The sequence below is a fragment of the Saccopteryx bilineata genome, chromosome 2, assembly GCF_036850765.1.
Source record: "Saccopteryx bilineata isolate mSacBil1 chromosome 2, mSacBil1_pri_phased_curated, whole genome shotgun sequence".
Lineage (NCBI taxonomy): Eukaryota > Metazoa > Chordata > Mammalia > Chiroptera > Emballonuridae > Saccopteryx > Saccopteryx bilineata.
In genome coordinates this window covers 896,506-1,154,477 of record NC_089491.1, presented here as the reverse complement: position 1 = coordinate 1,154,477, position 257,972 = coordinate 896,506, and the positions used below count along the sequence as shown (strand labels likewise).

The window sequence follows — 257,972 nt, the reverse complement described above, 5'->3', positions numbered from 1 at the left end:
TGCGAGGCCCCCCGGCGTATCTGAACACAGGTGCCCTCTGTGCCAGCCGTTTGCTGTGTCACGGTGAATGTCACACAAACATGATCATGCCTGCAGGCCACCCACACCCCGTGCTCCTGTCTTGGCTATCAGGCTGAGGCCAGTGGATGTGGCCTCTGGGGGGGGGGGGCTCTGACAACAGCTGCTGCTCCCCCAGGAGGGGAGCTCCCCACCCCTCCATGGCAGATCCCAGAAGACAAGGCGGCCACAGCCAGACCCCTCCCAGGCATCAGCGTCCCCCACACCTGGCTCCCCGATGCACTCAGCACAGGGGTCCTGCAGCCCAGCTTTGGCCAGGACACGCCCCCTCCAGTGAACATGCCCCCCCCAGTGCACACAGCCCCCCACCAGTGCCTAAAAGAAAATGATCCCTCTATCCCGAGAGCTGTGATGGGCACCGATTACGCAGAGAGTAAATGAGAAACCATGGCAACAACTTGAATGATCCCTAAATTCATCATGCACTTAATGGAGACATGGCAAATAGGGTGGGCGGTGGTGGTGTGCGATTACAGGCAATTTACATTGTTTCTTAAAAGTATAAAATTACAATACAAATACATTGCCATCTATTTCATGCAAATAACCTTTTCTGATTTTGACGACACAGAAGTCAGAAAAATGCTAAAAATTCAAAGGTAAGAGTTAAAAAGATTCCGAGGTAGGAGTCCTGTTCAGCCCTCCCACCAAGACAGCAGCCTTCTATTAGCCTTTGGTCTACGGTGGGGTCACCCCAGGGCAGGAACAACCCAGGGCTTGAAAACCCAGAGAGGAGAGAAACGAGAGGTTTCTGAGGGGATGTCATTCAGAGCGGCCACCCTGGGCGCGGACTGCAGTGACCCGGGACGGGAGGGGCCCTCCGCTGCCTCCAAGCACGGCTTTCTAAGATTTTCCATGGGCATCTCGGAGACCAGTGGGTGAGGCTGCTGGGCAGTCGGGCCAGTGGCAGTGCCGGGAGTCGGGGGCCTGGCCCGACCAGGGGTGGCAGTGTTGGTGGCTGACCCGACATCCATCTGCACAGGGCGCTGACTGTCCGCTCAGCTCCAGGGGCCTCTGACTGACCTGCCGGACACTCTGCTGGCTGACTGTTGCAGACTGGGCCATGGAGACATGTGGAGGGAGGGCAGAGGGCATCTGAGACCCACAAGAGCCCCCCGTCAGGACAAGCCAACCCTGTGGGCTCTCGAGCAGAGCTGGGGCAAGGGCCCAGGCCCCGGTGTCATCGCGGAAGCCTGCCCAAAGCTCAGCTGTCGCGGTCCAGCCACGACGAGTCTATTACAGGGTCTCGAACGGGAAAAGGTATGAAATGGAATAAATGATAGACAGAGACTTAAAGATATATACATACAGATGGGTTCGGGAGGACAGCACGGTGAACAGTCTCGACTGTTCCTCAGCCGTAACACGGTGGCTCCCAGAAGTGCATCCGTTTTTATTCAGGGAAAAAAAACGTGATCCATTAGCAATGCAATTGTTTCCAAGATAACTCAAAGACAACCCCACCATACCATTCAAATCTAACTTTACACCAATAAGAAACTAGCTTCCAGCCTCTTCCGGAGAACATGGGTGAGACAAGCGAGAATCAGGTGTAGCTCTTTGTTAACTAGGCAGGTGAGGTGGGGGGTTGGGCTCAGCATCTCTGTCCCCAAGATATTCAGATTGTAAAAATACACTGTTTATATTTCGGTCCCCAACAGATCCCCCTTCTGTATTTTTTAAAACTTGAATTCATGTGCTGTGATTCATACTCATCTGAATTCCCATGTTCCGATTTGGAGGCGGACTGGAAAAATATAAAATAAATAACAAAATTAAAATAGCCAATGCTAACAGATACTATAACAAGTGTCCTAATACAATGAAGTGATTAAAGCTTATTAGATTATCAAGCAAAGTCTTAACTAATACAACAGGATCTAAAATAAAAATTTTACAGTCTTAAATGTCCTTAACATGTTAATGTACTTTCACCAAGTCCATGTTGACACCATCATCACTTCATATTACTTGTAAATGTAACCCAACCCCACTTCAGTCTGAGAACTGTCTCAGGGAGCAGGAGTCACACACATTCAGAAAAAGTCCACAAGGCACTGGAGTTGTGGTCACATCTCCACACTTTGCAGCTAGAGTCCAAGTCCCAGTGACCACTGCTTCTAGCTGGTAACAATTCAGGTAGACTGGAAAAGCCATCTGCAGCACGTAGGAGCTTCTGTTTTCTTTAAACTGGAGAGATGAACCCAGGGTGCCTTTCCCTGCAGCTCTGCAGCCGTAGGGTGGTGAAGAGAACCTTGGGATACACTATGCTGGGTGGCAGAGGTAAATTCATCTAAATTAGGAGCAGGTCCTAGCCTAAAATAGGCATGGGGCATTGAGGCAGGAGGAATAAAGGAGACACTATATATTAAACAAAGCAGCAGAAAATAAGACTATTAATACCCACAACAGAGATCTTTGAGGGATGAATAAATACCTGAATATTCAGGCAAGGCATAGTAAGTGGCCCTCATGTCCATAAAAAATGAGATCAGTTTACCTGCTACATGGAAGAAATACCCTGGGCTCGTCTGTTGTAAAGTAACGTATCTTAATTCCACAGATTACATAGAGACACCAAGGCAGGACACAATAGAAGTTTTAGGAAAAGATTTAGTAATAAGCCAGCTGCATAGACTTACACGGAGTATAGCTGACCCAAATCGTGTGTGTGCAAAATAGCCCTGAAGTCAGTTATATAGACTTGACCACATACAGGTTGGGGAGAAAAAGGAAGGGGAACATGACAAAATAATCAATCATTAACAAGCTTATAGCCTGACCAGGCAGTGGTGCAGTGGATAGAGTGTCGGACTGGGATGCAGAGGACCCAGGTTCGAGACCCCTAGGTCACCAGCTTGAGCGTAGATTCACCTGGTTTAAGCAAGGCTCACCAGCTTGGACCCAGGATCGCTGGCTTGATTGAGCAAGGGGTTATTTGGTCTGCTGTATCCCCTAGTCAAGGCACATACGAGAAAGCAATCAATAAATAACAAAGGTGTCGCAACGAAAAATTGATGCTTCTCATCTCTCTACCTTCCTGTCTGTCCCTATCTGTCCCTCTCTCTGTCAACAACAACAACAACAAAAAACACAAGCTTATAACATTTGTCTCTATAAAAAACATTAAAACTTACAAGGTAACACAATAGTGACGTTGCTCTACATATCAAAGTTATTCACAAATCTTTTAGTGTCTACCTCCCATTCCTTTGTCTAGAGGTGTATCTTACTCTCAGGATTCCAGGAAGGGAGGAAGAGTTAAAATCAGTGTAGGATATGCAAATATTGTCTCTTATTGAAAGGGAAAGGAAGTTCTTCAGATAACCTTCATTCTTTCAGAGAACTATAGTTAAACTAAAGTTTTACAGTTTTTTGGCACCTTTACCACACTCCCCACTGGTTTTATATTCTGAGTCAAATCCTTGACTCATTATAAGAAGGTGCATGAGGCTGTTGAGTAGAAATGTCAGCCTATAACAGGCAACAGATATTTAATAGGTAGACTTGATGTTTTCATTAATAGTAATAAAGTCTACTGTAGAAACAAATGCTACTTTTTTTTTTGTATTTTTCTGAAGTTGGAAACAGGGAGGCAGTCAGACAGATTCCCACATGCGCCCGACTGGGATCCACCCGGCATGCCCACCAGGGGGCAATGCTCTGCCCATCTGGGGGGTCACTCTGTTGCGACCAGAGCCATTCTAGCACCTGAGGCAGAGTCCATGGAGCCATCCTCAGCGCCCGGGCAAACTTGGCTCCAATGGAGCCTTGGCTGCAGGAGGGGAAGAGAGAGACAGAGAGGAAGGAGAGGGGGAGGTGTGGAGAAGCAGATGGGCGCTTCTCCTGTGTGCCCCCGCCAGGAATCGAACCCAGGACTTCCGCACGCCAGGCCAACGCTTACCACTGAGCCAATCGGCCAGGGCCTACTCTGTAAGCTTTCTGTAGTCTAAGGAAGCTGCGGGGTCTTCCGAGGATCCTGAATAACTTCTGACACCTTAGACCAGGGGTCTCAAACTCGCAGCCCGCGGGCCACATGTGGGCCACTGAACAATTTTGTGCGGCCCGCAGACTAATCCACAAAGTTCAAAATATTTTGGATAAAATTAAGTAAGCCTGTGGATTAGTCTGCAGGCTGCACAAAATTGTTCAGCGGGCCGCATGCGGCCCGCGGGCTGCAAGTTTAAGACCCCTGCCTTAGACAAACTTATGGTTCCTTTTCTTTCTCGAGGTGGTCTCAGTTGTCCTAAGTGGGGCAGCGTATGTACAGTACAGATTCTAACAGTACTGTGAGGGCTTGAGGCTTCCCTGAGAAAGGGGATTCTGAGCTTTCTAATTCTATAGGTCATGTGGAAAAAAGGATTTAAACTATTTCCTATTACTTCTATGCCTCAATTCTAAAGATCTAGTTAAAAGCACTAACTGAAATGACCAATATTTCATAAAATAAAGCTTATACTCTACTTAATTATAAATCAATTTTACATTCTAAGACAACATACCTTATTTATGCTATAACTTTAAGCACCCTAATAGATAATGTCTGAAAGCTCAAGAGAAACAGATTTCTGTTCACATCCTTTAACCCTTCAATCTGGGCACAAAACTTAAATGTTTTCTACTACCACAATTAGTCATCTAGTTTCTATTTTCTTTTTTCTACCTATTATGTTGAGAATTCTACTATTAAGCCAATTAATAGTAATATTTGGGTTTTGGTGACCAAACCCACTCTGGGTTTGGTGACCGAACATTGAACAATACTGAATCATTACATTAATAATCACTACATATATTACATATTCCCTAATATTTAAACCAAGATTTCAACATTACAGGGCTATGAAATAGCAAATAAAAAGGAGAATTAATAGCCTGACCTGTGGTGGCGCAGTGGATAAAGCGTCAACCTGGAACACTGAGGTTGCTGGTTCAAAACCCTGGGCTTGCCTGGTCAAGGCACATATGGGAGTTGATGCTTCCTGCTCCCCCCCCCTTCTCTCTCTCTCTCTCTCTCTTTCTAAAATAAATTAAAAAAATTTAAAAAAGGAGAATTAACAAAAGACTTGAAATAACATATACATTTCTAATATAGGAAATACTTTTTTTCTACAACAGATTCTTGGTACAAAAAGGAAGTCTTTGTATTTGGCAGATTATACAATTCTATATGCCTTATTATTAATACAAATTTAGTACAATTCACAATAAAAGGATTATAAACTATTAGCTCATGATGCATTTGATGAAAATCACATTTTTTCAGGTTTTTTTTTTTTTTTTTTTGTACTTTCTGAAGTTGGAAACAGGGAGGCAGTCAGACAGACTCCCGCATGCGCCTGACTGGGATCCACCCGGCATGCTCACCAGGGGGCGATGCTCTGCCCGGGCCAACTTTGCTCCAATGGAGCCTTGGCTGCGGGAGGGGAAGAGAGAGACAGAGAGGAAGGAAAAGGGGAGGGGTGGAGAAGCAGATGGGTGCTTCTCCTGTGTGCCCTGGCCGGGAATCGAACCCGGTACTTTTGCATGCCAGGCCGACACTCTACCACTGAGCCAACTGGCCAGGGCCTAATTTACAGTTTTCAATGTACCTTTAGACAATTTTTACATGATTGGAAAATCTGATTTTGAAATTCTTAAGCATACATTTTAGTGGGGTTTGCCTCTTCTTTCACAGTTTGGAGGGTGAGAGGCAGTCTTTGAGCCACCTAGGCTGCTCAGTGAGAACATCAATCCCAATCTGTATATATGGAATTTGGTCGGGTGTCCAGGACGCCTGAAGATGACTGATTAAACCTGATGAGCAAGAGAGATATCAGTAGGTCCCTTGGAAGGCCAGTTCCCTGGGGTGGGGGTGGGGGGCGCTGGCCACTCCAACTCGCACAGAGTGTGTAGTCTCCCGGAGCTAACAGTTGCTCCGTAGTCCACAGCTCATTTCTTGAAGTCCTGGAAATTATTCAAAATCCTTCAAGCGGCGTCCACTTAGCACACGAAGCAGCCTGACCCATATTGATGGACTTGACGAGAAAGCTCTAGACTGAGAAAGACAACTGGACAAACACTCCCCCGAGAACAACAGACAGACAGACACTAAACCTGGGATCACGGTCCATCGCCGTGTGCGGGATCGGGGCGCAGAGGTCACGCTGCGTCCAGCCCTGCCGCCGACCCCTAGGGGCGCCCACCTGTCTGGACCGAGTTTCTTACCAGAAAGACCCTGAGTGGCTCAGCTTCTAATCAAGCAGAGATGCTCCTTGGTTCCTCGGCAGCCTTGTGCCTGGGCTGAGGAACGTCTCTCAGAGGTCTCCCCCAGGCAGGGCCCCCGAAGGCCCACATCGAGGTCCGGCGGTATCTCACGGGGGCCTCCCGATGTTACAGTGTAACTTGCAAGAAACTAAGGCAGAGCCCAATTTTTTATTTTATTTTTTTACAGAGACAGAAAGAGAGTCAGAGAGAGGGATAGACAGGGACAGACAGGAACGGAGAGAGATGAGAAGCATCAATCATCAGTTTTTCGTTGCAACACCTTAGTTGTTCATTGATTGCTTTCTCATACGTGCCTTGACTGTGGGCCCTCAGCAGACTGAGTAACCCCTTGCTCAAGCCAGCGACCTTGGGTCCAAGCTAGTGAGCTCAAACCAGATGAGCCCTCGCTCAAGCTGGCGACCTCGGAGTCCTGAACCTGGGTCCTCCGCGTCCCAGTCCGACACTCTATCCACTACACCACTGCCTGGTCAGGCTAGAGCCCAATTTTGATTAAAATTTAGAGAGCCTTTAATAGCTGGCCAGCTGACTGTCCACTTGCACTCCATGAAGGGAAGCAAGGAAAAGCCCAGAGGCTAGGGGAGAACAGTATTTAAAGACAAAACCACAAAGTTACAGTTGCTTCAGCACCTTTGCATAATATCTTACAAAAGCATATATTGTTCTAAAGATAATAAACAGCCTTCCTGTTAATTCTACAAAAGCTGAAGTGTGGAAACTACAAAACTACATCCTGCTTGTGTCACCAAGATTAGATCTTAGATCCTGCACAAGCTTGTCAAAAATTTCCACCTAGGCCCTGGCCGGTTGGCTCAGTGGTAGAGTGTCGGCCTGGCGTGCAGAAGTCCCGGGTTCGATTCCCGGCCAGGGCACACAGGAGAAGCGCCCATCTGCTTCTCCACCCCTCCCCCTCTCCTTCCTCTCTGTCTCTCTCTTCCTCTCCTGCAGCCGAGGCTCCATTGGAGCAAAGATGGCCCAGGTGCTGGGGATGGCTCCTTGACCTCTGCCCCAGGCGCTAGAGTGGCTCTGGTCGCAACAGAGGGACGCCCCGGAGGGGCAGAGCATCGCCCCCTGGTGGGCGTGCCAGGTGGATCCCGGTCGGGCGCATATGGAAGTCTGTCTACTGTCTCTCCCCGTTTCCAGCTTCGGAAAAATACAAAAAAAAAAAAAATTCCACTTGCAGCTGCAACTATAAACCAGTTCCTTTTAAACTATAAGCTGAATTGGGTCAGGGGTCCTCAGCATGGGCTGGCATGCCAGCACACTTCTGCCTAATAAGAGTCCTACTGTGTTACTGGGAAGTGGCCCCAAAATTCTAGTGGGTTTAGCTTGAGGTCCCATCTCTGGAGTTAATACGAAGTGGGAGGTGGGACTGAGGTCCAGTCCTGCACTGCCGGCTGTTGCCGGGCCAGTTGGGCAATGTCTGGCCTGCTGGGATCAGTTTGCTGAGACACTGACAGGGCCCCTATTGTTTGATGGGGTTGGGGAGGGCCCCACCTGCCCTTCAGCAGTATATTTAGTCCTACGCTCCTTCGCCCAATGTTTCCCTCTCCTACCCTCTCCTACCGCGTGGGCAGAGGTCTGGAGTTTGAGGAGCTGGCTTCCCTGGAAGGGAGGCTGAGACTGATATCCGGGGTGGGGGGAGGACAACTTTTAGCAAAATGTCCCACCCCCCCGCACTGGAAACAGGTCCAGGAACAGCAGTACTTTCCTGACCTTCCTTTTTTAGTTTGTTCTGCCTTTATTCAAAGTATCATTCTGGAATTCTTGCCTTAACACCTGTGGCAAAAGCAAGACCCTGCATGTGTGAAGGCCCAGCATCTGCGCAGATTCTGATACAGTCCTCTCTATCTCCCTTCTTGCGGTGAGGCCTGACAAGCCGAATTACCATTATCATATGCTGACTGCTTTACTAAAATCTTTCCTACATTTTTATCCTCTACTATTCTTTCAAGTGCTTGAATTAGCTGTGAAACAAGTTCTTGAAATCGCTCGTCTGCGCCTTGTCTAATTTTACCAAATTCTTCCATCTTTGCCCCTGGAGTAGGCAGGCATTTCCATGCCTTGTGGCTATCTGATTAATTATATCATAAGTAATCAGTTGATACTCTAAATGAGTTGCAATAGGGGCATATTGTGCTTCTCCAGTTAACATATCTACAGTAACAGCAACCTCCTCTTGCTGATTTTTCTCATCCTGCTCCATGGCCTTTTCATGGAAGTCTGACTTCCACAGCAAATAATCACCCCGGAGAGACAAGCACGAGCAACCGCCTTCCAGTCATTTGGGGGAAAAGCCTTTGCACTAACAGTATCTGATAAACCAAGTGAAAAGGGGGCAGCAGGCCCATACTGAGCACAAGCAAGTTTAAGTTCTTTCAGAGTTTTGTTTTTAATTTTTTTTTCAATTTTTTATTTATTCATTTTTTTTTTTTAGAGAGGAGAGGGGGAGAGAGAGAGAGAGAAAGAGAGAGAGGAGCTGGAAGCATCAACTCCCATATGTGCCTTGACCAGGCAAGCCCAGGGTTTTGAACCAGCGACCTGAGCATTTCCAGGTCGATCTTTCAGAGTTTTAAAAGGTACAGGTTCATGCTCTCTCACTAGTCTCCCTGTATCGTCCTGTCTTTCTACAACAGGAAAACAGGTAAAGCCGGTTATTGTTTCCCTATATTTCGAGCTTGTTCTATAGATTGTTTGAGCAGGGATTTCCCAGATATTGAGCCATAGACTCTGGAATCAGCCCGACAAGAGGAGCAGAGGGTTGAATGTAAGAAGGAGCTGAGGGTGGCGGAGGTCCTGCGGTTAAGGCAGCCATAGCCGTGAAATTTACATCCCCCGAGTCATCCTCAGACTCCAAGTTGTTCTCATATTCACATCCCTCCATTTCCAGCTCACCCTGATACTGGTGACAATGATTCGTCCTCATATGGAAACATTTCTACAAAAAGATCCTTTACTTTTGATCCTAGCACTCCCACAGTTATTTATCCCAAATTACTTTATTACTATACTCTCCCCCAAACTCTACTTAAAAGCACTTTCTAAAGGCTTTACACTTACTTCGTGTGCACACTTCGGGGGGGTTCCATCACCTCTCCTCTTTCCCTTATTCGATGGCCACACGTATGGGCACCAATTATCGCAGTCCAGCCACGATGAGTCTATTATGGGGTCTTCGAACGGGGAAAGGTATGAAATTGAATAAATGGTAGAGACTTAAAGATATATACATACAGATGGGTTTGGGAGGACAGCACGGTGAACAGTCTCTACTGCTCCTAAGCCGATGCAATGGCGGCTCCCACAAGCACATCCGTCTTTATTCAGGGGAAAAAACATGGCCGTTAGCAATTCAATTGTTTCCAAGACAACTCAAAGACAACCCCCACCATACCATTCAAATCTAACTTTACACCAATAAGAAACTAGCTTTCAGCCTCTTCCAGAAAACACGGGTGGGAAAAGCGAGAATCAGGTGTAGCTCTTTGTTAACTAGGCAGGTGAGGTGGGGGGTTGGGCCCAGCACCTCTGTCCCCAAGATATCCAGATTGCAAAAATACACTGTTTATATTTCAGTCCCCAACACTCAGCCTCCGGTCACAGGAGCCCACATATGGCCTGACTGACCGGCAGTGGGAGGCAGAGCACAGTGCCTGGCTGGATGCCATGAGTGCTTGGCACAGCTGTGCCGTGGACAGTGGACAGGACAGGAGGCTTGGGCAGTGAGAGGTCAGGAGTGGGGAGTTGAGGGCCACCATCCTAAGCAGCACTGCTGATGTCCAGATACAAGAACAGAGCTACACAGTGTCTCTCAAATAGCAGCAACTGACCTTGCTACTGAGACGAGGCATCCCTGGACCTCTCTCAGATTGGGGCCATCCTCACTTTCAAGCAATTCCACAACTGCCCATCCCGTGGAAAGCCAACATCAACACCTGTGGGCACACTGGCTTCAGCTGGCCTGAAGCCCCAGCCCCGACCCCTAGCTGGCTGAGCCAGGCAGACCCAGCCCCTTCCAAGGCTCAGTTCAACCACCGCCACCTTCCCACGGGCTAAAGAAGGCAGGAGTGTCCATCTGATCGCAAGGATAGCGGTCCCATCTGCCCTCTCTGATTTTGTGCTGGGGGAAGGTGGAGAGGTTACAGGTTATGACAGAAGCCCATCAGAACCTGCCCCTTCAATGTTAACCTTCTGAGGACCCTGCTGAACTCCACTTCCTTATGTTCCCCGGACTGAGGTGCGTGGCGACCACAGTTCAAGAACCCCCCGAAGCATCTGGGGAGGGGACCCCCGGGGCTTGCACCTGGGGAGGGGACCCCCGGGGCTTGCTGAAGAACCTATCGTATTCACACTCACAGCCCTGATCTCTCGGACTCGTGGCAGGGCAGCGGGGTCCGCGTGCTTGTTGGGGAGGGTCAAGCCCAACACCGGGTGAAGCGTGCCAGATGGGGACATCCTGAAAGGCCGCTGGGTTTTAGAAAAACCAACCGGGGCCCTGGCCAGTTAGTTCAGTGGTAGAGGGTCGGCCTGGCGTGTGGGAGTCCTGGGTTCGATTCCCGGCCAGGGCACACAGGAGAAGCACCCATCTGCTTCTCCACCCTCCCCCTCTCCTTCCTCTCTGTCTCTCTCTTCCTCTCCCGCAGCCAAGGCTCCACTGGAGCAAGGTTGGCCTGGGCGCTGAGGATGGCTCCGTGGCCTCTGCCTCAGGTGCTAGAATGGCTCTGGTTGCAACAGAGCAACGTCCCAGATGGGCAGAGCATCGCCCCCTGGTGGGCATGCCGGGTGGATCCCTGTGGGGCCTCCCTATTTCCAACTTCAGAAAAATACAAAAAAAAAAAAAGAAGAAAAACCAACCGGGTTTCTGGCAAAATCCTAAAACACTCACCAGAGACCTCCACGAACAGTTGCAGTCAAGTAGCTTTTCCCAAAGCCTGCTGATCGGCCCACAACGCTGACTTGCCACCGGAGCTGGAGGGACCTGTTCTGACTGTTATAGCCGACCTCGGTGGGTTTTTTCCCGAAGAAAATTCTGGCTTTCCTTCAGCTGTTGACTATGCCTGAGTAGCTCTGTTAACTCTGAGCGCGCTAACTAGCCGGATGGAGCTCTGTCTGTCTCCAGGAGTGCGGCCCGGTGGCCCATGAGCTTCGCACACAGGCTCCCAGGTCGACAGGTTCCAACAGCGATAGGCCGTTGTCAGCAAACCGGTCGAGGTCCTTAGACATCTTCGGAAACACAACTGACGACGGTTCCGAGTTCAGCTTCGTGCGGGAAATAGAAGAAATGCGGGGTTTGCCTCTCGGTCCTCAGTGGGCTTAACTCGAAAGGCACAGGGCGGGTGGCGCCGCCGGCCGGCGGAGCCTGCGAGGTGCGGGAGCCCGGGACCGGTGCGTGAGGCTGCTCAGAACCACTTCGTCTCTCTTTGTTCATTTGCCTCAGTTCATCTTCCATTTTTATTTTGCAAAGAGGCCATTTTAAGACTGCTGGTAACATTCGGAAACCCTCATCATACCCATGCAAAGAGGAGTTCTGCTCCGTTTTGACGATTTCAGAGCTACAGCTGTGCACTCCGGTTTTAAGAAAACTGGGTCAGGAGATTTCAAAAGTTCTCCCTTAATGGCCAATATGGAGCTAAATTACGTTTGGTCGATTGGCGTATTTAAGCAGGACATGCAGATGAGGAGGGGCCGCAGCTTCTAAACATGAAATTCCCCAGGGTCTGGGGCAGGGGGTGCTCCAGTATTTCGAAGGCTGGGATCCCATTCTTCAGAACCTCAGGCCGCAGGCAAACACCAGCTCAGTCCCGAGAGGAACAGTCCAGTACCGAGAGGAATCGGACCAAAGGCTGACCAGCATAGCTCCCCTGGAGCAGTCCGATTTTGATAGGGTCAGGCCAACATGCCACCAGCCTCACCCAGGAAAGGAGGAGCGTCAGCTGATCCGATTACAGCCAGGGGAGCTTCAAAACACAAGGGGAGCTCAAGCCGGGATGGAGGAGAAAAACCCACCCCATGCTCTGAGGTCAGCAAGAAAGCGGGGCTTTGCGGGGGCCACCTTCTTGCTCGCCAGCCCTGGGGTGTCAGGGTCATCATCTCTGGATCCCATATGGGCCACCAAAGAATGTTGACTTGTAACAAACAGCCAGCGTCTCTCCAGCAAAATGGGTTTATTCCCGAACGACAAAGAACTGCTACTGGCACGTGGGGACTGCGAACTACCTGCAAGTCCAGAAGAAGAGAGATGCTCTTTTATAGGGTTGCGTAGGCGGGGCCGTTTGGAGCGGCTGTTGTTAACAGAGCGTCCATTGGAGGAGAGGGCGAGTTGGAAGTGTCGTGGCTTCTCATTGGCTGATTTCTGGCCTCTCCCATTGGCTGAGCTTTAACTGGGTGAGGAGGAATTTTCTCTTCCTTCTAACCAGCTGGTGATGCAAGGTCTGTCCCTACCTGCAAGCAGGTGCGAGGGGCAGCTGTTCCGGTCGGGGTCGGCGTGTGCCTTGAGTGACACATTCATGAGAGTTCTCTCTCCCGGCCTCCAAACTTCATTTTAAAATGTGGTTTCTGCTTGTGGGTTTTCACACTCTCACTCACAGACTCATTTACACATATATGCATGTCGCCTGTTCAAATCACGTGTGTGTGGTCTAACAGGTGGGATCCTAGATGCGGAAGGTCGGTCCACATGTGTCTCACCTGAGAGGACCCCTGAGGTCTGTCTGGGAGCGCACAGAGACCCCCGCACCCACTTCAGCAGCAGCTCATCTCCCCTCGTCCATGTGGACCTGGATGGATGGATCCAACCCCTTTCCATGGACATTAGAGTTTTTTCTAATTCCCAGAAATTTCATCGCTGCTCTGATGGGTAGTCCTGAAAATACACCTTTAGAAATTGTGCAAGAATGCCTGCGGGGTGACGTCCCAGGAGGGACACTGCCTGGGGAAGGCACGCCCCTGTGGGACTCTGATGATCTCCTGTGCAGTTTCCCAGAGGAGGGGCCTTTCCCACTCTCTCCAGGGGACCTGCTGGGGCCTCTGCTCCCTCCCCTTGTCCCCAGGGCTGCTGGCCACCAGGCCAGAAGCCTGCCAGTCCCATGCTGACCGTGCTCTCTCTGCCATGTTTTCAGGACAGGTGTCCCCATCCGGGCGGTGGGGCATCTCTGGCACGCACCGGCGTGTGCACTGCCTCTCCTTGGAAGGGCACGTTTGCCTTCGTCCCTTAGAAAACACCGACCTTTGACCTTTGGGAGTTTCCGGCACCACAGGGACGTCACACCTCCCTCCGGCCTTGGGTCGGTGAGAAAAGCTTCCCCGTTTGTGGTCCCTCTGCCCAGCTTCCTGCATTTCCCCTGTTTTGTTTTGAGGGCAGGTTCCTGAGCGGCTCTGGCTCTGGGGTCACACTTAGCACAGCGACCCCAAGATTATGCACAGACTTTAATAAAAGAGCCTTTTTTTTTTTTACATCTGTTAACCCATCTGGGATTTCCCTTTCATACATAACAAAAATGCTACTTCCGATAAATACAGACAACAAAAGTGTGAGCAGACACAGAGACCTGTTGTGAGTTTGCGTTGACAGGAGCCGTCAGAAGAGGCCCGGGAGCAAGGACCGGAAGCGGGCGGGCAGCCGGGAGGGCCGTGGGGGTGGGGGTGTGAGCTTCTGGTGCAGGTGTCCTTCGGGGAGGTGGGCTCTTCCGCCCCAGGGCAGTGCGGTGGCCGCCCAGCGCTGTGAATGTACTTCACGCTTGGCCATCACACCATTTAAAATGGAAACAATTTGATTATCGTTTAAAACAAACAGTGCCATAGAAAATGTAAAAGGAAAATAAAATTTCAAAATAATCAAAAGGAAAAGCTTAAAAATGGAGGATTTTTGAATCCTGGTGGGTGAGCAGGCTGAAGAGGCTTCACAGCTGGGAACTGAGGAAGATTCCAGAGCCATCTCTGCATTTAGCACCAACTCCTGGTCCTCTACAGGTACAGTGGGTGATGGTTCTCCCTGCAGGGATGGTGGGTCCTGTGTCAGCTCACAGTCCTCCCTGTGTGTCCAGGCCCTGACCCCGCTACATGCGCTCACATGCACCCCCACCCCACCCCACCACACACCCGCCTTCTCATCTTTGGGCTCTGACTCCATGAGCTCCAAGTCCTCAGCTCAGTTGGCTCCCAGGTGGGAGCCAGGAAGGCGGAGCACCATGAAGACCGTGGGAAGGACCCTCAGGGTGCCGCTCAGGGTGTGTCTGGGCAGGGGGCCTTCCCCGGCCATAGCTGGGACCTGGTTCTAAAGACCCCTCAGGAGCCAGGCTCATCCTGAGCCTGTGCTTGCCCTTGTTAGTGATCTGGTGGGCCTGCCCCTCTCATGGAGATGAGGTGACTGCTCCTCGAACAGTCTCCTGGGTGGAGCCCTGCAATGACACACAACCTTCCAGGGCTCCCATGATGGACAGACTCAGGGCCAAGTGCCTCATCTTGGCCTGCGTGCTGGGCAGCCCTGTAATGGCTCCCAGCATTTCCATCCCCTGCTCCCACAGGCCCCTGTAATCCCCTCCCCTTGAGACTGGGTGGACTTTATCACTAGGGTCTGATGAGTAGAACAAAATGATGGGGTGTCATTCTGAAATGGAATTATGCAAAGTTTGTGGCTGCTACTGTCTGTCTCTCTTTGTCCTCCGTCTCTCTCTCTGTCTCTGGTTCAATGACATGGAGAAACAAGATCAGGTATATGAGCTGCCATATTGCGCCCCAGTGCAATTACCAAGAGGGTCCAGCCCAGAGACATAAAAGAACAGAGATGCCCCCCCCAAGCCAAAGTGAATCCTGTCAATAACCCAGAATTGATCTCAGAGACAGACCCTGTCCGCCCCAGCAGAGCCTCGGTGGAGACCGCAGCCCCGGCCTCACAGGGACCTTGAGGGACTAATGGATCCTGGTCCAGAGATTGAGAGACAGTCAACATCCGGTCTTGTAAGTGCTAAGTTAGAGCAATGCTGTCACACAGCAAGGACAACTGGCATGTCCCTCCAGGCTGGGCCTGTCCCTCCCACACCCCAGCCCATCTCCAGCTCCCTCCAGCCACTGACTGGACTCTCTCCTGCCTCCAAGTACCCCAGCCCCACGCACTGCTCCCAGACATGTGTGCAGGGCTGGCCCCTCTTGTCCTTCTGGTCACAGCATAAATGTCACCCTGAAGGCCTTCAGACCCCACCTAGATCGCCCTAGATCGCGCGTCCCTCAGCACCTGCGTCCTTTCTCCACAGCGCGGCTCTCCCCTCCCACCTGGACCTGCTTCTGAGCTCTGCCTTCCTGCCCCTCCAGGCTGTGAGATCTCCAAGGACAGGATCAACACCGCCCCCAGGCCTAGCGCGGTCCCTGCTCCTGCCTCCCAGCAGCTCACAGTCTGGACATGGAAACTAGTAAGAAATATGCATGTTGGGCCCGAGGCAGCGGGATGCCCAGAATGACCCCTGCGTGTCCCTTCCCTGCTCCAGCAGCTCCGCTGAGCAGTGGGCACGGCCCGCCCCCTGGTGGTCATCCCAAGCATTGCAGCCCCAGTCAAGAAAAACAGGAAACAAAACACACACCTTTGTTTGGATGCGGTCAAGGCAGCCGCTGTCCCTGGCGCCAGAGGGGCAAAGGAACAGGACTGGCAGGCTCCAGGGGGGATGTCTGGTAGCCCAGAAGCCTCTCTCGCTCCCCTCTTTCTGCCACTGTCCTAGTGTCCAGTTCATTCCCAAGGCCTCCTCACCCCAGCCAGGGCAATAACTCCAGACGCTCTTCCAAATGAGGACCTCGAGTCTCCATCAAGGATGGTCTTGTCCCTGGCCCTTGGGCGAGTGGTCCAGCGCTCTGCCCTTTTCTGCACTACCCAGGTCCCAGGACCCCCAAATCCCCAGGCTGCTCAGCAGGACCTGGAGGGAGCAGAAAGCATTTCCCAAGGACTTGGAGCACAGGGGGTCATGGATGGAGAGCCAGGGTCAGCAGACTCTCCTAGGAGCCTGTGGGAACCTCCGTGCCACTCGGTCGATGCACCCCAACTTACAGCTTCTCTCCTGTAGTTCCTCAACTCTGAGGGGGTCTCGTCCTAGCCCAGGGGCCCACGGTGGAGGACACAGGAGCCCAGACCCTGTCCTCTCCATGTGACCTAAGGATGGCTCCTACCCAAGCAGCCGGGGGGCACCTTGCAGACCCCCTGCCCATCAGCCTGGCATCTCTCCCCTCCCTGTGGCAGAGCTGCCTCCAGCCTCTTTGTTCTGTCCCTCTTGTCACCTCCCCAGTGTGCAGTCCCTTTCTGACTGCCAGCTGGGCAGTCAGCGTGTGTGTGTGTGTGCGCGCGCGCGCGCGCGCACGCCCCACACACCTGTGTCTGCCTGGGAGCGTCCAGAGCAATGGACCTCAGGTGAGAGGGAGTGGGCACAGGTCCCCCAGGATGTTAGGGGCTCTCATTCCCAAAGCAAGCCCCTCGGGAGAGTTGAGGCTGGCCTATGAGGTCGAACCCTCCCTGCTCCTCTGGGCTCTGCCTACCTCATGGGTCTTGGGCCAATCCTTGCCTTTCCAGGCCTCAGTTTCCCAACTGTTCCATGAGTCATTGGGGGCGGGCCAGGCCCAGACTCTCTCCAACAGGCTGTGGGTGTGGTGGGGACGCAATGGGGGTCACACGAGCCTCCCTCCCGCAGCGTGGCCGGGCTTCATGTCCGCTGGGGGAGCGCATACCCGCCCCCGCAGACCACGTGCACGTGACTCCGCGCCTGCTGCACGCATGCGCAGCACCAACGCCTCCCAACGGGTGCCCCGCGTTCCCCGCTGCCGTTAACTGCTGTGTGACCCCTGAGCACCTGGACTAAGGTGCCACGTGGACTCTCGAGCTGCACAGATGGCTTCCGGGACTCCCGCTCGAGGAACCGTCCCTCGGTGGACAGAAAGCCCGAGGACTCATAACCAGAGAGGCAGAGGCCCGTTTCCTAAGGAACTGTGGGGGTGACTTCTGGCACCTGGGTGAAGTTAGAATCAACTCCAGAGAAACCCACAGCCTGTTTGGAAGAGCACCGACTTCGGCCACTGTGCAGTGTGGAAGGGCCCCCCCAAACCCGATTTCTCCACGGAGGGAACTAGGAGGACATCACAGTGTCCCAGCGTCTTCTCCAGCAGTGGCCAATGTGATGACCACGTGGCGGTCTCGGGGGCCTGGAAGCCACTCCAAGGCACCAGCTTCAGGGGACACCCCCAGGGCCGCGAGCCCTGGCCACGTGGTCCCCATTGCCCTGGGTCCCTGGTGCATCTCTCTGAGGGGACCACTTATTTAAGTCACACACTCGCTGTCCCACCCAGGAAGCTTGAGCACGTGGGCGTCTGCGGGACCCGAAACAGAAGATGGGCTGGAGAGGGGACACAAACGGTGCGGCTGCAGAGAGACCTGGTGCAGACTGCGTTCAGGGGCCTAGGGTTTCTCCCCCTCGTGCTCCCCGACACAAGCAAAGCCCCCAGGTGGGAAGGAGACATCAGTCTGTGCTGGTTTCTGGCACAGAGACGTCATGGCTGCTTGGGAATATTTATCCAAAGCATCTCCCCCCCCCCATTTCTTCTCTGAACTCTGACTCCCTCTGGATGTCCTGGACGTGCCCTAACCCTGCCCTGCCCCTGTTCTGCCGGCACCCTCTCCTGTGACCAGGAGTGTTGCGCATGTGTGCTGCAGGCGCGGAGTCACGTGCACGCGGTCTGCGGGGGGCGGGTAAGTGCTCCCCCGCGGGCCGCCCCACCCTCTCCTCCCAGTCCAGCTCATCACCCTCCCAAACGGCTCCTGAGTCCTGGCCCGGCTCTCCCTGGCCACCTTCCCCGAGGGGCTTTCAAAAGCTGCGCCCTCTTCCCGGGTGTCCTGCTCCCCAGCCCCAACATAACTTACTTAACTCGCACCGCCCTTCAGTGCTCAGCTCACGTGGCACTTCCCCGGAAAAGCTCTCCCTGACTGCTCCCTCTCACCTGTCTGAGTCACACGCCTGCTGTTTGTCCCTTTAGGTCTCTTTCTTGGCTTCTGTAGTCGACACCTGTGTCAGCCCTTCCTAACAAGGTGTCAGTTCTGTAAGAAATGCGGTCGCCTGTCTTGCTCACCTCTCGCTCCACCCCACCCCACTCCCTACCCCCGACCCCTGTCCCAGCAGCTAGCATGACACCAGCATGGAATAGGTGCTTATGAATGTTTGGTGGATAAGCCATCAGCCTCCTGAGAGTGTCAGATGTCAAAAGGAGCCAGAGTACGGGCGGCGGACTCGCTGCACAGAAGGCACACACACACACAGCCAGGGTCAGAGTGGACCAGCCTGTGCTCTGTTTCACAGCAGATAAGGGACAGCAGCATCTTTCTGTCACGTAACCCAGAGGTGACAACGGCAGAAGGGGCCTGGGATCCCAGAGGACGCCTTCAAGGTTAGAGCCGTTGCCCTGGGTTTCACACCATCTGTGGCCTGGATGGCCGGGCACCTCTCAGCAGCAGCTGGGCATGGAGACCTGCAGTCTGGCACAACGCTGCCCGGGTCCGGGGGGACCCCAGGTCGAGCCCGAAGGAAGGAGCTGGACAGCTCGCTCTCAGGGCAGGATGGTGTGCGCACAGGAGGCTGTGTGAGAGCAGCACCCGGATGAGGGGCTGGGGCCACACCCGCCGTGAGCACGCGGGCTGTTCTCCCTGCTTTCACACGTGTGAGTGCAGGGCACGCAGAGGACAGAGCCACGCAGCCCTGGTCCCCCTGCCACAGTGCAGGGACCCGATCAGGGGGAGCACGTGCGGCCGGGTGCCGCGGAAGGACAGCTGGGCACGCCTGCACGGCGGCTTCAAATGACGTCAGCCTCCCATCTTTCCTTCCCCACATGGGTCAGTTCTCCAGTGGGACGGACAGGGCGGGGTGAGGGGGCAGAAGCCGTGGGGCCCAAAAGCCTTGCAGCTGCTGTATTTACCATCTTTCGGGAGAACGGCCGCACCCCTCGTGAGGTCCAGAATCTCACATATGTCCGCAAACTTCTTCATGCTCAGGAAGCTGGACACGTTCTGCCTGCCTGTGGGTGGGGGGTGGGAAGCAGAACCGTCACACTAGGACACGTTCTGCCTGCCTATGGACGGGGGGGTGGGGGGTGGGGGGGGGTGGGAAGCAGAACCGTCACACTAGCGCTGCCAGTCCCTGCCGTCCGGGGCAGCCCCCGCGTCCCACCCATCCTCAGCCCCCAGATGCCCCCTGAGTCTGTGGGACAGAGAAGCAAGGGGGTGCCGCTCAGGGCAAGACAGCAACCGGTGGGTGATGGGGAAGGGTGGGTGTCCCCCCTCGAGGCTCCGGAGGCGGCGTGGCCACACAGGGTCACTGGGTAGGCCTCTGCTTTCCCAATCCCCTCTGGCCAGGCGTGGCTGGCGCCCCTTGGGCTGCATTGCTGGACCTACCGCCGCCCACACTCCCCAGGAGGCCTCCTGCCCTCTCCAGGGTCTGCAGCAGAGCTGCTCACCCCCCAGCACCCCCGGCCAAGGGTCACTTTGTGCCTGGAAGTGGATTGTGCCCCTCCCCAATCCCGGGCAGACCCTCCTCCTGGCTCCACACCCAGCCTTCTGAATCACCACTCCCTGCCCCCTGATCCCACCTCAGCCCCAGGGAGTGGATGGTTCACCCAGGCCTGGTTCCTGATCCCTGATGTCCCCTCCACAGTGGCCGCTCCCCCCTCCTCTGCTTTGGCTACCTCAGAGACCTGTCCCCCGGTCTCAGTGTCCAGAGCCCCACACTCTACCCACCTGCCCCCTTCCCCCTTTGCCAGCCTGCACCCCTCAGGACAGGCCTGCCACCGTATCCCCCTTCATCAGGGAAGCCGGGGTGACCGCATTAGGAGGTGGGCCTTGGAAAGTGATGGGGGGTCCTCGGGCTGGGATTGGTGCTCGTGTAAGGAAAGGAAGTGGCCAGAGCCCCCCACACACTCACCGTGTGAGGACCCAGCGGGAAGAGGGCCTCCCTGGACCCCCACCCTGCTGGACTGCCAGACAAGTGGCCTCGCATAAGCCACCGGCCCGTGGTGTCATGTGGCGTCCCTTGCCAACACTCCTCCCAGCCCTGCGCCCTCCACACTCAGTTCCCTGGACCACTGGCCACCAGGAGGGGCCCTGGACTCACTGAAGAGCAGCAGGGTCTTGGAGGTCTGGCTGGCCCGCCCCAGGCGCAAGTCGACCACGCCATAGCTGTAGTCGGTGGACAGCACACGGAAGCCTTTCACCCCCTTCACTGGGTGGGAGAGGCACAGAGCCGCCTGACTCCTCTGGCCAGCGCACGGCAGAGCGGGGGCGGCGGTGGAAGCCTGGGAGGCTGTGGGGGTCTCCCCCCACCCCACCCCTGGCCCAGGCCACCACCACACTAGTCATGGGCTCTGGGAGGGACAGGCTCCAGGGTCCAGAGGCTGGCCTGTGTCCATCCCGCCCACCGCATTCTCGGGAGCAAAGGGGTCACTTGGCTGGAGGAGAGTGTGGTCAGGAGCGTCGTGTCCGGCGTCTCAGTGGCCGTGTGCCCATGGACCCTCTGCCCCTGGGTCTCCCCTCAGCCCGGCCCTCATACGCACAGGTGTTCCTGAACACGGACTTCTTCCCGTCCTTCCTCAGAATTAACGTGTATGCCTGGCAGCCCTGCCACCTGGGGGGGAGCAAGGGGTCCTATGAACTCATGGCCGGGGAGCCCTCTCCTACCCGCAGCCACCAGCCCCCCCCCGAAGACCCTCTCTCTCCTCCAGACCTCCGCTCTGTGGGATCTGGGGTGGCTGGGAGTAGGGAGACCGGGAAGCTTCACACTCCCCAATTTCTGTACACTCAAAGCTCTGTTGTTCCAGAACTTTCCAAGTTGGACAAGGGCCTGTCCGACAGGTTAGGAGAACACCTCCAGTGTCCACTGCCTGCCCAGGGCCCCATGGACTAGGGTGGCCTCTCCCAAAATCAGCCCTTTGAGTTTTAGAGACAGGAAGTAGAGGGGGGTCGTGGCTGTGGGGTCAGTCCCTGAGGGGTTTCCAGGCTGACCCCCTTTTCCCACGGAGAGGGAGCCGCAGCCTCGGGCTGTCCCTGGCCAGGGGTCGCGAGGGTGTGCTGGGGCCGCCGCCACGCGTCCCTCACCGGTTCAAGGCGAGGACCACCTTCAGCTGTCCCGCCTTGTGGACCTGCATCACGGACGCCCCCAGCTTCCGCTTATCTCGGCCCGGCAAGAACCCCCGGGTGTCGGAGGCGACGGCCAGAATGTACCAGAACCCTGAGAACTGCAGAAAGCGTGCTGGGGAGCGCGGCCCCCGAGCCCCAGGGCTCCCGCCAGAGCCCTAAAAACCCACCAGACAAGTGACCCTTTGACTAACGGCCAGCCCACACCCAGGGCTGTCTGTCGGTCGGGCTTGGGCCGGAGACGGTCAGGGCCGGGCCCCAGACGCTGAGGGCCGAGCCTCCTTTCCGCGTGGGCCTCCCAGGGGCCCCTACCCTTCCAGCTCCCTCTGTGCCCCGTCCCACCACCTTCTTGTTGCAAGTCCGTCAGCCTGTGCCCAAGGCTGCCCCACCGGAATCTTCCACCTTCCAGGAGTCTCATTATTCCAGAACACGTCCTGCTCATTCTGCCCCCGCCTCCCCCACCTCTGCACACCTGTCTGGGGCCCTCTGCTCTGTCCCACCTCGGGGCTCCTGCCCACAGTTGTCAGCTGTGTTTGGTAGTCCCAGACTGTCCCCAAAAGAGCCCACCAACCCGTCAGGGAGAGGCAGGTGGGCAGCCCGCCGGGCCGTGTGGAAGGGAGGTTCCTGCCCACGTTTTCAGGACGGCCTCTTGAAGGGTGCCCCAGGGAACACTGTCCCAGCTGTGCCCTTCCTGCCTCCCTGACCCTCTTTCTGCTCAGGGCACCTGGCGCAGGGACTGTGGCACATGGCTCACCTTGTTCCAGTTGAGGTGGTGGGACTCCCTGAGGCCCTGCTCCTGTGGCTGGGACCCCACGGCCAGCACCAGCACCAGGGCCAGCATGGGCAGCAGCCGCCCCAGCTCCATCCTCACCCTCCTCCCTCGGCCGCCTGACATCCGAGTTTAAATCTCCCTGCCCACCTGCCCTTCCGTGGGTGCCCGGCCAACCCGGAGCCTCCAGAGGGCCAGGGATGGGCCAACAGGGAGGGACAGGGGTTTGGGGTCCTCCCCAGGCACAGAGGGCCAGCCCTGGGGTGCTCAGCCTTCCGAGCTGAACAGCCACCTGGGGGGAGCTGCTGGCCTTGGTTGGAGGCCTGGGAGATGGAAGCCATCGTGTTCCGAAGGTCACACCCCTGGAGCTGTCACCCCGGACAGTGAGCTCCCCCCACCCCCGTCCCAGGAGAGAAGTGTCACTGTGGGTCACAGCACAGGGAGATAGGCACATGGGACTGTGTCTTGGACGAGCTACACTGATGTCAGGGCTGCCTTCTCGATGCCGGAGCTGAGGCTGGTGGACGGGCCTGGGCTGGACAGGTGTGCACCTGTGCGTGTGGGTGCATGATCTTTTTAAAAAGGGAGGGCCCCCATGTGCATGTGAGGGCGAGTGATGGGCAGCCCCCTCCCTGTCCCACCCAGCGCCCCCACGACCTTGCTTCTGCTGGGACATCTGGCAGTGCCCTCAGGACACAGGACAACTGGCAGGCTCAGGCCCTCTGCTGCCCCCGCCCCAGAGCCCAGGCTGGAAAAAGAAAAGGCAACCTCCAGCCTTGAACCCCGTGTGCCCCGGCCGATCGACCTGGTAGAGGCTGCTGCCAGCTTCCTCCTCAGCCCAGCACGTCAGCCAGACCGCGTCCAGACCCCAGGGTCTTGCTCTCGCCCGGGCAGATCCGCCCCCAGACCGCGTCCAGACCCCAGGGTCTTGCTCTCGCCCGGGCAGATCCGCCCCCAGACCGCGTCCAGACCCCAGGGTCTTGCTCTCGCCCGGGCAGATCCGCCCCACCCGGCCCAGGGGTCTTGGTGACTCCTGCAGGAGGAGGGCAGCTGCTTCCAGCCCAGCCCCTGCCTCTGAGCCAGGGCCTGAGTCCTGGTGTCCCTGACCCCGAGGGACCCTGGTGAGGGACACAGGTACAGGCCAGGCCTCTTGTCCCAGAGCTGGCCGTTGGCTCCATGGGTTTGCCCACCCGATGCCATCCCAACGGGACCCTGAGAACACACCACCCGGGCAGCAAGCTGTCCATCCGCCCAGTGCGCACGAGAAGACCAGGGGCCAGTTTGTGGAACCGTTTTATTCGGATGTGCAGCCTGAGGCCCCGGGAGCAGCCAGCCCGACCCCCACCAGGACACGGCATGCACGGTGGCCCCGGGGTCACAGCATTCACTGAAAACCAAGATGAACGTTGGGGACCCAGTTCACCCCAAGCGGTGACCCCCACCTCAGCCCAGGCCCCGGCCGCTGGCCCTTGCCGCCCACTGGCCTGTGGAGACTCCCTTGGGCCCCAGGGTCCCCCCCACACACGGGGAGCCTCGGGTGACGTCCGGAAGGAGGCTTACCTGGAAGGCCTCGTGCGCACAGGTGACTGGAGTGGAAGGGAGATGGGCTGTGAGGCGGGCAGGTCAGACTGCAGCTGCCCCAGCGCCGCCCAGAGCGGTCCAGTCCCTGCCCACAGTCTCACCAGGACCCCCCCTCCTTCGCCCCAGTCCTGCCCGACTCCTGACGATGCCCAAGATGGACAGAGGTGCCAGGGGACACTCACAGTCGGTCTGCAGCCTGGCCTGCTGCTGAGACAGGAAGCCCAGGCTCTGGCTCCACTTGCTGAAGAGCCCCAGGGCCTCCCGGCTGGCTGCGTGCGTCCGACCTGCGGGGGGGAGCGTGCCCACTGAGAGCTGGGCCTGGGGCTGGGGGCGGTCAGTGGCAGGACTGGGGGCGGGGGCGGGGGCGGTCAGCGGCAGGACTGGGCGGCCCGCGGGGAGAACCGTGCCCTCCCCTGGCCCCAGGCCCACGCACTGTACAGCTCCACGGTGGTGAAGGCCTCGTCCTGCTGCTCCAGCTGTGTGAACACGATGGCGTAGTCTCTGAAGTTGGTGCCCAGCACCCGGTAGTCCAGCACGCCCACTGCTGGGAAACAGAGCCCCCGCGGGGAGGGGGGTGGCTGTCAGACCCCCCAGGGGCACCCCCAGCAGGCTGAGAGCCCCAGGCTCTGTCCCCTTCCCTGCCTGCACCGTGCCGCACCCCGAGCTCTCAGTGACTGATGGACGGGGCATCCCGGGAGTCACTGGGGTGCAATGGTCATGCTCCCCCAATCTGGTCTCCACTGAGGCCAAATGCCACCCCCCTGCACACGACAGAGGGAGGCCTGAGGTCCCAGCTCAGCTTGGCAGGTGCAGTCAAGCCTCTGTCCTCAGGACTGGTGCCCAGCCTCTGACAAAACGAGGCCCAGGTCGAGAGCTCGCTGGAGCCCCGGGATGGAGTCACCCCCCCCCGCTGGCACTGGCCCTGCCTGCAGGGGGTCTGGGGGGACGCTGAAGGGGACCAAGGGCCCAGGGAAATGGGAAATGGGGGCCCGCCCCCACCCTGCCCTGGACAAGACCATGGTGGCATCCTCCTTACAGGGATTCTCGAACACCCAGGCGGAGTTCTGTCTCAGTAGCTCCACCACACTCAGGTCACACCTCTCCATCCTGGAAACGACAAGGTCCATTGTCCACTCAGGGTCCGCTGTCCACTCAGGGTCCAGACACAGGGCCACCAAGGAGAGTCCTGCCTCCCAGACCCGCTGCCAACTAGCCAGCGTGGCGATGGGTGTCACCATCTTCCTCCTAATGGCCCCAGTTACCAGAACCCCTGCTCCCAACCGAAGGGGACCCGTCCGGGGCTGGGCTGGCTCGCGAGCCCCTGCGGAGGGCAGTCCAGGCCCTTCCACCTCCCGGGACCACCCTCGCCAGGTCTGCACAGAGAAAACAGGAGCGCGCCTGAGGGCGCCGGGGGCGCTCGGGCAAACTGAAGGCAGTCTGTGCGTCTGGACACTGTCCTCCAAAGGGGCCCATGTTCCTTAGGCCACCAGTGAGCCAAGTGACGACAAGAATAACCAGGAAACCTCTGGGAAGAAGAGGAACCAACAAGAGCCAGCCAAGAGACTAACAAGGCGTCTTGCCGCGCTGCGGGAGTCGGGACAACCCAGTCTGGGCGAGAAAGCAGACAGATGAACGGAAAAGAACAGACAGAAAGCCGGAAGATGAATGGGAACGCGCCGGCCTTCGGCGCGGGACAGTTCGCACCCCAGGCCGTGCAGGGAAGAAGACAGCTCCACAAATGACGTTGGGCCGTCGGGTAGTCCAATGGGAGAAAACCCAAGCTGAGCCCCCTTTTCTCTCCCCGAGGGTGAAACCCCCAGTGCCCCGAAGATGCTACAAGCCTTTCGGGACCTGGAAGGCGCGTTTGCCTCTGCAACAAAAAGAGGCGGGAAGTCCCAGCGCGGATGGTGATGACGGGCGGGCGCACGGCAGCGTGAATGTACCTGATGCCGCGGAGGGTGCCGTGCGCCCAGACTGGTGGAGGAGACGGTCAAGGCTCTGTGTATTTTAGCACAAGGTCAATTTGTTGTTGTTGTTTTTATTTTAATTAAAATTAAGAGAGGAGCCTGACCAGGCGGTGGCGCAGTGGATAGAGTGTTGGACTGAGATGCCGAGGACTCAGGTTCGAGACCCTGAGGTCGCCAGCTTGACCACAGATTCATCCGGTTTGAGCAAAAAGCTCACCGGCTTGGACCCAAGGTCGCTGTCTCTCCAGCAAGGGGTTACTCGGTCTGCTGAAGGCTCGCAGTCAAGGCACATATGAGAAAGCGTCAATGAACAACTAAAGTGTCTAAGGAAAATCTGATGATTGATGCTTCTCATCTCTCTCTCCCTTCCTGTCTGTCCCTATCTATCCCTCTCTCTGACTCTCTCTCTGTCCCTGTAAAAAAAAAAAGAGAGAGAGAGAAAGGGAGAGAGGATAAAATAAAAAACTGTTTTAAAAAAGACGGCACTCTGGCCCTGGCCGGTTGGCTCAGTGGTAGAGCGTCGGCCTGGCGTGCAGAAATCCCGGGTTCGATTCCCGGCCAGGGCACACAGGAGAAGCGCCCATTTGCTTCTCTGCCCCTCCCCCTCTCCTTCCTCTCTGTCTCTCTCCTCCCCTCCCGCAGCCAAGGCTCCATTGGAGCAAAGATGGCCCGGGCGCTGGGGATGGCTCCTTGGCCTCTGCCTCAGGCGCTAGAGTGGCTCTGGTTGCAACAGAGTGATGCCCCGGAGGGGCAGAGCATCGCCCCCTGGTGGGCAGAGCGTCGCCCCTGGTGGGCGTGCCGGGTGGATCCCGGTCGGGCACATGCGGGAGTCTGTCTGTCTCTCCCCGTTTCCAGCTTCAGAAAAAAAAGAAGGAAAAAAAAAGACGGCACTCTGTAGACTGACAGGGAACCGTCTCCAGCACGCGGGGGGCTATGTGCCTGAGGCTCCCCAAAGAGCCACCAGAAGTCAAAAGCCCGGCCACCTTCAAGGGGACAGGTGACTGGCTGGTCAGCTGAGGTCCCCGAGGCCGAAGGACCCACAGTATGTGTCTGTGGGGACATGAAGATTTTGAACCATGCAAATGTATTTCCTATTCAAAAGCTGACAAAATCTAAGTCAAATAATGAAATGACAGAGGCCCACTCCCTCTCCTGGAAGCCCTGCCCGAGTGTGAGCCCTGCAAATGGGGCCTTGGGCGTGTGTGCCTTCCCATCGTGCAGGGTGTGGCCCAGGTCCTCGGACAAAGTCCAGGGATGTGTCTGAGGCCCCTGACGATCAGACAGCCCTCCGCTGTTCAATGCGTGACATCCCAAGTCCACTTTGGCAAGCTGCCATGCAGGATTCATTTTCCGAAAGACCCAGTGGTTCTTAGGCACCGATGCATGGACCTACATTAACGAGTAGCTCGAAGGGGCTTGCACAGAGAAGAGGCCTCTCCCCCTCTGACCGGAGCTCCCACCCCGCTGACCAAGGGCCCGGAAGCAGCATGCGGGAAGGGTCAGAGGCTGTGCCTGGCCCTGGTGGCGAAGGCCTGAGTCCTGCCCGGAGGCCCGCCAGGCCCAGAGTCCAGGGATGCAGTTCCCGGAGCCCAGCTGGAGGCGAAGCTCAGAGCAGAGCCCAGCCAGGAGGGAGAAGGCACAGGGCCGGGCACTCACACGTCCAAGCCTCCGTGCCTGGGCAGCTGGACTCAACCCACGGAATCTGCAGCCCCGGCACACTGCACTCACCTGTGCCGGGAGGACAGCACCTTCAGGTTGTTCTGGGGAGTAAGCGTCACCACAACCCCTTCAACGTTCTTCGTGGCCTTCTCCATGGCGAAGCCTTTTTCCCCGGAGGCCACAGCGAGAACATACCAGGACCCAAGGAGCTGGATGGAGGAGGAGCAGATGAGGGGCCCTCCCTCCATCCTCTTCAGCTGGGAGCCCAGACGCCCCTTGCACAGGCCGGCCGACCCCACCCCCCACCCCCGCAGCCCGTTCGTTCCCAGCCGGGCTGGGCCTGGGGGAGACCAGAGGCCGTGTGGCCCCACAGGAGGACCGTTACCTGCTCAGGGTCCAGCCTCCCCAGCCATGCAGCCTGGGCCCTGGGCACCGAGGCCAGAGCCAGAAGGGCCACCAGCACAGCCCTCAAGCTCCCGGAGGGCCTCATGCTAGCACGCACTCCTCGGGCCAAGGGTTGCGGTCCCTCCAGCCCTGGAAACCGGTTTATATGGCTCTACACATGTCCCTGTGGGCGGCCAGTCCCCACCACATGCCATTCTGACTCAAAGGGAGGGGGCTTGTTATTCAGCGGTGCCTCCGAGCCCAGTGCAGACAGGCTGGAGAGCGGGGAGTGTGTGCCCTGCACCTTAGGTCTCGACACTTCCGTCCACTCAGAAAATTCCAGAATGAGTACCCTAACCCCAAGCTGAACCCCCCTGTCTGCCCCCCCCCCCGAGGTCCTCTCTCGCTCCTTCTGGAAAAGCCAGAGACGCTGCTCTGAAGCCTGGTCAGCAGCAGGTCAAGGTCAAGTCCAAGGACAAGAACACCTGGTTCTTTCAGAAGGTGTGGCTTTGGATACTTTGTGTTTCAATGATTAAAAATATAAAAAGTCCCCCTGAATTTAAAAAGAAGCTCCCACTCCCTCCTGGGCCTTGGCCTCCGGCTCCCACACCCAGCCAGACCCTGGAACGCTCTGTTCTTCCGTCCTCTGAGCCACGGGTCTGAAGCTGCCCACTCTGGCTGGCCTCCACCCTGTGACCTACCTCTGCTCTTCACGACATTGGCCAGGCCCTTATGGGTCCGCTGGGAGCAGAGCACAGAGGGCCCACCAGCATCTGAGTCCCTGAAACCACGTTTCCCGGCCCCCCTGGCTGGTTCGCTCTCAGGGGCCCTGTTACCACAAGAACAGGCAAGATTTGGAAGATGGAGAAAGAGAAGCCATTTGTCCTGCCAGGGCTTTGGGGGGGAGGTGGGAGAAAGGTCTCAGGGAGCCCCTTTTGCAGCCCACATGGGCGATGAACCGCAGGGGGAAGTGACCAGAAGACGTAAACCCGCCCGGGCCCAAGCTCGAAGTTCACCTTGGCACTCCCGGGGGCGGGGGGGGGGGGCAGAGAGTCTCAGGCCTTGAACCTGGGTCAGCCTGTCCCTGACTGCCAGCTGCCCAAACGCCAACGGAAGAGAACGAAAACAGGGAGACAACACATCACCTTCAGTGTCAAGTTCATCCTGTCCCTTGATTTGTCAAATACCGTTTCCTGAGGGGACACTGAAAATGAAGACCAGGGACCCGAGAGACAGGTGCAGAAGCCCTCGGGCGTGCTCCCGCCCTGGGGTCCAGGCCGCTGTCTTGGTCCCCCGTCCTCGGGCACCTCAGCACCGCCTGCAGACGGGTAAGCAACACAGTCTGCAGCGTGGGCATGACCCTCGTTCAGGTGTTCTCCGGGGTGGAGGTGTCCGGGAGGGGGGGAGAGCTCTGCGGGGTCCCTTTCATAAGAGCCACTGATCCCGTATTGGGGTCCCTACACTCACCTCTAAATCACCTCCCAACACCTTTCTATTGGGGGTGAGGGTCTAACCTATGGACTCAGAGGGACACACATTCAGACCACAGGGTGGACCTGCAGGAGCGGCCACTTCCTCTGCGGAAGGAGCTGAGAGCCACGTTTGAAACAATACTTCCGTGATTTTCATCTCACCGTTTGCAACGTGCAGCTGGGAACTATAAAACGCGGTGTAAGGGCTGTCTGTGGGGCCAAAGATAACTCGTTAAACGCAATCCCTGCGCCACGCGCCAAACGCTAGGCGGCTCGGAAGAAGAAGAAGAAAAAATATCAGAAACCTCCGTTATCTGTAAAACAAAAACCCAGCCTACCCACCAGGGGTCTCTCTCGAGCCCGTGGGCCGAGACTCCGGGCAGCGTTAGGGACAAGGTACGACTTGAGGACCAAAAGTGGACTTAAAATGAGGCCCCGGAGAAGCCAGTTCTGACCGCAAAGCACCTGAATGCGTATGAACAGGACAGCGCCAGGGAACAGGCGCGGTTTTCAGAAAGGCACCCTTTGCTTTGGGGGAGGAGCCAGAACCAAACTTCCCACACGCACCCCCTACCCCCAAATGCCACCCAGTCGAGAGAATTTACTGCACTTGTGGGATTGGGTGCCTGTGAATTAGGAATCATAACGCCATCTCTGTGCGGGAGATGAAGAGAGACTTGGGTCGTCTAAATTAGTCACTGTGAGAAGAAACTAAAGCCGGGAGGAGAACATTTTTCTGAAGGGACACCCCCCCCCCCCCCACGCAGCGCCGGAAGCAGGAGAAACTGACACACTTGGGACTGGATCAAACACACTGTTGGTGGGAAAAGAATTTAAAAATCTGAGAGCAGGCCCTGGCCCTTAGCTCAGTGGATGGAGCATCAGCTGGGGTATGGATGTCCTGGGTTCCCAGGGCACACAGGAGAAGTGACCGTCAGCTTTTTCTTCCCACCACATCTCTTCCCTTTTTCTCTCCCTCTTCCCCTCCCGCAGTCAGTGGCTCGAGTGGTTTAAGTGTGACTCCAGGTGCTCAGGATAGCTCCGTGGGAACTTGACAGCCTCAGGCGCAAAAAATGGCTCAGTACTCGAGCATTGGCCCCAGATGGGTTTACTGGGTAGATCCCCATCAGGGCACATACAGGAGTCTGTCTCACGATCTCCCTTCTTCTCAATAAATAAATAAATATAAAAATCTAAGAGCAGAAATAAGCAAAAATATATAGGAATTGCTTGTGCTTAGGAAACAAATGGATGATGGGACTTACTGATAAAAACGCTTCATCTCTGGGTGAACGACGAAGCCTGTCTAGGTGAGAGACAAGCTAGTCTGAAGCCCCCAGAGCACACGGGAGGCAGCAGAGCCTTAGAAGCCCTGAACTGCTGACGGCTGGTCACTGCCCACCCTGGGGCAGGACACAGGGGCCTGGAACCCACTCCAGACCGGAAGGGTTTACCATCATTCCACAGCACGATAACGTTAGCCGTGGCAACCAGCACCAGGTGTTAGACCTTGGGTCAGTGATCTCGGTACTTGAGTTCCGGCTAAGAGAGAACTCAGAGGCAGGATTCAAACTATAAGAGAAAGTTTATTTAGAAAGTCACAGAGGGCCTGACCAGGCGGTGGCGCAGTGGGTAGAGCGTCGGACTGGGATGCCGAGGACCCAGGTTTGAGACCCCAAGGTCGCCAGCTTAAGCTCAGGCTCATCTGGTTTGAGCACAAGCTCACCAGCTTGGATTCAAGGTCGCTGGCTCCAGCAAGGAGTTACTGGGTCTGCTGAAGGCCCACGGTCAAGGCACATATGAGAAAGCAATCAATGAACAACCAAGATGTTACAATGCGCAACGAAAAACTAATGATTGATGCTTCTCATCACTCCGTTCCTGTCTGTCTGTCCCTGTCGATTCCTCTCTCTGACTCTCTCTCTGTCTCTTTAAAAAATAAATAAATAAATAAATAAAAATAAAAAAAATAAAGAAAGTAACAGAGGGCCCTGGCCAGTTGACTCAGTGGATAGAGTGTAGGCCCAGTGTATGGATATCCCAGGTTCGGTCCCAGGTTCGATCCCTGGTCAGGGCACATATGAGAAGCGACCATCTGCTTCTTCACCCCTCCCCCTCCCCTTCTCTCTCTTCCCCTCTCACAGCCAGTGACTCGGTTGGTCCAGGCATCGGCCTCAGCCACTGAGGATAGCTTGGTTGATTCGAGCATCGGCCCCAGATGGAGGTTGCCGATTGGATCCCGGTCGGGGTGCATGTGGGAGTCTGTCTCTCCATCTCCCCTCCTCTCACTTGAAAAAAAAGAAAAGAAAAGAAAAAGTCACAAAGGCAGGAGAAGTGAGCCGTGGAAGAAACGGGCTCAGGAAACAGGTTAGAGAGACGAAAGGGGAAGGAGAGGTTTGGGTGGGCTCTGGAAGAGGGGTGGCGGGGAGCCCCCCGGGGAAGGAAGGGGGTGGGGAAGCCCGGGGTGCTCCATACAGAGAGAGCCGCACAAGGTCCCCCTTACTCGGGGCTCCATCCGCAGGTCTCGGGAGGATCTCCGTAGACTACTGACCAGCTTGCCGGGGGTGGTGGCCCTTCAGGGTCGTGGCCTCCACTGACTGGTCAGCACCGTGGTCGTTAGTCATTGCAGTGGGCTCTGATGTCAGCCCTGGGCTTGGCTCCCCTGGCCTCGTGGCCTCGCGGGGTCTGGAGCCGGAACCCGGCTGTCATCTCCAGGGGTTAATGGCTGCGGAAGGACTTGGAGTCCTGCCGGTTGCTAGGCAACCAGGGCCCTCCGCCCCAGGCGGCCCCGTGCACCCGGTCCACCATTCCACCTCCACTCACGCCTAACGGCCGACTACAGTAACACAGAGTAGAACACGCACAAAAACTGACTATTTTTAAAGCCATCAGGCTCGTGAAATAGAAATATCACAACCTTCTCTGATGAAAATACAATAAAACTAGGGCATTTCTTAACTTTCTATTTTGAAAAAGAAAAAATACTCTTGGATGAAAGAAAAATACATGAACTAAAGTTACAGAATTTATTTAAAATAAATGTCATAAAACAGTGATCGGAGGGAAACCATTATAGCCTGAAGCATTTATACCACTAAAAATGAAAGGATGAAAATAAGACACCTCCCCCAGTGCTAGACACATATCACATTATCGTATTTACATGGAATTTATCTCATGTTAATAACCAATGTTACCTCAATAAATTTAATTTTTAAAAATGAGACAAAGAACAACAAAGTAAACTAAACCATAGGAAAGTAATAATAACAAAAGCCAAGAATTATAGGTAAAGAATAGAAAGTAGGCCCTGGTTGGTTGGCTCAGCAGTAGAGTGTTGGACAGACATGGGGAAGTTCAGAGTTTGATTCCCGGTCAGGGCACACAGGAGAAGCGCCCATCTGCTTCTCCATCCCTCCCCCTCCCCCTTCTCTCTCTCTCTCTCTCTCTCTCTCTCTCTCTCTCTTTCTCTCCCTCTTTTCCTCTACTGCAGCCATGGCTCAAATGGTTCAAGCAAGTTGGCCCCAGGTACTGAGGATGGCTACATGGCCTCCACCTCAGGCACTAAAAATAGCTCAGTTGCCAAGCAATGAAGCAGTGGCCTCAGATGGGCAGGGCATTGCCTGGTAGGGGGCTTGCCAAGGGGATCCCAGTCAGTGAGCAGACAGGAGTCTGTCTCTGCCTCCCTGCCAATCACTGGAAAGAAAAAAAAGAAAGAAAGTAGCAGATGCAATCAATGAATCAAAATCCTTTGAAAAACTAACAGAACAGGCAAATCACCAGCTCAGACAAATAAGGAAAAGATGGACAGACCATAAGCACACGAGGTAAGAACTGACAAGACGTAGGGTGAAGTGACACTTGGGACAGAAGGGAAAAAATTTTGTCAACAGAAAGTACTTTGCTGACATTCAGGCATATAACATTGAAATCTTAAATGAAAGAGATAAATGTACAGAAAAATACGATTTACCAAAATTTGCCCTTTTAGACAGAGGAATAGATACATAGATAGATGGTAGACACATACATACATACATACATACATGATAGATTGATAATGATAGACTACAGAGAGATGAGTGACACATAGATAGACAGATAGATAGATAGATAGATAGATGATAGATAGATAGATAGATATGAGACATCTGAACCAAGAGCTGTGCTCAGGGGACCTGGCCTGGGCAGCCTCAGGCTCCAGGGAGCAGGATGAGCCGTAGCAGGCAGGGTGACCGTGGGCAGCCTGACCTGCAGGCTCCGAGCAGGGCGGGGCTGGGCAGGACCCTCGGACGCAAGGAAGGGAGAGAGCAGGGAGCCACCATCCTGCCTGAGCCACGTGGGCCCCGACTCAGCCCCCTGCTGGCAGAGGTCCAACCAGGGGTGGCGTCCAACACGGTTCACGTTCGGCAGCCATGTGTTATTATTTTTTTATTAATTTTTTTTAGATTTTTTAAAATTGATTTTTAGAGAGAGGGGAAGGAGAGAGAGAGAGAGAGAGAGAGAGAGAGAGAGAGAAAGGGAAGAGAAGCAGTAATTGCTTCCTGTATATCAGGGGTCGGGAACCTATGGCTCGTGAGCCAGGTGTGGCTCTTTTGATGGCTGCATCTGGCTCACAGACAAATCTTTTTTTTTTTTTTGACAAACCTTTAATAAAAATAATAATAATGTTCAAATTATAAAACATTCTCATGTATTACAATCCATTCATTTCCTACTGCTCATGTTCATGGTGATGGGTGGCTGGAGCCAATCACAGCTGTCCTCCGGAACAACACCAAATTTTTATTGGATAATGCCTAACGTACACGGGTCGTTGTGAGGTCAGGAAGTAAACTTCCCTCCTTTTAATCAAGTAGTCAGCTAGCTAATTGCAGAAACCCTTTCTATGAAGAACATGGCTAAAAGAAAAAAGATGAGTATTGTACTTTTCAGCAGGAATGGACAGCGGAATTTGCCTTTGTGGAGAGAGCAGGTTCTGCAGTGTGTCATATGCAATGATAAAATTGCATCAGTGAAACAGTCAAATAGAAAGCGGCACGTCGACACACGCCATACTACATTTGCATCGAAATATCCAGCGGGAGACAGCAGGAAGAAAGCATGTCAAGAGCTACTGTGCAGGCCCTGGCCGGTTGACTCAGCGGTAGAGCGTTGGCCTGGTGTGCAGGAGTCCTGGGTTCGATTCCCGGCCAGGGCTCACAGGAGAAGCGCCCATCTGCTTCTCCACCCCTCCCCCTCTCCTTCCTCTCTGTCTCTCTCTTCCCCTCCCACAGCCGAGGCTCCGGGCGCCGGGGATGGCTCTGTGGCCTCTGCCTCAGGTGCTAGAATGGCTCTGGATGCAACATAGCAACGCCCCAGAGGGGCAGAGCATCGCCCCCTGGAGGGCGTGCCGGGTGGATCCCGGTCGAGCACATGCGGGAGTCTATCTGACTGCCTCCCCATTTCCAGCTTCGGAAAAATGAAAAAAAAAAAAGAGCTACTGTGCAGAGTGCAAGCTAGTCAGCAGCAACTCCGTGTTTGGAACCAACAAGGTGACTGGAATTCAGCTAGCTTTGCTGGTGTTTAGCAATTGTGAGAAACGGAAAGTCATTCACAGATGGGGAGTATGCCAAAATGTTCATGCTTGATGTTGCCAATGAACTTTTTGACGACTTTTCGGATAAAGACAAGATAATCAAACGAGGCCCTGGCCGGTTGGCTCAGCGGTAGAGCGTCAGCCTAGCGTGCGGAGGACCCGGGTTCGATTCCCGGCCAGGGCTCACAGGAGAAGCGCCCATCTGCTTCTCCACCCCTCCCCCTCTCCTTCCTCTCTGTCTCTCTCTTCCCCTCCCGCAGCCAAGGCTCCATTGGAGCAAAGATGGCCCGGGCGCTGGGGATGGCTCTGTGGCCTCTGCCCCAGGCGCTAGAGTGGCTCTGGTCGCAACATGGCGACGCCCAGGATGGGCAGAGCATCGCCCCCTGGTGGGCAGAGCGTCGCCCCTGGTGGGCGTGCCGGGTGGATCCCGGTCGGGCGCATGCAGGAGTCTGTCTGACTGTCTCTCCCTGTTTCCAGCTTCAGAAAAAAATGAAAGAAAAAAAAAACCAAAAAAAAAAAAAAAGATAATCAAACGAATAAAAGATATGCCTCACCTGACCAGGTGGTGGCGCAGTGGATAGAGCATCAGATTGGGATGCAGAGGACCCAGGTTTGAGACCCCGAGGTCACCAGCTTGAGCACAGGCTCATCTGGTTTGAGCAAAGCTCACCAGCTTAGACCCAAGGTTGCTGGCTCAAGCAAGGGGTTATTCGGTCTGCTATAGCCCCACAGTCAAGGCACATGTGAGAAAGCAATCAATGAACAACTAAGGTGTTACAATGAAAAACTAATGATTGATGCTTCTCATCTCTCTCCGTTCCTATCTGTCCTTATCTATCCCTCTCTCTGACTCTCTCTCTGTCTCTGTAAAAATAAAAATAAAAAGACATGCCTCTGTCGGCAAGAACTGTTCACGATTGTACCATCATGATGGCAAATCAAATTGAGGCAACACAAGTGAAGGACATAAATGCAGCACCATTCTTTTCTCTCGCTTTGAATGAGTCAACAGACGTAAGCCATTTATCCCAGGTCAGCATGATTGCAAGGTATGCTGTCGGTGATGCAGCATGTGAAGAAAGTCTTGCTGTTTTGCCTATGAAAGAGACAACAAGAGGGGAGGATTTATTCAAGTCTTTCACTGAGTTTGCTAAAGAAAAAAATCTAGCGATGGATAAACATTTCAGTGTGTACTGATGGTGCTCCATACATGGTAGGGAAAAACAGAGAATTCGTAGCACTTCTTCATGAACATGAAAAGAGACCCATCCTAAGTTTTCACTGCATCCTACTTCAGGAGGTGCTTTGTGCTCAGATGTGTGGCGAGCAGCTTGGTGAGGTGATGTGGCTGGTCATTCAGGTGGTCAACTTTATTTTTGCCCGAGCTTGAAATGATCGCCAGTTTAAAACACTGCTGGATGAAGTTGGGAATAATTATCCTGCTCTGCTTCTGCACAGCAAAGTGCGTTGGTTGTCAAGAGGGAAGGAGCTCAGCCGTTTCACAGCTTGTCTGAGCGAAATCTGGATTTTTCTTGAAATGAAAAACGTCAATGGCCCTGGCTGGTTGGCTCAGCGGTAGAGCGTCGGCCTGGCGTGGGGGGGACCCGGGTTTGATTCCCGGCCAGGGCACATAGGAGAAGCGCCCATTTGCTTCTCCACCCCCCCCCCTCCTTCCTCTCTGTCTCTCTCTTCCCCTCCCGCAGCCAAGGCTCCATTGGAGCGAAGATGGCCCGGGCACTGGGGATGGCTCCTTGGCCTCTGCCCCAGGTGCTAGAGTGGCTCTGGTTGCAACAGAGCGATGCCCCGGAGGGGCAGAGCATCGCCCCTGGTGGGCAGAGCGTCGCCCCTGGTGGGCGTGCCGGGTGGATCCCGGTCGGGCGCATGCGGGAGTCTGTCTGACTGTCTCTCCCCGTTTCCAGCTTCAGAAAAATACAAAAAACAAAACAAACAAAAAAAAACGTCGAGCATCCTGAGTTAGCTAACACTGAGTGGCTCTTGAAGTTCTACTATCTCGTGGACATGACTAAACATCTGAACCAGCTCAATGTGAAAATGCAAGGCGTTGGAAATAGTCTTATCCCTTTCACAGTAGTGTTTGCATTTGAAAACAAGCTGGAACTCTTCATTGAGGACATTGAAACAGGTCATTTACTACACTTTGAAAAACTGGGAGAGTTTAAAGATGCATGCACAGCAAGTGACCCTGCTCAACATCTTGATCTCCAGCAGCTAGTGGGCTTCACATATAATCTCCTGCAATCATTCAAAGCACATTTTGGAGAATTTCATGAGCACACTTGTCTTTTTAAGTTCATCACCCATCCACACGAGTGTGCAGTGGACAGCACTGACCTGAGTTACATCCCTGGTGTCTCCGTCAGAGATTCTGAGCTACAAGCTGCTGACCTGAAGGCCTCAGACAAGTGGGTGAATAAGTTCAAGTCACTGAATGAAGATTTGGAAAGACTTGCACGACAGCAAGCAGAGTTGGCGAGCAAACACAAGTGGGGAGAAATGTAAAAACTTCAACCTGTGGACCAGCTGATTGTCAAAACTTGGAACACACTTCCCGTCACATACCACACACTGCAGCGTGTGAGTATTGCTGTACTGACAGTGTTTGGCTCTACGTATGCATGTGAGCAGTCTTTCTCACATCTAATGAACGTTAAGACCAACTTACAATCACATTTAACAAATGGAAGTCTCAACACCTGCATGAAGCTTAACCTCACCACGTATCAACCAGACTACAAAGCCATCAGCAAAACCATGCAGCACCAGAAGTCGCATTAATGGTAAGAAGTACTTTATTCATCATTGGTTAGCAACAGCATAACAACATTATTAAAAAGAATTCAGAGACTTATTGTACTTTAAAAGTGTTGGTCTTACATAAAATGCACACATTTACTTGTATTTAGTGTTAAACATATTGTATGGCTCTCACGGAATTACATTTTAAAATATGTGACGTTCATGGCTCTCTCAGCCAAAAAAGTTCCTGACTCTGCTGTATATGCTTTGACAGGGAAAACCCAGGGATTTGAACTGGCAACCTCAGCATTCCAGGTTGACACCATAGTGTCATTTTTAGGGCAGTCATGGAAAGCACACATGCCCCTAGCCCCACCTGTCACCCCTCGGCCCCCCAGGAAAGACTCAAGGCAGCAGATGTGGTGATGGATTTTATTTGGAGCCAGTGCTGTTGACCATCGGGCAGGGCGGGATAGGCAGGTGAAGGCTCCCAGCATCCCGGCCTGGGGACAGGCTCCTAGATCAGCTCCTGCGACACAGAAGGGGGCTCAGAGGCTGCCCACTCCAAAGGCCCTGGGGGCAGCAATCAGGGCCACGGTCAGACGGGGTGTTCTGGCCGCTGTGGGGCTCTGAGCAAAGCATGGCCCGTTTCTCTACCTGCAGAGCGGGTGACAGTCCCTACCTCCCAGGCTGTGTTGAGACAGAGGGGTCGACAGGTGACGGGTTGGCATGTGTGGGCCGTGGGGGCCTGAGACGGTGCCCACAGGGCCCCACCCAGCTGGGACGTGAGCAGCCAGAGCCCCCAGCAGCCCCTCACGCCCTGCTAGCTGGAAAGGCGGGGGCAGGGCCAGCCTCCCCTCCCCTCCACCGCCCCAGCCAGCCCTGCCCCTGCACCCCAGCCTCCCGGGCCCCCGCCTGGCAGCCTGTTGTCACCGCCCTGGAGGCCCAGGCTCTGGAGGAGCTGGAGCTCCCACGTGCCGGGGTCTCAGCGGGGACTCAGAGCAGACGGGGTGAAGGCTCACCTCCTTCAGGAGCCTGGCGCACCTCCCTGTGGGACACCGGCAGCGTGAGGGGCTGCAGGGCCGGGTCCCCGGACCCCACCCGCTGGCGGAGCAACCGGTCAAAGGGCTTGTCCCTCAGGTGGCCCGCATGGCTTGGCCGCCTTGGCTCTGACTGCCACCGAGGGAGCCCTGCACCCTCAGACCCCGGCCCCTCTTCCCACGGGTGACGGAAGAAGTAGAGGCAGCCCCAGCGGCGGCTGCGTGCGGGGACGAGCTCTCACCGCCTGCAGCAAGTTGGCGCAGTTCACTGTGGACAACGGGAAGGATGAGCGGGGGCGGCGGGGGCGGGGCGGGGCGGGGCTCCCCGGGGGTGGGGCAGGCCTTGTCCCCGCCCCCCCACCCCCCTACCCCCCCACCCCCGACCCGGCACTCACGGTCCCAGCTGTTCCCCCACCCCCACCCCTGTCCCGGCACTCACGGTCCCAGCTGTTCCCCCACCCCCCGCCCCGGTCCCCGCACTCACGGTCCCAGCTGAGCACGTGAACGTGCTTTTCCGAGAACCCGTGCTGCTCGGCCAGCTCGTGGAACCTCTTCAAGGCGTCCCCTTTGTTTTCCAGGCTCCGGCCTGTGAGGGAGGGGTGCCGGCTGGCTGGGGGGGGGCGCCGGATGCACACCAGAGCCCCCTCCCGTCCTCCCTACCTGCCCCAGCCAGCTCCCAGCTCTCTCTGGACTCTGTCGGAGCTGGGACCCCACGGTGGGGCTGGGCCCAGGCACAGGTAGGACAGCGGACATGCACCCCCGTCTGGTCCCAGCGGGCTTACTGTAGAGTTTCAGGACCCTGTGGCCCTTCAGTCCTTGGTGGAAGGTGATGTCCATGATGGCATAGGTCTTGTAGTCCGTGGCCACCACTTGAATGTCTTTGGTTCCTGGCAAACAAGCCAAACACAGAGCTCCCAGGCTCGGAGGGTCCTCAAGGCCTCCTGCAGGCCAGCCCGCGTGCACACACACACACACGCGCACACGCACACCCATACGTACACACCCACACACATGCAGAGGGTTGGAGTGGGCCTTCTGGGTTTCCTGAGGGGACCTTCCTGCAGATGGGGGACAGGGGACCCTGCCGACCAGGACAAAAAGATGCCTAATGAGCCCTGGCCGCTGGCACAGTGGATAGAGTATTGCCCCAGAGGACAGAAGTCACCAGATCTATCCCGGGGTGTGCAGCCCGACCCTGGGGTCCCCGATCCTGAGGTAGCACCTGCTCGATCTCAAGGTTAGCTGGCTCGAGCCCAGTGTCACGGATCCCAGCATCACCAGCTTGATCCTTGAGGGTGTTGGCTTGACCCCAAGGTCACTAGTTTGAGCCCCAGTCAGGGCACACATGAGAAGCAATCAATGGTACACAACTAAGTGGAACAATGAGTTGATGCTTCTCTCTTTCTCTCTCTCTCTCTTCTTTTCCTCTCTCTCTCTCTTTCTCAAAAAAAAAGACATCTAATTAGACATTTTCTAGGCATTTCAGACAGGAGGGTGCACAGCGATCGTGGAGCTGAGGACAGAGATGGAGGCGGGGAAGGCAGGCCTGGCATGGAGCCACACACTGAGGGTTCCAGCCCAGGGTGACCAGGAGCACCCCACTGAGACCAGGCCCCCTCGGGAGGGCACGGGGCTGCCCTTGTTCTCCAGCAGGGGCTGAGCAGGAGCCACGAGGGACAGGACAAATCATCCCCACTGCACAGTGGGGCACAGTGGGGCACAGCTGGAGGAACCCCCCCGCCCCCGCCAGTGGCACTCTCCACACCTGGAGGGAGCCCAGCAGGTGTCAGGACTGGGGCCTCAGGCAGCTCCTTACCTGACGCCTTGAAGAGTTTGAACTTCCCTGGAATGTCCTCCTGTAAGCCCAGGCTCTTCTCCTTCACACACTGGTTATCACTGGGGAGCACAGACCCCTGCAGCCAGCTGTCCCCGACACCGGGCCCACCACCCTGGACAAAGGGCAGCCCTGAGACCCCTGGGAATCTTCCAGACAGCTGGACCCCTGCCTGGCCCTCTGTGTCCAGCTGGGCAGAAGGAAACCGCCCTCTGGGAGTAGACCGATCCTGCCTCTCCCAACCCTTAAAATGCCCGAGCCAGGGCCCTGGCCGGTTGGCTCAGTGGTAGAGCATCGGCTTGGCGTGTGGAAGTCCCAGGTTCAATTCCCGGCCAGGGCACACAGGAGAGGTGCCCATTTGCTTCTCCACCCTCCCCCCCTCTTTCCTCTCTGTCTCTCTCTTCCCCTCCCGCGGCCAAGGCTCCATTGGAGCAAAGATGGCCCAGGCACTGGGGATGGCTCCTGGGCCTCTGCCCCAGGCACTGGAGTGGCTCTGGTCGCGACTGAGCGATGCCCCAGAGGGGCAGAGCATCGCCCCCTGGTGGGCGTGCTGGGTGGATCCCGGTGGGGCGCATGCGGGAGTCTGTCTGACTGCCTCCCCGTTTCCAGCTTCAGAAAAAAATAATAAAAAAAATAAATAAATAAATGCCCGAGCCAAGTGCACAGGGAGCCCTCAGGGCCTCACAGCAGGGATTGCCAGGGTCCAGGGTGCCAGGAAGAGCAGCCTACCAATGGCGGCCAGGCCACGCTTGATCCAGGGGCCCTGACACCTTGGAGAGAAGGGGTCCCCCAAGGGCAGCGCTGGAGGATGAGCCCCTGGGTCAGAGGTCACCTCATGCCCCGTCTTAGGAGGGCATCTTAGGAGGGTCCCCCTGGGACGGCTGCTCTGCTCTGCGGGGCCCTGGTCTGGAAAGGTTTACCCTCAGCATCCCTGTGCTGAAACCATCGTCCTGGAAGGGTGACCACAGCGCACGGGCGGGGAGGAGCCTTGCCCTTCTGCACCTCACTCACTGGTCATAGGAGGCGGTCAGGGCCAGGTGGCCCTGCTTCAGCTCCACCAGCACGGCCCCTGACTTCCTGGCCTTCAGGGCCGAGTCCTGGAGCTTGGCGGCAAAGGCGATCTCATACCAGAGGCCTGAAAACTGACGGAACAGGGAGCTGCTGCAGGACACACGCGAGTCTGGGACTGAGGCCGCCCCCTCTCCACGGAGTGGGACAGTGGTCCGGAAAGTTCCAGGGGCACCCACACTGGGGAGCTGGCAGGGGCTCCAGAGCAGGCGATCCTGGAGGGCTCCCCGGCATGCCCAGGGCGACAGGCCCCCGCGGCGGGTGCCCCGAGCTGGCTACCTTGGCAAGGTCAAAGTCCTTCGACGCTAAGTCCTGTGTGCTGGCCGCCAGTGTCATGCACAGTCCCAGCAGGACTGTGAGCAGTGCGCCCTTCATGTCCATGGAGATGGGCAGCTCGGGCCAGCTCCCTAAGACACCGGGTCCATGGGCTTGGGCGCCAGGCCCTGGGGTTTAAATCGTTCCCCGTGGACACTTGGGACAGGCTGGCTTCATTAAGCAGGTGGGGGCAGCATGTGCCAGGCCCACTGGTAACCGTACACCCACCACCAGGCCCAAGGGGGCGCTGCCCCATTGAACAAGGGGGCAGTTGCTGTCGGCGATCACATGGTAACCATCCCGCTGGGCCCTGGCCCTCCTCCCTCAGTAATGGTCACCCCAGGGCTCTCAGACTGTGCGTCCTGTGGCTGCAAAGCAGTGCCAACCTCCAGGGTGTTCAGGGTAAGAGGACAGGACAGGACAGGATGTGACCTGCCGGGACATCGTGACTGCAGGGAAAGGTTTTCCCCAGGACAGCAGGTTGGCAACGTGTGCGAGGTGGTGGTCACTGTGCCGGGACCCCACGGCTGCCCAGACACTCACTCCACACGGGGGCCCTCCGCTTTCTCGAGTAGTGTCCCGTCTGCATGGTCGGCACAGGCCTCTGTTGTGTGGCTCTCTGTGTCCCCACCGTGGACCCAAGACATGTGCAGGACACGGGCACATGCACTCGAAGCCCGCCCGTCGGGCAGAAAGAGGGCCTCCAGTCAGTGGGGTGAGACCAAGGACACAGGTGCCCCCGCCATGCTGACGCTGCCCAGCCCAGCCCAGGGCTGCGGGCAGTACGGAGTGGACCAGGATGTCCTGGCCCCTTCCAGTCCCGCTGGCTGCTGAACTGAGTCCTTTGAAGACCTCACAGTGGTCACCAAATCGCCAATTAGGCACAGGCCAGTGACCCAGCCAGGAGCCGAAGGCGCCCACCCCCCTGGGCCTCTGGCCCTTAAGCCACAACATTGTCCCCCAGGCCAGAAGGGAGGCTCCTCTTTCAAGTGAGGAGATGTGCAAAAGATAGGACCCACCTGCCCAAGTTCACCACCAGCAGGTGGGCGGCCACATAATTCCAATGGTTGTCACTGCCCTTGACCCCCCCCCCACTCCCACCCCCCCCCGAGTGCTCTCCTGATCCTCACCCACAGGCATGGGACAGACAGAGAGGTGGGGGCTCCAGAGCTCACGGCCGCTGGGTTCGACGTGTGAGGGGAGAGACAGAGGGGGGCGGGGGGGAAAGAGCTGAACGAAAAATGCAGAAGGGACTCTTGGGGGTCACAGCTCTAAGGAGCGGCCAGTGGTTGGACCCCACAGAGGCAGTGGCCGGGCCCCTGACCCTAGGACACGGGGAGTGGTCAGCCCAGGCTGGACGGAGTGGGGCCGGCGGTCCCCTTCATCTTCGTGAATTGATCCTAAAACGTGTGCTTTTCGATCCAGGAACAACTCAAGTGGAGCAACGGCGAGTGGATGCTTCTCGTCTCTCTCCCTTCCCGTGTCTCTCTCTCTCTCTCTCTCTCTCTCAAAATAAACAAACAAATAAGAAAAAAAAACAACTTGGGCTTTGAAGTGAAGTCTGCTGGGACAAGGGAGCCCCCTCAGCCCCGCCCTCCATCTGCCCGGATTCGGGGCGGTCTGCTCTGGTTGCTAAGCAGCAGCTGGGGTTCTGCGGCCCGGGACCCCCTGGCTCCCAGCAGCCCCTTCCTGGCAGTTTCACCAGCATGGAGGTGGCCAGGGAAGCCACTGACCCCGCGCAGGGACCCAATCCCTCCGCAGCCACGGGGGAGCCTGAGCAAGGTGGTCCCCCAGAACCACCTCTTACTCACGCCCCCGGGGAGTACCCCGAACTCTCGGGGCCTGACAACAAGACTGACCGTGGTCAGGGGACATTCCAGAAACCCCTGCCAGGCCCTGGAGGAAGCCCCGAGCGTGCCAGGGCTCAAGCCAGATCCAAACACTATTTTACATTCTGCAACCAGCCAAGTTGGGAATGTTCCCTTCCCTCCCGGCGCCGGGCTTGTCCCTGCTGTCACCTGTCCATGATCTTCTGCCCACGGCACTCAGCCACCGGCCTGCTCTGGGCTCGGGGTAAGGGACCTGGCCTGGGGCAGCCTCAGGCTCCAGGGAGCAGGATGAGCCGTAGCAGGCAGGGTGACCGTGGGCAGCCTGACCTGCAGGCTCTGAGCAGGGCTGGGCAGGACCCTCGGACGCGAGAAAGGGAGAGAGCAGGGAGCCACCATCCTGCCTGAGCCACGTGGCCCCCGACTCAGCCCCCTGCTGGCAGAGGTCCAACCAGGGCTGGCGCCCAACACGGTTCACGTTTGGTGGCCATGGTGTCATTTTTAGGGCAGTCATGGAAAGCACACACGCCCCCACCCCCACCTGTCACCCCTCGGCCCCCCAGGAAAGACTCAAGGCAGCAGATGTGGTGATGGATTTTATTTGGAGCCAGTGCTGTTGACCATCGGGCAGGGCGGGATAGGCAGGTGAGGGCTCCCAGCATCCAGGCCTGGGGACAGGCTCCTAGATCAGCTCCTGCGACACAGAAGGGGGCTCAGAGGCTGCCCACTCCGAAGGCCCTGGGGGCAGCAATCAGGGCCACGGTCGGACGGGGTGTTCTGGCCGCTGTGGGGCTCTGAGCAAAGCATGGCCCGTTTCTCTACCTGCAGAGCGGGTGACAGTCCCTACCTCCCAGGCTGTGTTGAGACAGAGGGGTCGACAGGTGACGGGTTGGCATGTGTGGGCCGTGGGGGCCTGAGACGGTGCCCACAGGGCCCCACCCAGCTGGGACGTGAGCGGCCAGAGCCCCCAGCAGCCCCTCACGCCCTGCTAGCTGGAAAGGCGGGGGCAGGGCCAGCCTCCCCTCCCCTCCACCGCCCCAGCCAGCCCTGCCCCTGCACCCCAGCCTCCCGGGCCCCCGCCTGGCAGCCTGTTGTCACCGCCCTGGAGGCCCAGGCCCTGGAGGAGCTGGAGCTCCCACGTGCCGGGGTCTCAGCGGGGACTCAGAGCAGACGGGGTGAAGGCTCACCTCCTTCAGGAGCCTGGCGCACCTCCCTGTGGGACACGGGCAGCGTGAGGGGCTGCAGGAAATGCCTGAACCTCACCCACGGGGCTCCCAGCCCACTGCCCGTCCCACACGCCCGGAGCTCACCCACGGGGTTCCCAGCCCACTGCCCGTCCCACATGCCTGAACCTCACCCACGGGGCTCCCAGCCCACTGACCGTCCCACACGCCTGGAGCTCACCCACGGGGCTCCCAGCCCGCATGCCCGGAGCTCACCCACGGGGCTCCCAGCCCACTGCCCGTCCCATACGCCTGGAGCTCACCCACGGGGCTCCCAGCCCACATGCGCGGAGCTCACCCACGGGGCTCCCAGCCCACTGCCCGTCCCACACACCCGGAGCTCACCCACGGGGCTCCCAGCCCACTGCCCGTCCCACATGCCCGGAGCTCACCCACGGGGCTCCCAGCCCACTGCCCGTCCCACACGCCCGGAGCTCACCCACGGGGCTCCCAGCCCCCTGCCCGTCCCACATGCCCGGAGCTCACCCACGGGGCTCCCAGCCCCCTGCCCGTCCCACACGCCTGGAGCTCACCCACGGGGCTCCCAGCCCACTGCCCATCCCACATGCCCGGAGCTCACCCACGGGGCTCCCAGCCCCCTGCCCGTCCCACACGCCTGGAGCTCACCCACGGGGCTCCCAGCCCACTGCCTGTCCCACACGCCTGGAGCTCACCATGCCGGGGCTCCCAGCCCACTGCCCGTCCCACACGCCCGGAGCTCACCCAGGGGGCTCCCAGCCCACTGCCTGTCCCACACACCCGGAGCTCACCCACGGGGCTCTCAGCCCCCTGCCCGTCCCACACGCCTGGAGCTCACCCATGGGGCTCCCAGCCCCCTGCCCGTCCCACACGCCTGGAGCTCACCATGCCGGGCCACCAGGTAAAGCCCGGTGTCTGCTGTCAGCTCCCGGAACCTCCAGAACCCTGGTTCGTACTCGTCCTCCAGGCTGCGAGCTGGGGAGAGGGGGGTCTCAATGGGGCAGCCCGGGCAGGACAGCGGCGGGGAACGCCCCCCACCCCAGGTGCGCTTACTGAAGTACTTGAGCACATGGAATTCCTTGTCCTGCCAGTGGAGGGACAGCCTCAGGATGGCGTAGCGATCGTAATCCGTGTCGATCACGTGGATTTCCCTGCGGCCTGCAGAACAAGCCCAAGGGGCAAGACTGTGCAGACCAGGTGCAGACCAGCGCACCTTGGGGTCAGACTCTCATCCTCTCCCCACCCACTGCCCGACCCACTCCTAGTGCCTGGGGTGAGGGTGGAGGGGTGGAGGACTAGAGTAGGTCTTGAAGTATGACAGGTTTATTGGTGAGAAAATGGAAGAGTCTGGGGCAAGCGGAAGCATTCAGGGAACAGAGAACAAGCATAGGAAACAGTGTGGAAAACAGCACAGGGAACATTGAGGGAAATAGCACAGGGAACAGTGTGGGAAACAGTATAGGGAACAATGTGGAGAACAGCACAGGGAACAGTGTGGGGAACAGCATAGGGAACAATGTGGAGAACAGCATAGGAAACATTGAGGGAAATAGCACAGGGAACAGTGTGGGAAACAGTATAGGAAACAGTGTGGAGAACAGCACAGGGAACAGTGTTGGGAACAACATATGAAACAATGTGGGGAACAGTACAGGGAACAGTGTGGGGAACAGTACAGGGAACAGTGTGGGGAACAGCATAGGGAACAGTGTGGAGAACAGTATAGGAAACAATGTGGAGAATAGCATAGGGAACAGTGTGGAGGACAGTATAGGAAACAATGTGGAGAATAGCATAGGGAACAGTGTGGAGGACAGCATAGGAAACAATGTGGGGAACAGTACAGGGAACAGTGTGGGGAACAACATAGGGAACACTGAAGAGAACAGCACAGGGAACAGTGTGGGAAACAGTATAGGAAACAATGTGGAGAATAGCATAGGGAACAGTGTGGAGGACAGCATAGGAAACAATGTGGGGAACAGTACAGGGAACAGTGTGGGGAACAACATAGGGAACACTGAAGAGAACAGCACAGGGAACAGTGTGGGGAACAGCATGGAGGACAGTATAGGGAACATTGAGGGAAATAGCACAGGGAACAGTATGGGGAACAGTGTATGGAACAGTGTGGAGGACAGCATAAGGAACAGTGTGTGGAACAGTACAGTTAACAGTAAGAGGACAAGTAAGGGGACAGCATAGGGACAAGCAAGGCCAAGTATCATTGGTGGGCAGAGCCAGGGGGTTGTAACTGCAGCAACAGGGCAAGGGTTCTTACCAGAAAAAACAAATCTCCCCGAAACATCTATTTCTGAGCCCACTATATTTTCTGTCTCACAACTTCCTGAGCTGAAAGGCAGCAAAGTGCTCATTAGGAAAAAGCCAGGCTGCAGTCCTCCTGCTGGGCACAGTCAGGGTTGGGGGGGGGGGGGGCGTGTGTCTTCAGGAAGGACTGCAACAGGGCGAGGAGAACAGAGATGCAGAACAGGGCCCTGCCAGCCTCACCCCCACAGCTGTGTGACCTCCATGGAGCCACCTGCCCTGAAGCTCATTTTCCTTGTTTACACATTGATGGGACTTTTTATCAAAACTCTATGCTTATATTCGGGAGCTGTAGCTCTCGGAGCCTAGGGGTCTGGTCTCAGGGTGGGGCAGGGATGTAGAGTCAAGGTCTCGGGCAGTGGACACAGAGAGGGCTGGTCCACCAAAGTGACAACACCATCCAAATCTGACAGCCACAGCGGATCCAGCAAGCGGACCCCAGGCACCTGGGCGCACGCCTGCTCCTCCCCGAGCTTGGGGGGCTGGCCCCTTACTGGCTGTACGCAGCCTTCACATTCAGTGCATCCCCACTCAAGCTCAGGAACAAGGCCTCCAGCCTCTTCGGGGTCTTCAGTGTCAGGGTTTGGTTGGAGGCCACACCGACTTCCCGCCAGAATCCTGCAATCTAGAGAGGAGGCAGAGCCAAGCCCGTCTGGGGCAGCCAGAGGGAGGTCTCCGTCTCTGGGCTCCAGGGGTCTGATCCCCCGGCCTCCCCGGGCAAAGAGCTGGCCAGTTTTGACAGGTCAGCGGGCAGCCACAGGACTCAGTGGCAAAGCATCAGATGGTCATCCTTCCAAGGGGTCCCTTCCGGCAACAGACAGCCTCTCTCCACCCGGGCCTGTCTGCAGTTCCCAGGACAATGGCCTCTGCTGTTGCCTGTCCTGAGGAAGGGACGCCAGAGGGCAGAGGTGGTTAGAGAGCCCTTAGGGGTGGGCTGGAGAGGGCCGCAGACTGTGATAACCACCAGGAAGCAGCAAATGGCCCTGCGGGACCATGGGCAGCCGGCAGCCCTCTCCTTGTGGAAGAGGCACAGCTCTGCCCCACCTTACTGTGGGAGGGAGCTCCTGCCTTCGGAAATCCACACAGAGTCCACAACTTCCATCTGAAACTTTTTGAAACTGATCTTTTTTTTTTTTTTTTGTATTTTTCTGAAGCTGGAAACGGGGAGAGACAGTCAGACAGACTCCCGCATGTGCCTGACCGGGATCCACCCGGCACGCCCACCAGGGGGCGACACTCTGCCGCCTGGGGCAGAGGCCAAGGAGCCATCCCCAGCGCCCGGGCCATCTTTGCTCCAATGGAGCCTTGGCTGCAGGAGGGGAAGAGAGAGACAGAGAGGAAGGAGAGGGGGAGGGGTGGAGAAGCAGATGGGCACTTCTCCTATGTGCCCTGGCCGGGAATCGAACCCGGGTCCCCCGCATGCCAGGCCGACACTCTACCGCTGAGCCAACCGGCCAGGGCGAAACTGATCATTTTTGCAACAGAAAATAATTTGTGTCCCCAGTGTCTGTCACCTCTGAGCCGCTGATGTTCTCCTGGTCAGACAGCCAGCACAGACCCAGCAAGGAAGGGACCCAGGCACAGACGCCTCTGGGTGGGAACCAGCGCCCCCAGCCACCGGCCCGCGGGGACAGGCCTCCTCCGGTTCCCACCCATGTGCAGGGGCAGGAGGGGGAAGGGCTCCGCCGACCCAGGAGCATGAGGTGGCCACACTGAGCCCCAGGCCCTGAGTCCCTGGAGGACCAGAGGCTTGGCTGAGAACACAAGCCTGCCCTCAGAGGACCCTCAGAGGGGACTCTGCCCCTGCCCATCCCTGGGCCCTGCCCCCCAAGGAGAGAGCAGGCCGACTGAACTCAGACAGACCCTCAGCTACCGGCCCTTGTGAGGGCCAACCTGGACAGGTCCTGGACCCCCAGGGAGCTGCTCCAGCATCAGCTGAGGATTGGAGGACAGGGAACAGGAGTAGCTGGACCCTCGGACCCCCCGGGAGCTGCTCCAGCATCAGCTGGGGACTGGAGGACGGGGAACGGGAGTAGCTGGACCCTCGGACCCCCAGGGAGCTGCTCCAGCATCAGCTGGGGACTGGAGGACGGGGAACGGGAGTAGCTGGACCCTCGGACCCCCAGGGAGCTGCTCCAGCATCAGCTGGGGACTGGAGGACGGGGAACGGGAGTAGCTGGACCCTCGGACCCCCAGGGAGCTGCTCCAGCATCAGCTGGGGACTGGAGGACGGAGAACGGGAGTAGCTGGACCCTCGGACCCCCAGGGAGCTGCTCCAGCATCAGCTGGGGACTGGAGGACGGGGAACGGGAGTAGCTGGACCCTCGGACCCCCAGGGAGCTGCTCCAGCATCAGCTGGGGACTGGAGGACGGGGAACGGGAGTAGCTGGACCCTCGGACCCCCAGGGAGCTGCTCCAGCATCAGCTGGGGATTGGAGGACGGGGAACGGGAGTAGCTGGACCCTCGGACCCCCAGGGAGCTGCTCCAGCATCAGCTGGGGATTGGAGGACGGGGGACGGGGGTAGCTGGACCCTCGGACCCCCAGGGAGCTGCTCCAGCATCAGCTGGGGATTGGAGGGACGGGGAACAGTGGTAGCTGGACCCTCGGGCCCCCAGGGAGCTGTGAGGGCCAACCTTCCGGGGTCAGCTTAGAGCCCAGGCTCTGCAGTCTGACCCCTGGGCCTGACTGGCATCAGCTGGGGACTGGAGGACGGGGAACGGGAGTAGCTGGACCCTCGGACCCCCAGGGAGCTGCTCCAGCATCAGCTGGGGATTGGAGGGACGGGGAACGGGAGTAGCTGGACCCTCGGACCCCCAGGGAGCTGCTCCAGCATCAGCTGGGGATTGGAGGACGGGGAACGGGAGTAGCTGGACCCTCGGGCCCAAGCTGACCCAAGCTGCCCAAGGCAAGGAAGAGAAGCCACCTTCTGCAGGTCCAGGTTCAGCACGGCCATCTCCACCTGCACCACGACAACGCCCAGGACGGCACCCAGCAACCTGGCCTCCATCGCGGGTTAGCACTCACCAAGCCTCCGCCCTCCGGGGCCTGGGTTTATAGCCGAGGGACAGCCAGTGTGATGCAATCCCCCGAGAACGTCACCAGGCAAACTTGGCCACAGACAGCTCGGAGAAACTCGTCATTTCTGCAAAAATGCCACCCAGGTCCTGGGACGCCCACAGCCATGCTGGTGGGAACGATGGCGGACTTGGCACGGGAGCCCGCCTGGGGTTCTGAGAGCGCGAGGGCGTCGCCACGCCCACTGGGGCAGCACAAGACCCCGCCTGCAGCCCACGCCGGCTGACGGCACGCTCCCAGGCACCTCCCCACCCACACAGAGGTTCCAGGCTCTTTCTGATGAGTCGTGGGACAAAGGCTCCAAGGGCTGGCTCAGTGCCGCCCAGGAGTGGAGCCGGGTCCCGCCCTCAGGGTTGGGGGAATGAGTGAGGGGTTTCTTCTGCCTGGGAGGTCTGGGGGGGGGGGGCGTTTCCTGCAGAGGGAGCACCTCTGAGGCCCAGTCGGGGGCGGGGGCGGAGGCCACAGGAGACGGAGGTGGGGTCAAGCCAGTCTGATGCACCTGCCAATTATTTTTCTCCTTCCTGTTCCTTGCATCCTCTCCCGCCGTGATAACACCCGTAATACTCAGCCCCACCCTGTGCCAGACCCACGCCAAGCGCCCTACACCCCTCGTTCCGGCCCCCACAGTGCACAGCAAGGTGGGACCCCAGCTTCTCTGCCTTGGGGCCAGGAAAGCCCACCCTGAAATGGCTCCAGGCTAAGTGGAGGTCCCGCTCACCAGGGGGGACGGGCCACCTTGGATTCTGAGTGTGGCACTGCCCTCCAACAAAGGCTGTCAGGTTGGGTTCAGGGGCTCAAGATAGGACAGGGTGGCCCAGCGCAGGCTGACACACTGGAGAACAAGGGGGACCATCCAAAGGGCAGGGTTAGTGGGGAGGGGGAGGCTGAGGACAGGCTGAGGACAGGCTGACCCCAGCCCCAGGATTATAATAAGCCATGGGTATGGCCAGAAGGAAAACAGGAAGTGTGGGGGACACCTGCAGGTGTCTGGGTGACCAGGGGCTGGAGGAGGACAGGTCCCGCCCTGTGAGGGCTGCAGGGCACCTTGAGCAATGAAGCAGGACCTCCAGCACCTTCCTGCCCCACCCCACGCCTGGCCCTTTGAAGTGCGTGTGCCGGACACAGCCTGGACGCTCAGAGCACCTACGGGGAGGACCTACGGGGAGGACCACTGGGCCCTGCGTCAGGGAGGAGGATGTCAGAGGCATGGGCCTGGGCGAGGGCTTTTCAGCCCCCACATCTCTCTCCTCCGGGGTCAGCTTAGAGCCCAGGCTCTGCAGTCTGACCCCTGGGCCTGAACTGCAGCCTGACCCCTTGCTGGGCAAGTCCCTGACATCTGTATACCTCAACTTCCACATCTGCCAGACAAGGAACATCACGGGCTCACCGCGCGTGTCCAGCAGCCCATCGTGAGCCAGGCCGGCAGGCAGGCGAGGGTTAGAAGTGTGCTGCCCACCACCATGACCCCGTTTCGGGGCCTCACAGAGGGTTACGTATGTGCCCAAGTTCCAGGTCACCCCGGTGAGGGGAGGGAGACCCCAAAGCGGCTGTACTGCCCCGCCTCCAGCTCCTGCACCCAGAGCAGAGCCCCCACCGCAGGGCTGACCACACAGGGTGCATTCGTTTCCCACAGGTGCTGTACACCCATGGGGGTCAAGTGTGAGGGTGCCGGATGCTCCTGAAGATGCATCTCCCCGCGGGCGCCAAGCTTGGCTGGAGCCTCCTGCCCCTCAGCCAGGAGGAGCCCTGCAGCCAGAGTCCCCTTCACACCCACCTCCCTGACTCAGTTTCCCCAGAAGCCCAGGATCAAGAGGGGGCCTGCGGTGCTCTCCCTGGGGGCCTCTCCAAAGAGGTGAGGAGGCTGGAGCTTGCAGAATCTGTTTATTGAGTGGAAGGCGCCCCACTGGGGAGGGGGAGGGAGAGGAGGGGGCGGAGCAAGGCCTGGAGCAAAGGGAGGACCGAGGGTCTGGCCGGCATGAGGACAGCGAGGCCTGCTGTCCTGTTCGCCCTGCAGGGACAGACAAGAAAAGCATGGTCTCTCCACCCACCCACTCACTCAGCAAATCCTCCTCCCATGCCCCCGGCTGCGCTGCTCCTGGTCACGCATCTCCTGCAAGGTCCAGGTGAGAGATCCTGCCACCCACACTTCTGCAAATGTTGAAACACACCCACTGCTGCTCCCCCCGGAGGCCCCAGGGCTGCCCCCTACCCCAGGGTCCTAGGGATCCAGCCATAGTGCCCCGTGCCTTGCTGGCTGGCTGGCTGGCTGGTAGAGAGGGGGGCTGACATGGAAGAAAGCCGTGAAACCACAACAAAGCCCACAGATCAGCCCCCGAGAGAGGGTCCAAGCCCACAGATCAGCCCCCGAAAGAGGGTCCATGTGAGGCACTTTACCCCCAAAGCTGTCTTTTTCTTTTTAAGATCATGAGGGGGTGGGGCACAGAGCAGGAAGACAGGGCTCACATTCTCCACAGGGAGAACCTTCTGGAACACTGTGATTTGGCTCCATTCCCTACCCCCTCTCCTCTCACGGGGGAAGTGACATGAAACCCACCACAGGTGTGACCGGAGACGGCGCCAGGAGGGTGCTGAGCAGCGTCATTTAAACCCGTGGAAAGTTACAACGATCCAAATGTGCCCAGCGCCCCTGGGTTAGTAGCCAGGACAGCCAGGGAGCCCAGATGACATGAAGGACACAGAAAACACAGACTGCAGGATAAGGAGGAAGCCCCCACCGTGTAAACACCATAACTGTCAGGAGAGGTCCAAGGGTCCCCTCCTAAGGCAGGTGGCTGTCGTGTCGTACCCATTAGTTATTATTTTATTAAGGTTCCCAAATTCTTTTCAGTGAAGTTAGGTAAGGGGCCTGGCGGTTCCCTGGTGTCTACTTTGGGGGAAGGTGTCCCCAAGAGTTCACCTTCTTCCGTGCTGCCAAGGGCTCCTGGGGACCCACCCTCGTGCTGGCACGGAACTAGAAAGTGGTGGTTCCCATGTAGTGGGACCCTCAGGGTAAGGGTGAGCATTCAGGCCATCACAAGGCAGGGTCCAGTGCCCAGGAGGTGTGGTAGGGCAAATGGGGACACAGACTGCACTGGCTTGGATAGAGTCCCCCCAACATTCAAGTCCACCTGGAACTCTGAATGTGAACTTTTTTGAAAATAGGGTCTTTCAGAAGTTATCAGCTAGAGATCCCAAAATGAGATCACCCTGGATTTAGGGTGGGCCCCACATCCAGTGACAGGTGTCCTTATCAGAAGGAAATTTGGGCACAGAGGCACAGAGGGAAGACAGTCACGTGACAAGGAATGCAGAGAAGGGAATGACGTGTCGACAAGCCAAGGGACATCAGGATGGCCTGCACCCCCAGGAGCTGGAAGAGACAGGGATTCTCCTCTACAGCCCCAGAAAAAAACAGCCCTGCCCACCCTTGATTCTAAACCTGTGGCCTACAGAACTGTGAGAGGGTAAGCATCTCGTTTTAAGTGACCCCATTTGTGGCAATTTGTTATGGCAGACCTAGGAAATCAGTGGAGGCTTCCTGGAGGAGGTGATGTGTATGTAAGCTGAGACCTGAAGCGCACAGACCAGGCAGAACAATGCAGAGTGGATTTGGTGGGGAGGGGACTCTTGGGTGAGAGAGCAGAGGCCTGGTGAGGAAGGGGTGCAGCCCACACAGGCCCTGCAGACGGAAGGGAGGAGTTACCCTGTCCTCCCCCTGGGAAGGATCCGCAAGGATCAGGGTGCCTTCTCGCCCTCTGAGGAGCACGCATCTGTGGGAAGGAAGACAGTCCGTGAGAGGCTGAGCTGGCAGGAACTGCCCACGGCTTTCTGCAGCCCTCCACCCCTGGGTGTTGTGGGGCTCGGTACAGCCACCCCCCAGAGGGTAGAGCCGAAAGACCCTCCCTCCTGGGCTCCCCAAAACCTCTCCCTTGACATGTGTTGGGGGAAGAAAGGGGCTGTGTGTAGCAGTGGTTGGCGTTGCAGCCAGCCCAGCCTCCGCCCCGCAAACTCAGGGATCTAGAAAGAGGGTGGGGGCGGGTCTTGGAGGGGGCGGGAGCCCGGGAGGCGTTGCTTTGTGGGCGTGGTCTTGAGAGGCGCCGCTTTGTGGGCGTGGCCTGGTCGGAGGCGGGGCTTGCCGGGGGCGGGCCCGGAGAGACGCCACTTTGCGGGCGTGGCCTGTGCGGAGGCGGGGCTTGGCGAGGGTACCTGACTTGGGCAGCATGACCATCATATCATCCGGGAGCCCCAAAGTCGGGTAGACGTCCTGGAAAGCCTTCAGGGCCTGGGGGCTCGCTTCCTGGGTGCGACCTGGGGCAGAACAAAGCCTCTGTGACGCCGGAGGGGAGACAGGTGTCTCCTGGCCTCGCTTCCTTGAGGGCTGACAGCAGGTCGGTCACCCGAGCTCAGGCAAGTTGTGCGTGAAAGTGTCTGCCTGGCTAAGGGGCCGGTGGGGACTGGAATCGGCCCAGAGGGGCGCCCTTTCCTAAGTCACACAGGATGTCCCGGAGATTGGGGACCCACTAGCTGTTCTCCCTGGCCATGTTCCCTCGGGCCCCCCGCCCATAGGCATCTTTTCCTGCAGCTCCCAAGGCCACCCTTCCGCCCTCACCTCAACCTCCCCCCCACCTTGGGGACCTCCATTCTGCCAATCCCCCGGAAATTAAAGCCACATAGGATCTCAGCCCCGGTGTAGGGTCTCAGGCAGCTGGGGAAAATGGGTCCCCCAACCGCAGGAGGCCAGAGAGGCGCCTGAGTGTTCAGCCCTCAGAGGCGCCTCCGGTCAATCCCTACCCATCCAAAGCGCTGTGGAGTCCTGCGGCTCCCACCGCACCCCCCCCCCCAGCCTGGCCCAGAATCAGGATTGGGTGACAAGGAGGACAAAGGAGGATTTGGGGCGGGTCCTGAAGGGGCGGGACCCTGGGTAGAGAGCCGCGCGGGGCCTGGGAGGGGCGGGAGGGGGCGCCTCACTGTAGAGCTGCACCGTGGTGCTGAGCGCCCCCTCCAGCTCCTTGGAGATGTAGACCACGGCGAAGGAGCTGTAGTCTGTGTTCACGATGCGAACGTCCAGGTAGCCCAAAGCTGCAGAGGAGGAAAAGCTGCAGGGGCCCGGGCACGGACTCCCAGCCACCCCAGCCTCTGCTTCGAATGTCAGAAGGGGAGGGACAGGGGATGGTGATGGAGCGAGGATCCTGGGTAAAAGGACAGTCCCATCTCATCCCATGGAGAACTGGCACCAGGTGCCTCTGAAGATGGTGGGGCGGGACCTACCTGGAACTCTGAAGTGCCCCTCAGAGCCCACCTTCAGGTACTCAGCGTCCACCTGGTTACAGCCGTCAACCCTGGGGGTGCACAGCCCACTCACTCTCCAAAGCTGCCCATCGCCCCTGACCCCGCCAGCTACACCCCGCCCAACCGGGCTCACCAAGGGAACTCCATGTGGACACTGAGGTTGCCCCCCGTTGTGGCTGTGACGGTGCTGGTGGACATTAGCAGGTGGTCCTTCTTGCCCAGGAAGACCTTGCAGTCGGAGACCATGGAGACCACGTACCAGAGGCCTGAGAACTGCGAGGTAGCCGGGTGACTGGCAGGCTCAGGGACCCCAGGAGCTCAAGGCCAACAACCCGGAACTGGGGCTCGTTAGCCGGGTCTCCGGAGTGTTCGCCTCTCGGGTCTGAGCCTGGGTTCGACAAGAACTGTGTTCTGCAAACGCTTACCTGGGGCAGGCCACATCACCACTGTGAGCCTCAGTGCCCCACTGTGAAATGGGTCCATAATCACCTCACCCAGACAGAGTGTTTTCAGGGTTACATGGAGAGCCCGTCTAGAGGAGTCACAGGCCCTGGCCAGATACCTGAGTTGGTTAGAGCGTCATCCCCACACGTCAAGATTGTGGGTTCAATCCCCAGTCAGGGCACATAAAAGAATCAACCAATGAATGCATGAATAAGTGGAACAACAAATCAATGTTTCTTTCTCTCTCTCTCTCCTCCTTCCTCTCTCTCTCTAAAACTCAATACATAAAATTTTTTAATCAAAAAAATAAAATCAATCAATTTTTTAAATAAAAAATAAATAAAGGGGTCGCAGAACTGAGACTGAGGCCCAGCAGGTGGAGAGAGCTGTTACTATGACCCCATCACTGAGGTTTCCGGCAGAAGCCCAGCCCCCAGCCCCCACCACAGCACAGCATGGAAGCCTCCAGTACCTTCTTGGCATCAAAATCTGGCTGCACCAGGACCTCAGCCCAAGCTGCAGACACCCAGAGCAGCACCAGGACCTGGCCCAGCAGGACAGACTTCATCCCCATGACTGTCCTTGAACACTGGCTTCGTGTCCGAGCTGCAGCAGTCCTGGCTTTATACGCCAGCCTGGCAGCTGGGCTCGCCAGACCAGCAGGTCGGGGACTGGAAGGTGTGTGGGCTCTGGAAACTCCAGCCCCCTTTGTCCATTGTTCGGCACAATCGCCCGAGTGTCCCCACCAGCTCCAGGGGCCATTTCCTGGAGGGTGTCAGAAAGCTGGGCTCTCACCTGACTCCCTCAAGCTGTGGATTCCACCCTCCCCCCTGTCTGTCAGGCAGTCCTGGGGGCCCAGGCAGAGACTGGTATGGCTTGCAGGGACACAGACCTTCAGCATCTCTGTTCAGCTTTGGTCTGGCTGGGGCTGGGGGCCCAGGGCCCTTAGGGGTGCTGCTGGGAAGAAGACAGGCTTAGGTTTGCTCTGGCCTGCAGGCCCCCACTCAGGGCCTGGGTGCCCCCCAGTCTTCATTCCCTGTTCTCCTCACACAGGAGTAGAATCCTGGCCACACCCGTGGACCTCATCTGGGGGCAGAGCCTATGCCAGGGCAGCTGTGGCAGAGGTGGCATCAGAGACCTGGGTGCCCCTCACTCCGACCCCTCACTACCCCCCACACGGCCACCAGCTGGGCCTCCAGCAAGCATGTCTGGAGAGTGGGGCTGAGCCATCCTTTAGGATGGATTATGGTCTCTAAATCACCTTATCACAGGTTGCATAAGCATTCCGGCAGAGTGTCGCCAGGGAGGCACCACCGGCTGGTGGGGGCTTGAGTTGCCAAGGCCTCTGCGGTGACCTCTCGGGTCTGCGCAGACAGAGCGCCCAGGGACACCATGCCAGGAGCAGCCGTGGCATCGGGGCACACCACCCAGATGCTTCTGTGAGGGATGGGGGTCCCCAAGGAGGGCCAGAACTACCAGTTCCCCAGACTGCAGCATGGGGAGAAAGCCCTCCTCCCAGCGTGAGGGAGGGGCAGAGCCCAGGCTTCTGCTTGCCGCCTACGCAGGGTTTCAGGAGGAGCCAGATCTCAACCAGGACCCGGAGTCACCGGATCAAAGGCAAAGTGTTCCCAAGAAAATATTTACAAAACACATACATCTGATAAAGGACTTGGACCCAGAATTTACAAAGAACTCTCTCAAGACTCGAGAATAAAAACAAACCACCCAATTTTTTAAAAACGGGGAAAGTGATTTAAAAAGACATCTCACCAAATAAAGACATTCGGAAGGAAAAGAAACACATGAAAAAATGCTCAACATCATTCGTCCTGGGGAGAGGAAATGGAGACCACCCGAGACACACCTACACACCTGTTCAAATGGCAGCGTGTTTTTGAATAGACACCGTTGCCGCTGGGTGTGGAGAAGACGGGGCCAGCACTCTGGAAGCTGCATGGCAGGTTCTTATAAATCCCAACTCTCATTTACCATCTGATTCGACCATCGCACACCTAGGCATTTACCCCAGAAAAACAAAGCATACACAGACCTGGCTCTGGCCAGGTGGTTCAGTGGATAGGGCATCATCCCAGTGGACAGAGGTCGCAGGTTCAATCCCCAGTCAGGGCACATACGAGAAGCAACCAATGAGTGCACAACTAAGTGGAAGAAGGAATTGATGCTTTTCTCTCTCTCTCTCTCTCTCTCTCTCTCTCTCCCTCCCTCCCTTCTGCCCCCCCCTCTTCCTCCCTCTCTCTCAAAATCAATAGAAAATAAGTGGTAGAGCATCGGCCTGGCATGTGGAAGTCCAGGTTCAATTCCCAGCCAGGGCACACAGGAGAAGCGCCCATCTGCTTCTCCACCCCTCCCCCTCTATTTTCTTTCTGTCTCTCTCTTCCCCTCCCGCAGCCGAGGCTCCATTGGAGCAGAGTTGGCCCGGGTGCTGAGGATGGCTCCATGGCCTCCGCCTCAGGCGCTAGAATGGCTCCAGCCACAATGAAACAACGCCCAGATGGGCAGAGCATCGCCCCCTGGTGGGCATGCCAGGTGGATCCCAGTCGGATGCATGGGGGAGTCTGTCTCTCTGCCTCCCCTCACTTCAGAAAAATACAAAAAAATATTTATTTATTTTTTATTTTTTATTTTGTTTTATTTTTTCATTTTTCTGAAGCTGGAAACAGGGAGAGACAGTCAGACAGACTCCCGCATGCGCCCGACCGGGATCCACCCGGCACGCCCACCATGGGGCGACGCTTTGCCCACCAGGGGGCGATGCTCTGCCCATCCTGGGCGTCGCCATGTTGGCGACCAGAGCCACTCTAGCGCCTGAGGCAGAGGCCACAGAGCCATCCCCAGCGCCCGGGCCATCTTTGCTCCAATGGAGCCTTGGCTGCGGGAGGGGAAGAGAGAGACAGAGAGGAAGGCGCGGTGGAGGGGTGGAGAAGCAAATGGGCGCTTCTCCTGTGTGCCCAGGCCGGGAATCGAACCCGGGTCCTCCGCAAGCTAGGCCGACGCTCTACCGCTGAGCCAACCGGCCAGGGCCAAAAAAATATTTTTTAATAAAATATATACAAAGCCCAATTGTGGGTGTCAGTGGGGCTTCATTCACAACCACTGAGAAGTGGAAACAGCCACACGTCCCCAGGAATGGGTGACTGAGCTGCAGCCGCTGTGCCAGGGGCACGTTTCAGAAACAAAAGGAACAAATCGTGGGTTCACGCAGCAACTCGGATGAATCCCACACCCATTACACTGGGTGAGAGAAGCCAGTGTGGAAGGCCACAGACCTGGACCTTTTTTCTAGAACGTTCTAGAAAAGGCAAACCCATAGGAACAGAAAGCTGCTTCTGTGGTTGCTGGGGAAGAGGGAGGGGAGTGCCTGACAACAATGGATATGTGGAGATTTGGGGGGCGATGGGCTGTGGGGGTCACATGACTGTCTGCATGTGTCTAAACTTACAGAAATATACACCAAAAAGGGAGAATTCCACTGTATGTCAATTATACCTTAATTTATTTAAAGCGTATAGACAAACCACATGTGTATATAAAATCTCCCTCAAAGCCTCCTCTTGGGTTGAGGGCAGGGTGGCCTGAAGGAGTGGAAGGCCATACAAGTCCAGAGACCCAGAAAAAGGATGGGGGCAGGGATGGGGCCGGACCTCCCAGCACAAGACGATTGGGTCAGCAAGAACCAGGGACAGACGACTCAGTTTTCTTGCTAATCTGGGAACCCGATACCCTTCCTGTAATCTCACACTGGCAAGGTACAGATGGGTCCCTCGCACCACCCCTGTGCACCCACATACTTGTGCCACTCACTGTGCCTGCACACAGGCACACCCATACATCCTGCAGGGTGGAGGGGCCCCTCCCAAAGCCAGGCACACAGGCCCCACAGGGCCTGCTCACAAAGAAATGTCCAGGAGAGCAAGGAGCCCCCACCCCAAGTCAGAGAAGGGCAGCGGCCTCTGGAACTCATGTGGTCCATGTAGTGGGCTCCAACAGCTTCCTAAGGAACCCAGAGGTGAGATCCTGGGAGAGGCCTGCAGCCGCCCAACCTCACCCACGCTCACTCTGCGAATCAATATTGGGGGCACACAGCCCAGACAGGAGGCCATGTGCTGGGAGGCAGGCCGGGCATAGGGCTCAGATGGAGTCCAGTTCCAGGGACGAAGCTGGCACCCTGTCTCTCTCCAGGAGAAAAAGGCACCACGGGGCTGCAGCCTTGCCCGGTGAGGACATTTCCGGACCATGAAGTGCGTTCCTCACTCTGCAGTTCCAGGGCTTGGGACTGCTATGAGGTGGTGGGCTCCGAACAGAACAGAAGGACCCGGAGGGCCCAAGAAAGCCCTGTAAGGAGGGAAAGCTCACCTCCACCCGCCCACCAGCCCAGCCTCCGAGCCAAACTGATGGGAGGTCCCAGGGACCTACCCAGTACCCAGGGCCAGCAGGATGACCTATTCCTTCCTCATTTTGTTCTTCTGATCTCTCTTCCGGCTCTGTTCACCTGTCTGCTCTATGAGGGCAGGGACTCTGACTTCTCCGTGGGACCCCCAGCTTCCAGCACAGAACTGCCACCAAGTATGAATTTAGAGTATTTGGGGAATTAATTCACTAAGCATTCTTTCTGTAAGGCCGGCTGAAGGACACCCGAGTTCAGGTTAAAAAGTTTACTAGGGGGTCATCTGCCAGGCTGACTCCTAAGGTGAACGGAGGTCAGCAACTGGTTCTCTAACAGGTAGGATTAAAGAGGGGATTCTAGGGTGGGGGCTGGTAGTGGTTATGGGAGGGAGGGGGAAAGGATTAACTAACTGTAGGTAAACTAGGGGACCTTCCACAAAGTGAGTCAATCCCGATGCCTGGGGGCAGGTGATCTGGAATGTCCAGGGTTTTTTTTGGTTTGTTTGTTTTTTTGGTATTTTTCCGAAGTTGGAAACAGGGAGGCAGTCAGACTCCCGCATGCGCCCGACTGGGATCCACCCGGCACGCCCACCAGGGGACAATGCTCTGCCCATCTGGGGCATCGTTCTGCTGTAATCAGAGCCATTCTAGTGCCTGAGGCAGAGGCCACAGAGCCATCCTCAGCACCTTGCTCCAATGGAGCTTTGGCTGCGGGAGGGGAAGAGAGAGACAGAGAGGAAGGAGAGGGGGAGGGGTGGAGAAGCAGATGGGCGCTTCTCCTGTGTGCCCTGGCCAGGAATCGAACCCGGGACTCCTGCACGCCAGGCCGACGCTCTACCACTGAGCCAACCGGCCAGGTCCATGGAATGTCCAGTTTTTTAATGACCCTTCCTCTACTTAAGGGAGGAGGGAGTCATGGCCCCCGCCTGCAACCCTATGATTTTCGATACATCGCTACTCTGCAGTCGTTTTCAAGAGATTTAATCCCTATAGCAAAGCCGCATTTCAACAAATAATACCATCAAGCCCTGGCTGGATGGCTCGCTTGGCTAGAGCATTGTCCTGCAATGCAGAGGTGGCTGGTTCGGTCCTTGGCTGGGGCACATACAGAAACAGATTGATGCTTCTGTCTCCTCCTTACCCCCCTTCCTCTCTCTGGATTCAGTAAAAATAAAAGATTAAAAAAGTAGAAAAAAAATAAAGACAAAAAAAAAGGCAACAGAGAATATTTTTAAATAAACAAAAACAAAAACAAAAACAAAAAATACCATCAATAACGACTACGCCTCTGCGAGCGCCGAGATGAGGTAGGATGACCAAGGCTGGACCCTCGGGGAACCTACGCCCACGGTCTTCCGCCGAACATCACAGAGCCTGGACTGCCCGGCGCGTCAGGCTCCGCCCCCTCCCCTGGCCCGCCCCCTCTTCTCCGCCCCGCCCCGCCCACCTGGTTCCGAGCAGGCTCCACCCCCTCCGCCGGACTCCGCGGGACCTTGCGCAGGCCCTCCCGCCACGCTACGCCCCGCCCCTGCCTTCCTCCCGCGCCTGCGCAGATCTACACAAGGCCTCGCCCCTCTCCGCCACGCCACGCCCTCCTCCACCCGCGCGTGCGTGGAGGGGACCGCCAGGCCCCACCAGCTATGGTGAACCTGGGGCTGTCCCGGGTGGACGACTCTATAGCTGCCAAGCACCCGGTGAGAAGGCCGGACTAGGATGCGGGCTCAGACCTCAGAAGCTGACCTGAGCGTGGCGGGGGGGGGGGGGGCTTGGTGGGTGTGTCCGCGTCTGGGTAAATAGGGCAGAGAATCGGGAGCCTGTTACTATGGGGATCAGAGGACATCCTGGGAAGGCTGGGGATGTGTCCAAGCCCCTAGCGCTTCACGATGAGAGCCGAAAGGAGGGACAGGAGGGACGCTGAAGGGAGAGGCAAGGGAACTGAGCCTTCAACGCCCTTCCCCCTGCCAGGGACTGGGGGAGTATGCCGCATGCCAGTCGAACGCCTTCGTGAAGGGCCTTGTCACCTTTGTCACAGGTAGGCTGGGTCCAGGTGTGTGTCTCCTCGGGTGTAGAGACGTCACCCTCCTGTCGTATCCTGACTGCACAGCAGGTGGCGCCACGTCGGCGGCCTGCAGGTGCTGGGTGCCTGGCAGGTGCTATGGGCACGCAGGCTGCACCCGGGTGGTCCCCTGGCCAGCCTGTGGATAGGCTGGCTGATGGGAACCGTGTCTCTTGGCAGGCACCGGTGCGGCCTGCGGCCTGCAGATGTTTCTTCAGAGGAAGTTTAAGTATCCCTTTCAATGGAATGTCCTGGTGGCCGTGGGTGGGTACTCCAGGATCTGTGCCTGTGGGGGTGGGGGGCTGAAATGCACCTGAGTTGCCAGAGGTGACGCTGGCTCTTCAGCAGGGGTGGGTTCCCACTAGGATTGGGGGAGGGGCGCTGTGTCCCAGGCATCCTGGCCTGCTGGGATGGGGCCCCAGTACCCTGAGGAGGGAGCCCTGCGCCAGCCCACTGCCCCCAGCTGCGCAGAAGAATGCTGTGTCCAAAGTTCTCTTTCCCTGAGATGGGCAGAGGCCCACACTCCCCAGCCCACCAGTCCCTGCTCTGCTCCCCAGTCACAGGCTCAGTGGCCAGCTACTGGGTGACCCGAGTGGAGACACAAAAATGCAGCAACCTCTGGCTTTTCCTGGAGACGGGGAAGCTCCCCACAGACATGGGCACAGGTGAGAGGCCCAGGGGCAGTGGAAATGGAAGCTTTGCCTCTGGTGCCCAGAGTTTCAGGCAGAGAAACCTGGGGCCAGAGGTGTAGGCTGAACAGGGCCTCTCCCCTCTGGCCTGTGCTCTCAGCGTGCACTTCCTGGAGTGCTAATGGATGCAGTGGATGAATCTTCCAGGGCCCCGTGTACAGAAGGAAGACCCAGGAGGGGTTGGGTGGCTCTGGGGTGAGGGGAGTGCGGAGTGTGGGCATCCCAAGAAGAACGGCCGGATTGAGAGGCCGGGCATCAGACAGCAAGCGGACTGACTTCAGTCCTGGCCTCCACTGCCTGCACCCTTGTTATAGGCTTTGCCTTAGTTTTTGCCACAGTGAAATGGGTGCAGGGACCGTGAGCAGCTTTAGGGCATAGATCTGTCTCTGCTTTGCCTCTTACAGATCAGCGCACCTAGGAGAGCTCCAGTCAGGGGGCACAAGACCAGGACCCAGAAAGTTCTAGAACACAACCCTCCACACCTGCACATCCCAGGCCAGCCCTCCCGCCTCCATAGATCCTCCCCGCGTCCTAAGGTGCCCCAGCCACGTTCCCTGCACACATGCATAGCCAGCTTTGCCATGCCTGTGCAGTCTGCTCCCAGCCCAACCTGGGGTCATTCCTCAGATGGCCTCCTGTAGGGCAGTGAGAAACATGGGGGACATGGAGCCAGAAAGGATCGTGGCCTGTCCCCCACACAGCTCTGGGGCGCGTGGTGAGAGGACATCTGCACTTCCTGGTGCACTGACACTCTTCGGCGCCCCCAGTCAGCGGTGACAGACACTGCTGGGGTTATGGGACTAATAAACACCTTGCGCTTTTTCCTACCTGACTTCTACTGTGATTGGGAAGCAAATCAAAGCAGGAAGAAGCTGAGAAACAATGTCACCTTAGTGCCACATGGCTGATGCTGGAGGCTGTGCCAGGCAGTTCCTAACACTGAACCCCAGGATTAGACACTCCTGCCAGCCCTGTAAGAGCACAGTCCTCTCCACGTTGGGGGGTCTGTTTCTATACAACTTGGCATGGAGGAGCAGATCACAAGGTGTACAGCAGCCAATAGCACCTGGCTCCTGAGAGAGGAGGGACAGGAAGTGGCTATGCCCATCTGCCTGTCATCCCAAACACACCTGTCAGATAAACACACCTGTCTTCCCTCCAGGGGCAGAGGGAAGCTTATTGGAGTTGTGTCCTCACAGAAAGAAAGTCCATGAGTGGGCAAGAACTACCCACCTCACCACCCCAACAGGAAGAGGCAGAGATTATATAAACTCTGGGAAAGTTCATCATCCTTTGCAGTTGACTTCCCAGTCACATGGAAAGCACACAGTACAGAGCCATGTTGCTTGGGCCCCACTCAGCCCCTATGCCTCTTGACCTAGTCAGTCATTCATTCAAAAGAATATCTACTGAGCCTGACCGGTGGTGGCACAGTGGATAGAGCATTGACCTGGGATGCTGAGGTCATGTGTTCAATACCCCAATGTTGCCGGCTTGAGCATGGGATCATCTGGCTTGAGCACAGGCTCACCAGCTTGAGCATGGGGTTGCCGGTGTGAGCATGGGATCATCGACATGATCCCATGGTAGCTGGCTTGAGCCCAAAGGTTGCTGGCTTGAGCAAGGGGTCCATGGCTCGTCTGAAGCCCCCACCTTCATCCAGGCACATGTGAGAAGCAATCAATGAACAACTAAAGTACCACATATTGATGCTTCTCATCTCTCTCTTCCTGTTTCTCTCTCTCTCAAAAAAAAAATCTGAGCAACTATACTATGCACCAGGAATCTTGGTATGAAGTCAATGACAAGACGCCCAAGATAACTGGCATAAACAACCTAGAGTCTTCACATAAAAGTGCAAGTGGATGGCCTAGGACTGACCATCAGGGGCCCAGGCTCATTTTGGTCCATTCCCTGTTGTAATGGCCTCTATTCCAAATCCACCTCATGGCTCCAGACAGCTGTGCCAGCTCCAGCCATCACATCTTATTCCCAGTCAACAGGGAGGAGAAGCAGGAGAAGGAAGGCAGTTCACTCACCATTCTGCTTTCACTGCATTGGCCAGAACAAAGTCATGTGGTACACTTGTGCAAAGGCACCTGGGAAGATAGTGGGCAGTTATGTGCCTCACTAAAATTTAGGGGGTCTGTATCTGAGCAAGAAAGGAGAACCAATATTGGGGGATGGCAGACAGGCACTGCCTCAGGCCCTGGGCATGGGGGGGTTGTGGGGGGCAGACCATACATATGACAAGTTCTTCCATCTCTCTGAAGTAGGGCTCAGCTCAGAGGATGAACTGGGAGTTTTAGACCTGACTGGACTCACTTTTTAAAAAACAGAGTGATCAGAAAAGTAAAAGGATCTGTATAAGAGGACACAGAGGAAGGTAGGTGCTCTTAACAACAGGTGAAGACCATTGTTATGGCTGAACCATAGCCCCCAAAATTCGCATATGGCAGCCCTAACCCCAGGACCTCGCAATACAACTGCATTTGTAGATAGGGCCTCTCAAGAGGTGATGGAATTAAAATGAGGGTGGCCCTGGTCCAGCTGGACCGGTGACCTTCTAAGAAGAGGAGGTGTGGGCACAGATGCGTACAGAGAAGAGAACATATGAGGACACAGGGAGAAGACAGCAAACCAGAAGAAAGGCCTTGGGGGGAACCAGCCCTGCCCACACCTGGATCTCAGATGTCCAGCTGCTGGGACGTGAGACAATAAATCTGTTGTTTTAACTGCCAACCGTGGTGCTTTGTTACAGCAGCTCCAGTGAAGTCATGCAACAGTACTTAGGAAAACTAACTCACCCAGTGTGCACCCCCACCCCACCCCAGAATCCTAAGCTATCCAATGCTTGGGGCACACAGCTCTAAGGGAAGCAGAGGTCAGCCCCGGCCAGGTAGCTCAGTTGGTTAGACTGTCATCCCCATACACCAAGGTTATGAGTTCAATTCCCAGTCAGGGCATATCTAAGAAGCAACCAATGAATGCACAACTAAATGAAACAAATCATGTTTCTCTCTCTCAAATCAAGAAGGGAAGCAGAGGTCAAGGAGAGAGAGTGTCGTGAGGGCCAAGGTTTGGGGTCTCCTGACCAGGTCCCCTGGGCGTGGAGTTTGAAGTCGGGTAAGAGATTCTGTAAGGCAGTGAATGGTCAGGAGTTTAGGAGACAGTGGAGGGGGTGGGTGGAAGAACTGCCAAACCACCACAAGTCACATCCCTGCGGGAGGAAGGTGCCTGGCCCTGGCCACGCTCTAGAGCAGAGGACAGCCACAAGACTCAAGTGCCCAAGGCACATTCCTCGGGCTGGCTGAGGGCAGAGAGTGGTGGTAGGGTGAGCCAGGAATTCCAGGGTCCCTGGGCTTTGAGAACCTAGGCCCCCATCACAATGGACTGAGATTCCGGGGACAACTGGAACTGGAGTTCTGCTGAGCAGGCTCAGCACAGGGAGGGTGAAAGGCAGGGACCCTGTGGACCACCATGAAGACGTGGAACGAATCAGATGTGGATGAGGAGATCCAGGAGCTGAAGACCATCACTCGGCTCCAGGGTGAGCTACCACTGTGGTGACCACCTCTCAACACACCCTACAGAGTTCAGGGCCTCTGGGGGGCAGGAGTTTCCATTTTAACAAAGAGACAGCCCCAGGGTAATTAGGGGCTAGCGGTCACCATACCACCCAACCCCCAAACAGAGCTAGGAGAAGGCATCAAAGGGCCTGCCATGGAGGAGGCAGATGTGGGGGAGAGAGGTTGGGGGGCTTCGTGGAGATTTGTGAGTATTGTGGACTCCAAAGCCAGAAGGGACAGAAAGAGACCCAGCTGCTTCCGTGGCCAGCAGCTCTGGATGGGAACACAGGACATCCCTACTGCTTAGGACAGCGGTCCAGATGACCACCGCTGAGCAGTGAGGCCTGTGACCCCGGAGTTAGGAGTGCAACGGAGGAGGCCAGGCCCCTGCGGCAAGCCTCCCCACACAGAGAGTCCCAGCCAGGCCTCTGGTCCACACCCCGGCCCCTATCCTCCGCCCGCCCACAGAGCAATGCCGGGCACTGCAGATCCAGGCCATGAAGGAGAAGACGGTCAAAAACAAGGAGAAGATGGCTCTCTTGCGCAGCAACATCCGCCGCGGGGCCCATGATTGGGCTTTGGCCAAGAAGGTGAACAACCCTGGCCCCTCCCTGCTGCCTGGGTTGTGGGGTGGGGCGGACACCGGCTGAAACAGACACACAGGTAGACAGCCAGCAGCTCTGCTCCTTTCCCCAGCTCTGACTTCTGGAGCTTGGTCATCTAGGGAGAGGCTCCAGTCACTGCAGGGAGCCCAGCGGGCAGGTTCCCTGCCAAAGTTGCCTTTCCTGGGCTAGCCCCTGCAGCCGGTGCCCCTCTGACTCTCTGGCCCCGTAGGGGGGACCCGGGCCCTCCTCTCTGAACCCCCATCACATCTGAGCTGGCCTGAATGGGGTCCTGCAGCGCTCTGCCTTTTGGGGTCTTGCTGCTGGGCTGGAACGGGCAGAAGAGGCCTTACTAAGAGAATACCGGAGTGGCCGACGGCAGGGGCACGCAGAGGTGACCCTCCTAGCTCAGCCGCCGCCGCCCCACAGTACGACCAGCGGTCCATCGCCAAGGCCTGCGGGAAGGACGTGTCCACGAGGCTGGCGCATTGCCGCTGCACCATGGAGGTGAGACGGCAGGGAGGGATTCCCCTCCACCCCCCACTAAACGACGCTGCGGAGCGGGTGGGGACTGAGCGGGTTTCCCAGCACAGAGGCGCTCCCCGCCTGGCCTGCGCCCCCCACCCACGCGCGGGCCGTGCCTTCCCTGACCCAGGTGGCGCTGGAGAAGCTGCGCAAGTACGTCTTCGACCGCGTGAACGCGCACAACGTGTTGCTCCACCTGGTGCGGCGGCGCGGGGAGCAGCTGGAGAGCCTGCAGCTGCAGCTGGAAGGCCTGCGTAACCAGCCGGCGGCCACCAAGGAGGAGCTGCGCCTGCTGCAGGTGGCGGCGGGCGGGGGCGGGGCTTCGGGGAAGGGCGGGGCCTTGCGCAGGGAGGGGAGGGGCTCCGGGAGAGGAGGCGGGGCTCCGCGGGGGCGACGGGAGCGGGGCGGGGCTTCGGGGAATGGCGGGGCCTCGCGCGGGGAGGGGCGGGGCTCCGGCAGAGGAGGCGGGGCCCCGCGGGGGCGACGGGGGGCTTCGGGGAAGGGCGTGGCCTCGCGCGGAGAGGGGAGGGGCTCCGGCAGAGGAGGCGGGGCTCCGCGGGGGGCGGCGGGGGCGGGGCGGGGCTTCGGGGAAGGGCGGGGCCTCGCGCGGGGAGGGGCGGGGCTCCGCGGGGGCGGCGGGGCTCGACCAAGGAGACCCCTCCGGGGCTGGCCTCTGTGCCTCCAGGGGTCCTGGCTCTCTCAATGTGCCCTCGGGCGGCCCCCCAGGTCATCCGCCAGCTAGAGAACAGCATCGAAAAGATGACGAGCAAGATCACCACGAGCCAGAACATCCACCTGCTGTACGTGGACCTGCTGGATTATCTGAAGAAAGTGAGCCCCGCTCACCTGAATCCCAGCCCCAGGCGGGTGGGAGGGGCCGGGGTCTCAGGCCCCAGCCTGTGCCCAGCAGGGTTGAGATCTTAGTGGGGACAGGGAGGAACCTCCCGGGCAGGGCCGACCCGCAGGCCTGCTGCTGTCCTGGACGATCACCCCGCGGGAGGGGTAGGACTGAACCTGCTTTGGGCACCCGCACCTAAAAAGCATTCTTTCAAGGACTTGTCATTGCTACTTCAAGAAGGCATCTCATGGGATAGGTCAGAATTGTTTGCATTTTCTGGCATGTACTTAATAGTAAGTGTGGTTTTTGTTTTTCCCGTCATTTTTCATCCCCTGGGAGATAATCCCTGAGCCCTTAGAAAGTCCCCAATGTACAGGGCAAGTCGTCTCAGAGCAGGCCGGTGACCTGGGTTTGCTGCTCACCTCTTCTTAGCCAGGGGCCCTAGCCCTGCTCCCCATGCAAGAGGCCAGGAAGAAGTCTCCAGGAGTCGCGAGCCTGCTGTGAGGCAAGATCCCTTCACAGAGGCCCCTCTTGCCCCCCCCCCACAGCAAACCACATGCATCTGCCACAGGCCAGGTAGATGGTACAGGGTCAATGGGGAGGACAGGAGGGTGGGTTCCAGGATGCCAGAGGAGCACCTTGGCAGAAGGGGCAGGGAGAGTGAGGGAACTCCCCCCAATCTTCCTCATCCTGAGGATGGGAGAGGGGAGCCCCAGAGGGTGACAGGTGGAGATGTGGTTTGGGAAGAGGGGGTGGTGAAATGGATCTGGAGCACCACCCCCAGATCCTGACCAGGTCCCCCAGAGCCAGGTAGCACAGCTTTGTCCTCCAACCCGTCCCCCTTGCCTCAGTCCCTGATTTCCTGGAGACTCCGGTGGAAGCCCTGCTCGCCTTTCCTTCCGGGGCCACTCTGGCTGCTCTCCAGGGTCCAGCTCCTCCTTCGACCTGGGCATCTTGTGTACCCCTCAGTAGCATCTTCTTATCTTTCCAGAACATATGCATTTTTTTTTCAATAACACCAGTGGTCACCTGCATTAAAAAAAAAAAAACAGCGAAGATTCTACATTGTAGTTATTAATGACAAAATACTAGGAACCTAGGTGTGTGTGTATCTATATCTATCTATCTATCTATCTATCTATATATAGATAGATAGATAGATTTTTTTTCTTTTTTGCAAGAGAGAGAGAGGTGAGAAGCATCAACTTGTAGTTGTGACACTTGAGTTGTTCATTGATTGCTTCTCATACGTGCCTTGACTGGGTGGCTTCAGCTGAACCAGTAACACCTTGCTCAAGCCAGTGACCCTGGGCTCCAGCCAGCTGGTGAGCCTGCACTCAAGCCAGATGAGCCCATGCCCAGGCCAACAACCTCAGGATTTCAAGCCTGGAATGCTCTATCCACTGCGCCACTGCCTGGTCAGGCCAAGATACCCTGAACATTTCTGACCCTGGCCCTGTGCTAACTGCACCTTGTCAGTTGACAGTACCTTTCTGAAAATGCCATGATCACCTTTGTACAGATAGGGACAGAGAGATTAAGTGGCTCTCTCAAGGTTCCACACTAGGTGGTCAGGACAGTTGTGACCTTGAACTCCAAGTCCAAGTCTCTGCCCCCAAACTTGTTTCAAGCCCCTCTGTTCTGAGTGGGCTTCACCCCAGAATGCAGCTGTTCCTGGGCCATGGGTCTCCCTGGGCTGGAGTCACCGTCATATGGGAGGACATCCCATCACAGCCTCGTCGGAAGTGTTGCTGGGCTCTCTGGCCCAAGACAGCGGGAGAGTCCACCAGGGAGATACTGTGTGCTCCTCCCCAAACACTTCCTTTCACCTGTTCTGTGTTGGCAGGGGGCTGGGGCCATAGGCCACTGTCCTCAGGGTGCTTGTTCTGGGACGAGTGGTATGGCCCAGGTGCCGTCCACTCTATGGGGGCCACAAGAGAACCGGGAGGGGCCAGTGAAGTTGCCATGGAACAGAGGCAGCATGCAGTTGGCCCACAGCTCCTCGCCATGCAGACTGTGTGCCCATCTGCCTTGCCCTTTCAATTCAGGAGCTTGCAGGATACCCCACGGAGCTGGACAAGCTACAGAACCTCGTGGCCGACTACTGCTCCGAACTGTCAGATATGACAGTCATGTCCCAAGATGCCATGATGATTACAGATGAGGTCAAGGTGAGCTCGGGTTCCAGGGTTGGGGGGCCCTGCGGGGCTCTCCATTGGACCTGTCTGGCCCAAGGTCCATCAGGACACGCCCATGCCCACACTGCCTGCCATCACTGGAATCCAGTGCCTTCCCTCTCCTACCAGCCTGCTCTGCTCACACTGTGGCCTTGAACAGAGAGAGCCCTAGTAGGCAGGCAGGAAGCCATGGGGTGGACAGAGGAGGGAGAGAACTGGCCTGGGCCAGGCAGGGCCACCGACTCACCCAGTTTGTGCCAACTCCCCCTTAAGGCCATCATGCCACACAGCCTCCGACCAGTGCAGCAGAGACAAGGGTGCTGTTGGGCATTGACCTGCTCAGGGCAGTAGTGTTGACAGGGCTCTGGAGGTCAGGACAGTCTGGGTCCTGGGGCGTCACGGGGCCCACGGGGCACCAGGAGCTGGAGCCTGAGCGCAGTGGCGGCTGCGGGCACCCAGGGCCCTGGGAAAAAACAGGGCAGAGGGCATCAGATTCGTGTCTGAAAACAGGTGCGCTCTGGCTGCAAAGGCTGGAGGGGACCAGGGTCCAGAGGCTGGTCGCCGGGGCCAGACCAATGGTGGAGTGGGTGGCCGAACCCTGAGGGAGCTGAGAAGCCTGTAAGGGGTCACCTGATGAGGTGGCACCGAGTGACGGTGTGTGAACGGTGAGGGACACAGCAGCGTCCGGGACGTGGCAGCAGGTGTGGGTGGACCACGGTGTCAGCCACGCAGCAGAACAGGAGGAGACTAGGTTTGGGCAGCGGGGAGGGGGGGGAGATGATGAATTTATTTTTAGACACGTGGAATCCCCTTTAGTGAGTTCTGAGTGGGCTGGCCAGGAGGCAGCGGCTGCAGCTGGGCGACGCGGGGCGCAGAGGAGCCCCAGACGGAGAGGGAAGGCACCGCCAACCACCCCCGAGGCCAGGCGGAGAGGCGCGGAAACCCAGGAAATCCGGGAGGGAAGGAAGGTCGGCCGAGGACTGAAAGGGACCGCCGAATTTAGCACGTGGGAGGCTTATTGAGACGTGCCCCCCCCCCCCCCCCCCCGCCACCCTGTGTCTCCAGCTGAACATGAGACAAAAGGAAGCGACCTTCATCGAGGAACGCAGGGCCCGGGAGAACAAGCTGAACCAGCAGAAGAAGCTGATTGACAAGATTCACACCAAGGAGACCAGTGAGAAGTACCTTCGGGTGAGCGCCCATGACCCCGCCCAAGCCCCCGGGCAGCACAGAGACAGTGGGGGCAGCTGCCCAGCAGGGGGCGCTGCTCACCGCCCCCCCCCCCCCAATCAGGGCCGGAGATACTTGGACTTCCCCTCCAATCTGATGAGTGTGGAATCCCTGAAAGGTAAGTGAGTGCCCAGGCCCCCTGGAATCCCTGAAAGGTAAGTGAGTGCCCAGGCCCCCTGCCTGCCCCCAACCAGGGTGTCAAGAGGCCAGGACTGGCTTGAGCCACCTGGTCAGGTCACTGTGAGACCTCCAGTGGCCTGAGGAAGGCAGAAAAGGCGGCCCTGCCTCTTCCCGCGCTAGCCCTGTCTAGGGTCTGAGTGCCAGCAGCTTCAAGGCTACCAGCTTTGGGCTTGTGACCACGTGGGGCTGAGCCACCAGCTTCTCAGCTGTAAACCCCACGGGTACCCACTGACTCCTCAGAAGAGACAACTCAGGTGTCCCCCGGGCCCCAGTGAGCCCCACTGAGCCAGGCTGCTTCCAGTCCTCCTCTGGATGGGGCTTCCCTGGGGCACCCCTGCAGGGGACCCAGCCCTGGGGCGGCCTTCCCCAATGACAACGGGCAGGTGCGGAAGCATCCTAAAGCCGAGCAAAGAGCTCCCACTCCATCCCTGCTTCTTGGCTACCCTTCCCTCTGCTCTGCTCAGTGAGAAAAAGCGAGACCCCCAATATCGACCTCGAATACCAGGCGAATGTGACCGCTTTGGTGGAGAAAGTCAAGACTGCTGTGCGATGTTCCCACCTCTGGGTACTGCTCCCCCGGTGCTCCCCAGGGCGTTGGGGGGAAGGGTGGGTGGGGGTCCTCGCTGAACTGCACCAGGCTCTGTGGGCACCTTTGGAATGAATGAATACACAATGCTATGGCCCCCACAGCCTCAGAGTAGAGGGCCCTCCGGGGACACAGCTGGCACATCCCAGCATGTTCCAGGAGACGCGCAGAGCCAACAAATCCGAGGACCCAACAGCCTAGGGCAGGGGTCCCCAAACTTTTTACACAGGGGGCCAGTTCATTGTCCCTCAGACTGTTGGAGGGCCGGACTATAAAAAAACTATGAATACCTGGCCGGTTGGCTCAGCGGTAGAGCGTCGGCCTAGCGTGCGGAGGACCCGGGTTCAATTCCCGGCCAGGGCACACAGGAGAAGCGCCCATTTGCTTCTCCACCCCTCCGCCGCACTTTCCTCTCTGTCTCTCTCTTCCCCTCCCGCAGCCGAGGCTCCACTGGAGCAAAGATGGCCCGGGCGCTGGGGATGGCTCTGTGGCCTCTGCCTCAGGCGCTAGAGTGGCTCTGGTCGCAACATGGCGACGCCCAGGATGGGCAGAGCATCGCCCCCTGGTGGGCAGAGCTTCGCCCCATGGTGGGCGTGCCGGGTGGATCCCGGTCGGGCGCATGCAGGAGTCTGTCTGACTGTCTCTCCCTGTTTCCAGCTTCAGAAGAAAAAAAAAAAAACAAAAAAAAAAACACAACTATGAACAAATCCCTATGCACACTGCACATATCTTATTTTAAAGTAAAAAAACAAAATGGAAACAAATACAATATTTAAAATAAAGAACAAGTAAATTTAAATCAACAAATTGACCAGTATTTCAATGGGAACTATGCTCCTCTCTGACCACCAATAAAAGAGGTGCCCCTTCTGGAAGTGTGGCGGGGGCCGGATAAATGGCCTCAGGGGGCCGCATGCAGCCCACGGGCCGTAGTTTGGGGACCCCTGGCCTAGGGTGTGGCCTCCACCTCCAACCCTACCCCATTTCCAGATTGACAGCATTATAACGAAGCAGCTGCCTTTCCACCTGCCCCCCCCCCTTTATTTTAATCTGATCTGGGTTTATTAGTAAGCCCTGAGCTCCCATCCACGGCCCTGACATAAGCTTGTCCATCCTTGGACAAGCGCCTCAAAGCCATGAGGTCTCTTAGTGGTGGTCTCCTGTCTCAGCCCTCTGTTTGTTGTGGGGGTTATGTGCAGAGACACACATACAAGCTTCACCCGATGGAAGGCTGTCCCCCACCCTCAAGTCCTCAGTGCTTGGCTGCCGTGGACATCATTCCTGACCACTGGGAGGGACCCAGAAGGAACCAGTTCTGTGGACCCTGCCCAGCTGGCCCACACCTGCTTCTCCCCACTGGCACGGCCAGGACATCACAGGCCAGTTCCTGGCTCAGAGGAGCACAGAGGACAACCTGAAGCTGCAGATGGACGACTGTGACGAGAGGCGGGCTCAGCTGGACACCTTGATGAGGCAACTGGAGATGGAAGAGGCGTTGCTGAAATTCCACCAGATGCCCGGCTCCGGCAGGTACCCTGGGGGGGGGGCGCCCTGCCTTCCTCCCTCTGGGACTGCCCAACAAGCCGTGCTGGGGGGCCAGGCTCAGAGCCCTGCAGCACATGCACTGCCAACCAGCCCGCCCGTGCTCTGCCAATGAGCTGGGGACCCCACCTACCCCACGTCACAACTCTTGAGCCCCTGAATCTCGTGCAGCCCCCGACACCGCCCCCTCAGGTCTGGGCCACCTCCCTCTCCATCGTCCTCAACAGCCTTGAGTCCGCCCAGGAGAAGATAAAGGACATGCTGAAGGAGGAGGAAGAGAGGCTGCAGCTGGCCCACACGAACGTGACCAAGAGCCAGAAGCTGCTGCTGACCATCCAGATGGGCATTGACAACCTGTACCTGCGTCTGATCGGCATCACCCGGCCCACCCGCAGCCAGACCCAGGCCGGAGTCCGGAGGAGTCGCCAGCAAAGCGAGCCCGGCAGGAGCCTGAGGCGGCAGACTACTCTGTCTTCTCTGCAGAAAGAGGCGGCGCCCTCCAGCACCCTGGGCAGCCTGGACGTGCACAGCAAGCTGGCGTACTGTGAACAGAAGCTGCTGTACCTGGCTGACAGAGTGCAGGCCTTGTCCATGACTGAAGAGGTGGTGTAGCCTTGGGGTCGGGAGGGGGTGCCTCCTCCTGCCGCTGTCCCTTCAGAGCTGATGGTCCCCACGCCCTGCAGGTCATTGAGAAGGTGAAGGATACCCTGGAGTCCTCAACTCTGAAGGAGAAGCAGAACACCAGGATCAGCTTTGAGGACCTGGAGGAGGATATGATAGGTACAGGCTCGGTCAGGGCTAGGGGGCCAGGCTGCCTAACCCGGGGCGGGGAGGGGGTGCGGTGCAGATGGCTGGGCTGAGCTGTGCAGAAAGAAGCAGAGGTTGGGCATGCTGCTTGCTCCAACCGACGATGACAGCCAGGAGGGACAGAGATGGAGAGGATGTGTCAGTAACTTAGTGACGAAATGAAAAGGCCATTTGAGAGGAGAATTAAGTGCATGCATGTCCTGACACAAGGAAGCACCAGTGCTCGTTAGGAGATGAAAAGGAGCGAGGGGGAGCCCCAGGCCAGAGCCCTTGTGGGGTTTCTGGGGAAAGGCAGGGCCAACAGCTTCAGATCAGCTCCTCTGCATAATTCAGGTGGGCGGAGGACAGTTATCTGGTTCCTGGCCCTGGGGTGAGTTGGGCAGGGGAATGTTGGCTTGGTGTGAGGTTTTGATAGGAGAGTGCATCGGTCAGTTTGCAGGAAAGTCACCCCCAGGGTGAGCCCTCCTGCAGTCTCCAAGAACCAGGTAGCCCTGGCCTGTCCACTGGTGGCACAGTGGATAGAGAGTAGATCTGGGACTCTGAGGTCCCAGCTTCAAAACCCAGGGTCGCCAGCTTGAGCCTAAGGTCGCTGGCTTGAGCAAGGGGTCGCTGGCTTGGCTGAACCCCCCCCACACACACACACCCCCATCACCACCACCAAGGTACCTATGAGAAGCAATCAACGGACAACAGAAGTGCTGCAACTACAGTTGATGCTTCTCATCTCTCTTTCTCTAAAAAAAAAAGAAAAGAAAAAGGATAACAATTAGGTACCCCTGAGTGCAGCCCTGGAGCGCAGTCGCTCCTCGGGTCAGTGAGAACCTCAAATGCCAGCGTATCAGGGACAAGGTAGTGTAGTCCCTACCTGGCCCTGCGGTGAATGGAGGCCGCGGGCAAGTCCAGGAACCAAGCCCGGGCTCCCCACCTGTCCCTCCCCAGAAACCTTCCAGTTTGCCGACATGGACCACAGCTACGTGCCCTCGCGGGCGGAGATCAAGAGGCAGGCCCAGCGCTTGATCGAGGGGAAGCTCAAGGGGATCAAAAAGAAGAAGAAATGACCCAGATGGGGACCCTGCCCACCGCCGCCCACGCCGGGACCCCCGGCCGGCGCTTTGTTACATAAATAAACATTTTTTCCAGAAGTGCTTGGGAACTCCGGGGACAGAGAGGAGGAGTCTCAGAAAAGTGAACTTCGGGGAGGCACAGATGTGGGGATCACGTTGAAAAGACTGCGGGAAGTAGGGGGTTCGGTGTGGACTGGGGGTCCCAGGGTCCAGGAGTCCAGGGGCGAAGGTGAGAAAAGGGGTCCGAGCGGAGATACCGCCGGAGTGCGAGCAGGAGTTGAAACCGCCGAACTCCCGGAGCCATCACCGGCTGGGACACTCCGTGCACGCAGACCGTCGGACTCCCGTGGTCCTCGCGGCGCGCCGTAGCCACGCCCACCGCCCCGCACACGCACATGTTTAGATGCCTCCAGTCCTCGCGGCGCCCCGTAGCCGCGCGCGCCGCCCCGCGCATGCGCGCCGCCTCACTTTTGTGGTCCTCGCGGCGCCCCGTAGCTGGGCGTCCCGTCGAACCGGCGCGAATATGGCGGCGCTGACGGGCGCAGGGCGGCCGCGCCGGTGGCCGAGGGGCCCGGAACTGAGTCGCTGCGGCTGAGCCCCCGAGCAGCCTTCAGAGGAAGTGCCGGGGCGCGGGGCATGGTGCGACCCGCGCCGCCGTCGCCCCCGCCGCTGCTGCTGCTGAGCTCGCGGGCCACGCCGAACTCGGACTAGGGAGCGGGAAGATGTTTTCCGCGCTCAAGAAGCTGGTGGGGTCGGAGCAGGCTCCGGGCCGCGAGAAGAACATCCCCGCTGGGCTGCAGTCCATGAACCAGGCGCTGCAGAGGCGCTTCGCCAAGGGAGTGCAGTACAACAGTGAGTGCGGGGCGGGCGGGGAGCGCGGGCGCGGGCCCGGGGGGCTCGCCGTGGCGGGGGTGGGGGTGGTGGCGGCGGACCCAGTTCGTATTGTTTCAGGACAGGGCCGAGCCTGGGTCGGTGCCGGCAGGTTGCAGGTGCCCTGGCGGGTTCGTTTGGGGCGGGAGGATGAGCGGGCGCGCGCCCCTCGGACCCCGCGGGTCGTCCCCCGTGGGTCTCCCCCGGGGCGTGCTGGCGCAGTTGCACACCTGCGTGTGCATTGCACGGTGCAGTGGCCCAGGCCGTGCGCGTGCCCGGTGCGCTCTGCGGCGCCGCGATGGGCCCGGGTGACCCCGTCTGAGAGGGAGGCATGCTTACATAACGTGGGAAAGAGCTCTGAGCTCGGACGGGGGGCGGTGGGCTTCTCGGCCCGCGCCAACTGGGGTCATCCCCGCCGGAGGGGCGCTGGAACTCTGCTGGCTCTGGGAGGCGTGAGCCCTCGGGGTGGGGGGCGGTTTCTGTACCGACTTCGTATCTGAAGATGGAATATCACCGACGCCACACTTTCTTGCCATCCAGTCCCGGCCCCCCGGCCCCTCTGTTTAAAAGAAGCATTTTAAAAAGCGATATATTTAGAAAAGCTCCGGGAGGCACAGTGATTCTCGATGTTATTGAAGGAGACCTCGCTTTCCCTATGGGAAAAAGGAGCTATTTACAGCCAGGCCCCAGGATGTTTCCAATCCTCTGTTATAAATTATGTAAATCGGATAGCTTCTAGATGTCTTCTTGACCCCCTTTTTAAGTTTTTCCATCTTGCTGGTGTATTTAAATGCATATATATATATTCTTTGCTCTTCAGTTTCTTCGAGTATTTCCGTATGGGCTACAAGATTTGGGCTTTTCTTCCCCTTTACTCCTTGTCGGGGAGCCTGCCAGTCTGCGATGACGTGTTTGGGTGATACTGGGTGATGTTAAGAAACTGATTGCAAAGACTTCTGTGCATGTTTTAGAGGTCGTTGTTGGTGTGTTCCACTGGCAATTTTGTATCAGTAATAAGTCAAAACACGTCTTTCACAAATCTTTAAAATCACACTTGGATCCTTTATTTAATTTTACAGTATTATTTTAAACTTCATTCCAGTCCTTTGGAAATTAGAGTTGGAAACTGGAAACCGTTCACCTTCTGAAAAGCGCTTTCTCCCTGATGGCCACACCCCCTAGTGTCCAGTGGGCAGGGCAGAAAGAAAAGGAGAAATACCAGCCTCAGGTAGTTGAAGGACAGTTATGATCTCCTAGAACCAAATGCAAGGTGATGAGATGGAGAGAAATTGGGCTTTGGACCTGAATGAGTTAAAATTGAGAGGGATGTTGTCTCTGCAGTTGAATCATACGCAATTTTAGAACTTCTTGATTTCCTTTATTAGTCAGTAGAATAGAATGCTTTTAGTTTTTATCGTCCAATGTATCTTACTTAGAGGAACAAACCAGCAATGTGGTCATCACAGATTCAGGATTTATATAGTTAAGAGTCGATTTCCAAGTAGGTGTTTATTACAGAATTTTGTCCTCCCAGGGCAAACAAGTCATTTTCTTTTAGGTTGCTGTGATCCTGAGAAGTAAGTAGTGTCACACAGGCACAGAGTCCTGGTATGTGAACCAATGTGAGGGAGACATTGGACCCTATTTGTAGTTTGGGAGTCGTTGGCATCTAGAGTAGAAGGAAGAATGTGACCTGAATTGGCTCACCCCTTCTGTGGCAGCTGGACACGGGTTGCCAGCTGTGTTTGTGGAGAAGCTTGAACTGGGGCTGCTTCCCAGTGAGTGAGGGCCAGTTGCAGGATGGCCTGTGCTCAGGACTGCATTCCTCACAACAAAGCCACCTGATGTTGGGACAGCCAGAGTCCTGGCCACCGGATCTCAGGGCTAGAATTTAAAAATGGGCTTGAACTCGTCCTCACTAGAAACCTTTTGGAAGTTGATTTCAGGGCAAAGGGGCTTTTCCTTTAGGAAGTAAACAGCTGGTTTTGGAAATGATCTGACCGGCCCCGTGGGGCCAGGGTGCAGGTTGCAGGATGCCGTCCGTGACCTGCCACGTTTCTCTGTATGGATTTTCTTCTCTGGCGTTCGTTTATTCAGTAAATATTTATTGTGTTCTTCGGTGAGATCCCAGGCGCCGATCTCTGCCTTGTGGGGCTTGCATGCTAGTGGGGGTGGAGGACAGTGAGTGTGGGGACTGTCTGAAAGGTTGAGAGCTGTGGAAGCCAGATAGAACTCGGAGCCTGTCGGCATGGGGTTAGGGCTCAAAATAGAGGATCCGAGCCGGCCTGGCGGGGCAGAAGGTCGGGAGCATGTGACTGGGAAGGTCCAGGAGGTGTGTCAGGGCCACGTCACAGTTGTGGGACCAGGTCACAGTGTGGTGAGGTCGGGAGGGAAGCACAGGAGGCCAACCAAGCCTGTGGGCTGTCCTAGGGACTTTGTGAATGAGAACTGTGCAGGGCGCTGCACAGAGAGGTGACTGCCCTCCAGGAGCAGGGGACCCACTGGGAGTTTGTTGTCACAATCCTTGTGAGGTGACGGTGGCACAGCAGAAGGCCACCATGACGATTTAAACCCACGTCTCCTACAAAAGTGACTGCATGTTTGCATGTGAGATAAACCATATGCTTTTTAAATTTTTTATTTATTTGAAAGAAAATGATTCTCTGTTTTTCAGGAAATATGTGAGGATGTCACTTGAGTGAAGTAAATTTTTTTTTAGAAAAAGAGAGAGAGGGACAGACAGGAAGAGAGATGAGAAGCATCAACTCGTAGTTGTAGCACCTTAGTTCATTGATTGCTTCTCATATGTGCCTTGACTGGGGGCTCCAGCAGAGCCAGTGACCTCTTGCTCAAGCCAGCAACCTTGGGCTCAAGCCAGCAACCATGTGGTCACATGTCTGTGATCTCACACTCAAGCCAAGGACCCCACGCTCAAGCTGGTGAACCGTGTTCAAGCCAGCAACCTCAGGGTTTCAAACCTGGGTCCTCAGCATTCCAGGCCGATGCTCTATCCTCTGCGCCACCACCTGGTCAGCCGTGCATGAATTAATATTGAATAGGGTTAGAAAAAGGTTCATGGGTCCGCCTGACCAGGCGGTGGCGCAGTGGATAGAGCGTCGGCCTGGGGATGCAGAGGACCCAGGTTTGAAACCCCAAGGTCGCCATCTTTTTTTTTTTTTTTAATTATTATTATTTTTTTTCTGAAGCTGGAAACGGGGAGAGACAGTCAGACAGACTCCCGCATGCGCCCAACCGGGATCCACCCGGCACGCCCACCCGGGGCGTCGCTCTGCCGCGACCAGAGCCACTCTAGCGCCTGGGGCAGAGGCCAAGGAGCCATCCCCAGCGCCCGGGCCATCTTTGCTCCAATGGAGCCTCTGCTGCGGGAGGGGAAGAGACAGACAGAGAGGAAGGAGGGAGGGGGTGGAGAAGCAAATGGGCGCTTCTCCTGTGTGCCCTGGCCGGGAATGGAACCCGGGTCCCCCTCACGCCAGGCCGACACTCTACCGCTGAGCCAACCGGCCAGGGCCTAATTTGACTTTATAACTAGAGTAGGGGCTACATTTTTTAACAGACAAAACCAGATTTTTATTTTATTTTCAACATGTTAGATTTTCTTATAGTTAACTTTTTAAAAATTTTATTTATTTAATTATTTGTTTTTAGATTTTATTTATTCATTTTAGAGAGAGAGAGAGAGACAGAGAAGGGGGGAGGAGCAGGAAGCATCAACTCCCATGTGTGCTTTGACCAGGCAAGCCCTGGGTTTCAAACCGGCGACCTCAACGTTCCAGGTCGACGCTTTACCCACTGCACCACCACAGGTCAGGCATAATTAACTTTTAAAATGAATAAATATCGAATTTTAAAATGATTTCACTTCAGGAAAAAGTAAAGCTTTTCACTCTTAAAAGCTTAAAGAGAATAGAAAACAAGTGTGCTTTAAAATTGGTGAGGATGAAAACAAGGAAATTGTATAGCAAGATGGTGAACAGAGAAGTCATGTTCGGAAGAGAGCCTCTGGAAATGAAAACACGGTTGTTAAAACAAGAAGTCAACGTAGTGCATAGTTCTGCTGAAGAGAGAGAGGCACGCGGCACAGAGGTTCAGCAGGTCCCGAGACAACCCCGTGGGTCACTGGGAAGATCAGCGAGAACCGAGAGGAGGCCCTGTTGAAGGAAAAGCTGAGGATCTTCCCATAAGTCATGAAATACAGGAGACTGCAAGATGTCCGAGTCCAGGGCTTTAAAATCATCCTCAGCTGGACACAGCGTTGGAAAACTTCAGATCAGAATCAAAAAGAAAAATGGTGGAAGCAACCAGAGCCGAAGACTGCCTTCAAGGGGTTGGCGTGGGGTGGGCAGCATGGCTGCAGTGACCCCGGGGGCCTCAGGGACAGTCGGGTCAGCCTGACCCTAACATCTTACTGTGTGTGGGCTGTTCCCGAAATGAATGCTGAAGGGTGTGCTCTAGACCAGTGGTCCCCAACCTTTTTTGGGCCACAGACCGGTTTAATGTCAGAATATATTTTCACAGACTGACCTTTAGGGTGGGACGGATAAATGTATCACGTGACCGAGACAAGCGTCAAGAGTGAGTCTCGGATGTAACAGAGAGAATCTGGTCATTTTTTAAAAATAAAACATCGTTCAGACTTAAATATAAATAAAACAGAAATAATGTAAGTTATTTATTCTTTCTCTGCGGACCAGTACTGAATGGCCCACGGACTGGTACCGGTCTGTGGCCCGGGGGTTGGGGACCACTGCTCTAGACAGATGGAGACGGAGCTCAGAGGAGCCGTGGGCTTCACAGGGCAGGCCGAAAGCGCAGGCGTGGGCGCGTGTGGGCGAGGCTGCACAGCGTCGGCTCTGCCGATGACTGATGACTGACACAAGGAAATGTACACAGAGAGACTAGGATCCGGGACTCCACACGTCACCCCAGGGTGGAGCTGATCAGAGTTCCTTGTTGCTATTTAAGAGGAAGACAAACTGATTAACTTGAGACTTGATTACAGCAAAAGATGAACGTTAACAGCTTAAGAGTTACCATCCAAAAAATAGAACTATACCGTACGTCTTGCAAGTACCAGGTGAAGAGAGGAGTGAGAAACCGTGCACAACACAGAAGAAGGCAGCAAAGGGGGGCAGCCCTTGTCGGCTCCGCTCCGGCCTCCGCCTGGTGCCTGCCTACCCCAGGGCTCCGCGTGGCGCCCCTCTCGGCTGCCCTCTGACATCTTCCCAGGACAGACCAGATTGCGCGCCCTGGTGCTGAACCTGCGGTCTCAGGGGCAGCTGGAAGCCCACACTCCCGCGTTGGAACTGCCGACTCCGGCCCCTGCATGCCTCCCCACCCCTGCTTGTCCCACTGGCCCATGGTGGGCTGTCTCCAGCCCTGCCCTGTCTTCCCACATCTGCGCCTGGCCCACAGGCCACTCTGGAAACAGGTGACAAAGGGGACAAATAGAACACAGGCGTTCTCCCGTAAGCCCCACGTGTGGGTTCAAATTGCGCACTGAGAATACAGAGCTGAGGAAAGTAGGCATAGAATCAGTGGGATCTAGGGAACTGCGCCACCCATGCCCAGCCTTGACTGGCCCTGGGCCCTGGCCCCTGGCCCTTAGGAGCCATACCAAAATCCAGCTCGAGGGGAGACGCTTTCCTGTGCGGACTGTTTGAGCAGGTGTCACTGTGCCAGTCCAGGAGGAAATGGCCCCCAGGGCTCCCAGGACCTCTGCTGCGGGACAGGGAGGGAGAGCAGAGCCCCGGCTGCCCTGGGGGTGCTGAGCAGGCACTCGTGGGCCCCCTGGGACTCTTGTGTCCGCCATCCATCAGCCCACTCCCACTCCCACTCCCGGTGGCCAGTGTCTGTGCGGGAGAGAGTGTGCACACACAGACTGCGGGTGGAAGGTCGCTGTGGTCTGTGTGCTGACCCGAGGTGCCCTTCCTCCCTCCCGCCAGTGAAGATAGTGATCCGAGGAGACAGGAACACCGGCAAGACGGCGCTGTGGCACCGGCTGCAGGGCAAGAAGTTTGTGGAGGAGTACATCCCCACGCAGGAGATCCAGGTCACCAGCATCCACTGGAGCTACAAAAGTGAGGGCGGGCGCAGGGGCAGGGCGGGTGCAGGGGCGGGATGGGCGGGGTCCAGCGGCCCTCTGCCGGGTGGAGGCGTTTGTTCCCGTGCCATTTCTCCATCTTTGTTCCCCAAAGACACTTTCCTCAGCGTGTCATCGTCCGGGAAACTGGAGGTGTGTGGGAGCCCTGTGACCTCAGAGGGGCTAAAATGGCTCTCATTCAAGTCGCTTTGGGGGCACCCTGAGATCCCCTCCCAGACAAGGAGGCGCAGGGGCTCTGGGGGGGAGCTGGTCCAAGGCCCCACTCCTGAGCCTGGAGACCTTGGAAAGGCAAAAGCTCCGGCTCAGCACAGGACACGTCCTGGGGAGCCGGCCCCTCGGGCTGCGGCTGGTGTGCCCGCCGCTGGTTTGTTCCAAGGGCAGCAGGGACCCTCAGGCCTTCCCTGCAGGTTTTGAAAGTCCGTGTCCCTGGAAGGATTCGACAGCCCCCCCCCCCCCCCGCGGCCTCGCAGGCCTAGCTAGAGCGGCGTGCCACCCCCGGGGAGCAGAGGGGCTGCTGGGTGTTTGGAACGTTGCTTTTTATTGAGAAGGTCTAGTGGGTTAAGAGCAGGACACACAGGGCCTTTGTAGTAGGAGTTCCGAGTCCCCCTTAGTGACAGCCAGGCCATGTCCTGGGACGACTGCAGGGACTGGGGCTGGCTCCTATGTGCCAGCCAGGGCAACAGGAGGCTCTGGGCAGCAGAAGAGGCTGCACCCCTCCCAGTCTGGGTGAGGCCGGTGGGGCAGGGGCACCGCGGTTCCCTTCAGAGCCCTTGGGGTGGGGGGTTCTGCCATCGAAGGAGGGCGCGTCCCAGGCTGCAGCACATGCAGAGGTCCCAGGCAGGAGCTCTGTGCCCTGGGACAGCGCCCTGAGGGAGGCCTGTATCTCCAGTAACACCTGGACCGCCCCTGAAAGCCACCCTAGTGGCACTGCAGGTCACTGGAGTGCTGATCTTCTTCTTTTCTTGTTTTAGCCACTGACGACATCGTCAAAGTTGAGGTGTGGGACGTGGTTGACAAAGGTAAATTGTCTTGAGTACAACTGCGTTTCTCTCTTCATGCGCTGTTAGTGCTGTAAGGAGAGGAGCCCTTCTTCCTACACCAGGCTCATCTGCATGTCCTCGTCCCGCGGGGTCCCTGTCAGGCTCAGTGTCAGCTCCGCCCACTGCACATGGTGGGGTCACCAGCAGTGTCTTCTCACAGGAGCCTGGTCATAGGAAGTCTGGGTTGGTGCTAACGTTCTGGGTAGTGTCTGGGGGCTGAGCCCACTCCCCTGCATCTGTGGTGGACGTGGTGGACGAGACCTGGACACAGCAGGTCCCTGTCAGGGACCGAGGTCTTCAACACCTGTTTCACCCAGGGCAGTGGCTGAGAACAGCGCTGAGCTAGAGGAAGCAGCCTTCTCTCTACCGCTCCCACTTGTTACTGCTGGACAGGGTCAGGAGGTGGTGAGGGGCCCAGGAAGAGGCTGTGAAGAGAGACAGGTTTTTTTTTGTTTGGTTTTTTTTTTTGTTTTTTTTTATTTTTTTCATTTTTTTTCTGAAGCTGGAAACAGGGAGAGACAGTCAGACAGACTCCCGCATGCGCCCGACCGGGATCCACCCGGCACGCCCACCAGGGGCGATGCTCTGCCCACCAGGGGGCGATGCTCTGCCCATCCTGGGCGTCGCCATGTTGCGACCAGAGCCACTCTAGCGCCTGGGGCAGAGGCCAAGGAGCCATCCCCAGCGCCCGGGCCATCTCTGCTCCAATGGAGCCTTGGCTGCGGGAGGGGAAGAGAGAGACAGAGAGGAAAGCGCGGCGGAGGGGTGGAGAAGCAAATGGGCGCTTCTCCTGTGTGCCCTGGCCGGGAATCGAACCCGGGTCCTCCGCACGCTAGGCCGACGCTCTACCGCTGAGCCAACCGGCCAGCGAGAGACAGGTTTTTTAATAAGTGAACCCCAGTTTTTTTCTGGAGGGTTGGTTTGTTAGTTGTGCCCGGCCTGCTGCTCTGAGCCTGGGGGACCCTGGAATTGGTGTCCTTCCTCTTCAGTGAGGAATAGCCGTGCAGGGAAGGGCGGCTCCGTATGAATTAGGAGTTTCCAGCTCCAGCTCCGTGGGCCTTCCGGGCCCCACGTCTACCCTGTCCTCCTCAGCACCGGCTCCAGGGGCCTCCCTGGACTCGGAGGCAGCGCCTCAGAGGCCGTGCTGGCCCGTGCTGTCCCACTCTGTGTTTTCTGGGCTGGGACCTGGCCGGTCCTAGAAGAAAGTGCCCACATTTGAAGCCAAACCTGATGGGGGCATCAGGGTGGTCTCCAGAGCAGCCACTGCGCTCCTCGGCCTGCCTGGTACCTGCAGGGCCAGGCCCGGTGTTGGCAGCCCACTGGGGCCTTTCTCCAGGCGGGGCCGGGACAGCAGAGCCGCCCAGGGGGCCTACGGGCATCCCGGCCGTGTCTCGCTGCCAGCAGGGGCTCGGCTCCAGAGTCTCCGGGCAGAGTGGTGCCTGCCAAGGGTGGGGGCTGGGCTGGTGGGCAGTGGGAGACGGGCAGGGGTGCTCCTGCCTCTGGCCACCCTTGGGCCCAGAGTCCACCTGGTGACTTGTGTGTGTCTTTTAACAAGGAAAATGCAAAAAGCGCGGTGACGGCTTGAAGATGGAGAACGACCCCCAGGAGGTGAGTGGCGTCCTGTCCCCGTGGCCGTGGTGGAGGGCGCACGGCACCCAGTCCCCGTGGCTGTGGTGGAGGGCGCACGGCACCCAGTCCCCGTGGCCATGGTGGAGGGCGCACGGCACCCAGTCCTCAGACTCCTCCTGCCCATCCCAGTGGCTGGCAGCACCATGTGCCGCCTGTGGTCACACTGGAGTGGCTGGGCCCGCCAGAGCCCTGCTGCGTGTCAGTTATCAGTGACCCCATCAGACCCTGTGCGGAGTTTGAGTGACCTGAGAGGGACTCAGGCAAACTGGCCGAAGTGTGTGTCCCTGTCACAGAGGCCTCTCAGGTCTTGAAAGCACAGGACATTGCCCATACGCTGTGGCCCGGGCACGTGTGGGCGTGAGCACGTCTCCCTGTGGGCTGTCTCACGCAGCCCTGGACACTAGGTTGGGGTGACCAGCACCCTTTATTCTGGGGCAGCTTTCCCATTGCTTCCCGGGGCTCTGCCGCTGTCCTGATGCTCGTGGGCGGCCTCCCCGCTCCCCTTCCTGGTGGGAAAGTGAAGGGCCGCCGGCCCGTCTGTGTGGCATGTGGCCACTGCCCCCAGCACCGCGGCCGCTCTGCCCCTCTGCCCCCGGCACCGCGGCCGCTCTGCCCCTCTGCCCCCAGCACCGCGGCCGCTCTGCCCCTCTGCCCCCGGCACCGCGGCTGCTCTGCCCCTCTGCCCCTCTGCCCCCGACACCGCGGCCGCTCTGCCCTTCTGTCCCTCTGCCCCCGACACCGCGGCCGCTCTGTCCCTCTGCCCCCGGCACCGCGGCCGCTCTGCCCCTCTGCCCCCGGCACCACGGCCGCTCTGCCCCTCTGCCCCCGACACTGCGGCCGCTCTGTCCCTCTGCCCCCGGCACCGCGGCCGCTCTGCCCCTCTGCCCCTCTGCCCCCGACACTGCGGCCGCTCTGTCCCTCTGCCCCTCTGCCCCCGACACCGCGGCCGCTCTGTCCCTCTGCCCCTCTGCCCCCGACACTGCGGCCGCTCTGTCCTTCTGCCCCCGGCACCGCGGCCGCTCTGTCCCTCTGCCCCTCTGCCCCCGGCACCGCGGCCGCTCTGTCCCTCTGCCCCTCTGCCCCCGACACTGCGGCCGCTCTGTCCCTCTGCCCCTAACACCGCGGCCACTCTGTCCCTCTGCCCCCGACACTGCGGCCGCTCTGTCCCTCTGCCCCTAACACCGCGGCTGCTCTGTTCCTCTGCCCCCGACACCGCGGCCGCTCTGTCCCTCTGCCCCTAACACCGCGGCCGCTCTGTCCCTCTGCCCACGACACCGCGGCCGCTCTGTCCGTCTGCTCTGCCCGTCTGCCCCCAACACCGCGGCCGCTCTGTCCGTCCGCTCTGGCAGGCCCTCTGCAGACACGGCTCTCAGGGCTGGAGTGTGTGTCTTGCCCGGGCGCTGAGGCCCCAGCACTCTTCTCCTGAGGGGTGGAGAGTCGGGACTCGGATCGTGGGGAGCTGCTAGTGGCCAGTGGAGAAGACCCCGCCCAGGTCGGGGGCAGAGTCAGTGGAGAAGACCCCGCCCAGGTCGGGGGCAGAGTCAGTGGAGAAGACCCCGCCCAGGTCAGGGGCAGAGTCAGTGGAGAAGACCCCGCCCAGGTCGGGGGCAGAGTCAGTGGCCCCAGAGGCTGCAGTAGTTACTGTCAGACCCTTTGAGGCAAAGTGTTCCGACCTCACATGAGATATCTTGTATTTACATACTGTTTTCCAAAATAAAAATAGCTATTATCTTTTCAGATTGTGAAAGCCCTGTTCAGCCTTTTCCAGGCGCTGTGTGGGACCCTGCCCTCAGCACCGTATCTCATGCCGGGTTCCCTCCTGTCCCCAGGCAGAGTCCGAGATGGCCCTGGACGCCGAGTTCCTGGACGTGTACAAGAACTGTAACGGGGTGGTCATGATGTTCGACATCACCAAGCAGTGGTAAGGGGGCTCTGGCTGGGGGTGCCGTCACCGCTTCGAGCCCACACCCCCCTTAGGGGCACCCATTGGTCCAGCAGATGGAGCTTCACTGGCATCACCACTGGTGCCAGGTGCTTGCTGAAGGCCTGCGTGGTCTGTGCACGCGGGCAGTTCTGCCACACAGAACCCCCGGCCCAGCCGTCTCTGGGCATCTCCACACGTGGACATGGGGCCAGTGTGGAGGTGTTCACGTCTGTGCGTGGAGGCAGCTGGCTGAGGGCAGGAGGCAACACGCGTGCCTCCCACACCATCTGAAATCTGGCAGAGTCAAGTGGCACTTATGTTGGGGGCTCCCAGGAACCCCCCCCCCCGACTTGTGCTGGGAGGATGCACAATCAAGATCCAGGCCAGAGGGCTCGTTCGGTTAGTGTCACCTGGTCAGTTAGGGTCATCTTGACGAGAGGCTCCAAAGCAGGGGCGGCGGGTGAGGTGGGGGGTGTGGGTGGGGTGCTGGGCACCACCTCCCAGGCCCTCTGTGTGGAGCCACGTGGGATGCCACCTGTGACGTGTTTGTGGGAAAGCTGGGGACACAGTGCCCATCCTGCCTGGCACTGGGACTCCCGGCTTCCAAGGGAAGGCAGGATTCTGAGTCAGCACATGCGGCCCGGTGCCAGCCCAGGGCAGCCCCACCAGGGAGAGCCTTGCGGGTGGGCCTTTCTTGGGTGGCAGCTTCAAGATGTTGCAGGAGGAACTGACAGCCGGCTTTAGAAATGTCCTGTGGGTGTTCAGCCTGCCTGTCACCCTGCTCCTCCACTGTTGCTGTCGTCCCTGTGCCCGGAGCCCACGCTCGTGTGCAGGTCCCAGCGTCTGGGACAGCAGTGCTGAGCATCGCACACGCACGCTTCCCCCCGCACTGGGGTCTGCACATGCTGCTCCGCCTCCCACGGGCACCCAGCAGTGACTCGGGTCCAGGGGTCTGGTGTGCACTGACCACCAGCACGTGTACGACAGGCCGCCACACGCGGCAGGAAGCACGGTGCAGCAGGGTGGTGGAGCTCCGAGCGCGTGTTTCACAGAAACACACCTGTGTGCAAAGCAGCAGCTCCGTGCTCCTCGGACACGCCAGGGAAGACCAGTGCTCCTCCCATAGGCACTGCCAAGGGTCAGCCCAGGGGGTCAGGTGGCTCCTCCTGTGGCCATTTCAGTGTTGTGGAAGCATCCTGGAGCTTTGCTGGACGAGAGTAACCTGCAGTTGCTCCAGGAAGAGCAACACGGGACAGCTGCAGGTTGTCCCACATGTGCCAGTGGAGGCCGGCACACAGGACACGCAGGCTAGCACGCAGGCCAAGGCGGGACGCAGTGGCAGACACTTGTTCATGAGGCATGAGACCCGGGCACTGGGCCTTGGCAGGCAGGTGGTGCCAGGCTGGGGGCCCAGCTGTACTCAGACAGCTGGGACTCTGAGTCAGTGCTCCCTGCACAGGCAGAGCCTGGGTGGTTGGCCAGAGTCCTGCTGTCTCAAGGACAGAGAAGGCCGAGTCAGCCAGCGTTTCCATGTGGGCCTGTGGCCTGAGCAAGCTGTGTCTGCGAGAACAGGGCACCCTCAGGGCAGGAGAGCAGTGAATTTCTGTCTTTGAACAGTTTCAGGGACACGTGTATAAATAAAACAACAGGTTGTAAATGTGCACACTATACTTTCCACTGATTTGTCCTGGCTCTCTGTGAATTAGGGAAGATTTGTCTCAGTTCTATCAGTCGCTCCTTGCATGACAACCCTGTTAGGTGAGGCGACTGCCAGCCCCACAGGAGGTGTGGCCCTGTGCCGGGGACTGAGAGGCCCTCATGTCCCTGAAGAGCAAAGCCCTGAGCCAGCAGAGGGGACACTGCAGAGAGTCCTGTGGGCCTCGTGACCTGCAGAAAGGATACACACTGGCAGGGGACTCAAACACTAAAAAGGGGCTTGGCCTGACCTGTGGTGGCGCAGTGGATAAAGTGTCGACCTGGAACACTGAGGTCGCCGGTTCGAAACCCTGCACTTGTCTGGTCGAGGCACATAGGGGAGTTGATGCTTCCTGCTCCCTACCCCCCTCTTTGAAATGAATTAAAAAACAAAACAAAACACTGAGAAGGGGCAAAACCAAAGACTGTGCTTTGGGTTGGAGGTGGTGTGAAGCCCCAAGGAGGGCAGGGCAGGGGGCACACACTGCCTGCACTGAGGCGGCCCGTGGGTCCAGGCCGCGGGCTTCACTGGGCACGATCTTGGGGCTGCAGCTCAGGTGGGTCTCTCCTCACATACGCCCCAAAGGACCTTCAGCTACGTCCTGCGGGAGCTCCCCAAGGTGCCAACCCACGTGCCCGTGTGCGTGCTGGGGAACTACCGGGACATGGGCGAGCACCGCGTCATCCTGCCCGACGACGTGCGCGACCTCATCCGCAGCCTGAACAGGTGGGTGCCGGGGGCAGGGCCTGGGCGTGGAGCTGCTGGGTGGTGTGGGACGTGGACACGGGCCCTGCGGGGGGAAGGGAGGCAGAACCGCTGCGTGACCTCATCTGCAGCCTGAACAGGTGGGTGCCGGGGGCAGGGCCTGGGCGTGGAGCTGCTGGGTGGTGTGGGACGTGGACACGGGCCCTGCGGGGGGAAGGGAGGCAGAACCGCTGCGTGACCTCATCTGCAGCCTGAACAGGTGGGTGCCGGGGGCAGGGCCTGGGCGTGGAGCTGCTGGGTGGTGTGGGACGTGGACACAGGCCCTGCGGGGGGGGGGGGGGGCAGAACCGCTGCGCGATAGAGCAGGACTGAGGACCCAGGGTGGCGGCTGCTTCCTGGCTCCAGGCAGGCCTGGGGATGGAGGGTGCATAAGCCACGTGCAGACGGTACCCGGTGGGCACTCGGCTAAGGTCTAAGCCCAGGGACCGGGGCCACGTGGGGGCAGGGGCAGGACAGCCTGGCCCAGGCGCAGCCCTTGGCCCACACAGCCTGACTGTTCTCTCTGCGAGCAGACCACCGGGCTCCTCCTACTTCCGCTACGCCGAGGCCTCCATGAAGAACAGCTTTGGCCTGAAGTACCTTCATAAGTTCTTCAACATCCCGTTCCTGCAGCTCCAGGTGAGCCCGGCCCTGTCCTCCCCGTAGCAGAGCGTGCGTGGCTCCAGACGCCGCCTGGCACAGGGACAGGGCCGCTCCTGAGCCCCGAGCGTGAAGTTGAGCGCATGGCTGGGAGCACCTGTCACCACTAGACTTGGATATGCTTGTGCTGGCAGCCCCAGGATGGCCCGCCTGTCTCCTCCCATCTGCTGGGCTGGCCTGGCACCCAGGCTGTTCTGTAACCATAAGAAGCTGTAGGTGCACATGGGCATCCTTCTCAGGCCGAGACCTGGACACCTGGGCCAGCTGGTGCTGTGCCTGCTCCTCTCATCCTGGGCACTGACCCCTGCACTGTGCCTCTCCAGGCCTGGTGCCCATCTCTCTTCACTGTGGATGCCCACACCACAGTCCAGCTCCTCGGACCCCCATTGCTGGGTCTCACTGCACACTGGACAGGCTTGTTGGTGCTCGGTGCTGTCCTGCTGGGTTTCTTTCTGTGAAGGTTCTGTTCTGGATGTAGGTTCACAGGGACATTGCAGAGATGGTGCCCATGGTCTGTGCCCCTTGCTCTGCACCTTCCGGTGTTGGCCCCTCACATTTTTGTGGTGCTTTTGTCACAACCATGGAAACTATCAGCCCCTTTAGGAAACACGAGGCTCTGTCTTCACTCTGGGGTCCTTCTCCGTCCCACCCTACACAAAGCAGTTACTTTGCTTTGGGGCAGTAGAGATGACTGTTTTTATCATGTCATAGAGCAAGGCACATGTCCACATGCTGACCACCAGGTGCTGATCGTGGCCCCTCTGCAGCGGCACTGGCCTGCCTTCTTTCTCCAAAAGGACAGGAACTCACTTGCGGACTGGCGGTCTTTCCTTTGCCCTCGCTGCCTTCTTGTTTAGAAAGAGTCACGGACCCCGTGCGCTGAGGTGGCTGGGGCCGGGGTCATTGCACCTGTTCTTTCTCGGCTCCCTAGTGTCACTCTTCATCGTTCAACTTTTTACCCAAGTGTGACATGCACACCACACCCCGGTGGGTTCTGATGGTGGCTGGCCCCACGCTTCCCGTATCTGGTCTTCGGCACCACGGTGCCATACCATACGGCAGCACGTTCTGCAGCTGGTGTGCGCACGAGGGCTGTGTTCTGACTCCAGAGGGACAGGTGTCCCCAGTCCCCACTCTGGAAATGAGAAGGCAGGAAGACTGCTTTTCAACCAGTATGGAGACATCTTGAACCTTGGGGCACCTTGTCTCTCTGGGTGGCTTGTCCCTGTCCCAGACATCATAGTCACATCAGGCACCTGAGGTGTCGTGCCGGCCATTGGGATGAGGCTGTGTGGGCCTTCAGGTTCCGTGGCCTGTGCTCAGCTGCTGTTGGTTCATCAGTAGCCAGCCACATGGAGCCACGAGGCCGGCAAGGAACGGTCACCGCAGCGATGTCGCCACTCGGGTCCACTTTCTTCCCGCAGAGGGAGACACTCCTGCGGCAGCTGGAGACAAACCAGCTGGACATCGACGCCACGCTGGAGGAGCTGTCGGTGCAGCAGGAGACCGAGGACCAGAACTACAGCCTGTACGTCAGCCGCAGGGTGGCCTGAGGCTGGGCCGCAGTCGGGGCTCTGCGGGGAAGGGGATGGGGCGTCTGCACGCAGGACCGAGGCCCAGCATCAGGGTCTGTGCAGACGAGACCGCAGGGTGAGCACCTCCATCCTGGGCACACCTGTTGGCCTGGGTGACGTGTGGCTCCAAAAACCCGGGTCCTTCCTGCCACGAAGCTAGTAGTGCCCAGAGAAGAGGTGCCAGCCCCACAGGAAGGGGGTAAGGGTGGCCCTGCTCTGAGGCTTGCAGCCCTTCCGTTCCTGGATCAGGGTTCTTTATTATTAATGCTAACAATGAAATATTTAGAGTAAAGGAAGCACTTGTCTAGAACAAGTAGATTAAATTTTAAGTGAAATCCACCTTCCCATGGGAAGAGCTACCTGTCTTCTGCAGGGGCCCCTGAGGATGGGGAGTTGGATGCCCCGAGGCCCTGCCCCCTGCCTGCCCAGCTTGTTGGGGCCAGGCCCCCTTAATTATCCTGACTGGACCTGCAGGGGCTGAGAGCTGGTGGGCATTGCTGGGGACCATCAGTTCACAGATGGCTGCTCATCTGCTGTCCAGACAGACACCTGGCACACAGGTGGGGCAGCTCCTGACACTGCCTCCGACGCTGCCCAGGCTGGCCTCACCCGGCAGCCGCCTGGTATGTGGTGCCGGGTGCCACTGACCGGGCAGCGTTCCCCTTGAGTCCCCAGCAAGACTGGCCACCCTGACGTTTTCTGGCCCAAGCCTCCACCCATTTTGAGCACAGGTTGAGGGTGGTTGGTCCACAGAGACCGCCTTGACTGTGGGAGGACTCGGGATAGGAATGGAACCTTCCGGTCCTGGTCAGTGGAGGGAGGGTTCCAGAGCAGGTGGAGTGGGTGGGAGCAGCACCTCGGCCCTGCAGCGCCCAGAGCTGGTGGCTGCCTGTTCGCCCTCCACGGCTGCCAGGAGGGCATTTGCTGTCTCGGGGCGGGCGAAGGTCAGGGCCCACCTGTGCTCACGCCCCTGGCTCTGGCTGCGGCCCAGGCGGGACCTCTGTACTCCTCCTGCCTCTGCGGCAGATGTCTGGCCCAAGGGAACTCCCAGAAGCAGATCTGGCTGTTGGTTCTGGAAATTGGAGAGTGTTTCCTGCCCGAGGGAGCCGTGCCCTGGAGCAGCTGCCCGCTGCTGAACCACTGCTCTGGCTGCCTGGCTGCTGCAGCGTGTCCTCGGAAAGCGTGGGCACCGAGACCGCCAAGCACACTGTCCCCTGGGTAGACAGCATTGGTACCCCGCCACCCGGGACTGCTCCTCTGGAAAGAGCACAGTGGGGCTTGGCAGGCATCCCTGTGCCTCATCCAGAGATGGGGGCTGGCCAAGCGCTGGGCCAGTGTCGTGCTGTGCAGTCAGAGCTGGACTTCACTGCTGGCCTGCATCAGACCCCAACCCCAAAGTCTAACCTAAGGGTGACGGGGGTCAGTCCAGACAAGCCCCTCCCTGTCTCCAGGTACTGGCTCTTCATTCTAGACCTGTGTGAAAGCCCATTTCAGAGAGGAACGCGGTGGCCCTCAGCTTGAGGACAGCGGGGCTTGTCTGAGGTGTAGACCTGTGGCCACCACAGGAGGCTCCTGCCTGTGGGCCAGTCCTGCCATCTGCACACAGGGTCAGGGCGTGCAGGTGGTGTGAGTCTGGCTGCCTGCCGGCCCGCCCCTTCCAGACGCTACCCTGGGATGCTCTGCTGGACGCCAGGGGCCATGAGGACCACTGAGCCTGAGGACAGGGACACCAGTGTCACTGCGAATGAGGGAGAGATGAGGAAGGTGGTTTCTCACTCCTGCTTTTTGTCCCCCCAGCTTTCTCGAGATGATGGAGGCACGCAGCCGCGGCCACGCGTCTCCCCCGGCCGGCAATGGGCAGAGCCCGTCGTCAGGCTCCCAGTCACCGGTGGTGCCCCTGGGCACCTTGTCCACGGGGAGCTCCAGCCCCAGCACGCCCCAGCCAGCCTCACAGCCAGCCGGCCCCGCCCCCTCGGCCGGCCCCGCCCCGCCGGCCCCCGTGGAGGCCCCGCCTCCCTCGCAGCACCCTGTGGCTCCAGCCCCCGCCCCGAGGCGCAGCATCATCTCCCGGCTGTTCGGGACCTCGGCAGCCAGCGAGGCGGCCCCTTCACCCCCAGGTAGGCTCCATGGCACCCCTTCCCAGTCCCTGTGAGCCTCCCTGGCCCGGACAGGGTCATCTTCCTCCTCCTGGGTGGGCAGCTTGGCGGCAGAGTCACGGAACCCTGCTTGTACTCGGCCCTGTGGACGCAGATCCGGTCCCAGCTGCAGAGGCGCCAGCCCAAGTCCGGGATGTGGAGGATTTTGTTCCTGCGGAGAGCCTTGACCACAGCTTCCTGGACGACGTGCCCTCCACAAAGGACGAGAGGAGAGCCGGGGCTGATGTCCCTCAGGACAGCGACAGGTGAGGGTGGCGCCGGGCCTTCTAGGAGACATGGACCTGGGCCCTCGGCCCCGCCCACACACTCCCTGCTGGTGCTGCGCCCCAGGCAGGCTGGCCCACTCTGCATCTCCAATGTCACCATGTCCCACTAAAAATGCAGAATGACAGAGTGAAGCCAGCACTGTGCTCCTCCCTGAGCGCCTGACACCTCCTGCCCTTACCCTTCACTCCGTGTCCCGCAGGAGGCAACGAGGCAGTGTCCCCGCCCCTACCTCCCGCCCTCCTGCCCACCTCTGCGCTGCCGCTGCCACAGCAATAGGGTCTCCACAGGGCAGCCCCCGAGACTGCCCCAAAGGAGGTTGTCCTTTACCGTCCATTCCCACAGGCACAGGAGTGCCAAAGGGAGCCGCCCCAGTCAGTGTCCACTGCCCAGGGTTCCTGGGTCTGGAAGAGCCGCGGGGGGAGCCAGGTGTTCACAACATCTGACCTCCCTTCCCCTCCTTTGCAGCGATGGGGAGGCCCTGGGAGGGAACCCAATGGTGGCAGGTTTCCAGGACGACGTGGACCTTGAAGATAAACAGCCCACAGTTCCCATCCCCAGGGAGAACATCACTCTTTCCAATGAGGAGGTAGCAAGAAACCCCAAAGCCACCACCCTGGCCCCCCAGAAGTGCTCCAAGCCAGAGACCAAACAGTATGTGGGGGACCTGGGGCCCCACCCCCAGGGGGAGGGGCAGATACAGGCCCCTGACCATCTCCTTGTCCCAAAGGTCCTCCACAAAGGGCTCAAGGCCGCACCGGCACCCAGCTCCCAGGACAGCAGGGCCCCACGGGCCCCTGGCTGAAGGCTCCTCTCTCAGGGGTGAGGAAGGGAAGGAGGGACCGGCTGCATCGTCAGAGAGTGACCCCGAGGGGCCCATTGCCGCACAGATGTTATCCTTTGTCATGGATGACCCCGATTTTGAGAGCGACTCAGACACCCCACGGAGAGGGGTGAGGAGCCCGAGCACACGTCCGGGTCGGGGATGGCGGGAAGGGGTGAGAGCGCCAAACACTGGGTGATGCCTGTGCCCATCATGGTGGCTGAATGCAGGGGCTTCAGCATTCTGGCTGCCACACAAATCAGGTGTGGCGCCCCTCAGGGAGGCTTGTCACCTGCCCAGGACACGGGAGAGCCTAACTACAGGGGTGACATGGCGGCCCCCCCTGCCTGTCCCTCCAGGATGAGTTCCCCGTGCGCGAGGATCTCTCGGATGGGACAGATGAGGACACCAGCCCTGCACAGCCACCCCCTCTCCCGATGACCCCCGCCTCTTCCTTCAGAGTGAAGGACGACCTGGATCTCTTTGGGTTGGGGCTGGAGGAGACCGCCTGCAAGGCGAGCAGTGGCGAAGGTAGCTGCAGCCTGGTTCTCGCCCTGGGGGTGGCCCTGCAGGGCACAGCTTCTGTTCCCCTCTCTATCCCTTTTCACTCCGGGGGGCTCTCAGAGCAGTGAGTGGGGTTGCCCTGCGGGCCAAGCCAACTGTCATTCATTTTCCTGCGAAGCCCCACCTCAGGTGCTCCTCAGCCCTGCTTGGGGGGGTCTAGCTGTGCTCTGATGACGTCCTAGACTCTCAGGGTTGGCCTGGGGAGGGGGTAGGATCAGACTGAAGGGATCTGTCCAAGTGTCCACATCGGAGGCATTTTGTGGTGGTGGTGTCTGCCATGGTCTCCAGGCCTGATGAAGGCTCTGTGGCTCCTTGGCTCCGGCCCTGTCCCCACCCCTCTCTCTGGGTCACGTGAGCCCTACCCTGCCCCAACTAGCAGTGTCACCTGGGACGTGTCCTAGAAGCTCCTGGTCCCCGGAATGGAAAGGACCTTCAGAGTGTGATAGCATACCCCCTCCCCCACTGGAGGCCGAGGGATAGCTGGTGTGGGCTCTCCATGGGGCTCTGGTTGCGATGGGGGAGCTGACGCTATGTGCCCTCCGTGCAGATAAGGAGGGCAGGCCTCCCTCCAAGGAGAAGAAGAAAAAGAAGAAGAAAGGCAGAGAGGTACACCCTCTCCCAGGTGCCATGTGGGTGTTGGGGGGGTGAAGCTATGGTCGCCTGGCCCTCGGGTGATGTCATGCTGCGCCCCCAGGAGGAGGAAAAGGCCGCGAAGAAGAGGAGCAAACATAAGAAGAGCAAGGACAAGGAAGACGGCCGCGATGACCGGCGGAAGCGGGGCGAGAGGACAGCAGTGGACGAGCTGGAGGCCTTCTTGGGGGGCGGGGCCCCGGGCGGCCACCTCCGTGGGGGCGGGGACTACGAGGAGCTCTAGACCCGGCCACTGCCCGGGTGCATGCTCACTCGACTCGCTAGGGGCGCTGGGCCCGCCCTGTATGTAGGGTGGGGGCAGCGGGCGGCGCCCCGGTTGCTTCTCAGGGAGGGACTAAGGCCCAGGAGGCTAGGGAGGTTGTTTACAAAGGCGCGAGCGCCTTGGTCAGCGCCCAGCTCCTGCTCGCCCTGGCCCAGCGCATGCGGGCAGGTTCAGCTTCCCGCGCAGCTCCACCAGGGCTGCGCACCGCTCGTCCCGGGGCCCTCTGGGACGTCTGACTCGGGGCAGTCGCAGCACGTTTCCTGGGGGAGGCTGCGCCCGGGCAAGGTGTTCAGTGTTGCACCTGCTTGGCCACGCCACCGGCTGGAGCCAGGATGTTCTCATATCACTTTTTCTCCCTTTCCATACTCACTCTAACCATAAAGCTCTCCTGTTTTACTGCTTGTCTGTGCTACTTACTCTGCTGCTCGACTCCCAGGGTGGTGAGGTGGGACTTGTCTGCAGGTCTCCTTTGCTCCTGCTCATCTCTGGTTGTTGGAAAAGGCCTGAGCCTCTTGCTGTTTGGCCAAAGAATCTTTATTGCCAGAAGGGTGACTGCCCCCTGGGGTAGGACACATTCCAGCACTCCTGGCCAGGAGTGGTCTTTGGAAGACTTCCCATCAGGTCCAGCTCTGGAGAGCCATGTGTTTTCCAGGCTGGGCCAGCATGACCACTGTCTTGTGTGTCTGTCCCAGTCCACTTAGGCCAGGGCTGGGCAGTTGCACCTAGGAATATATGGGGGTGTCCAGCTCTCCGAAGACAGGTGTGTGTGCCTCTTAGGCCCTGTTCCCCTCCAGCTGCTTGCAGCACCCAATCCTGCCCACTACCAACAGCTGCCATGGGAACCACTTGGATACTGGAGCTGCCTCTCTCTCCAGGGGTGGGCAAGTTGGCTACCAAGCAGGAGGTCTGTGACTGGGCACCCCTTCCCAATCCAGAAACTTTCCTCATTCTCTGTTCTTAGAGTTGTGAGCGTGGGAGGGGGTTCAGTAGGACATTCGTCACTGAGCAGGCACCAAGCTGTTGTGTAGGGACTTCCCTTAGCCCACAGCCTGTGAGGTCAGCTATCCTTGGGAAGCCCACAAATGTGGGGATGAGGTCAATATATCTTGGACTTGCCCAGGGCCTTACGTCTCACAGACTCATAATAGGAGAGGCCTATTCTTTACAGCCATGGGTCCATGATCCACTCTGCCCAGCTAGAATGTCCCCTGGCTCAGCGTCTTGTTAGGGAGGGGGCCAGCAGGGCTGGAGTGGGTCACCTGCAGGCCTGGACACTGGTGTGTGTGGGGGGGCAGCTTAGCATCCTAGGGAAAGGCTTCAGGCCCTGGTCTGGCCTAGGGGACATATGGCTCCAGGTACCTGCAGAGTTGGCACCTTCAGCACTGCAGCACAGAGCCAGCAGGGCGGACAGATAGCAACCCATCTGCTCCTGCCTGGGCTCAACCCCAGGTGTGAATTCCGGGAGTGAAATTTAGAAGCTGTCCACAGCCCTGGCCAGGGCTTGGGGCTACTCCAGATCCCTGCTCCTGTACCTTGTCAGACCGCCAGCTGCCAGGCAGGAACTGGCAGGGTCCGCAGGTCCCTTGTTAGACCTCAGACCTGCACCTTATGGGTGCGGGAGGGCTCGTCACGCAGCGCCCCGCACAGCACCAGTGCGGAGCCAGCGGGCCACGTGGGTCCCAGGCCCAAGAAGCGGCCCCTTTAAATGCAACGCCGCCGGCCGCCACCCGGGGCAGCATTGAGCGGCCGGACGGCCTCCGCTCCGCTGCCTGGAAGCTTCTGCCGGTGCCGGGGACGCGGCGCGGATGCGGTGGGGACGCAACGAGGCGGGGGACGGCGGGTGGGCTTGGGCCTGCGCAGCCCATCGGACTCCGCCGGGGAACAGCGTTCAGGTAAAGGGTCGAGGGTTACTGCCCCACGCGCCTTGTCGCGGATGGGGCGCCCGCAAGGATGGGGGTCCCGCCCCCAGCCATCCCGCGAGAGCTGCGGGGCTGGGGACTGGGGGCCAGGATGCACCGTGAGGACAGCTGCCCCCTCGAGCTCATTAGGTCTAGAATCCAAGCGGTGCGACCACTCCATCCCCATGGCGGGGTGGGTGGAGTGGGGCAGGGTGGGGAGGGCTGGTGTCGTCCTCACCTCGGTAGCAGTAGCGGCAAGGCCAGGCTGTCACCTCCCTGGGGTGGAGCCTCACCCTGTCCTACGGCTCCCAATTCCTGCCAGGCTTTGAGTTTAGGGTTGTTGGAAGGTGGTGATAAGGATGGTCCTGTGAACCAGAAATAGTTGGGGTGGACACAAGGCTGGGAGGGGGACAGGCACTGGACCTTGGTGGCCCTGACCCAGAAGAGCAGCCCTGCAGGCACACCTGGGACACAGAGGGTCTACCCGAGCAGAAGTCCTGACAGGTGAGGGCCCAGCGTCCCCCCTTTCCCCAGCTCACCCTGGAGCACACTCCTCAGGCCGGGGGCAGAGGTAGGGCCCTTTTCTCATCATCTGAGCCCCTCCCAGCCTGTCCGGGCCCTGGCACCACAGGGCTGGTGACCCAAGTCTGAGTGTGAGTCTGGTACAGAAGCGCAGACCCCAGCCCAGCCAGCATTGCGGGGGCGTGGAGCCTCAGGTTTCCATGGAGCCTTCCTAAGATGCCTTTTCCTGAGAAAGGGGGTGGAGATTAACTCACCCCCCCAGCCTGCCTCCCTTGCCAGCAGCCTTTTGGCCAGATGCCCGACTCGGGAACAGGGGCAGCCAGAGCCTGGCATGCATGCCCCCACATGATCTTGCAGCCCTGGCCTGGCTGCCCTGCGCACGCTGCAAAGCTGGCAGTCACTTTCTTCGTCTTGTCATAAAACCCCAATGAGCTTGATAGGCTCTTTCCACCCCAAGACAGAGGTTGCTGCAAAGGAAAGGGGACTTTGAGGTCCAGGTATACTCTTTTAAGGACATTATTCTGGCCAGGACCATACCAAATATCAAGTGTGGGACAGGCCAGTTTGTCACCTCAGGGCCATCCCTGGACCTGATGGAGCCACCTCAGAGCCCACTGGGACCTCAGGACCGGGGCTTGGAGCACCCAGCTGTCCCCAGCATAGTGGCCTTTGCCATGCTGGGGGGGGGGGGATTCCAAGCCCAGCCCTGTCAGCAGGTGGGGTGGGGTGAGAAAATCTATGCAGAGGTGGCTAATGCTAGAACCAAGGGAGGGCTCATTCTGCACCAGGCACTCAAAGGGCACTTCTCTGTCAACAATGGGTTATGGAGCCAGCAGCCATAGTCTGTACAGAAGGCCCCAAATGAGCTCACAGTCATTCCAATCGTGGGCACCAGGGGGCCGCCCTGGGAACATACCCCTACTCTTCCTATCAGTCCTGTACCAGAAAGAGGGTCTAACCAAGCTTGCCACCACAGCAATGGCATCATCTTTCTAACTGACCCATTCTAGTTTCATCTAAGCAGAAAGTGGCCAACAAAGATGGGGGGAGGGGGCATTCCAGTGGCTGGACAGCTGGTTTCCTCTTGTAGGGGCTTCAGACGCCATTATGGAGCGAGTGCCTGTGGCCTCAGCCAAGGCCCGAAGCCAGGGCTACTCCGCCCACTGCGCCCCAGGTAAGTCGGGCCAGTGCAGGGGTTAGCCAAGTCCGGGCTGCGGAAGGTCCGCTCTGACACGTATCTTACTCCAGGTCGAAAGCCCCACAAGGCCAAGTGAGCTGCAGCGGCCAGCTTGGGGACCTCTTTTAAGATGACCCGCACGGATCCGCCAGACCTGTTGGTGACGACCGTGTACCAGGACATCAAGGTGGCGGTCCCGGGGCCCGCGTCCAGACGCCCGCCATGTGAGCGCTCCATAGCCCGGTCTGCTGCGCCTGTGCCTTTCAACAAGCGCCACTGCCGCAGCTTCGACTACCTGGAGGCGCTGGACGGGGCGGCTATGGAGGCTCTACCGGAGCCACCACCCGCGGACCCTCCCGCGCCACGCGCGCGGTCCCGCGACAGTGAACCGCGGCGCCGCGCTCGCTCCAAGAGCGCGCCCCGCGCGCCTCCGGAACTGACGCCCGCGCCCGCCTCGCCTCCAGTGCTGCAGCGCAGAGGCCGGGACGTCCAACGCGCGGCGCGGGTCGAGGGGTCACCCCGCCGGGAGCCCGCGTACCCCGCGTTGCGCGCGCTCGCCAATGAGCTGCACCCCATCAAACTGCAGCCACAGCGGGGCGGTCCCGGCCGCATCGCGCCCCTATGCGCGGCCGCCGGCCGCTACGCACAGCCCGAGCCGCCTGCCGGGCCTGCCCCACATGTACGCTGCCGCCTGGACATCAAACCGGACGACGCGGTGCTGCAGCACGCTGCCAGGGGTTCGAGGCCCTGCGGGGCCGTCGAGACCACGCCCTGGGCCCTCACTGCTCCGCAACTCCACGGTCTCACGGTGCCTGGGCCTCGCCATGTGGCGCTGTCGCGCACCCCCACCCCCAGTGACTCGTACTGCGTAGACCCCCGGGCGCTGTACTGCGACGGGCCTCAGCCTGGGCCCCGGGACTACGCGGAGCGCCGAAGTCTACCCTTCACCACCCCACCCGGCCCCACCCAGTTCTTTTACACGGAGGAACCAGAGGGGCATTCCAGTGGTTTTTCAGCCAGCCCAGGACCTCCCTTTGATAGCTACTTCCCCAGGTCCTTCCAGCCTGAGGAGCCCCGGGGTCCCAGTCCAAGGCGTGGAGGCGGCTACTATGCAGCGGAAGTACGCACATTCCCGGTCCACGAACCACCCTCCCGTTCCTACTACGGAGAGGTCCCTAGAGCCTATGGCCCGCCCTGGGGCTCCCGCTATAACGCCGAGGAGCCCCAGGCCTATCCCGCCACCCGACCCTTTTACACAGAGGACTTCGGACGGTATCGAGACCGCGACGCCCTGACGCGGACTTACCCACACCCACGTGGCAGCCCGGCCTGGGGCGACTGGGGCCCGAGGCCTTACCGAACCCTGCAGGTGGCGCCACCCCCTGCCCCCGGCTCGTTGCTCGCCTCCTGGCACGGTGGCACCGGCATCAGCCCGCCTCAGTTGGCCAACGACAGCCGTCACTACTCACGCTCCTGGGACAACATCCTGGCGCCCGGGCCGCGCCGCGAGGACCCCCTGGGCCGCGGCCGCAGCTACGAGAACCTGCTGGGAGGGGAGGCACGAGAGCCACTGGGTACCTCCCCGGAAGGCCGGCGCCAGCCAGTCGTTGTGAACCTGTCCACCTCGCCCAGACGCTACGCAGCGCTGTCCCTGTCTGAAACGTCGCTGTCGGAGAAAGGCCGAGCGGGCGAGGGTCCAGGCCGCAACTGGTATGTCACACCCGAGATCACCATCACCGACAACGACCTGCGCGCCGCCGAACGCCCGCCTGCCAGGGGCTGGGAGCTCCCCGGGGTCCGCCCGCGACCGCCGCCGCCCGCTGTCCCGGACGGCCCCACCTCCGGCCGCCAGCGCAGCCTCGAGCAGCTGGACGAGCTCATCACGGACCTGGTGATCGACTCGCGGCCCCCCGCCGGGCACGCCCCGGAGCCCGCGCAGGACGGCCTGGGCCGCCAGCTGCGCCGCCTGCTGGACTCGCGGCCCGGGGGTCCCGGAGCCCCCGCGCTGGTGCCGCGCTCGCCGCCGGCGTCGGCCGGCAGTGCTGAGGAGCCGCCCGCGGGCTCGGGGCAGGCGGCCGGCGCGTCCCCGGAGCCCAGCGCAGACGAGGACGACCTGATGACTTGCTCCAACGCGCGCTGCCGGCGCACGGAGACCATGTTCAACGCCTGCCTCTACTTCAAGTCCTGCCACAGCTGCTACACCTACTACTGCTCGCGCCTGTGCCGCCGCGAGGACTGGGACGCGCACAAGGCGCGCTGCGTGTACGGCCGCGTGGGCAGCGTGTGCCGCCACGTGCTCCAGTTCTGCCGCGACAGCGGCCCGGTGCACCGTGCCTTCTCGCGCATCGCACGGGTGGGCTTCCTGTCGCGCGGCCGCGGCGTGCTCTTCCTGGGCTTCCCGAGCCCCGGCTCCGCGGACAACTTCCTGCGCTTCGGCCTCGAAGGGCTGCTACTGTCACCTACATACCTGTCCCTACGCGAGCTGGCCACACACGCGGCACCCCTGGGCAGCTACGCCCGCGAGCTGGCGGCCGCTGGGCGCCTCTACGAGCCGGCCGAGTGCTTCCTCCTCAGCGTGTCGGTGGCCATAGGCCCCGGCGCCACACCCCCCGGCGCTCCCACTAGGCCCGCGCCGCGAAGCCCTGGGCCCACGGTGCGCAAGTTCGCCAAGGTGGCGCTGGCGGCTGGCAGCCCGACGCGGCCGGCCCCCGCGCGGGGTCGCGATCCCGACATGGAGACGCTGATCCTGACGCCGCCACCAGGCACGGCGGGTCTGGACCAGGAGGGCGAGGCGGGCCGGCGCGCCCGCGAAGTGGCCTTCATCCACATTCAGCGCGAGCTGCGACTGCGCGGCGTCTTCCTGCGCCACGAGTTCCCGCGCGTCTACGAGCAGCTCTGCGAGTTTGTCGAGTCCAACCGGCGATTCACACCCACCACCATTTATCCCACGGACCGGCGCACTGGCCGCCCCTTCATGTGCATGATCATGGCCGCCTCCGAGCCTCGTGCGCTGGACTGGGTGGCCAGCGCCAACCTGCTCGATGACATCATGTAACACGCGTGGGCGTGCCGTGGCCCCCACTCAATCCACCTAGGACATGTCCAGTTCACCTAGGGCCGCCCCTAGCCCCGCCCATCCCGCTTAGGCCCCGCCCATCCAGCCAACGATTCCCCGAACCCCGCCCATTCAGGATCTGTTCCGTTCACTCAGACTCCGCCCATCCTCCTAAGCCCCGCCTCAACTTCGCCTAGTCCCCGCCCCCTTGCCTCGAGCTCCACCCAGGACCTACTTCATTGTGTTCTATCTACAGGCCCTGCCTTTCCCTCTTCCCCACCGAGACCCCCACCCCCGCCAGTCTAGCCCAGCTCTCCCTTCCCCAGCTCTCTCGAGCCTCCCCAGAGGCCGGTCCTTGGCCACTTGGTGCTCCCCGCTGGGAGGTGGGGTGGGCCTGAGGACCGCCGGCCCTGCCTTCGAGCGGAGGGGTCACACTGCAGACCCCACCACGTAGATCCGGTTTGTCCGTCTCTTGTTGTCCCCAGGGCGTCCCTGAAACTTCCCCAAGTGTGGTTCGCCCTGGTCCAGGCGCCCGAGTTGACCAAAGCCTAGTCCCGTCCCATTTAACACGCCACCCCACCCGTCTCCTGTGGTCTGGGGTGCGTTCTGCTCAGAGGCCTTTCCTCTCTGGAAGACACCCTGGTAGGCCTCGGTGTATCCGTGTCCCGCGCGCGGCCTGCCCCGGTGGTACGCGGTGAGTTTCCACTGGCCCCAGCCCCAGCTGGAGGGCAGAGCACAGCCGGCCCCCGAGCCCGCACGTTTTTCGGCGCTACCTGCCTGCCTCCCCTTACTACAGGCTGCCTGGGCTCTGCAGGAGGGGCTGGGACAAGCGGCAATAGAGGGGTACTCCAAGGTCTGCAGCCAAGGCGCAAGCAAGACACTCAGAGAGGAGGAAGACCCGGGCAGGGGAGGCTGAGGGTGTGGGTGGGGCGCTGGCCAGGCGCCGGCCAAAAGCCGAGACCTCGCTGGGCATGAGTCTGGCTTGCCTGCTCACACTGGACAGGATGGCCCAAAGGCAGGTGCCAGGGCAGAGCAGGCCTACAAAACAACCGCGCAGGCTCTGACCTCAAATGGAGGCAGGAAACAGGTGCAGAGGAGTGATAGGCGGAAGGGACCGCAGGAGGAGCTCCTATCCTCTGGCGTAGGAAAACAGGAGGACGGACTAACCGGGACCGGTTGAGTTGGGCGGGGAAAGCGTGGGTGGGAGCAGGAGAGGGAATCAGCTAGTTTGGTCAGAACAGGGGTCCTCCGAGTGGTGGGGACGTCATTGCACAAATGCACTCCCGCCTCCACCACCCCCGCTCGCTCTGGTGCTGCCTTGTATTGCGGCCTGGCTCGGGCCCTCGGGATCGCACGTTCGAGTGTCCCGGCCCCCGACCTCCCCATGGAGGACGAGTGAACGGGAGAGGGGGTGAGTCCGGGCACCCGCAAGGGCCTTCCGGTAGCTCCCAGCACCCCATTGGGGCTGAGAGGGGGCATCAATTGAGTTAAATTGTGAACGCCTCCGTTTCCGGCCCCCTCCCCCACACGCCAGCGCGCCCCTCACGGCCCCGCGCGTTTGCACCGGCCACACGCCCCGCTTGTCCCACTCGCCTTCGCGCCCTCCCAAATCGAGCCGCCGCGCCCCCCGTCCCCGAGACTGCGCCTCTGGCCCCGCCTGAGAGCCGTCCTGTCAAGAAGGACCCTGGATCGGGATTGTTCCCAGAGGGCGAGCGCTTTTCGAACTAAGTAAAACAACTCGAATGTAACCATTGCCTCTCTAAGCGGGGGAGTGAGTGGGAGGGGTACGGCGGCCCTCGGATACGGTGGGGGGGGACAGGACCTCAGACACAGTGGAGGAGGAGGGGCAGGAGGCCTTTAATCACGGTAGAGGATGCTGTCAGAGCCGGAGCGCATTCCTCCGGCTTCACGGGCTGCCTAACCCCCTCCAAGGGGCTTGTCACCAGCCCACGACCCCGCCCGCTAGAAAGGAAGTTTTTCGTCCGCTAGTTTTAACCACCACTCATTTCCCCTTTAAGTGGGACGCGCGTGGTCCGGGTTGTAAGGAGCTGGATTGCGACTGGCCAGTCCGTGCTGCGGGTCGGCGGCACGATTGGCTGAGGCTAAGGGCCAGAGCTGCATGCCCCCACGGGATTGGTCGCAGCTTCCCAGAGCCCGCCTCCTGCACTGTAGACGCAGCGGCGGGTGGCGCTGTGGGGAGGGCTGCGTGCGGGCCACAGGGGCAGGCGTGATTCGGGAAACATGGCGGCAGCGGACCTCGCCCAGATCCTCGATGTGGATATCGACCCCGACGGCGTCTTCAAGTACGTGCTGATTCGAGTCCACGTGGTACCGCCCTCCGGGGCCCCGGCTGGGGAGAGCAAGGACATCGTGCGCGGCTACAAATGGGCCGAGTACCACGGTGAGGGCGGGGCCGCCTGTGCCTGTGGGCGGGGCCAGACGCTGGGCGGGGCTGACGGGCCACCGTCTGAGGGGACCCCACTCAGGATACCGGGTTCTGCGGGGCCAAAGGGCTACTATGGCCTGACCTCTGACCCCCTAGTCCACGCGCCCCTGCCCATGCACACCCTCTCTTCCCCTCCCCAGCCTGGACGGGTTCCTCTTCTGGGGAATCAGCTGCTCAGAGTTGGGGCTTCAGAACCCCCTGGGCCGGAGGGCAGCCACAGCTGAGTGCTGCGCGCTCTCCCCGTCCCAGCCGACATCTACGATAAGGTATCCGGCGAGATGCAGAAGAAAGGCTATGACTGTGAGTGCCTGGGAGGCGGGCGCATCTCCCACCAGAGCCAGGACAAGAAGATCCACGTGTACGGCTACTCCATGGTGAGGCTGCAGCCCCCGCCCCCCGTCCCAGCCCGCTGGCCCTCCAAGCGGCCTGACCAGCTGCACAAGCATCCACTGCTGTCTCCACTGCAGAACTCACTCCAGGCCCCACAGCTTCCCCCATTTCCCACGTGACATGCATGGGAGTGAGGCCACTCCCTGCCCCTCAACTGCAGCAGGCTGAGCCCTGTTCCCACCCCAGAGGCCTGGTTGGGCTGTCGCTGTCCCCCCAGCTCTTTGAGGCTTCAATATCAGGGGTGAAACTCAGAGGCGTCTCCCTTTCCCTTCTCCAAGCCACCCGAGGAAACACAGGAACATTCTTCTGGCGCCTAGAATAGCCCAGTCCTTGGGCTAGAGGGCCCACTGTCCAGTTCTGTTCACAGCGGTGGTCGTCTTAACATAGGAGGGCTCCCTGGCATGTTTTGGGGATGATGGTATTTGGCTCAGCCCGGGGGCCCCTGCCCCTTTCTGGTTCTTGGCTGTCACTGCTAACTGGACACCCCGAGTCAAGACAAGGGCTGTAAAAGAGATGCCTTCTCTCTTCAGGGATACGGTCGCGCCCAGCACTCCGTCTCCACAGAGAAGATCAAAGCCAGGTACCCGGATTACGAGGTCACCTGGGCTGATGACGGCTACTGAGGCCCACCTGAGGCCTGCTGCCTCCAGCCACGCTGTCAGAACTCTGCCCCTGAAATCCCCTGCCGACGGGCTGGGCTGTACCCCCCTGGTGCTACGCCACCCTGCCCAGGCCTCAGAGATGGACACCAGCCTGGCCCCAGCACCTGGGTTTATCTTGCCCATAGGAATTAAAAGCTTTGTCACCCCAGCTGATCGCTGGATGCTGTGTGTCTTGTCTTCTCTGCTCCTGGATCACCCCTGCAGACCCCTGATTCAAGTGCATGGGTGGCAGAGAGCCAGAGGCTGCCCTGGGGGCAGTGGGCCCCCTCCTGGCTGCCCCTTGCCTGGTTCCACCTCTGGAGCAATCAGGGAGTGGCAGTGCACACTCAGCCCTTTGGGGTCTGATAAGGTCCCCCCGCCAGCTGCTATCCTCGTTTATGGCCTAATTGCTCCTCCTCGTGGCTGCTATCCCCAAGGACATCTGGGAAGAGGCCCGTCTAGTCCTTGCGCAAGGAGTTAGTGCCTGGTTCCTCGGGGTCCGGGGTGAGGGTGCCCATCCCAGTGTGCTAGACAGGGACAGCACCAGTGACTACCATCCTGGGAGCTGATTTCTGTATCCCTGTGTGCTCTGCCAGCCAAGGCCACACATCAAAGTGGCCTATTACTCCTTACCTCCAAGATCAGGTCCCCAGCCCCTGCCTCATTGCCGAGTGAACAGGTAGAGCCTACGCCGTGGAGCTGGGAGTTCCTCTTCCAGAACCCCCCCCCCCTCTTCCCATTGCAGGGCTGTAGGGGTCTCTAGGCACAGGGAGGGCAGAGCCAGGCACACGGAGGCACAGCTGTCCCTGTGGCTCACTGTGAGTGCAGTGTGCTCCTCTGGCTGCAGTTGTGTTGTATGTGGCTCTGGTGAGCTCACAGCAGCCTCCGTGCAGGTGTTACTGCCACCACATTTTACAGATGAGGAAACCGAGTGGGGTAAGACAGGCTCCACGGTCACAGCCTCAGTTGCAGGCAGAACCTGGCTCCCAGCACTGCACTGGGTGGGGGGGTCTATGGCCATTCTGTGAGCTACCTCCTCAGGCTACCGCTGGCTCCGGGACCAGGCAGGGGCAGCACCAACAGTGCTGCTCAAAACAGTTGCCTATGGATAAGTGATTATGAACAAATAAGTGGACAGGAACTGCAGGCTGAGTGATGGAAATGGAGATGGTCAAGGTCCTGGGCTGCTAACCCTCCACGGGTTTGCACACGCTGGGTCCCTGCTGGCACCCTGGGCCAGGCTGACCTCAGGGTCAGGGTGAGGACAGAGCCCCCGGGAGAAGTGACCACAGCCTGTGCTGCCTGGAGCTGCCTCCAGTGGGGCCTCTACTGGGCAGGGCTGGGCAGCAGTGGGCAGGACGGCCAGGGCCAGACCCTCACTCTAGAGATGACAGAGAGGTAGGAGCTGGCCTGGGCCAAGGCCCCCTCTCCTGGACCCTTTTACAACCGGATGTTCACGCTCATCAGCTGGGGTGGAGCCAACCACCCTGGGCCGCAGGTACAAAGAGAGGCCGAGGCCCCCACTCCAGTTAGAGCAGAGTCAGCCTGTGGGGCCAAGGACCTGAGGGCTGAGCAAAGTCCCCACCAGACTGCCCTGCATGCACACAGCCCCTCATCGCGCTTCCTGTGGCTTGACCATGCCTCTGCCCAGCCACCTCCTGCCTGCCCTGGTTCTGGTCCTGGGTGAGTCATTGGGTCTGGCTCCTGAAGGAGAACTGGCTGGAGACTTGGGTACAAGGCTGTGGGTGACTCGCTGTGGGGGAACCCAGAGCGAGCCCTCAGGGTGCTGGGGATTACCGCCCTGGGGACAGGGCAAGGGTCCCCAGGCCGCGGTCTCCACCCAGCGCCCAAGGTGACAGGACCCTGGCAGCATATCTGTGCTCCTGGACTGGATGAAGCCTGCAGGGTTCTGGGTCACCCACTGATACCTCTCCTTGGGGGACACCCTCCCTGCTGGGACCCTGCTTCCCTCCCCAGGGAGTGTTCCAATGGGAAACCTTGGGCCCCACCATGCATGCCCACGTCCTTCCACACTGGCTTGCAGTCAGCCTCTCGGGGGCCAGGTGTTCTCTGCTTGGCCTGGACAGGGGGCCCCCAGCCACAGACCCAGCCCCTTCCCTTCTTAACCTCCTGACCTGTAACCCAAACCTGGGCTGCCTGGGTCTGAGGGGTTTCTGGGACCTGGGACAGTCCCAGGCAAAGCAGGATGGGAGGAGTCACCCTGCCCCAGACCACGTGGCTATCTCTCTGCTGCCAGCAGGGTCCCCAGGCTGGGCTTGGATCCCCAACCACTGCAGGACCCCCCGTGACACCATATGCAACTTTGTGTGTGACTGCAGGGACTGCTCCGATGAGGCCCAGTGCGGTGAGCTCGGTTTGGGCAGAGAGTGGGCAGGGCCAGCCCTCCAAGGGCAGCTTACCTGACCACCCGTTGTCCCAGGTTACAACAGGGCCTCACCCACCCAGGGCACCCCCTCTACCTGCGACTTCGAGCAGGACTCCTGTGGCTGGCAAGACATCAGCACCTCCTCAGGCTACCGCTGGCTCCGGGACCGGGCAGGGGCTGCGCTGGAGGGTCCTGGGCCACGCTCAGACCACACTCTAGGCACTGACCTGGGTGAGGCCTGGTGGGTGGGTCTCCATGCCAACCCCTCCCTTCCTTGGTTTCTGCCCTGTCTTCTGACCTCTCTGCCTGTCCAGGCTGGTACATGGCTGTTGGCACCCATCGTGGGAAAGAGGCGTCCATCGCAACCCTGCGCTCCCCTGCTCTACAAGAGGCAGCCCCTACCTGTGAGCTGAGGCTCTGGTACCATGTAGCCTCTGGAGGTGTGCACCCAAGACTCCCCGCCCCGGGTGGGAAGCCCCGAGGGGAGGGACAAGAAGAGAAGGCTGGCCGCGGCAGAGAAGGGAAGGGCGCTCTGGAGAAAGGGCCGGGGTCCAGGGACAGGGCACAGCCTGCAGGCTGGAGGCGCTCAGCTGCCCCAAGACTCCCTACTACAGGTGTGGCAGAGCTGCAGTTGGAGCTGACCCATGGCACAGAAACACTGGCCCTGTGGCAGAGATCAGGGCCCTGGGGCCCAGGCTGGCAGGAGCTGGTGGTGGTTCCCGGCCGCATTCGGGGTGACTTCCGGGTCAGCTGGAGGGTGGTCTGGGTGGTGGGGGCCGCAGGTTGGGTCTGAGCCCTGTCTGAGATCCTGAGGACCCTGTTCTCTTAGGTGACCTTCTCTGCCACCCGAAATGCCACCCACAGGGGCGCCGTGGCCTTGGATGATGTGACCTTCTGGGGCTGTGGGCTGCCCAGTAAGATCGCATGCTCTGGGCCCACACCTGGGGGGTAGTGGGTTAGTGGAGCACCTCGCCTGCTCACTCCCAGCTCAGATCTCAAGCCCCTGCCCCAGCTACCCCTGTCCCCAGGGTCTTGGGGTGGGGTGTGGGGGACAGGGTAATGGGTTAACCCTCCCCTACCCTAGCCCCCCAGGCAAGTTGCCCCCTGGGGCATCACCATTGCCGGAACAAGGCCTGTGTGGAGCCCCACCAGATGTGTGACGGGGAGGACAACTGTGGGGACAGTTCGGATGAAGACACCCCCACGTGCAGTGAGCCAGGGTTCCCGTTCAGACCAAGTGGGAGGGGGCTGTGCCTTGGCTCGATCCTTCCGGGGGCCCAGGAGCTTCTGCCCACAGAGATGGACCTCAGGGGAAGCCAGGGGCCGAAGAAGAGGCCCCGCTAGCTCACTCGGTGGCCTGAGTCCTGCTTCCTGCCCTAGGCCGCCACCTCTCCACCAACTTTGAGACGGGCCTGGGACTATGGAACCACTCGGAGGGCTGGACCTGGAGCCGCAGTGCCGGTGTCTCCGAGCACCCTGCCTGGCCACGCCGAGACCACAGCCGGAACAGCGCACAGGGTGAGACCCCCTGGGGGTCCTCGGCCACAGCCCTGGCCCACGCCCGGCCACGGGGCCGCCCCCTACCACCACCATCACCTTGCCCACGCCTGCTTCTCCCCAGGCTATTTCCTGGCCTCCGTGGCTGAGCCCAGCAGCCCTGCCTTCCTCTACAGCCCTGAGCTCCAAGCCTCGGGTCCCCACAACTGCTCGGTGAGGCGGGCAGGGGAACACGGGGTGGCCTGACCTGGCTGCTGGGGCCCCGAGTGTCTCCCCTGACCGTCCTCCGTCCCTTCCCAGCTCATCTTCTATCACTACCTGCACGGGTCCAAGGCCAGCCGCCTCCAGCTCTCCCTGCAGGTGGACAGCCCCGGTGCCCCCCAGGACGCCTTCCTGCTGCGCCAGCGCCGCGGGGACCTGGGGGCCGCCTGGGTCCGGGACCGGGTTGACATCCACAGCGAGCACCCCTTTCGGGTGAGGCCGGCCAGGGCAGGGTGGAGGGGTGGGGGGTAGCCCCTCGAGGCTGTCCCTGCTGGGAGCTTGTTGGTTTGCCCGTGGACTGCAGGGAGGCCAGAGAGAAGGTGGCTGGCTTTCAGATGGGCCCCTCCTAAAGGGCGGTGGGGATGTGGGGACATGGGGTCAAGGGAGGTCTCTGGCAATATACGGCTTGAGGGAGCAGACCCCGGGAATAGCAGATGGATGCCGGGGCGCCCCCTGAGCCCCCTCTGCCCTCAGATCCTCCTGGCCGGGCAGACGGGTCCCGGGGGTGTCGTGGGCCTAGATGACCTCATCCTGTCTGACCACTGCAAACCAGTCCTGGGTGAGCCTGCTGAGCCCCCTCCCTCCCCAGATAAGCACAGCCCCCCACCCCATCCCCTGACCCTCCCCCGTTCTGTTCGGACCCCACAGAGCTATCCAGCTGGTCCCCTGGGGGCTGGGCCCCAGTTCCCAGGCACCAGCTGACTGCCCTGCGGCCCCAGGGTCTCTGTGAGCCAGGACAGCTCTCCTGTGGGGACCTATGTGTCCCCCAGGAGCAGCTGTGTGACTTCCAGCAGCAGTGTGACGGGGGCGAGGATGAGCAGGCGTGCGGTGAGGGGCAGCTGGAGGGGTAGGGTCCTCCCTCCCTGGGGACCCTCCCCATTGCCTGGGGTGGGGGGCCGGCACCCCAGGAGCACGCAGCACCCCCTGCTGTTGCAGGTACCACGGACTTCGAGACGCCCACAGCAGGGGGCTGGGAGGACATCAGTGTGGGGCGGCTGCAGTGGGCGCTTCGCCGGGCCAATGAGAGCGGGGGTCCTGGGACGGATGCTGGCGGGGCCGCTGCTGGTGAGGCCCCAGTCCCCTGGCCAGGGCAGCCTGGGGCCTGCTCTCTGCCCCTCTCCTCTAAGGAGGGCCTCTGAGCCGGGGGTCCCCCGAAGGAGTCTGTGCTGAGTGGCCCTGCTCTTCCTCAGGGCACTTCCTGTCCCTGCAGAGGGCCTGGGGGCAGCGGACTGCGCAGGCCCGGGTCCTCACGCCCACCCTGGGCCCCTCAGGCCCCCACTGTGAGCTCCACGTGGCTTACTATTTTCAGAGTCACCCCCAAGGTACTGCTGTCCCCTTGTCTGTCCTGGGGGGCACAGGGCTCCTGGGGGCACCCTGCCAGAGGGTGGCGGTGGAGTGAGTCAAACCACAGTGGCCTCTCTGCCAGGGTTCCTGGCGCTGGTGGTGGCGGAGGGCAGTGCCCGGGAGCTGGTGTGGGACCACAGTGACCTCTCTGCCAGGACTCCTGGCGCTGGTGGTGGTGGAGGGCAGTGCCCGGGAGGTGGGACCACAGTGACCTCTCTGCCAGGACTCCTGGCGCTGGTGGTGGTGGAGGGCAGTGCCCGGGAGCTGGTGTGGGACCACAGTGACCTCTCTGCCAGGGTTCCTGGCGCTGGTGGTGGTGGAGGGCAGTGCCCGGGAGGTGGGACCACAGTGACCTCTCTGCCAGGGTTCCTGGCGCTGGTGGTGGCGGAGGGCAGTGCCCGGGAGCTGGTGTGGGACCACAGTGACCTCTCTGCCAGGGTTCCTGGCGCTGGTGGTGGTGGAGGGCAGTGCCCGGGAGCTGGGACCACAGTGACCTCTCTGCCAGGACTCCTGGCGCTGGTGGTGGTGGAGGGCAGTGCCCGGGAGCTGGGACCACAGTGACCTCTCTGCCAGGACTCCTGGCGCTGGTGGTGGTGGAGGGCGGTGCCCGGGAGCTGGTGTGGGAGGCCCCGAGCAGCAGCAGCACCTGGAAGGTGGACACGGTCCTTCTGGGGGAACGACCCCGCCCTTTCCGGGTAAAGAAGGCGGCCTGGGGGTGGGGAGGGTGGGGGGCAGGCACATGGAGTCGGCTTGACTTAACAGCCCTTCCCTTGTGCCCCCACCCCAAGCTGGAGTTTGTCAGCCTGGTGGACTTGGATGGCCCTGGTCAGCAGGGTGCTGGGGTGGACAATGTGATCATGAGGGACTGCAGCCCCACAGTGGCCACCAAGGAAGACACAGGTCCTTCCTCAGCCCACCCCAACCCTGTGCCTAGCTCCCACTCAGACCTCCTCAAGGGACCCCCAGAGATCCACAGCAGAGAGCGAGTCTCCTCACCCTCTCGGGTCTCAGGACGAAGGGGTGCGGGGCTGCAGGGCGCGCTGACCCCACTGCTGACCTGCCCCCACCCAGAGGTCTCCTGTAACTTCGAGCGTGACATGTGCGGCTGGCACACGGGCCACCTGACAGACGCCCACTGGCGCCGGATGGAGAGCCGTGGCCCTGGGTTTGACCACACCACGGGCAAAGGTGAGGGTGGGCGCACCGGGACTCAGGAGGCAGTGCCCAGGCCCGGGGGGCAGCCTCCAGACTCCAAGGTGGTGGAGGGGGTGCCTCACGGAGCCTGGCATCTGTCCAGCCCAGCCGTGTCCTCCTGCCCATGTCACCCCCACAGGCTACTTCCTGCTCCTAGACCCCACGGACCCTCCAGCCCGGGGCCCCGGGGCCCACCTGCTCACCCAGCCCCAGACACCTGCAGCCCCTCAGGAGTGTCTCTCTTTCTGGTACCACCTCCATGGGCCCCAGATTGGTGAGTGACCTGAGGCAGGGCCGGGCTTGGAGGCTCACGGCGGGCCGAGTGCTGTCTCTGTTCCTCAGCAGCTCTGGAGGGGGCAGGAAGCCATTAGGAGCGGGGGTCTGGTCCCCTCCAAACCCCACTCCCCCTCTAGGGACCCTGCGCCTGGTGCTGCGACAGGATGGGAAGGCAGACACACTCCTGTGGTCACGGACAGGCACCCACGGCAACTGCTGGCACGAGGCCTGGGCCACTCTCCACCACCAGACAGACCCGGACACCCAGTACCAAGTGAGGTCCAGCTCCGGGGTGGTGGGGGCAGGGCAGGGCCCAGCGCTGACACCCTCCGTCCCCAGCTGTTGTTCGAGGGCCTCCGGGACGCGTATCACGGCACCATGGCACTGGACGACGTGGCCCTGCGGCCGGGGCCCTGCTGGGCCCCCAAGCGCTGCTCCTTTGAGGATTCAGCCTGCGGCTTCTCCAGTGAAGGACCCTGGACTCGTCAGGCCAATGCCACAGGCCATGCTGCCCGGGGTCCCCGCACTGACCACACTACAGAGACAGCTCAGGGTGCGGACCTGGGGCTGACTGAGGAGCTGGGGGAGGGGCCGAGAGCGGGGGAGGGGCTTGAGAGGTGGGGGTCAGGGCAGGGGTGGGTGGGGGGCAAGCAGGCTGAAACTGGCACCCTCACTCAGGGCACTACATGATAGTGGACACAAGCCCCCAGGCCCTGCCCCGTGGCCACGTGGCCTCCCTGACCTCAGAGGAGCACAGGCCCCTGACCCAACCTGCCTGCTTGACCTTTTGGTTCCACCTGAGCCTTCGCAACCCAGGTGAGGGCCACCAGGAGGAGGGGCCACGTGGCCACCAGCCCCTGTGCCCAGGCCCCTTGGGAGCCCACTCTGAGAGGGCACTGTTCCCCACCTGCTGCTGCCCCTTCTGACCTGGGATGGCTGCTTGGCGGGCAGGCACCCTGCAGGTCCACGTGGAGGGGGCAGAGAGACGACAGGTGCTCAGCATCAGTAGCCATGGAGGGCCGGCCTGGCGCCTGGGCAGTGTGGATGTCCAGGCCCAGCAGGCCTGGAGGGTGAGTGCCCGGGGGGTAGGCCCTTCCTCACGCCCAAGGGCTGTCCAGACCCATCGTGAAGCCGCCTTGCCCTGTGCCTGCCCAGGTGGTGTTTGAGGCTGTGGCCGCTGGCGTGGAGAGCTCCTACGTTGCCCTGGACGACCTGCTCGTCCAGGACGGGCCCTGTCCGCAGCCAGGTGGGAGGCCTGCGGCCCCACCCTGGAACCCGCCATGACTCTGGGTGGCACCAGCTCTACGCCAGCCCTATCCCAGCAGTGGTGGTGCCCCCGGGATGAGGGTGAGGGGTGGGGCAGCACTGCTCACTGCCCAGGTCCCTCTGCAGCCTCCTGTGACTTTGAGACCGGCCTCTGTGGCTGGAGCCACCTGCCCCAGCCCAGCCTGGGTGGGTACAGCTGGGACTGGAGCAGTGGAACCACACCCTCCCGATACCCCCAGCCCACTGTGGACCACACCCTGGGCACTGACGCAGGTGGGTCTGAGCTGGGGAATGAGCCCCAGAGCCACACACACCCAGGGCCACACTCCCTACCCCAGCTGGGGCCAGCCAGCCCAGCTCAGCTCATCGGGCTCCCATCAGGGCCAGCGGCCTCAGGTCTAGGGGGCCAGCTCTGGCTAGTCATTTGGACACCCCTCCCTCTCTCGTTCCCAGGCCACTTTGCTCTTTTTGAAACTGCCGTGCTGGGTCCAGGGGGCCGGGCGGCCTGGCTGCGCAGCCAGCCTCTGCCTGCCACCCAGGCCTCCTGCCTCCGCTTCTGGTACCACATGGGCTTTCCTGAGCACTTCTGTGAGTTGGCCTGACCTGTGGCACCTGGGCGTGGGGGAAGCAGGGGCCTGGGGGCAGCACCGCCTCCAGTGGGGTCAGGGACCTGACCCAATCTGGCCCCTGCTCGCAGACAAGGGTAAACTGAGGGTCCTACTGAGCAGTGCCCGGGGCCAGCTGGCCGTGTGGGGCGTGGGCGGGCGTCTGCGGCACCTGTGGCTGGAAGGCCAGGTGGAGGTCAGCAGCGCTGAAGAGTTTCAGGTGAGGCCGGCTGCTTGGAGCCCGGGGACCTCAGGAGGCTCTGGGGGGCCCTCTTCCTCCTCCAGCCCACACAGCCTCTCCTGCCTCCCGGTCAGATTGTGTTTGAAGCCACTCTGGGCGGCCAGCCAGTCCTTGGACCCATTGCCCTGGACGACATTGAGTATCTGGCCGGGCAGCGTTGCCAGCTGCCTGAACCCAGCCAGGGTAAGCCCTGCTCAGGTTGGCCTGCCTGCCCTGGGTCTGGGCCTCTGTGGCTCAGCAACTCATGGCCCTTACGAGGGGAGCCACCGAGGCTGAGCCCTTCACCACCCCTCCCTCTGCCCGCTGTCCCCCCTTCCTGGGTGCGCTGTCCCTTCTCCCTGGTCCTTCAGGAGCTGTCAGCTTGCAGGCCCCTCCCGGGGCCCCTGAACTCCATCCTCTGCTCCCAGGGTGTGGCTGGGCTTGGGGAGGGGCCAGATACTTGGAAGAGGGAGCAGCCTCTTCCTGGAGCACTTGCTGTTACTTCACCTCCAAGCGGGGACCGGCCGGGCCAGGACATTTGCCTGCCAGGCCCTAAGCCTCGGCCTGGAGTCTGTGCTGGCACATCACTGATCCTGTCCCACCAGAGCCGTGAACCCCAGGAACCCCTGGGGGGAAGCAGGGCCCAGTGTCTCCAGGTGTCATCCTTGGCCTAGGAAGTGGGGTTGACAAGGAGGGCTGAAATCCCAGAGCGAACGTCCCCTGTGGCCCACAGGGGACACAGCAGCCGCCACGGTGGTGCCGGCCACGGTCGGTGGTGCCCTTCTCCTCCTCGTCCTCCTGGTACTGCTTGGACTCATGGGGCGGCACTGGCTGTGGAAGGGGGGCTGCCCTTTCTGGGATGAGACAGCAGCGGTGGCCCCCGGCTTTGACAACGTTCTCTTCAATGCGGTAGGGGACCCCAGGTGGGGGTGGGCAGGCGGGCAGGGGGGCTGCTGTGCCAGCACCTGGCTCGACTCTGAACAGGAGCAGTGGGGTCACCAGGCTCTTCTCTTCTCCCATAGGATCAAGTCACCCTGCCAGCATCAGTCACCAACAACCCATAGATGCAGAGAAGACCCCAGCTCCTCATATGAGCTCCCCCTATCCTGTCAGCCCTGGCCCAGGAATGACACCTGCCCATCCCTCCCTGTGGACTGCTATCACACGTCTGACTAGTCCTCACCCCAGCAATAAACACTCCGGGTCACACGGGCAACCCCCCTCTCGCCAGCCAAAGTCTGCGTGTCCCGCTCTGGAAGGGTCCCTGTGTCGTGTTCACTCTCCCACAGTCAAGGTCCCCCATGTCCACCACCCTACAGTAAAGGTCTAAGCAGTCCCCAAAATGATGCCTCTCAAAGCAGAGATCACTCGATGCCCTTGTGACACTCTTGAGCAGGTCCCTGGAAAGCAAAGCTGAGGTTCCTGCCCTTCAGGGGTCTGAGGGGGGTGACAACCCTGGAGGTGTGTCAAGGTCCCCGGTGAACCCACATACCATCCTTATCTAAACAAGGGAGCATGCTGGACTCTGCTCTCCCACGTGGGGAATTTGGACACCGTCCCATCTAGGCCTATGAGGGGAGTGACAGCCACTCCTGCCTGCTCTACTTGCCACTGGCCTATTGGGCTCTGTGGGGGAAGGGTGTGGCCGGGGACTCTGGGCCAGGGCAGGGCAGGGTCCACTGCCCAGAGGCCAGCCAACACTCTCTACCTGTCCTGGCAGATGGTGACATACACATCTCTCAGATGTCCCCTCGGCATCTGTCACGAAAACAACCCTGTCCCACAGTGAGCCAGGTACTGAGGGAGGAACAGCTGAGACAGCAAAGGTGACCAGACATGGTGATTCACACCAGCACGAAGGGCAGCAAACATTTATTAGCGTCTCTAAGAGCCAGACTGGAGGCGGCGTCTTCCCTTTGCTGGTCCGGATTGGGCCGCCCACCCCGCACCCACCCATGTGAGGCGTTCCCACTCAGTGCCCCAAGCCACACCCACAGCTGGGCTAACATCTTGGGAGAGGACAGTGGAGTTTTGCACCTCAGTTTGAAGATGGGGGTAGGCAGCAAAAACAATCAGGAGAAGCAAACACTTTGCAAGGTTTTGTTTGACAGCAGGTTCAGGTGGGGGGGGGGTTCCCAGGCAGAGCTGACACCCCGTGTTCCGCTCAGCCAGGTGAAGAGACCCACGCTGGCGCTGGTGGTCAGGGGGACCAGCCAGACGAGATCAGCCGGAACGCACTGATTTCGAGGCTTTGTGTTCATTTTGCCCTTGGCCCCTTCTCAATTGGCTTCCCAATGTCCTTCCCCCGAAGCTTGAGGCCTGAAAGAGCCATAGGACCCATTGACCACACTCTGGAACTTCAAAGGACAGAGTAGCACCAAAGCATCTCCACCCACAGGCCCCCAAAGTGACAGTGGGTGCTCACTGAACCCTCTGAGGGCCAGCTGCCTTCACCCATAGGAAGGCGGGACAGGGAGACGGAGGGACGGGGAGGGACAGGGACGAGCAGGCCCTGCTCCTGGCTGGGCTCACTACATCTGCTGGCCCAAGGACCCAGAGCAGACGCCCCCTCCCTTCCCAGGTGAGTGATCTGGAAGCTCCATGCCTGAGGTTCCAGCTGACGCCAGGGAGGCGTGGGGAAGAACTCAAGGGCGGGAATAGGAGCAGGAGCCGAGGAGGACTCAGAAACGGGCAGAGAGGGCGGGTAGGAAATGTGAAAGGGAAGAAACCCCACAGGACTTCACTCATTTTCTTAAAGCCTGGGCCTTCCTGTGTCCCACCCTCAGCAACCCCACCCAGGAGGGCTGGCCTTATACCTGGTCACCCAACAAACGCTAGAAAGACACTCACCGATGGCTCTCTCAATTTTGCCCAGAACCTGGTTATTAGGAATGGCCCGTCCGCTCTCATAGTCCGCAATGACCTGTGGCTTTTCATTAATTTTCTAGAGAGAAGATGTGGTTCATACACGTCAGTGTAATAAGAAAACAATGCCAAAAAATCCCCAAACAAAAAACACCTCACGGACACCACCTCCCATGACAGCGTGGGGCCAAGGGCCTGAGTGGAAAGCTGTCAGATGCTCTGGGGTCACACACAGGAGGAGGTCACGCTTGGTCTTGCTGCTTCCCCAGAGGCTTTCAGGGGCCCGAGGTCAAGGTCAAGGGCAAACTAAAGCTCCTGAGTCACCAGGCAGCAGAGCCCACAGCTCAGGCCCTTTGAACGCGGGCCCAGCACCCGACCACAGCCTGGGCAGAGGGCCGCCACACTCACGGTCGCCAGGTCCTTCTGCGTCAGTCCCTTGCTCTGCCGGCCCTGCTGGATCACCTTGCCCACCTCCAGGGTCACCCGGTCGTGGTGCAGCTCCTCGGTCTCCCGGTCCAGCTTGGCCGTGTTCTTGGTGATTGAATGCTGTTTGTTCTGGCCAGCAGCCCCTGGGCTCGTGGGAGGCAAGAGCAGAGAGAGGGAGGCAAAACAAAGCCTTTTTAGCACAGGAACCAGGCATGGCAGGTAAGGCGCTCTGCTCCCAGGTGACATGGGAAGCCAGGCCACCCAAATTATGGGAACTTCACAGGCTTAAGAGAATGGAATCCAGAATTCTCCCATCTGTGGGAGTGGGGAGAACGAGCCCTCCGGACCTACACCAACCACAGCCGCACTGATAAAATACCAGACATTTCCCCAGCAGCCATCCTCACACCCGGAGGCTCTGCACACGTTTGCACGGATGACCCATTACCACGCCCTCGCTGTGAGTGGAAGTGTAGATACCTACATTTTTTGGAAGTCTCCACATCTTCCCCTCGTCTCTGAGCCGCTAAAATGGCCTAGAAAACCAGGAAATGAGTTTTGATCAAAACCAGCTTTGGCAGCACCAGTGTAGGCTGCTGTGAGCCAGGCAGCGCACCGCTAACCACTGGGGGCCCTTTTGAACCCGGTGGTTCTGTGAGGGTGTGCGCAACCCCATGCTCTTTCAAGGACTGACACCAGTGCTGGGTTTTAAACCCAAGCTCATTTATGTAAAATCGTCTACAATCAAATATCCAGGCAACACTCAACAAGCTGCTACAAAGAGACACAGGAATCATTCACTTCCCTGTTATTGAGAAAGACATGAACAGTTTCCTTTCAGGAGTCCGCACCTGAAATGACTCTCCTGCACAAGCTGTGCTGACCTGGCTCCGCCTTCCTCAGAGCAGCTGGCTCCAGTAAGAGAGGGAGCAGCCCTGGATGCCTGCACCCCCCCCCCCATGCCACCAACAAGAGTGACACCCCTTGATGTATAGTCCCTCAATATCAATTTTTTTTTTTTTTGCTTCTAAAACATCAAAGAAGAGCCTGACCAGGTGGTGGTGCAGTGGATAGAGCGTCAGACTGGGATGTAGAGGATCCAGGTTCGAGATCCCGAGGTCACCAGCTTGAGTGTGGGCTCATCTGGTTTGAGCAAAGCTCACCAGCTTGGACCCAAGGTTGCTGGCTTAAGCAAGGGGTGCTGGAGGCCCATGGTCAAGGCACATATGAGAAAGCAATCAACAAACAACTAAGGTCTCGCAACGAAAAAGACTGATGATTGATGCTTCTCATCTCTCTCCATTCCTGTCTGTCTGTCCCTGTCTATCCCCCTCTCTCTGTCCCTATATAAAAAAAAAAAAGTTTAAAAAAAACATCAAAAAGAGACTGTGAGACATTCTTTCAGTGTGAAGTATTCAAAGATACTTGCTACATCTGTTCACAGGACTCCTACCTTATGGCTACTAAGTTTCCTTTCCTTTAAAATAAAAATTAAAAATCAAAAGAAAGAGAGAGAGAGAGGGAGAGGGAGGGAGTGAATTTGGTTCTGACTGCCTGCGCAGTGAGTCCAGGGCAGGTCAACAAATGCTGGTCACAAGGGCCGCAGCCAGGCCTGGCCCAGACCCAGCACTGCCTGTCTAAGGTTCCTGAGGGCAGAAAAGAGGCGGGGTGGTGACTGAACCAGCTCCCCCTCCCCCGGCTTACACCGGACTTACAGACGAACCTGGACAGACGATGAGCTAGGCAGGGAAGCAGGGTCCAGCTGCAGCGTGCGTCTCCAGGCTCTCTCACCCTGGGCACGGAAACGCCCTCCCTACAGACTGCAAGGTGCCACCGTGGGCTACCCTGGCGTCACCGAGCTGGGCAGATCGTCTTGGGTGACTCCGAGCCCAGCCCTGTCCCTGCCCCCTATGGCTGCCCCAGTCCCCCTGCTCCCGCCCGGGGTCCTCCCCACCACACTGCCCGTCTCTGTCCTCCATCCGCTTCATCCTCGCTGTCCCTGTTCCCACCCAGAAGCCTAAGGCCTCGAACCTTGCCCAGCCGTCAACCCCAGGCCCGTGTCCTTGGTCCGAACCCCCCACCCCCACCCCAGCTCCGATCCTTGTGCTCCCATCCCGGTCAGGCCCCTGTCCAGGCCCCGCCGTCCTCCTCGTCCCGGACCCCACCGCCCTGCCTGTCCCAGCCCCTTTATCCCGTCCCATCCCCCACCGCGGTCGCCCGGCCATTCTCCGGTCCTCCCTTCTGCCCGTGTCCTCCCCCCGGCCCCTCAACCACGTCGACCCCGGACTGCCCCTGGCCCGCCGTCTCCCCTGCCCCGGTCCCTTCCCTGCCCGCGGCCCCCGGCCCCCGGCCCCCGGCCCCCGGCCCCGCGTCGGTCCCGCATCGCCCGGCCCGCTCCCGCGTCGGGAGGCAGACGCGGCACCCGCACCTGCTTGGACTTGGCCTGCGCGGCCGTGGGGCCCTTCTTGCGCAGCACCGTCACCGTATCCCAGTCGCTCTCGGCCATGGCGGGGCGGGCGAGTCCGACGGTCCCCCTGGCGGCTCGGCGGCAGCTGCTCTAGACCCGGCGACGCGACGTCGCCTCGTCGCTCGGTCGCTTCCGGCGCCGGCCGCGGCCCCGCCTCCGCCTTCCATTGGCCGGCGGCCCGGAGGGGCGGGCACTTCCCGCGGCTCGGGGCCAATTCGCGCCCGGCTCGTCTGAGGAAACGTGGGGGCGGTGAGCAACGTGGGGGTGACGACATCAGGGCGCGGAGGGGGCGCGGAGGGGGCGTGATGTCCGGGTGCTGAGGGGGCGACGATGGGTGTGGAGGGGCAGGGAGTGGGGGCGCGTTGTTGGGGAGCGGGCAGGGGGCGATGTGTGCGCAGGGGACGCAGAGGGGTGGGCCAGGGGCGAGGTCAGGGTGCAGAGGCGGGGAGGGGGCGATGTTAGGGTGCGGAGGGGACGCAGAGGGGCGGGCCAGGGGCGAGGTCAGGGTGCAGAGGCGGGGAGGGGGCGATGTTAGGGTGCGGAGGGTGCGGGGAGGGGGCGCCGGCGGGCCGCGGCCAGGGGCGCGGCTGGGTAGAGAGGGGGAACGCCGGTAGTGGGTGCTGGGCGCCTGGGCGGGAAAGTGAGTGGAGGGGACTGGAATAGAGGACGGGGCGCAGGTGAGGGGAAGGGAAACTGGGGGCCACAGAAAGAGGGGTGCAGCAGGAGCTATGCGCGGAAAGACCAGAGGGGACGCGGGAGAGGGGCGGCCGAATCTCGGAAAGCAGGGGCCTGGGCGGGAGGAGTGAGGGGGCGCAGACCTGGGGACTGGCAGCTCTCCGTAGGCCCACGCGCGGCTTCCAAGTCGCCCTTGTGGGGATGGAGCGTGGACCAGCCCCGGCCTGACCGAGTGCACGAAACGGGTGCGGATATCCATTTACAAGCTGGCTGCAAGGGAAACATAGACGCATCAGTTTTTCTGTGGTTGAACTTAGTTTCTGCTTCATGCTTTTCTTTTGCCACTCTGCCTTTTATTTTTATTTACTGAGTTTAAGAAGAGAGGAACAGAAAGTGATCTGCTCCTATATGTGCCCTGACGGGGGATCCGGGGATCGAACCAGCAACCTCTGTGCTTCCGGTGGATACTCTAACCACCTGACCTATCTGACCAGGGCTTGGGCTGTTTCCCTGTGTTGACAGTTGTCTCTGATTTTAAAGTTTTTGTTGATTGATTCTAGAGAGAGACAGGGAGGAAGAGAGAAACTGTCTCAATTTGTTGTTCCATGTATTTGTGCATTTGTTGGTTGATTCTTGTAAGTGCCCTAACTAGGGATTGAACTCTCAACCCTGGCATATTGGAACAGTGCTCTAAGCAATTGAACTACCTGGTACTCCCATTAATTTGGCCCAGACTGTCAGAGTTGTAAATCTCCTCTCAAAGGGGGCACGGCCATCCCTGTGTTTCCTGCGCTGTCTCCTCTGCAGCCTGCTCTCCGCAGCCCTGTCAGGGTGAGCTGCCTCCTGACCCAGGACACAGGTCAGCCAGGAGCTGCCCTTCAGGGCTTCTCTTTGCCTCTCTCCTCAATCCTGTGCAGCCAATTCCGGCTTCTTCTTTGCTTCTTTCTTCATCGTGGTGGGCATCCTCCAGTAGCTCTCAGAACAAGAGTACAGGGGAGCCTGACCTGTGGTGGCGTGGTGGATAAAACGATGACCTAGAATGCTGAGGTCACTGGTTCCAAACCCTGGGCTTGCCTGGACAAGGCACATATGGGAGTTGATGCTGTTCCTCCCTCCCTTCTCTCTCTCTCTCTAAAAATGAGTGATAATAAAAAAGAGCACAGGGGAGACAGCATATTTGAAAATTTTATTTCATCCCTAGGCCGCTTGATGATTTGAGCAAGTGATTATAGGTTGGAATATGTTTTCTCTTAGAATTTCAAAGGCACGTTCCATTGCCTTCTGGTTTCCATACGACTGTTGAGCGGTTCCATGTCTTCCTGGTTGTCCTTTATATATGATCTGCTTTGTGCTCTCTCTCCCCATCTCTGGATGTTTTTAGAATCTTCTATTTATCCCTCTCCTGCAGTGTCATGATGATGGACTTGGTGTGGCTTTCCCCCATTATTGGCTCAGCTCTCTAGGCCCTCTAAATTTAGAAAATAATGCGGATATTGGCCGCCTGACCTCTGGTGGCGCAGTGGGTAAAGCGTCGACCTGGACTGCTGAGGTCACCGGTTTGAAACCCCAGGTTCCCGGATCCAGGCGCACACGAGAAGCAACTACTACCAGTTGATGTTTCCTGCCCTTTCTCTCTCTCCCTCCTCTCTCTAAAACCAACAAGTAAAATCTTTCTAAAATTAAAAAAGAAATAAAGAAAATAATGGGGGATATTTGCCTGTGCTATTTCTTTAATAACTTCTTCCCCATCGAGTTTGTTTTCACTGTCTGGAATTCCTAAGATTTCAGAATCCCTCACTGAGACTTGAATGTTCTTATCTTTTCTATTTTTAAGCTCCTTTCCTTTCTGTCCTACTTTTGGGGAGACCTCCTCAGCTTACAACCCTTCCACTGACTTTTGCCTTGAACTTGATATCACGTTTTCAATTTCTGAGTGCTCCCTGTTATGTCCCTATCACTTCCTTTCATAGCACATTCTTCTCTCTTTTCCTCTGAGGTTATCATTTTTGGTTCTTTTCACCCTTTCTTCCGGCTCCTGCACCATCTCTCCTCACTGCTTTCAGCTGTTTTGGTCTCTGTCTTTCTCCTTAGTGTCCAATGGACCTTTTCTGGCTGTCGCATTGCAGAGATCTGGGACCCATTGTGTCCCGCTTAGCCTGGCTGCCAGCCTTGTGGGAGCCACGGGGAAGAACCCAGCCTGGTGTGCCTGATGCCAGGAAGCCCTAGGACTCATCACCTCCTGCTGGCCCCGGAAGTGAGGAAGGGAAAGTTTGCCTGGTGTACTGGCTGCGGAAGGGGCCTGGGGCTCTAGCCAGTCGGGCTGTGTTCATTCCCTCCCTGCATCCCAATCCACACTGGGGCCTGGGCCTCTGGGTTGGCGCACTGCTGGTGCAGCTAACCTCCGATGATGACCCCACCTCAATTCTGCAACCCAAAGGGTAGATTTTATGTGACAAAATTAACCAAAAGTTCATTTGGTTTCTATTATTTCCATGTGCTAGAAATCCTACATAACGTCAGTGATAAAATACGACCCCTGGAAATATCTTTGTTGGCCCAACTGCAGCACAGCAGCTTTGTAGCGGGATCCCTTCACACACTGGGAAGGAATCGGCTGCGCCCTGTTTCTGGGGGACGCTCCCAAGCAGGGTGCGGTGTGTATTTCCCGCTTTGGTGGACCTGTGCTCTCCTGCTCGTAAACAGCAGGACAGACAATGTCAGTGTCGCCACTCAGCTGGAGCTGTTTCAATACCGTCATTCTGTGTGGCCGCTTGGAGTTTTCATTTGGATTCACTGTTCTCCAACTGCGAACACATCTGAAAGACACTAGGTAGGATCAACGTCGACCCAACAAAGACGTGGGTAGAATCACAATTGCTGGAATATTCTGCAAAGTGGAATTTTTATGAATCGGTACCAAACGTATCCTATGTTTAAGCTTCCCAACTTGGTTGTATCTGCAGCTTGGAGTGGAAGAAAATGACCAAAATTAAGGTTAACCGAAAGGGTTCTCAGGTCAACCATGACTGAAATTAAGTGCACAGACAAGGCTGGACTGTCCACTGAACATGACAACGAAAATACTCTGACAAAAATCACCCCCAAATTCGCAGAAATTGGACTACCATGTTACTCATTGCTGAAAACTGATGTTGATACGTAAGTATTCCCTTGTTTTTAGAAAAAATACGTTAATGCAATGAAGCTCTCGGTCCATCACTTTTCCCTTTTCTCTGTGTTGAAGGGTTTTCCTTTTATTCACTGGCCAAACTATGTAAGTGAAGCTTATTCAAGGAACATTTTCACTGCTTGCTTTTCCTTTCTGGTCGGTGTCGCCACTGAAGGTACCTTGGTGCTGAGGAGGAGGGAGGTTTAAAAGGATCCCTCGGTGTCTGGTCCTCTGGCCTCAAGTGAGGACAGGAGGTGAACAGTGGCCAGGTGGTGGAGGGGGGCCATCAGCTCCTCCCGCGCACTGGGTCTAGCCAGGGGGAGCAAGGAAGGATGATGGCAGGAAGTAGGACCGGGGTCAGAGGGTCATGGGTCCCAATTGGGCTAAGAGTGCCGGGGTCCCGGAATATTGTGGAGGGCAGCACTGGTGGGCCCAGGAGTGCCCGCTGCGGCAGGGTGCAGGGGACACCCTAGGAGGGCACCTGGAGCCTCCTGGATATGGTGCTGTGGACCTTGGCTAGGTGATCTCATTAAGTCTGAATGTGAACTGAGCGGTCACACGGTTTGCAAGTTTGAAGCGAGGAGGCGGAAGCAAGGTGTCAGCAGGGAACAGGTGCACGGTGCCTGTGTGGGGTCGCGGCAGTTCCTGCCTCAGCCGGGAGGTGGCGCGCGTGGACCCGCAGCCGCCGCCACCGCCGCCACTGCCGTGCCCGCCACCACCGCGCCCGTGGAGGGTGTGGGGAGAGCAGGGGTCCCGCTGCAAAGGCGTCCCCTGGGACCAGAACTCTGTCCAGCCGCTGATTTCCATTCTGCCTTTCTCCATTCAATAAGCATAAGCCCAGAATGGGCTCCGAATGAGGCCAAAGGAGTCGCTGCCCTCCAGGGACCCATACCTGGGAGAGAACACAGGCATACAGATTATAGTCATCTGAGGCGAGTTGGGGGAACCCACTCAACACCCGGCGGCCACACCACTGGACAGAGATTATCTTTATCCGGAGATGCAAAGGCCTGCAGAGGGCCCAGGCCTGCCAAGCACCCTGGGGAGGGAGGGAGCTGGTCCAGGTGAGAGCCTGGCTGCTGGTGCAAAGGCCCTGTGGCCAGGCCTCATGCAGCAGAGGTGGGGATGGCCAGACAACACGGGCACCTTCAGTTCTGCATGTGAAGTTGTTGACTGGCCTTTGGCTCTGGGTGTGAGATGGCATTTGTGTTCTGAGGTTGCCTGAAGGGAGGAGGGTCTCAACTGCAGAGGGAATCTTGGCAGAGTTTGTCTCTGGGTGGGGGGAGCTCAGGGTGATCTTTGCTTTCTTCTTAGTACTTTTGTGTATTCCAGAGCTTCCGAAGTGACCTTCTGCTCTTCAAACGCAAATGTGGTGTGAATAGGTAATATCATCCTATGGTTTTAAAAAGTGTTGAGATGGTGAATAGCAAACATGTCCTCCCACTTTTATTACTTTGTAAAACCAAGAATGCAACTTTCCCCTATCTACAGAGAATGCAAATGGCCAATGAGAACTGCCCTTTCCCAGTTCTGTGCAACCCGTGCTTTCCTCCCACGGAGCTTCCTGTTGTTGGGCCCGCCCTGGGCAGACCCTTCCCACGTGGGTTCATGTCCTTCCCCCTGTAGTTCCAGGTAACCTCCTGGTCCCAGAGCACTGGTGCTATCTGGGGTGAAGGGGGATCATCCCACCCCATGGCTTCTCCTTCCCTCAGGGATTGTCCCGGGAGGAAGGCCTGGCTGTGTGCTTTGTGGGGGGAGAAGGGGAGACGCAGGGAGGGGGAGCCCCTTCTGGCTGGCGCCGGTGCTGGGCACTTCTGGGGCAGAGCTGGTGGGCAACAGCCTTTCTGGAAGCGTGTCCCTCGGATGATGGCAGAGGGAGAGGGAGACTGGCTTCTTTTCAGAAGCTGCTGCCCAGGGTTGACCTTCCAATGTCTGAAAAATGAGAAGACGGGGAAAGCTCTCAGGCAGAGAAATGGGTTGTATTAAGTGAGGTGGCCCCACTTTAGGAGCCTCTGCGGGGGGGGGGGCAGTCCAAGAGACACATCCAGGGCATCCCACGTCCAGGTCCTGAGTGGGGGACGTGGGCCCAGGTCACTCTTCCTGTTTCCTGGCCCCATGTGCAAGCTGGTATCTGTCCCCCCAAAGGCCTGAGTGATTAAAGGATGTGAGGTGAGGGTCTTATGAGGGGACTGGCCGTGCCTGTCCGGGCACAGAGGCCAAAGTGAGACAGGAAAACAAAGGAGGCGGGTGGGCTGTCAGAGGAGGCGGTGAGCAGCTAGCCGTCAGGCAGAGTGGGTGGCCATGGTAGCCTCCCCACCATGGTCTCATGGTCTGCACACCCAGAGGACAGCTGATGGAGCCTCTCTTGCCCTCGCCAAGCCCACAGCCAGTGGCGTCCACATGGCCCTGACCCTGATCTGCAGCAGGTCCACACCTTTCTCTGGGGAATGCTGAGGCTCAGGACAGCTGCTCCAGGCCTGAACCTTCTGCTCCCTTTGCTGACCGGAGACCCCAGCCCTGGCTGCCTCCGAGGGCTGCACGGGGCTGTCCCAGATGCCTGCTGGCTCCTCCCCACTGTGGTTGCCTCTGCGGGGTGAGTTTTGCTTTCTTTTTGGCAGGAAGGAACTTGACTGGGAATCCCCTGAGCTGACCGAGGACCAGAGTGAGTCATCCCTTCCCAGCCTGCCGGGATGGAGGTGTCACTCCCTCCGAGCTGGCAGGCGGGGCGGGCTGGCCATGTCGTGGTCGGGGCCATGTCACCAAGCCTCCCTCTGTTCTCAAGTCCGCTCCCCTTGCAAGCCTTTCGTCAGAGTCAAATCTTAAAAAAAAGGAAGTGTGTGTGTGAAAATCCTGTACACGCAGCAGCGATTACAATAAACAGAAGCGTTTTCATGCTATTAGAAGCACTGGGAAGTCCTTTGGGATTGGCTCAGGGATGTCCACAGGCAGCTGGCTGCCTCCCTGGGAGACCTTGCTCACGAGATCTCTGAACGCGAGGCAGGCTGAGGTGGCTGGCTCCCACTCAGGGCTTCTGCACAGTCCCACGTCTGGAGGAGTGACCCTCCAGAGAATCGTGGCAGAAAGCAGGTGGGATTTTACCCTGAAGGAAACAACATGAACGACTTCCTGCAGCGTTGCTGGTGGGTTCCCAGTGGCTCTCGGAGGAGAAACTTTCCTATACGTGAGAGCTTGCTTTGCCATGGGAGGTCTCCGTGGCTGTTTGTGGCCAGCTCCGCCTCGAGTTCATGGAACTTGTATCGGAGGCATGGCAGCCTGGCTGTCGCCTCCCAGGGATGTGGTGTTTTGGGTCAGGGGAATTCCGACTGCAAACTTACTCAGGTGATGCAAGAACTTCCGACATATCGTGCACTGTTTGCATGATGCGACTTCAAAGCCTGCCTGTTTTTCGGTTTGTTCCATCCTCCAGCAGTGGCTTCAGATGATCCCCTGGAGAGGAGATGCAGGATGTGCTGAGTGACCTGGGTTAAAGAATCTTACCTTTCCGAGCCTCTGCTTCCTTTTCTGAAAAATGGAGAATGCCGTCCCCATCTCTGGGTGATGCTGGCATGAGATGAGATGCTGTGTGTCAGATATTGAGCAAAGCCTGTGCTCCGTGAGAGGTCACCCATTTGGTCCCCACTTCTCCCTTGGCACAAAAGAAACAGACTGGTTTCAGGTCGCACCCTTAGCGACAGTGATGAGGTCAACACTCTGCCTTCCCAGCGCTGCCCTCTCCCCCCTTTTTTTCTGGCCAAGACCACTGCCTTGTTTCCAGATGTCTCCATCTGCGTGTTCCGTATTTCCCTGTGTCCGGAGGCCATAGGTTGTACAGTTATGGCTTCCTTGGTGGTAAAAGTCACATAACATAAAATTCATCCTTTAAACCATACCGTTCATCTAATGTCAGGCAGCCATCACCACCACTGGTTCTGGAACATGTCACTACTCCGAGAGGAGTCCTTGTTGCCTTCATACCCTTTAAGTGGGCGGGGCCTTCTCGTGCTTTTTCTCATAAATGTAAATCACGTTGAAGCCCAGCTCTGAGCCCGGGCCTGACCCTGCGTGGACACCGGCCAGGTTCTCGGGAGCTGAGGGGCAGCGAGGGCTTGCTGAGGGAGTCGCATCCTTTCGCGGCGCACGGAGCTCCACTGAGAACAGTGCCACTTAGGGCGCCGGGCTGGCTCAGCCGGGAGAAACCCAGGAGGTGAATGAATGAGGTACGTACTCACGTCGCAGCTCCAACCAATCAGGACCCGCTGCGGCTCCCTGCGTGCTCCTGGTAGGCTCTTGTGTCTGCCTGTCAGGAGGGCGGGCAGAAGGAGGGGCGAAGGAGAAATATGGCCCATCGGCCGTCGCTACGGCTCCCTGCGCGCTCCTGGTAGGCTCTCGTGCCAGTCCGTCAGGAGGGGGGAGGGTCCGCGGCGGTGGCAGCAGCGGCGGCGGCTGGGCGGGCGCGCAGTTCCGGGCGCGCGGCGACCGTTGGTGAGTCGAACCGCGGGTGATCGACGTCGGGGATCGGAGATCGGGGTCCGGGCCGTGGACGCGCGGCGCCGGGAGGAAAGGCAGGGGGGAGGCAGGGCCGCCGCCCCCACGGGCCTGAGGGGATTTCTCGGGGCGGGGGAACCGGAAACTGAAAGTGGTCGGAATGGGGCCGGCTCCGGAAAGTTCGCGAACGCCCGCGGGCGCCTGGTCCGGGGGACCCACGGCCTGGGATCCACCACGCGGGATCGCGGCTCGAGGGTCCAGCGCGCGCGGGGTTAGGCATGCCTGGTACCCCCTCGTCCCCAGCGTCGCTGCCCGAGCCTCCGTGGCGGCCTGTGGGCGACTCACCCCTTCGACCCCCGACCCAGCGGTGGGCGCTCCTGCCCCTACCTGGTCCCCGCTTCCCGCCTGCAGAGGGGCTTTCCCACCTGTTGTGGGGGTGTGCGCGGACGCGCTCCCGAAACCTCGGGGCTGCGCGCAACGCGCGTGCCCGCGGGGCCGCCTCTTCGCCCTTTGCTGCCCCCGCAGCCCGGCCTGGCCCGAGGGGCCCAGTGCCCCTGCCTGGCCTCCCCTGCTGTCCGCTCCCGCTCCTACCCCGCCCCCTGTCCCCTTCGCCCCCACCCCACCCCCATTCTCAGACTCCGGCCGGGCTGTTCCTGGGAGCGTCTCTTGGCCAGTTAACGTTAGGGTGTTGCTGCCAGGGTGCCTCAGGTCAGCCTGCAGCCCGGCCCCTGTCCCCGCGAAGCCTGAGCTGAGGCTGGGGTGCCCTGACTTTGGGGGGGGGGCTTCTATATGAGCCTGGTGCGGTCCCGTGATGAAAAGGAGGCCGGAGGTGGGCGGTGAGGCTGGCACACCCGGGGACTCCTGCGCTGGGGGGACCCCAGAGAGGAGGCAGCTATCTGGAGGGTCGAGGCTGGATTGGGGGGGGGCAGAAGGCTCTGTGGACAGAGTGGGCGCATCACTGACGGTGACAGGAGAGAGATCCCAGGACAGCTGCTCCTGAGAGCAACCCTCGCCCATGCCGGGGTCTAGCAGAGCAGGGGGTGACGTGCTGGCCCTGACTCTCAGCCCACCGCGGCGCCCAGGGGACACTTGTCACCCTGGAGAACTGCGATGTTTAGCCACTCAGGGACTGGTTTTAGGTGGAGGTACCAGCCAACCCGAAATTGTTGCTTGAGGGTCTTTTTTATTAAACAGCTTATTACAATATAATGTACATACCACAGAATGTACTATTGCTTGAGTTTCAAATGAGTAAAATCCTAAGAACAAAATCCTGCTGTTCTTGAAGCCTTTTCCTGGCAGAAGTTGTCCGTGTTTTCAGCTGTGGCGTCTTCACACCTCTGAGCAGCTGATCTCCAGCTCCGGCCTCTCTCCCCAGCTCAGCCCCACGAGGCCACAGCTCTCAAAGGCACTCGCTGTGACAAGGGCCTCTGCTGCTGTGTGCCCTCTGGTCCTTCTGCCTGGGACAGCCCTGCAGGCACCTTCCAGCACACCCTTCCTGTGCCCCCCTGACCCCCTGACCTCTGCCTGAGGCTGTATTGCGCCACGTGGCCCTGTTGACTTTGTTGGTAGTAACGCTCTCTCCCCCAGCACCGAGCATGGTCCTTGGCAGGAGCCCGGAACATTCAGCAAGCACTGAATAGAGAGCAAAGGCCACATGCACGCCTCTGCCTGCTGTGGGGGTGTGGGGGTGTGGGGGTGTGTGGGGTGGCTTTCAGCTGGGGTTCTCTTCAGGAGCTCCTAAACTTACTGGGGAAATAAACTTGAACGCCGTTCCTCTGGAGACCTGAGGGAATCCGTTGTTTCAGCAGTGGGTGGAGGCTAGTGTACAGCATTTACAGTGGCCACTTGTTGCTGTAAAAAGCGCTTTCTCCAGGAAGAGAAAGGTCTTTCTACCTTGTGTTTTGAAGGTCAGGTTTGCCCCCCACCCCCATCCTGGCGATGGAAGTGCAGCCTGCTCCTCGCCCATCAGCAGTGGGCCCACTGACTGAATGTGGCCTGCCAGGTGTGTCTCCACACTGAACTTCCAAGAGCGTGAACAGGGAAGCAGAGGAAAGTCCAGAAAGTAAAATCCAGAAAAAATTTACCCACAGGCCCCACAGGTTAGGCCAAAAATGGGGCACGCTTCTTTCTGTCCTCGAGTCTAGGCCTGTGCTGGATGCTCCTGTCGTCCCGAGCACGGGACTGTGTCCACACGGAGGGCGTGTCACTGTCCCATCGTGGCATCCCGCTCCTGCCCGGAGGAGCTGAGCTGGGTGGGTAGAGGCAGACTCGGCAGAAGCCGTCCCAGCGTCTGAGCGGAGATCTGCCCACCTCTGATCAGGAGCAGGGTGGAGCCCGCATCCCCCGTGGGGCCCAGCAAGGGCGGAGATGGCGTTTGGGACAGATGATCTGGCAGGCTGGCTGTCATTTGGAGGTGAAGCACAGCGGGGTGATGATAAGAGGTGGAGTAGTGAGGTGACTCAAGTAGAAGGAATGGCTGGCACAGGTTCTAGGAACCAGGTGCCTGGCTTTGGACTGGAGCCAGTGGTGTGAATTAATGGGTGAGAGTCAGTGCGTAGGGCTGGAGCCTGGGGAGCAGGGAGGGCACTCGTGTGCCCGCTGCACAGGCCTAGGTCCCTTCTGCCCTCCCCCCATCCCTGCCTGCTGGCACATGCATTCTAGAGAGGACAGGCCTACAATGCCGAGGAGAGCAGAGGGCTGTGAGGTGGCGACCTGGGTCATCGCAGGAAGGAGCTAGCACAGTGCAGTTTCCATGAGGGTTGTCAGAAGGGCCTCCCTCCTGGAAGCAGAGACTCCAGCTGTGGGGTGTGGGAGGACAGGTGGGGTTGAGAAGCTGGGAGGGTCTGAGGGAGGAGCAGGAATCCCAGCTGAGTGTCAGCGGCCCCTCTGGTGGCTGGGGGGCAGGGGGACCTGGAGAGGCTGCAGCAGTGAGTCAGGTCACTGTGGATGGGGACCAGGGCCTGGCAGTAGCAGTTATGGGCACATTCCAGATGTTCATGGAAGGTAGAGTCACTGGGTGTATGGCCACCTTAGAGGTGGGCGAATGAGAGAGTGGTCTCCAGGGATTTAGCCTGAGTAACTGAAGGGGTGTGTGCACCGGCCCTGGCCATCCAACACTCGAGAGATCAGGGAGATGGATGAAGGGAGCTGGTGGTCATCTGGGTCACGTGAGCTGGGGCTGAGACCTCCAGGGGACAGAATTGCTGTATCATAATGAGATAACCTCTCCCTGTTGATAGCCCCAGTTTTTTTTTTTAATTTTTATTTTATTCATTTTAGAGAGAGGAGAGAGAGAAGGGGGGAGGAGCTGGAAGCATCAACTCCCATATGTGCCTTGACCGGCAAGCCCAGGGTTTCGAACCGGTGACCTCAGCATTTCCAGGTCGACGCTTTATCCACTGCGCCACCCCAGGTCAGGTGATAGCCCCAGTTTTTAACAAGAGAAACTATGTGTTGATTACATAGTAAATATGAGCTCCTTTTACAGGGGGAGAAAAGTCCTTCTGGCCACATGTACTTTAGTGTCAACAATTGTCGGAGATAAAAGTTCCTACTTAGCAGTATGTTGAGCCTGCGAAAAGATAGGCTTAAGTATAAGGTTGTAATTTTTTTTTTTTAATTCAGTGAGAGAAGGGGAGGCAGAGAGAAAGGGAGAAAGACTCCTGCATACACCCCAGACCAGTATCCACCCAGCAAGCCCACTATAGGGCGATGCTCTGTTGCTCAGCACCTGAACTCTTCTTAGCACCTGAGGCAGAGGCCATGGAGTTATCCTCAGCTCCTGGAGTCAGCTTGCTCCAATCAAGCCATGGCTGCAGGAGGGGAGGAGAAGAGAGAGAAAGAGGAGTGAGGAGAGGGGTGGAGAGGCAGATGGGCGCTTCTCCTGTGAGCCCTGACTGGGAATTGAAACTGGGACATCCACACACCAGGCCAATGCTCTGCACTGAACCAATTGACCAGGGCCTTAAAGTTATAATTTTCAAGTATACTTCCTTGAGGAGGCTAGTTATACTTGTGCTTATGTGCGGATAGAGTTCATGAATATCCTTTACGTGGGCTTGTTACACGGCAGGTTGAACTGGGCAGAACAGGTGAAGCCTGCCATTGAACCCCAGTGTTGAGCAGAGCAGAAGCAGCTGTCAGTGAGAGCGTGGCTTTGCAAAGTCCAGTCCTGGCATTTGGGGACATGGCAGTGTGAGGCCCCGGGTTGCATGGTGGCAGGATGACCCCCAGGCAGCCCAGTGCTCTGACCTGATGTCGGTTTGGGCAGCAGTGGATGTTGTAACAATACCAACTGCCCTGGGTAGAATCACTGACTGACACCACTGAGCCGTGGTGTCACCACATCTGTCACACAGCCGCGTCCAGAGCCTCCGCGCAGAAACCCTCATGAGTGACAGCAGGGGGACATGCAGGGGGGACTGGTCAGCTCATTGGCCACTGGCAATTCAGTCAGTCTGGTGGGCTGATGGTGCAAGGGACTTGTGAATAACAAAAGGCGCCCCCCCCCCAGGCCGTCCCCCGTCCCCATGCCTCAGGAAATCCCAGGGGAGCTTGCCAGGAACTGGGAAGAAGCCAGAACAAATATCCATTATATCACAGTGTCACAGCCCCAAAGTCACTGCTGTCCCAGCACTTGTCACCATGGGTTAGCATTGCCTGACCTTGGTGCTGCAGAACTGAAATTACTTTGTATCTGGCAGAAATGCCCTTTTAACAAAGGGTGAGGCTGTCACCAGAAGTTAGGACCCTCACTTCTGCAGCGTGTTTTGGGGACGGGTGTGAATGTGAAGTCAGGGATGGCTATACTCGAGGCGCTGAGGGTGGACTAATTTACCTGAGAGTCAGGGTTTGGAAAATAGAGCGGACACTTGGAACCAGCAGGGCATTTTGGTTTTGGGTTGGAGCACTTATGACATCTGACCACTCGTGGCTATACCGAGGACAGAACCCCTTCTCGGGCATGTCTGTACTGCCAACATGGTGGGCCGCCAGGGAGCCCTGGGCCCTGTGCTGTCAGCCATGAGGATGTTCGGATGGAGCCAGAGGACATGCAGGTTTTCTCCAGGGTTTGGGCAAGTGTGCTGGGCTACGCGGGCATTAGGTTTGGTGCAGCGCCTTTGAGTCTTGATGCTATTTTTATTGCATTCTTTTTTTCTTTTTTTTTTTTTTTGTGGCAGAAACAGAGAGAGTCAGAGAGAGGGACAGATAGGGACAGACAGACAGGAAGTGAGAGAGATGAGAAACATCAATTCTTCATTGTGGCTCCTTAGTTGTTCATTGATTGATTTCTCATGTGCCTTAATGAGGGGGGGGGGTTACAGCAGACCGAGTGACCCCTTGCTCGAGCCAGCGACCTTGGGCTCAAGCTGGTGAGCCTTGCTCAAACCAGATGAGCCCGCGCTCAAGCTGGCGACCTTGGGGTCTCAAACCTGGGTCTTCCACATCCCAGTCCGACACTCTATCCACTGCGCCACCGCCTGGTCAGGCTATCTATTGCATTCTTAAAAGTTAAAATGTACTGATAAAAGGATATTTGAATGAAACCTTGAGGACTTAAGAACTCCCAGGTGGTGGCGCAGTGGATAGAGTGTTGGACTGGGATGCCGAGGACCCAGGTTCGAGACCCTGAGGTCGCCAGCTTGAGCGTGGGCTCATCTGGTTTGAGCAAAAGCTCACCAGCTTGGACTCAAGGTCGCTGGCTCGAGCAAGGGGTTACTTGGTCTGCTGTAGCCCCACGGTTCAAGGCACGTATGAGAAAGCAATCAATGAACAACTAAGGTGTCACAATGAAAAACTGATGATTGATGCTTCTCATCTCTCTCTGTTCCTGTCTGTCTGTCCCTGTCTATCCCTCTCTGTCTCTGTAAAAAAAAAAGAACTCCAAGAGCACATGTGGGCACCCTCGTCCCTCTGACCTGTGACTGATACCCTGGTGCTGGGTGAGCTCGGACCCTTCTTTCTGTTGATCAGGTAGCCAAGACCCCTAAGCAGGCCGGAGCGGAGAGACACAGGCTGAGGCCTCGCTGTGTATCAAAGCCTTTTCCCATTTTTATCAGTCAAAAGGGACATCATTGTGTTTAACAGGAGTCAAAGTAGACGGATTGATCAGATGGGTCAATCTGCCATAGAAGGTATGGTCAATTGGCAAAAAAGTACACCCCCCTCCAGCTGTGTTTAGGTGGAAATTTGACTCAAAGAATAAAGCCTGTCTGACAGATGCCAAAGGAAGCTACTCAGTGAAATTTTTGGAAAAAAAAAAAAGCTCTGGCCTGACCAGGAGGTGTGGTGCAGTGGACAGAGCATCAGACTGGGAGGCAGAGGACTCAGGTTCAGACCCTGAGGTCGCCAGCTTGAGCACGGGCTCATCTGGTTTGAGCAAAGCTCACCAGATTGGACCCAAGGTTACTGGCTCAAGCAAGGGGTCACTCGGTCTGCTGAAGGCCCACGGTCAAGGCACATATGAGAAAGCCATCAATGAACAACTACGGTGTCGCAACGAAAAACTAATGATTGATGCTTCTCATCTCTCCGTTCCTGTCTGTCTGTCCCTATCTATCCCTCTCTCTGACTCTCTCTCTCTCTTTGTTTAAAAAAAAAAAAAAAGCTTTGGGCCAGTGCCCAGCACGGCCACCTTCCTTCTGGATTTTATCTGTTGCCCTTAGAAAACACACTATGACCAGAGTTCTTTAAATTTTATATCCTATTTTATTTAACTGAAATATAAAAAAGTTTTGACCTAAAGAACATGAAGAACATGGCTTTTTTTTTTTTTTTTTTTTTAGTGATATTTAGAATTCCTGTGTCAAATGTAGTTTAGGACAGCGATCTTAAACCACAGAGGGTCCCTGTAATCATTTGGTAGCATGACCAACAAAAAGAAGTGGACAGAACATGTGGAGTGCCTTCCAGCAGGAGCGCCCTCGCCTTGTCCCTGTGTGCGCGCGGGGCAGGTCCAGCGGGGTCCCCTCTGCGGCGCCCTGGCCGGCACCCCTACACGTCAGAACAGGGGTTCGGAGCCTCCTGCGGTAGGTTTTCTTTTTGAGGACCACCTTCTAGGGCCCGGCGTCTGTGCCCGTGGCGGGAAAGGGTGCAGTCACCCCGTTGTCAGAGGGATGGGTAGCTCGGTCAGGGCCCCGGGTGGCCCCTGTGTGTGGACAGCACGTAGAGCTGGGGGCGTGTACAGACAGGTGTGTCCTGCCCTGAGTGACCCCGCCATGACAGCTGCCCGGTGTCTGGGGGAGTCAATGAGGCTGTGACGTGTTGTGAGCTGTGCGGGGCCCTCAGGGTGAGGCCTCGTCAGTGCCAGGTCCCGATGCGGAGACTCCCGAGTGGCTGTGCCTGAGGACACGTGGCCTGCTGCTGTGTCTCATGGCCTCAGAATGTCGTCAGCGCTCTGCAGACACTGCCTCCTCCTGGAAAGGGGCGTCCCTTCATCATGTTCTGGCTGGAAAGTCGGGCTCCTGCGTGGGGCTGTGGGCAGACCCACAAGGGCTTCCAGGTACCGAAAGTGAAGCACTTTGGTGTTTGCAGAGGTCTGGTCATCCTGGGTCTTGAGTTGTACTGAGAGGACAGTGCTTTATGTTCAGGCTACTGGGCACTTGTCCCTTTTCAAGGACTAACTGGTACAATTTCTTTGGCCTTTTGAGATTGTGGGCATTGAACAGTGAGTTCCACAGGAGGTTTCCGAACCTCTGAATGCTGTGGGAGTCCCCTCCCAATCGCCCATCCTGGTTGCCTCGTCTTGGAGGCCTTCCTAAGGCCTGGTGGGTGACAGGTGACCCTGAAGTGACGGTGGGTAGGGGCAGAGCCGCGGTGCCGTTGACGGGGGAGGCCACCTCCCGGGCGCTGTCAGGCTGATGTGAGACCTGTTGGAGAAGCCACCACCATTACAGCGTCATGCTTCTTGTTGGACCCTCAGGGGAGGCCGGGGACCCCTGGTGACTAGTGTCTGCAGGAAGGGGGTGTCCTCCGTGCTCAGAGGCAGGCTGGGTGGCATTGAGGATAGCCCGCTGGCCCAGGGCTGCGGTGGGCATACGGGTGCCAGCCGTGTGGTGTGGGCAGGTCACCCCTCGGGCTGGACCTGGGTTTCCGTGTTTGTGACAGGAGGATCAGACTGGCGTGCTTCCCAGGCTTCCCAGAGTGCTGAGGTCCTGCTTCCCAGGCTCCCCAGAGTGCTGAGGTCCTGCTTCCCAGGCTCCCCAGAGTGCTGAGGTCCTGCTTCTCAGGTTCTTGAGCACCAGTCAGATTGTCGGCCCAGCGCTCTGACTGGTCAGGCTGGGACGGTTTCCCCGGAGGTTACTCTGGAGCCAGGCGTCTCCCGGGCCCACCGTGATGTACTCTTCCTCCTCAGGGCCTGGTGGTTCGCAGGGGACACGGCTCCCATGGCTGCAGCCAGCGTGACCCCTCCCAGCTCCCTCGAAGTGCTGCAGCCTGGCTTCTCAAAGACCCTCCTGGGGACCAAGCTGGAGGACAAGTACCTGTGCTCGGCCTGCCGGAACGTCCTGCGCAGACCCTTCCAGGCGCAGTGTGGCCACCGCTACTGCTCCTTCTGTCTGAGCACCATCCTCAGGTACGCGGTGGGCGGCAGGGCGCGGGTGTGCTGGCCAGAGTGGCTTGGCGCTGTGCTCCAGGTGAACCCCGCTGACGAGGGTGGAGCTGAGGCCCTGTCGGGAGGGTTCATGCTGCCGTGCACGGTGCGGCACAGGAGGTCAAGGTGCACTGCTGAGGGCTCCTGCTGGCCTGTCACTCGTGTGCACAGACAGTTCAGAGCACGGTGTGGCACAGGAGGTCAAGGCGCACCGCTGAGGGCTCCTGCTGGCCTGTCACTCGTGTGCACAGACAGTTCAGAGCACGGTGCGGCACAGGAGGTCAAGGCGCACCGCTGAGGGCTCCTGCTGGCCTGTCACTCGTGTGCACAGACAGTTCAGAGCACGGTGTGGCACAGGAGGTCAAGGCGCACTGCTGAGGGCTCCTGCTGGCCTGTCACTCGTGTGCACAGACAGTTCAGAGCACGGTGTGGCACAGGAGGTCAAGGTGCACCGCTGAGGGCTCCTGCTGGCCTGTCACTCGTGTGCACAGACAGTTCAGAGCACGGTGGCGGCTCGCAGAGGGTGTGTCGGGCGTGCTGCTCCAGCGCAGGAACAGGAGCCAGGCCGCTGTGCACAAGGCTCAGGGCCGTCCCTGCTGCGCAGGGCGGTCAGTGCAGAGGGAGACGGCCCATCCCGCAGGGCCTGTCTGAGTGGGAGCACCTTGTTCATGGCGGGTGATCGTTGGAGGAGCGAGTCTTCTTGCTGTTGGGATGGTTTTGAACATCATGTTGATGTGAGCCTGTCGATGAGACTGGGATGGTGAGAACGTGCCGCGTGGGTGGCCGCAGACTCGCGCAGACCCTGCTGCAGCTCACACGGCCCCTCTCTCCCAGCTCCGGGCCCCAGAACTGCGCCGCCTGCGTGAACGAGGGCATCTACGAGGAGGGCATTTCCATTCTGGAGAGCAGTTCGGTGAGTAGAAAGTCTGAGGCTAAAAATGTCACATGAACAGAAGACGTTTCCCGTGTCCTTAACCCTCTGAGCAGCAGGAACGTCCAGAGTGCCATCGTAACAAAAATTTTTGTTTTAAAAATGTGTAAGGCGACATTAAAAAAAGGCAAATGTATTTTCTTCTTTTCCCCATAAATTGGTTATCAAACAGACATGATTTTAAGTTAATAAAACTAACTGAAACTGATTTCACTTTTTGAAAAAAAACCCACGACCGGGTGTCAGCAAGCATGAAAAGAACTCACTACTCAAAGTGTTAATTGCACGGATGGTGAGTGAGACTTCAGCCGCTAGAGGTGACCCTGCTGCTGTGAGGGCATCTAGGTTGGACAGGGGTGTGCAAAGGACGGGGCTGCCTGGTGGGTACAGGGGGCTGGGAGGGGCCTGGGAGGAGGCTTCACCAGGGCCACTCTCTCTGCAGGCCTTCCCGGACAATGCTGCCCGCAGGGAGGTGGAGAGCCTGCCGGCCATCTGCCCCAGCGAGGGCTGCACCTGGAAGGGGACCCTCAAAGAGTACGAGGTACGGCCTCCCTGCGGGGGCGCAGCCTCCGGGGAGAAGCTTCCTTCCCACACGCAGCTGTGGCTCCAGAGCCGGTCTGATGTCTGTGGAAGAGGCGTCAGCCGGCACCCGAATGTGCCCGCTTAGACACTCAGCTGCACAGAGCCCAGCCCCACACCACAGTCCGGGCAGCGTGGCCTCAGTGTCCTGGCCTGTGGAGTGGGGTGCAGCCTCTGCTGTTGGGGTGCTGGTGTGGGGGCCTGGCTGCCCAGAGCTGCTGCAGGTGCCATGCGTGCAGGAAACCAGTGGAGTGGGGTGCAGCCTCTGCTGTTGGGGTGCTGGTGTGGGGGCCTGGCTGCCCAGAGCTGCTGCAGGTGCCATGCGTGCAGGAAACCAGTGGAGTGGGGTGCAGCCTCTGCTGTTGGGGTGCTGGTGTGGGGGCCTGGCTGCCCAGAGCTGCTGCACGTGCCATGCGTGCAGGAAGCCAGCTCCTCGCTCGGTGGGACTCAGTTGGGTCTCCTGGCAAAGGTCTTCTTACTTTGCACTGTGTTGACACTGAACATTACGGAAGTCATCTGCACATTCATCCTGGTGTCACAGAGAGGCATCTGACCCATGACAGGCGGTGGCTTCTCCGTGGCCCATTTCTGCCAGGCGGGAGGCTGCGTCCCAGCGTCGCACATGGCGGTTTCTGTGTGCTGGGCACCTGGCCACTCACTCGGCAGCATGGAGGATGAGAGGTGCTGGAGCCTGTCCAGTTGTGGGTCACCTCTCTTCCTAACAAGCAACCTTTATAAGTGATACTCCAGGTGGTTACTTGTACAGGAGGTTCACAGTGGCCAAGTACCCACCAGTTGAAGGGGCACTAAGCCACCACGGCGGGGGATGGGAGGGGTGTCGGGTCTGCGCTGGCATCCTGGGTTCCTGGCGGGCTTCTCCCTTCCTGCTCCGGCCCGTGTGCTGTGCTCGCTCTCTGGACTGGCCTGACTGCGTGGCCTTGAGGCTCAGCTGTGTTCTGTGTTTTGCTGGAGGAGCAGTGAGGCTGCCTCTGGGGAGGAGCCCTGCAAGCAGGGCGGCTCTGGGCTCTCCGCACCCTCTGTGCCCTTCCTGGGAGGGAGAGACTTAGGCCTCCGTGGACGGGGGCCCTGGCTGCCCAGAGGCCACTGTGCTGCACCTGCACAGATGGGAGATGTTGCTGTGCCCGGCCCTGCAACTGTTACTGCCCAGCCTCCAGAGGGGCCTCGGGGTCCGGGTCTGTCCTGGGAGGGCAGGCTGTGTGGGGCACGGGGCACTGTGCTGCCTTTTGAGGGGGCCGAGAGACCCCTGGGGAGGTGGAGTGATTCCTGGTTTCACTGGGGTTCTTGCCTGCAGGCCCGTGGTGTGGGCGATGGCTTCATGGGCCTCTCGCTAGCAGGGCAGGGACCCCAGCCAGCCCTGGGCTCCGGCTGCAGCCAGCAGGCATGCAGGCTGGAAAGTCCCTGGCTGCCCCCGAGCTCTGGAAAGTCCCTGAGAGCCGGGCCTGGTCATGTGGGCAGGCAGGGCTGCTCTGGGACACTCACTGGCCGTGGCCTTTGGTAAACTGATGACACCTCCCTCGCTGTAAATGCCACGGCCTCAGCCCTCAATGCACAGGTGCTGCGCCCCTCTTTGAGAGCTGGAGCCCCATGTTATCTCTGAGCCAGCACGGTGACCTCGGGGCTGCTCAGGATTCTGATGTTGGCCCTGGCCAGGTGCTCAGGTGGTGGGAGTATGGCCCATTCGCAAGGTGGCAGGTTCAGTTCCAGTCAGGGTGTTTACAGGGAGCAGCCAGTGAATACATGAGTGAGTGGAGCAACAAACCAGTCTCTCTCTGTCTCTCTTTCTCCCCCTTTCCTTCCTTCCTCCCTTCCTCCCTCCCTCCCTTCCTCCCTTCTTACTTCTCTCTCCTTCTCCCTCCTTCCTTTTCCCGCTCTCTTTTCTTTTTCTTTTTCTAAAATCAGTAAATAAAAAATTGTAAAAAGAGAAGAAGAGGGAGGTGTGAGGTGCTCGTACTGCGGCTCAGTCAGATGAAGTGGAAGGATGGGGAGACCCGCTTAGCTTTTGAATGTTTTCCTCTGCAGTGATGTCCAGTGTTTCCTAAGAACTCAGTGACTGGAAACTCGAGCTCAGTTCAGAGATGCGGTGGAGTGCCTGCTGGTGCTCACTGTGGTGCTGACCACTGACCTGCATGGCCAGCTGCTCTGGAGTGAAGAGGGGACGCTGGGCCTGGGGCTTCCAGAGAAGGGCTGAGCAGACGGGCCGGCGGAGAGCCCCGCTGAGGGGGAGGCAGAGCCCAGCATGCCCTCTGACATTCACTTAAACGTCTAGCTCGGGGGTCGGGAACCTTTCTGGCTGAGAGAGCCATGAACACCACATATTTTAAAATGTAATTCCGTGAGAGCCATACAACGACCTGTGTATGTGACGCATTATCCAATAGAAATCTGGTGTTGTCCCGGAGGACAGCTGTGATTGGCTCCAGCCACTGCAACCGTGAACATGGAGCGGTAGGAATGAATGGATTGTAATACATGAGAATGTTTTATATTTTTAACGTTAGTATTTTTTTTATTAAAGATTTGTCTGTGAGCCAGCTGCAGCCATCAAAAGAGCCACATCTGGCTCGCGAGCCATAGGTTCCCGACCCCTGATCTCGAACAAACATTGCTTTTTCTGAGGCGTGTGCCTCTCTCTGAAGGCCTCCCAGGAACAGGGAGCTGATGGAGCCTGTCCTGGCCCAGGCAGCGATGGAGCAGCTCCCTGCTCCAGAGATGGACCGGGGCCGCTGGGCAAGCGTGGTCCACAGCAGCCTGTGCGCTCTCGCCCACCTGTGCAGTGCCCACATTTTTCAGGCCCTTCCGTCTGCCCACGCTCCCCCCAGGACTTGATCTTGCTGAGAGCGCACTCTCCCGGGAGTCCACTTGCCCTGGCTGTGACCATGGAGGCCCGTCTGGTGCAGTTGGATTGATTGCTCTGTGCTCAGTGTGGCCCAGGCGTGGGTCCTGCCCTCGGTGACAACAAAGCAGGAGGGACCCATACACCACAGGCCACCGTGCCCTGGGGGTGCGGAAGGTTCTGCTGGGGCTGAGGGCAGAGGAGGCTGTGGAGGGTGACGTTGCTTCCTGGGAGGGGGAGCAGGGTGCAGGCCTCCTGTCCCAGCCCGGCCCACCTGCGTCTGCTCGTCCGTCCGTCAGACTGCTGCAGCTCACCAGGGATGTTTGCCGGGAGCTCAGCGTTTGATCTGTGTGTGCCTCGGTGGGTGGTTCTGGGGACGGTTGCTTGCTCCAGGAGGTGTGGGGGGTGGTCCTGCGAGGAGGCATGGGCACTACTGATGCCACATCTGAAGTCCCTGCACCACGTGCACCACACATGGGCCTTGAGTTCACCTGTTGCGTCTGCTCCCTTCTGAGTGACAAGCTTCAGGCCCAGCAGCCGAGCCGTCTCCCACGATGGAGATGGGCCAGCGTGTCAGCGCCTGCAGCAGGTCTGGGGATCTCCTGGGGTGCCTTGAGGCACGGTGACTGTGCTCTCCAGCGAGCCCTGAGCTGCCCTAGCTTGTGGGGACCCCGATGGAGGGTCCTCCCTTCCCAGCAGGCTCCCTTTCACAGGGATGTGTCCTGTCCGAAACTTAACATCGTGCCTGGTGAAGAAGCCAGACACTGCAGGATAAATCCTATAGGATCCCACACACATGTGGTACTGGTCCCTGGAGGGCTCAGATTCATAGGGACAGAGTAGACGGTGTGCCTGGCCTGTGGTGGCGCAGTGGGTAAAGCGTCCACCTGGAATGCTGGGGTCGCCAGTTCTAAGCCCTGGGCTTGCCCGGTTCAGGCACATACGAGAAGCAGCTAGGGGCTGATTCCTGCTCCTTTCCCCTGTAGCCCGCGTCTTCTCTCCTCTCTCTAAAGTCAATACATAATCTTTTAAAAAAATAGGTGGTGAGAGTTGAGGCGTGGAGGAGGAACAGGAATGAGTATTTAATGGGGCAGAGGGGCAGTTTGGGAAGATGAGAAAGTCCTGGAGAGGGTGGTGATGGCCGCTCAGCAGTGTGAACGGACTCAATGCCTCTGAGCCGGGCTCTCAGACCTGGTGGAGACGGTCAGTGTCATGTGTATTTTGCTGCAATACAAACACAGCAGGCAAATCTGTAGCTCCCTGTTCCCTACTTCCTGTTCCCTTCTCTGTCCCAGTCACAGCAGACTTTTCCCAAGAGTTTGCTGCAGTTTCTGTCTGGCTGCTCAGCCATGCCCCACAGGGCTGGCGAGGGACTGACCTGTCCTCTCTGTTGCCTCTGCGTTCCCGGCAGACCCACCTGGCTCCCAGCACACGTCCAGGCCCCGCCCTTTCCCGCCCCCTCCCCAGCCCAAGTGGCTGTCCAGGTCTCAGCACCCTGGGGTCTCCAGGCAGTCACCTGAGGTCGGGCTGCACCGTGTCCCCTTTGGATTCCTGGCTTCCGAGATCTGAGCCAGCCCCTCTTTCTGCATTCTCCTGCACTGTCCTGGCTTCTACTGGGTCACGCCTGGGCCTCTTCTTGCCTGACCCCTGCAACCTGTCACCCTGAGAGTCCCAGGGTGGGACCCTGCCTCCTGAGGACGAGCCTTGGGGCCTCCCTGGCCATGTCTCCCGCACTCAGTTAGCTCCGGGAGGGGGGGGCTCGCCGGCTCTGGGTGTGAGGGGACGGGAGGCTGGGCTCAGGTGTCTTCTCTACTTCTCACTCGAGCCCCCAGGGCCCCCCTCTCACTGCCACCGGCTCTGGGGGCTCCTCTGCCCCTGTCCAGGCTGTCCCCCACCCAGCCGGCTTTGTCCCCCCGTGGCTGGTCATGGCTCTAGTGTCCTCTGCTCCTGACTCTCTACACCTGTCCCCTGTCCCTGCCCTGTGTGTCCCCTCGCTGTCTGGCCAGTGGTCCTGTGGTCCCTGAGCATCACTCTGAGCAGTCCCATCCGTGGTCTGCAGTCACACACAGGGAGGGAGGTTCTTGGGTCGTGGTGTGGGTGGCGGCTGCCAGCTGGAGTTGGTCCTGACCCCTCGCCCGGAGCAGAGGGTTTGGAGGACTTCAGTTCTCAGCACCTGGCATGCTGGCCCTTGCTGGCACGGTGGGGTTGACCTAACTGGGAGCCACGCTGGGGTGATCTGTAGGACAGGCACGGCATGGCCGCTACAGTGTCCTGAGTGCACTGTGTGGACATTTTGTTCCCTCTGTCACCAGAGCTGCCACGAAGGACACTGCCCGTTCATGCTGACTGAGTGCCCAGCGTGTAAAGGCCTGGTCCGCCTCGGCGAGAAGGAGCGCCACGCGGAGCACGAGTGCCCGGAGAGGAGCCTCAGCTGCCCGCACTGCAGGGCCCCCTGCTGCGGGGCCGACGTGCAGGTGAGGCTGCTCTGGGCCGGGCTCAGTGTCCTGCTGCTGGGCCGCCAGGCCGGGGTTCTCGTGGGGAACTCGTTCGGTGTGGAGTCAGGCTGTTTTACTTTAGAAAAGTCCACGGGGAGGAGGGCTGTGTCAGTGTCAGCCCACGCCGGGCTGTGACTAGACAAGTTCCAGATGTCATGTTTCATCCGGAGATTCTGGGCCCCTTATTCGTGTGTCCGACACGCAGCTTTGTGCTTCACCACCGTGTCTCAACGGTGACTCCTTATCGTGGGTCGTCACCTGCTCGCTCTGTCCGTCTGACGTGTCTGTCACGCTCATTGACACCAGTTCGCAGATCTCCCGCCCACACTTCTCTGGATGTGTGCGAGGCCTGTCCTCACCTTCGATGGTTCCCTGTGGGTGATTTTTTCTCGGTTTGTTTGTTGAAGAGGTTGGCTGGTCTGTGTGGCTGACTGTGTCCCCTCTTCCTGTAAACTGTTAGATAAGGGCTTGGTCAGGCCCACACGTCACGTGGATGCCAGGCACCTTGCAGCATCAGCAGGGTCTCAGCAATGTTCCAGCTGATCCATCACCAGAAAGTCCCCTTGGTCCCCACTTCGGCCACCACAGCCATGCCCATCGCCAGGGCTCTGTCTCTGTCAGTGCTGCAACGGCCCCACTCTCTCCAGCCTCTGTGAGTGGCTTGTCCTTGGGTTGCTCTGGAGGCCACCAGATGAGAGCAGGTTCTGATACCTTTGCGGGGCCTGCAGGCCCCACCAGTGTCCAGTGCCATCTCTGAGATCGGGCCTGGGGCCCGTGGGCCCGTGGAGCTGAGGACCATTGCCGTGTGCGCCTGACCGGCCTGGTCCCGGTGTCAGCCCAGCCCCAGAGTCCTGCCTCTGATGCTCCCGACTTCTCTCTTCCAGGCGCACCACGAGGTCTGCCCCCGCTTCCCCTTGACCTGCGAGGGCTGCGGCAAGAAGAAGATTCCACGCGAGAAAGTGAGTGTGACCTGGAGCCTCTGAAACCAGCGAGGGTGCCAAGCCTGGGCCGTGTTTGCTCGTGCTGCGTGCTGTGGGTTACAGCCTGGCACCCGAGGGAGATGTGACGGCCTGTGTGGGGGTCGCCTGTGGGCCACTTTTCTGTCAAACTTTTGGTGATGGAAACAGCCAAGCCTGGGCAGCAGTCGAGTGCACGGTGCAGCCCCCCACGTCCCTGAGGGTCGAGGGGCAGGGTGGCTGCCTCCCCCTCCCTGCCCCTCCATCGCACAGCCAGCTTCAAGGACAGGCAGCAGGAACCTGGCTCTGTTCTAAGAGAAAGTCACCACAGGTTCATACTGATCATTCAGTGCAGGTCTTGACTCCCGTGCAGGTGTGTCTTCCTGCTGCGGTAACAGTCTCTGGTGACTCGGCACAGGGCTGGCTGTGTGGTCCCATGACAGCAGCCGCCCCAGGGCCGCAGCACCAGGCCCGGCTGCTGGACTTGCAGCTCTGCTCTGGGAGGACATACAGTCCACGTGGTCTCGTCACGTGAAGCGCGTTCTCTGGGTGGACAAGCTGCTGGTCAGCAAGCCATTCAGCTCACCCGCTTCCCTTTGCTTTTGAGTTTTTAAGATTGCTCTTTACAAAATGTCCTGTAGTTTTGTAAGACGTTTGCACGGCTCCAAAGTGAAGCTGGGGAAGGGGGCGTTCTGAGGAGTCAGGGCAGTGCACGCCGCCGTTTGTCAGCTCAGCCCCCCACCAGGGCACCCCATGGTTCAGAGACCTGCACCCCCTCAGCAAAGAGGAGCCTGGGTCCCCGGCCGCCTGCAGTGTCGTGTGGGACCCCCCAGGTCTTGCCCTCTGCCGGGTGAGAGCAGTGTCTCAGGGTAGCAAGGTTTAGCATATTTTTTGCTTCAAGTTCATTGGTGTTTCTTTTACATCTGAGTAAGAATTTGCAGCTCCTGCCCATTTCCTGGTGGGGCTTTGGGTCTACGTTTCCTCTGTTTGGGAGCTATGTTAGGGAGTCAGTGGAAGTCAGCTGCCGCTCACTTTGCCTGGTGGGTTTGCTCCGTTTTGCTTGGAGGGCAGTGTTCAAGCTTTCTCCTGCTGTTGCTGATTTTGGTTCCGAGTTGGGACTGTTCCCATTCCCGGAGGCCTGGTTCCTCACAGTCCAGGTCCCTGTGGAGGGCACTTCACTGTGGAGTGTCAGGCTGTCTCTCCGAGTCCAGGTGCTGCACGGCTGGGCATAGCGGCCTCTCTGGGCTCTGTTCACTCTGTGGGTCTCGGTGTCCTCTCTGGACTCTGTTCACTCTGTGGGTCTCGGTGTCCTCTCTGGGCTCTGTTCACTCTGTGGGTCTCAGCGGCCTCTCTGGGCTCAGTTCACTCTGTGGGTCTCGGTGTCCTCTCTGGACTCTGTTCACTCTGTGGGTCTCGGTGTCCTCTCTGGGCTCAGTTCACTCTGTGGGTCTCGGCGTCCTCTCTGGGCTCTGTTCACTCTGTGGGTCTCGGTGTCCTCTCTGGGCTCAGTTCACTCTGTGGGTCTCGGCGTCCTCTCTGGGCTCTGTTCACTCTGTGGGTCTCGGCGTCCTCTCTGGGCTCTGTTCACTCTGTGGGTCTCGGCGTCCTCTCTGGGCTCTGTTCACTCTGTGGGTCTCGGCGTCCTCTCTGGGCTCTGTTCACTCTGTGGGTCTCGGCGTCCTCTCTGGGCTCTGTTCACTCTGTGGGTCTCGGCGTCCTCTCTGGGCTCTGTTCACTCTGTGGGTCTCGGCGTCCTCTCTGGGCTCTGTTCACTCTGTGGGTCTCGGTGTCCTCTCTGGGCTCTGTTCACTCTGTAGGTCTCGGCGTCCTCTCTGGGCTCTGTTCACTCTGTGGGTCTCGGCGTCCTCTCTGGACTCTGTTCACTCTGTTCACTCTGTGTCCTATGCCAACACCACACGAGGTCAGTGTTGGTGTCTGGGCCCTGGTCAGGTCGGCCTCTCCTTATTCCCGGGTGGTAGAAACCAGACTTCCAGCTCCGGAGCCTGGGGCCTCAGACATTGCATCCCACAGATGGGGGGAGGAGGCGGGGTCTCTGCAGGTGTCGAAGCACTGGCCCCAGACTGCACTGACCTTGGCATGGTCACTGTGATCACGTGTGCACACGCAGGTGCAAGTGCGTGTGAGTACCTGCTTCTGGGTGTGGGAGTGCACGTGTGCTTCTGTGTGGGTGTGTGCACCTTTGGCTCTGGAAGCAGGCCGTTGGGTTTTGGTTGGCCGAGAGTGAAGAGGCCGGCGGGGCGGGCAGGCCAGGGACCCGCTGAGAAGCGCGGCGTCAGTGACACCGTGTCCTTGTAGCTCCAGGACCATGTCAGGACGTGTGGCCGTTGCCTGGTGCCCTGCCGGTTCCATGATGTCGGCTGCCCTGAGATGGTGAGTCGGGTCTTCCTGGGAGTCCCTGTCCCCCGTGCCGTGTGCCGCCTTCCGGGACCTGGTTCTCGGTGGGCCCCGCCTGCCTCCTACTGGTTCCCCCCTGCCCAGCTGCCTGTCCTTCGCTGCCTGGTCCCCAGTGCCCAGGCTCAGGCCAGGCTGCTCTGCCCTCTCCTCCTGCTGACATCCTTCTCTTGGTGGTGCTGGTCCTGGCCACCTCTATGCTGAAAATGCCCAGTGGCATCTCAGACCTCAGCCCCACACCAGTCCTGTGCCTTGTCCAATGAGCACCCTGGTTCACCCAGCCTCTGGCGAAAAGCCCAGAGGTCACTCTGGACCTCTTGTCTCCCATGCCACATCCACTGAGCCAGAAGGGCCTCTACTCTGCTTGCAAACAGGTCTGGGACCCACCTGCCTCCCCAGCTCCCCCACATCCCAGCTCACCTCTGTGGCCTGCGTGGCCCCTCCTGTGTGACCTTGGCCCTGGCTGTCTGTGAGCACGTCTCTCTGCCATGGTTAGTGGCCTGGCCACCCTCGAGCCCACTGACCTCCCCCCGCCCGGGACCTTGACTGGCCTCCTCTCTGCACACTGCACACCTGTCAGTGTCTGTGCACGCCCTCCTGCCTGTGTCTGTCCCTGTCCTCCCCTGACGACACGCACAGAGACTGAGGGCTGGTCCGTGAGGGTGGGGACAGGCCTGGCGTCCCCTCCTCAGCGGCAGGTGGCCTGGCAGCCTCTCTGGTGGCGGCAGTCCTGAGGTGCTCTCCCTGGCCTGATCTCGGGTTCAGCTCTGGTTTTTCTAAGGACAGTGTGTGGGGTCAGCACCTGCCTCTGGCCCCGCGGTCTGTCTGCTCTTGTGGTTTCCATGTGACGCAGGGCTGGTTGGGTCCTGCTTGGACCTGGTTCCCTGGTGCAGGGGTTGTTAGGAGCCTCAGCCCGTCAGTAGGCAGAGTGGACACGTCATGGGTCTGGTTCCAGCTAAGGTTTTGTGTTGTATTGACCCCATCAGTCTGACCCTGGACCTTGGGCCTCAAGCACAGAAATAGTTGGCTTTTTCCTTTCTTTTAGATTTTTATTCATTTTAGTGAGGCAGGAGAGAGCAGGGGGTGGGGGAGCAGGAAGCATCAACTCCCATATATGCCTTGACCAGGAAAGCCCAGGGTTTCAAACCGGCACTCAGCATTCCAGCTCAACACTTTATCCACTGCGCCTCCACAGGTCAGGCCTTCCTTCCTTCCTTCCTTCCCTCCCTCCCCCTCCCTCCCTCCCTCCCCTCCCCTCCCCTCCCTCCCTCCCTCCCTCCCTCCCTCCCTCCCTCCCTCCCTCCCTCCTTCCTTCCTTCCTTCCTTCCTTCCTTCCTTCCTTCCTTCCTTCCTTCCTTCCTCAGGAAGGGAGAGAGAGAGAGAGAGGAAAAGAGATGAGAAGCATCAACTAGTTGCTTCACTTAAATTGTGCACTGATTGCTTCTCATACGTACCTTGACCAGGGATGGGGCCTCGGGCTCCACCTGAGCCAGTGACTCCTTACTCAAGCCAGTGGCCTTTGGGATCCTGACGATGGTCCCACACTCAAGTAGATGAGCCTGCGCTCCAGCTCGTGACCTCAGCATTCTGGGTCAACGCTCTGTGCCTTGCGCCACCACCAGTCAGGCATTGACTTTCCTACATTCTGTGCACAGCAGTCCCCGCAGCCCCCTGGAACACCTGGGGTCTCCTCTCTGAGCGCCACAGGGCCCGCTCCCTGGGCAAGCAGAGGCCTCTGGGGCAGCTCATCCTCTCTTTCTACTTTTGTTTTTTGAGTGTCAGACATTTGAAAATTTGTTGTGGAGATTTGGAGGAAGTTTGGCAGCTGTCAGATGTGTGCAATAAAAACCGTTTGAGGAGCTAAGCCTTATTGCCCCGCCCTGCAGCCCCCGGAGGAGAACTTTGTTAATGGCGTGTTCTCTCCTGTTACTTTAAATACAAGCCAGCGAGTTAGTAGGAAGGTTTGTATCTTTGAAACACAGTTGACTTCTGACGGGGACAAATGAATTCCGGCGGCAGAGGAGACGAAGAGTCTCTAACGTGCATCGTGGCCTCACTTTCCGGGCACTCTGCCAAGGCCGTGCGGCCGGGGCCCCGGGGCCGGGCTGAGGGCAGCTGCAGAGGGTGAGTCTCCCTGTCTGGCCCCTGCAGGTGGAGGGCGAGAAGCAGCCGGAGCACGAGCTGCAGCGGCTCCGTGAGCACCTGGCCCTGCTGCTAGGCATCCTCCTGGAGGCCAAGCCCCTGCCCCTCGGCCGGAGTGCCGGCGGCTGGGAGGCCAGTGCGCTGGGCCCAGGCCCGGAGCAGCTCTGCACGGCTGCGGGGCTTCTGCAGAGGTGCGAGGCCTTGGAGAGGAAGACGGCCACCTTTGAGAACATCGTCTGTGTCCTGAACCGTGAGGTGGAGAGGGTGGCCATGACCGCCGAGGCCTGCGGCCGGCAGCACCGGCTGGACCAAGACAGGATTGAAGCCCTGAGTAACAAGGTTTGTGCCTGGGGTCGGGGTGGCGGTCTCTGAGCCAGGACTTTGGGGCCGTGCCTTGACCTCCCCTGCAGCAGTTACTTCCTGCCTCTGCCTCAGAGCAGAGCCCCTTCCTGAGCCCCGTTCACCGATGACCTGGTGGGGGGACAGAGGAAGCCATGGCGTGTGCCTTACGCGCTGTCAGGACAGCTGCTGGACCTCGGGCCAGGCAGGATGGGGTCTCCTGGGGACAGAACCGCCCTGAGAGGCTGAGCCAGGGTGCTCAGGAGCACGGAGGGCCTGGAGGAGACGGGGTGACTTGATAGCGCCTCCCGGCAGGCTGGAAGGCGGTCTCCGTGGGGCAGTCAGGCGAGGCCCGTGACCCCGTGTCCCCGCGGGCTCCCGCGCCCCAGGTGCAGCAGCTGGAGAGGAGCGTCGGCCTGAAGGACCTGGCGATGGCGGACCTGGAGCAGAAGGTCCATGAGATGGAGGCGTCCACCTTCGACGGGGTGTTCGTCTGGAAGATCTCGGACTTCGCCAGGAAGCGCCAGGAGGCCGTGGCCGGCCGCACGCCTGCCATCTTCTCCCCAGGTGCTGCTCCAGAGCTGAGCCCGAGCTGCTGCTGTCCCGGGGTCCCTGACCCTCCTTCCCCGCTGGCGGCTGTTCCCTGCCCGGGTGATGCCAGGGGCTGCTGTGCCTCCTTGCAGTGGGAGCCCCCCTGGGAGCCGCTTCTTGCCCCTTGCCGTCACCGCACCCCTCTCAGCAGGGCCACCAGGAGGGGCAGTGTGCCAGGAGGGACTCCCCAGGCCAGACCTGTCCTTATGCCCCCCCACCCCGCTTTGGCCTGGGCTGCGGGCTCCTCACGCCCCTTTTCTCCAGGAGGGCCGTGTGCAGAGGGAGCAGAGTGGGCTGTCTGTCTGTCCCTCAGGAGGTGCTAGGTGGGCCCTGCCTGTCTCACCTCCTCTTCCCCCTGCAGCCTTCTACACCAGCAGGTACGGCTACAAGATGTGTCTGCGCGTCTACCTGAATGGGGACGGCACTGGGCGTGGCACGCACCTGTCTCTCTTCTTCGTGGTGATGAAGGGCCCCCACGATGCCCTGCTGCGCTGGCCCTTCAACCAAAAGGTGCGCAAGTGGTCCCGTGGCTGCTGTGGGCCCCAGGGGCCTGTGGGCATGTGAGGCTGGCGGGGTGTTGCTCGGGCCCCCAGCCGCGGAGTGCACGTGGCCCTGACCCTAGCACTGTCCCCAACACTGTCCCCAGCACTGGCTGCGCAGCCACTGGGGCCGGCAGGGAAAACGCCGCCTCACAGGGCCCGTTGCACAGGAGTGGGTGTAGCTCGGGCTTTCACCCGCAGCGGACCACACCCTGGAAACCCAGCGTCCACTCTGGGTGGATGCAGTGGAGGTTTAGGGACGAGGTCAGCACAGAAGTGCGATTGTGGTGGAGGTGGAGGTGGCAGAGTGCCAGTGGCCTCTCCTGAAGGGGCGGGTCCTCGAGTAGGGCTGTGGGTGCGCATGAGCCGGACATCACTGAGGAGACGCTTGAGTGGACACAGGTCTGTGGAGCCGGGCTCAGCCTGGTCAGAAAACACCGGAACGGGCAGTCACCCAGAGGGCTGACCCTGATGGCGGACAGGCAGGCTCATCTGTCCCTCCCGGCCTTCTTCTTCCAGGTGACCCTCATGCTGCTGGACCAGAACAACCGGGAGCACGTGATTGACGCCTTCAGACCTGACGTGACCTCGTCATCTTTCCAGAGGCCCGTCACTGACATGAACATCGCGAGTGGCTGCCCCCTCTTTTGTCCCGTCTCCAAGATGGAGGCCAAGAACTCCTATGTGCGCGACGACGCCATCTTTATCAAGGCTATCGTGGACCTGACGGGGCTCTAGCCGCCTCCAGCGGGGGTCGGGTCAGGAGCAGCCTGGCCAGGGCTTGGTGACGAGCTGAGCCCAGTGCTGGGCCTGAGCCCTGCTGCGGAGGGCGGGGCTGAGGTCACACCCAGTTGGGGAGGAGCCACCCGGTCCAGGGTGCTGGCCTTGGGCCATGGCCGGGTGAGGCCTGGAGGGCCTCCCGCAGGCTGGGCCACCCTGTGGGCTTTCAGATCTCTTGCTTCCGCAGGAGTGGCTGGGCAGGAGTGGCCGGGCAAGGCGAGCAGAGTGCAGGGGGCTGTGAGGGGAGGGCCGCCCAGCAAGGGGCCCCTGGCGCCTGGTCCCGCCCTTCGTCGACCCTGCAGGGAGGGGACAGTCTCAGACCTGGCTGTGGCTCTGAGGGGGCCTGCTGTGCCGGCCCGGCCAGGCCAGTGGACGGGAGGTGGCTCGTGTCCTTAGAGCTGCCCTGTGGTGTGTGCGGAGTGCATGCTCATTCTCCTCGAGAGAGGTGGCAGCTGCCCCGTCAGGCCATGGGGAAGTCGTCATTAAATCGTTAAACCTGTGTTGAGTGGTGTCCATCTGGCTCCAGGCTCCATGGTGGCCCTCGCAGGGGTCCGTCCTGGCCTCCATGGCCTCTGCCTGCTTCTGCAGCTCCTTGAGCAGTCGTGTGGGTTCCCTGACACCCCAGCTCACACCTGTGGGGCTGGTGAGGCTGAAGGTTCTGGAATGTTCTTTGCTGGCTGGCTCTTCCCTCAGGCCTTCCCAGGAACTGCCTTGAGAGCAGGATCACACGATGGCCCCTGTTCTGGGCCTGCCACACCCCTTAGTGCAGGAACCTGGCCCTGGGACAGACCAGCAGCTTCCCTGCTGTTTGGGTGTCGCCCGCCCTCAAGAACCAGGACTTCTCTGGGCGCTGGTTGTTTGCTCAACAACTGCAGACCACTGGGGTGGAGGGGCCACGGGTGGACCTCAGTAGAGCCAGGTTAGGGCCTCAGTCCGGGATAAGGATGGCGGCTGCTCTGGTTCTCAGGACCCGCCAGTCTGAGGCTGGCTTGGGCTACCTGGGCGTCTTCAGAGAGAACATGACGTGTGACTGCCCTTGACACCGTCACTCGTCTCTTTTGAGAAGTTAAAGGAGGAACAGCACAGAGTGACGAAATAGGCCTGTGTGTCCACCTCCCGGGATCCACGCCTGGCCAGCAGCAGAGGTCGCGTGTCCCTGTCCACACGCACCTCCTCAGCTCTGGGGCACCGTCCTCACCAGTGTGTTGCCTTTAAATTCTTCTTTCACTGTTTCTTCATCCACAAACAAGACTACTGCATCTTTAAAACATGTCAGACCCAAGACTGAATCAGTGGCAGTGTTTTTCCCTCCCCTGGGTCTTAAAACCTGTCATGCTGGTGCACACATGGTGGGTGTGATGGCGGGCCCGAGACGAAATGACCTCTGGGCTGCCCTCCTGGCCTGGACTGAGTTCCCTGGACACCGCTGGACACCCCCCGGTGGTGGGGACTGGTGTGAGCAGGTGTCGACTCCTCCAGGACCTTGGAGAAGCCTTCCTGTCCTGTCCGTTTGTCTGCTGGGTTGTAGGTCTTGTCTTCCTGGGGTCCTGGGGGTCGGAAAGCGTCCCTGATGTTCCCGAGCCCTGGTCCTTGATGGCGCCGTGGAACTGTGTGATGGTGATGGTGGTGCACAGAGATTTAAAGTTTAGACCTGACCGTTGGACAGTCTTCCTTCATGAGCAGTGCTATTAGTCGTTCAAGAAGTCTGACCTTCCCCAGGGTTGAAAGCACCCTCGTGTTTTCTTCTGATGGTTTTGAAGTTTTGTTTTTAACATTGACTTTGACATTGGACTTGGTATTTGATATGTGTATTTATGTGTATGGATTTTTTTTTCATTAGGTCAATTCTAGTGCATGAGTAGGTGAGTGCAGAACAGTGAGTAGAAAGGTTCAAGTACAGGGTCAGGAAGGGGACAGGCAGCAGAAGGATCTGAACCCACTCTGAAAGGTGGGAAGTGGGCGGGGCGGAGGGCAGCTGCTCTGCAGGTTTCTCCAGTGCCAGTGTCCCCTGCAGCTGACCGCCCCACCCTGCCTCACCCCTGCAGGGAAGGGGTCTCGGTCTAGAGAACTTAGGGAAGGAGCCTGGGACCAAGAACTCCGCCCCACAGAGCAGTGTGGGGTCTGGAGGACCTCTGGGCCCAGAACTGCAGAACGCCAGCCCCTGGCCACACTGAGTGACTGGTAGAGAAACCAGATGCCCTAGAGCCCTGGTCGGCAAACGGCGGCTTGCAAGCCACATGTAGCTCTTTGGCCCCTTGAATGTGGCTCGTCCACAAAATACCACGTGCGGGCACTACCTCGATAAGTAATGTACCTACCTATATAGTTTAAGTTTAAAAAGTTTGGCTCTCCAAAGAAATTTCAATTGTTGTACTGTTGATATTTTGCTCCATTGACTAATGAGTTTGCCGACCACTGCCCTAAAGGAAGACCCTATGGGCAGGAGGCCTGCTTCAGCCACCTCCTCACCTCCCCAAAGGCAGCAAGCAGGCCCACTGCTGAGGGCCCACCGGGGTGTACACAGCTGCCTTCATGACCCTCCCCAGCCCCTGGCAGCTGACCCCAAGTCCCAGGGATTTGCCTGTTCCAGACATTGATGTAAGCAGAATCGTACGGTTTGGCCTATGTCTGGCTTCTTTGAGCCTAGTTTTGAAGGTCTGGTGCCAGGACATGCTTTTTAGGGCTGGAGAACACCACTGTGTGGATGGGCTGCTCTGCATTCCTCCGGGAAGGGGTCTCCAGGCTGCCCGCTCAGCCTCCGGATTCCTGCTGTGTGCCTGTCTGCCCAGGTTCCATCTCTCCTGGGAGGCGTGTCCACAAGCCCCGACACCCTGGCCAGGACATGACTTTCATTTGGGCCTTTATTTGACCTTCCATCTTGCAAGTCCATCTAGAATTTAGTCCCCTCTTGTTTTTTAACACAGAAATAATTATTTTAAAAAACCCCATGTGGTCACAGGCTGTGCGAGCTCTCGGTGCAGCTGATAGGTACGTTTCTCTTGCCCAGAGTTCATTTTGCTGCTGCATTTTGAGTCATCTATATAGAAAGTTTTGTTGGATGTATAATCTGTAGATATTTTCTCTCCTTTTGTTTACCTTCTCATCCTTGTAACAAAGTGGTGTGATCTCTGATGTTGTTTGCCAACTTTTTTTAACACGGATTGTGTGTGAGAATCTTTGCCCAACACAGGATTACAAAGGTTTCCTGTGGAAGTGTATGTTGTTTTACAGGGAGCGTTTGCCTGTGACCCATGGAGTCAGTTTTAGCACAAGGTGTGAGTTTTGGGTCTGGGTTCATTCGTTTGCATGTGGACGGCCAGTCGTGCTGACACCCTTCACCGAAGTGAATGTCCATTGTGTAGCTAAAGATACCTCTGTAGCCTCTCCTTTGTCTACTGACTTTTTTTTTTTTTAATATTTTATTTATTGATTTTTAGAGAAAGGGGAGAGAGAGAGAGAGAGATTGAAAGGGGAGGAGCAGGAAGCATCAACTCCCATATGTGCCTTGACCAGGCAAGCCCAGGGTTTCGAACCGGCAACCTCAGTGTTCCAGGTTGACGCTTTATCCCACTGCGCCACCACAGGTCAGGCAACTGACTTGTTTTTTTAACTTTTTTTTTTTTTTTTTTTTTTTTTTTACAGAGACAGAGGGATAGACAGGGACAGAGAGATTAGAAGCATCAATCATCAGTTTTTTGTTGTGACACCTTAGTTGTTCATTGATTGCTTTCTCATATGTGCCTTGACTGCAGGCCTTCAGGAGACCGAGTGACCCCTTGCTTGAGCCAGTGACCTTGGGTCCAAGCTGGTGAGCTTTTACTCAAACCAGATGAGCCCGCGCTCAAGCTGGCGACCTTGGGGGTCTCGAACCTGGGTCCTCTGCATCCCAGTCTGACGCTCTGTCCACTGCGCCACCGCCTGGTCAGGCTCCACTGATTTGTTTTTATGCTCCTGCAGACACTGTAATTTGGCATGCCTGAAGTCCTGTCCCACTGATGCCCAGCAGCAGTCATTGTTGTGCACTGTAGCAAGTATCAACTCATGAGCCCTCCAACTTGATTCTTGTTTTCCAAAATTTTTTCAGTTGTATTTGTTCCTTTGCAGGTACATATGCATTTTAGAATCACCCTGTCTATATCTAAACAAAACAAAAACAAAAAACCGTACTGGGGTTTTCACTGGAATTATGGTAAATCTATAAAGATCTTTTTGGGGAAAACTGACATCTGTGGTGAGTCTTCCAACCTGTGAACATAACTCGTTTTTTGGGTCTTTGGATTCATTTACCCTCGTTCTGCAGAATTTCACGTATGTACCCTTATGTGTTTTATTAGGTTTATGCCTAAGCATTTCTTTCTTTAGCTAATGTAAAAGGTCGACTGTTAAATTCTAGTTTCCAACTGTACATTTTTAGTGTTTAGGGGCATGGTTGATGTTCGTGTGTTACATTTGTATCCTGTAAGCTTCCCGAATGCACTTATTGGTTCTAGGAGGCTGTTTTTTGTCAGTTGTGGGGGATTTTATGCTTATGTCACCTGTGAATAGGGACAATGTCATTCCTTCTTTGCAGTCTGCGGGCCTGTCATTTCTCTTTCTTGCCTTGCTCTGCAGGAAGAGGGAGCTGGGTGGAGGGTGGTGGCTCTGTGTTTCCGACCTGGGAAAGCGGTCCTTGTCACCCAGGTGTGATCTTACCTGCAGGTGTTCTGTCCGGTCCATGCCCTTTACTGCTGGGCAGGTTCCCTTGCACCCCTAGCTGGCAGAGCTTGTGTCCTGACCAGAGGCTCTGTGAAGTGCTTTTCTGCCCCCACCGTGTGTAAGCGGTGCCCGTGCAGCGTCAGTGCGCCGATTCACCTCGGGTGCCAGCCCCCCTCGCACGCCTCCAACAGCTGCCACTCTCCGTCTGACTGCTGGACGTGCTGCTGCGTCTGGCTGAGGATGGGGCGTCTGCACTGGCACACAGAGACTGGATGGCGGTGTGCTTTTGCCAAGTTGTTTATTCAGGTCCTGAACAGGTGACTAGTGACATGCAGTCCACCTGGGCCCACGACAGACTGACCCGCACTGCTGACCAGATGGGGAGCCCAGGGCTCCCAGGGCAAGGTCAGACCAGGCACGCCACCCAGCACCTCACAGGGCCAGCTGAGGGGCAGTGTCGTGCTGACAGCCCAGAGCCCAGGCCTGGGGAAAGGAGTGGATGAAGAGTGGGCTCCCAGTGTCCTGTGCACCCCAGATCAGCCGGGAGGATGCCCGGGTGCCCATGTGCTCAGTGTCATGGCTGTGGGAGATGGTGTGGGTACGTGAGCGTGGTGGGGGTCAGCCTTTGGCTCCCTGCAGCCCTGCCAGACCCCCTTCCTAAGGCATTTGTACTGTGAGCTTTTCTCCCCCTCCCCCCCACACTCGTGGTCTGGGCAGCAGCTGGGCTACGGAAAAGAGCCAGAGCCTCGATGGCATCCTCAGTGGGTCCAGCAGCGGGAGGACACCCAGGGCGCTCCTCGTAGCACTGCTCAGCGCCGCTGGCTGGCAAACCAGGAGAAGAAGGGGCGTGGGCGCGGGGCCTGGTGGATGCGCACCGTGCGGGGCGAACGCCAGGCTTTGATGGTGGCGTCGTCGCTGGCCGTCAGCAGGAGCTCCTGCTCCTGGGGGCTGAAGACCACCGAGTTGACTACGTCCTGATGCCGCAGCTTGGCCAGGCAGATGTTGTAGTGACGGTCCCAGATGTAGCCGTGCCGGTCCTCAGCCCCGCTGTGGGACAGCCTGGGATAAGCCCCTGTGCACCATAATGGGCCCTGCCTGCCCAGCCTTGCGCCCTACCTGGCCACGAAGTCCCTGCTCACGTCAAGGAAAATGAAGAAGCACTCGTCATTGGGCGTGTAGGCGCGGTGCGCACGCAGGGCCCGCTTCACCTCCCGCATCGTCTTGAGGTCAAACACCAGCAGGTCGATCTCCTCTGCGATGGGCGGTGGCTGCATGGGGTCGGCCACCACTGAGCCGCTAGGCCAGGCACGGCTGTTCACGTACAGGTACCTGGGCAAGGGGCACGCTGCTCGCTAGTGCGCAGCGCCCGCAGACGCCCCCACCCCCGCACCGTGCGCACACCTGTTGTCAGGGGACAGGCCCATGCCGATGATGTGTCCGTGCACGTCGATCACGTGGTCCAGAGCGTCGAAGAAGGCGTCGGAGCCCCGCCCCTCACCCAGCACTGGCCCTGCTGTGGTCATCTGGTGCGGCAGGATCTGCTTGATACCTGCGGAAGGGCTGGGTGAGGGACCCCGCCACTCTCAAACACCCCAGGGCCTCTCGGCCCCCACGCACCCTGCTCTCCTGGAGTGGGACCAGGCTGGGCCCGAGCAGGGACAGGAAGCAACTGTGCCCAGTACTCTGGGGACTGAGGACTGGCTCTGCTTGTAGTTACCGATCTGGTGGGGTGAGTAGGTTAGGCAGCCCGTGGTGAAGATGAGGAGCTTGTTTTGGGCATTGGCCGCACTGCGTTCGGGGGGCTTGGTGCGGCCCTGGGCCAGCAGCTCTGCCACCTTGGTCTCCAGTGCGCGCTCTGCCAGCTGCGGCTGTGTCTGCACGTCCAGGAGCCCGTCCAGGAAGCGGCGTAAGCCCTCCTTGCGCACCGGGGCTGGGCCAGCCGCCTCCTCCTCATCCTCGTCCTCGCAGCCCAGGTCAAAGACACGGCCCGGAGGTGCCCCGGTGTCCAGCAGGAGGTCGGGGTTGTCAAAGCGGCCACAGTCCGCCACCATCACTGTGCGGATGGTACTGGCGTTGAGGTTCTGGATCTTAAAGAGTCGCTTCACCACATTGACATTCTCAGACTCAACGTCCTGGGGGGTGGAGAGAATGCAGGCGGTGGGTGACAGACCAGGCTGGGGAGCAGGAGGGTCACCTCCGAGGAGCCACCCACCCGCACCTGGAAGGCGTTGTTGAGCCAGAGCACCGAGCAAGAGGTGATGTCTCCGATGCGGTGCAGGTTCCCCGAGATCAGGCTGGTTTCCGTGAGCCAGCAACCGAACACATCGTAAGGTTTGTTGCGCACACGGGACAGCAGTGCGAAGTTGTCTGCAGGGAACATGGGCTGGGCAGGAAGATAGGCGGCGAGAAGGGCGGGGCCGAGGCGGAGGGGCAGGTCGTGGGCGGGTCGGGGCCCCGAGGCCGGAGGAGCGGAGTGTGCGAGGGGCAGGGCAGAGGGGCGGGGCCGAGGCGGAGGGGCGGGTCGTGGCCGAGGCCGGAGGAGCGGAGTGGCAGAGGGGCAGGGCAGAGGGGCGGGGCGGGGGCGGGGCGGAGTGTGAGAAGGGCGGGGCCGAGGCGGAATGTGATAGGGGAGAGGCCGAGGCGGAGGGGCGGGGCCGAAGGGGTGGAGTGTGCGAAGGGCGGGGCTGAGGCCAGAGGGGCGGAGTGTGAGAAGGGCGGGGCCGGGCGCAGGTCTAGCCACCTCACGCCCTCTCTCACCTAGGCTGATGACGGCGATCTCTCCCGAGGACGAGTTGTGGGGCCCCAGGAACACCCCGGAGGCCAGCAGCAGCGAGTCGTCCTGGTTGAACTGGGAGAACTGGGTGTAACTCCAGTTGTACGGCCGCATGTCCGCACTGTGCAGCAGTGAAATAGTCAGGTCATTGTTCCAAATCTGCATTGGGGGATGGAGTGTCAGCGGCCACCTGGGATCCATGCTGCAGGCCCCAGCCATCTGGCCCAAGCAGGAGCCCAGAAAGAGTCATCAAGGTGGCAGCTCTTTGTTCCTGGCTGCCAGCCCCCCTGAGGGGTGCAGGTACAGAGGGCTGGGACCTGGCTTTGGGGTGGCCGGCTCCCAGCAGGATCCTGTCCTCTGTGTCGGCAATTGGGGCTTTTCGATCCAGTCTCCTGTCCTGTGAGCCGGGCCGAGGTTCCCTTTCCCTTGACTGGGCCCTCTACACAGGGATTGGAAGACTGGGCATCTGTCATCTCTGGCCTGGCCCTCTTTTCCCATTTGGGTGGGCTGGCCCAGTGGGAACCTGCCTGTCCCTGGCCATGGCCCCAGCTCCCAGGGGCCACCCTCACCTTCACAGTGCAGTCCTTGGAGCAGGAAGCAAACTGGTAGCCCGAGTGGGAGAAGCTGAGGTGCAGGACCTGGTCAGTGTGCTCCTTGAGTGTCTGTACCTCCACGCAGGGCACCGTGTCATAGAGCCGCCGAAACTCTTCATACCAGGACGTGGCAGCTGTGACGCACATGGCGGGGTGGTTGCTGCTGGGGCCCTGACCGTGGGGGGGCCAGCCCTGACCCTGGAGCACACTCGTCACCACCCGGGCCTCAGCCAGGGGCACCCCATGGATCCTACACCTGGCGTGGCCCTGCCCACACCTGGCCTCCCTTGCCAGGCCCCGCGCTCCCAGGAGTGACCTGGCTGTGTGTGTCCCTTTGGTGTGAGGTGGATTCAGAAGGTGGCAGCCGCGGGGACAGCCCTGCTTCCCACCCGGCCAGCGTGTAGGCTGCGGGGCGTGCGCAGGTGCTGACCTGGGTGTCGGGGCACATCGCGGGCCACCTGGTAGTAGCGGTAGAACTGTTCCCTCCACAGGAACTCGTCTCGGGACACGGCCTGCCACTGGCGGCACACAAGCCCGGCCGCCAGCACGTCCGCAGGGCCCAAGCTCAGGAAGATCTGGTAGACCAGGCTGTCGGGAAGCAGGGGCGTACCCCCCTCGTCCATCGTGACATTCTGCCCAGGCGGCCCTGAAACCCACGCAGGACTCCCTTAGCCAGTCAGGCTGGAGAGGACACTGGCCCCCATGGCCTGGGGCTGAGCTGGGGTATGCCCGGGGCCATTTTCCCAGCCCCACCAACTGCCTTGTTGGGAATTTCACTGGACTGAGCTCTGCGAAGGGCCAGCTGGCACTGCCTGTCTGGCCAACTGTCCAACAGCTTCACCAAACCTCCCTGGACCTGCTCCTCAAACTACACGCCCCTGGGTGGCCCCCGGTACTGGCAGCCTCTGGGCAGGCGGCAGACACGCTTCTCAGCACCTCCGGGCCTGGTCCAGCCTGAGGTGGAACAGGGAGCGGCCCCCTGGGGCCCCCAGACCCGCCCTCATCCCAAAAGGTCCAGGTCTCAGGGACGGGCTTTCAAGCGGGGCCCTCTGACCTCCCCGCACGTGGGCCCGGAGACACGTCCGGGGGCCGGGACGGGCGACCGTCCCAACGGGCGCCAGAAGACGAAGGGCCCCGGCGGACGCCCGTCACTTTGACCTTGCCGCCCCAAAGCGTCTGCGTGGGACAGAGACTTCCTCCCAGAAGAGGCTCGGGGCCAGCCCGCCCGCCCCGGACGCCGCCAAGGGCACCGGCCGGTTCTCGGGCTTTGCCCTGCGGCCTAGGGAAGCCCTGCCGGGCGGCCTGCGGACCAACGCGGCCGCCGCCAGGGGAGCCGGGGGCGGGGCGGGGCGGGGCGGGGACCGCCCCGCGCCCCCTCCCACCTTCCCGCCGAGGGGCTGCCGGGGGCGGGGCCTCAACGTCTCATTCATTGGCCGAGGACGCGGCCGGGGGGCCGAGAACCAGGGGACCTGGGGACCAGGGAGCCGGGACAGACAAGTGACGGCGCTCCCCGGGGCCGGGAGCCAGGGGCCGGGGCCGGGCAACGACATTCCCCAGGGCTGGGTGAAGTCGTTTCCCCGGGGCCGGGCGCACTCACCGCGGCCGCCTCCGCCCGGCTGCGCTGCCCCCGCCCCGGCGCCCTGCCTCGGCCCACGGACCCGCTTCCGCCCGCCGCCGCTCCGGCCGCCGCGTCTCTATGATGGAGCCCTCCAGGCCGAAGCCACGAGCCCCGAGGCATCGATGGCTGCGGAAGGCCGAGCGCCCCACAGCCTGCGTCAGTTGCGCCTGCGCATGCGCCTTGGGGCTGCCGTCCCGGGCAGCGCTTTGTGCGCCTGCGCTTGCGCCTTGGGGCTGCCGTCCCGGGCAGCGCTTTGTGCGCCTGCGCGCTCGGGCTTTCTGAGACGAGCACCCCTGGCGGCCGGGAGGAGCAGCGGCTGTGGGCGGGGCCGCGGGCCAGACTTCAGTGGACGTCAAGTTCGAGACCCGCCTCTGGCGCTCTCCGTTGTCGGTCACTAAGCGATGGGCTTCAGGGCACCCGTGTTCTTCGCTGTGGGAATAAGACCAGTTCCTACTTTGAGGAGCTCTTGCGGGTTTAAGAGCGATAAATGTGCAAAGGGCTGAGCACTGGCCACATGGAAATCGGGTGGCAGTGCTTGGACAAATAGCCAGAGGTCAACTCAAACTTTGTACACAGGGCATGGCGCCAGGCCCTTCCTGAAAGTGCAGGGTCGAGGTCAGATGTCCAGGGTGAGGCCAAGCTCATGAGGAGGCTTGGGCGGGGGGTGACCCTGGCCCAGGGCTGGGGCTTGGGGAGAGCCGACGTGGACTTCCTGGGCCAGGCTTCTGGGTGGCACTGGACAGTGGACTCTGACCCAGGACGTGGTCATCCTGTCCCTGGTTTCCCTCAGTCCTGTCACTGTTGCGGCCCCACCATGCTGCCTTCTAGGACTGCACTCGTCTTGACTCTGGTCCTGGCTGCTGGCTTCCCGGGTCAGGGGGCTCGGAGGCGCCCCAAGCGCCCGTCCCCCATCAGCACCATCCAGCCCAAAGCCAACTTCAGTGCTCAGCAGGTAGAGCTGGGGGAGGTGAGGGAGGTAGCAGCTCGCCCAGCTTTGTAGGGGTCAGGCCTGGGCAGCCCCACGCCTGTGCCCTTATACAGCCTGCGTCCAGTTTGCAGGGACTTGGTTCCTCGTGGCCGTGGCCTCCTCCTGTCGCTCCCTGCAGGAGCAGGGCCACCGAGCTGAGGCCACCACACTGCGTGTGGCTCCCCAGGGTGCAGCCATAGCCGTCAATACCTTTCGAAAGCTGTGAGTCCCAGCATGGACCCCCCAACCCCATCGTAACCCCTTGCCTCACCCCAGCCCTTCTGCGGGCTGGACTGACTGCGGTCCTGCTGGGGTGGTCCGACTGGATCCCCAAGCCTGCTGTGCCTCTACCCTCCCAACCCCCACTCCCACCGCCCCACAGGGATGGCATCTGTTGGCAGGTACGGCAGCTCTATGGAGGCACAAAGGTCCCAGGCCGCTTCCTGCTCCAAGGTGAGACAAGGCCGCGGGAGGTGGTGCGGGACTGAGCATGGGCTGGCGTCACCGGCCGGCTCTGCCTGGCTCTGCTCATCTCTGTCCGTTTCCGCCCAGCTCGAGGCGCCAGGGGGGAGGTTCATGTGGTCGTTGGGGAGACGGACTACCAGAGCTTTGCCATCCTCTACTTGGAACGGGCACAGCGGCTATCGGTGAAGCTGTACGGTGCGTCCAGGCGGGAGCTCGGGCTCTGTGTGCCCTCGGTCCCATCCAGGGGACTGGGTGAGCCCAGATGGACACATAGCTTCTTCCCTCCCTCCCTTTGGGTGTCCTGACCCTCTACTACTGATCTGGGGTCCAGGAAGGCACCCCTGCAGATAGGCCCACATGTGGGAAAGGGAGAGGGTGGGAGAGGCAGGGGTCGACCTAGCTGGGCATGTGGCAGGCACACAGACCCCGACCCCAGAGTGCCCTATCCACCCCTACGCTGCGGGTGTCCAGCACCCCAGGAGCCTTGTGTCCCACAGCCCGCTCGCTGCCCGTGAGTGACTTGGTCGTGAGTACATTTGAGCAGCGGGTCCAGAGGGCCAACCTGACCGAGGACCACATCTTGTACTTCCCCAAATACGGTGAGTGACTCCATGGCCCCATGCGGCCTGCCTGCCCTCCCCATGGGCCTCACCCATGCCGCGCTGACCCCCTGCCTGGCCCCCAGGTTTCTGCGAGTCTGCAGACCAGTTCCACGTCCTGGACGGTGAGTGGGCGGCCGGCACTGCTGGGCTGTGCCCTGAGGGTGGGCACTTGAAGCTACCACCCGGGCTGAGTGTCCTCTCTGTGCTGCAGAAGTCAAGAGGTGAGGCCAGCGACAGCCCCTGGAGAGGGAGTCGAGACCCCCCACTGAAGCCTGCACCCCACCCGCCTCCTGAAGCTGCCCCTCTCCCCCTGGACTCAGGGACCCAACCCCAATTAAACGCCATTCTTCTTGGCCTGACTCCTTATCCGTTCTGGCCCCGTCCCAGGACCTCTGCGCACCTGGTCACCTCGGTCACCTCCGGCCGTCTCATGGGCGTGTGGGGCCTCTCCCCAGGTGGACTGAGAACCCTCCCCCGGAGGCCAGGTTCCTGGGTGTGGGGCCCGGGTCTGGGTGACCTGGCATCCTTCTTAGGAGGGCAAGAGGCAAGGCTGCCCAGTGGCTGGCAGGGCCGGACAGGACTCAGAACTGGCCTGGGAACAGGACCACCTCTGGGGCTGAGACCACTCCTGGCATTGCCGGGTTCCCCTGTGGTCAGGTCACAGGAGCAGGGGACAGGGAGGTAGGGTACGTCCGTACACCAGGACGAGAGCGGGCCAGCCTACCTGCCTCTTGTGCCCGGATGGGGTGAGCACAGGTAAGGGTCCGAGGGGCCTCAGCTCCAGCCCCGCCTCCCCCTCCCCCCAGCTGGGTCGTGTTGAACAGCTGAGGGCCTTCCCCATTTGTGGGAGGGCACTGGCGCTTTAGCAGCTCAGGTGATTTGGGCGGTGCTGTGCCCACGCCAGGCCTGGTGGGTCTGGGAGCACCCTGCTACCAGAGGCCCCCATGGGAGGCCAGCTCTATCCTGTTACTCCTCCGTCAGCCCCACTCCAGCCACTCTGAGCCTCATCCCAGTAAACCTTTCTGCAGTGCCCGCTTCATACCAGCCCTGGACACCTGTGGCGGCCCCTGCCGCTGGGAACCCAAAGTCCAGGCTGGCCAGCGATTGGCCAGCAGTGGTGCTGAGGGAGCCCTGGAGGCTGGACCACCCCAGCACCCACCCATTTCCTCCCTGGGCTTTGGAGACGGGAGGGCCACCCGCCACAGAGCAGGTGGGCCCACCGCCTTGTCCTTGGAAAGTGGGATCGGGCTCTGGCGCTCCCTCTGAATGCCCACTTGCCCACCTCACCCCCTGGCCGGTGGTGGGTGGTTGCTGAGAGAGCCAGCAGCAACCCAGTGGAGGGAACCCATGTCCACATTGAGGGGGCGTACCATGTCCGACCCCGTAGACTGGACTCCCGGGGGGCAGACAGGTAGAGGTGGCAGGAGGAGGACAGGGCAGGGGTCCCACCTCGAGGACGTCAAGGGACAAGGGACAAGGAACCCACAGCCACCGTCTCCCCGCTGCGGCCCCGGGTCCCGGAGACCCACAGACTGGAGCTGGAGGCTACCGGGCACCTGCATCACCTGGCCCAGGGTCAGAGGGGGGGCACCTGCATCACCTTGCCGAGGGTCAGAGGGGCAGTGCCCCTTGGAGTCCCTGCACGCCTGGCCCCGGGTCCCAGAGACCCACAGCCTGGAGCTGGAGGCTACCGGCCCCAGAGACCCACAGACTGGAGCTGGAGGCTACCGGGCACCTGCATCACCTGGCCCAGGGTCAGAGGGGGGGCACCTGCATCACCTTGCCGAGGGTCAGAGGGGCAGTGCCCCTTGGAGTCCCTGCACGCCTGGCCCGGCGTCCCCCACATGGGAATTGAGGGCCTCTGCTCTGGTGGCCACAGGGCGGGGTTTGGCAGACCCCCCCCAGGGGTTCTGGGGAAAGAAGGGAGCTCCTGAGGGCTGGGTGTTTGAGGGACGGTGCCAGAGACCCTCCCGAGTGACTACAGGGCTGAGGCCGCACATCCACCCACTTCTCTATCTGACCGCAGGGCCCGGGGCCAGGCAGGAGCCGTGTGGAAGGGGGGGGGGGACTTAGCGACTGGTGTGATGCGTTGTATTTTCACAAAAACGTTTCCTGTGCTCTGGTCAATTCTTCAGATGCAGAGGTGAAACAATTGTGGTTCTAGATGTGTCATGTTCACACAACATTTACTTACTGATGAGCAGGGTGGGGTGCTACCCCAGGAGGACTGGCCCCCAGGGCACCATGTGACCCAGGAGCCTCCTTGCCTGGCCCTGTTGCTGGGTCCACTTCATGCCCTGCTGGCCAGGGGACGGGGCTCCTTGTGCAGGGACCAGCTCTCCCTGTCCTGACATGCTGCTGACCGCCCCCCACCCCAGTCTCTCCGGAGCACTCTGTGGGCGAGGTAGCACCAGGAAGGGGTGTCACCTGGTGAGGCTGAGTGCGTGTGCCCCCAGCTCGATGTCCACGGGGGGGGCAGCTGGTGCCTGCAGGGTGGGGGTGGGAACTGCCACCTCAGCTCCTGTTGGAGAGTGATGGCTCCTTTGGGACTTCAGGGGTGACAGTCACATGATCTGGAACGTCTGTCACTGCGGGTCAGTCTCCCTAAAGGCACCGTGCTGACGGCGGGCACAGTGATCTCAAGAAACACTGAGGGACACTGGCATGCAGGCTGGCCTTCCAGACCCCCAACGCTGCCCCCTGCTCTAGGGCGTGTTGATGACCCGGAGGGGCCTTGGCCACCATCCAGCTGGCAATGGGAACCCTCTTGCAAGAGGGAAGGCCCCAGAGGGTCCACACCTTCCACGAGGAGGTGGGGGGGCCAGGACAGAGCTGAGCCCTGAAGCCCCTTGGCCTTTGGGGGGTTGGGGCTCTGAGTGGCCTGGATGGGGGCTCCTGCTCCCAAGGCCAGGGGAGAGTGAAGGGAGGAGGTGGCCCAGGATAGGGAGACCTGGTTGAGAGAGGAGGTGACACAGGACAGGGTGACCCTGCGGGGGGAGGAGGCGACCCAGGACAGAAGGACCTTGGAGAGGAGGTGGCCCAGGACAGGGGGCTCACAGGTCAGGGACACAGTCTTCCCTGCTGTTTCCGACGCCAGCACCCACGTGCTTGACCGCCTGTGGGCAGGGCGGGTATTTTCTTCTTGGTTCCTTCCTCCAGGAATGGCTAGGGGAGGGGGGAGGGGGCTACAAGTCTGGAGCCTGCCTGTGCCCCAGTCCGACTGGCCTCCTGCCCAGGATCCATGTGTGGGCACCCACACCAGCTGGGCCAGACTCCTCCCCCTCCCCCTGCTCTCCCTCCAGCCAAGGGTCCCTAAGGATTGCCTCCCCCGAACCCACCCTCACCCTCACGACTGCAGGCCCATGGCCCTGTCCTTGTCCCGCACTCTGGGTTTGGGGACAAGCAGAGAGGCGTGGGTGTTGGCGGTTCCGGGCAGTGCACCGTGTCCCTGCAGCGAGAACGCGGCCGCCCTGCCCCTTGGGGACTGAGAAGGGACACGCTGTCTTCCCGGTGCTTTCTGTCCTCCCTCCTGTCCCTGTGGCTGTGCAGGCACCCAGGCCTGGCGCTCGAAAGGGAGACCACAGGGCCGCAGAGCAGGGCAGGCGGTTTAGGGGCATCTCAGGAACCAGAAATCAGGGATCAGGGACCCTTCCCATTTCCTACCCACCACCCTCCGGATCTGCTCACCCGGCTCAGCCTTCCTCCAGCCCCTGCCTGGCACCTCCCCTCCTGCCAGGCCTGAGGAGGAGGAGGGTGGAGCCGCCACACCCCAGGGGGGCGTGGTGGGGGAGGAGTGCCCATAAAGAGGTGAGTTGAGTCAGCAGCACCAGCGCTACAGGCATGGGGTCTCTGTGTGCCCTGTGGGTGGTGCTCACCCTGCTGGAAGCCCTGAACGGCCCAACCCCACAGCCCTTGCTGGCCATGGCCCAGGTCTTACAGAGCTTCCAGGAGGACGAGGTCAGCGGGGGGCGGGGGGCGGGGGGCTGGGGGGCAGGGCAGGTGGCTGTCAGGGTGCAGGGAGAGACGGGGGTCATGCTGGCATGGGCAATGCCCGAGAGTCCAATCCAACCGGCCCTGCAGCGCTGGGAACCCAGCCCGGCTCTCAGACACACTCCGTACCATGGAGACCCCTGACCTCCATTCAAGGTCAGCGTTCCCGGGTCAGCATTCTCTCCTGGAGCCCCTGGCAATCCCTGGGGGGGGGGGACAGACAGAGAAACTGAGGCTCAGAGAGGCAGCCATTGGCCTGGGTCGCCCGTCCCTGCCAGCCCCGGGGCGGCCTCCAGCTCTCCGTGCCAGCGGTGCAGGCCCAGTGTGGGAGCCAGCCTGGTGAGGGGCCCCGCGGCATCCAGGGCTCTGCCCACTCCCCGCCTCCTATAGTTCCAGGGGGACTGGTTCGTCCTCGGCCTGGCTGGCAGTGCCCACAGGAAGGCAGACAGGTCTTTTCTGAACCCTTTTATTGCGACGTTCGAGCAAAAAGAACCTGGCTACCTTGCAGTGTCCTACGCCATGACCCGGTGAGTGAGAATCCCAGGCCTGTGCCCCAGAAACCAGTGGCTTTGTGACTTGGGCCCACGGTGGCCCCGAAGCCGTTTTTCTCCCGAGGGCTCCCTCCTCCCACCGCCGGGATGCACAGGTTGCCGGTGACCTAACCCAGCTCTGGGGGCATCCCCTGGAGAGGGGAGGCATTTACTGGAACACAGACTCAGTCCCAGGGCTTATGGATTTCAGGTTCAGCTGGATCCAGGAGTCCAGATACTGTGACCAGAGCCTCATCCCACCCTTTCTCTCCCCTCTCAACTCTCCCTGCCTTGGACTTCTCTGTTCAAGATAGTTCTTGTCTCACAGCCTGAGATGGTGGCCGAGGCTGCCTTCCTTTCTCAGGGTCCCGATTCCAGGACGGGAACATCCGGCCAGCTCGGCAAGGACCACTGACTGGTCTTCTTTTTTTGTATTTTTCTGAAGCGAGAAGCAGGGAGGCAGAGAGACAGACTTCACATGCGCCCGACTAGGATCCACCCTGCATGCCCACCAGGGGGTGATGCTCTGCCCATCTGGGGTGTTGCTTCATTGCAACAGGAGCCATTCTAGCACCTGAGACAGAAGCCATCTCAGTGCTCAGGCCAACCTTGCTCCAATGGAGCCTTGGCTGCAGGAGGGGAAGAGAGAGATAGAGAGAAAGAAGAAGGGGAAGGATGGAGCAGCAGATGGGTGCTTCTCCTGTGTGCCCTGCCAGTAATCGAACCCGGGACATCCACACGCCAGGCTGACTCTCTACCGCTGAGCCAACCGGCCAGGGATTGATTGGTCTTCTTGACTCATGCGCTTCTCCTGGACTTGTCTCTGTGTCCAGGGTGACAGATGCTCTGGTTGGCCTGCCTGGATAAAGTGCCCGCCTCCTGGCTGGGGAGGGAGAAGGGGGCGTCTTGATGGACAGCCCCTTTGGGGGAGCACCGATGCCACAAGGGCTTCTCCACCCTGCTACCCCTCCTGCAGGCTGGCAGCCTCCGTTGCCCCCGCCTGGTGGGGTGCAGGGGCGAGAGGCCTTGAGACTTCCGGTTGGGGTTCTACGTGGGACGCTTAAGCAAAGCAGGCTGCATGTGGACCGGGGTGTCTCCCAGAGGCCGAGAGTGGGACACAGTCGAGCCTCTGAGGGGTCACACTCAGTTTCCTCTCCCCGCCCGCCAGCGAGCACCGTCCCACTGGCCCTCAGAGCCACCCGTACCGCTCGGCCACTCGAGAGGCCGCCCCAGGGAGGCTGGGACTCCAGGGGCATCTGACTCGCCCAGAGCTGGCCTCTGGCTGGAGGATGATTAATTGTGGGGGGAGGGAACCCAGTACAAATGTCCCCCCATCATGAAGCCCTCTGGGCGACCTCGCCCTCCCCTCACTGCAGGCCAGACTCGACCTGTTGCTCCTCAAAGCCAGTGGCCCCCCGCAGCAGCCCTGCCCTGCTGGACAGGTCACTAAGGCCTGAGAGGGCACAGGGCAGCCACCCCCAGCTTCCCTCTTGTCCTCCCAAGACCTCCTCTGGAGAGGGGGCTGTTTTCTCCTCATTGCACACCCTCTTCCAGGCTGAACAGAAGTGGTCAGCGGGTGTGCTGGGCAGAGGCTGTGAACAGGAAGGGGTGGTGGCCACGCTGGGAGACGGTGGACCTCACCCCTCGCTGGGGACGCGGGTGGCCTGAGGGGACACAGGGTGGACATGCCTCTCCCTGGGGCGGGCAGTCACGCCTCCGGTCGGCTGGGCCCTGCTCATGGACCAGCTACTGAAATCTCCTTGGGGAGGGGGCCCTTCTTGGGGCCAAGGAAGCCAGCACCCTGGCCAGGTTCCAGAACGTTCCTCCTCTGCTCACCGCCCCACCTACAGGGGCCAGCGCTGCACGACCTGGGCTTACGTGCTGGTTCCCACGGCCCAGCCTGGGAAGTTCTCGGTGGACACCAGTAAGGGTGAGGCCACGGGAGGTGAGGAGGGCAGCCAGCCCAGGGGGCATGCTGGCGGGGGTCCCCTGACCAGGGCTGTGCCCCTCAGAGCCCGGGGCGGACGCTGAGGAGGTGCAGGTGGTCAACACCGACTACACCAGCTTCGCCCTGATGGTCTTCAGGAGGCGGTCGGGCAGGCAGAGCGTCCTCAGGGTCCACCTGCTGTGTGAGCCCCCCACCCGCCCGTCCTCGCTGTGGCCTGCTGCACCGGGGTGGGGGGGGCGCCCGTCCTCGCCGTGGCCCGCTGCACCGGGGTGGGGGGGGCGCCCGTCCTCGCCGTGGCCCGCTGCACCGGGTGGGTGGGGCTGGAGGGAAGGGGCCCCCCAGGCGGAGATTGCCCACCCCCAGCTGCTGCTGAGGGCCACGCCGTGCTCTTGGGGCTGCAGGCAGGATGTGGGCGATTCAGACCCAAGTGCTGCACCAATTTGTCTGCCTGATCAGAGCTCAGGGCCTGTCGGAGGACAACGTCGTCTTCCCAGACTTGACAGGTAACAGACGCCCCCTGGAAGGGCAGGGCCTGGACAGAGGTAGGGCGTCCACCCGTGGGCCTCTGAGGCCCCGTGGGAGCCCCGTGGGTGAGCACAGCCTGTGCTTGGGGTCCACACACGGGGGTCCCAGCAGCCCCAGAGGATCCAGTCTGAGCTCTCTCTAGCTGGAGGGGCTGGTGGCTCCTTGGTCTCTGCCCCCACCTGGGTCCCTGTCCCAAGCCACATCCTCCCCAAACTCCAGGAGAGTTTCCCATCGTGCCTCTGAATTTCCTGCCTCTGGCCCTTTGCACGCGCATACCCACTCGCGGTTGATCCACCCACGTGAGCACAGGGAGAGACGCACGCTTGTGTGCACGGACTGGGCGCTCTGCTCAGAGGCACATGCACAACTGCACTCCCCTGCACACCCACTGTGCCTGGCCACCGTGAGGCGTGAGGTGCCTTTCTGAAGACCAGGGCTGGGAGAAAGCAGTGCCCTGGGAGGCACATCCCTCAGCCCCTCACTTCCCACCCCAACCCCTCCCTCTGGAGCAGCTGCAGGCCCCCTCTCGCCCTCCCTCCCCCCACTCCTCCTGCAGGAGGTGCAGGAAACTGTGTGTCTCCCTGGCCCCCTCCTGGGCTCTGTGCCCTGCCCCACGCTTTCCTCCGTCCATCCGTCCTCCATTCTAAGACCTTGTCCTCCCCACCAGACTTGTCACCCAATCTGGGAACGTGTTGAAGGATGGAGCGCCGCCCCCCCCCCTTGTTTTCAGCACAGAACGGGCACCCTGCGCTGGGGTCCGGGAGTTTGAACCACAGTGACCGTCGTGGCCAGAGGTCATTTCCTGGCAGCCTGGCCTGGGCCCCAAGAGCAGCAGAGGATACTTTCCCCTTTGAGGACCCAGACTGTCACAAGTCACACGGTGTCACTCCTTCCCAGACTCCAAGCAGGTGTGCCCAGACTGAGGGGAAGGGTGTCGGTCACAAGGTAGGAGGAGGCCTGGGTGGGGTGGGGGCGGGGGAGGGGGCAGCAGAGTGTGGCCGACAGCGTGTGGGGGCAGTCGTCTGTCCTACGCCAGTGGCTGCCACTGGCTGGGTGAGGTTGCCTCCTCTGACAGCTGTCCTGTCCCCTCCCTTTTAGGATGAAGTGATGTATTTTATTACTTCACAGCTCTCTTTCTTAGCTTGTTAATTTCCTTTGTTTTTCTAACCATCCTCGTCCTGTCGTTGCCATTGATTGGGTCCATTGTGCCACCGTCCCCTAGGGGACTTTCTCATCTTCCCAAACTGACCCTGGGTCCCGTGAGGCACTCACTCCAGCCCCCCCCAGCCCCGGCCCCCACCGTCACCTTCCTGCCTCTGTGGATCTGTGCCCACCAGGAGCCCCCCTGGAAGAGCGGGATCCCACAGGGTCTGTCCTTCTGCGCCTGGCTTCTCTTACGCAGCACGATGTCCACGAGGGTCATCGTCCACGTTGTGGCGGGCAGCAGGATTTCCTTCTTTTCTTCCACGACCGAACAGAACTCCGGGGCCTGGAGAGGCTTGTGTTTCTGCGTGGCTCCTCTCTCTGGGGACCCTGGGGGCTGCTCCCGCTGTGTGTGGCTGCTGGCGGTCACGCTGCCCCGTGAACGTGAATGTGGGTGTGCCAACCTCTCTTTCGGACCCTGCTCTGTGATGGACGTTTTCACTGTTCTTGTCGCCGTCCAGTCTGTGGGCGAGCACGGGGTCCTCCTTGCGTTCCTGATGCCGACAATAAATCAGCATGTCTGTCCGTCTGTCTGCCCTTGTCCTCGGGCCATGCAGTTCCGTTCACACCCTGGACTGTGTGTTTTGTGTTTGCCACGGATCTGAACTTGACTCCCCAGCAGACATACTGGGACCGAGCAGGACCAGGGCCCCTGCAGTCGGCCGCCGCGCCTTCCCTTGTCTTGTCTTGGCAGCCCTGGGGTCCCCCTGGATGGCGCGTCCCTCCGTCAACGCCGTCCTCTTTGGGGTGAGCGGTGCCCGGTAGTATTTCTTTGGGGTGCCCGGCAGATCTGTTGGTGATGAATTCCTGCAGGTTTGATTTTTCTGGGGGGAAAAAAAAGTCCTTATTGAACCTCCATTTCTGAAATGTGAACTCGTGGCAGTGTCTTCTGACACACGGACAGAGGCAGACACCTGTGTAAATACAGCCCAGCCCAGAGCAGAAGGTCCTGCCGCCCCAGCAGGCCCCCTGGTGTCCATTGGCGGGCAGTGTCCCCACCTCGAACTCCCCCCGCCCCCCGCAGCCACTGATCGAATTCCTGTCACCACAGAGGAGTGTGGCCTGATTTAGAATTGCACAGCGTGTAGCCTTTTGTGTCTACAAAGGCCCAAGGCTGCCCCTACCCCGTTGGCACCGAGTTCGAGGGACAGCCGAGGCTGCCTCTGGACCCACCGCCTCCTCGCTTCAGGTGGGGTGCGGCCTCCAGCCAGGGGTGGGCTCGGCCCTGGAAAAGACAGTTCTGCATGCAGTGGGGTTCTTCTCCTCCTGCTGGCTCAGGTGGCAGTGTGGCCGGAGGGACCCAGGTGGGGGCCCAGGGACACGGATTGGACTGTGGGAACCCTCGGGAGCTGGGCTTGGTGTGGGAAGGGGTCCCCCACCGAGATGTCCACCTCTACCAGCTCTCTGACCTGGCGGGGATGTTGGAGGCAGGGGGCAGACCCTGGAGGATGGAGAGGCCCCCTGCCAATCCAGTGGGCGGGGCCTCCTCCACCCCAGTGCCTCAGAGCACCCACCATACGCCATCAGGCCCCTGGAGGCCGGGGTGTCCAGTAGCCAGAACTGTGCCCACACCGTCCCAGGCCTGGACACCCACCACCCACGGCCAACTGCAAGATGAAGAGCATGTGCAAGGCTTCCTGCCCAGGCGTCTATGCTGGGACCCCCCCTCTGGTGTCCTGCAGAAAGACTAAAGATAAAAGTGGGCTCCAAGAGAGGGGAGGGGCTCAGGGAGGGAGAGTCGTGGGCTCTGGCCATCATGGGACCAGCCTGGAGACAGAGCAGCGTGGACGCCTGCAGGAACGCAGTAGGATCTGACCTCCCGCTTCCTTCCCCTGCTGAGGAAGCTCCAGTCTCCCAGGCTGATGACGGGGGACGTGGAAACTTCTCCACCGAGAATTCCCCAGGCTGGGCCATGGAATCAGCACGTAAGACCACACGTTCGTGCACACACACACACATGCACATGTTGGCACAGACACACGTGCACCCATGCACGCACAGGCTCGAGCACCACCGCACCTCTGTGCCTCTGTTGTGTGACACACTGTCTCTTTTGTTTCTTCTCGGAAAGCTCCCCGACTCCCCCCACCCCTGCCGGCTGGGGCCCTGGCAGGCAGGCTGCTCCGCCTGGAAAGGAACGCTCTGGCTGAAAGAAAGCTACTTTGTTTCGAAGGAAGTTATCTTATTTCTTAGGTTTGGGCGGATTAACTGGGAGCTGGGATTTTCCACTTTCTCAGTTGCCAGGACTCTGAGATCCTGGACAGCAGATGTCTCCTAAAGCAACTGTGCGCTTCAGCGAGGTCCCTTGGCTCTGTCCCACGGGGAGGGCTGGGCTGAGCTGCACAAGCTGGCCCTGGGGCTGGCGGGGGGGGGGGGGGGGGCTGGTGGAAGGCCAAGCGCTGTCCCTGGAAGCAGACCCCATTCTGGGAGGCACGGCTGGCCTTGCCTCTGGTCCTCCCCACTCATCCATCTCCATCCGCATGGGCCAGAGACTCACTTCCGGACTCACTTCCCAGAGAGCCCTCAGGGGCTCGAGGGGCTGCTGCTTGGTGTGGCTTCAGGTACCACGGTGCCATGCAGACTGGACCCTCAAGAACAGCGTCCGCAGCTCCCTGTGCCCTGCCCCCCTGGCCTGGTCCTTCTCCAGGTGCCTGGATGCCCAAGGGTCCCCTTGGAGAGCCCCATGAGGATGGCCAGGTCTGTGCACACGCGTGGCTGTGGCTGAGGCTGAGCCCGCTGGGGTTCAGGACAGAGCACGGCAGGGACGCGGTCTGGGCATGGCCCGGGCTTGGTGAGGATGCAGTTTCTCATCCTCTGGGGCCGGTTTTGCCCCATAAGGATGCTCAGAGCTCGGACCTCTGATAGACTTGCTCATTTCTGGGATGTGGAAAGGGCACAGTGCAGCAGGGATACCCCAACACTTCTCCCAGCTGGATGGGGGAGGAGCCGCTGGGCACCCCTTCAACAGGTAGGTACCCAGATGGGGTGGCCAACCTGGCAGGGAGCTTAGATAACATAGAGGAGAGACAGGGAGGCTCATGGGCAGTGGCGGAGGGGGCAAAACCGGAGAGCAGGTCAGGGGAAGAGGCAGACGGCAGCTTCCCGGAGGGGCAAGCACGAGGGGGTGGGTGGAGGGAGAAAGGGGGAAAGGGGCCTGCAGCCAGTCCCAGGGACTGGGCCAGGGCATGGGCGGCCAGGGAGGGGCTGCGAACACGCCCCAGAGAGAGCACTCTCCTGCCTCCAGCCCAGGTCTCTCAGGAAGCCCCCACGATCCATCCTGCAGGCTCAAAGCAGACCCAGCCAGCCCTGCACAGGTGTCTGTGAAGGACAGAGCGGCCATGTGCAAGAGCCTCGTGCATATGTGCACATAGGTGTGTGCATACAGGTGTGTGAGTGCAGCTGTGTATGTCCCAAAGGTGTGTGTGTGCAGGCGTGTGCGTGAACATGTGTACTCATGGGTGTGTGCATGCAGCGTGTCTCCAGGGAGGAGCTTGCGGGCCACACTAAGGAAGGGAACAGGGACTAGCCCAGACTTGGTTTTGAGAAGGACTTGGCCTGGGAGAAGGGGAGGAAGGACCAGCCAGGCAGCCCTACCACTCCTGGGGGTCTACCTCCCCCTGAGGGTTCAGAGAAATGCCAGCCCCCACGGAGCTGCCCTCACCCCTCACGAGAGGATGTGACATCGAGGCCAGGGTGTCCCCTCAGCTTGTCAGGGCTGGAGACCCGGTGGCCTCCCTGCCTGCCTGCCTATGGGTGCTGCTTGCCAGGCTGAGGATGACCCTCTGATCCTGGAACCACAGGGGGCTGGGCTGGGCAGAGCCCCTGTCCTGCTCCGGTCGGGGTCTTCAGAGTTCCGGCAAGGTCAGCCCCCTCAGGGACCCCTGAACCCCACCCCTAGGGACCCTACTCTCTGGCTGTGAGAAGGCATGTTAGGCTACTGCTTTGCAGACCAATTTACAAGCCCCTGGTAGCTGCCCAACCCTCATGAGTTGATTCATCCTTTGCCAAATCTCAGGGCAACCCAGTGACCCATGCTGTCACTACCTGGCAAAGTTCTCCTATGTCTGCCCGCAGCCGTCAGCTCATTGCCTGGTACCCACACCACCTTTCCCCAAACCCCTTCAGCTCGGGACCTGTCCAGACCCTTGGCCCCACCCTGAGCAGCTCAACCTGATGGCCTGGCCCCTTGGGGTTGAAGGGCCAGCTGTGGTCCGGCTGCATGGAGCACGGCTGCGCAAATCAGGCCATGTGGAGTCGGCCCAGCCTGGGCAGTGAGGCCCCGCTCCTGCCCACCTCCTGGTCCCCCTTCCCACCTGTCCCCACCCCACTTCTGGTCCAGTCCTGTCTGGGGCTGGGCCCTCCTCCAGGGCCAGACCAAGGCCAGGCACAGCTGTCCCCGCCGCCCTGGGACAGTTGGGTGTGTTGACCAGGGTTCTCACACAGGACAGGACAGGACAGGCCTCTGTCCGGGAGTATACAGAACCTGCCAGCCCCCATTCTGTGCGGTAACCTCTGTGGCCTCCTTGACCTCTGACCCCAGTAGCCAATCTCCTCCTACCTTGTGCCCCTTTGTGGCTCTGTGGAAATAAACTCCCATCCCATCAGTCACATTAGGTTTTCTGCCAAATCCCTACTAAGGAACATTCTACACAATCCCTGGCCAGTCCCCAACACCCTGAAGGTCATCAGAAACAAGGGGAGTCTGAGAGATTGTCCCGCCCAGAACGGCCAAAGGAGCTGAACTGTCATATGGGTCCTGATGGGGTCGTAGGGCAGGAAAGGGTCTTACGTAAAAACAAGGTGATTTGGTAAAAGTGTGGAGTTTAGCTAATAATGTGTCAACATCGAGTTGTTAATTGTGACAGATGAACCATGCTAATGTGATGCGTGAATAACAGAGAACACTGGCATACAGTGGAATGTTACTCAGCCATAAAAAGGAAAAAGAGTGAGGCCCTGGCTCAGGGGTCGGGAACCTATGACTCGCGAGCCAGATGTGGCTCTTTTGATGGCTGCATCTGGCTCACAGACAAATCTTTAATAAAAATAATAATAACGTTAAAAATATAAAACATTCTGCCCTGGCCGGTTGGCTCAGCGGTAGAGCGTCGGCCTAGCGTGCAGAGGACCCGGGTTCGGTTCCCAGCCAGGGCACACAGGAGAAGCACCCATCTGCTTCTCCACCCCTCCGCTGCGCTTTCCTCTCTGTCTCTCTCTTCCCCTCCCGCAGCCGAGGCTCCATTGGAGCAAACATGGCCCGGGCGCTGGGGATGGCTCTGTGGCCTCTGCCTCAGGCGCTAGAGTGGCTCTGGTCGCAACAGAGCGACGCCCAGGAGGGGCAGAGCATTGCCCCCTGGTGGGCAGAGCGTCGCCCCCTGGATCCCGGTCGGGCGCATGCGGGAGTCTGTCTGACTGTCTCTCCCTGTTTCCAGCTTCAGGAAAAAAAAAAAAAAAATATATATATATATATATATATATATGAAAAACATTCTCATGTATTACAATCCATTCATTTCCTACCGCTCATGTTCATGATTGCGGGTGGCTGAAGCCAATCACAGCTGTCCTCCAGGACAACACCAAATTTTTATTGGATAATGTGTAACGTACACAGGTCGTTGTATGGCTCTCACGGAATTACATTTTAAAATATGTGGAGCTCATGGCTCTCTCAGCCAAAAAGGTTCCCGACCCCTGCCCTAGATGATTGACTCATCTACCTAGATTGAGCATCTGCCTGGCGTGTGGAAGTCCTGGGTTCGATTCCCGGCCAGGGCACACAGGAGAAGAGCCCATCAGCTTCTCCACCCCTCCCCCCTTTCTCTCTCCCCTTCCGGCAGCCAAGGCTCAAATAGTTCGAGCTTGACCAGGTGGTGGCGCAGTGAATAGTGTTGGACTGGGATGTGGAAGACCCAGGTTCGAGACCCCGAGGTCGCCAGCTTGAGCGCGGGCTCATCTGGTTTGAGCAAAGCTCACCAACTTGGACCCAAGGTCACTGGCTTGAGCAAGAAGTTACTCGGTCTGCTGAAGGCCTGCGGTCAAGGCACATATGAGAAAACAATCAATGAACAACTAAGGTGTCGCCACGAAAAACTGATGATTGATGCTTCTCATCTCTCTCTGTTCCTGTCTGTCTGTCCCTAGCTATCCCTCTCTTTGACTCTCTCTCTCTATCCCTGTAAAAAAAAACCCCAAAAAAAGGCAAATAGTTCGAGCAAATCGGCCCTGGGCACTGAGGATGGCTCTGTGGCCTCTGCCTCAGGTGCTAGAATGACTCTGGTCGCAACAGAGCAACGCCCCAGATGGGCAGAGCATCGCCCCCTGGTGGGCGTGCCGGGTGGATCCCAGTCAGGCACAGGCGGGAGTCTTTCTGCCTCTCCGCCTCTCACTTAATAATCATAATAATAATAATTTGCGACAGCACGGATGGAGCTAGAGGGCTTTGTGCCGCGTGAAGTAAGCCAGACGAAGACAAATGCCACGTGATTTCACTTCACTTCTATGTGGGGTCTAAAAAAAACAAAATAAATGAGCAAACACAATAGAAACAGACTAGTAGATACAGGAGGCCACACTGAGAGTGGCCAGGAGGGAGAGGCAGGCGACGGGGTGAAACAGGTGAAGAAGGGGGTTGAGAGGCGCAGGCTGGCCGTTACAAAACAGTCACGGGGGCATCAAGTTCAGCCCAGGGAGTCTGGTTGGTCATATTGCCACAGCTCTGTGTGCTGCCAGGTGGCACTGGAAGTGTCGGGACGGGGCCCTCTGTGAAGGGAACCGGCATGTGAGTCCTGAAACTAGTACAGAATAAGTGACGGTAAGCTGTAATTAAAAAAATAGTAAGGCCTGACCTGTGGTGGTGCAGTGGATAGAGCATCGGACTGGGATGGGAAGGATCCAGGTTCGAAACCCTGAGGTCGCCGGCTTGAGCCAGGGGTCACTTGCTCTGCTGTAGCCCCACGGTTCAAGGCACATATGAGAAAGCAATCACTGAACAACTAAGGCGCTGCAGTGAATAATCGATGCTTCTCATCTCTCTCCCCTCCTGTCAGTCTGTCCCTATCTGTCTTTCGCTCTGTAAAATAATAATAATAATAGTAACAAGGGGCACTGGTTTTCCTGAGGACCTCGGGCTGGGAGCAGGGCTGGCACCGAGGGGTGGGGTCCCTGCAAACCTGGCCTCAGGGCCCTGTGCCTGCTGACCAGCCTCTGTCCTCAGAGAACAGTGTGGCCCTGAGGCCTGAGTGACCTGGGAGTGCTGGGACCCACCCAGGGAGGGCAGCCCGGCCCAAGGCCCTGCACCTCCGACTTTCCCCTCTTCCTGCTCTCCAACACCCCAGGCCGGCCCCTCTCCTGACCACAGTGGACACCCCCTCGGGAGCCCCGCCTGACCCTGGCTGACCCTGTCCTCACTGCCTGCTCTGGCCTTGCTTGTGCCCTGCCCCCCGAGACATCATCTGTCCCCATGCCCCTCCTCCATCAGCAGTACACACCTGGTGCCAGGAGGAGCCGGCATGACCCCCAGATGACCCATGGGGTGGGTGGACGGTAGCGCCCAGAGCACGCGGCCCCAGGCCCAGGGGGTATGGGTCCTCACTTAGCCCATTCCCTGCAGGCTGGGCACCCCCCAGGCCTGGCCCGGGCTCTCAGGACCGTGAGCTAGACCAGTCCTCGTACATGGCCCGCCTTTGATGGCACCCAGCAGAGCCCGGCCCTGGGCCTGAGAAACAGGGGACCCCCCAGAGGTCAAGGGCATGTTTCAGCTCTAACCACCCATGGCCTGGCTGAAAGCCATCTGCCCCAAGGGCCCTGAGGCTGGCACCTGGGCTATGGAAGGTGGTGGGCTTGCGAGAAGGAGGTGGTGGTCAGGCCTCTTCTCCACCTTCCAGCCCTGCCATACCCTCCCCCCTAAGGCAGAAATACCGGCCTTCAGCAGGCCTGGGCTCTTCCAGAAGCAGCCAGTGGGCCCTGGGCTCCTGCTGGCCAGGAGTCATCTCAGCTTGGCCATGCCCAGCCTTGGGGTCCCCTCCCTTGGTCCCAGCTCCTGGACCAACCCCAACCTCCAGGGCCTCACCGGGTAAGAAGGCAGCAGGTAAAGAGATGACCACTGCCTGACCAGGCGGTGGCGCAGTGGATAGAGCGTCGGACTGGGATGCGGAGGACCCAGGTTCAAGACCCCGAGGTCGCCAGCTTGAGCGCAGGCTCATCTGGTTTGAGCAAAAGCCCACCAAGGTCGCTGGCTCCAGCAAGGGGTTACTCAGTCTGCTGAAGGCCCGCAGTCAAGGCACATATGAGAAAGCAATCAATGAACAACTAAGGTGTTGCAACGCGCAACGAAAAACTAATGATTGATACTTCTCATCTCTCTCCGTTCATGTCTGTCTGTCCCTGTCTATCCTTCTCTCTGACTCACTCTCTGTCTCTGTAAAAAATTAAAAAAATAAAAAAATTAAAAAAATTAAAAAAAAAGAGATGACCACTGCTAGGTGTCCACAGAGGCAAAGCTGAAGAAGAAGCCAGAGCAGGTCAGCACTGGACGAGAGGGGTAGGTTCTGTGTGGGCAGAGAGGGCTCTGCACAGGCACCCCGAGTCTGGGCAGCCCCCTTAAATCACAGAGCAGCTCTCCTACGGGGGTCTGGGTGGGGTGTGCTGAGCTTGCACGCACCTGGGGGCCTGAGGTAGCTGCCCCTCTGCGCCCAGCCCGGGCGTCCTCACGCTGCTGACCCCGGGCGTCCTCACGCTGCTGACCCCGGGCGTCCTCACGCTGCTGACCCTGCACCCCACTGGGGCCGGACTCAGCTGCTGCCCCCACTCTCTGCTGTGGCTTTGCCTCTGTTGACACCCGGCACGGCCCTGGAGGTCAGAGCGGGAACGAGGCCTTCAGGGATTTTGAAGAATATTCTAACAGCTTCTCCACAACCCCTTCCCCACCCTGGCCGGTTAGCTCAGTGTGAAGAATATTGTCCCCAAAACGACAGGGTGGCCATTCATCCCCTCGTCAGGGCACACACGGGAAGCAGCCAGTGAGCACACGACTGAGCAACAGATGAATGCTTCCCTTCCTCCTCCCCTCTCTCTTCCTTTCTCTCTGTCTCTAAAAAAAAAAAAAAAAAAAAAAAATTAAGTCCTGGCCAGATAGCTTGGTTGGCTGGAGTGTCATCCCAGAGCACAGAGGTGGCCGGTTCGATCCTGTCGGGGCACAGACAGGAACAGCTTGATGTTCCTGTCTCTCTCTCTCTCTCTCTCTTCCTGCCTTTCTAAATTAAAAATAAAAATTACTTTGGGGCTTCACCAGCCAGTCTCCCCAGCACCTCCCTCCCATGGGAGGGGCGTCTTGGGGTGACGTGAACCCCGGGGCTATGAGGGTGGGGGGTGGGGTAGGGTGGAGTCCTGTGATGCTGCTCTGTTCACCACTCAGGGTCCCTCCCATCCAGGGACAGCAGATACGCCACAGGTCAGCAAGAAGCCACCACGGCCTGACCTGTGGTGGCGCAGTGGATAAAGCGTTGACCTGGAAATGCTGAGGTCGCCGGTTCAAAACCCTGGGCTTGCCTGGTTAAGGCACATATGGGAGTTGATGCTTCCAGCTCCTCCCTCCTTCTCTCTCTCTGTCTCTCTTTTCTTTCTCTCTCCCTCTCTCTCTCCTCTCTAAAAATGAATAAATAAATAAATAAATAAAAGAAGCCACCAGGTACAGAGACAGCCTCGGGCCCTGGAGGACAAACCATCCCTGCAGGACACTCACTGGGGGGGGGGGTGCTGGGACCTGTCACCTCCCCCACCTGAGTCACCTCCCCCACCTGACTGAGATCCAGCGGAGGCCTGGGCCCAGAGGCAGGGGTGGGGGGCTGGGGGGCAGTTTGAAACAGATGCCCCCTCAAGGACGAGGCCAGCTCCTTGCATCCCGGAGCTGGAGCTGCAGGGAGAGGGGCAGCCTGCCAGCCCCGGCCCTCCCCAGCGGAAGCCGTTCTCACCCTCCAGGGAAACTGCAGCCTCAGCTCTGCTTGGCCGCTGAGCTCAGCTCACATGTCTGGCTTGGGTCTCTGCCACTGGGCCCACAGTGGGGGGCGGGGGGGGGTCCGGGCCAGCTGCATCTAGAGTTGCCGGGAGCACGGCATGGCTCAGGGAAGGGCCCGCCCAGAGGGAAGTACTCCCAGGTCAGCCTCTGAAGGGTCTCTCCCTGCACCAGGCCGCTTGTGTGGCTCCTCAGAGGCCAGCATCTGGCTCAGGGGCTCACAGCAGACATCCCACCCCCCTGGGCCAGGAATGTCCTCCTCCAGCCATCCCACCTGCCCTGTCCCTGTCAGACCAGGAAACAGCACCAGGACCCAACATCTCTGCGTCCAGCCGGTGCCAGCAGGGGCCGCCCGCCCCAGCGTCCAGCACAGCCCCCCCCCCACTACTAAGCTGAGCCGGGGACCCTGCAGGGCAGAGGTGGCTCAGCCTGGACCCCTGACGACCTGCAGGGCTGAGCTCGGAGCAGAGTGCAGGGGCACAGAACGCAGAGGTTCCGGGTGCCTGCCAGTGAGCGGGGGTGGGGGGCTCTGAGGATGCCCCCCACCCCCACCCCAGCCCCGAGGGGCAGGGGAGAAGGGGCAGGAATCCCGCCAGCATCTCAGCAGTCCAACCACTGGACCTGGCAGAAGATGCATCACAGGCCCCCAGGGGAGGGCCTGGCCCTGGGGGTGCCCCTAAGTAGCATTCTCTGGGGGCCCGGCCGCCTGGGCCCCCACTTCCTGACCTCTGATATTGTGCCCTGGCTCCTCTGTGGCTGGGCCAGGCCCCCAACTGACCCCACCTCTGCTCAGGGTCCCCTGCAGCCCAGCTAACAAGAGGGACTGGGGAGGGGGCCCAGCGGAGGGGAGGGAGGGGTCTAGCAGAAGTCCCCCTCATTTGCCACAAAGAGGTTTCCAGGAACAGACATGCTCAGGTCCACACGCCTCCCCCCTCCGCCTCTTCCCCATGAGTCGCTGTGAGTCGAGAACATCCTCCCTCCCTCTGCACAGACAGAGGCACGAGAGTTGAGAGAGGCTGGCCACTGGCCAGGATCGCCCTGTCCCTGCCCGGTGGCTTCTGCTCCTGCCGGCAGCATGACAAGAGGTCCAGCTTGAAGCCCCTTCTCCAGGCTGCAGGCTGCCAGCCCCAGCCTCCAGCAGATCTGGAGGAACGGCCTCGCCTCTGCCGGGTGGAAAAGGTATTTAAGAAGAAAGACCACAGCCACCTGAAGCTGTAGGCAGCACCACCAACAGTGGGAACGCCTCTCCCGGGGAGCAGGCAGGGGCTGCTGCACTCCCGCCGTCCCTGTGACTGCCCCCCTGTGCGCCTAGGTGCATTCATTCACACATTCATTCATTCGACCCGGGTTTCCTGGGCCCTCGGCGCCTTCACCCCCAGGATGCTGGAGGAAATGGACACAGGTCCTCGTTGAACAAAACAGAAGGGTCAGGGGCGTCCTGGAGCGGAAGGAGGGACACCAGATCCAGCTGGAACCCCACCTGGCGCTGCATGGAGGGCTTCCTGGAGGTGTTGTCTGTGCACAGCTTTGGAGGAACCAACAAGCTCAAAATGGTGGCTGGTGGTGTGGAGGGAATGGGCTGGAGGGCTCTGAGGCAAAGGGAGCTGCTCCTTATCCATCGGGGTGGGGGGACCATGGGGTGCAGCCTGGGAGAACAGTGTACCTGAGGCTGGGCGGGCACACAAGCAGGAGGGCCAGGGCAGGTATGCTGGGGTGGGAGGGGGAGGGTTTGGAGAGGGGGCTGTCCTCAAGGGCTGCTGGCTCTGGCCCCTGGGTGAACTTAGGGAGTGGTGAGCAAGGGCAAGTTTGGGGAGCTCTGTTCTGGGGTGCCAGGAACAGGGTGTGAGGGGTGTGACTTGGGGAGGGGCCGTGGCTCAGACCAGACCCTCGAGGGAGGCTGAGTCACCCAGAAGAGAACAGAGAACCCACAAGACAGAAGAGGAGTGGGAGAGGCACGTGGGGTGGCCGTCCTCGGGGAGAGGTCGGAGCCCGGGGCCCAGAGGGCAGACCAGGTCCATCTGAGCTGGGGGGGGGCCTCCCTCTCTCACGGCTGGGCTGGGAAGGGGAATCAGAATCCTGGCCCCTCCACGGCAGCCGGACTCCCATCTTGCCTGGGTGATCTCCCTCCCATCCCACAGGGTGAACACTGTGTCCACTAGATTTGAGCTTTTATCCCAGGCCTCCCACACAGCCTGGGCAGCAGGGTGGGGGGAGGGGGAGGGCAATGCTGAGCCAGGTGGGGTCCTCCCAGGAGGGGTACACCAAGTCCTACCCCACTCACAGGTGCAGCTCTGTGGGGAGAAGCCTGTGTTGGTGGGACTGGGAACCCCCTCCTCTGCCTCTCCAGATGCCCAGGGCTGCAGAGCAAAAGTGTGCAGGGAAAAGGGGCAGGCTGCAGACCGTGCCGACACGAGCAGGCCCTCACTGCCCCCCACCCCAGCCTTCCCTATAGAAACATCGCTCATTCCCGCTTCCCCGGCATTTCTGAGCTCCCAGCCCCAGAAGGGGCGTCCAGTCCCACCAGGACATGTTTGGCCACCTGTGTTGGCCCCACGGCAGGGTCCCAGCCAGGACCAGGAAGCCCATGGGGGGCTGAAGTGCAGGTGCCCAGACCTCACCAGGACCGCCTGTAGGCCTGGCACCCACCCTCCTGCCCCCATTAGGTCGGCGTCAGTGCCCATGCTGGTCCCATTCAGGGAACTGTCCTGACCCCACGCCTCCACCTTGACCATTTCCGGAGAGCCTTGGGGCTACTCCAAGACCAGAAGCCAGGGTTGCCAAGAGTCCCGCTTCCAAGAAGAAGGTGCCAGGCCCTGGGACAGGAGCCTACATTCCCCCAGCCCCCAAAATGGGTTGGGCCTGTATCTGGAGATGACCAGGCCCTGACCCCCTCCAACCACAGCTGCAGCCTCTCTGTGTCTGCACCACACACAGGAGAGCTCCTCCCCCAGCTTTATTTCCCCAACCTCCCCCCCCCCGGGGGTCCGGGCACCGGCTCCCTACCTCCCCCTCCCCCATGCTCACATAGTCCATTCACAGTCCGTCAGAGCTGTTGACTCCACTCAGCCCTGTGCTAAAGCCCCAGCCGCCCACCCAAAGTGGCATCAGGCCAGAGCAGAAAGAATGAGGCCTTTGCAGATTGGAACAGAGCCAGGACCTCAGAGACAGCCCACCGACCTCTCAATGGAAGCAGCCATCTTTGTAAAGTAGCCAGGTATCCTCTGGTCCCCAGCTCAAGAGGGACACTGCCGCTGGTCACCCCAGGTAACAGGACCACCCTGAGTCCCACAGGGGGCTGCTGGGCCAGACTCAGAGGCATGCCAGTGCAGCTGGTAACACCTGGAAGGGGGGGCCTATGCCCACCCAAGGCCAGAGTGGCCTCAGGCTGAGAAGGGTGTCCAGGGGCCAGAGCCCCAATCTGATCGCTGTGGGGAAGCTATGGCCCACACACCTGGGCCATACTTCGTGTCTGAAGAGGCAACAAACACTTCACGGGCAGATCTGGTTTCTGGACCTTAGCGCAAGTTTGCCATCGCTGCCCGGGCCCGTTGGGCCTTTCAGGACTGAACTCATACAGTCCAGAGGGGGCCTGGTGTCCCCTCCCTCCCACAGTCACCAGGCTTGAAGAGAGAACGATGGCAGAGCTTCTGGAGAGGGAGGTGGGTGTCCAGAGAAGTGACCAGAGGCCCCAGGAGCAGGGCAGCGCTGACGTGATGTCCCCTGCCTCCGTCTGGGCTGCTGGGTGGGTTCTGATTCTGGAAAAGGGACCAGCCATGAGGGGCCTCTGTTTGCCCCCCACCCACCCCCGCCCCTGGGCGCGCAGGCCCCTGTGACAGGGCTCAGCCCGTCCTGGTCACAGCTCTTACATAAGCAGCCCTGCGGGGGGACTGGGCTGCAGCTGGGCTGGTCAGTGCACCCTTCCTGCCCGGCATCACGAGCCTCCGGTGGGCTGTCCTTGGGCCCTGGGCGGAGGCCAAGCCGGGCCCATAAATAGGGGTCTCCCTGGTGGCTTCTGCTTGTCCTGCCTGCCTCCCTCACTCTGCCCACACCGCTGGCACCGGGCCCCGGACAGCCGCTCAGCTCTGGGAGAATGGCTGCTCTGTACACCCTGTGGATGGGGCTGATCCTGCTGGGGGCCCTGCGGACCCCCGCCGAGGCCGAGGTCTCCGTGCAGCCCAACTTCCAACAGGAGAAGGTGAGCTGGTCCCTCGCCCGGGCCCTAGGGGAGGGGAGTGGTCTCTGCTACCGTGTCCTCTCCCTGGAAAGAGGGCAGCAGAGCAGAAGGAGAAGGCTGACCAGCAGAGGCCGGCCCTGGGGCCATGGCAGTTCCCCAACCGTAAGCGAGGAGGTGGGTATCTCTGACCGCAGGGGAGCCCCTGTGTTGCAAGTGTGCACAAGGTCGCTGTCCAAATCGTCACCCCTCTGAGCTCATGACGTCCTTCAGAAGAAAGAGGCACACGTTCCACACCTGGGCTCCAGGACAGATCCCAGGGCACACCCCCGTACCCCGAGCACGCAGACGGAGCTGGCACACGGGGCGGGGGCCAGGGGCTGGCGCACGGGATGGCCCCAGACACCTCGCGGGCGCGCGCACAGCTGGCGGCGCGGTCACACTCCGGGGTTACGCGGGGACCCGGCGGCACTGGTTCTCCCCGCCCCACCTGCGCTCCTTCCCCGGAGCGTCGCGGATGCCTAGCAGCAGACAGAAGGCAGCCAAGCCCGTCGGAACGCCGCCAGAAACGGCCCGCGCGCCCTCTGCCGCCAGCTCCACCGACGGGCTGGGCCAAGCCGAGCGGGGGAGGCGCGCGGGGGTGGGAGTTGGGTAGAGACGCAAAGCGCAAGGACAAGGGTAGGGGTGGGCGCCACCCCATTCCGACGAGAGGGTCCTCGCTGACCGGGCAGGGGCCGTTTCCCGCAGTTCCTGGGGCGCTGGTTCACCTTGGGCCTCGCCTCCAACTCGAGCTGGTTCCTGGAGAAGAAGGCCGTCCTGTCTACGTGCCTGTCGGTGCTGGCCCCGACCGCGGACGGCGGACTCAACCTCACCAACACCTTCCTCAGGTGGGACGACGGTGGGGTGGGGCCCGGCGGGTCTGAGGCTGAGAGCTCCTGCTGGCTGGCGGATGCATCTAGGGACACCCTGGCCTTGATCCTGACCTGGTGACCTTCCCGCAGGAAAGACCAGTGTGAGACCAGGACTCTGCTGCTGCAGCCGGCCGGTCACCCCGGCTGCTACAGCTACACGAGTGTCCGTGAGTACGGCCCCCTCCGGGGAGGCCTGGGTCCAGCCGGCGGCAGCACTCGCTGCTGGGTGGCTCTGGGTGAACCCCGTGCACCGGCAGGGTGAGGGCCCCTCCACCAAGGTCGGCAGGTTCAATGCCTGGCCTGGATTTACTGCCAGCTCAGGGGGGGGTGGGGAACCAGAGACCCAGGCTGGAGCCAGGCCCCTCCCTGCTGGACAGGAGGCTACTCACAGCCACCCCCCCCCCACACACACACATGGGGGCCTCCTCACTGCCCCCCAGAAATGACTTCCCCACTGGGATATCTTTCCTCTTCTTGACCAGTCGAAGGGCTGGTAGCTGCCCCACGAACCCCTAATTTTCCGAGTCCGTGTGCTTGCTGACCCCCAGGACTTCTGGTCTGAGAACGCTGGACCCCACCTGGCTCTGCAGTCGGGAAGCAGGGGGCTAGCTAGCTACCTGCCCTAAGGGGGAGGGGCCAGGAAGGCAGCCAGCCAGAAGGGGAGTCTCTTGGCCCCCTCCCACAGCCCTCCCTAGGAGGGCACCCACTTCCAAGGACAAAGCTTGGCGGCAGGGTCCCCAACGGTTGGTCACCCTGTGGGTTCCCAGACTGGGGCAGCACCAACGACGTGCGTGTGGTGGAGACGGATTATGAAAGCTACGCTCTGCTCTACACCTCGGGCACCAAGGGCCTCGGCCAGGACTTCCACATGGCCACCCTCTACAGTATGTGCCCCCCCCCACCAGAGACTCAAGAGGCTCCACAGCCGGTGGCCGGTGGGGTGGCAGAGCACGGACCACCCCCATTTTCCTCCCCGCCCAGGCCGGACCCAGACCCCGACGGCTGAAGTGAAGGACAAATTCACGGCCTTTGCCAAGGCCCAGGGCTTCACAGAGGATGCCATTGTCTTCCTGACGAAAATGGGTGAGGGGCCCGCTAATCTGAGCTAATCTGATGGGAAAGGGATTAAGGTCAGATTACAGGCAGACAGACAATTTGCTGACTCAGGGAAAGCCCAAGGGTCAGAGTTCATCTGGCTAAGACCACCCACGGAATAGCAACAGGTCCTCCAGTGGGGGCAGTCTGTCCTCACCTCATGACCTGCAGCCCCCCCCCCCCCCGGATGGGGTGGGGGCGGGGGCAGGGAAGATGATGCTCCTTCTCCAGGAACCCCCCCACTCCCCGGATTCACCAAATACCCAACATGTATGCCAGGTACCGGGTCAGCCCCCAGGATACAGGGGTCCCCAGCCTGGTGGGGGACAGGCACTAGAAACAACTTGTGGGGTGGGGGCTCCCATGACCTCCAGGGGGGTCAGGCAGCCTGCTCTGAGACAGCTGGAGACAGAACCCCTTCTGTCTGCAGGAACGGGGGCTGGGGAAGGGGTGGGAGTGACACGGCCACAGTTTTGGGGGTCAGACCACGCCCCAAGGAAGGCTGCGGGTGGAGGAAATGCAGGCAGGCCAGGCTGGGGAAGTGGCCCTGACCCAGGGCCCTGACTGCCCCCTCCTTCCCCCACGCGTCTTTCTTGGCAGATAAGTGCATGGAGGGACAGCAGTAGGTGAGTGGGCTGTGGGCTGGCCTCCCCCTGCAGACCCCACCCCACCCCACCACGCAAGGGAGGTCCCAGGCAGACAGGGGCCAGTCCTCGGGGAAGGGGGCTCCACTGGGGATCATCGAGGTTGCTGGGGTCAAAAGACCCGGAGGCCGGGGCAGGATCTGGCGGGGAGGTCAGAGGAGGCTGCTGCCCTTGGCTGAGAAACTGGACGGGGGTCCACTCCCCTGGGCAGTCTGCAGACCCCCCTGGGGCAGGGAGGGGCTGCGTGGCCTGGGCCACCGACGGGGTCCTACTCTCTCGGCAAGGTGGCCCCAGCCCTCGGGACCCGACGTCCTGTCCTGCTCCACTCTCCTGCGAGACCCTGGAGACCCCAGCCCTGACTCCAACCCCAGCCCTGACTCCACCGGCCTCCCCTCCTGCCCCTCGGCTTTACCCTGCCTCTGAATAAAGTGCAGAAGCAAGGCGGCCGCTTGCCTCTAGTCTGTCTGCCCTGTAGTCGCTCATCCGTCGCTGCCCTGGGCCTGTTCCGGACAGGTCCCTGGGGTCCTGACCGCCCTCCCCTCTGTCTCCCCGGCCCGCCCTGTTCCACAGGGCGCCTTGGAGAACAAGGTGGGGCGGGGGAAGTGGGCCAGGTCAGAAGTCAGGACGGCCGAGAGGAAGGGTCCTCCAGCAGCATCCTGCCCCTGTCGCCCCCGGCCGAGTGAGGCCCGAGGCCCTGGGAAGCCCGGGGTCCAGGGCGGTTTTGAAGGTGCGGGCTTAGCACACCGGGGTTGAGCAGAGATAGGATTTTCCAGGGACCAGAAGGCAGATGGCTGGAAGGTCTGCCCCGATGCCCTGCTGAGACAGACTGACCAAGTGGGCTGGAGACAGGCCACCCTCACATTTCCTCTGGCTACCTGAGTGTCCACTGTCCCCTGGCCTGGGCCTTAAGAGCATACAACTCTTGCCTATGCGCCAGGCCCCTGGCACCAAACCCAACCCCTGCGGGAGGAATGTGGTCTCTCCCTCACCTCCTGCTACCCTCAGATTCCTGGCCCGGCCGGGATGGTCGTGTTCAGGCCCCTGTTCTGGAGCCCCCTCCTCACTCACAATGTGCACTGCCCACGGCCCTGCCCACCAGGCTCCAACCTGAGCAGACTTCAGCTGTCTCTTCCCTGCAGAGACACCAACGGTTATGATGAGGCCGAGAGGTGAAAGCGAACTTCTGGGAGGGCTTCTTGGAGGAGGGGGGCTGGGGACGATGCCCGAACTGAAGGCTGGGGGCCAACACCTGCAGAGGGACTGCCAGGACTAGGCCTTTCCCTGCCGCAGGGCACCCGGCCACCCCTCCAGGAGGAAAGGCCAGGGATGGGCCAGGGTGCTTGCTGCAGGGCAAACCCCAGCCTCCTGCCTATCTCAGTGGGTCCGTCTGGGTGGGCAGGCCAGCCTCCCCAGCACATCTCTGGAGCATGAAGGTCCTGCCTTTGAGCCTTGTGCATGGGTCAGAACCATCCTCCACGATGCTGCAGACCTCGCTGGTCAGCTCCGCCCTCACCCTGCCCGGGGTGTCTGTCCCCAGGCCAGGCCCGGGTCCCCAGGGTGTCTGTCCCCAGGGTGTCTGTCCCCAGGCCAGGCCCGGGTCCCCATCCAGGCCAACTTCGATGCCAGCCAGGCGGGCCCAGGAGATGGATGTGACCTTCACCAAGGGCACCTCTCTCCACAGACGCCCACTCCCCACTGTGTTTCTCCATCTAGTTCCCAGAGGCCTTGCTGCCCTGTGCCCAGCATGGCTAGGGGCTGGCTCAGCTTCCACGGGGGCTGGAAAGAGCCCCTTATCCTGGCCCCACCCACTGAGTCCCTTCAGCTGGCCTCTGGGTTGCGCCCACAACCATTCCTCAGGTCCTCAAGTTGGAACAGCTGTCCTCATGCTGGGTCAGGGTGGATGTGGGCACAGGGGCTGCCCACACTTCCCCCTGCAACCCCCTTACAGTTCCAGGGCACCTGGTACGTGGTTGGGATGGCGTTGAAGGACCCAGGCTTCCTGGACTCCAAGGACAACATGAAGAGGGCCGTGGTCCTCGGTGACTCCCTTGGCCATTGGTGACCTGGCCCTCAAGTTCGATTACTCCGGGTAAGTGACCCCACGAGCCCCACCTGGGACAGATGAGCCTTCGATCTGGTCAGTATGAGCCCAGACGTGAGCCAGCAGGAACCAGAGGGGTCCCTGACGCCGCAGGAGTCGGACCCAGGTCCCTGACGGTAGCACCAGGCTCCTGGGCAGCCAGGATAGGAGCTGTAGCCGTGTGTTCCCAGAGGGGCCCAGGGCACGGCGGAGGCCCCGCTGAAGGCCCGGGCTTGGACAAACAGTGTCTCCGTGTGTGTGAGTCTGGAGGGGAGACCCACACTCCCTGGCTGTGCCCTGACCACGCACTGACCAAGCACTGACCACGCACTGGATACGTGCCCCTGTCCAGTGTGCACGCTTCCTCACCTGTAAGGTTTCTCGGCCAAGGGCGCCCTCTGTGCAGTGGCCGTTTGCATGGTGCTTGGGCAGCGCTGGGCTCCCTGATCCGTGACGCTGGGCGGGGGCTGCTGCTCGGGGTGCTGTGGCTGCTCCTTCCCGGGCCCGGTGGTGGGTGGACGTGACCTTCACCAAGGGCACCGCGGATGGACAGTTCAGCGTTTCAGCAACATGGGTGAGGCAGGGCAGCAGGGAGGAGGAAGGCCAGCATCCAGCAGGGCTCCCTGAGGGGGGTGGGGTCCCCGGGGCTGTGCTGGCTGACAGATTGGCATCCTGGTTCTGGGGGGACCCTGCCTGGGCCTAGTGGCTCTCACTCCCGCAGCCATGGCCCAGAACGACATCCGAGTGGTGTCCACCGACTACGGACTCGCTGTGTTGTACGTCGAGATGCAGAAGGGGGGCGTTCATGACACCTGGCTGCAGCTGACAGTGGGTGGGCAGCCCGCCCAAGGCGGGGGGCTCTTGACACCCTACCCAACCCCCGCCCCACACCGGAGGCCTGGCTGGAGTGTGGGCCAAGTGGTCATTCTGGCAGGTTCTGACCCAGGGCAGGGGTCAGTGTCTCCTGGGGAAACACGTGTCTGCAGCAGAGAAGGGCTGGACCTTTCCTCACCCCTCCCTGCTTGCTGGCCCCCCCTGCCCGCCCCCTGCCCGACACCCCTCTCCTTGGCTCCCCCTGCCCGCCCCTTCCCGACACCCCTCTCCTTGGCCCCCCCTGCCCCCACCTTCCCGACACCCCTCTCCTTGGTTCCCCCTGCCCGCCCCTTCCCGACACCCCTCTCCTTGGTCCCCCCTGCCCGCCCCTTCCCGACACCCCTCTCCTTGGCCCCCCCTGCCCGTCCCTTCCCGACACCCCTCTCCTTGGTCCCCCCTGCCCGCCCCTTCCCGACACCCCTCTCCTTGGTTCCCCCTGCCCGCCCCTTCCCGACACCCCTCTCCTTGGCCCCCCTGCCCGCCCCTTCCCGACACCCCTCTCCTTGGCCCCCCCTGCCCGCCCCTTCCCGACACCCCTATCCTTGGTTCCCCCTGCCCGCCCCTTCCCGACACCCCTCTCCTTGGCCCCCCCTGCCCGCCCCTTCCCGACACCCCTCTCCTTGGCCCCCCCTGCCCGCCCCTTCCCGACACCCCTCTCCTTGGCCCCCCCTGCCCGCCCCTTCCCGACACCCCTCTCCTTGGCCCCCTCTGCCCGTCCCTTCCCGACACCCCTCTCCTTGGCCCCCCCTGCCCGTCCCTTCCCGACACCCCTCTCCTTGGCTCCCCCTGCCCTCACCTTCTTGCCACCCCTGGCCCTGCTTCCTCTGCTGACCACCACCCTGCCCCCTGCCCCCACCTTCCCGACACCCCTCTCCTTGGCTCCCCCTGCCCTCACCTTCTTGCCACCCCTGGCCCTGCTTCCTCTGCTGACCACCACCTTGCCCCCAGCCCACACCCCAGAGCTGTTTCCCGCCGGCGCCCAGAAGGTGCAGCTGCTGGCACCCCGAGTGGGACTGAACCCCAGCCAGGGCCCCTGTTGCCCAAGTCGGGTGAGCACCGCTCCCGCCCCACTCAGGTTTCCTGGAGCCAGGAGACCCCAGGCCCCAGGCTCCCTCGCTGACCCCAGACACAGGACAGCAGTGCGAGGGGCAGTGTGGGCCTGTCAAGGCGGGGGTAGGGGTGGGGGTGGGGTGGGGGGCAGGAAGTGCCTGGTCGGTTCCCCCCCCCTCAGGAGGGGCTTTGTAGGCAGGGAGGCTCAGCTCTCCAAGGGAGAGTGAGGGGTCTGTGCCCCAGGGGAAGGGGCCCCCGGGGGGTTCCTCAGGCCTCACTGTTTCCCACAGACCAGTGTGCCAGGGCCTTCTCCTAGTGAGTCCTTGGGGGTGGGGGTGGGGCTGGCCTGGACACCCCTCCCCAAACCATGCAGTGCCCATGCCCTACTCACCCATGGAGGCCCCTCCTGTCAGAGGTCACACTGTGGGGGGGGTCCTCCGTCTTGGGGGCAGGGGTGGGGTGGTACCGTACATCGAAGCGGCACAGAAGGCAACCATGCGTGGGACAGAGTGCCCCCCCCCGCAGAGGAAAGAGGATGCTGCCCACCCCCACACCTGCTGTCCTGATTGCAGGGAGGGCTGCCCGCTGCCCCGCGTCCAGCCCTCCCCAGAGAGTGTGGCTTCTCTCCACCATCAACCCCAGCACAACAACCAACCTCCAAAAGCCAACAGGCCTTGTATGTTTCTTGTGGGGGAGAGGAGAGGAAGACGAGGAAGAGGGACCAGGTGGCCGGGAATAGGGGTGGCCCAGGACCCAGCCGAAGAGGAGCTCGCCGGGTGCCCTCTCCATGGCCAGGTCCAGGGCCCTGGGCAGGACCCCTTGCCCGGTGCTGCCCAGCACTGCCAGCCCCTGCAGGTGTTAGAGATGGGAGCGGCTGAGGCTCTTGAAACAGGCCCAGGTTTCACACTAAGTGAGTATAAATACATTTAGAAACTATACTATTAACTAAATGTATAATATGTACTGTGTTAGAGTGTCATTTTGTGTCATTGTGGTAGGTGGTGTGCCCCGGGATTTTGTAAATGTAAAAAATGTGCCGCGGCTCAGAAAAGGTTGAAAATCACTGGTGTAGACAGCACCTGAAGGACTGGAGGGTGAAATGGCATCCGGTCTTACCAAAATTAACAAAGGAAACCTCAGCCAGGACTGCCTTGGGGGAGGACCTGTAGGAGGCGCTCTCACTCGGACCATTTACCCTCAATTACCCTCAAGCAGGAAGAGACACCTGCCTTGCAACAGGAGATGTTTTCTAAGTTACTGTCACCAACAGGAGGAAGATTTTCTCCTTGCTGGCAAACCTAGCCAATGAGAAGCTACTCTTTTTTTTATTTTTTTATTTTTTTTTATAGAGACAGAGAGAGAGAGTCAGAGAGAGGGATAGACAGACAGGAATGGAGAGAGATGAGAAGCATCAATCATTAGTTTTTCTTTTTTTGTTGTTTTTTTTTAATTTTTATTTTATCTATTCATTTTTAAAGAGGAGAGAGAGAGACAGAGAGGGAGAGAGAGGAGAGAGAGACAGAGAGAGAGAAGGGGGGAGGAGCTGGAAGCATCAACTCCCATATGTGCCTTGACCAGGCAAGCCCAGGGTTTCGAACCAGCGACCTCAGCACTTCCAGGTCAACACTTTATCCACTGCGCCACCACAGGTCAGGCTCATTAGTTTTTCATTGCGACACCTTAGTTGTTCATTGATTGCTTTCTCATATGTGCCTTGACTGCGGGCCTTCAGCAGACCGAGTGACCCCTTGCTCGAGCCAGCGACCTTGGGTCCAAGCTGGTGAGCTTTTTTTGCTCAAGCCAGATGAGCCCTCGCTCAAGCTGGCGACCTCGGGGTCTCGAACCTGGGCCCTCCGCATCCCAGTCCAACACTATCCACTGCGCCACCGCCTGGTCAGGCTGAGAAGCTACTCTTTTTGGAACTCCAGTGGACCCTCTCCGCCTCACTCGGAGCCCCTGGCCCAGCCTCCATCAGCTCTGGCCCTGAGGGATTCAGCCTCATCAGTTTCCTCTCCTTGTGACACTCAGCATAGGCTTCACACACAGAAATCGGGCGTGCCCCTTCCCACCCCACCCTGCCTGAAACCCTCCAACAGCTCCCCACATCGCACTCATTACTTCACAGTATTGAATGTCTCTATGTGCCAGGCACTGTGTAACCACCGAGGACGCAGCAGCAAATAAGACAGACCCAGGCAACAAGCAGGATAAATATCACTCCCTTACTGCTGAATCACAAATTACTGCAAAATTCGGCAGCTTAAAACAACAAGCCTCACCCTGACCAGTTAGCTCAGTCGGTTGGAAGACTGTCCCGAAACACCAAGATTGTGGGTTCGATCCCCGGTCAGGGCACATACAGTGAGTGACCGATGAATGCACAGCTAAGTGGAACAACAAATGAATACTTCTCTCTCTTTTTTTCTCCGTCTCTTTAAAACCAATCAATAATAATAATAAAGGAAAAACGAAAAACAAAGACGTGTTGTCTCCTAGTTTGGGGGGGTCAGGTGTCTGGGCCCAATGTTTGGGGTTCCCTACTAGTTGGAAGTTTAGGCCCAGGGACCTGGATCCTTTGGCACAAGATGTCTCATGAGGTTGCAGTCAGGCTGCTGGCCACGGCTCTGCAGGGAGAGGGCTGTGACCTGTCCCTCTCTGCTGGTTGGCAGGCCTTGGCCCTTGGCCCCCTGGTGTCTCCATAGGGCTGCCTCATGTTGTAGAAAGCAATTCAAGAAGGAGGAAGAATTGGCAGCTGTCACTTCTGCCATATTCTATTAGCTAGAAGCAAGATGCTCAGCGTGGCCCATACTCAGGTTGAGGGACTCATATGGTGTAAGCAAAAAATGGGGAGATCTGGCCCTGGCTGGTTGGCTCAGTGGTAGAGCGTCGGCCTGGCATGCAGGAGTCCCGGGTTTGATTCCCGGCCCGGGCACACAGGAGAAGTGCCCATCTGCTTCTCCACCCCTCCCCCCTCTCCTTTCTCTATCCCTCTCTTCCCCTCCCACAGCCAGGGCTCCATTGGAGCAAAGTTGGCCTGTGCGCTGAGGATGGCTCCAAGGCCTCTGCCTCAGGCGCTAGAATGGCTCTGGCTGCAACAGAGCGACGCCCCAGATGGGCAGAGCATCGCCCCCTGGTGGGCGTGCCGGGTGGATCTCGGTCGGGCGCATGTGGGAGTCTGTCTGACTGCCTCCCCGTTTCCAGCTTCAGAAAAATACCAAAAAAAAAAAAAAAAAAAGTAACTTTTGAGTAAAGATCTGAAGAAAGTGTGTGAATCTGGAGAAAGAGCATGCCAGGCAGCGACAACAGCACATGCAAAGGCCCTGAGGCAGGAACCTTGTGAGGGACTGAAGGTTGTGAACCAGGAGAAAGTGAAAGATGAACCTGGTTTGGCTGAAGTAATACAGGTACTAGGGATATGTCAGCCTAGCTTACACATCCCCTGGCTGCCCTTTCTATGGCCACCACGCAGTCACTCTGGCTGCCTTGCCAAGCCTTGAGCAGAACAGTGTGTGACCACTGTGTGGCTTCTGCAATAGCTGCCTACTCTGCCTGGGACCCCCGTCCAGGGTGCCCCATTTTCTCTTCCTCCAGCTTAGAGTTTCATGTTTTCTTTTCTTTTCTTTTTTTTTTTTACAGAGACAGAGTCAGAGAGAGAGAGAGATAGGGACAGACAGGCAGGAACAAAGAGATGAGAAGCATCAATCATCAGTTTTTTGTTGCGACACCTTAGTTGTTCATTGATTGCTATCTCATATGTGCCTTGACTGTGCGCCTTCAGCAGACCGAGTGACCCCTGCTCAAGCCAGTGACCTTGGGTCCAAGCTGGTGAGCTTTGCTCAAACCAGATGGGCCTGTGCTCACGGGGTCTCGAACCTGGGTCCTCTGCATCCCAGTTTGCCTCTCTATCCACTGCACCACTGCCTGGTCAGGCAAGAGTTTCATGTTTTGTTTATTTGCCCATCCCATTAGATCTCACAAGGCGGTCAGAGGCTTTGCCTGTTGGTCAAGGTGCATTCAAGGCCCAAGACGCAGGCACAGAGAGGAATGGATGAGCGAAGGAAGCTTTTTGCCATGGCTACCATATTTTATTCACTTCTGCATTTTGACTCATGTTCAGCATGAGGAAGCTTTGCGTTTGTGTCTAAAGACAACGTGAGAAATATCTCAGCAAGGGCACCAGACTGGGTGTAGAGGCCAGGGGAAGGCCGCTGGGACCAGCAAGGGGTGAAGCGGCACAGGACTGGACCCGTGGAAACGATTAGCATGGAACCTGGGGCTCTGTGAGCGGATGGCGGGCGCGCAGTGAAGTAAGGCCTTAAAAAGGTCCTCGGAGGGCGCGAGGGCTCGAACCGGAATCGGGCTGCATCCTAGGACCCACGATCCACGCACCAAGCTCCGCCCCCAGCGACGCAGGCCCCACCCCATAATCTAACCCCGCCCCTAGTCCTCACCCTATGGCTAAGCACCGCCCACAACCCATGATCCACGCCCCCAGAGACGTAGACCCCACCCCGTAATCTAACCCCGCCCCTAGTCCTCGCCCCATGACTAAGCACCGCCCACAGGGCACCGCCCCTCTCCCTGATCTCTACTAGCGGGGCTCTGTCAGCCCCGGGCGGGTCTAAAGTCTTCTAAGCCCCGCCCCTGCGCAAGCCCCGCTGCGCTCTGCCAACACCAGGCCCCGCCCCCAGTTCCGGCAGCTACCCGCGCAGGCGCCCTGGCCTGGAGCCGCGGCCGTCCTGTCCCGGCTCCTGCGCTGGCAGAGGTAGCACCATGGTTCCGCCGCCGCCGCCGCCGCTCTCGCCGCCTCTCTGCACGTTGCCACCGGGCCCCGGACCCCCGCGTTACGTGTGCTACTGCGAGGAGGAGGGAATTGGAGCCGAGGGCCAAGGCGGCCTCAGCCTCCAGTGAGTGGCGGGGCCCGCGGGCCGCTGGGGGGCGCGGGCCGCTCTGCCACCGGCGGGGCCACCTGACAGCCCCTCCCCCACAGTGTGACGGACGCCGTGGAGCTTTGGAGCACCTGCCTCACGCCGGACAGCCTGGCGGCCCTCGTAGGTCACGGGGCTTGCAGGCGGGCCTGGCCGCGCCCCCCTGCACCCCATACCTGCAGTGCTGACCGCTCGTGGGGTTGAGGGGAGCGGCCTGGGATTCCTCGGAAGGTTCTGGGCACACATCCTCGGGCGCCCCGTACCTGTAGTCCTAAGATATTGGCTTGGTGGTCCTGGGTGGCTGGCTCTGGGTCGGGCAAGTTTGGGGTGTCGCCAGTGGTTCTAGGGTCTTAAGCAAATGGTGACCAGCCCCTGTGCCCTGCATAGAGAGCCCGTTTCGGCCTGAGTGCGACGGAGGACATCACCCCCTGGTTCAGGTGAGCCCTGACTGGGTAGGAAGGGCAGGCGGGTGGGGAGCGGGTGGGTCTGGCCTCCGCACTCAGCCTCGGTTTCCTCAGGGCGGCCTTCAAGCAGCAAGCTGTGGCTTTCACTCCGCAGGGGGATGGAGCGTCTCTGACCCTGTCTGGGGGGCTCTCGGCCCCGGACTTCGAGCTTTCCAAAGTGTCAGGCCCAGAAGCAGCTTCCAGGCTGCAGGCGCTGACGCTCAGCCTAGCGGAGCGCGTGTGCAGCTTGGAGCGGCGGCTGGCAGGTAGAGTCGGGGGACGGGGCACCCTGCGGCCTCGCTGGGGCCCCCCTGCCTTTGCCTCCATTCTTGGCCTTTCCCCCTCAGCTGCAGAGGAGGCAGCTGCCAGCCCCAGGAAGAGCCCTTGGCAAGCGGGGCTTCAGCCCTTCTTACCAGGTAATGCCTCTCGCCTATGACCTGAGTTGGGGCTGTGCTCAGTCCTCTGTGGCTCAGTTTCCTCGGAACAAGCCCCAGGCTCCCGAGAGAGGCTCTGTGTGGAGGGGGTGGGGTGTTTGTGGCCCTGGACCCTCCTGGATTCAGGTGGTCCCTCCACCCACCCCAATCCTGCTTTCCTTAGACCCAGATCCTCAGAGAGGCTGCCCGGGACCTGGAGTCAGGAGGCGGTGTCCCGGAGAGTCCCTCATCAACCCTGGCTTCAAAAGGTGACCACCCCCACCCCCTGTGCCCAGGGTCCAGCCTTGGACCCTGCCCCTCTCTCTACACCCCTGTAATGTCACCCCCTCTTCTCTCCCAGTAAGAAACCAGCCAGTGGTGTAGACTTTGATGACCTCTGACCGTGCAGCCAAAGTGTGATCCTGCCGGGAATTTGCCTGTGAGAGGAGGGGCAGCCCCTGAGACCCCACACCATCCACCTGCCCGTCCAGCTGCCTGGTGGGAACAAAGTTGATTCTGGAGCCCCTTCCCTATCAAATAAACAGCTTCCTCAGGTGGAGGTCATGGCCAGGCTCTCGTTTCTGGGGGCTGGCTACTCCCCCCCCCCCCCATGATCTGGGCGTGGGGCCACAGGATGTAAACAGATGTGTCAGGCTCAGGATCTCTGGTAGGAGCCACTAAGCTCTCCCAGCCGGCCCAGTTGCTGCTGCCTGGCTAGCCCAGGAGCTGAGGGGGCCATGCAAGGCAGGGCCAGGGCTCCTTCCACCCCATGGGGCACACACCCCTCTCTCAGACCTGCACCCAGCAGGCATGGCCTTGAGTACCCCATACCATGCACGTGTCCTGTGGGAGATGGAGTGGGGTGGCCTGCTGCCAGGGGTGGGGCTGAGGAATGTGGGCCACCCCGCCCACTGGCTGGGAGCCCTGAGGTGCCCAGGTTGGGCTGTGCTCACCACCCTGCCTGGCCATCCTGCCACTCCGCCCTGGCCTGACTGGTTTAGGAGCCCAAGCCAGTCCTTGCCATTCCTAATGAAGGGTGGGGATGGGCTGTGCTCCACTCACCAGTCTCTCTACCCCTGTCATTCTAGGCTGTTATCTGGAGCTGAGTAGCCCAGAGGGTGGGGACTTGTGGGGGCGGCAAAAATCGCGGGCCCTCTGGCCTTTGGGATGTGTGGACATGCTCACTGGAGCAGAGATGGCTTTATGCGGTTGCAGACAAGCGGACGGAGGTGGCAGCGGAGGCCAGGGTGCTAGCGGGGGTGTACTACAGGGCGATAGGCTGCTAGGATCTCGGAGCTGTGCGGGCACGTGTACTTGAACTCCTTCTCCTGTAGTGCGCTCTCCAGGTAGCGGCGGACGCCCCGCAGCTCCGCGGGGATGGGCGCCTGGCGAAAGTACGCGCACACCGTCTGCGGGGCGAGGGGCGCGACAAGGTCAGGACCTCCCTGAGGGCGCTCCCCGCCTTCCCGCGCCCTCCCATGCGCCTGGCCTGAACTTACGTCCACGATATGAAGCTTGGGCAGCAGGCCGCAGTCCGCCAGTGTGAGCTGGTCGCCGTCCAGGAAGCGGCGGCGCGACTCAGGCAGCTGCGGCTCCTGGGCGAGCTCGTGCTCCAGGGGCGCTCGCAGGTAGCTGTCCAGCCTGGCGAGGGCGCGCAGCAGCAGCTGGTACAGGGCTGGGGCCATGATGGGGGTGGGGGGACTCGTTGAGGACCTGACCTGTATCACAACTCCCCCTGCCACCTGCACGGCGTTCCACCCTCCTCACCATCGTCCTGCGCAGGCACCGCGTTTTTGATGAACGCAGAGAACTTGTGAAAGACATCGTTGCCCGCGGTGGTGGACTCCCTGTAGCGAGGCGCCAGGCTGGGGAATCTGGGATGGGGAAGAGCGGGGGAAGGACTCGAGTCAGACCCTTGCACCGTCCCTGGCTAGCCCCACAGTGCCCTGCCCGGGCTCTGTCCTGGGGTGCCCTCCCTGGGTGCCCCATCTTCGCCCCTCCTGCGGTGCTTAGTTCTCACTCAGGAGGCCCCAGCGTCTCCTCCAGAAACTCCTCAATCTGCAGTGTGTCCGTCTTGGTGTCTCCGTTGTATAGCAGGATGGGCAGCTGCGAGCCAGGGGCGAAGTCCTTGAGCACCTCTGGGGACCTGTGGGCATGAGGGAGGCGATGTAGTGGCCGCAGGGGCAGAGGCCCAGACAGGGTCCCTCTAGGGCTGGTCCTCACCTGCGCGTGTCCACTGTGGTGAGTGTGAAGGGCACGCCCTTAAGGAGCAAGATCATGAAGAGCCTCTGACAGGAAGGGCAGTTTCCCACACTCTCGCAGTCCTCGCTCGCCTGGGGTGGGTGGGGTTGAGGGGCGTAAGGGCAGGGAGCGGACCCAGGAATTCTGTCACCAGTGGGTGGGACCTGGCCTCCCATGGCCAAGAGACCGGAGCCATGCCAGATCTCTGGCTCAGTTGGGCACGGCCTCGGCAAGTGGCCTGTGAGGGCCCTTGACTTGGTCCCTGGGAGGCGGGAAGGGCACAGAAGCCTGGAGGATGGGAGCTGGCACAGGGGCAGGAGGGTGACCTGGCCTCTCAGCCTTTATCTAAAGAGCCTGGGTAGACAGGTCAGGGCCCTGAGCTCCAGGCCCCACAGACTGGTCTCCGGGGTGGGGTGGGCCAAGGGAGCTGTTTTCTGGCTGATTCACACGCCAGCGGGGCACCTGGGCTGCACCACCAGTTGCCCTGCACCCCGAGGGTGAGGAGGGGGCCAGGGCCTGGCAGTCCTGCATAGGGCTCCGCCAATACAGATCTGGGCACCAGTGGGCTGCCCGGCCCAGCCCCTCCCCTGCTGCATGAGCCCCGAGCTCCACTTGGGCCTCGCCACTGGCTGCCTGGTTGGCACCTCCCCGCTGAGGGACTTTTTCCCAGAAGATCTGGGCTAGGCCCAGGAGCCCAGGGTGGGTGTTGGGACAGGGCCATCCTCACCCCTTTTGGGGGTGGCTCACTGGCCCTTCTCCCCACAGGCTAACCTCATTTTACTCAGCCCCCCACCCCTGTAGGGCTGCCTGAGCCCACCCCCCCCCAGACACTGCTGTGGGGACCCACCCTTCAGCCAGCCCCAGAAAGTGGAGCCCCGTAGAGCACCCCTTCCCAAAGGCTTCCTCCCCCCAGTGCAGCTGGCCCAGCACCTTGACAAACAGCTGGATCCTGGCGGAGTCGGCCATGGTGGGAGCGGTAGGGCATGGGCGGGGACCTGCGGGGCTCTTTAAGTCTCCTGGGCCCCCGCCCTCCCCGGCCCAGGGCCCGCCCCGGGGAGTCACCTAAGAGGGCAAGTGAGGCTGGCGGGACTGTCCGAGCACAAGGGTGTGATCGTGGCGAAAGCCAGCTGGAGGGGGGCTGGCCACCTGCGGCAGGCTGAGCAAGCTGGGGACCTGAGTGACCTGTGGTGGGTAGCACGTTGACCTGGGAGGCAGGGAGAGAGGGGACCAGGAGAGGGGGTGTCAGCTTGGGAGGGCAGCCCTGGGTCAGATCACCCGCACCATGAACCCCACTGCCCTCCTGGTATGCACATCCTGGTGTCTGTTGGGGCCCCTGGCCCAGAAAGCTGGGAAGTAGGTAGGACAGATGAATATTTTGCCCCAGCCTCAGTTTCCCTATCTGACTATGAGGTCATTACCAGAGAGGTAAGCCCACTTGGAAGGCATGGGTGGGGACAAGATGCCCCTCCCACCAACTGAGCTGTCAGGTAGAGCCCCCTCCCCAGGGCGGGGCCCGGAGTCCAGATGTGCCCACGGGAGACAGGCCTGGCTCAGGGGTCCACTCAGCCAACCCCACACCCCTGCCCTTCCCGGCGGCTCAGGGCAGGTTTCTTTTTGCTCTCAACATTGAAAAGGAGAAACCAGGAACGGTTTGTTTTTGTTGTTGGGTTTTTTTTTTTCTTTCAGGAAGGGGTTTTGAAGCCATAACCTCCTGACCCATGGGGTCTGCTCACCCTGACCTCACAGGGGAAGTCTGGGAGCCCACAGGTGTGCACCTACCCACTGCTGCAGGGTGGCTTGCTGCATCTCCGCCACTCTTGGTGGTGGTGGGGGCAGCCCCAGGGGAGGGGCCCACAGACGCGCACTGCCACCCAGTGGCAGAAAGCGAGATCTGCCCAGCACGTGGCCTTCCCAGTGCCAAGCAGGCCCAATCTGAAGGCCCTTTGCCAGACCCCACACAGGTCAGGGCTCCTGTGAGTCTGGGGGCTGATCTGGAATACTGTGGTGTTCGGTGCCCGGCTCCCCTCTGGGCCTCCCCTCCACCTGCTGGGATTTCAAGGGTTCCTCCACAACATGTGGGGTGGGGGGTGCCCACTCGTTTCCTGCTCCCCCCAGCACAAACCCCTGCCCTGGAGAAGAGCCAAGGCCTCTCCACACCTGCATGCTCATCACATGTCCTTTGTGTGTGTAAAATATCCCCCTACAGCTGTAAGAGATACAGTGAGCTCTAAGCAAGCCTCGTTCACTTCCCGCTTGCTGCAAGAAACAAACCAGAACAAGGTCATGGTTGCGACAGGCTGGCACGGGGTGGTCATATTCTTGGCGATGGCGGGGGACAGTGCGCTTCTGGGGACATGGTGTCAGCAGCCTGGAGAGTCAGCAGGCCTCTGGGAATTAGCCCGGAGGTGTCCTTGTAAATATGGGAGGGATGCATGCACGGTGTGCACTGGATGCAGGACTGCTCCTGTGCATCTCCGTGTCTGAGATTAGTGGGGCTGTGACCTGAACCGTGTGCCCCTCCAAATTCACGCTGAAGTCCCAGCACCTCAGAATGTGACTGTATTTGGAGTTGGGGAGGTCTTTAAAGAAATGATATAAAGGGAAATTTTGGGTCCTGGCCGATTAGCTGCATCAGTTAAGAGTGTCATCCCAAGGCCCTGGCCAGTTGGCTCAGTGGTAGAGCATTGGCCCGGCGTGTGGAAGTCCTGGGTTCGATTCCTGGTCAGGGCACACAGAAGAGCCCATCTGCTTCTCCACCCTTCCCCCTCTCCTTTCTCTCTCTCTCTCTTCCCCTCCCACAGTCAAGGCTCCACTGGAGCAAAGTTGGCCCCGGCACTGAGGACGGCTCCATGGCCTCTGCCTCAGGCGCTAGAATGGCTCCGATTGCAACGGAGCATCGCCCCCTGGTGGGCATGCAGGGTGGATCCCAGTCGGGTGCATGCGAGAGTCTGATTGCCTCCCCACTTTTCACTTCAGAAAAATACCCCCCAAAAAAGTGTCACCCCAAAACAACAAGGTTGTGGGTTTGCTCCCCGGTCAGGACACACACGGGAAGCAACCAGAACAGGCACGGCTGAGAGCAACAGCAAATGCTTCCCCTCCCCTCTCTCTCCCTTCCTCACTCTGTCTTTCTAAAAATCAATAAAAATTAAGTCCTGGCCAGATAGCTTGGTTGGTTGGAGTGTCATCCCAGAGCACAGAGGTGGCCGGTTCGATCCCCCAGTCAGGGCACACACAGGAGCAGCTCTGTGTTCTTGTCTCTCTCCTCTCTTAAAAAGAGGGGGCAGGGGTGGCGATTTGGACGCAGGCACCCAGGGCAAACACTGCTTGCAGGTGGGGACAGAGGTCAGCGTGATGCTTCTACAAGCCAAGAAACCCAGAGATGCCTGAAACCAGCATCAGCTGGGGCAGAGCAGGAGGAGGGCTCCCTCAGTCTCTGGAACCAACCCTGCCGAGGGCTCCCTCAGTCTCTGGAACCAACCCTGCCGAAGGCTCCCTCAGTCTCTGGAACCAACCCTGCCGAGGGCTCCCTCAGTCTCTGGAACCAACCCTGCCGAGGGCTCCCTCAGTCTCTGGAACCAACCCTGCCGAGGGCTCCCTCAGTCTCTGGAACCAACCCTGCTGATCCTCGTCTCGGACTCCTGGCCTCCAGGCTGCAAGAGGGTCAGCGTCTACTGTTTCAAGCCCTCGGTTTGTGGTTATCTGTCATGGCGGCCTCTGGAACCCAGTGCGCCTGGGAGGATAAACCCCAGCAAGTGGAAAAAGACAAAGTGTTACTGTCTGCCATTCTGAGTCCATGCCTGTGCATACCCGGGGTCCTCAGGCTATGACACAGTTCTGTTCCTATGACCATGACCTAACCCCAATTTTTAAAAAATATTTTATTTTATTTTTAACTTTATTCAGTTTTTTTAGAGAGAGAGAGACAGAGAGAGAGAGAGAGAGAGAGAGAGAGAGAGAGAGAAGGGGGAGGAGCAGGAAGCATCAACTCTCATATGTGCTTTGGCCAGGCAAGCCCAGTTTTCTTTTTTTTTTGTATTTTTCCAAAGCTGGAAACGGGGAGGCAGTCAGACAGACTCCCGCACGCGCCCGACCGGGATCCACCCGGCACGCCCACCAGGGGGCGATGCTCTGCCCATCTGGGGCGTTGCTCTGTCGCAACCAGAGCCATTCTAGCGCCTGAGGCAGAGGTCATGGAGCCATCCTCAGTGCCCGGGCCATCTTTGCTCCAATGGAGCCTTGGCTGCAGGAGGGGAAGAGAGAGACAGAGAGGAAGGAGAGGGGGAGGGGTGGAGAAGCAGATGGGCGCTTCTCCTGTGTGCCCTGGCCGGGAATCGAACCCGGGACTTCCGCATGCCAGGCCGACGCTCTACCACTGAGCCAACCAGCCAGGGCCAAGCCCAGGGTTTTTTTTTTTTTTTTTAGATCTTATTTACTCATTTTGGAGAGAGGAGACAGAGAGAGAGAAAGGAGGAGCAGAAAGCATCAACTCCCATATATGCCTTGACCAGGCAAGCCCAGGGTTTTGAACCGGTGACCTCAGCATTCCAGGTCAACGCTTTATCCACTGCGCCACCCCAGGTCAGGCCCAAGCCCAGGGTTTTGAACCAGTGACCTCAGCATTGCCAGGTCGACACTTTGTCCACTGCGCCACCACAGGTCAGGCTGTAACCCAAATTTTTGATGTAAGTTGAAACACACCCTAGCCTAACACAAACGGAACACTTGCGCTTTCAACATTCCAAAATGGCGGAGCTAAGCGGATGGGGGAACGCCAGCTCCCTCCCTCGCAGGCTACATCACTGCGTATTCTTCCGCTGTGCGTAACCAAACTAGTTTTCCCACACAGTCCATAAATAAGATGCTAACGGGCTAGGCCAAAACACTCACGTCTCGATTTTTCTTCCTTTTTTTTTTTAGTGAGAGAAAGGGAGGCAGAGAGAGAGATTCCCGCATGCACCCGACCGGGATCCACCCGGCATGCCCACTGGGGGAGGGGTGTGACGCTCTGCCCATCTGGGGCCCTTGCTCCATTGAAACTGGAGCCACTTGCCTGACCAGGTGGTGGCGCAGTGGATAGAGCGTCGGACTGGGATGCCGAGGACCCAGGTTCAAGACCCCAAGGTCACCAGCTTGAGCGTGGGCTCATCTGGTTTGAGCAAAGCTCACCAGTTTGGACCCAAGGTTGCTGGCTCAAGCAAGGGGTTACTCGGTCTGCTGAAGGCCCGCGGTCAAGGCACATATGAGATAGCAATCAATGAACAACTAAGGTGTCGCAACAAAAAACTAATGATTGATGCTTCTCATCTCTCCATTCCTGTCTGTCTGTCCCTGTCTATCCCTCTCTCTGACTCTTTTTCTGTCTCTGTAAAAAAACAAAACAAAACAAAAAACAAAAAGAAACTGGAGCCACTTTTTAGCGCCTGAGGCAGAGGCCATGGAGCCATCCTCAGGACCTGGGCCAACTCTCTAATTGAGCCTTGGCTGCAGGAGGGGAGAAGAGAGAGAGACAGACAGAGAGGAAGGAGAGGGGGAGGGGTGGAGATGCAGATGGGTGCTTCTCCTGTGTGCCCTGGCTGGGAATCAAACTCGGGACATCTATATGCTTCGCTGATGCTCTACCACTGAGCCAACTGGTCAGAGCCAAGCCCAGGGTCTTGAACCAGCAACTTCAGTATTCCAGGTCAACACCTCATCCACTGCACCAGCACAGGTCAGGCCAACAGTCATGAGAAGTAGGTTTGTACTTTTTTTTTTTTTTTGTGAGATAGAGATGAGAAGCATCAATTCTTCCTTGCGGCTTCTGAGTTTTCACCGATTGCTCTCTCATATGTGCCTTGACCGGGGGACTCCAGCAGAGCTAGTGACCCCTTGCTCAAGCCAGCGACCTTAGGCTCATGTATATGATCTGACACTCAAGTCAGCAACCCCGCGCTCAAACTGGAGACTTTGGGGTTTCAAACCTGGGACCTCAGTGTTCCAGATTGACTATCCACTGTGCCACCACCAGTCAGACAGTGCTTCTTATCCATTTAACCATTGGCTTTTTTCTACCAATTTTTCATTGTAAACTTTTTACAGAAAGGAGACCAAAAACTCACAGTCACCGATCTTGACTGTACCCACGACCTACCTGGGCTATGGGGGTGTCTCCACATCCACAGAGCTGCCCTGAGCCTCGGCCATAAGGGCTCTTGGCTGCTAGCCCCAGTCTCGTGTTTGTGTTAGAAACCCCAGTCCTGAGACCTCTGTGAGTTCTTCCCAGCGACATTTCAATGGTTCGGTTCCAATAGGATACACAGATTTGTCCAGGGACAGGGAGGGGGCATGCTTGTCTTAGCAGGAACGTATACGGGGACATCCCAGCTCTGCCCGCTGAGAGGGCGGAGAAGCGTGGCCCCCAGAGCGGTAAGCACATCCAGAGCCCAGACTGGGGGTTCCAAACAGGATCCCCTCTGAAAGGAGCCAGAGCTCCTTGGGGAAAGGCTGATTCCAGGTGTGTGTCCTGGGCATTGTAGCCGCTGGTGAGGAAGTGCTACAGAAAACGCCTGGGAGGAGTCAAAGGGACAAGAAGCCACTGCTGGACTCCCACGGGCCCAATCTGGAGCCTTGTGGGCATAAAAAAGATGACAGAATTGTACATTTACACATGGTTGAAACGATATCTTGACTATTGTACCACAATAAAAAAAAATTGTAAAGGATGTCCGTAAAGAATGAGGACGTGCTTTTAAACCCTACAAGTCCATAGTGATTCTTTCTAACCCGCTGAAGCATCAAAGCAGGGAGACTGGCCATGGCCGACCTCGAGGGGCCAGGCTCGGGGACCCTTTCTTGTGACCACATTGTCTCCAGCCTTCTCAGTCAGGTCCTGCGAGCCTCCATACAACCTCCAACCTTTGCATGTGCTCCTATCTAGACCTGAGTCTCAGCCTAGAGATCACCTCCTCCTAGAAGCCCTCCCATGGCCAGGATGAGGTGGAGACAGCCCAGTACACCCCCCACAAGCCCCATGTGAGCAACCGGCCCCTGGAGAAGACAGCAGGGGAGCACAGGTCCTGCCCCAAGACCTTACACATGAACACCCCGTTGTCCACTGGTGCCTGAGCACTGGAAACCCAGGCTGGGGGGGGGCAGAGGAGTGGTGGATAGCCCCTGCTTGTCTCCCGACCTGTAGCATCAGGGTGTCAGGAGGAATGAGGAGCTGTACCTTCTCCCTCTAAGCTGGGCCTGCTGCTCCAGGACATCACAGAAAAGCCTACCCAGTGGGGGCCCATTGTCCCTCCATCTCTGCAACACCCTACCCCCCACAGGCTTGTGTGGACTTTTTTGTTTATTTACTTAAAACAAACATCTGTGAGTTATGTACAGGTCCGGCTCCCGGGTGGACGGGCGGGCGGGCAGGGTGCCGAACTGGGTGGGGGCAGCAGTGGCAGCTGAGGGGGCGGGGAGGGGTCGGCATCCTCTCCCGGCTGGTGGGCAGGCTTCACCATGTCCGGTACCTAGCCCACAGCCTTGAGGCAACCCCTCCCCCGCCCACAGTGGGGACCTCCCAGCAGGAAAGCAGGGTGAGGGCACCCCTTCCTAAAGCAAAATAAATAGGTGTCTGGGGTTGGGACCCTAACCTGGCCCACCCTCGGCCCCAGGCCAGCAGCAGCCACCTTCCCTTCCAAACTGGGTGGAAGAGCGTAACTGGTCAGGAAGCCGGGCTCCACCAGGAGAGGGGAGGGTGTCCCTGGCAGCCCGTGTCAACCCAGTGGCCCCAGGGGGTGGTGGGCAGAGCTGGGCAGGGGCAGAGGCACGGGCTCTGGCCCCAAGGCTTTAAGGCAGAGCAGGGTGAGGGTATCGCAGCCCAGGGCCGGGCCAGCCTTTGGCACAATAAGGGGGGTGGCCGTGGCCGAGGTCAGGGGGCTGGAGGGGGCGTGAAGCCCTTAGTCCTGGACCTCCCGCTCCAGGGCCTGGCGGGGAGGGCACTGGGGGCACAGGGTGGGGTCTCAGCCACCGCCTGACTTCTGTCCCCTTCGTGTGTCCTTGAGCCAGCTCCCGGTGGTCAGCAAAGTGTGTCCGTGTTGAAGGAGAGCTGGGCCTGGTAGATGACAGGCAAGCTCAGGGAGAGACATGGGGCATCCAGCTCCACGCCAGGACGAGATGTGGTCTCTTTCCCTCCCCCTCCCCAAGCTCTCCCAGGGGATGTGGCCTCTGCTCAGTCTGGTGCCCCCACATTTCTTCGCTGCCTATCTCTGAGACCCCTCCAAGCTTCCCCATCTTGAGGGATCTGCAATGGGTGTCTCTTCTGCCCAAGCCTGTGCTTCCCATGAGTACTCTCAACCTGAGCATCAGGGGGTGCCCCCCATCACCCCTTGAGCTTAGGATAGCAGCAATCCCTGTGGCCACTGGCTCCATGTCCCGGAGCCTCTGCCAGACCAGCCACCTTGACCCCTTGGGACCTGCTCACCCTTTCCTCCTCGAAGCTGATGAGGCCCTCGTCCTCCGTGTCCAGGTCCTCCGGCTCGTCGGCCACAAGCGCCCGCAGCTCCGTGGGCGCAGGCCGGGGCCGGAACAGACTGAGCAGGCGGCCCAGCGGGGACTGAAGGGCCGAAGGTGGCTCTGTCTCCTGCTGCTCCAAGTTGTCACTCTGCTTCTTGGCGAAGTTCACAAATACCTGGCGGGCAGAGGCAGGTGGTGGGCGGGGCTGGGCCGAGCAGCTGGCACCCCTGGCCCGGGTACTCACGTTGTCCAGGGTGGTCTGGCTGACCGAGTAGTCCTCTATGCCCAACACGCCCACCACCTGCTCCATCTTGCTGAACACCTGAGCCAGCGAGATGCTCTCCGACTTCAACTGGTACTGCACCTTTGTGTGGTGCCGCTCCTGAGGGGCACGGAGGGCAGGCGGTCCGAGGCCGCTCTGGCCGTGCCCCCCACTGCCCACCCTGGGGGTCCCGTCCGCCCACCTTGAGCACAGCCTCGGGGAAGTTCCGGTTGAAGAACCGCACCACGTCCTTCACGTTCTGGCTGCTCTTGGTCCTCACCGTGATCATGTAGCCGTCTCCAAACCTGCCGAACAGGCCCATGGCTAGAGCCCCCACTGCCCAGGGAAGCCGTCCTGCCTGCCCGCGCCCGACAACCCGCTTCCCACACCAGGCCCTCCACTCACCGGTTCTTCAGGTGCTGGATGCTGCCCAGACAGCGCAGACGCCCGTTCACCATGATGGCCAGCCGTGTGCACAGCGCCTCGCACTCCTCCATGCTGCGGGGAGACGCACAGCACACGGGCTGGCACCGTGGGGTGGGGGTGGGGGGTGCCAGGGCAGGGGGGGGGGGCCACACCTGTGTGACGTCAGCACCACTGAGCGCCCCGTCTTGATGAGGTCCAGGATGAGGTTCCAGAGGAAACGCCGGGCTTTGGGGTCCATGCCTGTGGTGGGCTCGTCCTAGGGAGCGGTGCCAGGCTTAGCGGCTGCACCCCCACCAGCCACCCCCCACCCGGGCTCACCAGGAAGACAAAGGCAGGGGAGCCAACCCCCTGGGCTCACCAGGAAGACAAAGGCAGGGGAGCCGACCCCCTGGGCTCACCAGGAAGACAAAGGCAGGGGAGCCGACCCCCTGGGCTCACCAGGAAGACAAAGGCAGGGGAGCCGACCCCCTGGGCTCACCAGGAAGACAAAGGCAGGGGAGCCGACCCCCTGGGCTCACCAGGAAGACAAAGGCAGGGGAGCCGACCCCCTGGGCTCACCAGGAAGACAAAGGCAGGGTACCCGATGAGGGCAATGGCAGTGGACAGCTTCCGCTTGTTGCCTCCGCTGTAGGTGCCAGCCGGCTTGTCCGCATACTTGGTCAGCTCTAGCTTCTCCAAGGCCCACTTCACCACCTGGGGCAAGAGTAGATGTCAGAGGCCCACCCTCCCCGCCGGCCGCCCCCCCTTTCTTGGGCGACCCTCACCCGGGCCTCGTCCTTCCAGGGGATGCCACGGAGCCGCGTGTACAGCTGCAGGTGCTCCCGGGCCGTGAGCTCGTCAAACAGGGCATCGAACTGCGGGCAGTACCCCAGGCTCTGCTGCACCTGGAGCAGCTCCTTGAGCACGCTGGGGACACATCGTTGTCAGCACTGGGGCGCAGTCCTCACCCTTTCCGCCCAGGAGCCCACCCAAGCGAGCGCCTGCCGCCGGCACCTGTGCCCGTTGACAAAGGCCTCGCCTCCCGTCGTGCTCTCATCCCCCGTCAGCATCTTGAAGGTGCTGGTCTTGCCGGCGCCATTGACACCCAGCAGGCCAAAGCACTCGCCAGGACGCACGCCCAGACACAAGCGATCCACAGCCAGGATGCTGCCGATCTTCCTGGACTTGTACACCTGGCAGAGGGGAGGGGCTGCCCACTCAGTGGCTCAGCATGCCAGGCTGGACGACCTGAGCCACGCCTCCAATGGGCCGCCTTGCCCCTAACCATGCTCTCCTGTAGACCCGCCCCCACAGACCTGAGTCATACCCCCACTGGGGCCACCTCCCCTCTAACCACGCCCTGCTGTAGATCCTGCCCACCTCCCCCATAACCACGCCCTGCTGTAGGCCTACCCCCCCAACCCTGAGCCACGCCCCCACCGGCCACCACGCCCCCACCAGACTACCTCAACTTCCCTAACCACGTCCTCCCATAGGCCCGCCCCCATAGCTCTGAACCACGCCCCCACCAGGCCACCTCAACTTCCTAACCACGCCCTCCCATAGGCCCGCCCCGAGCCCTGAGCCACGCCCCCACCAGGCCACCTCCCATAGGCCCGCCCTCAAAGCTCTGAGCCACGCCCCCACCAGGCCACCTCAACTCCCTAACCACGCCCTCCCATAGGCCCGCCCCCAGAGCCCTGAGCCACGCCCCACCAGGCCACCTCAACTCCCTAACCACGCCCCTTTAGGCCAGGGCCCCTACACTGAAGGCAGCCCTGGGGCCTCGGCCCTCCAGGCCTCTCTCCCCCATGTGGGAGGCTCACCTTGGTCAGATTCTCAATCTTGACCATGTCATTGTCGGCGTCTCCCCGCAGCACTCGCTGCCGCTCGCTAGCCACGTCCACGTCGTCCTCTATGGGTTTGGTAGACACTGGCATGCGCCTAGGGAAGAGGGTGGGCAGTATCCAGCGGGCCCTTCCACGCACCCCAGCGCCTCCCCCCTGCACCCCCCACCCCGCACTCCTGCCGCCCACACTCACTGTGGCTGCCGCAGGAAGTTGTACTGGCACATGATGGTGAGGAAAAAGCCCACGAAGCCCTCCACCGTCATGGCCACCAGCCCTCTGGTGACAATGTCCCACTCGAACGGGGACTTCATCTTGTCAAACTGGCCTGTGGGGCAGCTGGTTCAAGGCCTGTGTCTGGAATCCCATGAGTCCCCACGAGCGAGGCCCCCCCCTCCCGGGAAGTCCCTGATGCACTCTGTCCTCCTGCTCAGCAGCCTCTGCTGCCCACAGCCCCACCCCCAGGCCCGGCCCCCTGCCCGCCTCACCAATCTTGGCGTAGTACTCGTTGAGGTACTCGTTGTAAGCCATCTCCATGAGCCCGTGGCCGAGGTTGTAGTTGGGGAAGAGGAGGAAGCAGCTCTTCAGGTAACTGTTGACCACCTTCAAGTCCTAGAGGGTCCCAGGGGGTTGTCAGGGGCCACAGGCACAGCCTCAGCCCTGCGGCCTGCCACGCACCGCACCCTCCCACCCCCACCTTGTCGTGCTCAAAGAGCTGCAGCAGGAAGGTGGCCACAGTGGCCGTGATGCCGATGAAGAGGTTGATGACGATGAGAAACACGTAGGCCGAGCTGGGGACTTCAAACCAGAAGGAGGCTGGGTACATGATGGGGGTGATGGACCACCTGCAGGCGGGAGGGCGGAGGGCGGTCACCAGGTAGCCCGGCCCCGCCCCTCGCCCACTGCCCCCGCCGGCCCACTCCCCCTTACCCATACAGCAGGAACAGAGAGAGCACGGCAGGGAAGTTGGTGGGTGATGTGTAGGCCGGCAAGTCGAACACAAACAGGATGATGACACAGCAGGTGGCTGGGACCAGGTAGTTTAGCTACCAGAGCAGAGGTGGCTGGTGAGGGTCAGCAGTGAAGGACCCAGGGCAGGGGTGAGGGACATGGGGGAGGGGGAAGCAGAAGGGTCTGGGACAGGACAGGTGGGCCAGGCAGCTGACGGGGTGATGAAATGATCAGAGGTCTGGGGGTCGAGGGAACACCCCAACCGGCCACGTGGGAGGGGCGCACCATGTCCCACACGTAGTTGGCCAGCCAGTAGATGACGGGGTTGCAGCCGCTGACGAACTGCAGGTGCTTGGCCTTGGTGGACTTCTCGGCCACCAGGAAGACCACGAAGCTGGCCGGCACGAAGGACATGGCCACGATGATAAAGATGGCGATGACCACATCCGTGCCCTGCAGCCTGTGGGTGCGGCAGCCCTCAGCCCTGGCCAGTGTCCGGCCCCACGGCAATGCCCCCGCCCCTGCCCCTGCCCCCATACATACAGGTAGTCCAGGGAGAGGCTGGCACTTGTCTTGTTCATGGGGTGGTTGGTGACAGTGATGCCTGGGGCACAGGAAGTGACAGCCTCAGGGACCTGCTCCAAGCCACCCAGCCCAGCCCACTGCACCTAGGCTCACCATAGGCCGCTGGGTTGCCTTTGCTTTTGGGCAGGTTGGCGCGCAGGATGGCGTTGTTGAGGCTGTTGAGGTAGGTGGGCATACTGTGGTACCCCTTGTTGTTGTAGAAAACCTGGGGGGGACACACAGAAAGAGCCAAGAGCCCTGTGGGTCCCCACAGACCTCAGGTGAGGGCTGGATGCTACGGGTCCTGGGGCTCGGAGGTGCTCACCTGGGCTGCCTGACGCACGGCAATCTTCCGCACCATGGCTGGGGCCCGGGCGCCAAAGGAGGCCGGGATGGACTTCTGGATGTTGCCAAAGGTGATGGCCCCATACCTGGACAAGGTCAAGGAGCAGTGAGGCCACACGGGCGGCGGGTGGCGGCCCCTTGCCCGCAGCCTGCACGAGCCTCCCATCCGGCTCACCGGTGCAGCCGGAAACGGTCAGAAGTGAACAGCAGGTACTCGGAGACATTGTGGCCAGTGATGTCGGTCAGGATGTCGCCCGTGACCACCCGCATCTGAGGTGGGTGCCCGCCCACACCACTCGGGCAGGAGAAGCCAGTGCCCTGGGTGGAGCAGGTGCAGCGGACGGGCTCCCGCACCAGGCGTGGCAGGGAGGGCGCCGATGTCCAGTTCTCTGCGGGCACAGAGGGCAGTCAGCAGGGCCTGCTCTGCCCCACAGCCCCCGGCAGCCAGGAGAGGCAGTACCTGGTCCGGAGGTGGGAGGCAAGGAGGTGTTCCAGGCCTGCACCAAGTCCTCATCGGGAGACACTGGGGAGTCAGATGGTGCGGGCGAGGGTGGGGGTGGCACAAAGTTGGACAGAGGCAGCCCCTGCGTGAAGGACTCCAGGCACATGCTGTCGAAGAACCGGGCAGCCAGCAGGCGTGACTCGCCGCTGCTCAGATTCACCGTGGACCCCAGCGAGCCGTTGGCGGGAGACTTGAGCACACAGGTGGCGCCCACGCCTGACGGCAGCCGGAACGTGCTCACGAGCTGCTGGGGGCTGGCGTCGGGCGACAGGTGACATCTGGGGGAACCCACAGTGTGAGTCGAGAAGAGGTGGTGGGTGCCCACCCATCTCAGTGATCAAACCTAGCTCCTGCCCACCACAGCGACCTGGTGGGCAGCCTCACCGGTACTCCGGACGCTCCTCATTGGCGTAGGGGATGAAGTTGCCACGGGGCTGGGTGTAGTTGTGGTACTGGGAGGGTGACAGGACCAGCGCAGGCAGGTCACCTAGCGGGGAGTGCAGGGAAAGCCTGAGCCGAGTGCGGACGGCCTGCCTGAGGCCCCGGACCCAGACCGCCCTGCCCAGTGCAGTGGTCGTGAAGACCAAGCTCAGGTCTGGACCCCAGGGAGGCACGAATACCCAGGGGTGCCCGCCAGTCTCAGACACAGTGCCAGACCCTGAACGGGACGTGTGTCCCCCAACCAAGTGGCTCAGGAGGAGAGAAGAGCCACAGTCTCACGAGCCCTGATGCCCCTCTGCCTGGCCAAGCAGCCGTACCTATCTCGGGGACGGAGAGGGCCACAGTCATAGCCACACAGACGAACAAAGCGGGGAGCAGGATCTGGGAGGAGAGCGCCTTGGAGTTGCGGCGGGCGCAGTGGAAACGCTTCACCAGGAGTCCGTGGAACTGGCGCACCTTCAACCACCAGCCCTCCAGCTTGCAGCTGCCCTGGCCGACCCTCGTGAGGGCCTCTGTCTCGGCCTCTGCACGGGGCAGCGAGGTTGAGCCCGCTGCCCTGCACCCCCCAGGAACCCCACCCGGCCCCACCGGGCCGACCCTCGTGAGGCCCTCCGCCTCGGCCTCTGCGCGGGGCAGCGAGGTTGAGCCCGCTGCCCTGCACCCCCCCAGGAACCCCCCCAGGAACCCCACCCGGCCCCACCGGGCCGACCCTCGTGAGGGCCTCCGCCTCGGTTTCTGCACAGGGCAGCGAGGTTGAGCCCGCTGCCCTGCACACCCCCCCCCCAGGAACCCCACCCGGCCCCACTGGGCCGACCCTCGTGAGGCCCTCCGCCTCGGCCTCTGCACAGGGCAGCGAGGTTGAGCCCGCTGCCCTGCACCCCCCCCAGGAACCCCCCCCCCCCGCCCCCACCGGGCCGAGCCCCGCCCACCTTGCAAGCTGACGTTGTCGGGGTCATGCAGATTGTTGAAGAGGGGCTGGTAGTCACCGTAGACGTCCGCGTAGCCCGCTCCCTCATCCCCACGGGAAGAGCCCACCGAGGACCCCGACTGCAGCGAGGCCTGGGACTGGGTCAGCTCCGTGCACCTGGCCAGGTTGCCCGCGTGCGCCTCGCCCAGCGAGGCCAGGCCCTCGGCCCCAGGAAGCGCGTCCTTCCTGGACTCCTTCACGTCTGTCGTGGGAGAAGGGAGAGGGGGCTCAAGGGTGGCTTGCCACCTGCAGGCCTGCCCGGGACACCCCCAGGCCCCGATTGACCCCAGGGAGTCCTAGGAACCCTGGGCCACCGGAGACAGGAGAATAGTGAAGAGCCCCAGGCCCGAGTTTAGACCTGGTGGGATGGGGTGCAGCAGGGCTCACCAGCAGCTCTGGGGCCTCTCACCTGCCTCACTGTTCTCCAGGGACTGGTCCTCCTCCGACACCTTGAGGAACACCTCTTCCAGGGTGGTGTCCATTAGCCCAAAGCTACTCAGGTGTAATAAGTCCAGGCTGCACTCCAGGTGCTGTGAAAGGTGCTGGGTGAGGCCCAGAAACAGGGGGCCAGACGAGGGTGCGCCTATCCGCTTTCCCGCCCCACCCCCTCCTCCACTTGTCCAGCCCCTCCACCGACCCCTGGCCCTCTGCTGGCCCCACTCTTACAAGGCCCGCCCCCTGCACGGCCTGCTTGCTCCTGGCTGGACGCAGTACCTGCCCCTCCCTCCACCACTGACCCCGCCCCTTCCACCAACCCTGCCCCCTATGTGCGGGGGCTGCCCCACCTCCCCTGTGGCCCCACCCCCATACCCTGCCCTCTCATCTGCAGGCCCCACCAGAGCCCTGCCCTCACACCTGGAAGAGGCGCTCAAAGGCCCCCTTCTTGGTGGCCTCGCTGGGCAGAATGTAGGAGAGCTCGGTGCTTGTGTCTGAGACCAGAAGACAGGAGGCCACGTGCTTGCGGATAAACTGCGACACCTGGGGCTCTGAGCAGCTGCTCAGCTGGGCCCGAGCCGGGGGGCTGGATGTCAGCCCTGGCTCTAGGAGGGAAGGGGAGAACGGAGGGGCTTCACTCAGGGGCTGCAGGAGAAGGGATCCTCTTCGAGAGTACAGCCAAGCCAAGACGGGGGCCTGAGGAAAGGGTGAGCCAGCCCAGAACGGACATCCTGGGCCTGCGGGGCAACAGGGAGGGTGCAGCCCTTCTTATGTCCCTAGTCCCCCGGGGCTTGGGGGACCGAGGCCAGCTCAGGTGGCCTCAGCACGGACCTTGGGGGCCCCCGGGCTCGGCAGGACGCTTGACCAGCGTGAGGCGGTAGCCGTCCCCGTAGGCGCCCTTGAGGAACAGCGGGGAGCCGCAGCACTTGAGCTTCCCGTGGGAGATGATGGCGATGCGGTCCCCGAGCAGGTCGGCCTCGTCCATGTGATGCGTGGACAGGAGGATGGTGCGGCCTGCCGAGGCCAAGATCCGGTCAGGAGAGTGGGGCGGGGCTGGGCGGGGCCGGGAAGGGGCACACCCCTCCCCACCCGGCTCCCCACTCACCAGGCTTGTACTTCAGGATGAGGTCCCAGATGGCACGGCGCGCGTAGGGATCCACGCCTGCTGTGGGCTCGTCCAGGATGATGGCACGGGAGCCGCCCACGAAGGCGATGGCCACGGAGAGCTTGCGCTTCATGCCACCAGACAGCGTCTGCACCAGCGAGTGCCGCTTGTTGGAAAGCTCCAGGTCTTCGATCATTCTGAAGGTGAGACGGAACAGCAAGGGACCCCGGCTGTAGGGAGGTGGCTGCAGCTACCTCTGAGACCCGCCCATATCCTGGGCCGGCCCCACCCAGGCCCCGCCTTATCCCACACTAGGCCCCGCCCCATCCAACCTGGGCCCCGCCCCGCCCCACCCACTTGTCCATCTCCTTGCGGATCTCCTCTTGGGCCATGCTCTTCAGTCGCGAGTAGAACCAGAGGTGCTCCTCCACCGTGAGCCGGTCAAAGAGCACGTTGTGCTGTGGACACATGCCCAGATTCTTGCGGATCTCGTCCATCTCTGTTCGGATGTCGTGCCCGTAGATGGTGGCGGAACCCGATGTGGGCGGGAACAGGCCCGTGAGGATAGACCTGGGTGGATGGGCAGAGTCACAACCCCCGCCTCCTGCAGGAAGTCCACCCTGCCACCTACTTGGTCAGGAATCCCAGGCTGGTCCTCTGACACTCACATGGTGGTGGTCTTGCCAGCCCCGTTGTGGCCCAGAAAGGACACCACCTGGTTCTCGTAGAGGTTCAAGCTCAGCTTATTCAGGGCCAGCTTCTTGTCATTCTTGTAGACCTTGGTGAGTTTGTCCACGCAGACCACCAGGGGCAGGTGGGTGGGCTCTTCCTCTATGCCCCGAGTCTCCTCTGCACCAGAGCCACAGGTCAGTGCTAAGGCTCCTCAAGGCTCCCCTGGCCCCCAAAAACCCAATGACTGCCCCAGCCGCCAACCTGGCTCCCGCCTCACCCAAGCGCCGGCTCTCCATGGCACAGGCCTGGTCCTCCTCCATGACGCTGAGGCGGGGGGCACGTGCCCAGGGCCAGCTCCACTCCCACGCCTCTGTCCGCCCACTGCCCAGCCAGTAGGACTTCTGCAGTGGGAAGTACCAGGGCCGCGGCAGCCCGTACATGCCTGGGGGTTGGGAGGGGAGAGGACAGGAGGCTGACCCAGCGCCTGGGGCTAAGAGCTAGGTCCCCACAAGGGAGGTGCAGCCCTCTCACACCCTATCCCCTCCAACGGGTTGACTGGTACCTGGGTGCACGGCCTCGATATACCACGTGAGCACACCGTAGACCACAGCATCCACCATCAGCATGGTGACAGCCAGGAGCAGGTTGAAGTCGTCCCCTTCCACGGGTGACTGGCTGAACGTGTGCCACTGGATACCCACACCTGCCACCTCGTACAGGGCAAAGTACTTGGAGCCCAGGCCAAAGGCTGTTGTGGACATCAGGGACTGAGGAGGCGGCAGCGTCAGTGCGGGCGCGGAGGCCGGACGCACTCCCCACCCCACCCACCCACCACAACCCTCACCGCAATGCACTTCTCGAAGGCAGTGATCTTATCGTGGGCCACCTCCTCTCGAATCGCCACGTACATGTAGGGCACATAGCTCAGGAAGTAGATGATGCCGCCGCAGGCTGAGGCCAACTTGGCCTTGGAGTACAGTACGGACACCAGAAAGCTGGGGCAGGGGCAGGAAGGGCCACCGGCTATCAGCCACACCCAGCCTCAGCGCTGAGCACAGTGCCTCCGCAGCTCCCCACGTGGGGGTGCCGAGGAGCTCTGAGCAGGGCTGTCTCGGCACTTTCCGGGGGGGCAGGAGGGCTCACCCTCCCAGCCCGCCGCCAGCCACAGGGCTCGCTCTCACCAGAACATGATGGTGGCCACGGCGTAGACGGCCAGGAACAGCCAGATGATGAGCACGTGGCTGTGCATGAGGACCTGGCCGTACTTGAGGATGGCAGTGAGCGCCGTCACCGAGATGGACAGCTGCACGAAGCCCGTGATGAACCAGGCCACCCAGTGCACCGCGTTGTCCAGGCCCATCGTCTTCATGACCTGTGTGGCCAGGAGACCACATGACAGGTGCAGGGGACCTTGGGGCATGGGCTGGGGAGGGAGGGGTGTCCGCAGTTGCCCCCCACCTCCACTCCTCCCCCTGCTGCTCCCCCACACCTCTTTCAGCCGGTGCTCCTTCTCTGCCACAATGTGCTGGATGGTCATGGCCACTGAGTAGACCCAGGAAATCACCATGCACAGCGGCATCATGTGTTCAATGACAAACAGGAAGCTGCGGTGGGGGCGGGGTGTGAAGGATGGGCTTGGCCCCGCCCCTGCGCCCCGCCCCCAGCCGCCCCAGCACCCAGCACTCACTCGTCCCGCGTGTAGCAGGGGTAGGGGAACATCTGCACGTAGCTGCCGGGCTCCACTACATCATGCCCCACGAAGGTGTTGATGATGGCGCGCTCCATCATGTCTGTGGGCGGGGTCAACGGTCAGCAGACCCTGCGGTGGGGCCTGCCCCCAACCCAGTGCCCCACCCCGGGGGGCAGCCCTTACCCTGGATCCAGACGAAGCCGTAGAGGAAGTAGAAGCGGCCGCCGGTGTTGGGCCCCGGCCGCCAGTAGGCCCGGCGGATCTCGTTGGTTTTCTCGGTGAAGCTGGAGTTCTGTCGGATCTTGTAGTGCACGTGGGGCGGCAGGGAGCCATCCTTGCGCGTCTGGAAGATTACACCTGGGACAGGATAAGGGACACCGTAGGGGTGTGCAGGGGGGGGCCAGGGGTGAGAGGAGCAAGACCCGGGAGGGGGGCCTGCAGAGAGCAGGAGGGACAGGAGTGCGTGAGACGTGAGATGTCGCTGAGGAAGAAGGTGGGAGTGGGGGGCGGAGTCATGGGGCGGGATGAGGAGCAGGACCCTGACGGGTGGAGTCACGGAGGCTGGTGATAAAGGGGATGGCTTTGGGGCTGGGGCTGGGGCTGGGATGGGCTGGGAATGGAGGAGGGGCGGGGCGGGGCTGACTGCAAGAGGGGGCTGCAGGCCGGTCGGTGGAGGAGCAGGGGTTGGGGGGACACCCAAGGCGGGGCTGACTCACTGGCGAACACAGTGACGTTGTCCTGGTAGGCCTGGTTGAGAGTGTAGTTGACGATGCTCTCCTCATCCGGGAAACCCTTGAAGATGTCCACGCTCACCTGCGGGGAGAGGCATTGTGGGAGCTGGCCCTGGGCCCCAGCGGAGGCGTCCACAGGGCTCGTCCACCCCACCTTGGACATGAACTGGATCCAGCCACAGGCTGCGTTGTCGATGGTGTCCAGCTGCTGCAGCAGGACTGAGCCGTTCGGCAGGGAGAAGTTGTCCTGGCGCAGGGCCGGTGGCAGCTCCTCCAGCGACAAGTTGACTGCCTCGGGATGCAGCCGCAGCTCCGCCACATACTGGGGGGGGGGGAACCGGCTTAGAGCGGGGCGTGCACTGACCACCACCCAGGACAGGACAGAGTGGGCTCCCCCCCCCCCAAGCACCTGCTGCAGCCAGTGTAGGTGCTGCTGAAGCCTGCCCTGTTCCAGGAAACTCCGGATCTCAGCTGAGATGTTGAGCCAGACCTGGGCATAGTGGGTCACGTTGCCTACAAAGGCAAAGGTCTCGTTGGCCTGCAGAGGGTGAGGGCATGGGGCTCACGCAAGGACCCCGGCCAGCGAGGTGGGTCTCCACCCCTCACCTCCCCCACAGTGGGCACCAGCCACGCGCCAGTCCCCACCCACAACCACTTTGGCTCTGGCCAACTGTCCACCTGGAAGCTCCAAGCCCTCTCTCCCTCCCTTCCCACCCTGCAGCACACCCCCTGAATCTTGCTCTGCCCGCTCCACGGGGCAGCGCGATGCCTGGCTCCCCGACCTCACCAGCTGTGCCCTCCCAGCTCCTGCCTCAGACCCCTGTCCGTGCAACCCCATGAACAGCTCTGACACTCGGCGTTCCTCTCTCCTCACATGCAGCCTGTCCCCTCCCGGGGTCATGTCCAGCCCTGGTTTCTTCTTGTTCCAGGACCTCTCCCCTGGGATGGCCATGGACACCTTGCCCTCAGCTGGCTCCAAACTGCTCAGCTGCCTGGCCCACATCTCGCCCACTGGATGCTGCTCTGGAAAATTTCTGCATGCTTTCTTTCCTCCACCCACACCAGCGCTGACCGGCCTCAGCCATGCCCAGCCAGGCCAGGACCCTGCACCACACCAGCCCATCTGGTACATCCCCAGGGCAGCCCCCACTCACTCTGCCCCTCATTCAACCCCACCCACGAGTTCCGTCACCCACAGAGCCACATCGAGCTCGAGGGCTAGGGGACACCCCTCTTCTGCGCAGGCGTCTCGGCCTGCAGAACCCTCGTCTCGGCCTGCAGAACCCTCCGCCAGCTCCTGCCCCAGAAGACACTGGAAGCTGAACTCTGGGCATGGACTCACGCACCTTCAGGATGACACGGTCAGCCTCAGAGCCCGCGGGCGCGTATAGGATCTTGGGGTTGCTGGTCATGAGGTGCACCAGGAGGCCCAGGTTCCGCTGTTCTTTGCTCGTGAAGCCCAGGGAGCTCATGTTGCCACGTCGTAGTGCCTCCGGCTCAATGGTGCTAGAGCAGGAACCCCGTCAGGGGGGTGGGGCTTCAGGGTGGGCGTGGCATGGGCGTGGCCTCAAAGGGTCCGCCTGTGTTCAGGATGGGGCTAGGCGGGGCACGTGACCCGACTTCAAAGTGGGAGCCTGGTGAGGTCTGGAGTGGGGGTGTGTCACCGGGGCAGGGGGGAGTGGGGGAATCAGAGCCAGGCCGTGGGGTCAGGCCCTGCTCCATCTGCCTTGTTTGCCCCCACCTCCACCCTTTCCCTGCCACCCACCTACCGGTTGTTACCACACAGGATGGGCTGCAGGGCTGCCCAGAGCTGCACGAAGGCGGAGCACTGGCCCTGCAGTGCATCAGCGGAGGCGGGGGTCGCAGCAGACGGGGCACCGTCCTCCACTGTGGTGTTGGAGACGGTGCCCGTACCGGCCCCTGTGCCGTTGCCAGTCCCGCCAGGACTACTGGCTGGGGGTCCGGGAGCCCGGTGGGCGCAGGCACCCTGGGGCAGCAGCAGGGCCAGGGCCGACAGGACATCGACGTCCTGCAGAACTCTCTGGGCATCCAGGAGGTCCTCCAGCAGCGCCTGCAGCTGCCGTGGGGGCGGTGGCTGCTGCTGGGGGGCTGAGCCGTTGGGGGCATCCAGGCCCAGCTGAGGGGAAATCGGGCATGTGGGGACAGAAAGGCCCAGAGGAGGGAACAGGGGCTGGGGGTGCTGACAGGTTGGTAACTATGGTCAGGGTGGAACAGGGAGGACACCAGCAAAGGGTCATTGGCTGGGAGGAAGGGGTTACGGGGAGCACGGGCCAGGGACTGGGGTAAGGACATAGGGCGGGGCGGGGCAGGGGCGCAAGGCATGGCATTGTTGGAGGTTGCAGGACACCCGCCCAACCATAAGCATGTGCCACCTATACAGCCGCAGGCCAGAGTCCTGCAGGAAGTCTAGCACTTCCTCCAGCCTGGACATTGGACCTGCAGGCCAGATGGCAGGCAGGGCCACCTCACCTGCTGGGTGATCTTGGCCACATCCAGCTGCTTCTGGAGCTCTGCGGCCAGCCCGGAAAAGTGCTGGGCACGGGCTGAGGCCTGCCCACTGCAGATGGTGTCCCGGTAGGCCTGCAGGGCAGGCTGCTGAGCCGGGGGCACCGTGAGGATCCGGCCCAGCTCCCTGGAGCCCGGTGCGCATGTGAGTTGCTCCAGGAGGATGGGGGCCGCTAGCAGCTCCTGGGGGTGGGTACAGGGGAATGGCTGGGAAGGAGCCCCAACCCCAAGGAACCAAGGCTCTGGCCCAAGACGGCCTCAGGCCTTAACTCGACCCCTGTGCCAGGTCTGAATGCACAGGTTCTCCAGTGAGAGGGAAAGGTACCGGTCACCATCCTGACTTCCCCTCCTCTAGGACCCTCCTTTACCCCAGAAAGAGACCAGAATGATCAAGAGAGCCCCTTTCTGCACCCGCCGGGCAGAAACACCCACCCAGAGGCAGGCAGCAATCTCCTTTCCCTCTCACAGGCCTCCTCACCTCCAAACGGAATAGGGAGCTGGTAGGCAGACCTCCCCAGGGCTCCTGACCCCTGCGGAGGCCGGACTCCACATTCAGGGCAGGCGAAGGGCCAAAGAGCAGGCGATAGACCTGGGGTGCAAGGAGGCACGGTTCAGGCTTGGGGCTCTAAGCCCGGCCCCCAGGGTCATCATCTGAGAGCTCTGCGTGCCCTGCCATCACCAGCCCCACAACCAGGGAGGGCAAAGCGGAGTGGCTGGGCTTCAGAGCTCCCCCAAGGGCAGACGCATGCTGGCTCACCTCGGGCATGTCCACCTGGGCAGCCAGGAGGGCCTGGGCCGTGCTGTTAGGCAGTGACAGGTTCTGCGTCAGGAAGCGCCACAGCTCCCTAGGGTCCCTGGCCACCGAGTCCAGAGAGAAGGAGGACACTGGACAGGCAGAAGGACAGGGATAAGGGCCAGCTCTGAACAGGCTCAGAGCCAAGCTCCTGGGCCCCATGGCTCAGCCACGGTGGCAGGCAGCTCAGCCGGGCCGTCCGAGTGCGTGCATCCCGGGAACTCAGAGCAACTGTTTAGACCAACAGCCAGGGATTTTCAAGCTTTTTAAAATCTCCTAGGCCCTGGCTGGTTGGCTCAGTGGTAGAGCGTCAGCCTGGTGTGCAGGAGTCCCGGGTTCAATTCCCAGCCAGGGCACACAGGAGAGGTGCCCATCTGCTTCTCCACCCCTCCCCCTCTCCTTCCTCTCTGTCTCTCTCTTCCCCTCCCGCAGCCGAGGCTCCACTGGAGCAAAGATGGCCCGGGCGCTGGGGATGGCTCCTTGGCCTCTGCCCCAGGCGCTAGAGTGGCTCTGGTTGCCACAGAGCGAGGCCCAGAGGGGCAGAGCATCGCCCCCTGGTGGGCGTGCCGGGTGGATCCCCGTCGGGCGCATGCGGGAGTCTGTCTGACTGTCTCTCCCCGTTTCCAGCTTCAGAAAAATAAAATTAAAAAAAAAAAAAAATCTCCTGGCACACATAAACTAATTACTAACATTCTGCAGCACACCAAAAGAAATATGGTTTTTGCTGATCTGACAAAAAAAAAAAAAAAAAAGAAAGGTATAATTTTGATTCATTCATACCAGACAGCTATGGTTGTACTAGCTGTTGTTTTTTTAAAATATTTATTTTTTTACTGACTTTAGAGAGAGGAAGGGAGAGAGTGAGAAAGAGAGAGGAACATCGATCTGTTCCTGTGTATGCCCTGACCAGGGATCGAACCAGCTACCTCTCCAATTTGGGATGATGCTCTAACCAACCAAGCTATCCGGCCAGGGCTGGTTGTTGTCATTAAAAGAAAAAAAGGTATATATAGAGAGAGCTGGTTGTTATCACTTTAAAAAATGTGTGTGCATATATATATATATATATATATATATATATATATATATATATATATTTATTTAACATTGATTTTAGAAAGGAAAAGAGCCTGACCAGGCGGTAGCGCAGTGGATGGAGCATCGGACTGGGATGCAGAGGACCCAGGTTCAAAACCCCGAGGTCGCCAGCTTGAGCGTGGGCTCATCTGGTTTGAGCAAAGCTCACCAGCTTGGACCCAAGGTCGCTGGCTTGAGCAAGGGGTCACTCGGTCTGCTGTAGTCCCCCCCCCCCCCCCCCGTCAAGGCACATATGAGAAAGCAATCAATGAACAACTAAGGGGCTGCAACGAAGAATTGATGCTTCTCATCTCTTTCCCTTCCTGTCTGTCTGTCACTATCTGTCCCTCTCTCTGACTCTCTCTGTCCCTGTCACCAAAAAAAAAAAAAAAGGAAAGAAAGAGGAAAGGAGAGGGAGAAGGGAAGGAGGGGGAAAGAGGAGGAGGGAGGAAGGGAAAGAGAGAAACAATTTGCTGTTCCATTTATTTATGCATTCATGGGTTGATTCTTGTATGTGTCCTGACTAAGAATTGAACCTGTAACCTTGGTGTATCAGGATGACGCTCTAACCAACTGAACATCATTATTTACTTGACAATCGAAGGGAAAAGAAGTCAGTGCCTCTGACTAAATAGTTAGGAATTGCATATTTTAAAAATTCTTGCAGCATGCTGGTTGAAAATCACTGGTTTAGACAGGCAGCCTGGGGCACAACAGCCCCAGCCCAGGGCAGGACGTCACTCAGCTGGGGCTCAAACCCCGCTGACACCAGCTCGAGCCTGCCACCCCCCTCCCCCCAACACACACACACACACAGAGATACAGCCCAGCCTGCTCAGGATGTACCTGAAGGTCTGTCCAAGTGCTTCCCCCAGGTACTGGGGTCCGCGCTGAGGGCTTCCAGGTGCTGACGCAGGGCCTCGAGCTCCGAGCCCAGGCTGGGCCGCTCTGGGTCGAACAGGTTGCTCTCCTCCACCACGCGGTCCAGGCGCTCCAGCAGCTGAGTGACCCTGCAGCACCACAGGGAGGTCAGCCCGGCCAGGCCGGTGGGGGCGGGGGTGGGGGTGGCTGGACTCCCAGGGGTACCGGGGCACTCACGTGGAGTTGGCATACTGCAGGAAGCCAAACTCATCCCTCTGGCCATCTGGGCACAGTGACTGCATGACAGGCAGGATGCCGGCCGAGGTGAGGGGCGCTGCTGTGTAGAAGGCTGGGGGGACAGGGCAGGTGAGAGGGCCCAAGGAGAGGGGGACAGAAGGAGAGAGAGGAGGGGAGGAGGGGAGAGGCCAAGGAGAGAAATTTAGAGACAGTCAGGAAGGAAAAGCAGCTTCAGGCGGCAGACAGGCAACAGAGGGCCAAGAGTTCTCGTGCACGTGGCCCCAGCAGGTCAGAGGTCAGAGGGTGTCTCGCCAGCCACCCTGTCCTCACCACTCCCAGAGCACCCTTCCTCCCTCAGCTAGCCAAGGTCAAAGTGCCCTGACCACCCTCGCCCCAAAGAATTCAGGTGTGGCATGGCCAAAGAGCCCACCAGGAGCATCGGAGCCCCCTGCTGGGCAGCGACCTCTGACCTCTCCGGCCAGCCAGTTTAGCAGAGTGAACGCAGGAGTGAGTACAGGGTCTGAGCATCAGCGGCCAGTGCCCCAGCCCTGCGAGGCAGAGCCCAGGAACCCCACCGAGAGAGGGACCCCCGAGGCACCTGGCCTGCCCTTTGCTCCCAGCACCCACAGCCCCCTCCCCCCGAGCCAGCCGGCCCCGACAGTGGCGGGGGCTCTGCAGGACCCAGCAGGTTTGGTTTGGAAAGGCTGTTAATGCAAGCAGGGATGGGGGGAGGGTCGCTCAAGCCACACCAGGAGGCCGCCCAGGACCCCCCTGCAGCTGTGCTGGGCCAGCATGGAGGAGGCGGCCGCTCACTTACAGACTGCATGCGGGCGATGGAGGAGGACAAGAGACCATGCAGGGGAGGGGCAAAACAGAACAGAGGAGAACCGTGAGGAACAGGCACTCGGCACGTGTGGTCACCCGGGCCAGCCACTTCCTCCAGCCCGGCCGAGAGGCGTGGCCAGGGACCACTCGGGGAGTCGGCTCACAGACTGCACGTAGGGGGTGAGGACCGTGGGATCCGGGACACACACACGTGTGGTCACGTGCACACAGGACATGCATGTGTGATGCAGTGAGGGCTGCCTGCCCCCACCCACCCACCCACCCAGCTATGCCCTGGGCCCACCCCCAAGAACCCTCACCTTCCTTCACAGAGATGGTTGGTTTCTTCTGCCGAAGCCCCAGCAGGATGAAGAAGAGGACCAGAGGGATGAAGATCTCGAAGGCCAGGACCCACTGGAAAGGGCAGGTGGAGTGAGGCCACCCACCCAGGCCTGGACAGGACAAACCTGAGCCCTCCTTTCCCTGCCAGACAGATGCCCTTCCTGAAGGGCCAGCCCAGCCCAGAGCAGCCTAGACCAGTCTCTCTGTGCTCCCCCAGGGGACAAAGAAGGTCAACGCTTCCTTAGAGGGACTTTTCACAGGGCAAGAGAGCAAATATTGTCTGGCCCAAGGGAGCACCAGGTCTCCCTCCTGCCAGCCCAAGCTCTGCTTGCCATGCTGAGGGCCAACAGGGACAAAATCAGGCAGCTTGTGGTCCACTCTGACCCAGCCATGTGCCAGCTCATCTTCTCCCCCACCTGCAGGGCCTACAGAGATGAAGCCTGGCTCTGGCCAGGGGGGGCCTGAGCCTCTGGTAAGCCCTGGTCAGGCGTCGGATAGCCCCCAGCCCGAGGCACAGGCACGCCCTGCTGCCCTGGCCCTGCTCCCTTCCCCAGGTGGCTGAGACGGGTGGGAGCAGCCCTGCCCACTCCGGGCCTCTGCTCAGTGTTCCTGCCACCCAAGGCTCGGCACCCGGCTGAGCCGAGAGGGAAGGAACTGCCAGGGGCCCCGGCTCCCCTTCACCTGGACAGTGAAGGTCTTCCCGGTCTCACCCCGACCGACCGCTCTCCGCTCAGAGAGGGGGCGGGCAAGGAGGAGGCTCTCAGGCCAGCTGCTCTTGAGGGAGCCTCCTGCCCAGCCCCAGGGCGCGCCCTGGACCCCACCCCCACCCAGCCGTCTTCTCAGAGGCCACCGTCTCCTTCGTCCTCACCACCCAACCAAACACAGACTTCAGAGGTCCCCATCCCCGCAGCAGCCTGTCTGGCCCAGGGTGCGAGCCCCCGGTCCCCGGAGGTGGGGCAGCTGTGGCTGTTTACTGTGCTCTGACAATAGTGCTCTGTGGCCTGGAACACCCGCCCCAGCCCGTGCCAGCCTCCACCCCCTCCCCGAGCCAGGATCCAGCCCAGGGCTTGCCAGGGAGGCATCGCGGGCACCCACAGAGCTGGTCAGAGGCACACATCACACGCCTGCATGCACATAGGGCCAGGGCGGCTGTGTGTGTGCAAGTGGCCACTCCGGAGGCCAGGGTCACGGCCTGCCAGCCCCACCCACACCCGCCCTGCCACCAGGCACCTCCACTGAGTAACTGCAGCAACAGGCCTCCCTGCCTCCTCATTGCTATGGCAACGGCTGCACATGAGCTACTGGGAGGAGGAGGAGAGGCCCACTGGGCAGGCGCAGGGCCGGTGGCCAGAGGGGCATCTGGTTACAGGCAGGCAGCACTGGTCCAGCCCCACCTGGGCAGCCCACCCAGGGGCCCACAAGGTGGTCACATCCTGTCCCTGAGGCCAGCCCAGTGCCTCCATATTGTTTCGTGAGACCTGGGTACCCACCCCAGGCCTGAGCCCCCTCCTGCTGTGTCCAAGGACAGAACAGGTGAGACCTGAGGATGGAGTTGCTCCCTCCCATCTGAGTGACTTGGGGACAGTAATCCAGTCTCTTCACCAGGAGTAGTAGCCTTTGGCCCCAGGGTAGACCCTTGTTCTGCTAAGAAGGGATAGGCCACACCCACAGGGAGAGAAACGGTGACCCAGAGCTTGGGAAGAGGGAGTGAACAAGGTCCAAAGTCCTTGGTTCCTACGCTCCAGACCGAGCTTTCCAGAGGGTGTGCCCCCCCTAAACCCCCAGCCTGGCCCACAGCACGCAGGGCAAAACCTCTGCTGAACAAGCCCAGAGGTCCAATTCTGAAGCCCAAGACCTGCTGGAAGGGAGGGTCCAGTAAGATTGTGCCCTGCATCCAGCCATCCCCAGAGCCAGTGCACCACCAGCCAGCAAGGCCTCTGCCACCATCGCCAGGAGTGGCAAGACAAGGACCTCTACGTGGTCTACCCAGCCCCTGGGACCACGGTGAAACGGGCACAGGAAGGTTCTGGGTGGGGGCAGCTTAGCAGGCGGGGGCCACTCCTCAGTATAGGACAACGGCTGCCTCCCACCTGCTTGCCAGGGACTCCTGCAAACCACTGCCCCCTCCCCTGAGTTTTGGGGTCCCCAGTGGATGCAGGGACCATCATGCCAGCCTTGCTCCTGGCCTCTGGGGGAGACTGCTCCTGCCAAGGCCCGAGAGCTGATACTAATGCACGCCCACTTCCCAATGCCCCTTCTTCTCCTGAGCTCTACGCTGCTGTCCCCAGTGACCCAAAACCCAAGGCGAAGGAAGCTGCAGCAGAAGCTGTCTGGGGCTGCAGGCCTGACCCAGAGCCAGCCCGCCAGCCAGCCCCAGGCACCCTGGACAGGGAGTATACCCAACCCTGGCTTCCCTCCAGGGCCAGCTGCCCAGGGGAATCCTGCCAGGCCACGGTGATGACAGCCACCCTGCCCTGTCCACAGCCCCAAGTCTCCCACTGTGGGCTTCAAAGCCCTTCTCAAGGAGGGACCCGGGGAGGAGCTGCTGGGGCAAGGGGGTCCCAGGGCCAGGTGGGACAGGAAGCCTGCTGGTCCCCAGGTGGGCAAGAGGATGACTCCTTCTTACGCCCCCACTTGGTCTGCTCTGGGTTCCATTCTGGAAAATCCCCAGGGTCCATTCAGAAACCCAAGCCGCCCAGGCCTCTCTGGTGAGTGCTGCCGCCCTTCTTGGGGCCAGATCGGTGAGGGCCAGTATGACGACATCCACTACATCCAGAGCCATCTCTTCACCAAAGCCTCAGTCCCTAACAGCAGCTTTGCCCTGAGCTCTCAGAGAGCTGGGGAGCCTGGTGGTCACAGCTCCAAACGTCAGGACCTAACTACCAGAGGAGGCTGAGCCAGGAGGAGGCTCTAAGAGTGGATCAGCCTGAGGGCGGATGCCCCAAAGGACAAAAGGGTGCAGGCACTCAGGCGTCTGAGGGCAGTCCAGTAAGGACATTCCTAGTGGTGAGAAAGCAGTAAGAGGCAGGACTAGTGGACAGAGTGGGAAGGGAGAGAAGGAGGACCTGCCCAAGGACAGAGGAGTAGCGCACCGCGGGAAGAGGCAGGGTCCCTGCAGGGGATCCAGGGGGGCTGGGCCCAGAGACCAAGAAGCCTCAGAGCCAGAGCAAGGCCCCCAGGCCAGCCCTCTGTCCGTCCCGGTAACCAGGGTCTCCTGTGACCCCAGGATCCCTGGGCCGCCTGTCCCCCCACCTCTGAAGCTGGCCCTGGACAGCGCGCTGCGGAGGGCGCCAGTGACTCAGCCGAGCACCGCGAATGTCAGCGGGCGGCGGGCTTGGCACGGCCGTGCCCTCTCCTTGGAGGCCGGAGCTCGGGCAGGAGCGCGCGGGGCCCGACTGAGAAGGGGCTACGGCCCACCGCCCGCCTCGCGCGCTCCTCGAAGCCCGCCGGGGGTCTGCGCGCGCCCGGCCCTCCGCACGTGCGCGCGAGGAGCGCGGCGCTGGCCCCGGTGCGCGCGGCCTCGGCGGCCGTCAGGCCCGCGGCGCGGGGTTCGCTCACCGGGCTCCGGCGCTTCAGCGTCACATTCTTCCAGAGCAGCAGCTGCAGCTGGTGCAGGAAGCCCATGGCGGGGCCGCGCTCCGGCCGCCTCCGCGCCGCGGCCAGCTCCTCTGCGCGCCCCGCCGGCCCCGCCACCCGCCGTGCAGCTCGGCATCGCCCGCGCGGAGGCGGGGTCTCGGTGCTCCGGGCCAGCTCCGCGCCGGCTCCGCCCCGGTAGCGCGTCCACAGCCACTCGCGCCCGCCTCCAGTGCGCACCACCCCCACTTAAAGGCGCCGCTCTGCGTCCGCCCTCCCGCCCCTCGTCCGAGACGTCCGTCCTGGATCCCGCCGGTCCACCCGGGCAGTTCCTGGAGTTATGTCCCGCCACGGAAGGCTTCCTGGTCGTCCCCGTCTCTCCAGGAGTGGAAATGACGACTCAAACACCCACATCTAAACCGAGACCCCCCGACTATCCCCTCCCAGGGCGCTCTTCTTCCTGGGTCACCAGACCTGCGCGCAACCCCCATCCCGATTGGGATTCTCCTTCAGAGGCCCCGAAGGTGGTTACTGGCCCCGAGGGCTGCCTGAGGTTCGGCCCTCAGCAGGTCACCACCTCCATCCGCCTTCTCAATACTTGTAGTAGGAATTTCAGCTGGACATCTAAGAGCCAGGTCCCAGTCCCTGCCGGCTGGAGAGGGTCAGCTGCCTCCCTGGGGGAGGAGAGATTGTGGTCCTGGCTGGAGATCCCACCTGTGCAGGTCGACCAACCGCCAGCCTCAAGGCTTCAAGAGTCAACATTCCACCCAATCTGGCGCTTCCAGACCTGAGCCCCTGAACTAGGTGGGGCTGGTGAGAGGGGCTTCAGGTGAGCTGTCCCACTCCTGTACGAGTCCCTTGTGAGTGAGCCACTTGGTAACTGAGTGGCAGGATAGGCCTGTCTGGGCTCTGCCGGGTGCAGCGGGGAAAGGTGCTTGGGGAGACTGAGGCTGCCCCCCTGTGAATGCCCCCCCCCCATATCCAAAGGCGAGTCTGGCCTCTGCGCAGGGAGTTTGGTGTAGAGTGGATTCAGCAGAGATGGTTTGGCGTCTGCTGAAGGGAGACTCCTTGCTGCTGCACAGAGGTGCGGCCTGTGCACGCTAGGGAGGTTGCAGTGTCCATTTCCGAGGTGACCAACAGAGGACGGCAGAGGGCAGGCCGGCCCCTGCACGGCAGGATGCCTCCTCCCCAGCCTAAGTGTCCCCGTCTGTGAATGGGAGAGGCAGGTCCTGTGATGGCCAGTGTCTGGGGTGCAGGCAGAAGTAGCACCCTCAGCCGAATGGCAGATGTTGGGGGCTGCGGCCCCTGCCCCTCCTCGCTCCCTCTTCAAAGTGGAAAGAGGGACAGCTGTGGCAGGTGGTTGGGGCGCAATCCCCCGCCCACCCTGCCCCGCCGCCTGAGGACACTTCCTTCTCCCCGGTCAGCACATGGGGCTAGGTCAGGTCAGGAAGTCACTGACAGGCCTTTCTCACAAACCACTGCCAAGGAGGGAGGGCAGCTTCCTGCCCAGACCTGCTGCCCGGCCCCAACGAGGGCAGACAAGTCCTGAGCGCCTGCCTGTTCCAGGGGCTCAGCCTGTTGGGGCCCCTGTCAGCACCCCCAGAGGCTTGACCACTGGCCTCTCTTCTCACTCAGCTGCCGGCCACAAGGGCCCCCTGGCTGCAGCCACGTCCTCCTGGCCGCTCAGTGCCAGGCTGCCACCAGCCAAGCAGACCCAGGCTGAGAACGAAACCCCAGGGCCTTCCAGATGGGACGCTTTTGACCCCCACCCCGCCCCCTGACCCCAACCAGACTCTTGACTTCGCCCCTTGCTGTCCACCCACTTGGTCTTTTGTGGGGTCAGGGAAGGCTCTGTGGTTCAGGCCATTCAGCAGAGCTGTGCGGGGGAGGGTGTCTCAGGCAGAGGGAGGGCAGAGGCCTTGAGGTAGAGCGGGAGGATCCCTGCAGGGAACAAGGAGACCTGTGTGACCAGGGCTGCAGATATGTGAGGTCCTGTGACTCCTAGACGGACACATGCCATTTTTTTTTTTTACATATGCTGTTTTTGTCCTTTGTTCCTTTATTGATCGGTGGCCCTCGCTGAGTGAATGGCAGGCTGCAAAAAACAATAAACAAAAACAAACCCAGAACCCCCTAGCTCACTCAGCACAGTGTCCCGGCCCACACAGGGCTCACAGTGGGGCTCCAGAATTGTGATCAGAGTGGACAACATGGTTGTATATCCCGGGACAGGGGACGCTAGGTCCAGAGGAGGTTCAGGGGGCAGGGACTCAGGCTCTGCCCCTACAGACCACAGGGTGGCACGTTCCCAGCCCCAAGGACCCTTCCTGCTTCTAGCCCATCTCAGCTCCGCACTCTCACATTCCCACATCAAGGCACAGCCTTGCTGCCCAAGATTTGATTGAGGTGAGGAGCGAGGTCCATAGAAGCCTCTCCTCTCTGATCTGCCTTATCGACATGCACCCTCATTCATTCCCTTGCTGCTTTTGCCCCCACCCCAAATGCCTGTTCCAATGCCCACCAGCCTCCTCCTCCAGGCAGCCTTCCCAGACTGCCTTGTCCTTGTGCCCTGGCCTTCACATTAGCCTGATGGTTACCTGTGGGGGCCAGATGCCTGGTGGTTTGATTTGAACACCCAGCTGGCCATCCACATCACCCACTCCCAGCCATCCCCCCATGCCCCCTGCCCACCGGAGCTCAGGCCTGGAACCAGCCCTGGAGGTCCTCGTAGACCTGGTCACGGGACAGGTGGGGGTAGCGGGCACAGATGGCACAGAAGCGCTCCTGCCAGCCGTCCAGCAGCCGCACGCGGAGCCGGTCTCGCCAGGCGAAGTAGCCCCGGTACTGGCTCTCGTTCATGCCCATGAGGAAGGCAGCCAGCTCGTGGGCTGAGCCGAAGTCGTCCACGTGCACGAAGGCATCAGGCGGCACGAAGGCCTCGTAGGTGGCCCGCGGGGGCCCCAGCACCACAGGCACGGCTCCGGCTGCCAGCGCGTTGCGCCAGAACTTTTCGGTGATGTAGTCTAGGTGCTGCGAGTTCTCGAAGGCCAGGTAGAAGAGGTACCGGGACACCGTGGGCAGCAGGCAGCTGGTGCACAGCGGCCGCCTATTGGCTCGGCCGAACACGTCCACTGGCAGGTGCAGGGCCAGCTGCCGGTACAGCTTCACCCGCCGCTGCCGCGCCTGGAAGTTGCTGACCACCCAGGCGGCCACCCCGCTCTTGGCCGGCAGGGGAGGCGCGGGCCCCTCGCGGGGCTCCAGGAGGCCGTAGGGCACGAAGATGTCCGAGTCTCGCCGGTAGCTCAGCACCCAGTTGAAGACGCCCCGAAGGCGGCCAAGGCCGCGCATGTGGCTGGGCGACTCCATGGACGCCCACACCCAGGGCTGCCCCTCCGGCCGCTCTGCCAGGGGCAGGCGGGCCCGCCGGGTCTGCAGCTCGCGGTGGTGGAAGACCACGGCGTCGGCGCTGGCCAGCAGGCTGCGGTCGGTGCTCAGGCAGCAGTGGGCCAGGCCGTAGCTGCTGCAGGTGTTGCTGGGCAGCTGAGGGGGCTGGTCGGTGAAGGGCCAGTGCCAGATCAGGATGGTGAGCATGCGCCGGGGCGCCGGGACCCCTCCAGGGGCCCCCCAGAGCAGCCACAGGAACCAGAGGGCGGTGAGCAGGGCCGCCCCCGCCAGACTCCCCAGGACCCGAAGCTTCTGGGCAGAGCCACGCCCTGTGCAGAATACAGGCAGAGAGGCTGCACCTCAAGTCCCATCTCCCAACCCCGGCCCCCCGCCCCTGCCAACCAGGCACTCACCAGCATTACTCATCTGCAGCTCCCAGTATCGGTCACCCAAGAAAACCAAGGTCTTTCAATCACGGCAGCCGCCAGGCAGAGGCACCCTGAAATCAGAGCCGCGTGCTGCTCTCAAGCCCCACCTTGGAAGCAAGCGCTTTCATCTACCCAGGATGAAGGAAACCAGGGTGCCTTCCCACCCCTGCCCCGCCTCTGCCCCTGCTCTGAAGGTGACCTTGGCACCAACCACCACCCTCACCCCACCTTCCTTCCAGTCCTCTGGCTGCTGGGGAGGGAGAGGGGATGTGGTTGCAGAGGGGCACCAAGCCCCATTCCATGCCTGCCCCCCACCCCTGCTGGCCTCTGAGCAGGCACAGGATGGGCAGAGAGCCACTCAGCCTCAGGGAAGGGGAGGCTGTCCCCTGGAAATGGAGGACTCAGTCACTGCCTGCCCCACCAGCCAGGCCTGGGGCGCTCGTGAAAGGCAGGCCTGGTCCCCTTGAAGGCCACGCTGTGCCCCAGGCCAGCACCACCCCTCCTGTGGTGGCATCACCCACTTCCCTTGCTCACCGCCTGCCAGGTCGTGGGCTCCCAGCCCCTCACACTGCAGATCTGCTGTGCTCAGTCAGCTCTCTGCCGGGAGGCTGAGGTTTCGCCAGTTGCTTCTAATTGGGTGGGCCACCCACTCCACCCTATCCACTCCTGCCTCTCTAGGACACCTGATGTCAGAACTCAGAATCCCAGAGAGGGGGTCTGTCCCGGGGTCCTCGGAGTGTCTGCCTGCACGAGGCCCCGGTGCATGCCACAGGGGGCGGCTGCAGGGCCTCCTTTGCCCGCCCCAGGACATGTGTCTGTAGAAGCCCCAGGCTGGGGTGAGTCCCAGGGTCCTGGGCGCCTGAGAAGAGCTACTGATGAGCTGGACTGAGGGGTGGAAGGACTGGCCTTGGGGGCCCCCGGTCTCCTCCTCCAGGTTCACAGCTCAGGATGAGGGTGGGGCAGGAGGGGGGGCTTTCCAGGCTGGAAAGGGAAGGAGCCCTTGTGTCCCTGACTCGGGCGGGCAGGGGGCTGGCAATCGGTCCAGGAAAAGGAAGGCTAGCGTCTCCAGAGCCCTCTTCCTCCCCCACACTCTGGCCAGCCTGGGTCCCTGCCTGGAGGTCCAGTTCCTTCCCCTTTCGCTCTGGTTTCTCTGAGCCGGAGACACGGCCAGCCGGTGCGGTCAGATGTCCCCGAACCCTGCCTGCACCTCACTGTCAGCTGAGGTGGCGCCCCTTAGCTCCGTTCATCCCAGCCAGACTCTTGTTTGGCCCTGGATGTGGTTGAGCAGGTTGGGGCTCTCGGGCTTAGGGTCCTGGGGGCCTCAGGCTGGTCGGGTGGTTGGGGGCTGCAGGCCAGATGTGGTAAAAAAGAATAGCAATCAGCATCAGTCGCTGGGTCTGTCCCCCTCCCTGCTGTGCCAGGGGCCTCCCTCCCTGCTGTGCCAGGGGCCTCCCTCTGTCCTGCTGTGTCTTGTCCTTTATTCTCCAGTGTCACAGGGCTGCTGGCTTCTTCCTGCTCCTCCACTGTCATCAGGGCGGGAACGGGAGCTGGTAGCAGACCTGTCGGGGACACAGGCAAGTCCAGAAAGGAGGGAGCGTTTGGCCCCTCCGAAGCTCCCCACCCCCTAAGGAACCTCAGAACTGCGGTGGGGCCTTGTGCAATATCGAAGGAGGGGAGGGAGGGCTGTGGGATCTGTCGGAAACCAGCTGGCAGACCCAAGGTGTGGATGCAACAGCCGGGCCTGGCTCCCTGCTGGCCAGCCCCAGGACCTGAACAGAGATAGCAGCTCTCACCCACCAGTCCCTGCCCTTCCAGCCACTCCCCTGTTTAGGGAGATGGCCACAGTGGCACTGGGCCTTGGCCCCACCCTGGCATCTCTTCCTTGGCAGGGGACCCCACAGGAGCCACGCCCTGCCCCAGGCCTTGCATAAATAAGCCCACTTCTCCCTGCAGAGCACCCAGCGGGCAGCTGGGGCACAAGGAAGGAGCGAATCCTGCTGCAGCCTGTTAGCAGCCTGTTAGCAGCCTGGTTTCTGGCTGCCAACACCTTTGCCCTTCCTGTTTGCACAGCCAGGCTGGCCCAGACCCTTGCCACGGGGCTCGCCCATACCCACAGCCTGCTCCCTTCCTGGGTGGATGTGAAAGCCACCTCCACCCGGTCCTGCCGCTCCCCTGTCACCGTCTGCCACTCAGGTTGGCCACCGTGCCCCCCCCCCCGCCCAGTCGTGGGAACCTGCTCCGAGATTTGGTCCAGAAATGGGTCAGAATGAGAGAGCTCTCGGAGGAAAGAGAAGAAGGTGAGAGAGCCTGAGTCAAAGGGAAAGTGGGGGCCTCATCCTGCCCTGTCCCCCCCCAGGCCGCGTGACTCACTGGGACGCAGGCGGGCACCCACCCCCAGCTCACAGCCCCCCGAGCACCTCAGCATCTCTCTGCAGTGGGGCCGAAGCGAAAAAACCGGGGGGCTGTGCCCAGACGGAGAGGGCAGGCAGCTGGCCCCCTGATCACCCTCTCTTGCGGACAAGTCACCCAGCCCCAGATCAAGGGGAGCTTTGGGGAGTAGCACCTGCCGCCCCACCAGCGGGCCCCGAGGTGGTCCCGAGCAGGGCGGACGCGTGCCGGGGCGCCCCCTGGTGGCCGTGCTCCAGGAGCCACCTGCCTCGGCGGAGTGTGGACAGCAGAGGGAGCCAGAGCGCAACTTATTCTCGAGAGGGTGGGCAGGGAGGGGGCGCGGTCCAGTTCAGGGCACCCCTTTTGAGAAGTGGGTGCACTGACTCCGCCAGATGACCGCAGAGTGGGACGCAGGGGGGGCAGCACTGGAGTGGTGCCAGGAGCCATTGGCAGCAGGCAGTAAGAGAGGCGGTCCTTTTGCAGGCCCCAGCCCCTCCTCTCTCTCCTCTCTCTCTCTCTCTCTCTTTTATTCAGTGAGAGGAGGGGAGGCAGAGCATGCGCCCCAACAGGGATGGGCCCCAACAGGATTCACCAGGCAAGCCCACCAGGGGGCGATGCTCTGCCCATCTGGCGCCTTGCTCCATTGCTAAAAAACCAAGCTTTTCTTTAGCACCCGAAGAAGCCACGGAGCCATCCTCAGAGGCCGGGGCCAACTCTCTCCAATGGAGCCACGGCTGCAGGAGGGAAGGAGAAGCGGGGAGGGGTGGAGAAGCAGATGGGCTTTGCTCCTGTGTGCCTTGACTGGGAATCAAACCCGGGACATCCATACACTGGGCCAACACTCTACCACTGAGCTAACTGGCCAGGGCCACCAACCCATCCTCTTCTATGCCGGCCTCTCCCTTCTGGCCCAGGCTCGCAAGCACAGCCACATCCTTGTCCCGAAGGAGCTCCGGAATCTTCTGGGGGCTCCTCCAGGGAACTGTGTGCTGCAGCACCTGACACTGGTTCACCCCTTCTGTTCCACACTGAGGCCCAAGACCCACTCCTCCGTGCTGCAAAACTGGGTGGGACGGCAGGTGTGCAGCTAGGGAATTTAGAATCTGGGCTTGCTCAGGACTGGGGTTTCCCTAGTCCCAGTGGGTACAGGGCCTCCCTGAGCCCTAATCCCTATGCAGGGCAGCCGGTCATACCCTGGGGCCTGTGGGCGGAAGAGGGTTGGAGGAGTTTGGAGAAAAGCAGGGGCTGGTTCTGTGTGAGGAGCCTGAAGCCAACAAAGGCCCTGGGAGCCAGGCGGGCAGCAGAGCGTGGAGCCGCTCAGGGCCCTGTGCCAGGCCAGTGGGCCAAGGGGGGCCTCCCTCCCCCAGAGGCCTGCAGCCCCCTGCCCACCCGTCCCCAGCCCAAGCCCGCTGGCTCCCTCTCATCGCAGCTCCCACTGAGAGGGGCACTCTCTTTTCTGAGGCAGTGGGGAGTGGGCATCAGGGACTCGAGGGACAAGCTGGGGACCCCCAAGGAGGGAGAAAAGACAGGGCACACAGGACAGCAGGAGGTTGAAGAGGCAAGGGTCAGGATTCCAGGGCCTGAGGCCAGAGTTCCAGGGGAACCTCCTGGCCTCGGGTCTGCAGGGTCAAGCCAGCGAGACAGACCGGCTTGGACCAGACCCAGCTGGGTGCAGGCTACCTTTGCCCATGAGGCCTTAATCTCTCTGTACCCCACTTCCTTCACGGCTATTTCCCCGAATGGCGCAGGGGACGTGGGACAGTGGGGAGAGGACAGTGGACGTGCGATCCTCGTCACCTGCCCTCATCCCACACGGGTCTCCTCCCACGTCCCACACCAGCACATGAAGGGAAAGTGGCCCCAGCCGACAGCCAGTCCAAGACTACACTCCAGGAGTCGGGGGGCAGGGGGAGGTACTTCCCAGCCTGAGTGGGCTCTGGCCTTAGAAGCAGGCTGCTTTAGAACAAGCCACTAGCTCCAAGCAGGGCCAGCCCCAGTCCCCTAGCCCAGCCCAGCCCCACCTCAGGGAACCACCTGTCCCACTCAGGGCTGCCCCCATCGTTCAAGAGCCAGAGGTCCAGAGCTCTCTGGACCCCCACCCCACCCCCAGGAACTGCCCAGCGACTTCTGAACCCAAGGCGTCCCCCTGCACAGCCTCAACCTCAGTGGGGCACACAGACAATCCCTTATCCCCAGACACCCCTTTTTCCAAGCCCAGTCTCAGCACCTTTGTCCAGACTGCGTGTCCTCCCCCCCATACACAGACACGTACCCCCTCTGGGCCTTCAGCTAAAGATCATCCTCCCCTTCTCTCCTTGTTCCTCAGTGGGGGTTGGGGTGGGGTCTGATATTGGGGTCCCACCTCCTCTCTTCCCTCACCTGGTGGACCTGCTGTGTCCCTTAGTTCCCTCTGCCTGGCTGGCAGCACCCCCTTACGTTGCAGGGGCCCAGGGTCCTGTGTGGTGCCCCTGACAAAGCTGCATGGGAGGCCTCCATCCTGTTCCCCCTGCCTTCCTGCCCAGGTGGACAACAGGCAGGAGTGGAGACATTGGGCTTCCACGGCCAGGTGTCTGTGGGTGTCCACTACCCAACCCTTTTTTTATCATTCACGGGGTGGGGGGGGTCTTTCATGGGGCGGCACCAACTCCAGATCGCCTAGCCCTGCGCCATACCTCCCACCCCACTTGTGGCATACGTGTCCAGAGGAGGAGGAGAAAATGGAGGAGACGGTAGAGCAGGGGTCCCCAAACTGCAGCCCCCTGAGGCCATTTATCTGGCCCCCGCCGCACTTCCGGAAGGGGCACCTCTTTCATTGGTGGTCAGCGAGAGGAGCATAGTTCCCATTGAAATACTGGTCAGTTCATTGATTTAAATTTACTTGTTCTTTATTTTAAATATTGTATTTGTTCCTGTTTTGTTTTGGTTTTTTTACTTTAAAATATGTGCAGTGTGCATAGGGATTTGTTCATAGTTTTTTTTTATACTCTGGCCCTCCAACGGTCTGAGGGACAGTGAATTGGCCCCCTGTGTAAAAAGTTTGGGGACCCCTGAGGTAGAGGGTAGTCCTGCGTGTCTGTGGACAGCTAAAGCCTCCCTTCCCCAGATGGTGATGAGGGTCTTCCCCAGAAGGGCACAGAGGTGCCCCCTCTCTCTGGGGGTGTGTGGATGAAAGTCTCAGACCCCCACTCCAGGGCGCCTCCACCAGGGCCCAGAGGCTGGGGGCGGGTCTGCCGCGCAGGAGCCCTGGGTTTGCAATGTATTCTAATTGGCTCGTCTCCAGCACGCCCACCCGCGCCTGGTCTCTAGTTCCGCCCACCCTCCTTCAGGGGCCCGGGCTCTAGAGGAAAGGGCAGGGGGAACAGAAAGTGCCCTGTTCCCCCCCAGCGGGCTTCCACGCCACCCCAGCCCAGCCACAAGAACAGCCAAGTGTCAGAACGCAGTTTCTTTATTGGGAAACGTCAGTCCCTGGCGCCACCCCCGGGGGGGCGGGCATCGTCCTTCAGGTCACTGTGGCGGGGGTGGCAGGGGGGCCGACAGGGAGGAATGGTCGAACAGCGGGTTCCGCACCTCCATCTCCCCCGTCTGCAATGGGGGGGCGGGTGACAGCATGTGCAGGAGTCGGGGCGGGGCACCCCCTGGAGAAGCCCCCCCCAGAGCTGGCGAGCCCCCGCACCCCACCCGCCCCAGCCTGGCACACTCACCGGGGCCAGGCCCGGGCACTCGTACACCGTGAAGTCGCCATCTTCGTTCTCCTCGTCCGAGGAGGCCGAGTCCAGCTCCTTGGAAGGCTCTTTATGCCTGGTGGGAGGGGGCTGGCTGGGTCCACCCCTCCCACACCCTCTGGGGGCCTGGGGCCCAGACTGGAAGCGGGTGGGGGTTGTGGGGGCCTGGGGGTGGGGTGGGGTGGGGGACACAGCGAGCTCTGGGGTGTGGGGTGGGGGACCCAGCAAGCTCGGGGGCGTGGGGTGGGGGACACAACTAGCTTGGGGGCGTGGGGTGGGGGACCCAGCGAGCTCTGGGGGGTGGGGTGGGGGACCCAGCGAGTTCGGGGGTGCGGGGTGGGGGACCCAGCGAGCTCGGGGGTGTGGGGTGGGGGACCCAGCGAGCTCGGGGGTGGGGGTGGGGGACCCAGCGAGCTCTGGGGTGTGGGGTGGGGGACCCAGCGAGCTCTGGGGTGTGGGGTGGGGGACCCAGCGAGCTCTGGGGTGTGGGGTGGGGGACCCAGCGAGCTCTGGGGGGTGGGGTGGGAGACCCAGCGAGCTCTGGGGTGGGGGTGGGGGACACAGCGAGCTCTGGGGTGGGGGGTGGGAGACCCAGCGAGCTCTGGGGTGGGGGTGGGGGACACAGCGAGCTCTGGGGTGGGGGTTGGGGGACCCAGCGAGCTCTGGGGTGGGGGCGCCGCCCGGGCAGGGCCTCTCACCGCTCCAGGCACCGAATCTGCTGCCTCTGGTGCTGGTAGTGGTACACCTCCGCGCTCTGGGCCAGCCTCTGGTCCCCAGGCTGCGGGGAGGGGGAGGGAGGGTCAAGGCATGGCGGTCCCCAGCTGGAGTCCGTTGGTGAGCCCAGTGGGACAGGACCACTGACCGAAATCCTGGGCGTTGTGGGGGACCGGGGCGCTGGTGGGGCTGTGTAGTCGGCCTTCTGGGTCAGGTGGAAATCTCGCTGCAGCCTGAGCAAAGGAAGCCGAGACTGAGACCCGAGGGGCTGACTACCCGCCCGCTCACCCGCCCTGCCACCCTCGGGCCCCCAGCTCACCTACACCAGCAGAGAGCAGCCGCAGCCAGGGCGGCCAGACCAGCCACAGAGCACGCCACGATGAGCACTGTGGGCAGGGGCTCGGTGAGGGCGGCCATCCCAGGGGGGCCCTGCCGCCCACCCCACCTGCCCAGACCTACCGAGTGCGAAGCTGTCCCCATGCCTGCCCTGGGGCTCCAGGGGGGACATGTGCACGGGCCCGGATGACACAGGAGAACCCAAGGAGGGGTGAGGCGTGGGTTTGGGGGCTCCCTGCGTGGAGGGGAGGCCCAGGTCCAGGCCCTGGCCTCGCTCTGAGAGCCCCAGGGTGGCTGCTGTGGAGAGAAGGCCAGTTTGAGCAGCAGGATGGGCTAGGGGTGGGGAGGTGGGGAGGACCAGAAGGGCAGCAGAAGATGGGGGGGGTCTCACCAGGCTCCAGGAACCGATGGGGTGCCTTCGGCTGAGGCAAGGCTGTGAGCCTCCAGCGCCCCGCCTCCTGCCGGGCTAGCTCCTGGGCCAGGAGGTCAATCTCATCTTCCAGTCTGGGCTGGGGTGGACCCTCCCCTGGAAAGGATGATAGGCTATCAGGTGGAGAGGCCCCCAAAAGTCTCCCTGGCAACAGCAGCTGCAGGTGGCCTCCACAAACAGCCCCGGGGCCTAGGCCTCCTTGTCCCTCCTGGCTCCTCCCTGGCCGCAGCGATGGCCTAAGGACCAGGAACCAGCTTGCATCCCCTGGCCATCCTGGATTACCAAGGTGACGACGGAGGGGGGACTCTGTGTGAGCAGCAGCCGCATTCTTGGGAAAAGTGGCGTCAGGACAAGGGATGGAGGTGCTGGGGACCCTGCACAGGTCAGGAGAAGGGCTGGGGGGCCCCCTCCCCCCACCCATTACTAACAAAGAGGTGGGCAGGGCATTGGGACAACACATCACTGTACCCATCACCTTCTCTGCCAAGAAGGGCAGGGATTCCCCAAGGATTGGGGAGAGGCCCCATTCTGTACCCCCACTACTTCCACCAGGAAAGAGGGCAGCTGCGAGTGGCTGGGCCTCCATCCCCCCCCCCCCCCCCCCCGTGGAGGTTCCTGGGCCAGCGAGAAGGTCCCAGCAGACGCCCACACACACTGGCAGAGAAGAGCACTGCCTACCCCACTCATGGCCAGGAACACCTCCTCCAGGAAGCCCCTCCCACAGGCCCAAGCTCTGCGGCACCCCAGAGCAGCCCTCTGCATTGTCTCATCGCACCTGAAGTCACTCAGCCTCCAGCTGGCCTTTCTCACTCTGGGCAGGGAGGGCACTCCTAGGGCACACGAGTGAATGAATGGGCCACATGGGTGCCTGAGGGGTTTGGGGCGGCCCTTGCAGGGACCCAGGCCCTGGGGAACTCTGACCCGGCCTCTCCCAGAATCACCCGCCGTTCTACACCAGACATCCCTTGCTTCGGCTCACCACCTGGCTCGGGGCCAGTGCCATCTGGAAAGGGTCACCAGGCCCGCTTAGAGGGTGGGTGACGTGAGAGCCCAGCAGAGCTCAGGGGAGCTGGGGGCCGGGGCTGGGTGCGTGGGCGGGTAGGTGGGGGCGGCGAATGCGTCAGGGGAGGGGAGGGGGAAGATAAGCCTGCTCTCCCCTACCCGGAGGCCGGTGCACCTTCGGCACGCAGAGCCCGTGATGGTCCTCCCGGAAGGGCTGAAGGCAGGGCCCACACACATGAGCACCCGGGGGACACCGTGCCCGCCTCTTCAGGGCACAGTCCAGGCTCCCCGGACAGGCGGCCACATCTGGGAAGGAAGCAGAGGCAGGCTGAGGTCACGGCCCCGCACAGAGGCAGCCCTGTCCCCGGCACCCCTCCCCCACCCGCCAGAGCCAGCCAGGCCTGGCTCCGGCCATTGTTCTGGGCAGGCCCTTCCTCCCAACCGCTGGGGATCAGAACCAGGAAGATAAACAGTCTAGAGACTTATCAGAACTCCCCTGCCCCACCCACTCCCCAGAGTCCACTTTCCAGCCTGAGCCAGCCCTCTGTACGGAGGAAACTGACCCTCACTGTCCGGACAGTGCTGGGCTCCGGGCAGGGTTGTGCAACCCTCGTCCACATCCTGCCTCTGGTCTCCCTGTGCCCCAGAGCAAGCTTCTGTCCAGACTGGGAGCCCCAGAGATGGGGTTTCAGGTCTCTGTCAGTCTGGCTCAGGGGCAGCAAAGGATGCTGGCCACCCACCTCTTCCTGCCCAGCAGGTCTGCCCTCCTAAACCCTGCCATGCTATCCTACAGCCCTAGAGAGCAGAGCCGGAAGGCAGGACAGAACAAGTGCCCCGCCTGGCAGTCACTCACTTCCCCCCCACCATGTCCAACCTCTGGCTTGTCCCCAGAGCACAGAGGCACTGCTGGGGTTGGAGAGACCTGGGAGAGGGTCAGCCAGTCTCTCCAGCTTTGGATATAGAACCCCTGCTGAGGTCACTGCCAAAACCACCACTGTCAGGGACCAGGGGTTCCTGGGACTTTGGCCAGGCCCCAGTTCCTGAACTGGGGCCCAGACCAGTGATCTATACACACGGCTAATGGATTCTATCCTGATCCTAGCAAATGGAGAACAGTGGTCTTCTCTGCCTCAGTTTCCCCTCTGATGCAAAAGGTGAATTGCCTCAATGCTAAGGACTGTCCCAAGGCCTGGAACACTGGCCGCAGTTCCTACGCAGCACAGGCCGCAGAGCCAGGGGGATACCCAGCAGGACCGGCAATCCTGCTTGGGGAGGCTAGACTGGGGGTGTCTCTGGAGGACCGAGACCCCTGTCAGCCAAGGTCCTCACACTGCAGAAGGGCCACGAGGGCCCAGGGTGGTGTGAGGAAATCAGGGAATGCCCACCCAGCTCTTTCCTTCTCCAGACCTTGACTGGCCTGGCTTGGTTTCCACGGTAACCAGACCCTCACAACATCCTGGCTGTAGGCATCCCTTCCAGGAAGTTCTAGCAGCTTTCCTTCTGTACAACCTGGGTCAGCAGGCACCAATATCAGTGATCTGGGCCTGGGGTTTGGGCTCGTTACACATTAAACCTGTGCCAGCAGGGTCTGTCTGGACCCCACCCACCAGCTGGGTGCCTGAGGAGCCAGGCACTCCCTGCTCACGCTGCTGAGAACCCAGAGTGCACCAGGCTAAGGGTAGGGGCCTGAGGTCCAAAGCTGGCTGCAGGGTCTGGGTTCCAGAGGCCTCCCTGCACTCCCAGCCCCCTCCCCCCAGCTCAGGAGGACAGGAGGATGTAGCTGTTGCCTGCTGAATCCTGGAAAAGTCCCCACTCATGCCCTGGACGGATAGCTTAGCTGATTAGAGCATCGTCCAGAAGTAGAGAGGTTGCCAGTTCAATCCCTGGTCGGGGCACAAACAGGAACTGACTGATGTTCCTCTCTCTCTTTCTCTCTCAAAAATAAAAGTCCCCACTCAAGGTGCAGGAGAAAGTGCTAGGAACAGTGGCAGCTGAGAGTGGCTGACACCCCAGCCCCTACAAAGAGCAGCTGGCATGGCACCTGCTCACCCCAGGAGCTAGGCACAGGGACTACAGCTCATTTCAGGAGGCCCCACCTGAGGGCCTTGGAGCCAGGCTCTCGGCGGGCAGCCTCTGCCATCCCTGGCCAGCCAGGCCCTGGCCCTCCGGCCTCTTCAGCCTCCTCTCCTGGTCCTGCCAGCCTCCCGTCTGGAGGTGCTGCGCCCAGGTGGAAGCCTGCCCTGCTCTGGCCTCCTGAGGCCGCACACACAGAAACCACCTTGCCCCAGTCAGCATCCCAGCATCCCAGTCACTTCTCTGTGCCTGTTTTCTCACCTGTAAAATGGGCTAAGAACAGCACCTGCCTGTGAGGCTGTCAGGAGAGAGGAGGGGAATGTGTGGGCACAGAAGTCTACCTGGGGCCCCTGTAGACCCGTCACCGCCTGGAACCTGGGTGCTCATCTGGGAAGCAAGGAGGGGTCTTCCAGGACCCCAGGCTCACTGTTCTCTGCTGGAGTCTACCCTGGGAGGTGCCCCTCAGCAACAGAACAGCGGGGTGGTCCTTCAGGGCAGAGGGTGAGGGAGAAAGCTTGAGACTGGAAGAGCCTCCTGCCCCATTGAAGCCAGAACAGTAATACCCTAAACCTCGGACAAGCTGTCCAATACGCTAGGAACCTTCAGACCCCAACCATGACAGCAAAGCAAGGCTTGTGTCCGACACCGCCGGAGGCAGAACAGGCCGATGTGCACTACAACCCCGACCCCAGCACAGACGCGGGTAGCAAGGCACCCAGAGCCAGACCAACACCGCGAGCCTGCCACGCACACCACAGAAACACGCACAGAGCCCTCCAGAGACACAGACAGGATCACGAACTCAGACACAAAGACAAGAAGCGCGTGAACTTCGGGTTCGCCACCAGGAACTTGGGAGAAGCCCCGTCCAGCGGAGCCCTTCGGCAGCCCGGGCCTGTTTACCCCCTACCGCGCGAGGCGGGGCCGCGCGGCTGTCAGCGGGCCGGGCCTGCGGGGCCTGCGGGGCCTGCGGACCCAGGCGAGGGCTGTGGCGCGGAGAGTGACGGCGGCGCCGCGCATCACGGCCCCCGCCCGGCGACCCCCGGCCCCGGGGCACCCTGCCGCCTGCGCCGTGCGCTCTCGCTCACCCGGGCGACCGGCGGTGGCACCGCGCAGGGCGGTGCCGAGGACTAGGCCGGAGAGCAGCAGCCGCAACAGCCGCAGGTGCCGCGGAGCGGGCGGAGGGACGGGCGTCGCCATCCTTCAGCGCCGCCGCCGGGGCAGCATGGCACCGCGCGGCCCGGGGCTGGGAGCAGGCTCCGGGCGCCGCGTCGGCGGAGGAGGAGGGAGCAGAGGAGGAAGAGGAGGAGGAGGAGGAGGAGGAGGAGGAGGAGGAAAAGAGAAGGCGGTGGCGGCGCTGACGCTGCGGCAAAGGATCAGGGATGCAGGCGCGGCGACGGGAGGCGACGCGTGGGAAGTGCGCCTGCGCTCTCCACCTGCGGGGGCGGAACCGCGCCTCCAGTCTGCGCCCCTCCCCCTTTCTCTAGCTCGGACCGACCCCGCATTCTCCGGGTCCCGAGGCACCTCAACCTCTGCGGCCTCTGCCGTCGGGGACAGTCTCTGTTCTCCACAAATTCGGCTAGGCGCTTCTCCACCCTTCCCGTGAGGCTGCCAGCTCCCGCCCCACCCGCTGGCGTAGGGGACCTGCTCGGGCCAGGCGTCACAAGCACCCCGGAACACAAGGACATCAGGAGTGCACAGGTAGACAGGTGCACGAGAATGCGTAGGTGCGCCCAAAGACGCACTGGGAACTCAGAGACACACGGCTAAAAGCGCACACAGCCCAGAACTAGGCCGTTGTTGGTGGCCACTAGAATTGGAAGGCGGGCGGCTGCTCTCAAGTGAGGCCACCAGGGGGCAAAAGTGCCCTGGAGCTGTAGTTAAAAGCCAGCTGGGAGCTGTCCACGGTCCCCAGGTGCCTTTTAGTTCCTTGGGGCCCAAGGATAACAAAGCAGCTAAGACGCGCCCCTGTCTACACTCCACCTGTTACCTCCTGAGAGCACACCCACCCCAGCTCACCTGGAAACCTCCCTCTGGCTCAAGCCATTGAGAGAACGAGGACGAGCCCCCCCGACCCAGTGCTGCCTCTTAGGCCTTTGTGTCTCTGAACGAGGAGAGCCCCGGCTGCCCTTAGGTTTGTGAAATGGCTCACAAACCCGCAGAAGCTGCGGGGTGGTGGGAAGCGAAACAATGATGCCATCCTCCCGCACAGGCCACTGACCAGACAGAGTGTCTGAGCTCCCTTTTCAGCAAGGTCGGGGCAAGCGGCAGATGGCAGCCAAGGCTGTTCCTTCCCGTGTCTCCCGCGCTGGAGAAAACAGGGCTTAGGGGAGAGCTTGCGGGAGCCGCAGGTGGGGGCTGTTGATGTCTGTCTCTTGGGGATGTGAAAAAGGGCCCAGGCAGGAGGCGAGGGGTCTCCCCACGTGCTGGCGAGGCTTCACTCTAAAGCCAGGCTCTTCACAAGGTCCATCCCTCCCAGAGATGGAGCCCAGCGTCCCTTCTGGCCTTAATCTCAACATCCCCCCACACAACACCTCCTGTGGAGGGTTTGCCTTCTCTCTCAGTCTCTTATAGGACCCTAGGCACCTGCCTTGCCCACGACCTACCCTCCCTGACATCTCCGATGTGCACCCCTCACACACACACTAACACACTCCCAGGCCCACTCTAGGACAGGGTCCAGCCTCCAGTCTGGCCTAGGTCACTGATGCTGATCTAGGGGTGCTGCAGGGGCTCTGCGAGGCAAAGAAGACTCAAGGGACTCAGGGACTCTCCAGCCAGCCATCAGGCAGCTGCTCCAGGTCTTGAGAGTGGAGCAGAGGACCGCAGTTGGCACGCTGCCCCAGGGCTAGACCCAGAGAGGAAATTGGAAGAGCAAATGTCCCCCCTGGGGACTGGGAGTGGCCAGCACAGCTGTGGAGAGAGAGAGTGCACACAAAGGCGTTCTCTCCACTGCCCCGGGACAAACTTTTTATTACAAAATGTTACAAGTAGGCGCTGGGCTGGCTCTCAGCTTGTGGGCTCTGACCCTCCCTCTAATACCGACCCGGATGGGGAGGTGAGTCTGAGGGCCCTGCGAGTGGGAGCGGCTGCTCGAGTCCCCGTCTCGGTGTCCGGGACGCATTAGAGGGGCACAGGTGTTGCGTGTGTGGGGGTGAGAGACGGGAGGATACATGGGGCTGGGCTGGGGCAGTTGCCCCGCCGGACAGTCCCTAGATGGCGCTCGGCGACTTGGCGGAGCGGGCCTTGCGCAACAGCAGGACCAGCGCGGCCAGGAGCATGGCGGCGAAGAGCAGGAGGAGGACGACCCAGGAGCTGAAGTCTGTGCCCTTGCGCAGCCCCGGCGGGTCGGCGGGGATCAGGTTGGTCAGGTTCAGCATGTAGCCCAGCGCCCAGCCTACCGCGGTGTCCCCGGCCTGGGGGCGAGGGGCGCGGCCTCAGGCTCCACGCAGCCCCGGAGGCCCCGCCCGCCCCCCGCCTCCGTCCCTCCCCCTCGGCCCCCGGCCCCCTGGCCAGTTCCCACCTTCTTCTGGAAGGTCACCCTCCTGAAGGCGCGCTCATCGAAACGGTAGCCCTGGGTCAGCAGCTGCTGGATGAACGTGGCCCCGGCGCAGTAGTTGGGCAGACGGGACTCCTCCGCCGGCGCTCGAGTCTGCAGCTGGGGCGCAGATGGAGCCACGTTAGTACCCTCCAGCCCCGGGTACACGCCTTTCCCTTACCGGGAGGACTGAGCCCCACGGGCGGGTGGCCAGCCATACGCCGCACCACACGCACATGGGCACGCGGGGTGGAAAGATAGAGGCGGCGCTGTTCCTCGGGGAGACGCCGCGTGACTTCAGGACGGCTGTGCCAGCGCCTGTGCGTGGGAGGTGGGCTAAGACAGGTCAGCCATCATGGCCACCCGTGTAGCAGAGGGCTGCCGCAACCTCAGCATGTGGTCAGGGGGCCAGGAGGAGCTCCAGGCATGAGCCCCTGCCCCTGGGCTTGTCCCCTGCCCCCATCCCCTACCCACGTCCTCACCCACCGATCCCCCTCAGTCTGTCCGCCGCTGGACACAGAGAGGACAGGGCCTCCGTCATCGCCGAGCCCACAGACACTCATGTTTCTTCTCGAGTCTCTGGTGGGCACCCCATGCTTGGCAGGCCCTAACCCCTCCATCCACATGGACTTGGCACCAGGGTCTGGCTAGTGGCAAGAAGGCAGAACCCTGGATGTTGTCTTCAAGTCCCCACTCCTCACCAATTCCACCAATCCCTGCCAGTTCTGCCTGCTACGTCCATCTTTCCTGAGTCCTCCTCCCGCACCCTCCTCTCCAGCGGTCCAGTCCCCACTCCTCATGGTCACATGGTCACACAGGCTTTGTGCTGGCCGTTCCCACTGCCCCTCGGGATCTTGGCTCTAGGGTCAAGCCTCAGGGAGGCTGCTTCCTCTGGCTCCGGGCCTCCCTGCTCCGGCCCAGCCGCTTTGCGCATCTGAGGAGCGGCGAGGCCACCCCCCTCTGCTTTTCCAGCAGATGGATACCTGGGACGCTGAGCCGCTGGCTGAGCCCGACCCCGAAGCCCCCGGAAGAGGGGGAGCAGGTCTCACCTCGCTCCACGTCTGGCTGCAGAGGGCGATCACGGAGGCATTCAGCTGCTGCAGGGTGGCTGCGGGCAGCCCCATCGCCGTCTTCAGGAAGTCCATGGTGTAGAAGAAAGCGGAGAAAGCCTGCGAGGGGGGCAGGGTCACACTGAGCCCCGACCCCAGGCACTGCAGGGCATCGGCCGCCCCCCTCCTCTGGACTCACGATAAAGTCCCCGGCCACAGGGGGCTGGAAGATGCCATTGAAGGAGCATCGGGAGAAGGAGCAGGACGATACGTTGAAGAGCCCTGAGACAAGGCTGTGGCAGAGCACAGGGTCGCCCGTCCCGAACAGGGTGACCGTGTCGCTGCTGTTGTAGGTCTGGGGCCGCGGGGCTGCCGTGCATGGCGACTCATACACGGCCCGGAGCAGCACTTCCTTGGAGTAGCCCTTCGGCCAGCAGGGGTGGACATCGTGGGTCTGAGGGGATGAGGAGGGTGTGGGTTGTTGCATGAGCCCCTACTTCAAGCACTGGCTACCCCAGGACCCTTGCATGGCCCTCCCAGAGGACCCGCCTTCTGGAACTCTCACAAGTCCCACTGTTGTGCTCAGGAGAAAGTCATGGCTCCCCATTGCTGCTGAACAAAAACCAAACCCTTTGGCCGGATACTCCCGGCCCTCATTTCTCCCCAGCCCAGCACTCACCGGGCCCACCTCCAGCCCCTGAGCCTTCCCACCTGTCCTTCTAGCTGATTAAAGCCAACTGCTCCCTGCCGCCTGGAGAAGCCCGCCTCGCCTTGCCTCCGAGTGGCTGCTGTCCAAGCTCGGCTCTGTGCCCTAGCCCCCCTCCCTTCCGCCCCCTCCCTCCAGCAGAGCACGGCGGTGTGAGATCGGAGCTGAGCAGCACCTGGAGTGCCCTGGCCAGCAGCCTCTGGAGAACCTGGTCACGGCCGTAGCAGAGGAAGCTGTGAGTGTAGACGCGGTACGGCTGGCCGTAGAGCCGCAGCCGGACCTCGTTAGCCGGATCCTCCGCTGGGCTGGACGTCTCGAAGGTGATCTGTGTGGAGGCGCCTCCCAGGTCCATGGCCCCCAGTGTCCCCTTCCTGGGTCGAAACCACCGGCCCGCCCAGCTGAACTGTGAGGAGTGGAGGTTGGAGTCAGCCCAGTGGGTGGGTGCCCACACCCCCTGGTTCACTGGGCTGACCGGCAGGCGGCCCACCTTGATGAAGTTCTCTAGCAGGTAGTTGGCAGTCACCCAGCCAAACACCCCCTCATCCTGGCCCGAGAGGATGCGGGCACCACGGAAGTCAAAGGGGTAGTGGGTCAGCGTCCGCGTCACAGCCGCGAGCACATTGGCCGAGGCCTCTGGACTGGTCAGACTGTGATACAGGGAGGTCTCTGAGAGGCATTCTTCCCAGGTGGGTGGGATCCTGCTGCTGCTGGGGCGCATGGTGTTTGCCCAGCCAATCCAAGAGGGTCCCGGCCTAGGGCTGCTGCCGAGGACATGGGGGGCCCGCCCTGTGCTGAGCTGCGGTGGGGACCCAAGGCTAGGAAGGTCAGGGCATGGGCACACTCACTTGAGCAGGCGCATGCCCGCTGTGGCTCCCAGGTAGAGGGGCGTGCCCACATGTCTCTCCTTGGGCACGTCCCGCAGCGCCTGGTCCAGGCACTCAACAAGACTCTGGCCAGCCTTGGAGGGGTCGTCTGCATAGCTGGAGATGCCCCCACCTAGAGGGAGGAATGGGATGGGCCCAAGCCTGGCGGTCAGCCACAAGGTGGGCCATAGGCCAAAAGGGCTGGGGTCTCAGGCTCCCAAACCAGACGGCAGCGTGAGCACACCCTCCCAGCTTAAGCCCTCAGAGATGTTCCCAGACAAAGGGCCCCACCTGCATGCCACCCAGAGTCTCTGAGGCTGCCGCTGGAGCAGTGGGTGTGTGCACAGGTGCCAGCACAAAGCACTGGGCACTGTCAGCTTGGCCTGGCCTCCCAGGGTTCCTGCCAGGGTGGAGGGGATGTCCACAATCTCCTCAGAGTCCCTCTTGCTCTCTTTCTCTCTCTGGGATGTAGAGGCCATTCTTGGGCCAGGCAGGGCCCAAACCTTCTGGCCACTACCTGGGGCTTCCTTTCTAGAAAAGAAATGCCTGTAGCCCCCTCTGAGGCCCAGAGCCCAGCCTCTCTTTTAGGTGCTCCTGCAGCTCCTGTCTGGAGCAGGCCCCACCCAACATTAAACAGAGGGGCCTGGTGATTGCTCAGGCCTGCAGAGGCTCATGCCAGAGAGAGCTCCTGAGGCCCTACCTACAGTGAGTGGGTATTGAGGCCAGGGTGCCCCTAGTGGTAGGGACCCTCACCGTGCACGTCGCAGGAGCTGTGCTGACCCACGATGCCAGTGTCGTTCTCCTTGTCCGCCGGCCACTTGTAGATAAACATGGACGTGTGGGAAGAGCCAGCATCCAGGACGATGCCATACTGGGGGTAGGGGTGGGGCGGGGTCACCCTCAGGGGTGGGCAAGGGGCCTGAAGGTCATGCCCTTTGTCCCCCGCACTCCGCTTTCCACCTCACCCCCACCCCACCCTGTGCCAAGATTGGAAGTTCTGAGGCTCAGAAAAGGCCAGGGACAGCCGCAGGGACACATTGGTTGGGGGAGAATGGGACCAGGAGCCTCTTCCCCTCTGAAGGCAGGAGCCACCCTGGCAAGGAGCTGTGTCAGGGGGGTCAGAAGGTTCCAGGACCTTGGAATCTTGTCCTGAAGACGTGAGGTCCCTAGGCGCTGGGAGTCAAGTCCAGCTGCAGGAAGAGCCCTCTAGGGGCAGCTCCTCCTGCATCCCCCATTCCAATCTTTCTGACCTCAGTCCAGCCGGAGGAAGTGGAAGCCAAGGCCCCAAGGAGAAGGCTAGAAGAGGCTTCCATCCGTGCTGGCCCTGCCTGAGGATGCTCCACCCTCGGCCTCAGAGCCAGGGCCATTGAGAGCTCGGGCCTCCAGAATGGAGGGGCCCCAGGCCGGGCCTTCTGTGCAGGTTGGGTGAGGTAAGCACCCAACTTGCAAGTGGCCACTTCCCAGCACCTGCCCCCAAGGGCCTAGATTCCAACAGGCAGAGCAGGACCAGAGAACGCGGCCTCCGGAGCCCCCTAGGGTAGGGAGAGAGACCACCCCAGTCCTCCCCGCACCATGGAACTTCAGCCGGCATCAGCAGACCAACCTATCCGCCACCCCACCCCAGCCTGCCATGGCCCATCCTGAACTGTGGGGCTCGCCCCTCCCCACGCCCAGCTTTCCCCACTCCCACAAATCCAAAAAGGGGTTCAGGGAGCCAGCTAGGCTCCTGGAGACTGGCCCGGCTTGGGCTGCCCCATCCCCCCTAGGACCTGCCCAGTCTGACACATACACACCCCCCGCCCCACGGTGAGGCTCTTCTCAAACGGCAGCTGCGCAGCTGCGGCGCTGTGGGGACCACCGGGGAGGTGGGGAGGGTTCCCGGGGCCCGGCGCCTTCGGCCTCCCCCCCCCCCCCATCTAGGCTGAACCCGGAGCCAGTGCATCCCTGTGGGGCTGCCCGGGTCCAGCTGCGGCCTGGGACTTGAGGCTTATCCCGGGAGCAGAGAGACAACCCCTCAGCCGCGCCCAGGACGGGCTCCGCGCAGGGCTCGGCGGGCGAGGACTTCCTGGGACTTCTGCCTGCGGCCCCGCGGTCTCCCCGGAAGCGCCGCCGCGGTCCCGCGAACCCAGGCCGGGAGAGGGGCGCCTGGGGCCGGCATCCCACGCCGCGGGCCGGCCGAGAGCGGGAGCGCGCGGTGCCGGATTCCGCGCCGCCGGTCGGCAGCGGCGCGCGGGCGGGGTTCGCGGGCAGCCACACGGGCGCAGCCGGGCCCTGCGCGGGGTCCGAGCCTCCCCGCCCGGTGCCCGGGAGCCCTAGCACGCACCTTGAAGACGGGTGGTTCCCGCACATCGCGGGTCGGGACGCACAGCAGCAGGAGGCCCGCGAGGCCCGCGGCAGCCAGCAGCAACGGCGGCAGCAGCGACAGCACCTTCCCGGCCATGGGTGGGTGCGCGGACGGGTCAGGCGCCGGCGGAACGGCGGCGGGGAGCCGGGGAGCCGGGAAGCCGAGGTCCCGGGACCTCGGGCTAGGCGCCCGGGGCGGGGCGAGGACCCGCAGCAGCCACGCTGGCCACGCCCGCTGGCGGGTCGCCCGCCCACCTCCCTCCGGAGGCTGGCTGCTGCAAGCGCAGGTGAGAGACGCAGCCGTGAGTCACCCTGTCCTCCGGCACCCTGAGGTTATTGTTGCCTACCCTCTTTCTTCTTGTCCACTTACCCCTCACCGAAAAGACTCATTCCCTCTGATCTGCCCACTGATCTCAAGGGCTGGCTCACCCGGGTGGGCCTGTTGACACTGGTGATTCCACTACAGGTCGAGGGGGTCGTGTTGCTTTGGGCAAGAGGCCTGGCACGGGGTGGGCTGGGCTGGCTCCCTGGCCGGCTGGGTCCCTGCCATACCCTCCCCTTGTAAGAAAGGGCCGGCCACCCGCACTGCGGACCCAGACCCGGAGGCACAGCACAGCACCTTACCCGGCAGGCCCCAGGGAAGCTAAGCGGACCCAGGCCCGGCTTGCCCTGGATGGAGGCTCTGGGAGCTCAGTGCTGAGCAGCCAAAGCAGCACAAAGCCAGACCTATGTCACACGGGCCCTGGTACCAAGGTGACAGGGGAGGACACAGGCAGAGAGCTGCAGGGTGGCCGTGATCACACCAAGCTCCGGAACAGGTGACCTCCGGCCTCAGGGCTTAGGTCGTTCCTGCTGACTCCTTTGCTTGGGGGGCAGGGGGTCCAGAAGCCCAGTCAGGGGGAGCCAGAGGCTTCCCAAGGAGGGAGCAGGAGGAGAGTCCTCTGCCATGAGGCCTTGTCCTGGAGATAAGGGAGAGGGCCCCTTGGGACAGGCTTGACAACACACAGGTCCCTCAATGCTGGCTGGAGAGGACAGTAGCTCAGCCAGCCCCCCAGAACCAGCTCTGCCCTTCCACCCCACAAAATATCTGGCCTCTGTGCTTTGACACCCCCCCCCCCACACACACACACATGTCCTGTGTGCCAGCTTGGCCAAGCATCACCCATGTCCTGGCCAGGGGCCACCCTGACTTCGGGCACTCAACTGAATGGGAATTCCTGCACCAAGAACCCAGACAAACAGAGAAGCAGGAAGCCGTGTGGCAAGAACACCCCCCTGCCCCCGGCAGTGCCAGCGAAGGAGGTGGGGAAGAGGGGACCAGCGGGGCAGACTGGATGGGGGCAGGGGCTGGGCAGCACCCTGGTCAGTTGGAACCGGCAGGGACAATTGGGCTGGGATCGCTGCCCAGGCTGAGGGTCTGGTGTCACAGGCCCAGCAAAGGACCCTTTCTTTCCTTTTAGGACCCTGACGGGAAGGGTGGGAACCCGGGAGCTAGCTAAGCCTCCTCAAAGCCCCATCTGGCTGGGCCCCAGCGGAGAGTCTCTGGGTGGGACCAGAAAAGAACGGTGCCCCCCCCCCCGTTTCCCGCCAGCGCTCTCCCCCCTCCTCCCTCCCCCCAGGATCTTTCTTCTACCCCAGAAAACCCAGAGGAGGGCGGGGCTCGCACAGGAGGCTGAAAAGGAGGGGACAAAGGCAGCCCAGAGCAGCCTGGCTGCGCATGAAAGGGCATGAAAGGCGGGCGTGCTGCAGGCCTGCCCCCCTTCTGGCTGGCCCCCCAGAAAGCCCCTCCTCGCCCCACTAGGCCCAAGCAGGGCTCCCCGATGTCCTGAGCTGTTCTTGCATGGCGCCCTGCCAGGCCTGAGAGAATGGGGCTTGGACCCTGCCCTTGGGAGAGCCGGGCTCTTGGCCCAAGGGCTCTGGGAAGAGAAGGGAAGAAGGCAGAGACCAGGAAACAGCGAGAGGAGGGGGCTGGGAGTGAGTTCTCGCCCCGGGAACCAGCGCGGGAATACCCCTTCCTGGTGCAGAGCCCGTTCCTTCTCGGTGTGGAGAGGCTTTTCATGAGCTCTAGGGCCCTGGAGGGGGTTGGGGGTGGGAGGCGAGCCTTGGCAGGAGCCCACCAGGCAGGGGCAGCCCGGGACGAGAGGCTCCTCTGGGGGCGGGGCTCCAGATGTGCGGCTGGGAGACCCCCCCCAAGAATGCGCGGTAGAGAGGTGTGGGCGGGCCCTCCTGAGATGGGTCCCAGAGCCGTCCCCCCACCTCCACCCCTGCCCCAGGAACCGGCCTTCGCGCAGGGCAGGGACATTCACCGAAGTCTCGTCTGTCTCTGCCTTGGTCTCTTCCCGTAGGAAACCACAGTGTCTGGCGGCCGAAACACCTGAACAGGTGAAGGCTGATGGGCGGGGCTTAAGTGGTCATTGGACAAACGCTTCCTGGGCTCCCGGTGTGCCCAGCTCTGTCGCTTAGGCAGGCACAGTGGCAAGGGTGTACGTGGACCCACCCACTGCCTGTCGTGGGGGAGCACACTGGTCGAAGCCCCCCTCCCGGGGCGGAGCACACTGGTCAAGCCTCCCTCCCGGGGCGGAGCACACTGGTGGAAGCCTCCCTCCCGGGGCGGAGCACACTGGTCAAGCCTCCCTCCCGGGGCGGAGCACACTGGTGGAAGCCCCCCTCCCGGGGCGGAGCACACTGGTCGAAGCCCCCCTCCCGGGGCGGAACACACTGGTGGAAGCCCCCCTCCCGGGGCGGAACACACTGGTCAAGCCTCCCTCCCGGGGCGGAGCACACTGGTGGAAGC

General features: G+C 60.6%; 22 protein-coding genes, 3 long non-coding RNA genes and 1 other non-coding gene across 42 annotated transcripts; 12 read left to right on the top strand and 14 right to left on the bottom strand.

The window, feature by feature from the left end:
- Positions 1–18,909: 18,909 nt before the first annotated feature.
- LCN10 (lipocalin 10) lies at positions 18,910–22,325 on the bottom strand. Its single transcript, XM_066254598.1, has 6 exons — positions 22,239–22,325; positions 21,446–21,585; positions 20,905–20,975; positions 20,466–20,573; positions 19,276–19,374; positions 18,910–18,938 (listed from the first exon to the last, which is right to left on the bottom strand). The coding sequence occupies exons 1-6, from the start codon at positions 22,323–22,325 to the stop codon at positions 18,910–18,912; spliced, it is 534 nt and encodes a 177-aa protein (XP_066110695.1).
- Positions 22,326–22,727: 402 nt separating this feature from the next.
- Positions 22,728–27,950, bottom strand: LCN6 (lipocalin 6). The gene is made up of 8 exons (XM_066259896.1): positions 27,846–27,950; positions 27,530–27,669; positions 24,871–24,941; positions 24,268–24,378; positions 24,017–24,118; positions 23,814–23,839; positions 23,022–23,286; positions 22,728–22,804 (listed from the first exon to the last, which is right to left on the bottom strand). The coding sequence occupies exons 1-8, from the start codon at positions 27,948–27,950 to the stop codon at positions 22,728–22,730; spliced, it is 897 nt and encodes a 298-aa protein (XP_066115993.1).
- A 16,878-nt stretch (positions 27,951–44,828) lies between these two features.
- Positions 44,829–50,270, bottom strand: LCN8 (lipocalin 8). Its single transcript, XM_066259815.1, has 6 exons — positions 50,187–50,270; positions 47,756–47,886; positions 47,218–47,288; positions 45,990–46,094; positions 45,822–45,911; positions 44,829–44,947 (listed from the first exon to the last, which is right to left on the bottom strand). Exons 1-6 carry the CDS (start codon positions 50,268–50,270, stop codon positions 44,829–44,831), a joined length of 600 nt encoding a protein of 199 aa, XP_066115912.1.
- Positions 50,271–52,200: 1,930 nt separating this feature from the next.
- On the bottom strand, positions 52,201–56,701 carry LCN15 (lipocalin 15). The gene is made up of 7 exons (XM_066254597.1): positions 56,544–56,701; positions 55,761–55,900; positions 55,607–55,677; positions 55,307–55,417; positions 54,545–54,646; positions 54,042–54,108; positions 52,201–52,346 (listed from the first exon to the last, which is right to left on the bottom strand). Exons 1-6 carry the CDS (start codon positions 56,643–56,645, stop codon positions 54,074–54,076), a joined length of 561 nt encoding a protein of 186 aa, XP_066110694.1. The 5' UTR covers positions 56,646–56,701; the 3' UTR covers positions 52,201–52,346; positions 54,042–54,073.
- A 5,346-nt stretch (positions 56,702–62,047) lies between these two features.
- Positions 62,048–64,047, top strand: TMEM141 (transmembrane protein 141). Its single transcript, XM_066255695.1, has 5 exons — positions 62,048–62,169; positions 62,441–62,507; positions 62,712–62,795; positions 63,089–63,196; positions 63,625–64,047. The coding sequence occupies exons 1-5, from the start codon at positions 62,116–62,118 to the stop codon at positions 63,636–63,638; spliced, it is 327 nt and encodes a 108-aa protein (XP_066111792.1). The 5' UTR covers positions 62,048–62,115; the 3' UTR covers positions 63,639–64,047.
- Positions 64,048–66,400: 2,353 nt separating this feature from the next.
- Positions 66,401–76,334, top strand: CCDC183 (coiled-coil domain containing 183). The gene is made up of 13 exons (XM_066255696.1): positions 66,401–66,770; positions 67,258–67,379; positions 67,821–67,898; positions 68,047–68,214; positions 68,643–68,747; positions 70,803–70,925; positions 71,997–72,122; positions 72,225–72,279; positions 72,806–72,906; positions 74,297–74,457; positions 74,697–75,072; positions 75,153–75,249; positions 76,216–76,334. Exons 1-13 carry the CDS (start codon positions 66,701–66,703, stop codon positions 76,332–76,334), a joined length of 1,701 nt encoding a protein of 566 aa, XP_066111793.1. The 5' UTR covers positions 66,401–66,700.
- Positions 74,286–76,257, bottom strand: LOC136323830 (uncharacterized). Its single transcript, XR_010729013.1, has 4 exons — positions 76,142–76,257; positions 75,943–76,010; positions 75,034–75,191; positions 74,286–74,404 (listed from the first exon to the last, which is right to left on the bottom strand). It is a non-coding gene; the product is annotated as an uncharacterized lncRNA (long non-coding RNA).
- A 517-nt stretch (positions 76,335–76,851) lies between the features above and the next one.
- On the top strand, positions 76,852–97,719 carry RABL6 (RAB, member RAS oncogene family like 6). Its single transcript, XM_066255691.1, has 15 exons — positions 76,852–77,192; positions 83,174–83,308; positions 84,303–84,350; positions 85,927–85,979; positions 87,830–87,921; positions 90,206–90,346; positions 90,898–91,003; positions 92,449–92,552; positions 94,396–94,715; positions 94,849–94,999; positions 95,487–95,672; positions 95,749–95,971; positions 96,201–96,372; positions 96,953–97,011; positions 97,100–97,719. Exons 1-15 carry the CDS (start codon positions 77,063–77,065, stop codon positions 97,277–97,279), a joined length of 2,100 nt encoding a protein of 699 aa, XP_066111788.1. The 5' UTR covers positions 76,852–77,062; the 3' UTR covers positions 97,280–97,719.
- A 1,411-nt stretch (positions 97,720–99,130) lies between these two features.
- AJM1 (apical junction component 1 homolog) lies at positions 99,131–106,097 on the top strand. 3 transcript variants are annotated; one of them, XM_066255690.1, is made up of 4 exons: positions 99,131–99,210; positions 100,829–100,912; positions 100,987–105,381; positions 105,989–106,097. In XM_066255690.1, the coding sequence occupies exon 3, from the start codon at positions 101,046–101,048 to the stop codon at positions 103,968–103,970; it is 2,925 nt and encodes a 974-aa protein (XP_066111787.1). In that variant the 5' UTR covers positions 99,131–99,210; positions 100,829–100,912; positions 100,987–101,045; the 3' UTR covers positions 103,971–105,381; positions 105,989–106,097. The 3 variants fall into 3 exon arrangements, with proteins under 3 accessions (XP_066111787.1, XP_066111785.1, XP_066111786.1); XM_066255688.1 differs by having other exon boundaries at positions 100,987–105,698; positions 105,989–106,047; XM_066255689.1 differs by lacking the exon at positions 105,989–106,097 and adding an exon at positions 105,505–105,628.
- PHPT1 (phosphohistidine phosphatase 1) lies at positions 105,938–107,616 on the top strand. 2 transcript variants are annotated; one of them, XM_066255692.1, is made up of 3 exons: positions 105,938–106,273; positions 106,666–106,790; positions 107,337–107,616. In XM_066255692.1, the coding sequence occupies exons 1-3, from the start codon at positions 106,090–106,092 to the stop codon at positions 107,427–107,429; spliced, it is 402 nt and encodes a 133-aa protein (XP_066111789.1). In that variant the 5' UTR covers positions 105,938–106,089; the 3' UTR covers positions 107,430–107,616. The 2 variants fall into 2 exon arrangements, with proteins under 2 accessions (XP_066111789.1, XP_066111791.1); XM_066255694.1 differs by having other exon boundaries at positions 106,063–106,371.
- Positions 107,617–108,893: 1,277 nt separating this feature from the next.
- MAMDC4 (MAM domain containing 4) lies at positions 108,894–117,768 on the top strand. 2 transcript variants are annotated; one of them, XM_066255682.1, is made up of 30 exons: positions 108,894–109,130; positions 109,708–109,812; positions 109,888–110,064; positions 110,148–110,273; positions 110,448–110,578; positions 110,663–110,747; positions 110,918–111,043; positions 111,214–111,351; positions 111,455–111,543; positions 111,631–111,804; positions 112,066–112,150; positions 112,240–112,419; positions 112,528–112,656; positions 112,782–112,913; positions 113,232–113,272; positions 113,550–113,630; positions 113,724–113,835; positions 114,007–114,123; positions 114,269–114,403; positions 114,543–114,679; positions 114,745–114,958; positions 115,084–115,221; positions 115,357–115,475; positions 115,561–115,651; positions 115,798–115,944; positions 116,125–116,259; positions 116,369–116,496; positions 116,592–116,700; positions 117,230–117,405; positions 117,519–117,768. In XM_066255682.1, exons 1-30 carry the CDS (start codon positions 109,046–109,048, stop codon positions 117,558–117,560), a joined length of 3,684 nt encoding a protein of 1,227 aa, XP_066111779.1. In that variant the 5' UTR covers positions 108,894–109,045; the 3' UTR covers positions 117,561–117,768. The 2 variants fall into 2 exon arrangements, with proteins under 2 accessions (XP_066111779.1, XP_066111778.1); XM_066255681.1 differs by having other exon boundaries at positions 109,705–109,812.
- Positions 117,769–118,335: 567 nt separating this feature from the next.
- EDF1 (endothelial differentiation related factor 1) lies at positions 118,336–122,390 on the bottom strand. Of its 2 annotated transcripts, none has more exons than XM_066255687.1 (5): positions 122,216–122,390; positions 120,272–120,323; positions 119,824–119,930; positions 119,347–119,440; positions 118,336–118,815 (listed from the first exon to the last, which is right to left on the bottom strand). In XM_066255687.1, exons 1-5 carry the CDS (start codon positions 122,291–122,293, stop codon positions 118,754–118,756), a joined length of 393 nt encoding a protein of 130 aa, XP_066111784.1. In that variant the 5' UTR covers positions 122,294–122,390; the 3' UTR covers positions 118,336–118,753. The 2 variants fall into 2 exon arrangements, with proteins under 2 accessions (XP_066111784.1, XP_066111782.1); XM_066255685.1 differs by having other exon boundaries at positions 119,770–119,930; positions 122,216–122,383.
- Positions 122,391–125,950: 3,560 nt separating this feature from the next.
- LOC136323823 (uncharacterized) lies at positions 125,951–129,033 on the top strand. The gene is made up of 4 exons (XR_010729011.1): positions 125,951–126,088; positions 127,431–127,480; positions 127,590–127,730; positions 128,717–129,033. It is a non-coding gene; the product is annotated as an uncharacterized lncRNA (long non-coding RNA).
- Positions 127,725–130,267, bottom strand: LOC136323824 (uncharacterized). Its single transcript, XR_010729012.1, has 3 exons — positions 129,989–130,267; positions 129,434–129,545; positions 127,725–128,030 (listed from the first exon to the last, which is right to left on the bottom strand). It is a non-coding gene; the product is annotated as an uncharacterized lncRNA (long non-coding RNA).
- Positions 130,268–130,474: 207 nt separating this feature from the next.
- TRAF2 (TNF receptor associated factor 2) lies at positions 130,475–154,293 on the top strand. Of its 2 annotated transcripts, XM_066255684.1 has the most exons (12): positions 130,520–130,580; positions 133,866–133,998; positions 138,940–139,158; positions 140,011–140,089; positions 140,550–140,648; positions 145,853–146,014; positions 146,920–146,994; positions 149,308–149,382; positions 151,555–151,884; positions 152,274–152,451; positions 152,837–152,985; positions 153,534–154,293. In XM_066255684.1, the coding sequence occupies exons 3-12, from the start codon at positions 138,971–138,973 to the stop codon at positions 153,750–153,752; spliced, it is 1,554 nt and encodes a 517-aa protein (XP_066111781.1). In that variant the 5' UTR covers positions 130,520–130,580; positions 133,866–133,998; positions 138,940–138,970; the 3' UTR covers positions 153,753–154,293. The 2 variants fall into 2 exon arrangements, with proteins under 2 accessions (XP_066111780.1, XP_066111781.1); XM_066255683.1 differs by lacking the exon at positions 133,866–133,998 and having other exon boundaries at positions 130,475–130,580.
- A 4,477-nt stretch (positions 154,294–158,770) lies between these two features.
- Positions 158,771–163,640, bottom strand: FBXW5 (F-box and WD repeat domain containing 5). 4 transcript variants are annotated; one of them, XM_066255675.1, is made up of 9 exons: positions 163,453–163,637; positions 162,286–162,501; positions 161,832–161,989; positions 161,247–161,421; positions 160,708–160,856; positions 160,207–160,621; positions 159,891–160,038; positions 159,606–159,818; positions 158,771–159,536 (listed from the first exon to the last, which is right to left on the bottom strand). In XM_066255675.1, exons 2-9 carry the CDS (start codon positions 162,476–162,478, stop codon positions 159,299–159,301), a joined length of 1,689 nt encoding a protein of 562 aa, XP_066111772.1. In that variant the 5' UTR covers positions 162,479–162,501; positions 163,453–163,637; the 3' UTR covers positions 158,771–159,298. The 4 variants fall into 4 exon arrangements, with proteins under 4 accessions (XP_066111772.1, XP_066111774.1, XP_066111773.1 ...); XM_066255677.1 differs by lacking the exon at positions 163,453–163,637 and adding an exon at positions 162,910–163,196; XM_066255679.1 differs by having other exon boundaries at positions 159,394–159,536; positions 159,629–159,818; positions 163,453–163,640.
- Positions 163,641–164,078: 438 nt separating this feature from the next.
- C8G (complement C8 gamma chain) lies at positions 164,079–165,860 on the top strand. The gene is made up of 7 exons (XM_066255680.1): positions 164,079–164,425; positions 164,526–164,662; positions 164,823–164,893; positions 164,993–165,100; positions 165,403–165,504; positions 165,591–165,629; positions 165,719–165,860. The coding sequence occupies exons 1-7, from the start codon at positions 164,117–164,119 to the stop codon at positions 165,730–165,732; spliced, it is 780 nt and encodes a 259-aa protein (XP_066111777.1). The 5' UTR covers positions 164,079–164,116; the 3' UTR covers positions 165,733–165,860.
- Positions 165,861–169,347: 3,487 nt separating this feature from the next.
- On the top strand, positions 169,348–173,284 carry LCN12 (lipocalin 12). The gene is made up of 6 exons (XM_066259561.1): positions 169,348–169,464; positions 169,888–170,024; positions 171,878–171,957; positions 172,040–172,156; positions 172,377–172,478; positions 173,168–173,284. Exons 1-6 carry the CDS (start codon positions 169,348–169,350, stop codon positions 173,194–173,196), a joined length of 582 nt encoding a protein of 193 aa, XP_066115658.1. The 3' UTR covers positions 173,197–173,284.
- A 14,427-nt stretch (positions 173,285–187,711) lies between these two features.
- On the top strand, positions 187,712–190,900 carry PTGDS (prostaglandin D2 synthase). The gene is made up of 7 exons (XM_066255674.1): positions 187,712–187,910; positions 188,634–188,773; positions 188,888–188,964; positions 189,565–189,681; positions 189,779–189,880; positions 190,493–190,518; positions 190,821–190,900. Exons 1-6 carry the CDS (start codon positions 187,806–187,808, stop codon positions 190,516–190,518), a joined length of 567 nt encoding a protein of 188 aa, XP_066111771.1. The 5' UTR covers positions 187,712–187,805; the 3' UTR covers positions 190,821–190,900.
- A 7,709-nt stretch (positions 190,901–198,609) lies between these two features.
- On the top strand, positions 198,610–200,882 carry PAXX (PAXX non-homologous end joining factor). 6 transcript variants are annotated; one of them, XM_066255670.1, is made up of 7 exons: positions 198,610–199,446; positions 199,530–199,590; positions 199,855–199,904; positions 199,986–200,176; positions 200,258–200,326; positions 200,508–200,592; positions 200,685–200,882. In XM_066255670.1, exons 1-7 carry the CDS (start codon positions 199,313–199,315, stop codon positions 200,722–200,724), a joined length of 630 nt encoding a protein of 209 aa, XP_066111767.1. In that variant the 5' UTR covers positions 198,610–199,312; the 3' UTR covers positions 200,725–200,882. The 6 variants fall into 6 exon arrangements, with proteins under 6 accessions (XP_066111767.1, XP_066111769.1, XP_066111763.1 ...); XM_066255672.1 differs by having other exon boundaries at positions 199,530–199,594; XM_066255666.1 differs by having other exon boundaries at positions 199,986–200,326.
- A 675-nt stretch (positions 200,883–201,557) lies between these two features.
- On the bottom strand, positions 201,558–203,571 carry CLIC3 (chloride intracellular channel 3). Its single transcript, XM_066255665.1, has 6 exons — positions 203,495–203,571; positions 202,547–202,656; positions 202,344–202,469; positions 202,091–202,197; positions 201,823–201,998; positions 201,558–201,732 (listed from the first exon to the last, which is right to left on the bottom strand). The coding sequence occupies exons 1-6, from the start codon at positions 203,528–203,530 to the stop codon at positions 201,574–201,576; spliced, it is 714 nt and encodes a 237-aa protein (XP_066111762.1). The 5' UTR covers positions 203,531–203,571; the 3' UTR covers positions 201,558–201,573.
- Positions 203,572–206,883: 3,312 nt separating this feature from the next.
- On the bottom strand, positions 206,884–206,959 carry TRNAA-GGC (transfer RNA alanine (anticodon GGC)). Its single transcript has one exon. It is a non-coding gene; the product is annotated as a tRNA-Ala (tRNA).
- Positions 206,960–209,891: 2,932 nt separating this feature from the next.
- ABCA2 (ATP binding cassette subfamily A member 2) lies at positions 209,892–232,405 on the bottom strand. Of its 3 annotated transcripts, none has more exons than XM_066255664.1 (49): positions 232,188–232,405; positions 228,608–228,701; positions 227,463–227,574; positions 227,211–227,374; positions 225,252–225,379; positions 224,973–225,083; positions 224,459–224,677; positions 223,738–224,105; positions 223,315–223,474; positions 222,378–222,506; positions 222,123–222,290; positions 221,954–222,050; positions 221,421–221,594; positions 221,235–221,337; positions 221,037–221,151; positions 220,729–220,919; positions 220,392–220,542; positions 220,110–220,314; positions 219,825–219,989; positions 219,544–219,724; positions 219,233–219,445; positions 218,876–219,072; positions 218,602–218,784; positions 218,191–218,375; positions 217,745–217,865; positions 217,298–217,537; positions 217,069–217,103; positions 216,686–216,857; positions 216,312–216,414; positions 215,886–216,205; positions 215,601–215,814; positions 215,406–215,511; positions 215,195–215,306; positions 215,060–215,120; positions 214,802–214,976; positions 214,496–214,611; positions 214,263–214,410; positions 214,054–214,177; positions 213,761–213,893; positions 213,545–213,662; positions 212,733–212,911; positions 212,504–212,645; positions 212,298–212,432; positions 211,892–211,995; positions 211,719–211,811; positions 211,516–211,618; positions 211,296–211,433; positions 211,020–211,226; positions 209,892–210,650 (listed from the first exon to the last, which is right to left on the bottom strand). In XM_066255664.1, exons 1-49 carry the CDS (start codon positions 232,251–232,253, stop codon positions 210,615–210,617), a joined length of 7,314 nt encoding a protein of 2,437 aa, XP_066111761.1. In that variant the 5' UTR covers positions 232,254–232,405; the 3' UTR covers positions 209,892–210,614. The 3 variants fall into 3 exon arrangements, with proteins under 3 accessions (XP_066111761.1, XP_066111760.1, XP_066111759.1); XM_066255663.1 differs by lacking the exon at positions 217,069–217,103 and adding an exon at positions 216,957–216,991; XM_066255662.1 differs by lacking the exon at positions 217,069–217,103 and having other exon boundaries at positions 216,686–216,892; positions 232,188–232,404.
- An 835-nt stretch (positions 232,406–233,240) lies between these two features.
- On the bottom strand, positions 233,241–237,202 carry FUT7 (fucosyltransferase 7). The gene is made up of 3 exons (XM_066254596.1): positions 236,549–237,202; positions 236,000–236,085; positions 233,241–235,915 (listed from the first exon to the last, which is right to left on the bottom strand). The coding sequence occupies exons 2-3, from the start codon at positions 236,010–236,012 to the stop codon at positions 234,900–234,902; spliced, it is 1,029 nt and encodes a 342-aa protein (XP_066110693.1). The 5' UTR covers positions 236,013–236,085; positions 236,549–237,202; the 3' UTR covers positions 233,241–234,899.
- Positions 237,203–241,831: 4,629 nt separating this feature from the next.
- NPDC1 (neural proliferation, differentiation and control 1) lies at positions 241,832–248,079 on the bottom strand. Its single transcript, XM_066255661.1, has 9 exons — positions 247,768–248,079; positions 244,766–244,912; positions 243,566–243,700; positions 243,298–243,471; positions 243,158–243,224; positions 242,987–243,071; positions 242,823–242,902; positions 242,104–242,200; positions 241,832–241,984 (listed from the first exon to the last, which is right to left on the bottom strand). Exons 1-9 carry the CDS (start codon positions 247,877–247,879, stop codon positions 241,907–241,909), a joined length of 975 nt encoding a protein of 324 aa, XP_066111758.1. The 5' UTR covers positions 247,880–248,079; the 3' UTR covers positions 241,832–241,906.
- Positions 248,080–249,632: 1,553 nt separating this feature from the next.
- On the bottom strand, positions 249,633–255,288 carry ENTPD2 (ectonucleoside triphosphate diphosphohydrolase 2). The gene is made up of 9 exons (XM_066255660.1): positions 255,159–255,288; positions 253,589–253,706; positions 252,818–252,968; positions 252,460–252,619; positions 252,148–252,375; positions 251,466–251,720; positions 251,267–251,386; positions 250,203–250,337; positions 249,633–250,095 (listed from the first exon to the last, which is right to left on the bottom strand). Exons 1-9 carry the CDS (start codon positions 255,273–255,275, stop codon positions 249,892–249,894), a joined length of 1,488 nt encoding a protein of 495 aa, XP_066111757.1. The 5' UTR covers positions 255,276–255,288; the 3' UTR covers positions 249,633–249,891.
- Positions 255,289–257,972: the final 2,684 nt, after the last annotated feature.

What these genes read in the sequence shown, in the direction of transcription:
- LCN10 (XM_066254598.1), bottom strand. Translation starts at nt 22,325, where the DNA reads ATGCTGGCCCTGGTGCTGGTGCTGGCCGTGGGGTCCCAGCCACAGGAG. An exon ending in ACCACCTCAACTGGAACAAG is followed by an intron (nt 21,586 to 22,238) that starts GTGAGCCATGTG and finishes CGCTTTCTGCAG; the next exon opens with TTCTCAGGGTTCTGGTACAT. An exon ending in GGCCGTTCTCCCGAAAGATG is followed by an intron (nt 18,939 to 19,275) that starts GTAAATACAGCA and finishes GCTCTCACACAG; the next exon opens with CCTCCTGTGCGCACACCATC.
- LCN6 (XM_066259896.1), bottom strand. Translation starts at nt 27,950, where the DNA reads ATGAGGCCCTCCGGGAGCTTGAGGGCTGTGCTGGTGGCCCTTCTGGCT. An exon ending in GGAGGCTGGACCCTGAGCAG is followed by an intron (nt 27,670 to 27,845) that starts GTAACGGTCCTC and finishes TCCTCCATCCAG; the next exon opens with CTCCTTGGGTCCTGGTATGT. An exon ending in GTGCGCACGAGGCCTTCCAG is followed by an intron (nt 23,287 to 23,813) that starts GTAAGCCTCCTT and finishes CTCCTCCTGCAG; the next exon opens with GAGTCACCAAGACCCCTGGG.
- PAXX (XM_066255666.1), top strand. Translation starts at nt 199,313, where the DNA reads ATGGTTCCGCCGCCGCCGCCGCCGCTCTCGCCGCCTCTCTGCACGTTG. An exon ending in GACATCACCCCCTGGTTCAG is followed by an intron (nt 199,905 to 199,985) that starts GTGAGCCCTGAC and finishes CGGTTTCCTCAG; the next exon opens with GGCGGCCTTCAAGCAGCAAG. An exon ending in ATCAACCCTGGCTTCAAAAG is followed by an intron (nt 200,593 to 200,684) that starts GTGACCACCCCC and finishes CTTCTCTCCCAG; the next exon opens with TAAGAAACCAGCCAGTGGTG.
- TMEM141 (XM_066255695.1), top strand. Translation starts at nt 62,116, where the DNA reads ATGGTGAACCTGGGGCTGTCCCGGGTGGACGACTCTATAGCTGCCAAG. An exon ending in CTATAGCTGCCAAGCACCCG is followed by an intron (nt 62,170 to 62,440) that starts GTGAGAAGGCCG and finishes TCCCCCTGCCAG; the next exon opens with GGACTGGGGGAGTATGCCGC. An exon ending in CCTTGTCACCTTTGTCACAG is followed by an intron (nt 62,508 to 62,711) that starts GTAGGCTGGGTC and finishes GTCTCTTGGCAG; the next exon opens with GCACCGGTGCGGCCTGCGGC.
- FBXW5 (XM_066255675.1), bottom strand. Translation starts at nt 162,478, where the DNA reads ATGGACGAGGGGGGTACGCCCCTGCTTCCCGACAGCCTGGTCTACCAG. An exon ending in CGATGTGCCCCGACACCCAG is followed by an intron (nt 161,990 to 162,285) that starts GTCAGCACCTGC and finishes TGTGCGTCACAG; the next exon opens with CTGCCACGTCCTGGTATGAA. An exon ending in GATCGCCGTCATCAGCCTAG is followed by an intron (nt 160,857 to 161,246) that starts GTGAGAGAGGGC and finishes TGTTCCCTGCAG; the next exon opens with ACAACTTCGCACTGCTGTCC.
- PHPT1 (XM_066255692.1), top strand. Translation starts at nt 106,090, where the DNA reads ATGCCCCCACGGGATTGGTCGCAGCTTCCCAGAGCCCGCCTCCTGCAC. An exon ending in GACCCCGACGGCGTCTTCAA is followed by an intron (nt 106,274 to 106,665) that starts GTACGTGCTGAT and finishes TCCCCGTCCCAG; the next exon opens with CCGACATCTACGATAAGGTA. An exon ending in ACGTGTACGGCTACTCCATG is followed by an intron (nt 106,791 to 107,336) that starts GTGAGGCTGCAG and finishes TTCTCTCTTCAG; the next exon opens with GGATACGGTCGCGCCCAGCA.
- MAMDC4 (XM_066255681.1), top strand. Translation starts at nt 109,046, where the DNA reads ATGCACACAGCCCCTCATCGCGCTTCCTGTGGCTTGACCATGCCTCTG. An exon ending in TGCTGGCGGGGCCGCTGCTG is followed by an intron (nt 112,657 to 112,781) that starts GTGAGGCCCCAG and finishes GCTCTTCCTCAG; the next exon opens with GGCACTTCCTGTCCCTGCAG. An exon ending in CCTCCATGGGCCCCAGATTG is followed by an intron (nt 114,404 to 114,542) that starts GTGAGTGACCTG and finishes CTCCCCCTCTAG; the next exon opens with GGACCCTGCGCCTGGTGCTG.
- LCN12 (XM_066259561.1), top strand. Translation starts at nt 169,348, where the DNA reads ATGGGGTCTCTGTGTGCCCTGTGGGTGGTGCTCACCCTGCTGGAAGCC. An exon ending in CTCGGTGGACACCAGTAAGG is followed by an intron (nt 171,958 to 172,039) that starts GTGAGGCCACGG and finishes TGTGCCCCTCAG; the next exon opens with AGCCCGGGGCGGACGCTGAG. An exon ending in CGTCTTCCCAGACTTGACAG is followed by an intron (nt 172,479 to 173,167) that starts GTAACAGACGCC and finishes CCTCCCCACCAG; the next exon opens with ACTTGTCACCCAATCTGGGA.
- EDF1 (XM_066255685.1), bottom strand. Translation starts at nt 122,293, where the DNA reads ATGGCCGAGAGCGACTGGGATACGGTGACGGTGCTGCGCAAGAAGGGC. An exon ending in CGCAGGCCAAGTCCAAGCAG is followed by an intron (nt 120,324 to 122,215) that starts GTGCGGGTGCCG and finishes CTGGTTTTCTAG; the next exon opens with GCCATTTTAGCGGCTCAGAG. An exon ending in CGCAGAAGGACCTGGCGACC is followed by an intron (nt 119,441 to 119,769) that starts GTGAGTGTGGCG and finishes TCTTCTCTCTAG; the next exon opens with AAAATTAATGAAAAGCCACA.
- AJM1 (XM_066255690.1), top strand. Translation starts at nt 101,046, where the DNA reads ATGACCCGCACGGATCCGCCAGACCTGTTGGTGACGACCGTGTACCAG.
- CLIC3 (XM_066255665.1), bottom strand. Translation starts at nt 203,530, where the DNA reads ATGGCCGACTCCGCCAGGATCCAGCTGTTTGTCAAG. An exon ending in GGATCCAGCTGTTTGTCAAG is followed by an intron (nt 202,657 to 203,494) that starts GTGCTGGGCCAG and finishes CACCCACCCCAG; the next exon opens with GCGAGCGAGGACTGCGAGAG. An exon ending in GAGACGCTGGGGCCTCCTGA is followed by an intron (nt 202,198 to 202,343) that starts GTGAGAACTAAG and finishes TCCCCATCCCAG; the next exon opens with ATTCCCCAGCCTGGCGCCTC.
- LCN15 (XM_066254597.1), bottom strand. Translation starts at nt 56,645, where the DNA reads ATGGGGATGAAGTCTGTCCTGCTGGGCCAGGTCCTGGTGCTGCTCTGG. An exon ending in CAGATTTTGATGCCAAGAAG is followed by an intron (nt 55,901 to 56,543) that starts GTACTGGAGGCT and finishes GCTACCTCGCAG; the next exon opens with TTCTCAGGCCTCTGGTACGT. An exon ending in GGGGCACTTCAGAGTTCCAG is followed by an intron (nt 55,418 to 55,606) that starts GTAGGTCCCGCC and finishes CCTCCTCTGCAG; the next exon opens with CTTTGGGCTACCTGGACGTT.
- ABCA2 (XM_066255664.1), bottom strand. Translation starts at nt 232,253, where the DNA reads ATGGGCTTCCTGCACCAGCTGCAGCTGCTGCTCTGGAAGAATGTGACG. An exon ending in CCTTTGAGCGCCTCTTCCAG is followed by an intron (nt 217,866 to 218,190) that starts GTGTGAGGGCAG and finishes CACCTTTCACAG; the next exon opens with CACCTGGAGTGCAGCCTGGA. An exon ending in ATCCAGCACCTGAAGAACCG is followed by an intron (nt 211,619 to 211,718) that starts GTGAGTGGAGGG and finishes CCTGTTCGGCAG; the next exon opens with GTTTGGAGACGGCTACATGA.
- ENTPD2 (XM_066255660.1), bottom strand. Translation starts at nt 255,275, where the DNA reads ATGGCCGGGAAGGTGCTGTCGCTGCTGCCGCCGTTGCTGCTGGCTGCC. An exon ending in GCGGGCATGCGCCTGCTCAA is followed by an intron (nt 252,620 to 252,817) that starts GTGAGTGTGCCC and finishes CCTGTATCACAG; the next exon opens with TCTGACCAGTCCAGAGGCCT. An exon ending in TGCTAGAGAACTTCATCAAG is followed by an intron (nt 252,376 to 252,459) that starts GTGGGCCGCCTG and finishes CACTCCTCACAG; the next exon opens with TTCAGCTGGGCGGGCCGGTG.
- NPDC1 (XM_066255661.1), bottom strand. Translation starts at nt 247,879, where the DNA reads ATGGCGACGCCCGTCCCTCCGCCCGCTCCGCGGCACCTGCGGCTGTTG. An exon ending in TGCCACCGCCGGTCGCCCGG is followed by an intron (nt 244,913 to 247,767) that starts GTGAGCGAGAGC and finishes CTTCCTTCCCAG; the next exon opens with ATGTGGCCGCCTGTCCGGGG. An exon ending in TGGGGACAGCTTCGCACTCG is followed by an intron (nt 243,225 to 243,297) that starts GTAGGTCTGGGC and finishes CCCTGCCCACAG; the next exon opens with TGCTCATCGTGGCGTGCTCT.
- TRAF2 (XM_066255683.1), top strand. Translation starts at nt 138,971, where the DNA reads ATGGCTGCAGCCAGCGTGACCCCTCCCAGCTCCCTCGAAGTGCTGCAG. An exon ending in CCATTCTGGAGAGCAGTTCG is followed by an intron (nt 140,090 to 140,549) that starts GTGAGTAGAAAG and finishes CTCTCTCTGCAG; the next exon opens with GCCTTCCCGGACAATGCTGC. An exon ending in TTGAAGCCCTGAGTAACAAG is followed by an intron (nt 151,885 to 152,273) that starts GTTTGTGCCTGG and finishes CCCGCGCCCCAG; the next exon opens with GTGCAGCAGCTGGAGAGGAG.
- PTGDS (XM_066255674.1), top strand. Translation starts at nt 187,806, where the DNA reads ATGGCTGCTCTGTACACCCTGTGGATGGGGCTGATCCTGCTGGGGGCC. An exon ending in CCAACTTCCAACAGGAGAAG is followed by an intron (nt 187,911 to 188,633) that starts GTGAGCTGGTCC and finishes CGTTTCCCGCAG; the next exon opens with TTCCTGGGGCGCTGGTTCAC. An exon ending in CCACATGGCCACCCTCTACA is followed by an intron (nt 189,682 to 189,778) that starts GTATGTGCCCCC and finishes CTCCCCGCCCAG; the next exon opens with GCCGGACCCAGACCCCGACG.
- C8G (XM_066255680.1), top strand. Translation starts at nt 164,117, where the DNA reads ATGAGGAGGCTTGGGCGGGGGGTGACCCTGGCCCAGGGCTGGGGCTTG. An exon ending in GTCAATACCTTTCGAAAGCT is followed by an intron (nt 164,663 to 164,822) that starts GTGAGTCCCAGC and finishes ACCGCCCCACAG; the next exon opens with GGATGGCATCTGTTGGCAGG. An exon ending in GCTATCGGTGAAGCTGTACG is followed by an intron (nt 165,101 to 165,402) that starts GTGCGTCCAGGC and finishes TGTGTCCCACAG; the next exon opens with CCCGCTCGCTGCCCGTGAGT.
- RABL6 (XM_066255691.1), top strand. Translation starts at nt 77,063, where the DNA reads ATGTTTTCCGCGCTCAAGAAGCTGGTGGGGTCGGAGCAGGCTCCGGGC. An exon ending in GTGGGACGTGGTTGACAAAG is followed by an intron (nt 84,351 to 85,926) that starts GTAAATTGTCTT and finishes TCTTTTAACAAG; the next exon opens with GAAAATGCAAAAAGCGCGGT. An exon ending in GGCGGCCCCTTCACCCCCAG is followed by an intron (nt 94,716 to 94,848) that starts GTAGGCTCCATG and finishes CTGTGGACGCAG; the next exon opens with ATCCGGTCCCAGCTGCAGAG.
- LCN8 (XM_066259815.1), bottom strand. Translation starts at nt 50,270, where the DNA reads ATGGAGGCCAGGTTGCTGGGTGCCGTCCTGGGCGTTGTCGTGGTGCAG. An exon ending in TGAACCTGGACCTGCAGAAG is followed by an intron (nt 47,887 to 50,186) that starts GTGGCTTCTCTT and finishes CCTCCTCTCTAG; the next exon opens with ATTGCAGGATTCTGGCGGGA. An exon ending in GTGAAGGCTGCGTACAGCCA is followed by an intron (nt 47,289 to 47,755) that starts GTAAGGGGCCAG and finishes GCTGCCTTTCAG; the next exon opens with CTCAGGAAGTTGTGAGACAG.
- CCDC183 (XM_066255696.1), top strand. Translation starts at nt 66,701, where the DNA reads ATGAAGACGTGGAACGAATCAGATGTGGATGAGGAGATCCAGGAGCTG. An exon ending in GACCATCACTCGGCTCCAGG is followed by an intron (nt 66,771 to 67,257) that starts GTGAGCTACCAC and finishes GCCCGCCCACAG; the next exon opens with AGCAATGCCGGGCACTGCAG. An exon ending in TGATTACAGATGAGGTCAAG is followed by an intron (nt 70,926 to 71,996) that starts GTGAGCTCGGGT and finishes CTGTGTCTCCAG; the next exon opens with CTGAACATGAGACAAAAGGA.